Consider the following 271031-nt stretch of genomic DNA (forward strand, 5'->3'; position numbering starts at 1 on the left):
AGCCAATCATCAGTAAGGGTAAAGAGTAAAGAGTGCTCAATTTGAGTGCACAGAATGGATATTAACCCTTTCATGCATGAATTATGATAACCTCAGTCAGGATTTTTTTGCAAAGGCTTCATACAACTTCATACAAGTTGCACTTCGCATATCTTTAATATTAGAATATGAGGACATGATTCCATCAGAATTTTCTACAGCCTGCCAAGGTACAACTGTGGAAACCACTCAGCTGCTCCCTCCAGTGCACCAGAGTATGGATATTTACCCTTATTAGCTGATAATTCTGATTATGTTCAAGATGGACATGCACATTTCTATCATAGCCCTCCTCTGGGAAAACCTATCGATACGTTTTTTCAGTCTCATCTGAAATGATCAGTGTTGGGGGTAATGCATTACAAATAACATGCATAATGCATTCAGATTATTACTTTTAGTAAAGTAATGTGTTACAAGTATCATGCATTACCTAATCAGATTACTTTTTGATGTTATGAGTAAAGAAGCATTACAATAACGCACATTACATAATCAGATTACTTTTTGATGTTATCAGTGTTGGGGGTAATGCATTACAAATAACATGCATAATGCATTCAGATTATTACTTTTTGATGTTATGAGTAAAGAAACGCATTACAAGTAACATGCATTATGTAATCAGATTACTTTTTGATGTTATGAGTAAAGAAACGCATTACAAGTAACATGCATTATGTAATCAGATTACTTTTTGATGTTATGAGTAAAGAAACGCATTACAAGTAACATGCATTACGTAATTAGATTCCTTTTGATGTTATGAGTAAAAAAACGCATTACAATAACGTGCATTATGAAATCAGATTACTTTTTGATCTAACAAGTAAAGTAATGCATTACAAGACTTTTTCAATGTCAATGAAAATCACATTCTAATAAAACAAATACATTTATTTACAGTAAAAAAGTCACTGCAGATTAAGTTTTTAAGTGTAAGTTTCAAAAACAGTATTCACATTATAATTATGAATTGTAGCTAAAATATAGCAATTGATGCATGACGTCCACTACAGTGGACATGTGATTTATCAGAGTTTTCTCTCAATCTAAATTCAAAATTTGGAAACTTTTACTGTGATATGACTCATTAGATATTGCTTGATGCTGCAATATTTTTTTTACCTACAAGAGTCTCCTAGGATAGAAGGAATGGGTGGATATTCCGGAGCAACTTGGCATGTCTGACTGACCCTTGGCCATCTTTGTTTAGAGGGGGAAAAAATCGAAACACAACAGCTTGCCACTTGGTTGCAATTTATAGGATGATGCACCAGGGTCCAATAAAGAGGCTGATGTGCAACTTTGCCATAAAAAACCCGTGCAAATACAAGAAAATGCTTTTTCAATAGCTGTCCACTGTAGTGACCACTATAGATAAAGAGAAGGTTTACGATCAAGAGGTAGTTGTAAATATCAGTGGTTTTCCAGCTGTGGAGAGAAGTCAAGGAGTGGGAAGGCCTTGAACTGGACACCAAGGTTGCATTGTTTCTTCTTGACAGGTGAGTAACATTGATTTTGCTCAGATTCACACAACTTATCCATGTTGGGTTTTGTTTGAATATGCTTGTGTGTCATCTTCACTTTTTTCTGTGATCATCATTGCCATGATTGGGATGTACATGTGAGGGGAAGATTTCAAAATAAGGGTGAAGTTTTGTTGAGATTTGGGCATGTTTGTTTTGGTGCTTTCAAATATCAACATCGTTTGGCAAAAAATCGCTTAGTGCACCTTTAATGTATCAGAGTTTTAGTAATTCATATTACTTTTAAGAACTCAATCAAATCTATTCATAATCAGAATTTCCTAAACTCTATCCACCACCACCTTGTCAATGCTAATATATGCTAATAATACCATGGTAATGAAAGATGTTTATATTCATATATTTTATGATATTAAGACATTGTACTTGCATATGGAACCTCAATGAAACATGTCTAAAAACAAACATGGTCTAAATTCGAAGTAGCATGCTAATCTCAACTATTTCTGCTAACAGTTTTCTGTTGGTCATTGTGGCAAATTTGCACGACTAGCTTAACTCATTCACACTTTATTTTAAGGTCCAATTCTTACTATTAACAAACATTAATGATGACTTTTACCTCAATAAACTCCTAATTTGCTGCTTATTAATAGTAAGTAAGGTAGTGGTTAAGGTTAGGTATTGGCTATATAGGTATTACTCAAATATTCACCAAAGTGTGGTCTCTCAGAAGGTAGTATGTGTGTGTATGCAGCTCTTCTGTTGGGACCTGCAGGTGTGGTATAGAGTCTGTGCAGAATCAGCATTTCTAAACACAAACTCTTGACTCACAATAACACAATGTGTTTTGTAGCAGGAAGCAGTGATTGTGATAATGATCGTGTGACATGATAGGCTTATTAAAAGTGTCTGCACGATGTGAGATGCCAGGCAGCTGCTTGAGTGTTTAATCTCTCCATGCTTTATGTTTCAGCTGAGGAGTCACTCTACCCCGGGGATGGTTTATTTATGCACACAGATGCTCTTTTATCCTCTTTCAAGTTCTGCATCTCATAGGCATCTTCTGCTGTTCCAGCGACTGGATTCAGTGTGTGTGACTGATAGAGCGCAGGTGTGTTTTCTGTGTGTCCTTGTTGGCATCACACTTTGCCCACAATGGATTTAGCTGACCCAATGCTACCCCCAAAAAAGTCACTTCGGCCTTTTGTGAACTGAGGATTCCAGACAGACCTGTACTGATAAAGTCACAAAAGTTTCCTCATTAGGATGCCAACTTCTCTTAAAACAAGGTTTATCACTGTAGAAGGTTCTTTAACACTGAACTTGTCCTACAAGAACTCTCTTCCAAACTTTAAACGACCATTTTCCCTTTGCTAATGTTTATTTCCCAAAGCATTTATGGAGAGGAACATCTCTTGGTCTTCATTTTCCATCCAAGTTCCCATCTCAACAAAAGTGCAGGTATGCAGAGTAGAAAAAGAGGTTCTTTGGAGCTCAGATTTTACTTGTTGGGGTAACTTTTTTAGCTTGACCCCTTACCCAACAGCTCGACAAGAGAGCCCAGATACTACGTGCAGAGATTAACACTAGCATTAGCATTATTTGCTGAGGAAAAGACAAACAAGAGGATCTGCGAGATGAGGAGATTCATGCTGGCTGATTGGTCACTGAACCCATGAGAACTAGCCAACTGACTGCCAGAGAGAAGATAAAAACTCTCCTCAAAGCCAGTTGGGTGGTACTGTTTTAACGCCAATTCACACCGCACTGACAAACGCCAACAATCATGTTTGTTTGGTTTTGTTGGATTAGTGTGTTGCCCCTGTCGGCCTCTGTTACTGTAGTTGGCCAGAGTTTGTTTTCACCTGACTGAATATGGTCAACAGCATTTGTTGGTGTCAGTTGGTGCAGTGTGAGCATGAATTATTTTTTTTAAAATTCTAAATCCAGCGGCCAACTTGTATTATTTATATCATATTTATTTTTGGCCAAGATTTTCAGAGTATTTTAACTTTTTATTCAGTAAAACTAACTAAGAAAATCTGTTTGTAGGCCTTCAGCCTTATACCTTTAGTGTCCACACATGCCAAACATCTTTTCTGGTGGAGGTGTGTGTTGTATATCTGAAAGGAAAGGAGGTCAAACTGCGGTCCAGGTAATTTGCTGCCTGTGAAACTGAAGTCCAGCCCCCAGACCTGCATGAGGGGCTTTTGAAAGCTGTAGGACATCTATTAACACCTGTCTCCTGCTTTATTCTGCCGCTCCGCCTCTCCCTCAGTGCTCTCTCTTCCTTGCTAATAACTCCACTTAAGACACCACAGTCACTCAGAGTCCGGTCTTGAGCGGTCTCAGCAGGGTGTTGGGGTGGCCATGTGTCTGGAAGGGTAAAGCAATTTATTTGGGCTTGTTCCCTCACACGTGGAGCCACTTAGTAAGCAATGAGGTGCCAGACAACCTTACAGCTGCCCCAGCACCAGGGCTTCAGCTCTCCACCCTTTCCAGGCCAGGGTAGGGTCTTTTCTTTGGGCTCGATTTCAAAACTGTAAATCAGCAACTGGAAGACAACCAATAAGCAAAAGGGATTGAATCAGTCCACCCTATAGTGAGATTTTTCTGTTATTTGTTTTATGTGTAGTTTTAGAATTTAAAAGTAGTTTAATTTTGAATTTACAAACAGGTTTGTCGAATCAAATGTTTCCGAAACTGAGAACATACCTCCCCTAATATCACCTGCCTCCAACTAACAGTAAAGAACAAATCATAACAAATCAAGTGTGATGTAACTAAACTAGACTGGCTATTTGGAAAATAAATTCTAGCCTTCGGTATGTCCCACCCCAAGAGATATTAAGAGATATGATGTGATAATCATTCGAAAAGACTTGTTTTGATCCATTTGAGACCAGAAGACAGACTTATGTAAGAAGGAGAAGATGCCTCATAAGGGTATCCTGGAAATTCTTCATTGAGCCATGAAGACGAAACAAATTATCCTCTTAACATTGTTTAGTCCGTTGTTTAGTTTATTTTTGCTTCAGTGAAACTCGTTCATTTGTGTCCTCGCTGACGTCAAGCTACAAAAGTGCGGTCACTCCACTTTCATATGTTTTCATCCGTAACATTGTTATCTGGGGAAAGCGCGAGCCACACTGATGTGATCTGTGGCCGGTCGCACGCGCGCTAGGGTTAAGAAACCTGCTCGTTTGTAATTGGATTTATGTGCTGGAATGTTTTTCCAAGGCGCGACTTGTGAAATAACACGCCATCTGCTCCCTATTAGAGTGTGGGACCAATGATCGCTATACACAACAAGCAAGGAAAGCCCCAGACGTGTAGATTCATAGTGCTGGAGGGCCACTTTATTACCGCACAAGAGAGAACTGTGGTTCCAGCGCACGGATGCCATGACTCGCTGTTCAATCGCTGCGTTTTCTCTGCTAGGTCTGCATTCTCACAATGCATTTGTTCTTAAACTCTAAGTGAGAAACTCTTACCTTTATTATCAAATTCCTTCTAAAGGGGCAGTCATGGCCTAATTTAAATTCTGATTTTAACATGAGGAGTAATGAGAAACGAAAGAGCAAGAGAGAGTTGGGGCAAGGAGGCCATTACTTTGACAAGCTAAGGTCACAGGTCTCAGAAAGGAGATCATACATAGGCCTCTCAATAAGGGTTAAAACTTTAGTCTCACTAGGGAATGGTACTTGTGCATGTGTGAAAGTGCATAAGGCAGGATTACAGACCCCAGCCTTGGAGAATAATCGTTCTCCTCAAGCCGCTAGTGTGAGGACCCACCCTTTCTTCTTGCTAGTTTCAGAGCCCGTATTGCAAGACTTATGTCGTAATGGTGTGTGTTTATGCATATGTAAAATAAGAGGCTGTGAGAGACAAAGCCCACAACACCAAATATAAGTAAGCAAGTGTTTGACAATGAAACTTAATGCTTGAGGATATGTACACATAGGTTATCATTTACCATTTTTGAAAAACATGTTTTTCGTCATTTTGACACTGACAGAACTATATGCTAAAAATAATATAATAAAATGTCTATTAAATGCAAATAGTTAACCTTAAGCATGCTTTATTTATTTACTTAAGTATTAAGTCGAAGTGCCTAAGTGCATATTTATATGTAATTTCATAATTACTTCCACTGTCTTTAATGTAACAAATGTAAAAAATACTTGTTTCACTTAATCTTTTATGATTCTTCTACAATTCTGAGCTTATTATTATTGTGCTATTTATCTTCATGTAGCATCAAAATTTTGTTAAATATATGGGTCAGGTAAATTTGAGAACATCTATCATTATAAAACATTGTGTGATGTATAAGTTATTGTATGTTTATATATATATATATATATATATATATATATATATATATATATATATATATATATATATATATATATATATATATATATATGTATATATATATATATATGTATATGTATATATATGTATATGTATATGTATATATATATATATATATATAAACATACAATAACTTATACAACACACAATGTTTTATAATGATAGATGTTCTAAAATATATACATACATATATTGCTTTTGCAAAGATGGAAACATTTCTGTAATATTCTGTAATATCCAGAACATTATGGGACTAGTCAATAAAGATATTATGTGCACTTATGAAGTTTTGGATGACTCACTTTTGGTAACTGTTCATGTTGGGAAAATCTAATGGGAAAAATGGGTGAGAGATAAGCAAGTGAGTTATTTTTACAATTGTTTTACAAAAAATAAAAGACAGCCTAACAGTGTCGAATTAAAAACACCAACAAAACATACTATAGCACAATTAAATGCTTCAGATATTAGGATTGTAAAAAAATTATTTCATCAGAACACATGGCTACTTAATGGCTATTAACAGAAAAATATGCTTTATGCAGACTTCTACCAGTAGGGGCAAACTGGCCCATTCTAGCCAGAAAACCTTGACCCCTTGGTTATAATTCACTAGTACCAGACACAAAGCTCTAATCCATATTTTACCCCAGTCTTGTTCTAATCTGTCTCCAGTGTTTTAAGAGGCCTGTGTTGTCCTAATGTGACTCTGAGACCTCTGTGCTCATGGTTTGCTTTTCCTCCCTTGATATCTGAGCTTTTTCTTTGTCCAGCTGCAATATAACGCCTGAAGCCGAAGCACACGCTCTCCTCTGAGACGACCGCACTCACACTGATGAGGAGCGTTTGAGCAAAGGCAGTGATGCAGATAGAGACTGTTTGGGAGTGTGACAAACAGATACAATCAGAAAGAATAAGAATGGCAATTAATGAATGAGACAGCAAGAAACAGAGATTGGAGGAGTGGCTGAGGTTCTGATGGTACTTTAATGAAGTGTTCTCTAAGAGGAACAAGCATTTTTGGAACAAGATCACACACATAAACTCATCGACTCAGTGGCTGTGCTGGGACAGAGCCAGAAGGTTATAGCCACAGTCGGCAAGAAAAAGGTGCAGAAGAGAGAGCAGAAAACTAGAAGGGTAATTTTATGAGGAATATGCAAGTGGTGCCTGCCCAGGATATTGCTATGAGCTTGCTAGGTGGCAATCCCTACCCCTAAATAAGGATGCAGTCACATTTAAGGCACACTCATTTCAATAGGAATCTACAAGATTGGGAACTTCGTATAATGGCGAAAGATTTCCCTATGCAAATTTTTAATTGGGTTTAAGTTGTTGGTCATGCTAATTTGGTGCATTGACCAAGAGAAAACTTGGTGTTAAAGTGATCCCTGTGTGAACGATGCTTCATTACTGTGTGTTTGCTGTCTCATTCCTCTTTACAGTGGAAAAGGGCAAAATAAATTTCAATTGTGCAGCTTTGTAATGGGCTTCACCAGGCCAAGCCGCCCATGGGGATTGGGTGGTGGTCGAAGCCCAGCCTGATGTATTTAAGTCAAGGCATTTAATCTGGCCACATTCTCCCCAACAGCCCCGCAAGGCACAGCTCTCTCCTTCTGACTGACATGCCGACACCTGGCTCCACCACTGCTGGCTGGCTCGCATGCCGCTTGGGCCCACCTGCTCGCCACATATACCACAAAGCAAACATTTCAACAGTAATGCCGACTTTATAAGCTCCACGCGACTTAATGAGAAAGAATCTGAGGTCTGTGTTTCACCTCTTTCTATGTCTCTCTCTCGCTCTCTAGAGGGCATTTAGAACTGCCCATTAACGGCCAAAGTGTGGATTTCCTGTGAAATAACGACTGTGCCCTCCACATGGTTCGCGTCTAAATACTCAAGAACACTTAGTTAAACATGAAGCCCAGTGATCGGCAATCGGAATGGGATTGCTTCCAGCTGTGCCACTCCGACCAGCATCCAGTGAGGGAGATTCTTTCTTTATTGATGCTATAGCTTATATTGCATATGTTAGCTTAGCTGTGGAATAACAGGGTGGGTGTGAAGTGGTCAGCCGTTCGCTTACTCCAAATCCCCTCTCCATGATTTCACTTTCAGACTGCAATCAAACTACTCTGTGCCTGGAGGTGTCCTGACAGACGACTGCTTAAGTCTCTTGGATCACTTAGCTTCATGGAGAAGGACTGTGTAATAACACCCTTTAGAAGTCCACTTTGTTTCTGGAATTTTCTGGTTGATGAATAGTGAACAAGAACAGAAAGTAGTCATGTTAAAGCCAAAGGTATAGCTGTATCAGATGCACTTTTTAGGGACCGTTTCGTTTAACCACAGGGGCAAGCATTGAAAGTGGTGATGAATTACTTAACCCCCTTAAAAGTGTTGCAATATTAGCAGTTTCAAGTCTGCAATAATTACAAGTAAATATTCCTTGTAAAAAAAATCCTAGAAAAGTCAGTTGCTTATAAACGCCTTCACAGAAAACTAGAAGATTCAAATTTCAGTATGTTCATTTCAGAGTCTCCCCTTTTATGTACCATAAGTTTTGACTCAAAACGACCATAACCAAAACTTAAAGACACTGTACCTATAGTCTTGCTCATCAGGTACACGTTTTATTTACGTTGTAGCCTACATTGTAGTGTATTAATGTCCCCCCTCATAATTTATAGCCTAACTGTGTTCAGTATTAATTAAATATACCACATTTTTCCAATTGTTTCTATAATCTCAGACAAATGACGAACAAAGCAGATTTAACTTGAAAGAAGTTCCACAAAACCTTAACACCTTAAAGGATCATTCATTCATTATTATTATTATTCGTCATCATTCACTTAATACTCACAGTTCACGGCCAGCCTGCATGTCTCTAATGTGGTTATCAGTCAAAGCTCTAGGAAATGACTCGTTCATAAGTCTATGTTTTGTTAAATCCCACATCCACATCCAAATTTAGGATCAAACTCGCCAATAAATGCTAATGTTGCGCGTGCGTGCGTGCGTGCGTGTGACTGTAGAGAGAGCGCGCGAGAGCGTGAGTGAGAAAGCTACAGCGATCAGTTTCTGTTCATCACTCACACTAGCAGCAGCACCAGCTCGGACCTTATAAACTCTCCATCCCAAATCCTGGAATATCAAACCGAGAATCATGAAATCTTGCATAATGTGGATTTATCAAGCTCTTCTGTGCGTCTTGCTGTCTGTGGATGTGGGTGAGTGACCAGCGCGTAACGCACACGTGAACCCAAAGTGCCTAATTGATTAGTAACTGATCGTGTTTTAAATTGTGTTTTAAACACAATGCAAATGTCACTGTTAGATTGCTTTGAGAAATATTACATTGATTAAACAGAAGTTCATCAGGTTATGTATTCACAACTACTTGCTGTGTTTGAAAAATATGTCAAGTGCTTGTTTATAAATGCAATTTGAGGGTAACTGATTCTGGGGATATTGGATATTATTTTGTGTATGACTGGTTCTACTATCTTTCTTTCCCGTGCAAAAGCTTAACATGGTGAACTAATACCTTATTTAGTGCAGTTTTACTAATGTAACTGCAAGCCATCAGTGACCTCACAAGAAATGAAACAAAATGACAAAAATATTAGAGGATTCTTCCTCTGTCTGAAGGAGATCTCATATTAATGACAAAGTACACTGTGAACTCTGACTCCTAAAATCCTCTAAAATTGGGTTTAATTAAACTTTATTACTTTTGACTGAAGTTTAATTGTTGTAAAGTGGTTACGACCAGTAGGTTACAACCAGCTGTAAGTTCATTGCTCTTTCAGCCGCTTTGACTTTACTGATGAAGAAACTTAAGTTGAATCTGCAAACTCTTAGAAATGCAAGATATTATTATAAAGATGACATTTTAACAGTGAATAGTTGAAACTATGGCTATCATGGTAAATTGTTGGAAGGTTAAGGATTTTTAAAAAGGACTGAGGGGTTCTTTGAGTTTAAATCAATTTAATAAAAGAAAGTCCTCCCAACTTTTGGGTGGAAAAGTAAAAATACAAATAAACAATCCAAGGGGTTTTTAATATATGTTTTAATGGCCATAATTTTTAAACTGTCCCCATTCACACTAATGTATATTTGGTTTGGATTTTACACAAATCTACTGACCTTTACTCAGGTTTCAGTCTGATAAACTGAAGCCTGAAGATGTTATATGCATCACATAGTGCAGAGGGTATAGGCTGGTGTGGCCTAGTGGTCAAAGATCTGGGCTGGTAGGTTGTAGGTTCAAATCCCACAGGTGTTAATCTATTATGTCTTTTAGCAAGACACTTTTCTGCAGTATCATCTTGAAAGGGCCTGAAATTGTAAATGGTTTGTAAAAGCGCCAACATATACACTGCTTTCAGCCCTGTTCCACTGAAGAACTTGATGTTGAATAACAGTGACATGCATCGTTAGATGCGCTACAGCAATGCAACAGACCCTTCCCAGAGTGCACATTTCCCGCAATGGGCAAAAGCACATATGGGGTGAATGGACTCTCTAAAGCGGGTGTTATCGATGTGCTGTGCAACATCTGGACAGAGCCGTTTCTCCCATATTTCACCATTGCAAATATTCACCGGACCAGATGTGCAGCGTAAACACAGAAAGAGAAGTTCTTCAAAACTTTCACTGAAGCTTTAGGACAGGAAAGGACATTAGTGAGTCAGACTGAAGCCATTAATGCTGATGTTTCTCTGATGCCCGTCCTCATTGCTACCATAAACATCATCCCGTTGTTATTTAAGGAAGAGGTTTAGCCAAATCTAATAAGCAGGCTAGAAGATAAAGATGCCCCCGACAGGCCAGAAAGAGGAATTTAAAGGAGTCTAATTGGGGCGCTGAAGGAAAAGATCAGTGTTTGAGGAGCAGCTCGATGAAATCCAGATGTGTTCAGATGCGGTCCAAACATTAATAATGTGTTCTCATCAAAACCGCTTCAGCCACAGGAGTTCGGCAGCACTGCGCGTGTCTGAAGGAAAATGAGTGATACTTTACACCTCTGATTTTCAACAGTTTACCAAATCACTTGATAATCAGGGCACCAAGCCCAGGACTACTGCACAGAGCAGATCCAAGTTCATGCCCACGCTCAGTGAGATAACGGCATATGGGAAAGATATGAATATTTCTATTATCAGATTTTAAGAGGAATAGTTCACCCAAAATGAAGTGAGCTTTCCCAACTTAAAAGTCAATAGATTTGTGTGAGGAATAGACTTAAATTGAAGTTATTATTCATTGGCAACATTTGTGATTCAGTGGTTCCTGAACAGTGATTCCTACAACAAATAGTTTGAAATGTTTTGAACCCTAAATGTACAGTCACATTTACTGTTACTTAATTAGTGACATTCCAATAGGAACCCATGTGATATGGAGTTTCTTCTAAGGGCAAATAAGTTCCCCATACAGATTTCGATCAAGTTGGTCCCAAGCTGGTCACACGAATTTGAATGCTGACCAAAAGCAAAAGCAAAGACAATGAAAACATGACCTGTTTTTGTGTCAAGCCTGGAATTCGCTTAAATTTAGCTGATGTTACCTTAAAGGTCCTTTTTTGTTATTTGCTTATGGTTAAAAGAAGTTTGAAATACATTTGCAGCAATGTTCTGTAAGCAAACATGCCCATAGTGTTGAGAGAAGCATTTGGATGAATATGTAAATATGTGCTGTGTCCTTTCCTCACACTTTTCAGATTTTTGCTATAAAGCAGCACTTCAGTGTGTTCATGATTTTTACTTTCGGAAATCTGACCTTGTTGGACTGAAAAGAAGAAATTAACAAAAACGATTTTCACTTCAAAGTAGGCGGAGCCATGAACGAATCATAGTTTGAAAGTGTTTACCAGCGCATCTTATTTTTCCGGAAAGTTAGATTTGGAAAGCTGTTTCTTTTGCTTGAAGTATATAGAGTTTTAAAGGGGTAGTTCACCCAAAAATGAAAATTCTGTAATTTATTACTCACCCTCATATCGTTCCAAACCTGTAAAACCTTTGTACATCTTCGGAAGACAAATTAAGATATTTCTGATGAAATCTGAGAGCTTTCTGACCCAAGAATACTTTTTTGTGTGCAAAGAAAACAAAACAGTGACTATGTTCAATAATTCAGAAAGTATTCTCGATGTAACATGCACTATTTTAACAATGTTAAATGTAACTTTCTGGACCTTAAACGTGTCAGTTCCTCTGCTGTCTATGCAGGGTCAGAAAGCTCTAGGATTTCATCAAAAATATATTAATTTGTGAACTGAAGATGAATGAAGGACTTACTGGTTTGGATAGACATGAGGGTGAGCAATTATGCTGGGGAGTCCATATCACTACTAATGAAGCAGAAGTGTGCTTTGAAGGTTTGTAGATGGGTACTTGTGAGCAACCTTGTGAAACCTACAAATACAACATCCATGTAGACTTCAGACGGGCATCCGGAAGCCTTAAATACACATGAGGTGCACGAACTGTCATTCTCCAGTTAAAAGCTCACTGTTGGGAAGATTATCAGTGAATAATGTCTTACATTTCATTGTGTTCCTCACACAAAGGATTCAGAAGACTTGAAATGCTGTTCATGAGTTGTATAGACCACATTGACAAAACAATAGGAGATGATAATGACATAATTTTATGTTTTGGATGAACTGTATGGTCAACATTTGATAGTACAGATCAGAAAATAAAGAATAACAAAGAAGATATTTCAGTGTGGGAGTTACAATGTGAGCTTTGCACATGTATGTAAGCCGACTTTGGGAATGTCCTCGGACCACCAGAGTGCAGTGAATCATGAGTCTTGGCCCCACTCACTGGCCTCTCATTCATTTCTGCAGAAGAGACAGTCATAAAATAGAAACAGAAACCTGATTTTGCTAATGTGAAAGGATATAAAAGCTGATGAGTCTAGTTATTTTTACACCGCTTGCTTTTGTTTAAGAACCTTTGACATCTAATCCAGCAGCCACATGACGTCAATATAACGTAAGGTTGACATTAGACATGATGTCGAACAGACATTGCATTTTGCTTGACGCCAATTTAACGTTGACTTAACATTGGGTTTTGGTTACGTAACCTAAAAACAACAAATATCAATGTCAGCTCACATCGGTATTGGACATCAAATTAACATTAGATGTTGAATTGACTTAAAATTTTGGTCACTGGCTGTCGCAACAGAAATGTAACCAAATATTGACGTCTTATGACGTTATGTGCCGTTTTTTTAAGTGTTTTTTTTTTCTTTATATGTAGGCTATTAAAATGATGTAAAACAAAACAAGCATTTAAGAATAATACTATTTAAAAAAAAAGTGCTTTCATATCGAATGCTTAAGAGGGTAAAATCTGTCCAAATATATCAGTTTTGAGTCACAGAGACACAAATTGGGCACAAATGGCACCATTTCCTGAGAACAACCTTTCTGATAATGTGTGTGACAGCTCCCACATGTATGAGATTACGAGTGTACATGTACGTGTGTGTTTTAAGTATCTGCATATGTGTTTGTGTTTAATCTTCTTGTCTCTTTTGTTCAGAGTGCAGGAAACAGACATTGCAAAGGTATCAGAAAAGTGAAAACAGCCGGCTGCTTTGTACAGACTGTCCGGAATCACCTCGAATTAGAAATCTCCCGCTGGATGACTGCGCACGCAAATGCAGCAAGAGCAAGAAGTCCTGCAGGTGACACACGCACATGTAATCACACAAGGGATAGTTCACCTAAAACAACAATTTTGTTATCATTTACTCACCCTGATGTTGTTGTTTTTTCCTTTGGAAGAGAAATTTTTAGTATTTTTTTTCCCATACAGTTGAAGTTAATGATTAAGTCATCTAGGTTTTTGAACGACATGAAAGTCATTTACATTTTTGGGAGAAAAAATTGGTTCAACCCTCATCTGATCCATGTGGAACTCTGTCCCAACAGTTGTCTTTAGTTATCTTGATTTTCTGTATTTGCCTCCTTTCAGGGCATTTTACTTTGACCACATAAACAGGAAATGTCACTTGCTGCCCTTCGACCGTTTCTCTGAAGGTGCAAAAAGAGAGCGAAAACCCAATTATGACCTTTACGAGAAGAAAGGTAAATATTTGCAATACATTTTCGAAGAAGTTCATTCACACTTGACTTTTTACTTTTATTTCTTGTAACGTTTCCTGGAAAGGTTTTGTTGCAATACTGAGCAAATGCCAGTCATTTTTGTTTAGATCACTGGTTATAAAGTGTGAAATTGCTGCTTCTAATGTATAAAACCTCTGTTCTTGTAAACAACACAAGCTTGAGACATTTGGCAGCAAACAGCCAACGAAGTATAAGAAAGCATGACGATAAGTGTTGACGTTAACAAGATGCTGTATGTTTATGTTTCCAGCAAGAAATGTGGTTGAACAGTTAGATTTATGCTGTAATCGACAGTAAAACTCTTGTTTGGAGACTTAAATCATCTCAGAATGTCGACGAAATGCGTAATCTGTAAACAACATTCATAGTTTCACATTATATGAACATCTCTGTGGCGTATGTTTTCCACAGACTATGTGAAAGAGTGCATCATTGGGTCAGGTGTCAACTACAAGGGGAGAAGATCGTTCACAAAGACTGGAATTACGTGTCAAGCCTGGAATATGTCCATCCCACACGAACACAAGTAAAAATGTACTTTAATAATTGAAAATGCATAATTTAATTTAAAGACAAGCACTGAATAAAGTACCCTTAAAAACTTGTCTCGGCCAATAGAAATGCTTTTTTGGGGAGGTACAGGATATTGCAAGGCGCCGAAATGCTGCATTGTGATGCATCTTGATTCCTTTGTGAATTGGGTTCTATAACAATGCAGCCGGTGCACAAACAAATTAAGTCAATATAAATAGCATATCACTTCTATTTACACTTTGTGTGATTAGCATCTATCACTGTTTCCACTTGTAAACAAGATGCTAATTGTTGCCATTTACACTCTGTGCAAACATTATCTAACAATATTTATACTCAGAGTAAATAGCATTTAAGTTCTGTTAACACTTTGTGTAAATAGCATTAACCTCTTTTTACACTCTGTGTAAATATCTGCAGGTAGTAAACAACGCAATTCTTAGTGAATTCTCGCCTCTCTCTCTTAAACCTTTCGCTCCTCTATAGCTCATTCTCACAGTAAACTTCTTATTTGCAACTTTGATATGGTCTTTGACAGCTAGCAATTTTCGCAAATGTCTTCCGTTTTCCTAGTGCAGACTTAACCATTAGCTGTTAATCGCCGCCAGCATGCTATCTACCAAGAATCACTGATTAGCCTAGACTGCAGATGAGATTGCTTTCAGTCCTGGTAGTTTGAGAGTCATATTTCTGACAACAGAAGTTAAGTGGGACTGTAAGGAGTGATGCCTTGACTGCGTGAACTCGAGCCAATCTGGTTAATATAGTCAGTTGTTGCCAGGTCCTTCTAAGCCAAAATGTTATTAGCTCTATGAGTTACACCGCTTACAAGCTGTATAAAGATTTTAGAGGTGAGAGAATGAAAAGAAAGCTAGAGAAAGAACGAGAGGAGGAGGATTTATGGACTGAAGTCATGTTCTGTCTGCCCTCCAGCTGAGCTCACAAAGCCACAGACACAATAAAATATGAGCAGCATTCGAGACTAGTGCACAGATGCTAATCCAGACCTTCTCCTCCCTATGGATAACAGTGCTTTCCGACCTCGATTCCCTTCGAACCTTTTTCCATGTGATAAGATCTTTTTCCTCTCAGCTTCTCAATCTATCCACCAGCACAGTGTGTCCACCTGCCCTAGCCATTCGGTTAAGTCAAATGGGGGGATAGCAGAAAATTATCAGAGAGAAGTTGATGAGAACCAAGTAAATCTTCACTGAAAAGTGAAAAAGGTGTTGGTGCTGGTTCTAGAACCGGTGGCCAGCCAATAGCAACCTGCTTCCCAGAAATGCATACATGCATTGTCTCTTTTTGAGATGTAAAACACAAACGAAAGGTTTCCAATAAATGACCAGTTTCCCACCCATATGACCTCCTGGTGTTGCAAATGGGATTAAGGAAAGTTTACAATTTTCTGTTCAGATTGCATTCAGAGTGCGAGAGTGTCTGTTGGCAGCCAGAGAGAAATTGCTGGCTAACATCTGTTAGCACAACATCATTAGCTGTAGAGATCTCAGGCCTCATGTGGAACCAGCCACAAGATCCAGATGCAGGAACACAGTCCATTCCAGCACAGCACGCCTTTTGTATCCCAGTTGTTTAAGCCATTCATCTGCTCTGCATGGATTTTGTTTAGATCGTATCATGATGATTTGGTGTCATTCTAACTTATTTAGAGTTTTACATATCAATTCAAAGGTTTAGGTTGACTCAGATTTAGATCATCAGCAACTCTTGAGGCACAATGTGCTTGGTTACATGGATGTTAGCTGGTCCAGGCTGATTTAGATGATTGATTCAAGTCAACCAGGTAGAGCAGGGGTGTCCATACTCAGTTCTGGAACATCACTGTCCTGCAAAGTTAAGCTTCAATCCCAATTAAACACACCCGAATCAGCTATTAAAGGTCTTACTAGGCATACTTAAAACTTCCAGGCAGGTGTGTTGAGGCAAGCTGGAGCTGAACTCTACAGGAAAGTGGATCTTAAAGCCAAGAGTTGAGTACCCCTGAGCTAAGCTCTGCAGGGCTGATTTGAAGGTACCTCTGGATGATCATCCATACTGATTATTGTAAATATGACTGTAGGACCTGGTTGACCAGGAGTGTCATTCCTGCTCCTGGAGGGCCACTTTCCTGCAGAGTTTAGCGCCAACCTTCCCCAACATTTCTGAGCCAACCAGCTTCACAGGAATGACCATGCTGGTCAACCAGCTTCATCTGCATCAGTTTTTTGAACAGCATGGCTTGTCTAAGTTGGTCTTGTTAAGGCGGGCATACACTGTGCGATTTCTGTGCGATTTCGGCAAGGTACCAACTCACACTGTACTGGTAGATCGCATGCAATGTAAAGCCAAAGCTCACGATTTTTGTGCGCTCACTGTAGGTCCGATTGCCGAGTTGCGATTTGACTGCTCACTCTATACGTGAGGATAGTGCATTGCGCTTTGGTGATATGCGCAATTATGTGTGCTGAAACGTAAAAAAAAAAAGGCGTCTGCGTATCTAGACGCGCAGGTGGCTGTGAACTGGAGGTAAGCAGGCGTTTTATCACCTCTTTTATTTTTCTTTGCCATAACTCCAAGTTATCCCTCCATCACTTCAGTCCACACTACACGCTGTGTCAGGTGTCACCATGGTTTCGTTTATGGTTTCACGCATGCGCAGTGAGGGAAAGCTTAAAATCGGTTCGTAGCCCTGCTTCAATAGTGCGAACATGTGCATGTCAGAAATCTATCCGACCAACCGATTTCCGGTCGGGAGAGGCTTATCGGCCCTCGTTTTCCCTTGTACACTGCACGAACACTGCACGACAAACGATGCACGAAAATGCTGAAATTCGGCCCGACCCGAAAAAGAGTAGCATGAGTCAGAATTCGACTCAAAATCGGATGAAAATCGCACAGTGTATGCCCGGCCTTAGGCTAACTGAGATGATATTCAATCAGTGCTACAAAAGACCAGGTGTGTCCAATCCTGCTCCTGAAACTCTGCAATGTTCTTTTCCAACCTTTTCCAACACACCTGCCTGGAAGTTTCTAGTAATATTGAAGACCTTGATTAGCTAGTTCATGTGTTTTTAAATAGAGCTAAACTTTGCAGGACAGTAGCTTTGCAGGAAAAGGGCTGAAAAAAGAGCTAGTTGATCGCAATAACTTAATTTTTAGCTCTTTTTTCCCTCTCTTATTATCTCTATATATTGATGTTTCAGTTTCAAGCCTGCCAGACACAAAAAGTTTGACCTGCGTCAGAACTTTTGCCGAAACCCAGACAATGATCCAAGTGGACCCTGGTGCTTCACTGAACTCACTGAGACTCGGCACCAGGAATGTGGGCTGCCCCAGTGTTCAGAAGGTTAGAGATGACTTCATCAATACTGTATATAATATGTGTTTTTGTGTCTGTATTTGAGAATAGTGTATGTCAGTATTTTTGTGTTTGTTGTAGTGCCTGCATGACATTGTGTGCATTTGGTGTTTGTAATAACCTGTGTGCATGTATGTTTGTAGTGGAGTGTATTAAGTGTAATGGAGAAACATATAGAGGGCCCATGGATCAAACAGAGAGTGGGAAAGAGTGCCAGAGATGGGACTCACAGAAACCTCATAAACACACCTACCAGCCTCATAGGTACACATTCACATGCACACACACACACACACACACACACACACACACACACACCAATTGCCTGATTTTCAACATGCTCCTTTGTATCTGTATTTATAGGCATGTAGGCAAAGGCCTGGATGACAACTACTGCCGCAATCCCAATAATGACGTGCGTCCGTGGTGTTACACAGTGGACAAAAACACACCGTGGGAGTATTGTAACATAAGTGTGTGTGGTATGTTCACTTTTCCACCTTTCATTCTATGAAACATTTGCAGTTGGGTTTTAGCTGTATTTCTGGTTTTCATTTGTTGTGATATTGTGATGTTGTATAATGCTGTGATCCAAAAATCTCTCCATTTTATTTTATTTTATTTTATGTTTGTTTTGAGTTTAATTCAAGCTAAATGTTTCTAAACGCTTGTGGAGGAAACCCCTCTCCTATCACAGATACATGCATGTGTGTGATATTTAGTTTGGCCCAGAGATTGTGTACAGGTGCACTGACTCGTCATAAATCTTGTGGTTCAAGTGTTACTCCTGTATTTCATCCATGGCATGTTTCCAATGGAAACATTTTTCTAATGCTGATGCTTGGAATTCCTGACATTCTCTCTCCCTCGTTCAGACTCAGATCATTTTGTGGAGGTGGAGGTGACCACCTCTTGTTTTCGGGGTCAGGGAGAGGGTTACAGGGGTACGGTCAATGTGACCCCTGCAGGTGTGACCTGCCAACGCTGGGATGCCCTTTTCCCACACAACCATTCATACACACCTCACAACTATAAATGCAAGTGAGTCATGCTACACTTTAGTTCGGGGCTGATCCTAGGATTTGGGGTTTTTCACATCTTACTGATTCTAAATCAGTCCTAACATTCTAAAAAAGAATAAGCAAGAAAAATATACATGCACAAATAAACATGATTTTACTCAATTGTTTGTGTTTGTGTCCCACTTAGGGATCTCAAGGAGAACTTTTGCAGAAACCCAGATGGCTCCGAAATTCCCTGGTGTTTCACCACAGACCCAAAAGTACGCAAGGCTTTCTGTACCAACATCCCCAGATGTGATTCAGAGAGCTCTGACAGCACAGGTGAGCCCACACACACTTTTAACACACATACACACACCGCACGCCTAGGAATCACGAACCATATTTAACCACACAATTAATTATGTTGTACCAAAATGCTTAGCTCATCATAATTTACAAGAATTTTAATGATGAAAGACAAAGATGTTTTGCGCACAGGCGCCATCGTAGACCGCCTGTAAAGATCTGGCACCCTGCTCGAGTGTGGTTTTGTTCTGGGCACCCTCACATTCCCCTTCATCTGTGTCACACAAGCAGTCCTAAAAGAAAAAGGTTCTTCTTTACAAATCGTGTAAACTGTCTGGTTAGAATAATCTCTTTCATGAATGTTTCTAAAGACACATTTCTCACCAGAAGAGTCCCTTTGAGGTTTCAGGTCAGAGAGACAGGGCAGTGCCTCTCTGGATTAACTCAAACTACAGTCAGATGTTGGCACAGACAAAAGCTTTTTTCCCTTCCATGTTTGCCAACCACCAATTGTAAAGTGGCCCCTGACGTGAAAATGTACCTCCCCCACTAATAAAATGCTATTTCAAACATGCTTACTTCATGACAGCATGGATACAATCAGTAAATCCATAAATATTATAAACATGGAGCCTTGAATAAGCATGGATTTTACTGAAGGTTCATGCATGTGCATGCATACATGCATTGTTTACTGTATGTTATCTTTATGTCTATGTTTCTGTGTCCTAGAATGTTATGAAGACAACGGGGAGAGTTACCGTGGTAATTTGTCGAAAACAAGATCTGGTATTCCTTGTGGGCTGTGGTCCGCCCACACATTCAGGTACATGTTTCCATGAAATCACTGAAACCATTTAAAGCTGCTATGTGTCAATTTTTTCAAAGTCAAAATACTTACTATTCCAGTGTACTAAGAAAACCACTGTCTGCCATTGTCTGAAATCGTAAGGAGGGAACACATAATCAGTTGTGATTTGGACTAGTGTCTATTATAAATATTAAACTGCAAAAGACTTCTGTTTAATTATGAAGCCTGCGAGGTCTGTGTGTATCTTTGTGAATGAGCTGTGCAGGTTTTCAATACAAATTGACAAAATAAAAGAAATTATGACAGAGACATATATTACAGTTGTACAATAGAATGTACTCCTTGTAATAATAATAGTAATAATTTATCAAAACATTATTTTTATTTTCATTTTATATTTTTAATTTAAACTTCTGTTATGCAGCCCAGAAATAAAAGCAATTGTGAATTTTTAATTCTATTACATTAAAATAAAACATTTTCAGTTGTTTTTTCACATTTATTTGATTACCACCACTCCTTTTTGATTTTTTGATTATCAAATTTTTATTAAACCATTAAACTGAAAGGAAAAAAAATTAATTTGGGAAAACAAAAAACATTAGTTACCCTAATTGGAGACATAGTCACAGTCAATATTTTTTAATTCTATTTGATGACATTACAGAAACGACACACTGGAAATTCTGTGAAATATCTGCGAAATAAAAAACATCAAGTTAGCATGTGCCCTTCATTATTCTAAATACAGTGTCAATCAATGTTTGCTTCTTACTGACAGATTCCATAAATATAAAGAAGCTGTAAACCCTTTCAATGCTAATCTGTTCCAAAATGTAGTTAATTATGCAATGTGTTTAGTGAAAAGATCCGATATGGCTGGCAAATTAGTAAAATGTTGATATAATATACTACAAAAAATCAGTAATCCAATGCTCAATATTAAGTAATCAATTTAAAAAAGAATGTTTCACCTGAAATCTGTGTATTTTATCCACAATATTAACAGAGATTGTGTATTGAGTATTGTGTCTTTCATCGTGCATTGCCTGTACTGAAATCAGTTGTGAATATTTTGTGCTGTGCTACATATGGAACACTGTTTAATGGCAACTGACCATGTAGAGCACTTCAAATCAAGGCCCAGGTGTACTTCATTTTCTGCAGACTCCACAGACCCTGCCGGTAATGACAATAACGTCATGCGGACAGTGTTCGGACCATCACGACCACGGGTGCCCGGAGTATACTTTGGGCTTTGGTCACTCACGATATTCCATTCCGGTTAGGATACCGTCTTAGAAGGCAGCTGTCTATGTAGGCAGGGAGGCAGTTCACAGTTCACTATATTTTACTATATTTTAAATATAGATAAGAAGTCATTTATTAGTGATGTTGAGTTTGCTTTGAAAGGTAGTTATCAGGCAGTATTACAACATTGAAAGAGAACTGAGGCAGTGATAACAAACAGAGAAGGGAGAGCCGGGCCGCTCATATTCATCACTGATACACTGAGGACAGAAAATACCACACACTGTTCCACGGGAGACAAATGCCCCATAAAGCAGCTCACTCGGCATCCTGTAGTCCCAGCTGTTAACATCACTTAATTTACAGGAATTGTAAAAGCCAAAATGGCACAGACAAATGGACACGTTGCAGGAGTGACCTCTGACCCCAGGAAGTTCAGTCCCCCACTTTTAAAACATGGGCAGATCAAAGCCAATCAGCTTCTTCAAATGGCGTCCAGCCAGTGAGTCTGCCTCACATCGGGTCGAAAGGTTGTCTCTGAGAAAACTCAACGTTGGCTTGTTTCGGCAGTCACCGGGGATGAGAAAATGTCTCTTCACTCTATCACTCTTTGCTTCCTATACATTTATCACTCTGGGGTTTCAGCCCCTGCGATCCAAGGCCTGTCTGTCTCACTCTAGAATTTATTGTCTTTGTAAGTCAACTCTGTAGAAGTCGCTTGGTGTGCAGTCTCGGCCGGGCTTGTGTGGAGCCTTGAGGACAGGTGATGGAATTCGCAGAGCCGCAGCGACTATTCTGAGTTCATACTTTCAAACTTTTATTGGTGATGGAGGGATGATATTAATATGATTCCTTCTTTGAACATCTTGTCGCACAAAGACATATGAGTCAACATTTCCATTCCTCTTGTGCTGGCCTGTTTCTCTGAACTGAGTAGCTGATTTCCTGTTCTTTGTTTTTGTGTGTGTGTAGGAGAGACTTGCAGTCAGCGAAGGCCAGCGCGGGCTTAGAGTTGAACTTGTGCAGGAATCCAGACCGAGATAAGCATGGGCCATGGTGCTACACGTCCAACTCCTCCACTCCTTGGGACTACTGCGGACTAGAGCGATGTGAGTTTCTACTTCCTGTTTCTCTCCTCTTTTTCCTGGTCAAATATGAAGCTAATATGAAGCTTCTGGTTTGGTGTTTTCCAACATTTTACCTGGTGAAGCTGGTTGATCTATCTGTCTATCTATCTTTCTTAAAAACTACTTTACATTAATACAAATATTTAAGCATATAGTAATATTCTATTGAACTGTGTGCTTGGACAGGACTGTTTTCTATTCTAACATGACAATGCCTTTATGTATAAGATGAGGTTAAAAAAATAAAAAATTCAGTCAGTGTGGAAGAACTGGATTGGTTTGCAGAAAGCCAAGTCCTAATCCCAGTTGAAGACCTGTGACTTTAAATGCAGCCCTTGAGCCAAAAACTCATCACCAAACACCACTTGTGACTTGTACATATGGTTTTGAAAGTGCTTTTTTTCTGTTCTAAAGAAAGGTGGCTGGTGTATGGAGCCAGAAGAGTCTCAATAAAGATAAATGCACACACTACATTCACATATGCACACACAGGATTCATAGATGCACACACATGATTCATAAATACACACACAAGATGCACAAATGCGCACAAAATTCACAAATGCACACACAAAATTTAAAAAGCACAGAAGATTCACAAATGCATACAAAATTCAGAAATGCACACAAAAATCAGAAATACACACACAATTCAGAAATGCAAACAACATTTACAAATGCACTCAAGATTCACAAATGCACAGGACAAGATTCAGAAATGTATTTCTGATGCACACACACATATATCTTGATTCACAAACTGCTTGCGGTCTGTGAACTTCACTGCATTTGTGTGTGAATTTTGAGACTGCCCTGACTTGGCTCAACACACAAATGCTTTTTTTTTAAACAGGGAATGATCAGCAACCAATCAGATATCTCCCTTCTTTTAGCCAATCACAAGAATGCACCCCATGTGGGGGGATTGTTTACTTATAAGCCAATCACATGAACGTGTTCACACAGCAATTGTATTAAATTGTATGAAAATACAGATGTTTAGATTACAATTCAGGTTTATTTTTTATTATTTTTTACAAAATATAAATTTAAAAATGTCTCAATACAGAGTCAGTGGTCCGCTGCGAGAGGAAAGTGGCTCTCTGGCTGCGAAAAGTGGGTCTGCGGCTGTCGTTCGCTTAGGAAAGTGAGTTGATCGCTGCGTGAGGAAAGTGAATCGTTCGCTCAACTTCGCTGCTTGAGGAAAGTGAATCGTTCGCTGAGGAAAGTGAGTCGCTCGCTGGGTGAGGAAAGTGAGTCGTTCGCTGCGTGACTCCTGAGGAAAGTGAATCGTTCGCTGAGGAAAGTGAGTCGCTCGCTGGGTGAGGAAAGTGAGTCGTTCGCTGCGTGACTCGTGAGGAAAGTGAGTCGCTCGCTGGGTGAGGAAAGTGAGTCGTTCGCTGCGTGACTCGTGAGGAAAGTGAGTCATTCGCTGCGCAAAGTGGGTCGCTGGCTGTGTGAGGTAAGTGAGTCGTTCGCTGAGGAAAGTGAGTCGTTCGCTGCGTGAGGAAAGTGAGTCGTTCGCTGATTGGCTTATAAGTAAACAATCCCCCACGTGGGGTGCATTCTTGTGATTGGCTAAAACAAGGGAGATATCTGATTGGTTGCAGATCATTCCCTGTTTAAAAAAAGGCATTTGTGTGTCGAGCCAAGTCAAGGGAGTCTCAAAATTCACACACAAATGCAGTGAAGTTCACAGACCGCAAGCAGTTTGTAAATCAAGATATATGTGTGTGTGCATCAGAAATACATTTCTGAATCTTGTCCTTTGCATTTGTGAATCTTGAGTGCATTTGTAAATGTTGTTTGCATTTCTAAATTGTGTGTGTATTTCTGAATTTTGTGTGCATTTCTGAATTTTGTATGCATTTGTGAATCTTCTGTGCTTTTTAAATTTTGTGTGTGCATTTGTGAATTTTGTGTGCATTTGTGTATCCTGTGTGTGTATTTATGAATTATGTGTGTGCATGTATGAATCCTATGTGTGCATATGTGACTGTAGTGTGTGCATTTATCTTTATTGAGACTCTTCTGGCTCCATACTGGTGTCCCAATATTTTTGTCCGTATACTGAATGCACAAGTCATTGGTGTTTGGTGATGTGTGTTTTTGGCTCAAGGTCTGCAATTGAATCCACACCAGAGGTGTTCATCTGGACCAGTCAAGTTCTTTCACTGGCTGAATCAATCAATCGTTTATTTTTTAACTTTTCCTTATACAAGAGGCATTGTCATGTTAGAATAAAAAAGGGTCCTGTCCAAACTGTTGCTATAAAATTAGAACCAACAATTCCCTAGAATATTATTATATGCTTAAACATGGAAATTATTAAAGTAGTCTAACCTGTTCATTAGAAGGGGGTGTCCCAATACTTTTGGCTATGTAGTTTATAGCAATATATATATAGTTAGTTATATTAATTAATTCAATATGCAGTACATTTTCCACTTCCCTAAATAATTTTCCTTGAAATCCTGCATTCTACAACCTCATGTCAAATTCAGGAATCCAGTTGGGATGTAATAGACTTTCTCAGTTTAATTCTGGAATGGCACACAACTCGGGTTATGATGACAGACAGGGTCTTGACCTCCATGCCAGGGGTATTTTGTCATCATTTGTAGCTTTCAAAGCCTATTGGATGTTATGTATTGAGGTTGTGTCTGTGGATATTGTCTCCTCGAACGAGGTGTCAAACTACAATACCAGACAGATGCAGTCCGCTTCATCTTTGTGCACATGCAGCTGTGTCACTGCAGCTGGATTTGTATAATTGTGTTTCATTCATGCACGTTTGTGATGGTCTGCTATTGCATGTTGATGATGAATGAGTTGCTGTTTGTGCAGGCTTAGCATTCATCATCATAATAGGAAACATGTTCTGGGTATAGTTCCATGATTATATTTAAGTTTATCCAAATTATATTAGATTCTTTTTCAATTTCAACAATATCGCCATTTTAATTAATGAAAATTTGTCTGAAAGTTTTTTTTTTTTTTTTTTAACAATGGTTAATATGCATGTGAAATGTTTCATTATAATATTTCGTTGGTGGTTTTGAGTGCAAACTAACACTTAATGTCTTTATTTTTCAGGTAAATCAGTGTCATCGGATGACCATCAAAAGAGTAAGTCAAAAAAAAAAAGAAATATTGTTTTTTTAGCAGATAATAACCATACAGTGGTTCTCAGTTGATGGGTCGTTGGCCTCTTGTGGTCACAGGCACCAAAGAAAAATGTGCTAAATGCAAATAATAAAATAAAAATAAAAAATAGAATAAATAATAGAAAAAAAAATAAATGAACTAAAACATATATTATATGTAACTAATATAGTTATAACTATAGAACAAGTGTCTTATTGATTTGTAAAGATTGATTGATTCATGTGCTTCGCTTTCACAAAATGTACATAATTACATTAAGATTGAGATTTGTTCAGCCTCTTATTAATTTTTGCTTATTATTGGGCCTGTGCAGTTTTGTGTTTTTTATGTTCAGTGTTCTTTGTCATGAAACCACTTGACTATGTTATTGTATGCATATACAATATGTCTTCAAGATATGCATGTTTTTACTGTATTATCTTTTTCATGAAAAAATAATTCTCTTCTCAAGCCTTCTCTAACAGATGCTTATTTTGCTCTCGGCAGGCGGAGGACCAAAACCATCTTGTTTTATACACAAAACCACACGGATTGTCGGGGGGATGCAGGTGCAGCGGGCAGAGGATGGAAGCTGGGTGGTCAGCATTCAGAAAGGGTACACACTTCCTGTTTGACCAGTGTTAAGTATTGTGTATAATCTAAGTCGACCTAAATAATTTAAAGCAAATTTGAAGATAAAAAGAATTCAGTGTTTTAAACAAATATTACATATACACAAAAAACAGTAACGTAAATTAACCGGTTTTATTCATAATGTAAATAAATTATTTCATTCATGACAACTCTCTAAATAGTTTTAGCATGTTATTGGACATGAGAGTGTTAAATCATTTTTGTGGACTAGTTCTTCTATGCATGCTGCTGCAGTGCAAGTATGGATCTGATCTGGGCAGGTCTAGACAGGGGGAGCTAGGGGAGGTGGAGGGTTTCAGAGAAAATCTTAATAGCATGATGCAGGACCGGCTTAGAACTAACTGAACCACACTATTTCAATGTTGTGCAAGCAATAACACAGACTTCAAAATCAGCAGGGGCCATTTGACTTGAAGTGATTTGTTAGCATATTCCATGTAAACCATATGGAGTTTCAAGACTATACTAGATATTTATACCTGCAAAACTAAGTTCATAGGTTAAATGAGGTAAAAAGCTACAACTGCAGGTTACAACCTTCTACAATGTACAGTATAGTGGGAAAATAGTAAAAGTATAGTAAAAGCACATTCTCTATTGAAGTTTGAGAATGAGTATAACATGTAATTTACAAAATGTCTGGTTTTATGATTTTATGATTTAGGATATTTGGCTAAAATACGTTTTAGTATCTAGAAAATTCATACAAATATGTAATATTTATAGCATGGGGGACAGTAATGACACATTCTGATTGGTTCTCCTCCTGCAGGAACAAACATTGGTGCGGTGGCTCTCTCATCAGAGAAGAATGGGTTCTGACTGATCAACAGTGCTTTTCTACCTGGTAATCCATCCATCCAACCATTAACTAGTCACTCTCTCTTGTCAATACAACCATGTTTTATTTTACCTCATTCTTGGGTGTGCATGATTCTGGCCCGTCCTGGCCTTGTGTTCCCATCTGTCAGTTGATGTTTTCTATGAGACGTGAGGATCCAGAGTTTCCGGTTTAAGAGAGAGTAGTGACAGATCCGCTCGAGTTGTGACTGATGGCTCTCTGCTCTGTCAGTGGTGCATCTGTTTAGACTCTGTGTTCGGCTGCATGATATACGCCTGTGGATCTGCTTCAGTGGCACTTGAGTGAAAACCTGCTGGCTCTGTTTAGTTTGAGGGAGAAAAGGGGGACAGAAGGAGAACGAGAACGAGTGTGTCTGGCTTTTAGATCATCTCTACATTCCCCAGATCCGCTCCCTGGTGGGTTCAGCTATCTTATGCCTCGCATGAAGACACAGACCGGGATGGACGCTTGAACTGACCTCTGTGCCTTTATCAGAGCTGGAGATGACTTTACCAGGGATGCACGCCAACTTACATATCTCACGCTTGTAGAAAGTCTTCTCTGCTCTGTCTGCAATCCACATCAGATTATATATTTTCAGAAAGCTCTAATGACTTATCACAGTTCTACTGAGATACTTGAGTTGCATACTTTAGTTGTCATATAACTTCTGTATTTGACATATATGCTTATATATAGTGTTTCTTGCATGTTCCTCAGCGTTCCTGACCTCTCGGAGTACACCGTGCAGGTGGGGCTTCTTCATCTCAACGCGTCCACCGGCACACAGGGTCTCCGGATCGCACATGTGGTCTGCGGACCCGAGGGATCCAACTTGGCCCTGCTCAAACTCGCAACGTAAGTGCATTTATCCATCTGCCCATTCATCTTCTCATCCATCCGACCATCTTTATGGTAACTCATAGTCTTATGCCCAGGCCTGCCCCTCTCTCTGAGCATGTGCGAACTGTGCTGCTTCCTGTCGCAGGATGTGCTGTTGCAGAAGGCACCTACTGCCTCATGTACGGCTGGGGAGACACTAAAGGTATTATTGTTTTCTATTCTGTTCTATTCTGCAACATTGGCTCCATTTACATGTGCACCATTAATGTGAATATTTCCAATAATCAGAATAAAGACTTAATTGTAAAAAACAACAGCTCTAGAATGCATTCAGATGGTTTTGCTAATAATCCCAATAATTTATGCCATCTTTTGTTCATGTTTGTATGTTGAGGAACAAATAAACATTTAATCTGACTTTATTTTAATCGTCATTAAAATACACACTAGCACAAAGTAAACATTCTTAGCTCATATTTAAATCATTCTCCAAAACCCCTGTTGAGTGATTTAGATACAGGGCCAAATAAATAAAGATAATTGCTTTTGCATTCAAACCTTTCCAGATTTTACATTTCTATTAAAATTGACCCTTTGCCCTCTCTGTTAGGCACAGGTCATGATGGCAGTCTGAAGATGGTGGGACTTCCAATTGTCAGCAACAAGAGGTGTTCCCAAAGCCACAATGGTATTCTGCCCATCACAGAGACCAAAATCTGCGCTGGAGGCAAGAGAGACCAAGGTGTTTGTGAGGTACGAATCAGATCCTGGTTTTCAAGGAGTATCGTTTCAGACGATGGTGTTTGTTTCACGAGTGTAATTCACCTCTTACAGAAAGACTACGGTGGCCCATTGGTGTGCCAGGAAGGAGAGAGCAAGGTCATAGTGGGTGTGAGCATCAACGGCCGTGGATGTGCCGTCGCCAGGCGTCCTGCCGTCTTCGTCAATGTGGCTTTCTACTCTGAATGGATCCGCAAAGTCTTCAAATACTATTCAGACTTGGAAATAAGTTACTAGATTATTCTATTTTCCACAGATTTGGTGAATAGAACTAATGATGCATTGCCTCTTCTTTATCATCTACAACATGAAGACCATGGTTGCTGTTTGATTCGTATACAAAGAACTTGGAGCCCAGAGTTTAGCTTAAATTAAAACCACTGGAATGGAAAGGTTGCAAGACAAACAATCTGTGAAAATCAGACATCAGACATTAGTTTTAAACCAACAAATGGTGGAAATGACAACTTCTGAACTCACTAGGAGTTTGTTGTGGCTGGTGATTTAGCCGTTATAAATTAAGGACAGATGGATAAATGACGAAAGAAAAGCAATTAGAAGAAACTGTGGTGTCAATCCACATAAACATATTTGTCTCAGACTAGAGCAGATGTTCTGAATGTCATTCCCTGGAGATACTTGAAGATGGCAATAACCCAACGTTTTCAGACAGGATGGAGCTTTTGTTTTCACTGGGGTGCATTTTTCAGACATTATCACTTCTTCACAGATGGATTTTCTTCATTGTATGTCATTTCGAAGGCATTTTAGGTGCAACTTATAAGGACGATGTTCTAAACCAATGTTTGCAAAACACCATTTTCAACATCAACCACTTCACGAATCGGCCGGTGTTCATTCCTGAATGGGATGTTATTACACACTTCCAGAAGGGTTCAGTGACATTCTAATGTTTCGCACCTTGCCTGACTCCAGTTTGGAGCGTTCTGTGGCCCCTTTGGGGCTGTTTCATGTACTGCACTCCAAAGAGTGTGCTAATGTCACTCTGTACATTCGTAGGTCTTATAGATCTGAAATTACAAACATCTGAAGGTCTTTGCTTTCACATGGTGTAATATATCTGTCGAAATTTTATACGCAGTTTGTGAAGTATTTATTTATGTCTTTTATAGATCGACTGAAGTCATGGCATTTCATTCTCCAGAAGTGTTTATTGTGTTTAATCTGGCATGTAGATTTGAAACATAACATTTGTAAACAAAACAAAAGGACGATATGTCTTTAAAGGAAAATATTGGGTCGTAGAAGTGTGTTTCGACTGAAAGACAGTTCCCCGAAGGTTTATGTGTACGTCACCTATGTGGAGGGTCTTTTAAGCCCAAGTTTAGCCAAGAGATATTTAATCAAACTGCAGTACTAAGTAGAGTAATGCAGTTGACAGGCAGGGTAACTGGTTTAACAAAAATTTATTGCGTTTTTAATACAAAAATGTATTTTATTGTAAATATTATGTTCACTGTGTATATAAAGTGCCTGTTTATTGACATTTGATCAGTTTTTACACTTGTTTTGTATTGTTAACACCGGTTTTGTGATTTTGTGCGCTGCTGCCATCAATGGTCTTAATATTGAATATCAAGGCTGCTGTTATTTTTATAGTCTGTTTTGTACTTTCAACTTTTAAAATGTAAGTAAATGTACTTGTGGCATTTTATGTTTTATTTGTAAATAATTAAACCTTTTTTAAAAAGTTTTTTTTTTTCTGCAATTTGTAATTTTCTAATTCCTACTCACCAGTGCTGTCTAAAAATGAAACCGTTAAAATGTATAAAAGCTCATATAAATATTATATAAACTATTATATAAAATATATAAATATTAGATAGAAGAATAAAGCTAAATAGAAACAAAAAAAAAATTAAAGCACATAACAGAATGACTGAAATGTTTTTATTTTATTTTTTTATACAAATATTAAAAACAATTATTCAAAATATTAATACCTTTTATTTTATGCATTTAGCAGATGTTAATAAAGAATACATTTAATAATATTAATAAATAAGGAATAAGTCATATAAATAAATGTACATTTATGCATTTAGCAGATGCTTTTCTCCAAGGTGACTTACAAAAGATGAACAAAAGCAATACTATATAAATAATACTTAAATGACATTGCAATTAAATGAAAAAATTTAATATTCTAATGTTACTTTCCATGGCCTAATGGTTTCCATTTGCTCAGATCTGATGTTTCAACCCACCAAGTCTGTGTCGATTTGCTTTCAGCAGGTTCAGGCGAACCATAGATGAAGAATGTAACCTTCTCTATGGCCGATACAAAAGGACATGTGAGGAAAAAAGGTCACGCAGACCCAAACCAATAGTTTCCTGTTTCCTTCAGGGAGCTGAAATCAGCATGGGTCAAAGGTCAAAGTTTGAACTGCTGAAAAGCGAACTGAATTTATAAAGCGGTTATTTGAGTCAAACGGGAACAGACAGTATGTTGAAGCAATCATGGATGAAACTCAGGCGAGCTTTCATGAATAAGCTGTTTCAGCTCCAGCTCCATGATGGATTTTTGTCGCCATGCGAGGTTATACTAATACACCTGATTCAATTAATCTGTTGAATCAGATGTGTTAGTTTAAGGCTGGAACAAATTATGCTGTTGTGGAATCCCAGAGGACAAGAGTTGAAAACCATTGGAACAGACACAAGATGTCTGATCTTCTGTAGGATTCTGATGTACAGTAACACACAGAGGTTTTGAACCACTCCAAACTCTCTCTGAGAGTAATCATTTGAAATCATTTCTCTGCTTCAGTGGTTTGTTAACTGCCCGTATAATGACTCTCCTCAATCTTGTATTTATTTCTGAGCATCTTGTTCATGAGTGGTGCATATTTCCTTTATAGAGTTTTCTAGTGCATGTACATAGGGAATCTTATATTTTCCTAAGAGTTTATGTGTTTGATCTTTCTAATGTTGAAAATAAACACTACTATCTTTCGATTAATTGCATTTATATTAGAAATAAGCCCGTGAGTTTGACCTCGGCATGCTTGTCAGCGTTGTCCAGACTCCCAGCTTGTGCTTCTGGTTTATGTCCAAGTGTTGATCTTGTTCATTCGCTGTGTAGAAGTATGTGAGTTTAGGCCAATGCTCACAGGAGAGATTTCTTACCAGATGAACTGACAGAGGTGGTCTGAGACAGAGAGAGAGAAATAGTGTGCGCTAAAGTACTAAGTATTTCATATATAAGACATTATGTAAGTCAGTGTGGATACTAGTGCCAAATGCCGAGACTGCCAAAGAAATCTGAATAGCAGGGGTCTTGGCACAAGTACCGCAACAGTCCACTAGGATTTTTATTTTTGTTTTGTCCTTTTCTGTAAAACCCCTATTTCCTCACTTTGTAAGCTGAATTGATTTTGCTGCTAAATGTGGAATCAAGGGGCCCTATATTTCTACACTGAAAAAGTTTAATGAGCATTTTTCAGCTACACAAAAAAAGTACAAAAGCCGTCACTGGGGTGGTAGTGGTACCTTTGCCACTTTTTTACCTTTTAAGTATTAATATGTACACTTGTCATGGTGCCTGGTCTCTGTTTCCCTGGGTCTCCACTAGTGGTCTCACTTCCCCATAGGCACTTCACCGCAGGTACTACAATTCCCACAAAGCCTTGTCCCTTTATTGCAGTAAGAGTCTCTCCACGTCTCTGCGGAACTACCAGAGTCTCTCCACGTCTCTACCGAACTACCAGAGCCTCTCCTTGTCTAGACTGAACTACCAGAGCCTCTCCTCATCTCTGCGGAACTTCCAGAGCCTCATCACGTCTCTGCCAAACTCTCTGAGCGCTCAACTGATCCTCTCGTGGCCACGGAGGCCACCCTTAACCTGTTCATGTTCTCTGTTTCAGACTTGCCTAACCAGACTTGCTCTCCTGTATCATCAATCCCAATGAGGTGGTCTTCCGTGCCGCCCTGGTTGGCTTCTGTCCCGACCGCACGGTTGTGGTGGTTTTCTACGCCGCCCTGGTGGGCTTCTGTCTTGACCACATGGCTCCAATTCCACCTTGCTCCACCCTGGATTCCTGCCCTGTCGGTTCGGCCTTGGGCCACTGAACTTTCTGTTCTCTCCGGGACTTGTGCCTTGTTGTTGTTTTGTTTTAGTTTTTTTTTTGTTTTCTCTCTGTTTGACTCTATGGACCTGGCCCTCCGTCCCTCCCCCTGATCATCCGCTGGTCCACCTCCCTCCTGGTCTCCTTGTTGTTGTTTTGTTTTCGTTTTTTGGCACTTCCTGTCTCTGTTACCCCCTCTATTACCTGGCCCTCCGTCCCTCCCCCTTGTCATCCACCGGTCCACCTCCCTCCTGGTCTCCTTGTTTTTTTGGCACTTCCTGTCTCATTTACCCTCCATTACCTGGCGCTCTGTCCCTCCCCCTGGTCCTCCTCCCACCTGGTCTCCTTGTTTTTTTTTTGTTTTTTTTTGCACTCCTTGTCTCCGTTTCCCTATATTACCTGGCCCTCCGTCCCTCCCCCTGGTCCTCCGCCGATTCACCTCCCTCCTGTTCTCTGTGTTCCTTGGTCTGTTCGGGTGGAGCATCTGGTAGCTGCTCCATGGAGGAGGGGGTAATGTCACAGTCTCTGTGGGGTGGTAGTGGTACCTTTGCCAAAGGTACACTTTTGTACCTTTTAGGTACTAATATGAACACTTGTCCAGTGTCTGGTCTCTGCTTCCTTGGGTCTCCACTAGTGGTCTCACTTCCCCATAGGCACTTCACTGCAGGCACTACAATTCCCACAAAGCCTTGTCCCTTCATCACAGTAATTGCACTCCTGTTAATTGCACTCAGGTGTCTTCACTTGATAGTCATTACCCTGCCTTTATTAACCGGTCTGTTTCTGTTTGTTTTCATGGAGTCCTTACTTTCCGTCACCCAGTTTCCTCTCGTTCCTATTTTGAGTTCCTGTTCCATATTGGTACACTTAGATACTGTGTACCTTTAAGGTACCAATATAGATGCTTAAGCTACAGAGGTGTACTTTTTGAAAAGGTACAGCCGCAGTGACAGCTTTTGTACCTTTGTGTATGATATCTATAAAACATTGAAACAAGATAGATTCACTTTAGAAGCATAATAATATTAAAACTATATATATATATATAAGAGGTGGGCATAGATTAATTTTTTTAATCTAGATTAATCTCACTGTGATCTTGAAATTAATCTAATTTTGGTGTCAAGGTACAGAAACCAAATAATTAAATGTAAAATAGCCCTGGATAGTCTTCAATGTAAAAATGAAATATACAATCAAACCTACATTTATTCAGACACCATCAACATTTCTCACATTATTACAGTTTTGATATATATATATATATATATATATATATATATATATATATATATATATATATATATATATATATATATATATATATATATATATATATGGTGTATGAATAAGTTTTGGTTTTACTGTTAAAACTACAAAGTAGTCAAGAGCAGTGAGTGATTTTCATTTTATTGGATTAACATTACAGCAGCCAGTAGCTACATTAGGTGCGGTCCCTTTAAGAGACGATGAACGCATCCAATATAATACACATCCCATTTTTTTCCTCAACTCTGTTTACTTTCACTTAAGAAATAACTGACATTTTTTTCAAGCATAATTTCCAAGGTGGATATTTTGACATATTTTTATGTACAGTATTTGTCGGAAAAAGAGCAAAAACGAAGCAGATTCAATGTTCAAGTGTTTTGAGATGCCTTTCTCTGCGTGAGCCCTGAACACCAGAACACCGCAGTACTGACTTGGCTCTTTCACATCTTTTTGTTTGTTGAAAACTGCGATTTGTATTTGTTCGTTCAGGTGCAGGAGGGACTTCGAGGAGAACTTCGCCGAAGAGAGCTCAGTTCAGTGTCGCTGTCCGTGATACGCGGCTCTCTCTCGTGCGCACCCTGAGGCACGCGCTACTCTGTTCAGCTTTTCCGTGTCAGTCTTGAAAAAGATTAGCTTTCGTGACGATGTGTAGCAGTGGCCTCTCAACTGTCCTGAGCATCTTTTTAGGCTGGTCTCAGTCAGTCGGTTATATAAAATATCAAGGTGAAAGTCGTCATAGCTTGCTTAGTATAGAGGGTTTTCACGGCGGAAGTCGGCCATGTTGGAGGCACTCCGCATCACAACAAAGCACTGGCACTGAAGTATATCCCGAACGTCGTCAAGGAAAATGGTTAATTATTGCCGTGTTTCAGGTTGTACTAATAAGACAGCTCGAGAATAATAGTGTGTGGTTTTTTTGGGGTGTCAGATTGTACATATGCATTTATATGATAGAATAAAATACTATGAAACTAACTCAGTGTACAGTGTAGATAGCAAACTGGGAGTCTTTGGAAATGAAAAAAAAAACATGATTGAGAGTCACTTGGCTAAACCTTGAGTATTGCAATGATTTCATACAGTTAAGTATAGGTTGATTAAAGACGTTATTGCATTACTAACTTTGGCCTTTACAATACAACGGTCGTTAATAACTTGGTACTGCGTCTCCCTCACCCATCCACACACCATCTGGTAATAAGCCTCCAAACCCTTGTAGGATTTAAGGTCTTCCGCTCTGTATGTGCTCGGCAAGAAAACCAGGTAGTTGACTATATCGGGATATGCAAGGAAGAATATGAATATGAAGGAAGAATCACCGGGTCGTCACGGATCCAAGAAGAGGGAGCTAACTCGTAGGGATCTGCACCGCCAATAAATCGTAATTTCTCGAAATATCGCGCCTTTTCTTGTGGTCCAAGTCCTTCCCTACATGCCTTTGCATCTTGGGCACGTTTTGTTGAACTTTTTTCGGTTGTTTAGACATGGCTACATTCACTTAGAGTATCCAAAGCGCACTATACTCCATTGCACTCCGTTCAGTTTTTTACACCGAGTACCTCCACAATGGCCGCGCATCCGGGTTACCGCCCAGAACGTGACGTCGGTGAAAACCCTCTATAGACCCAGCTCCCAACCCAACTTTGAGAATAGATTAACGACGATACTTTTTTTATCGCCCGATGAGAGTCTCACGTTAATGCAGCACGTTAACGGCGATAACGGCCCACCACTAATATATATATATATATATATATATATATATATATATATATATTAAAACTTCAAATGATTTTTACCTGAATTTAAAAATTTGAGTTAAAGGAGCATAACATTTATGAAAAAAAAAAAAAAACAGTTATAAAAAAAGTTATTCTTATAAAAACAACATTATGCTACATACAGTAAATCATAAAAATGCAGGTCTTAAAAATGTTTAATCTAAAAATTCTTAAATCTGAGCCCAAATTCTTGAATTCATAAAGTCATCGCATTGCAAAAAAGAAATATCTTCCTCAAAATGTGTGTCTTTTCTAGTTCAAATATCTAAACATCCTTAAATATTTGGTTATAAAAATGGGTTAAAAAATTCAATTATTATTCAATATTATAAAATAAAAAAGAACATTAAGAATTAAGGTTATTAAATTGTTTTATCAGACACAAAGTGAAAAAAGTCTAATTAAAAATTAAGATGTTTATCAATGTAGGTTTATTTTTTTTCTTAGCTCTTTATTATCTGTATTCATTGATTTGAAAAAATCATCTTTTATTTGAATGTAGTTAGACAGTCTTTAAGCTTCAAGTCCATTTAATTTTTAAAACATTTCCTCATTTCTTTCACTTATGTCATACAGTCAAACTATTAAATACACAATTTGTTTTTAATAGGCTTAACAATTAACCCCCCCCCCCAAAAAAAAGAAAAAAAAAACATCATTCCACACGTGCCTATTTCAATCCTTTACTGCCCTCTACCGTCCACAACATCAATGCTTCCTTTCATCTGTGACAAAGGGAACCAGTGGGTGAGCTGATTCCTCATGATGGTATGGCAAACAACTCTCTGAGATCCAGTGGACATGTTGAAGCAGCATTTGAGTTCAAATGAGCCAATGCTAAAGTGTTTCTGTCTCTGTGATGATGGGCCAATGGAAAAGCAGATTTTGTGTGATGAGCCAAGTAACCGTCAAATGAACTGGCAGATGTTGCTGACAACTAAATCAAAGTACTCCTACTTCCCAGAAACCCTAGCCTAGTTACACCTGAGAAGGAGACACCGTTTATAATGCAGACTATGTAATTCTACAATGAAAATGAGATATCAACACTTACTCAGTGATACACACTCATTTGGTTCTTCATTTTGTTCCCTCCTCACCCTCTGTCTACGACTGGAGAACCAAACCTTCAGATGGAAGGGAACAAAAGCATTTGTTAGCTCATGTTTTAAATCTGAATTGCCTTTACAGTGTTTTGTGGAAGGTTTGTCTCCTCAGACAGCTTTTCTCTGGTCAGAAGCTCTGGATAAAGTCCATGGATGAACTCTAAATGTCCAGGAATCAGAATAGGAGATGTTATAATGTGTCTCACCGTAACAGCACACAGATTATTCTGAGCAGACAGTGAGAGATTGAAATGATCACCTTTCTCTAACCTCTCCCTCTGATATAAAGTGAAAGCTGTTCTGCTGCGATTAGAGATGCCTCTCCGGTTTGTTTTCATTTGTTGCTGATTTGTCTGAGCTGTTGTTAAACCCCTCTGCTCATACACTTGTTCCTCTAGGGTGACAGGAAGTCAAATTGGGAAGGTTAGTAGAAAAAATTTGTTTCAAGGCCTTCAAGTAGGATGAATAGGACATTTAACATTCAACCTGTATTCATTCTAGCATCAAAACAGATTACCTGTGCAACTGTGTTTTACATTTGGATATGCACTGCTCATCATGTCCACATCTAGATAAATCTTCTTAAGAATCTGGTTTATTGAAGACACCCGATGACATTGATTCAAGAGTCATACATTTTTCATGATCAATCATACTGGAAATGTTCAATACTTTTTTGTAGGCTGGACTAATTCGCAGAAAACGTACTCAACCCTCACCAACATGTAGATGAGTTTGTTTCTCGTTTTTTTTAGCATTACATCACTTACTCACTAGCAGATCTTCTGCAGTGAATGGGTGCTGTGAGAATGAGAGTCAAAACAGCTGATAAAATCCTCACAATAATCTTCATTCCATCAGTTAAAGTGAAAAGCTATGTGTTTGTAATAACCAAATTAATATATAAGAATTTTTTTGGACCCTAATTCTGATGCCAAGTATATTTCCCTTGGAACAGTTTGTTATGTTTACAAGGATTCCTTAAGTAAATATCAAAGTTATGATCCCATACACTGAAAATAAAAAGATTAATTGAATTTACTAAAATTGTTTTAGTTGCAATCAGTTTATTTTAGCTACATTTAAATAAACAAATTTTGCTGAAAGTTAATCAACTAAATTAGTTTATTTAAATATAGCTAAAATAAATCGATTACAACCACTTACCATAACAATCTTTAGTAAATTCAATGAATATTTTTTTTCAGTGTATTTCCCATCATGCACTGGGGCATGAATAATGAAAAATTTTACATTTTTCACTGTTTTCAAGTTGTATTTACACAGTTTTATGGTTGCTTTTGATGTGAGGTTTAGTAACATACTTTTTTGTGACACCTGGAGTTAATTTTCTACTCAAAATGACCCATTCATACTCAAACACTATTAACTGATTGTTACTGTTATTGTGTATGGTGTACCATGTATTGAGGTCTCTGAAATGGTGACTACTAAGTTACATTACTGGCACTCTTGTTTGGGAAAGCAAACATCTATCTCTTGGATCAGAAAAATAAAGTTAGAGTTGAAAATATTGGGTTTGCTTTATTTGTCTGAATATTAATGAAAGATACAATAAGAGATTAAAAAACTATTGGATTCAAATTGAAGTAAGTAGAAATTAAATGATTAAATTGATCTGGTTGCAAATAATTAATTTGAGTAAATTCTACTCAAAATAGTTTAGATAAAATTATGATTATAATTAATTTGAACACTTAACTCATAAAATATAAGTACACTCAACTTTAAAAATATATCTGGATTTAGATCAAATTATTTTGTGTAAACAAAATTAAGTAAAGTCAACATAAAACATTTTGTTAGTAAAGTTTGGTATGCAGCTTTTTTTGTTGCATAGTGGAGTTTCCTGCGTCAACTACTGACCTTTGTGGCCCGCAAAATTTCACTAAACTGACCACAGCATCAGAAATCGCGTTAAAATGAGGAATAACCATAACATCTAGTCCTATGAATTTCTTGCGCTCTCCATTTCATATTAAAGTCCGTTATTAGCTTGAAAAATGTTTTGGGCCTAACTGATATGTCCAATGACGCACAGGACGGAACTCAAAGTAGGCCTACCTTTGCACTTAATTTAATGCAGTATATATTTAGAATATCTCAAGAATTAAAACAGTCGCCCGCTATTGTCACTGAATAATTCACTCAGTTTGCATCAATATGAGAGATGGTTTCCTAGACTTACAGGTTCCATGCATGCGCATAAAGGCTATGCGGACAAACATTTAGTGTAGGTACAAAGTAGTAGACTTTTTGCCACTTGAGGACTTATGTTTAGTTAGCTAGACCGCCTTTGCATCATAAATGCTTGATGGGTTTCATCGCCTTTGCTGAACGAACAGAGCAGCAAGTGTGGAGTGTGTGATTTCAGCACCACCCAGCGCTGAACAGGTCCCATGATGTTCAGAATGAGCGAGTGAAACGAGGGGGCGCCCACATATGAATGTAATCAGCTCCCAAAGGATCATTCTGAAATGTTAAGCTCGTTTATGAGCCTACAAGTCCTATTTTACTTCTTTGATTCTCAAACTACTGGAGATTGAGGCTCTCCGGTGGTCACGTGACTGGCGCATCTTTCATCCTTCCGCGCGACGACTGTAGGCTAGACTATACATGTTAATCAAAGACGGATGCCATATGGTTAAGTGCTTTTGATAAATCATAAATCCATCATGGTGCCCCTTTTATTACAATTTCTTTCAAGCATGAGCAAACAGAGTCAAACGGGCAAATGTGAACCAATTGTGGTTATATTAATAAAAATAGTGAATTGAAAACGCTCCCAGATGCCCCTTGTCTGGCTAGGATATAAAATGTGTTGTAAACGTTTCAAAGGAAATATTTGGAGTGCAAATATTAGCGAGAGAGATTTCCACACAAGCCTCATCTTTAGTCCTGCCCAATGACTAATTGGGCATCATTAGGTGCATCTACATAAATCGAAGATTGTGGAAATAAGGTTGGATTTGAAAATGCCATATGGGGTCAATTACATATTAACCACCCCTTACAGCATAATAATAACTGCAGAACTGGACGGTCGGCATATAAACGCGACGACCGGTTTGAAAAACAACATCTCCTTGCCAACGAGATTAAAAGATAAATAACATAAATGTATTACTTCAAAATTCTTTAAGTTATTTTTGATCATTTTTAAACGAAATTAATTAGGACGAGTTAATGCTTCTAAATTTGATAACAAATGATGGAATCCTATCCAAATTTTTCTGGAACTTAGGGAATGTTTACAGCTTGAACCTTTAAATCAAAACGATCTTGATATATTCATGGATCTCAGAAATCAAGAAGGCAACCTAAATTATGAATCTTTCCATGTAGTGCTATGAATGATAGCACTTAAACTCTGATATTGGGCCTGCGTAAATGTGCACCTGGAGCTCTCCAAACGCGCACACGTGTTACGCACTATTCAAATAGCCATTCAAATACTGGTACTCAGCTTTGAATTAAGAGAACACGAAAAACGTTTTGTTGACTTTTTAGTTCTCACATGTTTGCAACAAAGTTCATGGGTCTCTTACAAGTGAGAAAGTGCACTTCTGTCCATTGTGTTTTATCAAGTCCAAAGTCAATGCAGCCATCTACCAGGATATTTTGGACTTTATGTTTCTATCTGCTGACAAGCTTTATGGAGATGCTGATTTCATTTTGCAGCAGGACTTTAGCACCAAAACCACTCCAAAGTGGTTTGCTGACCATGATATTACTGTGCTTGATTGGCCAGCCAACCCATCTGACCTGAACCTCACAGAGAATCTATGGGTTATTGTGAAGAGGAAGATAAGTAACATCCGACAAACAATACAGAGGAGCTGAAGGCCGCTATCAAGACTGATCACTTCCCACAGCGCACTGAAGCAGTAATTTGTGCAAAAGGAGCCCCAACCAATTATTGAGTGCATAATTAAACCTGCTTTGGAGATCTTGAACATTTCTGCTTTGTAGATCTTTTTTCTTTCAATCTTTTTTTTTTTTTTTGATTGATCTTTGAGAAAATATTCACATTTTTTGAGATACTGAATTTTAATTTTTCCTAAGTTGTAAGTCATAACCAACAGAATTAAAACAAAAAAACTATTATACAAATATTTCAGTTTGTGTGCATTGAATGTAGAATATAAATTTTAAATTAAATTACAAAAAATAAAGAACTTTTCCATGATATTCAAATTTTTGAAATACACCTATAAGCATAAAGATGCGGAATATTGAGTTAGACATCAATAAAAAGGTAATTTGTCAAATGGCGTCATCCAGTGGTCAGTGAGCACCTCAGCAACATCATTAAAAGTGTTCCATAGATAGATCGAACTCTTATTTCATTCATACTACAGCATGAGTCTTTTCATTAATGTCGAATCATGAATGTCAGTCATGAAGCATGCATAATGGTGAAACCCACCGAAGTATTAATTATGCGAGAGACCCGAATTAAATGAGCAAATCTTATATAAGGCCTATTGTTGTCTTTTGAAATGCCATACGGTTTGATAATAAAAAGTTTTCTTTTCAAGGCACTTAAATTGTTAATAGAGTCATGTGATTTTTAAAATGAATAACGAAATGAATTGTGAAAAATTACTTTCATACAGGCACAAAGGCCATACATTGGAGTTATGTCTGTCTCATTTTCATGTTGAATGCAGAATAGTATAGACAGATGGACAGAAAGATAGATAGATGATTCATATATATAAAAATAAATAAAACATATGTATATATGTATATATATATATATATATATATATATATATATATATATATATATATATATATATATATTTATATATATATATATACATACATATTTGTTTTTTTTTTCTTTTTAAATAATAAAGTTAAAAAGAAATATAGAAAATAATAAATGAAGGGAAAAATAATAAAATAAATTCAGGGATAAATTTAATTAAAATTAAAATTTCTTTTTTCTTTCTTTCTTTCTGCAGGTTTTGGGCCTCCATATTTACATGTCCAGTAATAAACCTATATCTGTAGGCTATATCTTCAGTGAACATATGCTCATTCAAAGTCATACGCGCCCAATTATAGCCTCTAAAGAATGTAAGCATGAATGAAACAGTGGCCCAGTTAGAAAAAGAACCCAGATGAATTAAAAACCTTAGACATTTAAGGGGGTGTGTTGTATACGTGCACAAACTTTTTTCAAATCTGTGCTGACGTGTCGCACCTCCCCTCTCACCGGATGTCATCACTCGCCTTCTAGCGTCACAAGCAGATCGCCCCATTCAGCGCACGAGTGTGACGCGGTGACCGAGGAAGTGCTACATTTCGACGTGTACATCCTCACGCTGTGCTTCCGGTTAAGCAAAAGCGTGATCAGTCGTGCTCGGTCTCTCTTCCCTTCCTCGGCTCGCAGTAGAGGCGTCTCGTAGGATTCTCCCGGTTCCTTTACCTCTTTCTCTTCCCTCCCTAACGGAGTACTCACTCAGTCCAGCGGACATGGCATCTGCAGCAGCGGCACAAGTTCAGTCCACCCCAGCTTCAGCTCCACAGCTGCAGAGGGGAATAGTGAAGACGGTAGGAGAGCACACGGGACACAAGTGTTGGTCTGGGGGTGCTCACGGGGGAAGAAGTGACGGCGAAGACTTCAAAAGTTCAGATGTTTTATGTCAGGCACGCATCATGCAGCTGATTGCTTCTGCTTCAGTTCTTTAGACTTTTTGACGAGTCTTTCAGTGGTTCCCAAGAGCAGCAGAGATTGAGAGAAGTTGAGCGCTCTTCAGCTGGGATCCAGATGGCCAGCTATGCAGCATTATATTCAAAGTTTCCTTCAACTTTTGACGTCTTTCTTTTGCTGTTGTAAAGGATGCCAAACATTGTTATATACCAGTCGCGGAGTCTAAATATTTTTAAAAATATTTGTAAAGAGGCTCATATTTCTAAACAAACTCTGATAGTTGGTTTAACACTGAGCTTCGTTAACAGTTCTAGAGTTTGTTCTACACTGATTTAATCTAAAAAGCTAGGGTAAACCGCAGATTTGTGGGCTGAATCCCGGTTTAATGGAGGGCTAACGCCAAGACATCAATTCAGTCTAGTAACTCGAATCTTTTGAGTCGGTTCACCAAAAGATTCATTCTCTGATAGTCCGGTTACAGTCTTCACGCCAGTAGGTGGCGGCTCGTGAATGTTTTGTGCGTTATTATGATAGCGCTTATTGAATCATTCACTTGCTTAATCGATTCGTTTAGAGCTTCGGGAAGTGTTTTTACAAATGAAAAAATAGGTCTTTTTTTAATTCTGCTAAGCTTGATTTCTCAATATGCAAGTATTTGTGAGAGACTTAATTTCTTGTGGTCAAAAGTAATTTTTACACATTCATGTTCTCGGTTCCTTTGTCAGGGTTTGAGTGCACTGAATAAAGTTGAAGAAAATATGGGTGCCTGCAGTGAATGAATAACTGTCTTTCATAAACACCTGCTCACTCACTCAAGCGCAGCCTGTCAAAGTCATAATCTGGAATGACCGACCCACATGAATGGTGTGCTACTACATTTTTTTTTTTTTTTTTACTGAAGTTCAAAGTTCAGGTTTGTTCTGCTAGTCTGACGTGTGAGGTCTCGTGTGTGCACTTGAGGAACCGCTCGAGCGCAGTTTTATGCAGGCGCTCGCGCTTTACAGTGTTTCTGTGTGTTACTGTAAGACTCAGTAATGAGTGGTCAGCTTCCTCAGGCCCCCTTACTAGCCAAGGCGTCGCAGTTTTGGACTGTTTACTTTGTCTGCTCTGGTGAGTGAAGGGGGAGCAGATATGACAAACTGACACGTAGGTCTTTAGTCAACTGTAAATGGAGAAACTCGGGACAGTAACGCGAGAGACTCTGGACGTAAACGCTAACTTACATGGAGAAAAAAAACACTCGGGGACAGGCGTTATTAAACTCATTTATGAGTAATATTAAGTTTTATAATTATTGTAACAATTTAATCGGTTATTGTTATACTACACCATAAATTGTCTCTGACGTCAATTACAGTGTCCGGGTAGCCATAGTTGACGCCAAAATGCAATCAGTGTTATTACATTAAAAACATGCTAGCTTATTTTTAGCCAAAACAATAAAAGAAACTAAACCTAATAGGAAAAACCTCTTTTCGCTAGTTTGTAGAAAATACTTTTTGTATTTGACGATTTTTATATTGATTTCATAGATCGAACCCATGATTAAGAATTCCAGATAATTGATTCATTCAGTATTATCAGTTACACGGGGCTGTACATCCCCCTAATTAAAATGAATATCTGACACTATAATATCTGGTTGAAATGGTTCCCATTGTAAGTTATTGTAAACGAAATGGCGTGGCCTCTCTCATAAAGCTTCGATTTTGCTTAAACGTGCCATTTCACTGTTTAAAATGAGCAGAGTACTTCCCAGTCTTGCTCAACTCCTTGTTGAATCAAAGCATGGTGGATTTGGGAAATTCATGGATATTTTCCGCCCCAGACTGTGGTGACGGAGGTCCGTATATTCTTCCATACAGTCAGTAATTAGGCAGGCCTTCTGCTTTCAAGCCCTTTCTAAAGGAAAGCATTAACTCTTCCCTGTTTGGCTTCCACTTTCTTGTTTTATTAGATATTTAATACGTTTAGGTGAAGTTTTAACATGATCATCATAACACTGACAGCAATTAATGTTTGTGACATGTGGCTTTGCGTTTGAATAAAAATATTTTCAAACAGGACTGAAGCAGAAATGTATTCTTAAATTAGGCTAAAATGGCCCCAGAATCAAAGTCATCATTCAGTCAGTTAATGTAATCATTTCGTAATGGTGCTGATGTGTCTCAGGAGTCTGATCTGACATTTTGATTGGATAAGCCACTCCTAGATATCTGTAAAAGCTGTTTCAGGCAAAAAACATGATGAGACCTGTAAACATTAGTTCTGTAAAACATCTCAGAGAGCAAGCACTGGTTCAAATGGTAATGTGAATACACACATTCATTGATCTCAGAGGGGCAAGGTCTCCCCTGAGTGTTTTAAGTTGCATTTGTTTAGGGCTGCTAAAGCTGAGGCCTCAAGCTGAGATTAACACAGTAGTGATTGTTTGACTGATGTTATCTTTGGTTAGTGGGTGTAATAGTTGTTTAACTATTGACCAAACACAAACAAGCAGGTCTTAAAGGAATTATGGCCTCGATCAGATCGCTCAGACATTCAGTGTTTGACTTGCAGATTGATTGTTTGCATCATGCATGCCTATGCCAGTACAATTACAACGCTCATCATCATTGACCTGACTGGAATAATAAACTATTTATGAAACATTAAGCACTCACATTGATTTGTTTTCCCTTGCAGGTCTTGTCTGGTTGTGCTGTCATCGTTAGGGGTCAGCCGCGAGGAGGGCCCCCTCCAGAACGACAGATCAACCTGAGTAACATCCGAGCCGGAGCTCTCGCCCGTCGCGCAATTCAGGGTCAACCAGACACCAAGGACACACCAGATGAGGTAAACCACAACCCTGCATGGAGCTGCTCTCTCTGGCCCTTAAATTACTTTCTTTTTTCTTTAAGACGTTCGTCATAATAAACATAATAATTATAATACTATTTTATTGCAAATAAAGCAGCAGTTCCATCCACCGAGTTAAAGAACACCAAAAACAAAACTAAATAAATAATAATGCAAATAAATTAAAATCACAGTTTCTTGGGAAATTGATATAAAATGGAAGTGGAGGCCACTGTTTCTCTTATAAAAATAAATATTTGCACAGTATATACATGGTGTGTTCACAATTTGTAAATTATGCTTTTAATGTGTTCAAACTTTAAAAGTGCATTAAAACAGAAATAATACAAAGTCCTTAAACATGGAAAGCAATAGAAATGTAGTTTCTAAGTCAAGTTTAATTGTTTTTCCAAAAAGATGAATGTTTCATCAGCTGTGAGAGGGCTGTGGGACACAAACAGGACACAGAGTATAGAAGTCAATTTTGCATAATCAGTTGCAAGTGCAATAATTTTAATGCTAGGTGACTAAATGTCTGTCGTTAGTTATTGCACAGCACACTGTTCTCCTTGATATCAATGAATGTGCAGTGTATTAGATGCACTCTAGTGTGTATCATCTGACTCACTGTGGCTGGGGTGGGAACACTCAGTTTCTCTCTCACACACACAAAGAGAGAGAGGGAGTCTTGCATGCCAGAATTTACATGCAACATGTAAATGGTGTTCTTTGTTGTATTTTCCTGTCAAATGAGAGTTTTTCAGTCTTTAAGCAGAAGCCACTGCCAGTTCCTTCAGTAATGGGTGAAACGAATATGCAAACGCCTATTGCCATCCACATTTGATTTTAGCAGATAAGTGAGAGAAGAAAGCGTTATTAATATTCATTCCCAGCAACTCATCAGACCTGATCTAGTCTGGTTAGTAAACAAAAAAATGAAACTAGCCATCTACTGCTGGCCGCCTTCTACCATTTTGTGCATGTAGGGTTGCAATATTACTTTTTACTGCGTTTTTCTTCAAATAAATGTTGCCTTTGTGAGCGTAAGAGACCTAAAATATTTTTTAAATGTCTTACCAAACCAAAAATTTGGAATAAGTATGTGCATGTCAAACTAAAAAAAAAAATCCATCTCAGGCCAGTGTGTGTGTTTTGTATTTCTGTCAAACATATTAATTACCTATTAACCTATAACCTAACGATAACCTATTTTTGGATCTAATAACTTTAGTCAAACAGTTAATATCAGTTTTGTGGTGCATATATGGTTTCTTTTGTTAACATGAATTAACTATATTCATTAACATGAACAATATTTATAAAGCATTTCATTATTCATAGTCAATATTGTTCAAAACTTACTGATACATTATTAAAATGTAAGGTTGTATCTGTTAACATTTAATATACTGTGAACTAACATGAACAAATATTAATAAAAGCTGTAAAAAAAATTTTGGTTCATGTTTTTTTTATGCATTAATTAATGTTAACAAATAAGATGCTATTATCCCAATAAATTTAACTCCTAATTCAGCATTACTTTTATCAGTATTGTTGAAATTTTGCTGTTTGATCTACATTGTGAATGATCAACGTGAATCTGATGTCTGCCAAATGCATGAAAAATAAGAATAAGATGTAAAAAGTTTTTAGACAATAAGCCATGTTTCTAAAATCACTATAAATTCATTGTTTCTAAACCTTTAATCTTTTGTGATTTATACACTTGTTACACACCTTTTCAATTTTTCTTGAGGGTATGGAGTTTTTTTTTAGTAGCTAATGAACATCCTCCAGTTCTGAATGGCTTTAAATAGCTGTGTGTGTGTGTGTGTGTTTGTGTGTTCTTTGCAGCCATGGGCTTTCCAGGCAAGAGAGTTTTTGCGCAAGAAGGTAATCGGCAAAGAGGTCTGCTTCACCGTGGAGAATAAAACCCCTCAAGGCAGGGAATACGGCATTGTCTTCCTGGGAAAAGGTGAGTGACGTTTATGTTCCCCAAAAATAATCTCACTCCGGCAGTTCTGATCTGAAATGTGTGTTAATTGTAAAGTTGTTCTAGTAACACACTTGATCTCTCCAAAGACACCACAGGAGAAAATATCGCAGAGTCCCTGGTGGCCGAAGGTCTTGCCGCAGTTCGCAGAGAAGGCATCAGAGGAAACAAGTAAGAACCCCGGGGGTTTTTTCTTTTGCTTTTTTTCCCCCAAGGGTCAAACCACCGGTGTCAGTACGGTTCTTGCACTTATTGTCAAAGCCTTCACAATGCCGGCTATGTTTTTCCCCTTGGCTGAGATCACTTGTGTTGTCACAGTGGTTTTATTGTAAAAACACATGATGTGTCCTGCAGAGGGCAGTGTTTGCCTTTACTGAAGTAACTTCTGGGTTAATTGCGTTTCATAATTCTTTGTTTGATCTGTCACTCCCTCTTCTGGCCACATCATCTCAGTACACGTCCTGTCTATCCGCCCTTCTCCCTCAGGCTATAAGCAATATGATGTTGTCCTAAGCTTTTGGGACTTAATGATGCGTATGCGGGTCACTCTGTGAAACGTCCCTGAACAATTGCCAGTGGAATTGGTTTGCTTTAGGCTCATTTTCCCCACAGGAGACGGTGGTGTTAGACCCACTGTTCTCTCCACAGCCCCTGAACAGCCTTCTCATTAGCCAGGGCCTGCTGCGGCCCATCACAGCCCACTGGATCGGCTATCATAATCTCCAAAGGAGTCACGTTTAAACCTGGGCCACGCTCTGCCCACCAGCTCTCAATTAGACACAGCCGAGCTGGGAAGGATGCCCACTCCTCTCCCTGACACTTTTTGAAAATATGAAGGAAAATAAAACTTTACTAGACAAAGACAGCTCAAGACGGCTGCTGAGATTTGGCAGCCTTTTATTTCCTGTAGTTAAAATTTATGAAGGCTTAGATAATTGGAGCTTTGGGCTTGTCATTTAATAGGCAGAAAGCGACTTTTCTTTGACATTTGCCTTACCATCCTTGCTGGTTACTACATGAGTGAGTTTTTAAGTAAGAGTCGGGTATTAACAGATGTCTTGTCTCGTCATCTTGCATATCGGAAGAAGAGGGCAGATGAACCCAGATGGCTGGTTTGAATATGTTGAGCTTTGTGTTTGTGTGCATTAGACGAGGCAGTGTCCTAGTCTCCCTTGAGCCGCCTGCAGTCTGTTTACTGACCATCTGATGAATATTGCAAGCAAAACTGGAAATTTTCACAATGGTCCGTGAAGTTGCCCGACTGCAATGCAACCTCTGAGAATTGATGTGTACAGCTTTTTTTAATCAGTCCACCTGGAAACAAAACCAGTTTGAAAGGAATTAAGTGGACTGTTAGAAATTAGATTAATAATGCATCCGTTATTTAAAAAATTGCTGGATTAGTGGCATTTAATTTTTTAAAATGCATTCAGAGTTTTGTTTTCAAGCACAAAGCAAGTAAACTAGATACATGTATTTTCCATTGACCACTAAGATTAATGTCCAAATTTTGTATAAAATCCAAGCAAACTGTCGCTAGCCACTCAGAAGGTCTATTCATTGTTACTACTGCTAAAACTGTTAAAAAATATTTTGCATTAATTGAAATAAAGCTTAAATATAAATATTAGATGGAAAAAATGTTAACTTAAAAAAGAAAAAAAAAGAAACCGTAAACGTTGCCTTGGCAAATAATTTAAAGAATATAAATTTAAAAACTAAAACTTAAATAAAAATAAACTATAGAGAAAAAAGTTCAAAATTAATGAAACTTAAATAGATTGAAACCTAAAAAAAATAAAATAAAAGCCAATTCAAAATATTAATACATGTATGCAAATATAACTAATTTTAGTTATCAGTTGTGTCTAAAATACACTTCTGACCAGACTTTAAGCAATGTCAAAACTCTTGATTTGTGAAAGGATTTTTGTTTTGTTTTTTTAATCTAAAGATCCAAATTTTTTCCCAAAAGTGTGCAGAGTGACAGCATTGGGTCTTCATGTCTTGGTTATTTGTTTTTTAGCAAAATTCATTAAATAAGTTAAGTTCAGATAACACCAATTAGAAATTCAGAATGTGTGCTTGTCCACGTCAAATCTGATTTATATCTAAAAGACACTTTTAATCTGGTCTTTTCATCTGGTTTCAGTGAGACAAGAATAAATTGAAAATGAAATGATCATTGTATGTTTTAATAATGAATCGCTGCCATCGCACCATCAAAACTCCCTTAGTTCATAATTTAATTCCAGAATTTTGTTTGTTGTCCGAGCCAAGACATTAAAGGAAGGCCTAATACATCATTGACAGAGTCACTGGTCAGACTGGGTCTTTAATTAATGGACTTTCACCACCCACAAAAAAAAAGTTTTCATAATAGAATCTGATTCATCTCTCTCATTCGTTCGTTCATTCTGTCTGTCTGTCTCGCCTCTTTAAGTCTGTTCATTATAAAGGCCAGCGCTACTTAAACTGATAGAGCCTTATTAAAAAATCTGACGAGTGTCTGCCGCGGTCAGACTGTTTAATTCCTCTTAAAGATAATGATGGCTTTTAGAACAACAGAGGAATTAATTGAAACATGTGTTGGCTTTTGATAATGAACCAATTCATTTAAAGAGCTTATCAAGGCCTCAGAAAGGGGCAGCTCTCCATGAGACACCTCTACATCTGTTGCTTGGTGTATTGAAGTCTGGAGAGTTAAGAAAGCAGGGCTAAAATGATCTTTAGTTGTTTTTAGTTCTCTGTGGTAAACTCTTTGGCCTGTAATTTGATATTTACTGGACTTTCTGTGTGTTTCAGTCCTGATCAGGTTAGACTGTGTGATTTGGAGGACCAAGCCAAGGCTGCTAAAAAGGGTCAGTGGTCTGAGGGTGGAGGTGCACACACTATTCGAGATCTGAAGTACACCATCGAGAACCCTCGCAATTTTGTGGACTCCCTCCATCAGAAACCAGTCAATGGTAAGATGTGATAAACTTTTCTAGATCACATATTGTACACACCAATGCTGGGAAAAACATCACAAGTATTCATGAATGCAAATTAAATAATAAAGAAACCCCAGCTTGAGTGAAAAAAGGCATCCATCTGTGGTTAAAATCTTATTCATATTTGTATAAAGTGCTTTATATAATGTTTTCTTATAAAGACTATTAAATATCAGTTAATAAATAAATATTAGTTAATATAATTTTTTAATTAACTAATATTGTGAATTTAATAATTGTTGATCATGTTAAACTTAATTGACCAACTTAATGTAATATTTTAAAATATCATAAAATATTTAATGTTAATTTTTAAAATAGTGATGTTTATTTTTTATAAAACAACAACAATAATAGTAATAATAATAGTAACAGTAATAATAATAACAACTAGTGGACTTTAAAATAGAATAATAATAAAAATAACAAAAAGAAACCACTGATGCGAGTCACAGTGGAGGTACTGGAGCCATATTTAGGGATCACAACATCATAAAGACTTAAGGGAATTTTGCAGGGTGTTTTGTTTTCACCCAGAACACCCTAGAATTATGCTGTGCATTTTCTTATGACAAAAGCAAAAAATGCATGTATTAAAGCACTCAATTATCTCTGGTGTTAGGTCTCACTCTTCTTCCAGAAGCCTTTTTTTTTGTCCGTTCACAGCTCTACACACAGCTCATTTCTCTTATTTAAATAGAATACCAACCTTGATGAGCGTTAACCTCCATCAGAGGGCTAGCCAGCTTACTGCAAATGAACAACTGAGTCATTAAATGCTATAGAAATGTGCCCCGTTTCCCCTCTTCACTAACAAGCTTATTAGATGCTAATCAGAAGTCAAAGTTGTGACATTGTTCGTAATATTGAATTTAAACACACTTGGCCACATGACCCTTACCAGCGAGAGCTGTGATTCACCTTTTTATCAAATTATTTCACAGCTCTTGCTGTGCAGTTAGGCCAAGTGATTTTTAAACATGCCAATTTGTTGTTGTCCTCAAAAGTGAGCACCATGTTGAACTGGAGAGGCCTGTTTACATACTGGCAGCTACCCACATGCTGTGACACCATGTGAACTTGCTGTGAAGTGGGCTGACAATTTGAATTGGAAAACAAAGTTATACTCAAATTAACATGCTGAATTGTCTTAGTTTGAACTATTACAGTGCTTGACGAGAGTTCCATCGTGCTGTAATTTATCATTCTATCATCAGTGTGGTGATTTTGTATGCTATCAATCAAAAGTTTGGGGTCAGTGAGACTTATGCATTAATCTGATCAATTTATAATGTTTTTTACATAAATGTAGTTCTTTTGAACTTCAAAGAATTCTGGAAAAAAAGATCAGTTTCCTCATAATTGTTCAGATATTTACAAAATAACAAAATGAGGGTACTTGATTTCTGGAAGCATAATGTGACACTGAAGACTGGAGTAATGGCTGCGGAAAATTCAGCTTTCCTATCACAGAAATAAATTGCATTTGAAAATGTATTAAAATAGAAGTGTTATTTTAAATGCAATTAATACAATTTTTTGTTGTATTTTTCATCAAATAAATGCAAAAAGAGCATTTCTTTTCCACCAAAGCGTTAAAGTGTTACGAAGTGTTGATTAGTACTGTTATTTTAAGTGTGTGAAACAGAAGCTGAAACCATTATTAACTTCATTAACTCTTTCTATCTTTGTCTTACACACTCACCAGCCATTATTGAACATGTGCGTGATGGCAGCATGTTACGGGCGCTGCTTCTGCCCGACTACTATCTGGTGACGGTCATGCTGTCTGGAATCAAGGTGAGTTTCAGGCCCTCTCTATGTAATGCTTTGAACAAAAGAAACCCAATTTCTTTCAGCAGAACCCTCGAGACCAATATTTCTCAGGATTCCGGAGTTTCTTATTAGTTCATCTCTTGATGGGTAGCCTTGAGAGATTCCCCATAGGTTTTCTTAGACTAGACATTTTCTGTGAATTCATTAGACCATCTTACTGCTTAATCTTGCTAATCATGAAAAAATGAACTCCATAACTGTGCTAAATTAAATCTGGTCGAACTAGAGTTTTGCTCAGTGGCTTTTCAGAAAAGGGTTTACATTCATAAAAGACTTTACATTTGTAAAGACTGACTGTGATTTGTTTTCTGGGGTTTGTTTCTTTGTTTTCCCTGTAGATTTCAGACGATGTTTATTGTCTGTAATGTTAATGTAAAATCTGTGTCTCCAGTGCCCTACGTTTAAACGGGAGGCAGATGGCAGCGAGACTCCTGAGCCCTTTGCAGCAGAAGCAAAGTTCTTCACAGAGTCTAGGCTTCTTCAGCGAGATGTACAGATCATTTTGGAGTCTTGTCCCAACCAGATCATTCTGGGGACCATCTTGCACCCGGTAAGAAGCCACATCAGATGCGTTTTCTGGTTGATTCCTCTTAATAACTTCAGTTGAACAGGGGTGTAAACCATTTGAGATTTTTGAGTGTTTCTCCCATTTCATATTTAGACTAGATCAATTCAGTCTTGATCCAAAATCTTAAAGTGTGTGAGGTGGATTTTCTTGGTCGAAAAACCTGGCAAGCGATACTGGGATAATTTATTTGTTTGATTGTTTTTTGTTTTGCTTTGGTTGCTTTGAGTAACTGATAGCCTATAGTTTGTTGCTTTTTGTTTTCAAAGTGAAAGACAATACGGGGATAATTTGTTTGATATTGTGTTTTTGTTTTTGTTTTTTTTCGTTTGGTTTTCGCTTTTTTTTTTTTTTTGGTTGCTTTGAGTACATGATAGCCTACAGTTTGTCTGTTTTTGTTTGTTTGTTACATGATATAAATAAATTGTTCCATACAATTAACGTTCCACACACACACTACAATGCCTTTGACTGTCAAAACTAAGTACTTAAGGGACAGGAAGCATACCTGTCCATTTGATACCACATCAGAAATAATACTATTTTCTTAAGTGAGCATTGTTCCCTCAAGCAATTATCCAAGATATGTAAACAGTCACTTAGAACATTTAAGAACAAAGAAAGACTACCAGCAGTAGAACAGAATAAAATAGGTTAAAGATCAATAGATAAAAGATGTAAATGAAGTAAACAGTGCTGAGATATTTAACAAAAAATATAAAGCATTCAAATAAACTTGACTGAAATACTGGTACTTTTGATATCCCTACTGTGTATAATGCAGTAAACACCAAGGCTGTAATCAGTAATGCATGCTGTGGAAATGTGGGAGGATCTACAGGTCCAGACTTTAATATATTATACACGTTTATTGTACAGGCCCTTCAGTATCATTGATCAGTTTAATTCATTTTGAAACCACAGATATAAAACCACATTTCATGTCATAGTTTTTGTTAATCAATGATATGTCAGACATAATGTCACACAATGTGTGAGGATGTTTTGCTCATGGATAATATTATACACTGTAACCTTAGAGGTCTCTTTCTGTTGATAATACCAGCAAAGCTTCTCACTGTCAGTCTGTACGTTTCCCCATCCCTAATTTTCTTTGCTAACATATTCTTATGTGTTTGTGTGTGTGGTCATAACAGAATGGGAACATCACAGAGTTGCTGTTGAAGGAAGGCTTTGCTCGTTGTGTGGACTGGTCCATGGCTGTGTACACCCAGGGTGCTGAGAAACTCCGAGCAGCAGAACGGTCAGTGCTTGTCACTAAGCCCTAGTTCACTATACATTTCAAATACACCTGACTTTTCGGCTGTTGGATCGGACTGAACAGCTTGTTGAATCCTTTAGACCATCTCGGGTTGCTCTTACTTCACGTTTCAGCAGAATAGTTTAGCAAATGGGGCAACTTATCACACAGCCGTTCAAGAACACCTGCCCTGATGCCCACCTGCTGGCTTACTGAAGCATACGGCACAATCACAGTGAAATATGATAGGAGCACACGAGGCTGTGTCTTTAATCCAATTAAGTGCAGATGAGGCTGTCCTTTAGAAAGTGCTTCATTTTGGTGAAATGCCTTTTATCTCTCTCTCTCTCTCTCTCCAAAACACTGCAGGTCGGCGAAAGAGCGTAAAGTGAGAATCTGGAAGGACTATGTTGCTCCCACAGCCAATCTGGACCAGAAGGACAGACAGTTTGTAGCAAAGGTGAGTTTTAGTACTTGCCTTTTCTGTTTCTGTTAGTGCTACAAGGGTCAGCAACATGATTCTGACTTATCCAGATTATTTGTCCAGATTTATTCAGTCATTTTAAAATAAATTAAATAAAAATAATGAGTGGTAAAGCGAATACAAAATGCCTCATAAATAAGCCGTTTTTATGATCTGTTACACTGGAATGTACGTCAGAATACAGAAGAAATGATCTGTTGCTACTTCTGTTTAATTACATGCATATATAAACACATCAAAGTGATGTGAAGCAAGCAGCAACAAAAATGTTCTTAAATGTATAAAAGCTTTCTTAATGGCTGCATAACATGACATTTTTGAGAATTAAAAGGATTTATGTGTTTCAAAACCAAATGAAAGCAATATGAATACAAGGAAGAATAATGTAAGATCTTGGTAGGTTTTAACCTACGTGTTATTTATTCTTTACGTGTTCTTGCTATTGACCCACACAACGAGCCGTCAGATCCGTTACACAACTAATTTCTTATATAGATGGTGTTGCAGTTTGTACTCTATATAAATAATAAAAAAAGTGTATCTGATGTTTCTCACTGAAGGTCACAGAAACCTGTTGATCTAAACTCAGCCCTCCAGCTAAACCCTTGATCTCTAGACATTACGTTTTTTTTTTCACTTAGAACATCTAAAAATAACATGGGGAGAAAACCAGCAAAGCATGACATTTCACCAGATGAGTCCCAACATGATAACAAATGACCGTTTCCACTTGGTCTTCTCTTCAAACTCCTTTATAACGGAGGCTTCTGAAGAATGTTTGAGCACCACAGTCTCTTAAAGTGCTGAATGTGGTTGACATACTTGTCTCCCAGCCGCCTTGTTCTCTATTGTGTCTGTCAGCGAGGCTGGTCTTTCAGGTCTCAGGTGTTTCATTTCATTTTGCATACTCTGTAAAGTCAGCCTTGGGCCGTCTCAGCGGTTCTGTTCAGCTGCAGCTTTCAGCCTTCAGCCTTCCCCCTGTTAAATCACAGCTGAATATCTGCTTCTGCATCCCTGGCCTAGAATTCACAAGGAAAAAAGATACCTTTAAGGGTTATTTACTTTCTTTGCATGTTAAAATACTGTAGAGTCTGAAAGAAATGAAAGATTGAACATGAAATCGAAATTGACCTGCTTTTTATACTTTTATCATTTTAAATTTGAGGACTTGAAAGAGATCTCATATGCTCACCAAGACTTTGATCAAAAATAAAGAAAAACAGTAGTATTGCAATTGCATAATATTATATAATATTTTAAATGGCTACTTTATATTGAATAAAATAAACGTATGATGACAGATTACATTTTATCAGCCTATTACTCTAGTCCTTCAGAAATCATCAAAATATACTGATTTAGAGGTCAAGATGTTTAATATTTGTGGAAATAGAAAGTTCAAAAGAATTTTCAGATTTCGATTTTTAAATTAATACCTTTAAACTGTTGCTTTTTGATCAATGTAAAAGTGTTAAAAAACTGAAAAGACTTGCTGATATCAAGCATTTGAATGGTAGTGTTTCTGATTAATGTGTGCACAAATATTTACATTAAAAAACAGCTTTTCCTCTGCAAAATTGAACCATTTACTTTGCTTCATTGGCAATTGGCATTTTGATAACAGAAAAATATTTTCTAAAATATAGATTTTTTTTTTAATGTGTTTCAGTTAGAAATAAATTATGGTTTATGAATGTTATTTGACATTGACTTGAAGATTTAAGAAGAATGTGCAGGGTTACTAGCAGTGGCTGTGCTGATATGACCACATCAGTGAGGTTTGTTAGATTTGTTTAAACCGCTGCCGTCTGCTCTTAATTGATATGTTGACACTGTGTGCTCTTTCCTAAGTCAGCAACTATGAAGTTTCCTCATTCTCCTTAAAGTAAGGTTGTTTCAAGACCTTTAAAATATTCATGCTTGGCCTTTGGTTATGTAAAGGTGTTGCACTGCAATCTGCTTACAGAATTAGTTTCAAATCCGCAGACACAAAAGTGTGTTTTTTGCCTGAGTCAGAAAATACCAGAAGTGAAGAATAAAACATTTATATGAGCTTTAGCTTGCCTCAGATCTCTCTGAGCCGGGAGAGAAAGAAGATATACTTTGAAATTTTGCGCGTGTATGTGAGAGAGAGAGAGAGACTCAACAGAAAAAGCTACTGACAAAGGCAGAATGGCAAGTATTTGTAAGCTGTTTCTGTGTCCTGGCATACATGACACATCTAGCTGTTTTAATTGGTTTGCATTTCCTGTCATTCAAATGCATCCAGAAAGAGTTTGCCATTAATAATTACAATAAAATAACATCTATTTAAACAAATCACTTAGATTTAGATTTCCGATGAAAATATTATGGTATATACACTACCATTAAAGTATTTTTTTCTTCAGGATGATTTTTTTTTATTTAGCAAGGATGCAATAAACTGATCTACAGTGCGAGTAAAGATATGTATAATATTGCAGAATATGTATAGTTCAAACAAATTCTGTTCTTTTGAACTTTCTGTACATCAAAGAATCCTGAATTACACTGAGCAGCAAAACTGTTTTTATAATAACATTAGAATATAAGAATGATTTCTAAAGAATCATGACACAAAGACGTGAAGAAATGTCTGCTGAAAATTCAGCTTTGCCATCAAAGGGAAAAAATTGCATGGAGAAAATTTTTATATATATATATATATATATATATATATAATTGTGATAACATTTCACAATATTACTTTTTCTTTCTGGCTTGATGAGCATGAGACCTTTCTTTCATAGACATAAAATCTTATTGATCCCAGATGTTTCAACTGTAGTATAAATATAAAAAGCATACCATGTATGAGAAATTTCATACTACTTATTACCATGGTCGGACCACATTTTTAATGTTTTAGGAAACGCCGCAGAACAGAAAGGCGCTGGAGATTTCAAGATGTACATTTTAAAAAATGGGATCAAATGTTTTAATGTTTTCTGACTACTCGAGTGTCTTTTTGATGTAGTTGTAGTCCTGGTCTGTAGGTGGCAGTGGCTCCCTGTCATGTTCAAGGGGCTGCAGTACCAGAGTGAGTCATGGATCTGGGCTGTAGATCCCTGTTGGCAGCTTGCGGTGAAGTGCCTTGCATGTGTGACTGCTAATGAAACAGCAAAATTTCTCCTTACTGTTCCCAGTTCTGCTCCACTTCTACCACACGGAAAAATAAAACCACTGAATTGCTCAGGTGACCTTGTTGATTTGGGACTGAGTGAATTGCGGAGCAATAGCGCACACACATCAACATAAACCATGACGCTCTCAGCTGTATCACTGCCGAACCTTCAGCCGAATCGGTTTAATTTCCACTCTGAAGATTTAGTTCAAAGCCAGACGATTTGTCAGTCTGTGATGTAATTCTACTCATATCATCATTCTCTCCTGCTCATGTCCCTCAGAAGACTGTAATTTTGTCTTCAATTGCTCAAATCTGATAATGCATGCATTTTTGATGCATTCCTCTGCGTGTTCAGGTCTGATTATATCTGATCCATTACCCAGACCCGCACAAACGCCACTCATCCTCCACATCACTGGCTCTTCTATTAAATAACTTGGGGTTGATGATCATATAAGATGACATGGATATGATATACTCAGACATGGTTCTAAACGTCAGAGCTTTTGTGACATTTGGCTTCTTGTGCGGATGGTCCCTGTATGCATCGGATGCGGCCCGCACATGTAACTCATGGCCTGGCGAGGCCTCTCAGATCTAATCTAACATGATTCTGTCACAAAACCTGCACGTCAAAGGTGGCACATGCCAGTTTTAACTTCAGGAGTCTCTTCACATTGCTTGTCTTGTTTCTGTACTTTTCTAAGTGATCAGTCGATGACAAATCCCATAGATGCAAGCTATCATATATATATTCTGATTCTATAATCCTGAAAACATTCTTTTAGTTAGTTGTGCATTTGGCCAAAACTGTGATTTATCAATATGACTAGTAACTAACTACATGGAGATGCTCAAGACTGAATTGCAGAGACTTTGTAATCACTCACAACACCCTAAAATCATTGAGGCAACCCCCATAAATGTAAAAAAAAAAAGTGGAATCTTGACTTTATTGAAGGGGCCATGTCCATGTAGGCTATTTATTTAATGTCTTGTTTTATTAGATCTCTTTCTAAACCCATGCTTTGGCACACTTCTAAGTGCTCAGTTTAATCCTCTTCCTGTTCGTCTAAACAAAATGATGGACCGTTCCCGCCCTCTCTTTCTCTCAGTTCCTTTGTGTTTCCTGTCAGCTCGCTTTCATTGTCTTCTGAGTGAAATGGTGAGGTAATGGTGGTAGCATGAGTGAATCAGAGTAGAGAGTTGTTCTTTTGAGAACAGCGTGTGGGAGAAGGGTTTTGTTTGTTTTTGTAACGCAGAAGGCTTGTGGCGGGGTACAGTAACGTTTCTCTGGCAACAAGTGAGTCTCTCTCTCATCCCCTCGGTGGAGCGGTGACTTGGTCGCCACATCTCGTCTCTTTCTAACACCTGCTCGCACATTCCCTCGACATCACTCCTGAATATTGGGATGTGAATATTAGTTCTCGCATGCTGTGTGACATCCATTCTGGCATTCAGTGAAGCACGCATTGTGCTTCGAATGTGTGCGCTCCGCAATCTATAGAAGAAGTTTATATAATAGGGTTTAAAACGCATGATTTTCGCACAATAGACATAATCAAAACCAAACAGATTGTTCTTAAGCAGAATATCTGAGGTGCAATGTGTAAAGGCACAGCCCTATTCTGGAAAATGGGGCGGGGAGCAGCAGCTCATTTGCATTTAAAGAGACATGCATGAAAACGGCGTGTTTCTGCTTCCACTCAAAATAGGCATTTTTTAAAAATGGTATAAAATTATTTGCCATAATGGGTATCCTTTAAAACAACAGTTAACCATGTATGTCATATTTGAACTAAAAGCGTTAGTTACGAATAAAGAATTCTTCAAACATGGGTTCATTTGTGGAGGGTGGACTTCAGTAGTATCAAATGTCATTGGTTCTTGATTGTCTAATGTCATACCTGCTGCAAGTGCGTAATGCCAGGGATCATTAACTAGTTGACCTTTCTGTCTTTCTCTTTTTCTGCATCACTGAATGTTCTTTTCGCCCTCTTCTGTACAGGTGATGCAAGTCATGAATGCAGATGCCATCGTGGTGAAGCTGAACTCTGGGGAGCATAAGACCATCCACCTGTCCAGCATCAGGCCCCCGAGGCTTGAAGGCGAGGTACGAGTTAATGCACGTCTGTCCTCGGATATCCCCGTCACTAAGGCCATTATGGAATCCACAGGGTGCCGGCTGTCTGTTACACTGTTTGCAAAGTGCTGATGTGAAGGTTTTCTCTCCCCTCCGTCTCTTAAAAGCGCTGATCTCCTCCCTTCATGCATCTTTCATGGTCAGATCTCAAAGCGGTGTGTTTAGTGGACACCAGGGGGAGCTAGAGACATAAGCCCACTGGTCCCCCTCCCCTTCACTTGCTCTGACACACCATTGCTGCACTGCAGCCAAAAGCCCTATAGATCTACTCCCGTAATGAGCACACGCTCTCGCCGAATCGCTCTTCCTCATCTATTAATGTCATACGCATCCACTCAATCCAGTGCAATACTCAAATGCTCACTTTTGATTTGCTAGATGTTAACAAATTAATATGGGAGCATCATTTTGCGGGGCTGCGTATGCACACACACATTTTTGCATTCTTCAAACGCTCCGAAATGTGCTTGTCCGTTCTTATTCACACCCATTAAGGCTGTTAATGAGAGATGATGTTTAATGGGTACTTTGTCTAGCTAAGTGTGTGTGTATCGGAAAACTGTGTTAAACTAAAAGCAGTTAAAATTGGAGTGTGAATATCTCGCTGCAATTAGCCACCCTCTTCCTGACCCCTGACCTCCTGTAATAAGACACAATGATTCAGCATGTTGATATAAAAAAAATTAGCTTCAGTGTTGATTTAGCAAATTAAACACGGAGGTTATTAAGGAGGGCTTTAAATAACCGAACACTGCAGTTTTGTGTTCTTGAACTTTTGATAGATACGGCAGTATGTTCCAAATCTTTAATGAAGTTTGTGATCATTTTTAAAGGAGGCTTTTCAGAGATTCGCAATTTGTCATGCACATGTAAATGGAGAGCTGTGGGTCTGTATCTATGGATACCGGGCTGCATTCGAATCCCAGCGTGTTTGTATCCTGGCAGCTTAAAGATGGCTTTAATCAGATCAGAGATGATTACAAAACAATAAAGATTACGGATGTATTTAGATCTCAGACGTGCTTCGGAGGCATGAGACGAACCGAAGAGCTTTAAAAAAAAAAAAAAAAGCTTGATTTTGATATAGACATCCAGGAAACTGATCTTTTGGATTCTTAGAATCTTTTTTTTTTGCAAGCATTTTAATGATATGATGTTGAGGCCATTTCAGACTGTTTCTATTGTTCAGTTTTCAGCATTTCAGGCAAGTTTTATTACTGTTTTACTTGGTTGTAGTTCACCCATAAATGAAAATGGCCACTTACTCACCTTCCTGTTGTTACAAACCTTTATGACTATAAATATATATTCTGAGAAATGTTTTGTGCCAATACAGCCCAAAACTGTTCAGTTTCCAACATTCTTCAAAATATATATATATTTTTTAATCAGAATTAACTTTTTGGGTTTGGAATGACATGAGGGTGATTAATCGACAGCATTTTCATATTGGATATTGGATCATTTAAGGCTACCTCTAACCAGCAACTTCATAACAATGACTTGGCAACTACCCACAACACTCTTGCATTGTGGTGAGTTTGGCATAGGCAAAGCATCTGTATATTCTACCTCAATATATTATATTTTCCTCAGGAAACTGTAAATCCCATTTTATTACAGCCTTTTCTTTCTGCAGAAGGTAGATCAGATGGCTGGGAGCTTGTGTATCAAGCAGTGTGATGTAATTATCATAATACCATGGTGACCATCCGGCAGTGTTTGGTTGCATGCATGTCTAACACCTATGGCAGCTTCCTCGCTCCAGAGTCAAACAGTGACTTAACTACAGATTCTTAATAAAACTAGTTTCAGAGCAGCTTTCACAATGCAATAACATCATATCTAAAGATCTAAATTTAATTAATGTGAGCTGTAGAGATAGTTAAGTACATGTTATTTTTTTCTGTATAAAATAGATATATATTTTTTTTAAATGGGCCTAAATTCACTCTTTTTCTTAAGTGCTGCCTCAGATGCAGTTTTACTATAGGCTGCCGAGGATACATTTATGCAGCCTTTAAAAAGCAAAGAGATAAAGGCATCTTAGTAGAAAGGGTTTGGATGTTGCCTTCTGCCTTTTATATGCTGCGACGGCAGTGTTTTTCCGGGCACAGCCATGTTGTAGAGGTATTGATGTGCTGGAGGTACTTCCTCTTTTGAAACCTGCACTCCTGTTCAGTTTACTGACTGTATCTTCTGTAGTGCATCTCTGCACCAGATGTTCTTGCAGTATGTTTTCCCTGCTCGGCTGTGCTCTTTGACGAGGGGTGAAAGAGAGAGAGAGGAGTGTGCACAGTTGTGCCTACATTAATGCATTACAGCCATTGAGGTCAGTCTGCCCTTTTGAATGTGAGGTTTCATCAATAATGATGCTGTCATGGCAAATCTGACCTCTGACTCTGTGCTGCTGTGGTCTGAATAAAAGTTAGCCGAGTACCAAACAATTAAACATTAATACTGTCTGTTCAATCTACTTGGTTCTAAGGGACCTGATGGAGATCAGGTTATGATTATTTTTTAAATTCTCTGAAAAATAATTTGAGGAATCATCCTAAGAGTTGAAATAAACACAATGACCCTTTACAAATGTGTCGGTAGTCATTCAAGAGCCGTTTCTTCGCAATCGAAAGGGGTGGCTACCTATATTTTTCTTCTTAATCTAATGCTACATTAACCTTGACACAATGCTACATTACTAACCAGATCTCTGTTAATCTTTTCATCAAGCTAATCAATTCTGGCTAGCATGTCTGCAGTAGTTCAGCACACAGCAAGTTTTAAATTAGTATCTTAATTAATTTAAACTGTGTATGTTCAACAACAGCTGTGCAATGGTTTTGGAACAGCTGCAAAAAAAAAAAAAAGAAATCCCAGTCACTCTTTTGATTGTGTTTTATCAAAACGGTTCTCTGTAATGGCTCTCTGTTTGTGCACATGCACATTTTGAGCACTCTGCCTGATTCATGCAAAATTTAGAGTTTAAAGGTTTAGTGGTGATGTTACATTAAATGCACCCTGGCCAGATTGAATTCACTTTAGCAAAATTGCATAGGCAATAAATGTTACCACACCTGTAGTATATACTCAGTGTTGTAGATTTTTTGCATTTAAAATGTTAGTTTTTTTTTGTATTTTTGTGTGGTGTTAAAATTGCCCCCACTCTTACTCATTTTCATCTGTCAAATGCTCCATCAGTGCCTCCTCTAGGGTGCAGGCACCTAACGGTCAATCAGAATATATTTGATGTGTAATATACAGTTTACTCGAGGCCACCCAGCCAGTGTGACATAAATAGAAATGAAATGGACAAAATGTCCTGTTGCTTGCCACTTGGTTAGGACAAAACAACTTGCATTAACATGAGAGAGCTGCTATTGCTTGTTGCTTTATCACATCATGTCTTCTCATGGTGTGAAAGTTCTACCTTCTTTTAAGCCATTGGTTTCTCAAACTCTTTCTCGTCCTGATTTTTAAACACACTCTCTTCAGTTCATAGCAGGGCGTGAAACTGTTGTCCCCGCGCCATGCTGTACAATCACTTCAACTCAAAGAGACAAACCTGACCTTAGGTCAGCCCGAGGATCTGTGTGTGTTTGTTTGTTTGTCTGTACTGTTCTCTCTCTCTCTCTCTCTGTCGCTCGCTCGCTGTGAGGACTTTGGGGGAATTTAGGGCCAGATGTGTTGACCAACACGAAGATGAACTCTGACAGCTGCTGTCCAGTGTTTCTCTCGCTCTTGTTGCTTAATGCTGGGACCCCCGTTTTTTTTTTTTCTGTGGCTACTTAATTGCTTGATTATTATTGACGACATGGCAGGGTCGTATAGTCTTGGCTTAAGGGACCTTTTTTTTGCTAAATAAAATGGGATAATTACTATGGTTAAAAACCGTGGGTGGCAGAGCACGATACAAGATATTAACCAATTGAAACAGTCAGTTGAGATTCAGCAACATCTCTGATTGGTTGATCTAGATTTTAACTTGTAAATAAACGATAAATGACAGATTTTCACTGATACTAGTTATCCAGAATGGTTAGAGTTGGGTTTTTGAAATCACTCAATAATTGCGAAAAATGCAACTATTGAAATGAGGAATGGGACTCACTGGTTTGGTTTTTAACATATTCCATGTGCTATTTTCCATGTAATTTGAAGTAATGCTATAGAACTATGGAAAGTAAAGGCACAATTTAAGTAATTTTTTGCCTTTGTTTGTATTGAACCAGTGGTGTTTTGACACACCCACCATTTTTGATTGGGTGAGCTATCCCTTTGAGAGAAACGTGACTTCACGTGCCATGCCTAGTTTCTTTTCCACATTTATTTCCCCCTCTCACTCCCTTAACCAGATGGAGGCTTATTTTTGCACCATTGCAAGCTATTTCCAGCTGCGTGGTGGTGTCAGCCGTTTTAGGAGCACTCACAAGGATGTGGAGGGGGAGGAGTTATGTCAGCAGCTCAATGAGTCATCCTCACTCCCACTGAATGTGTGTGTGTGTGTGTGTGAGGGGACTGCAGGGGAAATGTTGATGTCTGGGTTTAAAGCTGAAGATGCCATAACACCACCCCCCCCATCTTCCCTGCAGAAATAACAATGTATAATGTATCAGTCATTGAATGACTCTTCCGTGTCATTTGCTGTCACCTTGCTCAGTGTTTTTGTGCTGTGTGTATGTTCAGCATGTAATTCATCTGATGGCACATTGTGTCTTTTCGTAGTTTGTGTATCTGCTGTGCCTGTTTGCTGAAGGCATGTGTTTGTGGGAGTGTGTCCTGTGGCCTCTGTCTGGGGTTCACTGTATGGTTCCATGGCTCATCTCACACTTGGTTGGTCAGGCTTTTTCTTGCAGACGACTCTGTTTTGCCTCAGGTTCGCTTGACTCTTGGAATTCTAGTGAACTTCCTTCCAATGATTTGAGAGTAATGACCCATGGATGTTGTAAACCAGAATTTTATATCTTTTAATGGAATGTTCTGGGTTCAATACAAGTTAAGCGTGACTCACGTGAGTGCCCTAGGCAAGGTCAGACATGAGGTGCCACAAGCCTCAAAACCTTTAAAATAAAAATATTAAACCAAAATACTGTATAATCAGTAGCCTATTTTTTTTTTTTTTTTTTTTTTTTTTAAACTGAGCAGGAACTGGTGAGCCAAAGGAAATCATGTTGATTTACATAAACCTCTAATATTACAATGCAGTAGCAAGTGTGTTAAGTAAATTAGTGTAAATTTTATAAATGAAATAAGCGCAAATGAAATGGCAGTGTTGCACTTGCCTTTTTCTATGCATTTCCTGGAAATTACTTATATCGATTTTCATATTTCTTAACCGCGTATGAACCTTTACTATTTTAATTAGAAGATATTTACATATTTATGGATCACGAAAGGTCCCCAAAATCGGACTCGAAACTCGCGCTCGACTGCAGCTTCGACTGTTAGAAGATATGTACATTTTTATAATCATTAAATTTTTAGTTAAACACTGCATATTTGTTCAGTGATAACTATGAAAAAAAAAAGTCTCTAAAACCATAACGGTCTTATCAACTATAAGTGTACGAAGTTCTGGTTCAAGCTCCGCCTACTTCGGTTTTTATCCGAATAGAGATATGAATAGATTGTTACAGATACAAATACAGATACAAATAATGGCATCACTGCACACCCCTTATATGTATTATATTTGTAGTTATATTATAGTAAATTTTAAATGGTATAAAATGTTCAAATAGTATATATTGAAAATATTAACCATATTTAATTTGATGCCTCTGCTTCCAAAGATCATCCCAATGATTTGTTCCTCCCCTTCTTTGTGTCTCTTGCCCTCGCCCGGTGTCCTCCATTTCTTTTTTTTATCATTTCGTTTCTCCATGCGTCACTGTTGTTCGTCACTGCTGATTTATTTTAAGAGGGCATTGTAATTTCAGACTTAAATGGCGATTATTGTTCTAAGGCATCTGTGACGCAGCAGTATGAGTATAATTGCTCATTGCAACTTTCATGACTGATGCTGAGGGTCGTAATACTTTATTCCAGGCTGTTGTGCGAGACTTAATGTGATCTTTTGCGAGAGGCTGAAAGGTTTCCCATCAGTTATGCTCTTGACATGCACCAGTCATTAATCGTTACTTACCAATTGCTACTTTTTTTTTCTTTTTCTTTTTTGCATCATTAAATGTCCATAATCCTTGAGGACTAAGAGAGGTTTGAATCATGTTTAAATTTAGACCTCTGCTTTTCCTGCATCTACTATAGCTAAATAGAACAGCTTCATCTTTTCTAAGGTTTTACTTACAAGGTTTGGCAAGGTTGCTTACAAGAATGCATATGAGCTAAATACAAACTAAGCATCTGTAACATGATGTTAATTACCACTGAAAAACATCAGCTCGTCTGCACAAGATGAAAGTCGAAAATTGAATATTTGATGAATGCATTGTGATAAACATAAGATTTAGGCATAAAACCAGTTTTAGTTGTTTTTACATAAATCCAGAAAATGGCATTCAATATGTAGCACTAATGTTCTTCCTTAATAAGGTGTCACTCATTTAATTATTCAACTGCTCAATTGCTTGAAGTGCAAAAACATCTTTTACTTAAGTGATATTCTGTGAGTATTATCTGCCATTAAAGTCAGTCAAACGGAAGTCTAAAAGGGTACGCCTAATTAACAATTTGCATGTGAAAAATGACATCTAGAACATGAAGATAAACAAAATGCAGTTTTATTTCTGGTTATTTTTCCCCCAACGTTATTGTTAACTCTTTAAAAAAAAAAAAATAGTGAGGCTCTTGTTTGGTTGAAGGGTAAATTCCAAAAAAAAAAAGAAAAGAAAATGACATGCCCCAATGTCTTTATTCCATTTTCTTTATTCAAAGGACTTGTATTATATCAACAAAGTTGAAGAAAAAAGTTGTTCTTCAGAATAAGTTTTGTCTTCTGAAAGTCATACAGGTTTGAAAGACATGAGTAAATCATAAAATAACATAATATATATATATATATATATATATATTAGGTTAAATATCCCTTTAACAGGTTCATTTTGGACATCTGTGCCAAGCAGTGGCTGGTTTCCTGTTAAGCAGTCTTTGCTGAGGGTGTGATTGGTCGTTCTCTGATTGAGGAGCTCCTATGAGGTCTCAGGACCCTTAGGCCTGACGGTGGCGAGAACTCTTCACTCTCTCTCTGCTTCAGTCACATCCAATCCTTGGGCCATTTATCACCTGAAGATAATGAGATTGGCTAATGAGAAAAAGAGAGCGAGAGAGAATCAGGAATGAAAATGCGAGTGGTGCGTATAGGTATGAGACAAAGAAATGCATGCGAGAAAGGTGTGTGTGTGTAAGATTAAAGTTCAGGAGCTGAGGTGTGTTGAACGACAAGCCATTCTTAAATAATACATCATGCACACATGCGCTTTCATAAAAATGTAATTATCATTACTCACCCTCATTCTGTTCCAAACGTTTATGACTATCTTCAGTGGGACTCAGCAGAGGAAATATAGCAGAAATATCTTATTAGTATTTTTTTTTTAAAATGGGGACTGGAATTCCAAAAAGAACACACACACAAAAAAAGTATTTCATATGATATGCGATATATTCTATATCTTTGCTAGGGTCAATAAGTTGTGGAAAATAATGAAAAGGAAAAAATCTTTCCTTAAGTTCTGAAATAGTTTTATACTGTTTTAAACAAAAGTTTATTGCATTCCTGCAACATTTGAGTTATATTTAAAATGTTTTCCAATATTTATCAAGATGGTGTTTTTTTTTTTTTTTTTGTCATGAAATATTCATTCTTAAACTTTTAGTAACTTTAGTCACTATTTTAAGGTCCAATTCTTGCCATTAAAAAAAAAACATAAACTACAAATCTTGCCTCCGTATTAACTTGCTGCTTATTAATAATTAGTATGGTAGTTATGGTCATGCTGCATGTGTCTTAATAAACAGGCAATATGTTAATATGATCACTAATCAGCAACTAGTTAATAGTGAGAATTCATCCATCTACTAAGTGTTAACGTAACACTTTGGGTTGGATGTAAATGATATTTGAAAACTATGGTGGAGGTCAACAGCCGCAGTCTTCATTTTGAAAACAGACCTTCTGAAAGACAACCATTAGGTTTAGAATAATGACAGAATTTAAATTGAGAGAACTAAGTGTAATAATAGCTCAGTTTATCACTGTTCCTTCATGTATCAACACATGATTATTTTGCTTATAATACCTGACTGGGTCTTGTTCTGTCCTGTTAGATCATGGAGAATGAAACCATTCATTACATGCAGCCAAACTGTCATGTTTTTTTTTTAAGAGCCACTAACAGGCAAACATTGGCATATCAGCCAGGCGCAGAAATCCTCATTTCTCCTCACACGGTTCAGTAACCAGCCTGCCATGTCTTCACAGAACACACTTGATTTGCCCAATACAATGACAAAGACTTTTTATCTCGACAATCGACATTTCGCTGTTCAGCAGCATTATATCTGTCTAGTGGACATAATGAGATGAATTCCTTCCTTGATTCGGAGTGTTTTATCATTGATATATGGAGCTTTCATGCTACAGCTTCAATTAGTACCTTAATCCTATCACATGGGTTAAATATCATATGGTTTTAGTATGCTCGTATTAGAAACAAAAGCATAGATTACTGTATTTGTGTGTAACACGCTTGCTGACATGATCGACTAGCAAAACCTTAAATGCTTGCACTCTTACCTACACTTACACAAACAACAGACTCTAACGCAAGACTGCATGGCCTCCCTCTGCTTTTCTTGCTTAGGGGAAAGGAATTGCTGTGGATATTTATAGACTGAATGAAAATGGGTTGTCCCCTCATTCACCGTCAGGGGTTTCTGTCTGTATTATATTCCATCCGCACAGTTCTTTAGCTGTCCCGAAAGCTCCTCCATCAGAAGAGATGTCTTGGCACATTAAATGCAACGTCTCCCTCTTGAATGTGGGTGGTCGATACGGTTTTATTTCATACTTAATATCAGACCACGTGGGCGCTGATGAGGAGTTATTTGCAGTGCAGATAAACGTTTGCTGGAATCAGAGCGTGAGGATTTAAAAATGGTTGAGATTTAAGCTTTTTAAGTCAATATGCTTTTTATTCGCTGTAAGATTTGATCCTTAGGGTTAACGGTCCGATCTCTCCCAACTCTCCCACAAGCTATGCCTCATCCTTGCTGTGTTGTTAGTTGTCTATTTCTAGTTTATTTCTGCTCTTGCTTATGGTTTACCCTCAAGCATCAAAGCATTGTAGCTTGAATTGAGCCAAATCTAAAAAAAGTCAGTAGCCAAAGAGCAATATCTGCACCCAATTTTTAATGGGATGGTTAAACAAAAAATAAAATAATCACTTTTCGTGAAAATTAAAAAATGAATTGATTAATGGTAACTTTTTTTTTTTCCATGCAATTACAATGAATGTGAAACATTATAAAGCACCATAAAAACTTATTGTTTCAGGTCTTTTGATGCCATGCAATAGCTTTCTGAAATGTGACCCTGGTCTTAAAGGGGGGGTGAAATGCTCGTTTTCACTCAATATCCTGTTAATCTTGAGTACCTATGGAGTAGTACTGCATCCTTCATAAATCCAAAAAGTCTAGTTTTATTATATTCATAAAAGAAAGATAGTCTGTACCGATTTTTCCCGGAAAAACACGACCAGCTAGAGGCCTGACGTGTGGGCGGAGCTAAAGAATCACGAGCGCGAATAGGCTTTTGCATTGAGAGCATGTGGAAGCTGTGACATTACTGTGAGGGAAAACCCATCATCCAAAACAAACCATGGCTTACAGTCAGATTCAGCCGTTTATTTACGATCCAGAATCAGATCCAGAGGCTGAAACTGAATGAAAGCAGCAGCAACAACGACTCGCTCCGATCGGGGCTCGAACCTGGGTCTCGACATGGGAGGGGACGCGCTAACAAGGAGGCAGAGATATTTGAAGCAGTTTTACTCACCGCCTGCGGTTCCAACACACGATCGTGACCCTTTTTCCTTGGGATTGCATCATCCTTAAGAAATAAACGATACGCAAATCCGTCGTCAAACTGGGCCTTGTGAACAAGCATCTTCGAAATGCAGGGAACAAACAAAAACACTTGCACAACTCCGTTGATGCTCTGTAAAAATAAACTCCATCCACTGGTCCCTTAATGCTGTTTTTTTTTGGTAATCTGTGCAGGGTTGTCTTGCCCTGGCAACCAAAAACACACTTCTTTTGTGACTTTTCACGACGCTCTCGCTCTGATCAGTGAATCGCTCTGATCAGTGAAATGTCTGTGCTGCTCAGCCTCGCTATACGGGAGTGCGCGCTCTTCCGGCAGAAGTGCCTTAGGACTCATATAAGGAAATTCCGCTCCATCTAACGTCACACAGAGCCATACTCAAAAAAAACTTTCCGAAACTTGTGACAAACCGGAAGGAGTATTTTGGGAACAAAAATACTCGTTCAAACGTACAACTTAATTTTTGAAACTTTGTCCATGTTTAGCATGGGAATCCAACTCTTTAACAGTGTAAAAAACTCAGTATGCATGAAATAGCATTTCACCCCCCCCCTTTAAGTCGCTGGGATATATTTTTAGCAATAGCCCAAAAAATATTTTATGGGTCAAAATTACCAAAAATCATAAGGCTATTAAGTAAAGATCATGTTCCATGAAGATTTTTTGTAAATATTTCCACCATAAATATACCAAAACGTAAATTTTGATTTAGTAACATGCATTGCTAAGAAATTAATTTGGACAGCTTCAAAGGCGATTATCTCAATATTTAATTTTTTGTACCCTCAAATTCCAGATATTCAAATAGTTGTATCTCGGCCAAATATTGTTTTATCTTAACAAACCGTACATCAATTGAAAGCTCATTTATTCAGTTTTCAGATAAATCGTATAAATCATAATTTCAAGAAATTGACCCTTGTGACTGGTTTTGTGATCAAGGGTCCCAAATGAGTCTATATTCCCTAGTAATTGGTCTCTTGTCCAGGCTGTTAACTGCTGAGACATGATCATTGACTCTTTAGAACTGAATCAGTCTGAATCATGAGCGAATCAGACTGGGTTTGTTAACTGGATCTACTTATTCATTGAAAATATTAAGTGATTTGTTTAGTGATCTTTACCAAAACATAAGACATTTATTTTCCATTTCAGATAGAGTGGCTCCGACATGATCATTGACTCTTTAGAACTGAATCAGTCTGAATCATGAGCGAATCAGACTGAGTTTGGTAATTTAATCTACTGATTCACTGAAAAGACGGAGTGATTTTTTTCAGCGTTCCTCCCCGCAACACAAAATCAAATTTTACTTTCTATTTTAGGTAGAGTTTTTCTGAATTTACCATTGTGGGTTATTCATACTGTGGTGGCCTCAGCTGGGATATGGGAGTCTGGAATATTGAGCATACTCTGGGAAAATAAGAACCCTTTTTCCTTTCTTATGAAAAATGTAAATGAGGTTCTATTTCTAGTGTTTCAACGTATGACAGTGAGAGCATTTCGTATGTGGAGTCACATGCCTGGAACACCAATAGATCCGAGACAATGAGACGTGTCATCTCCCAATCCTGACACATTAGCATGGCTGTGTGGGAAAAGGAAGGATATTAGGTTTTAAGAGAATGGTAAAATTGAAAAGAGAGGTGAGGGGGTGGAAGACAGGAAGCTTCGAACCTCATTTTGGAAGGAAGTCATATTAGACTCTGAGGAAGTGATTAAATGTTGTGCCTGTTTGGGACAGAAGGCTATTTTTCATTTGTTATGTGATATTGACTTTTCTCTCTTTCTCTTTTCCCCTCTTCTGTCTGATTCTGTAGGAGAAGAACAAGGACAAAGACAAGCGTTTCCGTCCACTCTATGACATTCCATACATGTTTGAGGCACGGGAATTCTTGAGAAAGAAGCTCATTGGCAAGAAGGTGAGCGACTTCGTGACATTCTCACACAAACAGACTTTCTGTCATTAGTCTTTCTGTAAAAGTTTTCTTTTCATATGTTTTTCTGTCCATTTCATATGAATGCAGAGTTCTTTTCTTTCTCTGTGTTTCTGTATTCTGTTTGGAGTCATTGCATACATTGACCACACAGACCTTGAGCTGAGCGACTTTATTCACAGAGGAACAAATGCCTTTTTTCTTTATTTTTTTCTAAGGAAAACAAAAAAATTCACAGCACAAAGCTTATACATGAGAAATGTTCAGATGATTTTAACACAAATATGCGCATATTGTAGAAGGCATACAGTAGAATTTCTACACTTATTCCCAACAATATATTAGTTATTACATCTTTATAATGTCCCAAAATTAAAAAAGAAATTTCTTTTCATTGAGAATTACTTGGATAATAAAAAAAAATATCTCTTTTAAAATCAAAAAGGGCTTCTGCTGATGAAGTATTTTCCAGTTTACAATTTGATGAAAGATCACGGAGAAATATTTTATATTTTATCATTTGGATTTACATTAAATATTCGACTAGTTAATTTTATAATACAAAAATGCAAATATAATTTTCATGTACATTTTAAATGAATGTTAGGAATGAACATGAATAAACAAATGTTAGTATATATATGGTTTAACATTTAACCTTGAACAAAAGTTGTTCGTTCATGAAGTCACTGGATTCTGCACAGATGATTGAATGTGTATTTTGAAAATACTTTGGGTGATTTCAGGAGTAAATGTAAAATATGAAGTGCTTCCATCTGTGTCACTCATAACAAATATTGAAATACTTGGCATCAGAAGTTGTTTGCAGTTTTAATTGGGACAGCAGGGTATAAACTTGTGGGATGTTCTGAAAATTGTCATATTGGGAATTGTTAAAGCATAATGGGTGGATTGTATAGCTGCGCTTTATTGTCTGTTCAAGACTTTTCACACCCAAACAATTCACTGTTTATGTGCAGAATAATGAAAAGCCCATACTTCGAGGCCCATTTGATTTAACACCAAAGAAATATGATGGCACACTTCCTCACACACAGACGTTTTCTCATAAATGATCACCAGATGCATGGATTACTAATGCAGCTTTATCTCATCCTTGTATGAACGTGAGGCTGCTTTAGAAACCAATATTTTATTGCTGCTGCTTTTTTGTCTGGTTCACTGACCTGGAAGCATGCGAATATTTGACACTAGAGACGGGAAATGGAAAGCAACGAGTTTAATCTCAGATCAGAGTTTGCATTTCCCGTGTATGCACTCAGCGGTAGTCAACAGATAGCTGGATTTATACAACGCTCCGCGTGATAAGATGCCTGTTTGCATATTAATGCAAACAGTGTGGGAATGTTTGAATTCATTCGGAATTTATCCAGCGCAAGACTGCAGCAATCATCTTGAGGATCCAATTTTGGCTCATTAAGTGTCACAGAAGTGCTCTGACATAAATTAGTAGTGCATCGTATTAATCATCTTCAATCTTCAGAGTCAAAAGTAGCATCTAAATATTTCTGTGCAGGAAGTGTTCTTTTGTTTTTGTAGCCAGATATTCCATATTGATGTGGACCAAATGCAAAAGTTAAAGCAGTGGTCATTGAAACGCATTGCAGTTGTGAATGCTGGCTTGACACATTAGTTACATAAATTAATTTTGATTACATTTTTAAATGCAGCTAGCAGCCTGTCATCAGATTTCTTAAGTTGTTGCTAGGACACAATATGGTGTGAGTGTGAGGCCTTGTACTGAGGCACGGCATGTTTTAGCATCTCTCCTGCTGCCCTGGCAACTGCTGTGAAAAATCTTAAATGTTCCAACTGTTTAAAAGAGAAATAAAATCTGGGCAATTATAGAAGTTCATAACTATAAAATAGAGACATCATTAAAGACCGATTGTTTTGTTGCTGAAACCGTACAAATCTAATGACTAATTTCTGCCAGATCAGGGCAGAAGGGACTTTTTCATGCCCAGAACCTTTTGATTTTGCATTTAAGATGCCATTCGTTCTTTACAGGCTGCATCCCAGCTGGTCACAAAGGGTAAGTAGTACTTGACTTTTGTTTCCAGAGTATTAGTGGAAGAGCTTGAACTGATTCTGGTGGATTTGAGGTTGCATCCATCTTCTGTCGCTCTATCATGACGGTAGTCTTTAAAAAGAGGTCCCAGAAGAGGTTCAGGTCAACTCCCATTGTATCTCTGCGAGTATGTGATCAATATCAGAGTTCAGCGGCACAATCAGCAAGACAAGATCAAAGGAATGGAGGTAGAGAAGCTCCTCAAGCCCCGGTGAGCCGCAGCTCTGAAGCGTGGCGTCCATTTCAGATCGGGTTGCTTCTTTTGAAAGGATGGAGAGAATGAGTGGCATTCACTAGCAGTGGCTAATGGAGGAAAATCTGTGGAGAAGTGCATTTCCTCCTCCTCGGTATTGAAACAGAACTTCCCGGTGACATAATCCAAAGCTAGATTTGGCTAACTTTCTAAGTAGCGCCTCTGTAGAGGGTCTCTGCCTCAGCAAAAAAGTCAAATGAAAATGTTGCATTAATCCACTTATCAGGAAAGAGCACGTTTGGATAATCCTGCCCCGCTCAAAGTGCCTCCTGTTCTGTGGGTGTGAGCGTTCTTGTGTGTGTGTGTGTATGTGAGGTGTTAACAAGAGGCAGAGACTGAGTGGAATGTCAGTGTCAAGCGTTTGATGTCTGTATTTATGCAGGTATGTGCTGCTTTGTTTTAGTTTGTTAGTTTATATGGAAGATATGCTGAGTTTTCACATGTTACCCTTATGCACATTGAGGCTGCTGCGGTAGAGCTGTGCAGACTTCATTCATCTTTTCCCTCTACTTCTGCTTTAGAGGGAATTACAGTGTCGTGTGAGACTAGCAGCTCACTTTTAATCCATGAAATATGTATTACAGAGTTTCATGACTACACCTACCCTGACTGCATTAGACTCCTCTCACTGGGACTTAAGCTTGCAAAGAGCAGGTTTGGCTGTGCACAAATCAGAGATGCACATGTATGCTGAAGATGTTTGCACACTAGACCTTCAGTTTGTGATCCAAATTTGGAATTGTCCTCGCCCCTACATAATAATAGTAGTAATAATTATCATAATCATAATAATAAACATAACAATAATAATAACAATAATAATAATAATAATCATAATAATCATAATAATAAACATAATAATAATAATCATAATAAACAATTGTATTGTTAGTGGTAATTGCATTGTTTTGATAACAGTAACAAATCAATAATTATAATGTATAATAAAATGAAGTTTATTATTATTATTATTATTATTAACAAACAATTGTATTTTTAATGATAATTGTATTGTTAATTTAATAACTAGCTCACATAAAACAACAACAACAATAATAATAATAATAATAATAATAATAATAATAAACTAGTAGATCAAATTAATAAATGCATTGTATAATGATGCTATTACAACAAATATAACTGTAATAAAAGCAATAACAATAATCTGACAGTTTAAAAATAATTACCATATTTATCAAATTATTGCTATATCTTTTTTGTTATTATTAAGAATGGACTCATTTTATCCACAATTGGCATTGATGGCAGAGTATTTTTTATTTTTTTAAACGTCTTCTGAATATTCACGGTTGGTATGAATGGAAACTAGTGTATTTGTGCCTTTGTGTGCTCCCACTCATGCACACTGTTATACCTGCTTGTCTCCAGATCATTTGCGTTTGGAGTGCAGTTCACATTGCATTTCATGCAATACATCTGTGGCAGACAAACGCACATTATTTTGTGTAAATTTAGGTTATAAATACTGTTGAAAACATGAACAGGGAGTCTTCTCTTCCTGACTAATTATCTAATTACTCACAGTCGTTATCGCGTTGATGATTCACACATGCCACTGTTTGAACCCAGATGTACAATGTGAAAAAAGGCCAGTTGGGCGGGCAGTGAATTCCATCTCTGGTTTGGACAAAGCAGTCAAACCAAGTGTGAAAGCATCCTTGCTGTACATGCACCAGCTCAATCTTTCTACATTTCCCCGAGACATTTCAGTGGACCTGTCTATGTTTTGACGGATGCTTCACCATTAGCAGCATTTCTGTCTTTGGCATTCTCTTCTTACTGGTTCTGTCTGGGCTTTTCTAAAACCCTCCATTGCTGTTGTCCTTTCAGTCAGATCTTTCCATTCAGACATGACTCTAAAAGCCCATTTAATCTGTCATCTGCTTCCCAAATGGGCCTCTTCTTTCTCTCGCTCATTCATTTTCTTTTTCTTCATAAGCACATTTGCTCTTCTGAACAAGCGGGAATCGCTTGCGCTTTGTTTCTTAAGAAGGGCATGTTGTCATTCAAACAAGCTCATTACTCCTGCCCAATGGTGCGGAGCTGTCTGTGCCTTTCTAAGAGAGAACTGGAGAGTAGAAGTGGAGGGGATGAAAATGCAATCGTGTTTTATTTGTTGATGAAACGCTAAACTCCTGGGGTAAGAAAATGAGTGTCCACAGGATTCCCCCACCTAATGAACTTCCATTATGTCCATTAGACTGAGTTACATTTTCATTTTGATGAGAATGTATCGGAGGGACAAATGGAATTTACAACTTTACATACAACTTTAGGAATTAGTTCAAAGCATGGAACTTTATTTTGCCATGTAAATAGTCTTATTTCAAGATTTCATTTTGATAGGCAGTTGCATGCTCTTTGTCATGTTTTCATAAATCTACATTTCCATTATATCATAAGGATCAGTACTGCAAAACATGTCTAAATGGGAGTACCACCTTTAAACTGTTAAAGAAATAGTACACCCAAAAATGAAATATTTGTCAATTACTCACACTCATGTCATTCCAAACCTGCATACATTTCTTTCTTATGTTGAACGCAAGATATCTTGGTGCTGAAACCCTTGTGGGCACTGCGCTGTTGCGCTACGGGCGTCCCAAGTTCGAATCCTGGCTTGAGAACCATCCCGCCCCCTCTCTCACTCCCACTTTGCTTCCAGTTTCCTCTACACAATCCTATAACAATAAATGCAAAAAATTAGATAAAATGAAGATATTTTGAGGAATTTAGAATCACCAAACAGTTGTTGGTCCCCATTGCCCTCCAGAGTAGGGGACCATCAACTGTTTGATTACCAGCATTCTTTAGAATATCTTCTTTTGTGTTCAACATAAAGAAACTCTTACCAATTTGACCAGTTTGCTAAAGCATTGCAAGAGTAGTCTTGTGTCCATTTGGTGTGCTTGCCATCAACTCATTGCAGGACTAACTTGAATTTACATAAGTATTCTTCTCCAAGTTTACTAGGACACTGCTTTATTTTAGAGATACACACTGAAATTGATTGGTCCTGAGCATACGGTTCACTCTCATCAGTCTCTTGACAGGTGGTAAGTGCTTTGGCACATGCCTCATTTCTGTGAGAAACTTTACACACGTGCACTAATGCATTATGCTCATCCATTCTGTTACCGGATGTAATCAATCCTCCCGTTCCCAGAGGCCATGGGTGTGGCATTCGGTCAGGTGAAGTCTTCGTCCTTGGGCTGTTATTGGTGCCATCCCGATTAATGACTGATCTTCCCCCCTGCGTGTCAAGACAGATGGGAGATCCGGCTTACTATTTCAGATTAGCTTCCAACCCTCTGTTTGCTCTGAACTGATTGAACGAAATTGGCCAGCTCACAGTCTCCTATCTCTGAATATCTCAACGCGGCTTCTTATTTGCTCCGAGCTAACAAGAAGATCCTCATTGCGATGCCCCCTTCGGGGTGATCCGATGACCTCGGTGAGAGTTTGACACAAATGGAGTTGATTTCTTAACCTGGAGCAGTTTGGCGTGAAATAATCAGCTTTAGTTATCCTCTTCCCTTCTGCTTACCTCCGTCGCCATCAAGTGAAATGGTTACCGGTCCCCGCCTCTTTCTCGCTTCATGATAAACAGTTTCCATGTTTGGTTTGGCTTCCTCTGGGGAGATATATCGTCTAGCCTGACATGATTCACACTGACTCAGGGTGACCTTGGAAAGTAGCCCACAGTCATGCTTGTACACACACGCACACACCAAACCCCTTGCTAGATGCCCTAACACAATTTGTCCACCCTGAAAGGCCTGTAATCCATTTTTTTCCCCTTTACAGCCAGCTTTTCGCTTGATTTGCAATCCTGTACAAATATATTAAATTCAGAGTTTGATGTGTTGCTCTTTCTTGGCATAATTCTGTCATGTTTAATGTGACATCATAAAACAGGGTTACAGTGCAGTTCTCTGTGTCCTCACGTGTGGATTCAATGGTCAATTTATCTCCATAGCTGAGCCCCTGACAGGCTTATAGTGTGTCTGTGTACATAGGCCTTATTTCTTGGCCCTGCATCAACTCGTCTTGAGATTGAACCATTTTGTTTTGTGTCTTTGCAGGTTAATGTCACGGTCGATTACATCAGAGCTGCCACCAGTGCCATGGAAACGGGTGGCGTCCCAGCTTTCCCAGAGCGCACCTGTGCTACAGTGACCATTGGAGGAATGTAAGTAAACTAACCAGTTACCAAATCAGTTCTGCTTTTTGGCTCTTTCTAAACCTTCTCTGACTCTCTGATGAAAAGAAAAAACACTTAATGGTTTTATGCATACTATTTATTTAAAAGTTTTGAGTTCTATTATTATTATTATTATTATTATTTTCATATTCTCATGTGGACTTTATATAGACTTATTCTCACCAAGTCTAGATTTAATAAAAAATACAGTAAAACAATAAAATTGTGAGTTAACAATTTAAAATAACTATTTTATATACATCTTTATAATCTTGAATCTATAGATGTAATTTTATTTCTGTGATTGCAAAGATTAATTTTCCAGTCTGAATTTTCAAAGCAGAATCACTCCAGTCTTCAGTGTCACATTATCCTTCGGAAATCATTTTAAAATGGTGATAAAGTGCTCAAACATTTTGTTTCTGTCAATATATGCTAGTGCTATATTTTTGGAAACCATGATATGCTTTTTTTCAGGATTTTTTGATGAATAGAAAGTTCAAAAGACCAACATTTATTTGAAATAAAGAAATTTATAATGTTACAAACAATTTCTGTCCATTTTGATCAATTGAATGTGTCATTGCAAGTATTTTTTTTTTTCTGACCTTAGAAAAATAATTATATCGTAATCTAACTTGTGCAATATATTTCAAGTCATATGCTGATAATTGTGTGAGAACAGCATTTTTCCCCTCTATTGATCCTTGTACCATTGCTTCTGGATAGTCATTGAGTTTAAACATTAAATTGATCAAATCATTCCGATTTTGAATAATGATTTTAAATTTGGGTCTATTCTTTACACAGTAGTTGTTGCTCTTCAAATGTGTGTCGTCTCAATTGACAACCAACAGAAAAAGACACCTGTTACTAAGAAAGAAATGGAACCATAAATAAAATCTGAATGTTTCTAACAATCTTCTTACTCTAAGAATTGGGACTGCTGTATGCTTTATTACCCTTTATGACTCCTCTGTGAGTTCAAATGATTCTTGTTCACCCTTGTGATGTGGATGTGTGATCTAGCACACTGTCCCTTATTAGGGTAAGTGAGGCCAGGCACATGAGTCTGGGGTGGTATTGCGCCTCAGGCTGTGATTACCCAACCATACCCCAGTGCTTGGCGTTAGAGCATTGTGGGTAACAGGTGGTCACATCGCCTGAGGGCTCAGCTGCTTTGCTGCATCTTGACTCTTCGCTGATTCGGAATCAGTTCTTTCCAGGATTTCCCATAGTGCCATAAATGTTTTAAGAGCCTGAACTGATCGTAGATCTGTAAAAATTCATGACGGCACAGACAGTCTCTCAGGCTGATGCAATAGGTTACTTTTCAGTAAACATTAGATTTTTGGAAACATGGTGAAATAGGACTGACATGTGAAGTATGGTTATCAGTGCTTGCAATTTCTGTTTTGTTTTGTCAGTGTACATTTTTTTTTGGTTTGACTGCTTAACCTCATAAGTCCCCAGCTTTTCATATTGTATTTTGTGCCTCTGACTGTTTGTGTATTTTAAAGAGAGGCTCACTTTGAGTACTTGCAGAAACTGTTTACCACTCTTCCTATGATACCAGCAGTGCGCTTTGCTTTTATTCATGTTTTTGCCCTTTTGTTTTTATTAGGAAAACTTGACAGAATGCCTCTTGCTCTTGTTTGCTGTTCTCTGCAATAGGGGAATGCAAGCTGCTTGCTGAAGGCAATATCTGTGTTGAAAAATGGCAATGAGAAATGCATTTGCCACTTGGCTTGCAGGGCACCAGTCTTGCTTGTTGTGATCAATTGTTTCAGTTCGGCAAATTATGCCTTAATCAATCTCAATCAATGCTCTCCTTCAAACAATGTGCAAACTGAAGTCTATAGACTATCCTGAAATAGTTGCATAAATTAATTTTAAATCACAGATTTCTATAATCAATGATTATTTGTAAGCTTATTTTCACATGGAATCTCCAAATTTAATGTGGAAATAGCAAAGAGTATTTTAACCTTCACCATCCCGCCCCCTCTCTCACTTCCAGTTTTATGTCTAAAATGTGTTTGTGTGTAAAGTGTTGCAAGGCACCTCGGAACAAACATCTGATTCTGTTTTAATCTCTTTGTAGAAACATTGCTGAGGCTCTGGTCAGTAAAGGTCTCGCAACCGTGATCAGATACCGTCAGGACGACGATCAAAGATCTTCCCATTACGACGAGCTCTTGGCAGCAGAGGCAAGGTGAGTCAAAACACTAAAATAAAACCGCCGGCTAGCGAATGTGGGCCATATTCCCACACACGGAGTAGGAGAAGCCGTCTGTGAAATGGAGCCATTTTGTTCTGTGCAGTAAGTCATGGCTTGTCTGGTTAGCTCTCATTTCATGGGGGCAATATCAGTCCCGGAGCTTATACCTCAAGCACCAGCACTAAAGCATTGCTCTTTTATTCTTTGTCTAAGAATATAATTATATAGATTTGTGGTGCTGAGATTTCAAGGGTGGTTTATTGCACACAAAGTGATTCGAATCTCTTGGTCTGCGATAGATGGGACGACTCTAGAGAGAAAGAGACTTGCTGCTGCTTATCTGCTGCTCTTTCTTTTCCTTTTCTATTCTTCACTCTTGGTGTTGCTCTCGAAAGCGCACATGCATTCACACACATCTCCTATATTTTCTCGTCCTTCGCTCTCTGGGTAATGCTTCCCTGTGGAGCCGGCAGAGATGGGAGGTTTGCGGGCCTCAAATTTATTTTTAGCAGAGATTGCTGGTCGTTACCCTACATCCTCTGAGAAATCAACCTCAGGACGAGCTCTCTCTCCCTTCCTCTATTTTTCACCACGTTTGATTGGACACCAGGGAGGCTATAGCCACAGATACACCTGCCTTAAAGAGGCCAAAGACGCATTAGTCATTCCTCCTGTATCTACTGTAATGTACAGGCATCACCACTCAGCAACCACTATTACACTGATCGAGCAGTCGACACACACAAAAGACACGGTATACATTCCCATGTGAAAAGGATGAGAGCTGCTGGCCTATAAATGTGATTTGTTGGCTCTCTTGTGGCAGGGATGAATGAATGGGTGGGTTTGTTAAGGGGTTGGTTTCTCAGGCTGGGGGAGAAAAGGTTTTGTGTTCTGGGGGCCCGTTCTAAATATTTAAATTGTAACACAGTGCTTGAATCATTGCAGGGCGATCAAGAACGGTAAAGGACTTCACAGCAAGAAAGAAGTGCCCATTCACAGGGTGGCAGACATTTCAGGGGTAAGCTTTCGCTTTTATTTGCTTCAGTTGCTATTTGAGTCTGATTCGTAGAGATTTATTTCAGTCATTACGGCTATTTTGTTTACTTAGGAAAGATATTCTCTGCTAAAGCTGTAAATTATACAATGTTTGGCTGCTTTTGTTTTCAGTTGCGAATAAGAGTACATTTAATCAATCTTGACTTCAAAATCACGAATCGAACTCCAATATCAGTGTGAAAGTGCCAAATAGAATTTGTCTGGGACTTCGCATGACCTCTGACAGTATGTTCTCAATGTTTAATGTCTTTTGTATCCCAGAATCCTCTCTCAAATTCGTTGATGTTAAATCTTCGTCCTCCGACAACTGATTTATTGCTGCATTACGGCCCTGACCATTAAATTAATGAACGCCTCTCTAAATATAGTCTTTCTGCCCATAAAGTCATCATGCTCGTAGCTCTAAATTTGTTTTTAGATGAATCTGTTTGGGTGCCTTACCAAATGACGATTAAATTTTACTTGGCTTGTAAATGTCATTTGCTGGGTGACAGGCTTGTTACTTGGTGTGTGAAGCAACTGACGTTTAATAGCCGCTGACTTCCTGTTCCCCTCTCCTCAACTCTCTCCTTCCTCTCGGTCTCATCTCTGCGTTTATGAATGAGCTCCTTAGGTTTAATGAAGTATATGGCAGCTGTCTGCGAACTTTTTCAGGATGTTATTTATTCCCAAGTTTGTGTGGGAGGCATTTAGAGAGAAAGAAAAGAGTGTGTCACTCTCCAACACTAACATTCTCATTTCTCATCCAGAAACAAGATTCCCTCGTTATATGACTGACAGTCAGAGTAATGTCATTTGGACTGGGACTATGTCGTTGGTTTGAAAGGACCATTTATCTTTGGATGTGTTTGTTTTCTTTTCTCTCTTACTTTTTCTTTTGCGGTCTTTTTTCTTTGTGTGGGTCGTGGCTGTAGTTCCTGCTGTGATGGGTTGCCCAGGTGTGCTGGGTCACAGGAAGCAGTTATATTTAAAGTGAAATCTGAAGTGTCTCTGTTACACACCTGTCAATCAGAAATATGGCCAGTCTCACTTCTAAAACTACACCCTTGGTCAGGACACTCTTGAAATAGAGCTGCCCTACTCCCATAATATCTCATAGTAGCTGCTTTACCACCGTCGGCAAGAAGCTCCGCTGCGCTTCACTAAAACCTGCCCTTTACATGCCTCTCTGGAACAACGTCATGCAACCTCTATCATTTCACCAACAAAGAGAAATTATCAGAAAACTAATAAATAAGAAATAAGTTACTGGAACTAGCATGATCACAAAACGATCATGATACAAAGCAACCGTTTGTTTGCATGCTTTAAAGATTTAAATCCAAAAGCATCAATGTTTTACAATAATAAGTGATGCATTGATCATAATTTATCAGGATTGAAAATTAGTCACACAGAAATAAAGCGGTATGAACATGGCCTACCTACTTCGACTACTAGTCGTGTCTGTTTGTGTTTATTTTTAGTCACAGTATATGCATCACATTTTGAAAATAATTTCTATATTTTTATAAAAGCTCCTAAACAAAAACAATTAATATATATATTTTTTAAAATGCACGGAGCTAAACTCTCGAGACAAGACTTATGATAGATAACACGTTACTAAATACACTATTTTTAATGGCGAAAAAGACGCCGACATCTGATTTCTTCAAGCGGTCGTATTGACCATGTTTACTATGGTAACGTTAATGGCTAGCGTTCATAGTCTTTTGCATCACTTATAAATATTTCTGCCTTGTATTGGTGATCATTATCCATATCGGATCAAGCCATTTCAAAAACACTTGCTGTCTGAAAGTTAGTTTTGAACTAAAAATATTTAATTCTGGTGTTGTAGCTGTTAACTTTCTGAAATGAGCAGTGACGCTGATGCTCTCCAGACGTTGAGAAATTCCGCCTTAATTCATAACCACTTCTCTAGCCCCAGCGGTCCTGCTTTGGCCCAAGGTTTTCGTTTGGCCAAAAAACCCAGGCCATTGGCCCTGAGGAAGCACCAAAGAGGCACGATCAAGCCCCGAAAGTGACCGTGGAAACAGACTGCCCCTTGCACGCACTAGCATGCCTGCTTTTGGCCTGACAGTGGAAATGTGGCTAGTGTAACAAACTGTTATCTTCTACTTAGCCTGTAAACCAGCCAAGGTAACCACTGAAGGCACGGGTGCAAAAAAAAAAAATGCAATAAATAAAATAAATATACTGTTTTAGTGCAATTATATTAATAGAGCCTATGTTGCATTAATTAATTTTTATTGCATAACTATTTTTGTATCGCAAAAAATCAATACATTTAAATTTTGTAAACAAAATATCTTTAAAATTTCCCATACTACATGGGACAAGCTTGACCGCTTTACATACAAATGGCTGGTTAGCATTCACTAGAGCATTTTGCAGTGCGCTTTTAGATTTCCTCTGAAATCCTTCCCCAGGTCCACCTGTATAAATCTGCTACGGATTTTTAGATGTGCAATTTTTTTTTTTACAGCGGCAGTATGTCTTAAAAGAACTCACAGCACCGTATCGGTGTATCTGTTGGCAGTAGCAAGTTCTTGTACTTATTCTTTGCTTAGCAGTAGCGTAACAGATCTAGTATTCCCCCAAGAATAAATACATTAACATTGTCATATCCATTATTGTGTTCGACCGATATTGGTTTTGTGACAGCCAATGCAAATATCTTGGAGCAGTGTTAATTTTGACACGAAATTTTAATTTAGTTTTAGTCTTAGTCTTTTGACTATAATTCTTTTTAGTTTTAGTCAAGTTTTAGTCATCTGATTTGTTTTAATTTTAGTCTTATTTTAGTCGACTAAAATTGCTTGGTATTTTAGTCGACTAAAATTGCTTGGTATTTTAGTCGACTAAAATAAGACTAAAATCAATAACAGATTTACTAGACAAATTTTTACAGCTGGTATAGGAAACAAACTTAACCAAAATATATAAAACACAAATTCAACTTTATTTCAACACAACTGTGTCTTTATTTCGATTCAAAAGCTTTTATGCAGCAACAAACACTGTCGTGATAATGTAAACAATAACTAGCTGCCAATTGACCATCAATAAAAGAAAAATAACGTTAGGTCCAGGACCTTAAAGCTTACAGCTGAGCTGAACAATAAGTGCATACATTTAAAGTAAATATTTAATAAGTTGGCAGCTAGGTGGATAAAAAAAAGTAACAAGATTATATAAGGTATTCATTTGTCTAGCAATATTGTATGTTTTAAATACTACAATATTGCTAGATTTGTATGTATAATGATAGGATGTGAACATTCATGTTTCACATGACTAATATAGAAATATTTGTGATATTGTCAACAAGTAGAACATTATAAAATATACTAAACATTAGTATTAATCAAATGTATTTATCATGATATTACGTATTAGTATTGTGCTCTCATCTAACTTGAAGAAGGGGCTATTTTACAGTACTTTTCAGTTCGTAATATTTAATGCTACAACATCTACGCACTGCAGTCTTCCAATTTTGCTTAGCTCAATAAACAAAAGAACATCGTTGTGAAATTACATTTGAGAAAATGTCCGGGTGGCTCGTTTGTAAATGTCTTTTCAAATTGGTTGTGTTCTTGCCACGAATGAGCGCTCCGCGTGCTTTACGCTTTTTGTTTTGTTCGTTGTCAAACGTGAAGTGAGCTGTGGACATTTTGTCGCTTTTTTAGACATCACCTCTTCGAATGCCGTCTTCCCGGGAGCTCATTTAAAAACTGAAAACCTTCGCTTCACGTCTCAATAAGTCAGGCTCTGATTGGTTCTCTTCTCTCATGCAGTCTCGCCTGTTCCGTTTTGCCGGTTCTTTTGTTCATTCCTCGCATCTCTCCCGTCTGCTGATTTGATTTTCGTCACAGTCTATTTACGTCTCGTCCTTTATTCGTTGACGATAATGTCAATCAATTTAGTCATAGTTTTAGTCTCCATCAGTGCCTTCTATTTTAGTTTTCGTTTCGTTTTCGTTCGCAAAAATATATTCGTGACGAGAATAATGACGAAAATATTTAGTCAACGAAATTAACACTGTCTTGGAGTGAATGGTGGCCAATATAAAGCTAATATAATTGTATTTATTTTAATTAGTATTTAAGAAATTTGAAATCATTTAAAAATAAACACTTTAGATGACAAAGTATTTTTACAAGTATTTAAAACAAATATAATTATAAAGGAAGTAAACAGTCCATATTCTGGGAAGTGTGTGGGCATTGGGAATCATATTTTTTTTAAATAAAGCCGAGGTAACACTCATTTTACATACAGCACACTGTGTAAATTACATGAATATGACAGTGGGCAAATGCATCAAGCACAGCATAATTTGAAATCATGAATTTCATGTTTATATCATTCAATTTGCAAAGAAAATCATGCAGGATACACATGCACAGATCTCACAACTGGATTCAACTAAGTTTGCTAGGATTGTGAATTAAATATTGATTAGCCATTCAATGATTTGTCTAAATAATATAAATTATTGTTTGCTGAATGCTGACGGCAAATGAGAGTATTATAATGTTTGCCTTTCTATTACTAATATAAAAGCAATCATACTGTTTTTGTGTACATTTTAATCCCCTTGTTTAACAGTTCTGTGGGATTATTAGACCGACTTCTATCCATATTTGACAGAACTGTTAACGTGGAAAGTTTTGTTCTGATGTTTTGTTCTGACTTGTTTCTTCCTTCCTCTCTATTCTTGCACAGGAGACACAGAAGGCGAAACAGTTCTTGCCATTCCTGCAGAGAGCGGGCCGCTCGGAGGCTGTGGTGGAGTACGTGTTCAGTGGCTCCAGACTCAAGCTCTACATGCCCAAAGAAACATGTCTCATCACCTTCCTGCTCGCTGGTAAGTGTCAGTCGGCCTCGGCCTGTCAACTATGCCACCATCTGTGACCACATAACGACCACAATGTGGCAGCTGACCGCGGTTGCACCACCAGTCTAACACACTATTTTGTTCAATGCTCTAATATTTCAAGGAGCAGTTCACCTAAAACAAAAATTCACAGTCTGTTAGGTGTTTTTCCCCCCCTCTGTTATACAACAAAGGCAAAGATTAGCTGAATGTTCAAGCTGCTTTCATGCATACAATGGAAGTGGTTGGTGACCAGGGGCTGTGAAGCTCCAAAAAGCATCATAAAAGTGCTTCGTATGACTCACTTTATTACTTCAAAAGCAGTTGAAAGACTGAAAAGCTATTCACTAAAAATCTTGCCTTGAAATCTCACCTAACGACCATAATCATCAAAAAAATAATTAAAACTTCTAGAATTTTAAACTCACTTTGTGTTCCACTGATGAAAAAACCCATAGAGGTATTGAAAGACAAGGCTTAAAGTTCTCCAGCACCATGCTGGACTTCTGGCGTGCAGCGTTTGGCTGCAGAAAAAAAAAGAAAATCCTACATTTAAAATAAAATCTATCACTTTGGAGTCCAAGAGTTTGCCTAAAAGTGGTACAGTATTGTTCAAAATAATAGCAGTACAATGTGACTAACCAGAATAATCAAGGTTTTTAGTATATTTTTTTATTGCTACGTGGCAAACAAGTTACCAGTAGGTTCAGTAGATTCTCAGAAAACAAATGAGACCCAGCATTCATGATATGCACGCTCTTAAGGCTGTGCAATTGGGCAATTAGTTGAATTAGTTGAAAGGGGTGTGTTCAAAAAAATAGCAGTGTGGCATTCAATCACTGAGGTCATCAATTTTGTGAAGAAACAGGTGTGAATCAGGTGGCCCCTATTTAAGGATGAAGCCAACACTTGTTGAACATGCATTTGAAAGCTGAGGAAAATGGGTCGTTCAAGACATTGTTCAGAAGAACAGCGTACTTTGATTAAAAAGTTGATTAGAGAGGGGAAAACCTATAAAGAGGTGCAAAAAATGATAGGCTGTTCAGCTAAAATGATCTCCAATGCCTTAAAATGGAGAGCAAAACCAGAGAGACGTGGAAGAAAACGGAAGACAACCATCAAAATGGATAGAAGAATAACCAGAATGGCAAAGGCTCAGCCAATGATCACCTCCAGGATGATCAAAGACAGTCTGGAGTTACCTGTAAGTACTGTGACAGTTAGAAGACGTCTGTGTGAAGCTAATCTATTTTCAAGAATCCCCCGCAAAGTCCCTCTGTTAAAAAAAAGGCATGTGCAGAAGAGGTTACAGTTTGCCAAAGAACACATCAACTGGCCTAAAGAGAAATGGAGGAACATTTTGTGGACTGATGAGAGTAAAATTGTTCTTTTTGGGTCCAAGGGCCACAGGCAGTTTGTGAGACGACCCCCAAACTCTGAATTCAAGCCACAGTACACAGTGAAGACAGTGAAGCATGGAGGTGCAAGCATCATGATATGGGCATGTTTCTCCTACTATGGTGTTGGGCCTATTTATCGCATACCAGGGATCATGGATCAGTTTGCATATGTTAAAATACTTGAAGAGGTCATGTTGCCCTATGCTGAAGAGGACATGCCCTTGAAATGGTTGTTTCAACAAGACAATGACCCAAAACACACTAGTAAACGGGCAAAGTCTTGGTTCCAAACCAACAAAATTAATGTTATGGAGTGGCCAGCCCAATCTCCAGACCTTAATCCAATTGAGAACTTGTGGGGTGATATCAAAAATGTTGTTCTGAAGCAAAACCAAGAAATGTGAATGAATTGTGGAATGTTGTTAAAGAATCATGGAGTGGAATAACAGCTGAGAGGTGCCACAAGTTGGTTGACTCCATGCCACACAGATGTCAAGCAGTTTTAAAAAACTGTGGTCATACAACTAAATATTAGTTTAGTGATTCACAGGATTGCTAAATCCCAGAAAAAAAAAATGTTTGTACAAAATAGTTTTGAGTTTGTACAGTCAAAGGTAGACACTGCTATTTTTTTGAACACACCCCTTTCAACTAATTGCCCAATTGCACAGCCTTAAGAGCATTCTTATCATGAATGCTGGGTCTTGTTTGTTTTCTGACAATCTACTGAACCTACTGGTAACTTGTTTGCCACGTAGCAATAAAAAATATACTAAAAACCTTGATTATTCTGGTTAGTCACATTGTACTGCTATTATTTTGAACAATACTGTATGAGAGGAGCAGCTTTCACTCTTAACCAAACTAACACTACTAGCCAATCAGAATGTTTTGCTCTTATAAAAACGAGAATTTACATAGCATATTTACATAGAAAAGCAAATTATAAAGCAGTGGAGCTTTGTAAACAGCTAGTCATGCCATCTCCATAAGAACCATATTATGCCAGAACATATTTACCAGGATTTTTGAAAAGGTCCTGTTCACACATGATCTATTAATGGTAACTTGCCAGTAATTTACCAGTGAAGACTGTATGTGTGGAAGGGGCTAAACTCTTATATGCTGTGAATGTGAATTAACGTTCATCTGGAAAAACACTGCATTATCTCATTGGATTTATAGCATAAATCATTCATAGACAATTGTCAACACAGGAGAATAAATCAACCTATGTCTAAGGATGCCATGTATTGTATATTGCGATTTCAATATAAACGTTTTTGACTGTGGCCAAATATTAAAATTGAATGGATTTAAACATCGTTTTATCAATATGTAAAGTTAAACATCACCAGGCCGTTCACTTAGTGTCTGATGTAGACCCCAAGCGCAGAATTTAAGATCGTACTTTAGGTTAGGGAAATCGAAAAAGACAACTGATATGGAGACATGGGATGCTATTCACTCTATTGTGGAGAATATTCCCGGCATTTGCTAACTATAGCCTGAACAAGGAGTGTTTGTTTCACATTTTGAATGGAGGTGAAGTTGTGGCCCTACTAACGAGTCCTGAGAGGTTTTAGGAAAAGTCATATTTATCAACCGTAACTGATCGTTAGCGAGAAGCTAGGATGGCCAAAGTCCATCAAGGCGATATTTTGATTGTGAACTGCCATGTTCATGCCGATATTTCGTTTGGTTTTGTGTTCGCACCATACTTGTGTTAACAGTGGAAGTGTGAGCCGGCAAATAACGCGTCATAACTAAACGTTATGTGATTGGCTTACGGATAACCAATTATTTTAAACTTCAGACAAAACGCTTGTCAATTATGCCCTTCAAGACTCTGTCTACGAAGCAAAGCGAAGTAGCAGAGTTTGGTATTACCAGGCTAGTGGTGAGTAAGTGATGACAGAATTTTCATTTTTGTAAGAACTATTCATTTAATAATTCATAGATGTTTATCTGTGAGATACTTTTTGTGGAAGGGTTTTCTTCTCCTCAAAGATGCTCTGCTAGTGGAGATTTGAGACCGAATAGCTTCTGTCCTTCCACTCTGACCTACGGAGGCTGGTGTTTTCTGGGAGGTCTGGAAAGCTGATCTTTGTGCAGGCGTTTTGTCTATGCTTCTGACCTCTCGAAGGCAAGATAGGGATCTGAAGGGCTCAATATGATGGAAGGTGAAGCGTCACATTTGCTGGCTGTGAGGTCCTGCTACTCGGCATCTGTTCTTCTCCTTGAGTTTCCTCATCCTCTCTGTGTGGAACATATATGTGGACGTGCTTGTGTGAAAGAATCTGAGCAGGTACAGATATCACTGCTGCACATCAGGGAAGTTGGTGGAGCATCTGTAACCGTTGACCTTTAATCATTGATCTGCATGTAGCCAATTGCCATTCTCGCTAGCTCATTTGTGGGTTTTTAAACTTTGTGTTGCCAAATGCTTCTCTCTTTGACATTTTTATATACAGTGTTTCCCACAGCCTTACTCTCTATTTGTAGCGCACTCCCCCGCCCCCATTTATACATGTATGCAAATTTATTTTCTGCCAGCAGGAGGCGCTTTAATAGCGGGAGAGATAGAGGTTTCTCCGGTAAGGGCTGCAAAGCAGCGCTGACTGAGCTCACAAACGATGCCTTATCAAGCATTACATGCAAGATTAAATGAAAGTGAAATCGAAAATTTCCTTCTGAAATACAATGATAAAAAAAAACACCCGCAACTGTTTTTGATTTTGAAATTTGCCGTTTAAGTGCAAGTCAAAGCCATTTGGAAAATCTATTTGTGGCAGTCAGTTTTGATATTGTGGCGGCCCATCACAAATAAATCAATGTGTGGGAAACCCTGATATATATTTTTATTTTAGTTACCAGTTACGGTTTAAAAAAATGTTAATGTTCATTTTAGCATTCACACTACCACACAAAAAAAAATTATTATTTTCAAATTCATTTTCAAATTAAAATGTAAAGCTTTTTTTATGTGATAGGAAATTTTTCCTTTTAGAAATCATTCTAATTAGAGGTCGTCTGATATTTGGCATTTTTCAAATACCTGTGTTTGGGATGCTGAGAAAGGCAGCGCCTGAGCGTACAGCTCATACTCTTGTTCGCTGTCGTCATTCTTGTTCGCTGTCGTCAAGTCTGTCGAATAATCAGAATGGTTAAAGGAATTAATGTATACAAAAAATATTATAACAATTGCTTTTATATTATTAGTAATAGAAAGGCAAACATTATAATACTTTTTGCTGTCAGCGTTTAGCAAATCCGCATTTATATAATTTAAACTTTGAATGGCTAATGAACATTTAATTTCACCAACCTTGCAAACTTAATCGAATCCAGCTGTGAGTTGTGGAGCGTCTATTTTTATCCAACATGATCTCGTGTTCTCTGTGTGACGGTCGATCCGTGTTAGTTGAATGCTTCAAAGGGTTAGTTCACCCAAAAATTAAAATTAGCCCATAAATTACTCATCCTTATTAGTCATCCTAGGTCTATATGACTTTCTTCTTTCATACGAATCCAGTCAGGAGTTATTTAAAAAAATTAATTTGTTCTTTCAAGCTGTTTGATGCCACTCAGCGGGGGTTACACTGCATTGGTTCATGAGAAGTTTAATAAAAAGCGCATCCATAAGAAAAAAGTCTCACATTGCTCCGGGGGTGAACAAAGGCGTTCTGTTGCGAATCCATGCGTTTTTGTAAGAAAAAAATCCATGTTCAAAATGTAATAATGACTTTAATCTAGCTTGTGTGTACTGATATATAACGGAAGCAGTTCCGGGAAATTACTTGTGGTAAGCGTTGCGCATGTGCCGATGAGTCTCGTGAAAACCAATGTTTGTTAACAGGACCAAAGGAAGCAAAGTATTTATGTAAAATTTCACATTTCTTAAATATTTATTAAAATTTAATTTTTATTAAATTTAATATCGGTCTATCACTAATTCTAATATACTTGTTTAGTAACATTTATTATCACTGTTGATACTTTTTTTTTTTTTTTTGTAGGATGATTTAACTAGAATATTCCAAAAATATAATTAATTTGAATTATAAATTTGTGTAAAAAAAACAAAAAAACATCTTTATTGCCACTTTTGATCAGTTTAATTTGTCTTTGCTGAATAAAAGTTTATCAATTTTATCTTAAAAGATTAAAAAATATGTAAAGTGGACAATTTATTTTAAGGTCCAATTCTTGCCATTTTCTTGCATTTTGCCCATTTTCTTGAGTTTTGTACAACATGGGAACTGTATATGGCGTGCACAAGCATTCAAGCTTCATTAGGCTACATAAAGAGACTGTCACTTTCTTATGGTTGCTCAATTTCGTCCTGACCGACATCAGTGACCTTCCAATCCCGACCTCCGTATCACTCAGAACAAGCCACTGACTGATTTGTGTTATTTCTGAGGAGTTTATTTCTGTCCTCTCACCATCCGGTCTAATTATTCACCCTGAAAACCGAGAAGAGGGACGCCCATCTATTTCAGCATTCCTCCATCCTTCCATTTATTTGTCTCTCCTTTCCCCAACTGAGAACAAACACCCTCCACCCCCCACCGTGCTTAATTGTGCATATCGTCATTGGAGATATTTCAATTAATTTGGTCATTTGTTCCTGAGTGTGTCTTTTGTGTTTTCCTTCCTCCATTTGTTCCTTTTGTAATTATTTTTTCCCCCTTCGGTTTCTTTATATGAGATATTTCCAACAGGAAGCCTTGCCTTATCACTCCACTTTTTCTTATTTTCTGAAATGGTTCATTTTTCAGATGCCTTTTCTCCTGTTTGCCTCATCTCTCTTTCTTGATTATGTGCGATTTGATCATGTAGGCTGGGATGTTTCGTGCAGCTGTTTGTTTGAGGGTTTGAGTCAGATTCAGCTGATAGTTTTTGGTTTGTGTTGAAAATGAGCCCCATTTTTCACCGTCGTAGGTACTTTGGGATCTGGTCTCCTGACACAGCTCTTTCTGATGTTTCTAGTCTTGTTTAAGTATTTGTGGAAGCCATTTTTCTGTCAGAAAAAGGAAAGGACTGACAGCACCAGGGGCTGTGAAATGTGCTACAGCACATATGAAAGAGCTTTAGCAGTTCAAGAGGTTATTGACTTTATGACATACAGGGCAGTGCACCATAAACTCACCAGTGTAGACTGTGTTTGATTACCTGCAGGCCTTTCTCTGCACTCTATTTTTATGATTTTATGGTTGCCTGTTGAAGTCTTATATCTGTATGTATCCAATGGGTCCAGGTTTGGCTAGTCAACTGCTAGTAGATGCCATAAGTTCACCTTGTAGGGATAGTTCACCTGCATAAAGTCACCTACATCTTGGATGCAGGGGGGAAGAGCAGATAAAAATCAAATTTTCATATTTGATTGAACTATCCCTTAAACTTTTTGCAATTTTGACTATGTGAACCTTTTAGAAATTAAAATCTCATAAAGCTCTTTTTCACTTTTTTTTTTTTTTTTGTCTGCTCACTATATTCAACATTAAAATTATTTACAATCGAAGTATGTAATCTTAAATCTATTCCAATGACAGTCTCATTTCCGCAACTTCTCAAAACTCAAATAATGCAGTGTTCAATGGCATTCCTTTGGCATAAATTGCATTTTATATGGAATATCCAAGTGCTAGTCAAGTTTACAAATCCATTTTTGGGCATAAGTTGGTGTGTGTATATATACATATAAATATACACAGACTTTTACACGGTAAAAAATTATATTGGGTTATGCCTTTCTCACAATTTGTCAAGTTTAGATTATCATAGTTATATTATCCATGACCCAAAACATGAATTAAGGAAAAATAAACTACGTCTCATTTAATAAATACCAAATTTCAATATTTTAGTTTAAAAATGATCCCCGGGATGTGAGATTTCCCAACTTTGAGGAATTTTTGTCAATTACATGGGAGCTGGGGTTTGTGTCTGTGTGTTCATACAGACAGACAGTTTTTCCACATGATTGTTGCATGAATGAGCTCAGTACTAAATTAGACCACAGAATGTAGTAGTCCAATCAACAGGACCCTCTGCCTTCAATGGTTGAAAGGTCAGACAATGCCAAAGATGAAATGGAAGGAGAGAGAGACCGGCGTGCTTCCTGTCACTCAACCCTCCATTACAGCACACAGTTCCCTGTTAGTGTTGCTATGGTAAAAGCCTCTCCACCCACAGGTGCGCCAGCAAAGGTTACCACATTAAAAGGGCACAAATGCTTCATTGCTTGCTTTTTCTTCCGCTTTCTTTCCTGTTTAAATGCATCTTTTCCTACAGGATGAGCGATATCATCGCTGCTCGCAGTGTCGATTCACTTCAACATATGTTGAAGAAGCCCCAACATGTTGCTAAAGTATCATGTGCAAAACGATCAACTCTCTTCGCTTTTCTTAACTGAAAATGGCCTACAAAAATGTTTAGAAATTTAAACACATTTTATAAAACTAAATAATGACTGGTTTGGTCCAATTAACCAATAAACTTAAGTAGACTTCTGGGGAGAAATAAAATCTGTGATAGTGTAATATGCCCCTATTAACAAGTGTAAATAATTAGAATTAGTTTTCAAAGGTCTCCTCTTAAAAATAAATGTTTAGTTCCATCATCTCTTGAAATTGAGTGGCGTTAAATCCATCTCTGTCTAGAATAAAGAGGCCCTCCTCTTCAGTCTAGGGTCATTAACCTTCTCTAAAGGAAGGCATATTAAAACACTTCACATTTTAAAACTCTTACTGGGTGTGCTTTCCTCTTCTCCTTGCCCTCCTGAGCACCGATCAGAAGGAAAGTTCACTTTTTTGATTTATAGAACATAGTGCCCCCCCCCCCCCCAACGGTGTCCTTCCTTCCTGCCTCAATATAAAGAGCAAAAGAAAGCATGAAAGAGGGAAAGACGATCATCTTCACTTGGAAAAAAAGAGGGAGGAGTGGTTTGAAGCAGACATCAAAGTGCTGTTTCAACAGAGGTGTATGTGAGACGGGGCATCGGCAGGGGGTGATCTTCAGGGCGTCTCTGGTCCTGATGTAACTTTGATGAGCTGCTCATGTGCTCCGGAGAAGGCCAGCTCGCGGTCGTGTTTGTGTACTTGTAAGTTGGATACATGGTGGCGTTTTGTGCTTTGAATGTTTTGAGAAATTGGTCTCGTGTCAAGCCTTGTATGTGCTTAGACTCACCGAGCTATGGTGCTCTGTCAGGGTATTCCAGTTCTAGTCCAGCACACAACTCTTTTCAGTTCTTCAGTTCACTTATTGTCCTCAAATGCATCAGCACTACATTGTGGGTGTCCTCTGTCTTCTGTGCCCAAGCTCCTACTTTTAAGATCTGGCCTCGGATGGCCTCAGTCCTGCATCTTTTCATAGATGGAGAGTGTTCGGTGCTCTACTAACTCCTCAAGCAGATGTGGAACGTGTGGAGAAGAAAGGTGCTCTTTGTCAAGGAGTTTTAGAGAAGAGAGAGGATGCCCCTTTATGTGCTTTGATGAATTCAGGTTATTTTTTGTGTGTGTGTATTGACACATTTCCTGTTAAGGCATTTGGAGTGTGACGCATCGAAGGGCTTTTTCCTTTTTAAATGACCTTTAGTTCAGCTTATTTTGAGACTTTTCTCATTCCAAAGCCAAGGCCTAGTGGTCAGTATGTGTGCATTAAAAAAAAATGAAAATTCAGCTTGGCCATAATTGGAATAGACTACAGATATAGTGTATCAAAGAAAGCAGTTATTTTAAATGGTAATATTTCACATTATTTGTGTTGTACTGTATTTTGATCAAATAAATGCAACCTTAGACAGCATAAGACATCTTTCCTAAAATAAAAATTCAAAAACACAATGCCTCCCCTCTCTCCCTCTCATGTGGGTGAGCATAGTGATGAATTGGTTTCCGAACTCTAAACTGTGCTTGGTTATATAAGTCCAGAGACATTTCCATTTGAAGAGACAGGTTCTCTCTCTCTCTCTCTCTCTCTCTCGCTCTCCCTCTCATCTGTCTCACACACAATTCTCAGATGCAAACAATTTATTATTAATTATTTAAAGCTCTAGTACTGTCACATTGTTTTGGCAGCGATGATGGCGACTACATTAATTTTAATGTCATGATGAAGAGTGACCCTGTCGGAAAGGAGCCGCAGTGATCCAGGACATCACTCTGTACATCACGTTACAGAGCATATAGCTTACTCTGATAGCGTGTCATCTGTTTTCAGGCGAGAGAGTGTCTTGTCTGAGTGCTGCACTTTGTTGGTGATTCTCTTGAGGAAAAGTGGTACGATATTTTTTGTATTACTAACATGAGCTGTTCTGACTCCGCTAGGGAAGTTGAAGGCCTCGGAGTGCTTTTATACGGAGCGACGCATTTTTATTTTCTGGGTTTCTTTTGTCTTTAGTGCCAAAGCTTCTGCGTTTACGGTCCGGCCTTGGCTGGCTTCAGTCATGCATCTATATTTTCATAGATGGATAGAGATAACAGCTCCGCCATTTCTTCATGTATGAAGTCATGAGTGTTTGGAGTGGTTGCATGTAGACTGCAGTTAAAGATGCTCTCAGCAAATTTTAGTTTTGCTGTTACTTTTGATTGGTTTTCTCCACTTTATAGTTGACTCATCTGTAAATAAAAAAGAAAAAAAATTGACATTTGTAAGATTCGTGCTGGTTCTTGGCTGCTGCTCCTGCTGCTGCATGGCACCAGTCTGAGCTTTTTCGAAGAACCTTTTGCCTGAAGGTGTTTACTTCTTAAGGAATTCATAGTTTGAAAGCATTCCAGGGATTTAAAAAAAAAAAAAAAAAAAACGAAATGCTATAAAATAAAAAAAATAAATTAAATGGTAAAATAAAAAAGATAAAAATAAAAAAATACATTTACTGGGGTATTGATTAATTACTGGCCAAAGATCATCGCCCCTCCCCCTTCAAGTATGTTCAAAACCAATCAACCAATAGCACTACGTTTATGATCCTGGCTTCAAAAATGTGCATTTCAAATATACAAAAGCTACATAAGCCATAGCAGCAGGGAATGAAGATTTGAGCCATTCTCAGTGTGAATTCTTTCGGTGCAAAAAATCCCTGCAGTCAAAAGCCCCTCTGCAGACGCTCACAGACAGCTGCCTACTACTGTCAGACCTTTATTACGACTTCACTTGAAGTTATTAGACAGTGTTCCTGTCTTCAGCTGTCCTCTTTTAAATCTCTTCTTGTCTTCTCTTCATTTTCCTTCTCTCCCTCCACGGGAGCAGCCAGCAGCGTCTTCTGTAACAGAATGTTCCGGATGTTCCCCTCGCTGTGCATGTGTGATGGATACAGGGAACAAGTTATGATGTAATTTGATGTTTTACTGTATATTAGATCAGGAGAGATTGTCAGAAAATATCACACTGACAAAACACTCATAACCTAGGTGTGAATATTTGAAAGGTAGCCTGAAAAGAAAAGGTTTCATCTCAAAAAATCATTGTCTCTTCCTGCGTAAAAGATGGACCTGTCAGAATTGGGTTTCGGATACTGAAACGCTGCAGCCATGTGTCATTTACAGCAGTTATTTTAGGAATATACTGGAGAGATTCTGTATGTTATTGGAGATAGGCTGGTTTTAACCATGTGCCCTTCAGACATTATTATTATACCTCTCCATCTTTTGGCACATGGGGGAGATTTGACACGATTTGTGCTCAAATGGATGGTTAGGATTTGGGTGCATGTGTATATCTTGGGTTTTCTCAAGATGTTCTGTTTATGAATTCATTCAATAAGTTACCACCAGATAGTTGACTTCCTAGCCTATCTGTGACCAAATGTGGGCACAATGTAGAACATAATTACCATTCACTTCATACTTTCAAAGAAATAGCCTGCTGTTTTGAGTGCACAAATACATGCTAAGAATTATAATGATAATTGTTAAAAATGTTTTTGCTTTGACACCTAGTCTAGGATCAGATTTCTCACTGCCGGAAATGATCACAGTCAGCTTAATTGGTACAGACTGATCCTGAAACAGGTTCTCACACAGCCACAAATTGCACTATATCCTCCCGCCCCCATCTTGTCAATGTAGTTCTTTGGTCTGAGTAAATATTTTCATCATGTAACGCATGCCAAACAAGAATCCTAACAAAAATGTCCTTGAAATGGTCGTCTGTGCTCGCCATGTGACATCTCTGAATCAGCAAGGCTAACAATTGTTTGATAGTTCCGTTCTAATTGAGGAAGTCGGGGTTCAACGGGTTGAACTGCTGTGTTTTGTTCAGTGTGCGTATTGAAGCCCTGTGCCCTGCGGTGAAACGCCATCTTTCAGGGGCACGGAAGGAGGCGCTGACTGTTAGAAGTCATTACGTCTGTTCAAGAGAAAATCACTTACACGCGCAGCTCCTTTCATTGAAAGCTCGGCGGAAACAGAAGAAAAAATTTGAGACATCTGTATCATAACCTTGGATCTTTTTTACAAATAAGCTTTCAAATATTTCTCCTAAGGCTGCAATTTCATCAGCTGCTCTCATTTTCTGAATGCTGTTTTGATGAGTGGCTATAGCAGCCGCTCAGTAGATAATGTTTATGCGCAGATCTCTGTATAAACTGATTTCTTTAACAAATAGCTCAAGGCTTGATAAGCCGGTATTATTGAAAGCAGATAAAGTTGTTATTTGACGAAGACCCTGTCAAGGTGGAATTTTTAAGACAGGTCTTTGCTTTTAAGACCAGCATTCTGATCCGCTCACTTGAGACCAAGAGACAGATTTGTTTCTCAAGCGGTGTCGCTCTTCTCTGCTCCTCAACCAGTTTACAAATGTCCGTCTCCCGAAAAAACACTCCTGTTACTGTCAGAAATCGTGTTCTGCCTTTGAGTGGATCGGATGCCCGGAGCAATATAAATGCTAATTTTGGAACTATTTACTGACAAATGCCAGATAATTGAGTTGTTTCTTTCTTTTTTTTTTTTTTTTTCAGAGCTGGATAATGCAGACTGGCTACTAATGTTTATTTATTTTTTTGTGAGGTGGGGAGAAATTCTAATATGATAACGAGCGATGACCTTTTGTACCAAATCTTAATATGCACATTTGTGAGTGCATTTTTGCCATACAGTTCATTCAGTGTAGAATTACATGATCAATTATATTGATGTGTAAGGCTAATAAGCAAAGCCACGGTCTGTTCTTCTGTGCTTGGTTCAGATTTGTTTGCGTGTTAATAATAGAACATTGTGTCAATCATTTTCAATGAGCGTTGTGAGAGAAAGGTCTGCAGAAGCAATTTTACAGATTTAGCATCACATTTATTCACTCTCCAGTCAATGGAGCTATACATTTTATTTTCTAAAATAAAAAGTGTAATATTTAGACATTTTTTTATTCATATGTTTGATTAACTGTAGTCGGTCATGAACAAAAGCATACTTTTTTTTACATTTGCTGTTAGTATATTGAATATAATTGGAACAATGTAATGTTTTAATGTTCCACAATTAATTTGTTTAATAATTAAACCAAAGAAAACCGTGAGGATTTAAAGAGCTCATTAATATAGATGTGACAGACGTCTACTATGTTTGTGTGTGCAGGCATCGAGTGTCCCCGAGGGTCTCGAAACATGCCAGGTGGGATGCAGGTGGCAGAGCCGTACAGTGAGGAAGCCACAATCTTCACCAAAGAGCTGGTTCTTCAGAGAGAGGTAAGGCCCCTTCATATCTGTTCCTGTCATTTAGAGTCTGTTTCTGTCATTTCAGTCTTCACAAGCCGTTTCTAGACTTTCCATTTCTGTAGTTGACATGACAGTGCCTGTGATGTTTGGTCTCGCCGGTCATTTTGTGACAACTATCTGCCCGTTTTCTTTTTGGTCCATCTCTTTACTGCTGTCTTGCTTCAGTTGAGATACTCAAGCACACTTGCCTTTTTTCTGTCTTCTATTCAGAGAATGGCTGTCTGGATGTTTCAGTTACTCTATGAATAATGGTCACAGAAATTACATGTCCAAATTGAGAAACCGCAGATGTGATGGATCAGACATTTTATGAGGAAATCACAAGATTGCACACTATTCTTACCTTTTCCTCAGGGTGTTTGACGCGGTACCGGTGCGGTTTCCATTAATGTTGTGTGAAAGAGGTTGGCGGTGCAGTCGGGCTTAATGAGAGGAGCTTTTTTTAAGAGCCTAACTTTAACCTGCACTTTACAGAGAGACTGGACACAGGAACCTACTGCTGAGAATTACAAAAGCGACATGAAGCAGGGGAAATAAAAAAGTCCTAATGACCTCCATCGCCTACAGTGAAACAAAGTCTTGCCAGTTATGGGAAACAGATATTCTTGAAGAAAAGAGTAGGCTGTGATCCACTCAAAAAGTGTGAAGTCTCATTTGTTTGTCAGAGTGCCAGTCCCTCTTCATGGATGGTAGATGATAGGGTTGTGCGGATAGACGATAGTATCGTGTATCGATGATAGTCAGATATATCAACGATAACCGATGTCGATGTTGACAGTCAAGATGATATTAGGCTCATTCTCCTATTAATGTATTAAATTATAATACTATTTTTATTAGGCATCCTATTATAATTATCAGTATGTTTGGAAGTATATTTTTTTGATTGGTGATTCCATAGGCTCTCTCTCGCGCACCTGCGTGGTTTAAAACACCAAATAATTCTGCTATGACAAGAACAAAGAGTCCCTCTCTTGCTCCACCCATGCATGATAATATCGTGTATCGTCGCTCTCACGTGCTGACGATATGACGATCTGAAAAATGACCATATCGCCCAACACTAGTAGATGATGCACCTGCAAACATTTGTGTGCTTATAATATACTCAAGGCTAATTTAAGCATTGACATTATTATAATTTATTTTAACAATGTAATGAATATAAGCATATCTAGTAGTTCTTAAATTATGATTACCATATATTTTTCAGATTTTCGTAAGGCAAACGTTTATATTCAAAGTTATATTAAGGTATTTTTTATTAGGGTGTCATCACAAAGAACATTCTGCAGTGAATCCTAATAGTTTAGAATGTGATATATTTAAAATATGTACAGAAAAATGTATTCTATATTCAAAAATTTTTTTTTTTTTAATTTAGAGAAAGATGAAAAGAGAAAGATAAGTAAAACAAACAAAAAAAACAAAATTATCTGCTAAAGTGAAATATTTAAATTTATTGGACAAATGGTGCAGGAAACATCAAGTGTGATGCATTCAATAAAATGATCAAACAGATGTTCTCATCAAAATGTGTGCCAAATTTCATCATTCTATGAAAAAAATAAATAAATTGGACACTGCGGTGATATATCTGGATGCCAAATGATTAAAAATCAAACTTGCATCCAAATAACAAAACAGATTAGTCTGCACAATATTTCAGGCTTTGTGTGAAGCAGTGTGTAGAACATCAGCGCTTTTGTTTGTCCTTCACTTTATTTATTTTTTGTCCCGCTCTCCATACATGCATCTGTCTGCGCAGTGGAAGGACGGTGTGTTTGTATTGCCCACTTTAAGCTGCATCCTAAAAGTTGTTCCTCTCTCAATCTGGCTCTAATCCCTCATGATCTGAAGCACATAATTAAACTGGAATGAGAGTCTGCATGTTTCCTCCACACACATCTCCTGCTTTGGAGGTTTCCACCGAGTGGAATTAAGACTGTAGGCTTTGGATTTCCTAAAGCACACATAGCAAGCTGCTACAGAAAGAGTGAAAGCATCTGTGAGTGTTTGTGCTTTGATCTAGTTGAATTAATATAGAAATGAATCAAATTCAGCCAGTTTCAAGCTCTTAAAGTTGGAAAATAAAGACAAGAGGAGTATCCAGCTACCCAACCTAAGATCCCAACATGACAGCATGAGACTGATAATGTTGTGACAGTGTGTACTGTATATATCCAACAGTTTCAGCATTGCTGTACTTTTCATGCCTCAGAATATATATGTGGGTATTATATCATATTAATTGTAGTGTTTTAATTTTGTTTGGAATGTAATGTGAAGCTGTTATAAAAACGAATGTCAGACTTATTGGATTTTAATGAATAATCTTGCCCTTTGCTTTGCATCCATCCAGTTCCTCTATAAAAAAAAAAGAGGAATTAAATTATATTAAATTAACTGAATTAATAAGGAATAGGCATTACCACATGGTTATTCACATAAAAATTCCAGCAGAACTCTTACCATAATATATAACTGTTAATACTGTGGCATTAGAATGGTCCTACCGCCCATGTGATTTGTGAAGACTATTTCAGGTTTGGGTCTTAAATGTTTACAGTGCTGGTCAGGTTGGGTCATGCGGTCGCATTTGGATGCCAGGTTCAGAGTTAGTCTGTTAGTCGAAGTGTCCTCTTCACAATTGAATGCATTTTATTGTAAAAGTAACTTTTTTGGTTTTACCACAAATGGGAAGATTGGATGATGTGAAAACTTCTTGGCCAATTAAGAGTTTTAGGACAGCGCCACATATGCAGAGTGTGTGAGTGTACTGCAGAACACACACTCATATACTGTGTATGTGTAGAGATACATTTTCTTTTTTGTTGAACTTGATAGGAGATAATCTATTTAGTTTTTCCTTTCTCTTCCTGTCCATCTCTTGCTTTAATGGAGTAGGGCAGAGGTGGTGTGTGTGTGTGTGTGTTCATTCATGCAGTAAAGTGATGGGAAAGAGGACTGTTGATGGCAGCACATGCATAAACTCAAGCGTGGCAGCTTGGAGAGAGAGAGAGAGAGCTGCTCGGACACCGTCATGACTCATCCTCATGCATGCCACCCCAGCTGCCTCTCACAGATCGTCCAAACTCAACAAATGACCTTTTTGTTCAAAACTGCTACGTCTTACACACATACACCCCCGTAGTGTCTCAGTCTGAGTGTGTCTCCGTGTATTTAGTCTCGCTTATACACTGGGTCTGTGAGATGGCTTACTATCTTTACCACTTGAGTGATTTAAGTCTCTGTGTGATTCACTTTCTATGTTCAAACATTTCGTTTTCCCATGCTCATAAGTCCAAGTCATATATATTACCTGACTGGACTAGCTGTAGACGGGTTAAAACTTCATAGTTCTGAAGTAAATGAATCTTAAGTCAACATTGTTGTTGTTTTATTATTATAATATTTTCGGTACGAATACATGTACCATTAGAACCCTAATATCTACACATTTCAGAGAGCTTACGACCTTCTAGCCAAGTCTTGCTTTGCACCATTTATTCAGAATGTGGGAAATAAAACTTGGCACTTAGTGTAAACTTCTACATTCTAATTTAATTAAGGTTAGCAAATGGCTGGTGCAACTCTAAAGAGGCTTTGTTGTGGACCTTTTTGACATATGCCTGTAAGCAATCGCATAGCAACACTCTGGCAACCACCCATGCAACCCACATGGTGTTGGCGAGTTTTGCATGGGCGAGCAGCACCATGGAGTTCTGCTATTACATAAGCAGCACATCCCAACATCATTACTTAAGATTATCTTTATTTCCATCTCTACATCTCTCTCGCTATCTCTAATTGGTTCTGTGTTGCTGATCAGTGTAGCCCACAATCTCTCCCTCTCTCTCGCTGAATAATTAATGGTGTGTTTGACAGGCAGGACACACTCTGGGCGGCTGAGTTCCTCTGGGAGAGCTGCTGTGGAAGAGTCACATTAGAGATTTCTCCTCACCACACACATGCTCAAACTGTAGCACATGTCATAAACTCTGCCAGTGGCGTCTAATTTCAACCCAATGTTGCCGTTCATGCATATTTGAAGCATGGCAAATATTTCCGATTTTTGTTCTGCTTGTCCTGCGGACATGATTTTTGAAGTATTAATGTGCTGGAACTGAGTTCATAAGCATGAGATTTGTCTCCGTACTTATCAATTTGGTTCTACTGTATGATTCTCATTTCTTCTTGAGCTGCTTTTCCAGCCAAGGTTTGACAAAGACTCGTCTTTTGTAAAGGCACTTTATTTTTAGATTAATACATGCAGCTTTTGAAAGTGATTTCAGCCCTGTCCAAGCTTTTAGGCTTGAGCCGGATTTTAAATGAGGTAAAAATTGAATCTGAAAGCAAATATTATAAGGTCTCTGAACTCACTGATCTGATATCACAGAATCATATGTATTAGTAATAGTGAAGAGCTGCAGTTACTGTTGTTCAGCTATCACGCGAGCAGAGTAATGATCTAGTTTTCTTGAGCATTTCTCACTCTCTCGATCTGCATTTTATTTTATATGTCAAGATCATTGATCCTGTTTCCTTGCAGCCTAGCTATATGAGAAACCAATTTGACAACAAACATGACCATAGTCATTTCCATCTTAGCTCTTTCTGCACAAAAAAATTTTTGTTGCTACTTGCTCTGTTTAAAGTATTAAGCTATATATATATATATATAAATAAAATATTGTAGTCCTGGAATTATGAGATGGCATTTTGGTGCCTGTATATTTTGACTTTACTGAATAATGTTAACAACAATCTGTATGTGCAGCAGAGTTTGTGTAAACCCTTAAAAAGGGTATGGATATAAAATCTAAAGCCTTAAATGGCCTTAAAATAACCTTGACACTTAAAAAAATAAAATAATAATGCAGGTGGTTTACTGAAATAACACAAATGTAGCACGGAACACTAATGTACATTTATTGATAACAAAAAAGAGAATTATAGACTTAAAACAAACAAAAATGTATGTGGTATCATTTTAATTATGATGGTTATTGATGGGTTTTTTTTTTTTTGCCAGAAACACATTTGACTTTTACAGAAAAATAAAATGTATAATTTTCACTGCATATGTGAAGGTAATTTATTAGCAGGTTTTTATTTTACCTTTTCTGTTAAACTTGATAAAATAGATTTCTGCTGTCAAGCTCCAGTTGGACAAAAATGCAGAATGAAAATACCACACTCTAAAAAAAAAAAAAAATGCTGGGTTAAATACAACCCAGTTGGGTTGTTTTGACCCAGCTGTTGGGTTACTACCCAGAAGATTGGGTTAATTTTTTTTTTTAACAAAACCTTTTGGTAATCCAGTTGCTGGGTTTGTCCAGATTTAACCCAGCATTTTTAGTGCACATAAATGTATTTCATATGACTACCATTTTTTTTAGATAAAAGGTTTTCTATAGTGCACCTGAATATTTATTTTCTTTGAAACTTATATCAAGGATCTTTGAAGCTGAATCAAGGGGATGGTGCCAGAATAGAGGGGAGTTTATTGATGGTTTGTAAGAGTGAATATGTTGATCCCAGGGTGTTCTCTGCACTTCAGGCTAATATCTTCAATCTGTAGTTGTTTCTTCTGCTCTTTGCCAATTATGCTGTTAAACTTTTCTTGTCTTGTCTTTTCTTTTTCTTATTTGAGAGAAAGCTTTTATGAGCTTTTCTTTGAATCTTTTTGTTTCTCTCCCTCATATCTTTCTGTAAATCTGTCTCCGTGGCAGGGTTTCCATCTAAACATGCAAATTTAACTTGTGCACAAAACTGGAATACCGCATAAAACATTTGCGAATAAAGCAGTCGAAGAGAACAATCATCACTTCCTGATAAACTGTCACTAAATATCACTAAGTAGAAGCCACTGAATATAATAATTTTCATATGTAATAAATTACTTGCGCCTCAGTGAGAGCAGACATAACACAAACAATGTGGTCATTGAGGTGGATGCCTGCTGTTTGGAAACGCAGTTGTGCGAAGACCGTACTTATACTGAAATACTTTGACAGACTTTGCTCAGGCATTTCAGAACGACCAAAACAACATATAGGTACTGGAACAAGATCACTCTGCTGGTTAGTCAGGTTATCTCGTCTCATAGCGCAAAGTCACATGACTTTCAATGCTCATAGTGGAATTTATTCTGTAAATGTGTTTCCATCGTAGTTTTAGTAGTTTCCATTAGTCATTTTTCCTTATCAGATTAAAAAGTTTATTCTGCTCATTTGTGGGTATAGGTTTTTCTTTTCTTTTTTTTATGCACATTTGTAGAATTTGTGCATCGTGGCATTTCCATCCAGGGTTTTTTTATTTATTTTTTTATGCGATCAAAAATGCGCATCAAAATAGGTGGATGGAAACATAGCCAGTGCTATGTAAGAAGATCTCTTCCCCGGTGTGCCATTTTTAAGTACCCATTTTGTTCATTTGTCCTTTGCCCCCCTTTTCCCCCTCCCTCTCTCACTTATTCCTTATTCTTGCTTTTGTTTGTCTGTTCGTGCATGGCTCAGTGTTCACTGTACAAGGAGCTTGCAGGGTTTTTCATGTTGCTAGTTTGTTGCTAAGTGACTGGATGGAGAGAAAGAGAGACTGAAAGGAAAAGATGTTCACTCTTGGCTCTCTGCTGTGTGAAATCCCTTCTCTCTCGCTCTGTCTCTCTCTTTCACTCTGACCCCCTTGTGAGGGTGACATTTTGTCGTCTTTCGATTTGAGGACCGTAATGATAAAGCTTAGAGTCTTGCTTACCAGTTCTCACTTTTTTTTTCCTTTGCGCTTTGCTAATCATTTTTTATGTTTTTTATTTTATTTTTCTCATGTTCTCTGAATAGCATGTTTTTTGCTGTAATTTGTGACACTGTCATTTTAGTATTTTTCTACGGTCATAAAACTAATATTGAATTAGCTTATTTTCAGTTTAGGTTAACCTTTAGTAATTTGTGCTTTTGTCGTTATTATTATTCAAATATATTTCCATTTTAGAATTTGTTTAAAATTTATTATTTTCATTTATTTGTAAGATTTGTTTTCTGTAAGTTGCTTTTTTACTGAAAAAGAAAATTTTTTGTAATTTTAGCTCTTTTAATTAATACGTTTTTTTTTCTTTTACGTAAAAAAAATAACACTGTTTTGCAGTAATCAGATCAAGATTTTGTACTGTATATCCATTTATTTATATTACAGAGGACCATAAATTTACTAAAATATGATGTTAATCTCTATGCAGTCTGTGTGAGAAAATGCAGATTCATCTTTTGAATACTTGCTTGTATGATTGTGTTGAATAACATCTCTTTCCATGTACCTGCATTTCTGAGCCCCCTGATCTGGAAATGTAGCTTCATAGCAGTGCTCACGTGAGTGTGAGATGAGGTGAATGTTTCCTGCAGAGGGCACACAGACCTCCACTGAGCCTAAACTCAATGCATTGTGCACACAATTAGCCTCCCAGCTATTTTTTTTTTCCTGCTAAAATAGAAGCAAATTAAAATGCTGTCATTACCCTTTCCATGGAGGGAGCGGTGTCCTAAGGCTGCTGGCCATGCAAATGAGACACTGGTGGCTTTCTCAGAGGCCCCTGTTGCAAAAGAAGCACTCACCGTTGTCTGTGTGTGTGCTGGATGAAGAGGCTGAATGGAATAAAGCTCCACGTAGCATGGTCCTCCGTCACAAGAACTCTAACAAGAAGTTTTCCCACCTTTTGATGGAAGTGGTTGTTCCTTTTCAGTGTATATTTGCTGTACGATTTTAGAATTTGAGCTGTTGTGAAGTTTTTAACGTATAATTACTTGCTTTTTCTTTGTAAGCTATACTGAAATTTACTAGCCATTTCTGAGTGAAAATTGTTTTGTACATCATTTTTTTCCAATGTAGAATATTTTTCTTTTTCAAATGAAGATCACTCTATTTGGTCAATAAAATGAGAGATTTTTTTTAAAATATCAAATCTAGCTAGTTTCTGTTTGCCTTTTTTTTTTTTTTTTTTTTTTTTTTTTTTTTTTTTTTTGTTTAATGGTTTAAAAAATAAGTAATGGTATATGGCATTAGAACACCATAATATTTTAATTTCTGGATGAATTATCCCTTCATCTGGCATTAAATTGCCTCATTCGTTATTGGCACGATTTTAGAGAAGACATATTGCCAAAAACATTACCCAAATCATTGGCTTATAAGCTATTTGGTTATTGGTTTCCCATTTTTCATTAACCAGTATTCATATATGCCATTTAAATAGGGTTCATTCTGATTTCATATTGACTCTAAAGCTTACTATTAGTATATTTCATTCATCATTCAGTAAAACTCCAGTGACTGTGTAGAGCTGTCCTCTTTTCTCCTTTAGCGTTTCCAGGTGCCAGCAGTCAAATCCCTCTGTGTCCTTCCAAACAGAGGAAATGCCCTTCCAAGAGAACCCCTCTCCACATACTCATACTCAAACACACACACCCTTTGTCTTTTTTTATTAAAGAGGCCATGGCTACACCGTTCATTGTGATTCGTTTTTCATAGCCTGTCTTTCTTTACCCCAGTAATGTCACCATGACCTAAAAACCATTTCCCCTTAAACTTCCTGTCTCAGGGCTCATTTCATCCAATACAGGCTTTTTATTTTGTTTATATGGCAATCCATTCGTTTCATACAAGGTTCCCTGGCTCAGTGGTTAGCACTGGTGTGTATGGTTTCTATTTTATTTTAAGGTCCAGTTTTTGCTATTTACAAATCATTAACTGACTTTGTCTCAATAAACTCCCAATTTGCTGCTAAGTAAAGGAGTTGTTAACTTTAGGTATTGGGTAGGATTAGCTATGTAGAATGTTTTTTCCAAGGAAGAAAAAAAAGTAAAGGCCCAAACTTTTGAACATTAGTGTATGTTCTACTCTAAAATAGTTTTTCATTTCATACTTGGATTTGGATCTCAAAACATGTTTTAAAAACATTCAGACGTGACGACGAATCTCAGAAATGCTGATCTTGGTGTGCAGCTCACTAGATTTTGTAAGAGAGCCATTTCCGCCGTGACCCCTTTCAGAGCTCCAGCTTTGAGCAGCTTCCTGAGGTGAAGTGGCCTTGAGATGGAAAGCGATTAAGTTAGTCTTCATTCACACTCCTGCCCTCGACCCGTGGACCTGTAGCTGGTCATACGTGTTAGTGCGCTTGTGTTTTATAAGGCTGCTAAACTGATTCAATGCTGTAATCCAGACGGCACACCGTTCTCAGCTGCTTTATGACATGACTTTACTGTCTCGTGTCACACACACTCATAGCAGCTTTATTGTTCTCTGTTCCTCACTCCTCAAGTTTTTTCAAGACGGTCTTTAGCTCGAGCCTCAGATGGAGTGACAGAACAGAGTGATAATTGTTGTAATTGCTGAGGGAATCAAACAGCACAGCGGCGTTGATGTAACGCCCTTCACCATTTCCGTCCTCTCATCTCACTGCCTTTCTCTTTTCCAGTGGCTCATGCTCATGCAGTGCAAGCGTAATCTTTTAATCAGTGATATCGAACTGTGTTATTGTGGTCTATCTAGAGTTTTATTTACCTCCTTCAGTGGTTGAGTGTGAAAACCTGTGGCGATTCCTCCTCATTTTGAGAAGAATTGAGATATTATGCCTTTCTGAAAGGTGCCGTTGTGTGTGAAGGGGCCATTATCTACTAAAGAGCTGTTGGGCTAATGCTTGTTTATACATGTGTAAATGTGTTTATGTGATGAGCAGCCAAAGGTGGAAGATTTATAGGAGCTTCTAGCGCCGAATTGAATGGCTCCCATGACAATCAGGTTGTTGGTTGCCATGGGAGCCTCATCCTGGTCTCTCCTTTGGCCCATTCACACTTGACAGCTGTCATCTCTCTCACACAGACACACACGCGCATGCACAGATTTCCACAAGCCAACCTTCCTCTTCCCCTCCCGTGTTTGATCAACACCATTGCATTCTCTCCTCGTTTCACTCTGCATCTCCTCCTCCTCTCCTTTGATCACGTTTCCCATCCCTTTTCGTCTCCTTCATTCCGGCAGTCTCTTAACTCCCCGTGTGTGCTTGCTCATGGGTATTCCAACTTTTCTAGCTAATTAAAGTGTGTACAGAATGAAGCAAGTGTGTTTCACATTTCAGGTGTGTGAGTGAAGTTCTAGTCCCTGCTGTGGGCCCTGGGGCCGTTCTATCCTCAGGAATCAGCTCTGGGAGTGTAATCCTGCAGTAGCTTACTCCAGCACAATGCCTGACCTCTTCTGGCAGACAGGACACCCTGTCAGCCCAGAGGAGAGGGCCTAATATTCCACGCAACGTCAGCATTCCCCCACCCCACACGGCTCGAGAAGAAGGGCAGGCAGGACAAAATCCTTCTGTAGAGCTTCAAATCGGCTTGATTTTTCTTCTAATAGTGTGTAAAGAAAAGATTACTTGATCACTTTAATTCAGGGTCATAGCAGCAAGAATACTACACAAACTGTTAATGCCCTAGAAATTCAATTAAATGTGCAGGGACTTTTTATTTTATTTATTTTTTAACATTGAACAAATTATTTCGATTTCAGATTTGTTTCAGATGTACATATTACAGTTGGTGATGAAGATTATTTTTGATTTTTAATATATATATATATATATATATTTTTTTTTTTTTTTTTACACAATGCGATATCCACCATGTTACTCTGTCCAAAGTGTATGAGCAGAGTGGGAGCAGGGAGCGGTGTGATTTTGTGGATTTCATTTGCTCCAAGAGTGCTCCATCACAAGTGCAGTTCATGCCAACAACCCGTAACTTAACTGCATATTTAGCAAGAATTCACGTTAAACATATTTAGCTAGTTTGATGAAGTATCAGTCGAATGAGAAAGAATGTGATGGCTATGATGACGACAATGGACATGAGCGGGAAGTTCTAGTACTTAAGGAATTTGTTTCTTCTAGATATAGATATTTTCAGCTGAAAGCATGTTTTAATCAAGTTACTACAACACCTATTCACATGCACTCACTCTCTCAATAATGCATTCAAACAAATTTAGCCTAATACAGTGCTAATTCATCTATCTGATTTCAAATGAGCAGAAATCCTTACGAAAAGTATCGAATGTAGCCTACTGTTATTTTCATCTCAAGCAAAATTTGCATTGCAAAAAGCAGCAATAATACCCTTTTAATGCTGACAACCATGTCATGAGGTAGGAAAAAAGTTTGCACACTACTGTTCCAATAAGTTTCAGTTTCAGTATGAAAAATAACTTTTATATCGATTATATTAACGTCTGATATTTCTGTTCTAGGTATGCACATGTTGCATAAAATTATTTGATGCTAAATATTGTGTTAGTTTACTTTGGAATTTGTTACATTATAGTAGAATATAATCAATAATAGAGAAATTCATAATGCAAATATGATATTAATGTTAATACTGAATAGTGGCACATATCTGAAAGTATTTAGTGATATAGTAGAGAATAGAGTTCATTGGGGTGTGTTTGTAGTAAAGTGTCTGGGTCAATGTGGTTTTGTTATTGTAATGCCTAGAAGTTTGTCACGGATGATTGTTCAATTACTGTTGTCCTGCATAAGTGTATATCTAAGCCTGTAATGGTCTCATAGCTCTCCCTTTAGGCAGAACAAGAGCTGTGTGAAGTCACATTAACAAGATGGCTGACCCAACATTACACATTACTTTCTGATACTTGAAGGCATAAACTTCCAGCAGCACTATTGACTGCAAAAGGCAAAGCTATCAAGGGTAATTGCCAAAAAAGAGAGATCATATGGTCTAAATCATAGCGGTTGTTAATCCAATCCAAATAGTTCTCTGTTCTGAGTCTGTTAGCGATGCAGCGTGCACGATAATAATACAAGTATTAATGGCAAACGCATCGGTCTCTTAAAGTGCTAAACAAAAGAACACCGGTTTCACACAAATGGGTTCGCAAAAAACATGCTCGCGCTTCTGAAAGTCTTCTCATCATCTGTGTTCCAGTCCGCGCCTATAAATGAGTTCTGCACAACTTAAAAAAGAAAATGGAAATAGCTGCAGCTATGCTGACATTTTTGCTCAATTACACTAATGAGAGCATTAGGAGCGTGTGCATTTGTGGCTCCGCCAGCCAGAACTCTGAAATGGAGCTTTTTCACGCCTGAGCAGGGAGCTTCAGAGAAAGCCGTCTTAACTGCAGAGTGCACACTGACAGCAAGATGCTCACTAGGTATGGCCAGAAGAACGACATTGCCCTTTTTTTCTCTCTTTATTGCTTTTCTCCAACGCATTCCTGTGCCAGGATATGGCTGGAATTTGGCCGTCCTGTTCTTTTTCACCTCTTTAAAGTGATTTAGTTAGCTTTGTGTTCATCCCCACAGGTACATTTGCCTCTGAGGCTTTGTCTTTTCTGCACTTCTAACAGGCTGCTAATGGCTGTGTTTGTCATGATCTAGATGCGTTTGCGTGCATCGTGCCAGCAGAATTGGGAGGTGAGCCATGTGCCAGGGCTGCTCGATTCACCCCTGCCGCATGCCAGCGAGATGCCCAACGTTATCCGAGCGTCTTGCGCACACAACTTGCGCCGTCTGCCAGCGTGGCACGCGAAACCTGGCACTGGACGCATCTTGCGCCACGGGCCTGGGGGCTAAGCTCTTGATGTTTATGTTCTGCAGGAGAAGCGTGGAATTTGAGCTAGCACAGGTGTACGGCAAGCCAAGTCTGTGTTCTTACAGAGTTTTGCTGGCCATCTTAAAATGGAAAATGGTGTAAGCATGACCCCTTTCTGGCATAGTCTATGCATCAAGTGCATCTTTTCCATTTCCCAGAAGCCTCTAGGATTGCTGGCTCAGATTTATGCCTGTATTAATCTACTCTATGTATCTGGCACTCCTGGCATCAGCGCTCCCATCTAGAAACGAAGCCGCTGCCGCTCGCCGTGCTGTCACCTGAGCTGATTTAGCAGGTGCTAACCTCCATCAGCCAGGAAATGTCAGGCTGCCCTGGGCTGCATTTGTGCGCCGCTTCCTTCAGGGCAATGCCTGCTGATTAGTGCATGTGCCTTTCAGCGTATTCTGAAATATGACCCACTTCGGAGACGTGGCTCGTGTCAAGCGTATCTACTAGTTTGCCGCACTTTAATTTAATTAGTATGTCACAGGTGAATGTAAACAAGTTAGTACTGATGTTCATCTTAAGTGGCGCCCCCTGTTGGTAACATTTTTCTTTCCTGATAGACATTGGGTTTTAAATGCTTTTCACTCTTTTCATTGACAGGTGCGGTGAGATTTCTCTCTGAACTTTTAAAGTCTGGTAATGCTGATGCAAGGACGCATCGGATGTGTCTTTTTTTCCCTGCAGGATTGCCAAAGGAAGCCTATTTTGAGAGCTGTGGGCAAAGAGACGAACATAAACGTCTTGAGCAGACATTATAGTGTCTGTCGATCACCGGAAGCAAAGTTAGATCACTCGACGGCCATATTGGCAACACCCCAGGGAGCTTTTTTCTCTCTAGCTAATGGGTATAAAGCACAGCTGCTATCCACTTAAGAGAGGAAAGCCCAAAATCTCAAACTTTTAAAGCTGTTTGAATAACATCAAACCAACATAATACGAATTTTCTCTCCTATGTAAAAAACAAAAAACAAAAAAACAACGCAGCTAATCTGTGTTTTGTCAAACGCTACTTTGTTGTTTTTATAGCTGTATTTCTAGAGAAATTGTACTTTAAGGTGGTACACCAGCTTGACACTGTGGCATCTTGTAACTTAATTACCTCTAAAAGGTTAATAGTAATACAGTAATGGTTATATTACTACTCTAAGGTATTGTATTGCATCTTTTGGGGAGTAGATGCAGTGTGATAAAAAAAAAAAAAAAAAAAATCACCATTGGTTGTAGGTAACTTGATGTTTCCAGTATGGCAAATATAGTACATCCATATTGAATTCATACAGACTTAACAGTACATAATTAATTAAGAGTCGAGAGTCGATACTATGCATACTTTTTACGAAACATTAGATTTTTTTTTAATGACAGTAGCAAAAAATGAGTTTTGCTGCTCTCAGCATGTTGACCTGATAAACACTTTCTCTGTTGTTCACATTCTCCATCTTGCATTGTTCTGTGTGTGAGAAACGTTTTTGCGTAGCCTTGCTGTTAAGACTTTATAAAGGATTTGAATACTCATTTGTGACCAATCACGGAAAGTAGGGACACAAGTCGGTTCTGGGGCATTTTGAGTGATTCTAAAAGTGTGGTCTCCAAGCTTTCCAACAATGTGTAACAAATGGAAATCGGATAATATTTGGAGAAGTTGTGGCCATTTGAATGTAGGCACTCAAAAAACCACAAAAAGCAGAAAATAGCCTTTAAAGATCGTGCAGTTCTCACTGCTGCTAGTGACAATGGGGCTCATTTACATCCCATTTAGATAAGCCATACCCCCTGCAGAGCAACGACAGACACAACGGGAAAAATCGGGCGGCATACTATTAATAATAAAGGAGAATGTGCATTGTAAATGTCAGTAATTTTTCTTTTTTGACTTTTATAAAAATGATTTAGAGGCTGAAATATGTGAGTTTTATCTTTTTATAAAAAATCTTTAATCTTTAAAATGTGGGCATCATTTTTAATGTTATTATTTAAATGTTTATGTTAACAAAAAGTACATATCCTAATTCTATTTGTTATTTGCTGGTTTTCTACATAAAACTTGGTGAATTGATTTCATTGTGTAGCATTAGGACTTTTTTAACAGGATTCTGTGATAACCGATGAGCTAACTAATAACAATAGGTAGATATGGGAAGGTCTAAACATGGACTAAACATGAGATAACGTGTATGTGTTCTTAGAATGAACACAAAACGACAAACTTTGATGTTTATGAAAACTCACCCCATAAGAAACAGAAAAGTATTCTTTTAGATCCGAAGTTTGCACTGTGCGTCTGTTTGCCTCTAAATGTTACAGATTTTCCCCATTTCTCTGTCTTTATCCCCATCAAATGTTACTATCGATATAGCCTCTGATATCTTACGGTCCAACTCGTCTGACGCCAGTCCAATACATTCTTCCTCGTCATCTTCGCTCAGTTGTAGATTAGGGATATTATACAGTCTTATTATGCCGCTTTCATCGTCACTCAGATCGTCTTCAGAATCAGTGAGCGCTTGTTTATAAGCATCCGGCTTGTCGAAGAAGTACTTCAAAGCATTTTCGGTGTAACGGCCACGGTTCAGCTCGTCTGCGTTCATCTTTGCGGCGTACATCTTCAACTGAATTTTGATATCAGCTACAGCCGGCCAGAGCGCTGCATACTAAGTAGCCATGTGTCCCTCGGAGGGCGGGGGCAATAACAAAAGAAACAAAAGCCGGCTTATCCAGTATGGAAATACAGACAGACAATGAAACGCCCTACTGCTAGAATCTCCGACAAACTAGCTGATTTCAACCTCAAAATGTACGCTTTTAAATATACCAATACTGCTATCTTAAACACGGAGAGGCTTCTTTGTGATCTCAACTAACAGATTCTGCAAAAAAACGAAAATCAGCAATTTCGAAAAAAAAACGCTGCTTTCTCATTTAGCTCGAAAGTTGTGCTGCCGACTTGTGTCATTGGTTTCCGTGACGGGTCACATTTGTGTTTCTCAAACAATTTCATTTAGACTTTTTTTTTTTTTTTTTTAAAAGCATTTATGCGGGTCCTTTAAAAACTAGAGACTGCCTGTGTGCTCATAAAACCATCTGAGAATTGTATAAATGCTCTCACTGTATCCAGATATATTGGATTTGAATCAATCACCTTGAATACAGCATTTACACTTAAGCAATTATACACAGCATCCTAAATGGTAACAATAAATAAGATAAAATGATCATTAAAGCTTTTATAGAACTACAAATCCCATAATGCACCAGCCTGGTTAATATTCCCCCATCCATTGCATTCTCAATCATTGATATGTAAAAAAATGTGGCAATTAATTTGGCACGCATAGCCTGTTGGTAAAAATATTCAGAGGAATGGTAGTTTTGTTTTTAAAGACCCAGATTTCATAGATTTGTTCATAGCAACAAATAAACGTAAAATCTAAGACCGCATTCCAAACGGCCAGTATTTTTACATGCTCCTTTTTTCACCTTCTACCCCCTTCTTTTCTTATCCTTCTTTTTTTGCCTGTAACCATGAGCTTATGCCACTTTTACATTCTGAATCAGGAGGAGTTTGATAACTACTGTCTTGGGCATCCACATTGTTTAATTTCACCTTTTTTAAAGTCGCTGGAGCAATGTCAGTCATCGGGAAAAAAAATTCAAAGTGCACCAAATGGAGTCATTTTGCTGCAGTACTTGTGTTCAACCCAGCATCCTGCATCTGAAGCACATGCCCTCTGGGTCACGTTTTAAACATGTTGAGGACGGAGGGGGCACAATTCTTCCTCAAGCTACTGCCATTTGCATGAAGTTAAAATGGAACAGGCTGGCACAAAAAAACCCATACGACACCAGAGGAATGTGAAATGGCACCAAAGAGATATGCAAATGTGCCATGGAGAGCGGCCTATAAACCTCAGATAGATTTCTACTTTAAACACTCACCAAGGGCTGTGCTGGTGTGTGCGTGCTGACAGTTTTACTACCTGCGTTGTCTACCGAGAACCCTTGTTCTGTGTTTTTGGTCTTCAAGCACACATAATGATTTTTATGGTGGTCTTTATGCGAAGTGAGTATTATTTGTCCGAGGAGTCACTTGATTTGCGACTGTGTGAAGATATAGAGCGTCTATGCCTTTGTGTTTGCTTCTTTTAAGTGCTAGTGTGCTTTAGTATGCCAGCTTGGAGTTTAACAAACGGTGAGACAGAATCTGTGAACACCGGCCATTTACCGTAGTCGGTGGCATCTGAATTAATGATGGGTGACTTGGTACCCCAGCACTGCTTTCCCGGTGTTTACTTCATGGTTAATTGGACCCTCTTCTCCCCCTTTATGGGCGAGGGTACAAACAGAACAAAACCTAACAACACGGTGAATAACTGTGCTGTCATTCATTTAGTGGCCTTCAGTTGCCTTCATAAAGCCACTTCTTTTATTTTCGGCCAAAACTGAGGCCCAGACAGAAGTGCAGCCAGTTAACATCTGTTCAGGAACTCTCTTTGGACCGCCAACGAGAAGGTCAGACAATGACAAATGCTCTATTAGCTTTTGCAAAAGGTCTGTTTTGGCAAATAATGTAAGAATGTGCAAATATTTCCTTACAAACCAAAGCAAACTAAGCAGTATTCATGTACAAGGCAGATTATAAATATACATGGATTGTTAGAAGTGACAACTTGTGTTCCTGTAGCTCAACTAGGATGACGTTAGCAATGCCAAGGTCATGAGTTGCATGGGCTGAAAAAACTATCTTAAAGTAGAGCTGATGTTTTGTTTTTTTTATATTATTATTATTATTCAAAATCAAAAAGAAATGAATATATAATATACTTTTGTTGATGATGCTGTTTATAGATTTTGGAGCTGATACTATCACTACAGTTCACTTTCAAAACTTTTGGCACAAGATGTAAGAACTTATTTTATAAACAACATTTTAACCGAATCTATGATTCTCAAATTAATGATTCTTTTAAAACAAGTATTATTATTTTTACTTAAGCATGATCAGAGTAGTCAAGATTAACTCAATGGCTATTATGAGTTGGTTCTTATAGTTTAAAGCATACATTTTGCGGTTATGTCATGCCTAAGATTTGCAGCATTTATACAAACTAACAAAATAAAAAAATGGTGCCACTTTTTTTTTTTTTTTGTATTCGAACTATAGTAATACAGAGTGTAGTTAAATAATAGTTATTGGATCAAATTGCAGTCTCTTAGACTTTATAATAATTTAAACATTCTTGCCAAAATACTTTTTAAAGTGTATCATAGAATTTCTTTTTTCTCAATATGTCTTTAAAATCACTTAAGATTAATGAAACTGGAATTAAGTTATTTACAGTTCCTGTCTTTAGCCAAGTAGAGATTAGGCCTGATATTAGCCATTTGATCGGCCTTGGCTTTCACTTTTAATTACCCTAATAAATAGAACACATCTCTTATGTATGGGGGACAGAAATAAACTGTTAATGACCCTTTTAAGCACCAGAAATGAGCCCAAACAGTAGATGATCTTGGATTCATACCCTCTCTGTGAGGTATAACCAGGTTTCTGACTCCATCTGATCCCTCATTTTGGGTTGATCCATCACTGGCCTAACTACCTACATTCTTTCTGTACCTTCCCTCAAATTTTACCCCTACACTGTTATAGTCCTGTCATCATAGCCGTAACCTTCCTCTCTTCTGCTCTAGTTGGTACTCTTGCCACATGCTTTCACTCTAAGATCCCTCTCCTCTCTTTCGTACTGCTGCATCTTTGCACTTTCTAGTCCTTTGCTTTCTAAATGTCATTCTCATTTGATTCACACGTTTGCTTGTTTACGTATATGCAATATATGCTCGTGATTGTTGAAACGTTTTCACCGACCTAACCCCCCACTTCTCTTCCATGTCATTTCTTATCAGCAACCTCTCTATTATTCCCACTTGTGTTTGAGCAGATATGTTATTGTAAATGTCCGCCTCATGAGCCACACTGCAGTCTGGTTTGGTGAATGCGGATCGCTTTTTCTCATCAGTGGGCTGAAGAGCATGAAGGGTCCTCAAACCCCTTCGGCAGAATGTGGCCTCTTCCTTTATTCTCTTTCTCTGCTCTTATATCCTGCTCGCTCAAGAATATACAATGCTCCATTAAAACCAGACTGGCAATTATAGCTCTGACGTTCAGCTGCATAAACAGCGCTCACTGACTGTAATTGCAGTTTTTAAAGTTATTGCGGCAACAAAGGCTTTGTTTGTGAAGACACCAGAACAAAGGTTATAAGCTGTAAAATATGTTGTGATTAAAATGGTACTCTACCTGAATATATTTGTGTAAAAAAAAAAACACCACACACTTTAAGGGCAGCAGTTACTAATGTGTTATGTTTTAATACTTTTTCATACCCATAGTAACTGTGCAGAAACAAATTCAAATGTACTCCTCAACCTACAGTGTTTGGCCAAACAGTGAGAGATTGAAATCAGGATTATTTGAGGGGAAAATCATTAATACTTGATTTCATTTGGTGCCCCTAGTGGTGCTGAAATTTCTCACTTCCCCATTAAGATCTGCTCAAGTGACCATCTGTAGCTCATAATTTTGCTTTTAATGTTTGACATCAGTTGTTTGAATTAAAATGGTTATATAGTTATATCTTACAGCTCTGTAATTAACCACAATTCCCCAAACTACCACTGAATCGAGGTCTGTGCTGCAAACATACCCTACACTTTGACAGACAGCCTAAATTAATGACAAAAACATTGTATACAGAAATACTTCTCCTGTTGACTTTTTTTTTTTTTTAAAAGCGCAGATACAAAGAGCGTGAGACTGGTCTTAACTGGGGCGCTGCACAGCCTAAAGCCAGATTCATTTTTGTTTTGTGTGTGTGCGTGCTTGCATTTTTGTCTAGGCGTACAGTGGGTACTGGGTCTCACTGTGGCCAGATGTCCCAACTTTATGTGAGGGATGTGTCTGTGTGAGCTGGATCAATTATCATGTAATCAGCTTAAATCTCCTAGACAGCCTGTATGCACTCAGCCAATATGCCCTGCAATGCAAACATGTTATTTTATTACCCTCTAATATACCATCAATTTATGACCTCATTTTTTTCTACTGTTCCTTATTTCTTATTATTGCATTTCAATTAGCCATGGTAAAAAGCACTTGCTGACACTTAAACAAGCCTTTCTGAACAAGTGAGAGGAACACAATAATGTACACGTCGCAGTCAAACCTTAAAAGCCTGTGCGATATGTCATGACGCACCTCTTACGACCATACAGAATCTGCTTGATTTATGAAAACTTCCCGTCCATGTGGTGTCAAAGTCTAATGCATTGGATTGCAACGTGCAGAGGAAATTGCTGGTAAAAAAAAAAAAAAAAAATCCTGAATTTATCAAGACAATTTTTGTGCGTCATGTTTTATGTACACGCATCGCTCAGTTCTAGTAAAAACATTGTTAGAAATGGATGCTTCAATCCGAATGTTTTTCAGATTGCTTAACCACTTATTTTTAACCAGACTGTTCTTAAGTGCTAAAGGGGAAGGCAGGCCAGCTTTTTTTGTGCAGACCTCACCATTTTAATATATTTTGAAGCCTTCCGCAGGCATTAATTGTCCAGACGACAACAACGTGCAACAACCTCATTATCATGTTTACCTGACGCTAATAGCAGAACTTTGGAAATAATGCAGTGAAATATGTAAGTTTTTAAACAAGCCATCTCTTGTGATGTAAAATAGCATATCACCAATAAATTATATGTAAGCTCAGTTAAGCCAATGCAGCACTGAAAAGCATACAAAGTAAAAAGAAAAAGGGAGAAAAGCAGCCTCTGCCCAGCCTTTAGACTTAAGCGGCAACCAGCACTCCGAGGGTTAAAGCAGAACTGCAGTGAGCTCTACTGCAGTGTCTAAAGCATTTGGCTGATTGCAACAGTACATCAAGAGAGAGAAAAAAAATTAATGGTTCTTCTTTTTTCTTTTCTTCCAAAAATCCTTTTATTGCATTTGTAACATTTGGCACAGTACAAATTTATGGTGCTTTTACAAGATAAACCTGCAAAGATCAACACTGACCTTTTACTGTTCTGTTTTTTAAAAGAAAGACTTCTCAGTATAAATGTTTTTTTTTCTTTTTTGTATTTTTCCACTGCATTCTCTGTAGCGTTGTTTAGAAATCACACAGAATGCCCTTTTAAACAAGACTACCCTCATATCTTAAATTCTGTAAAGCGTCTTAAAACAACTCATCTTTTAAATAGGAGTTATAAGTTAAAAAATAATTTCAATTTTTTTTTTATATAATCTGCTTTTCTATTACCAGCCCATGGTAGTTTCAGTTTTTCCATATATATTTATTTATAAGCATGTACAACAACAATCAGTCTTTAAGAATTGCACTCTGTACAAAAAAAAGTGGTTCCTGTCTTTTTTTTTTCTCATCTTTTGTGCATTATATTGCATGTTTTAATGCTCATGTGAGGGTGGGCCTATAGGGAGAGAGAGAGTCATTTTGACTGAGGTTCGGATTTGTTGTGGGCCAGACTATATCTGAGTCTCTTGTACTTTCTCCTTGGTGTGAGTTTTTTTAACACGGTCCTCAGGAGAATCTGTGATAGCACTGGGCAAGGTTCGAGGCAAAGAATTTCCAATGCTGTTGCTTTCTGTCCATTTGGCACCATGGCCCGGTGGCTTGTAAGTGTTGTATTTGGGTTTCAAGGTGCTGTAGTCGATCTTATGTGGGCTGTTGTCCACGTTTTGAGGACTGTAATCCATTTTGTATTTGTGAGGGCTGAAGTCACAACTGACGTATTCTTTTTTGAGGGAGCTGAACTCTGACTTGAAAGCATTGAAGTCAGGTTTAAAAAAGCTGCTGTCTGTCTTGAAGGGGTTGCAATCAGATTTGAGCTTGGGCATATTGTAGTTCGTTTTGGATTTTGGAACACCGTAGTCTGGTTTGAATGGACTGAAGTCTGGTTTAGGAGTATGAGATTTGTATTCAGGTTTTTGAGAACTATATCCATGTTTGTAGGGGCTCTGCTCATCTTTTTTGTGTACGTAATAATCTGGCAATGACTTGTGTGTACAGTCCGTCATTTTGTAAGAGATGTGTTCCAAAGTAGGTTGGTGCATATAGTTTGTTTTAGGTTTGTAGGTGTTGTAGTCTGATTTATGTATGTGGATGCCGAAATCATCCTTTGCTTTATGGGTACTGCATTCTAGTTTTGGTTTGTAGCCATAATCAGATTTGTGGGTGTTGTAGTCCAGTTTGTAAATAATGTTATGATCCCTTATCTCTGGTAGAGTCCGTCCCCCCTCCTCTGCCATATTGGCAGCAGATGCCGGTGCTTCCTCTACCTGAATAATCTCCACACTTCTGTCTGCATCCACTGTGCTCCTCTGCTGATGCCGCTTTCGTAGTTTATAAAATACAATTAACATGATTGCTGCTAGCAAGGTTACTGCCACAAAACAACCGATAATGATCTTTGTTGTCTTCATCACCTCATCCAGACTGGTACTGGCTGGGTTGGGCGGTTTTCCTGTCGTCGATTTTGAGCCAGGTACAACAGATGGGCGATTTCGTGGAGTGTCGGTACTCTGGAGCAGTACTGTCGGTGTAGAGATGAAAACTGGCTGAAAGACGGATGGTGAGGCCGTCGTAGTGGTGCTATCACCTGCTGTAGTCGTGGTGGATTTAGGCTTGGGCATTTCATTTCCGGGGCTCAGCACCTCCACTGTGACTGTGGTTAAGTAGCTGAGGTTGGACGTGTTGAGCTCAGCAGCACTTACGTTTAGATAGGCCGAAGCATTGGAATTTCCAGCCGCGTTGGACACCATGCAGGTATACATGCCCGTGTCACCTGCTAGCACGTTTGAAAAGTTCAGAGTCCCGTCATTCAGCACGGTTATCCGTGGGTGGCTTGATGCGTGAGTTAGAACTGTCCCGTTCGGTAGGAGCCATCGCACAGCAGACATTGCTGCTGTTCGACATCGCAGTTCTGCCACACGTTCCCCAGAAATATTCAGGTCTCTTGGAGCATCTGAGATAAAAGGAGCGGAGCACTGCATTGCCCCTGTATCACCTCGGTCCAGCTCAACCAACTGGCGGCCTCTCATGTGTGCAGGAGAGTGACAACGCCCACAGCATGTAGAGTTCGTCGGTATGTACTCGCGTAGCCAGCGTGCTAGCCAGAGTGAGTCGCAGCCACAGTTCCAGGGATTGTGGTGGAGGTGAATTTCCACCAGGAATTTCAGTGGTGTAAAGAGGTCATGGGGCAGTGAGCTTAGATTGTTATGGGCCAAATTCAGCTCCACCAAAGAGGCCAGGTCATCAAATGCATTTCGCTCAATTAGCCCTATTTGAGAGTTCATGATCCATAATTTTTTGAGTGAAGATAGTCCTCTGAATGAACCTGGTTTAATCTCAGGAAAGAGGTTCTCAGAGATTTCTAGATCCTCGAGCCCAACCAGAGGCGTCAGGTTGGGCATCTCCCCTCTAATATTGCACATCCCCAGATTGAGGTACTTGAGGTTGACTAGACCTTCAAAGGCCCCATCTGAGATGTACTCCAGTTTCTTCAGTTCACCCAGGTCCAATCTCATTAGGGATGGCACTCGGTTAAATGCATATGATGGGATGCTTTCAATGGGGTTATTTCTCAGCCACAGCTCCCGCAGCTTGGACAGATACTCAAATGCCCCACTTGGCACCACTGTCAACCGGTTATCAAATAGTTCCAGTGTATTGAGATTAGTCAGTCCACTGAAGGCACCCACTTCAATCTGTCTAATTGCATTGCGGCCCAGCTGCAGTATCTCCAGGTGATGGAGATTGCGGAAAGAGTCGGCCTGCACAGCCTCGATGGCATTTTCCATCAGGTTTAGGTGTCGGGTGTTGCTGGGTATACCTGGTGGTACACGAGTGAGCCCACGCCTAGTGCACACCACCTTGCTGAGCTGGTTGTTGCAGGAGCAATCAGTCGGGCAGCCCTGGGGCCCTGCCGCGGCCGCCACCTCCATGCACGGTTGAACCATGAGGAACAGGACACAGAGCAGGGCGGCTTTCCTGGCTCGACGCACAGCTACCCGCCCCAGGAGACTCATGATGTGGCACATTCATAATTCAGCATCGTCTGGGGGGTGGGGTTGTGGGGTGATGATGGTGGTTGGGGAGAGGGGGGTAGTAAGTGGGGGGAAGGGGTGGGGTTCACCTCTGACTAATGAAGCCCTACCCTGGGTTAAACAACACTCTAGATTGTTTTTCCATTTACTGAACTGGAGGCTAAACGTTCAGTGACAAGTACTTGAGTAAAAATGGAGAACTGAAAAGCCAAGGAGTAATGAATCAAATAAAATGAGGGGATATATTTTATGTATAAAAAAGGGTTGGAAAGGCTCAACACCTACCTCAAAGGTTTTACACGTCCAATTTTTGCAATCACAAAATAGATTTTTTTCCCCTCAAATTCCTATATTCCCACGACAAGCAACATCTTCTCTTTTTTTCATTTGTCAGAAAACAAGAGATGAATGCCAAAATGGCCCCTAATAAATCCACAGAGGAGCATCCGAGGAGACGTTTAGCAGCTCTGCAGGGCTTCAGAGCTTCAGGCAAAAGTACCACTCCAGTTTGGCTCCTATAGGAGCGCTCGCTCTCAAACTATCCACAGATGCTTGTCCTTGGATACCTCCACTTGATGCTGCTACCAAATGCCTGTGTCTTCATAGAGGACTGCTCACACATGCTAAACCAGAGTAGGGGGAGGAAAAAAAGGGAGGGGTAGTTAGAGTGGGGAAAGAGAAAGGAATAAGAATGACAAATCCAGTCTATTCAAATGTTCTCCTATTCTTTTGTTTAAAGAGTAATAAAAGTGCCCCTCCAATGTTTCCACTCACTTTACTTTGTCCGTCTCCTCTCTCAGTATGTTTTGTCTGCTCGATTTGTCAGCTCCTTGTCCACCTGAAAAGACGGTGACACTGCGGTCATTAGCGCATTTCTTTTAAGTGGCTCCGTGTTCTTTCCCCGTGCACTCACGCTTGCACGCTGCGAAGGCTGCAGGGTTCTTTCTACATGCTTCCTGATAATCCTTAAATTTTTCTGTAAGAAGTTGATGACAAGAGTCCAGGGAAGGTATAAAGGGGGGTACCAGTGCAGAGGCAGCTCCGTAAGAAGGCTCGTTCACTGTAGAGCGATCGCTCTCTCTCTGCCTCGTTCTCCTTCGCTCTCTCCCGCTTTCGAGCGTGCGCTCTCTCTCTCCCTGGAATGAGAGAAAAAAGAGAGAGCGTTTCTCCCCCCTGTCTGTGACGTTGTGTTGATCAGAGAAGTAACCGTATAGCGCTGCAGTGCCCTGAGCTCAGTGCAGAGTTGGAGCTCTCACTATTGTCAGCTGCACAGCTGTCCTGCTCGAGCTGGTGGATGAGCGCTAAGGCTTGGGAATAGGGGCTCCCCATGCCAACATCTTCGCTTGCTCCCTCCTTTCTGTCCTTTTTATTTTGAACCTCACTAGCCCTGGGTTAGTCCACCTTCCTCCCTCTGTGCTCCGATGTTTTTTTGCTATGTTCCGTGGTGCAGTAACAGGCACCCGGGATGCAGGCTTACATGCCTGCTCTTCTTTTTGTCCTTCAGTGGAAACGTGAATGTACTGCTGACGCATCACACTCCAAGCAGTGCATTGGTTTGATGCATTGGTTTTAGTACGTCTGTGTCCGCCCCCTCCCCTCTCTCTCTCTCTCTCTCTCTCTCTCTCCTTCCCGCTCATGTGTGCTCTTTCCCTCTCCCCTCTCCCGCTCATGTGCTCTCTCTTTCTTGCTTTCCTCTCCCCTCTCTCGCTCATGTGCTCTCTTTCTCCTCTCCCGCTCATGTGCTCTCTCTCTCTCTCTCTCTCTCTCTCTCGCTCTCTCTCACCTCTGTTTTTTCCCTCTCTCTTCAAGGTTTGGGTATTTTGTAGATCTGTTTAGTGTTCTGCAAGTGAACCGCTGCGATTTGCACCCGTTTGCTTCTTTCTCTCAGATAAACACCATCCGATTGATGAATGATTTTTCTTTGTCCTCCACATTCCCAGCTGGGACCCCCCTACCCTCAAGTTGATGTGATGAGGTGGAGTGATTTGTGTGGTCTAACCCAACACTTAGTCAGTGAGACTTCTGTTGACTGAACCTCGTGTGAGCGCATGCCAATGCTGTTTGACCGGTGTGCTTAGTCCTCAGGGAGTCATGGGAGGAGTACTGGACAGCTCAGCGTGTGTGCTGCCAAAGGCTGTTGCTCTCTTTAGATGGATTAAGCCGCCTCTGGATGCGGTAGAGGGAGTCTCTGGACTGTGGAAAGCTGGGCCTGTGGTGTTGGGACACTTTCTTTCTCTCTCTCTCTCTCTCTCTCTCTCTCTCTCTCTCTCTCTCTCTCTCTCTCTCTCTCTCTCTCCCCGTCATGCAGTGGGAGCTAAGATGGTCCCTGTTTGAAGAGAATAGGGCTCACCATTTTAAACCATTTCCTATACAAACAGAGCTGCTAAGCAGTGCTCTTTTTAAAGCATGCAGCTGTAATCACTCTCTCAAACCTTGGGCATGTTGGCTTTCGACCAGTGTTAGCCAGCAGGTGAAAGGTACTTTTAAAGAGGTGCTTGCATCTCACACTTGTAACAGCAGATGTCTTCGAATTGAACAGCAGTGCTAAACAACACAGTACCCTGGGCAACTGATGGCTGGCATTTTGACACGCCACTGTGTATGTGTGACAGTGAGAGTGTGATTGTGAATGTCTTTGTGAATGACACTCATAGCTTGTGGTAGCGAAATAGGACACATTGAGGGATTTGTGACCCAGTTGCAGAAAACGTCCACACGTTTCTGTAGACATTATTTAAATGCATATATACATGTGACCCTCGGGCTAATCCTCTAGTGAATTATGACCTATGTGTGCTTGAGTGTGTAATGTATATTTATTTTGTGTCCATGGACTACAAACTTCTGAGTGTGTCACTGCGGGTGGCCATTGGCAGGCCTCCACCATCATTTGGGCCATTCCACTCTCTCGCTGTGACGCTGACCCAGAACACCACGCGTGTAGTGGGGACACCCAACCCCCACCCCTTCAAACCCCAGGCTTTCTGGAATGATCTTATGCTGGCAGAGAGGGCCCAGCTTGTCAGCTCAACCCGCCTTAGGCTGAAGGACACAGGGAGAGGTCTGCTCTGTATCGGCACCAGCGACCCAGTTTGGCGGGTTGGGTCTTGTCAGTAAGTGGGCAAGCAAGGGCAGGATGGCTGCCTCAGGGCTTGCCATTCTATCTGGGATATAGGGCCTGCTGCATGTAGGTCAGCCTGCTTCCCTAGTCCAATTCACTGGAGACGACCAATACCATCCCAGAGATATAAGCACTTACTGTACAGTATTCTTTCAGAGCATATGTACAGAAATTGGGAAAATGTGGCAAAATTTTAGTTAATTTATTTGTGGCATTCCGCTACATTTAACCCACGATTTAAAAATAAAGCTGTGCAAAAAAATATGACCTGATTTCATTGGTTGATTTCCATAAATCAGGCAGCGCCCTAGAGACACACTTGAATGTTACACATATGTGCAGTTTAAGCAACCAGTAATATTGCACCTGATTTGTTTGTAGATAGATAGATAGATATAGATATCCATAGTAAGTGGACACACTGTCTGAAACGCATGCTCTATCCACCTTTGTTGACCAAACCTTTAGATTTTTTTTCATTATTTCTCTCATGCTCTGAATCAATCAGCCTAAGGCAGGTGGAAATGCTGTCATTTCAGCTAACACTTGTGACCTTGAGTGAGGAGGGGTGACCAGACACTTACTTTCAATTCCATTTCAATTTCCAGGAATTAATTCTAAAAGAGATTACAGCCACCACAGTAACCTGAGCTCTCTGTCCCATATCGTTCACATATTTTCCAACCGTGAACCGCTGCTAGAAAACACATGCAGCAAGATTTAGAGGTTTATCATTTAACCGTTATCTTGTCTTCCGTTTCATCTGCTCTCATCATTTCATATGTTCTTGTTTTCTGCTCTCTGCTCCATGCCTCTATTTCCTTTCCACAATACCCCCATTCTATTTTAACCGTCTGTAATATAATATTTAAGGGACATTGGATGGTTAATGATATTTGTCTTGGTTGTTCTTCCTGTGATGGATTGGCTGAGCTCAAGAGAGCGTGTCTTCCCTTCTGCCTTTTGCTCCAGGACTCTTGTAATGGTTATTGTTTGGAAACTGATGACCTTGATTAGACCTCTGTCTATTAGAATGTTCCAACCCAGATTAAGAGTATGCCATTATTTTAAAGGTGTAGTTCACACAAAAAGCAAGTCTAGTCATGTACTCACTTTATTGTTGTTCCAAACCTACATGACTTTATTCCGAAGAGTACAAAATGATCAATTTGAAGACTGTGGTGATCATGAAATCACAAGGTTGACTGAAGTATTCAAACTTTGCTCCACATAGCTCCACAAAGAAAATGGTCCCTATGACTTTTTTTGGTCCAATGGTCCATATGACAGCTACTGATCTTCTGGAAAACATGCAACAACGTTGTGTAAGAAACACAGCTCTCCTTTTTGCACGTATATTTGAAAATAGTATAATAGCCCATAAATTACTCATAATGAGCCTTTCAGTCAGGTTTGTGGGAAGAGTTACAAGAGAGAATGTGAGGACAAAATAAATGTATATAATTTTATGTTTGTAGTTTATTTAGAATATATTTAATTATCCCACAACATAATATTCACTTTTTTGCATCATTACTCCAGTCACACAATCCTTCAGAAATCCTTTTAACAATCTGATTTTCCCAAAAAAAAAAAAAAAATCCATTATTATTATTATTATTATTATTATTATTATTATTAATGTTGAAAAGAGCTGGGAATATTTTTTCAGGTTTTTGGGGGGATAAATTGAAAGAACAGCATTGTTACATTTGTTACATTTATATTATTTACATCAAGCTTTTGAATGTTTCACTTGATTATACATTTAGTCAGGAATTATAGTTTGGAAAAAGTTTAACTGGTAAAAAGTTTACACATTATGTGAAAACTAGTACAAGTATATAAATAGAGACTTGTTTAAAGCGCTTTATTCTGTTGCTCCGAGGAAATCTCAAATCCTGAGTTAAAACGCATTACATATTTTTGGGGTGAATTATGTCTTATTCCTCATCGCGAAGCAAATAGTAAAATAAAAAAACTTGAACAGTCTCGCTGCTTTGTTTTCTGTTGTATGGGTGTGTTCAAGCCTTGGTTACAGTAAAACATTATAATCTGAATAGGGTGTTCAGCGCGGGGTTGTGGTTGCATTAGAGATAATGAAGGGAGATGTGAAAAATCATCGCATTGTTTTCATATGGATTACTCGATCACAGAATATTTGTTTTCGGCAGCACTCATTTAGTTTAAAAGTAGATATGTCAAGCTTTCTATAGATATCTCTCTCATGTCTCTTTGAGTATTCACTGAGTTACAGTTCATTTTAATGACACGTATCTAAATGAAGATCACCGCAGACAAAGGCTGCAGACAGCACACCTTGTTTATCTTTATTTGATTAATGCACAAAGATTTATGTCTGTATACAAAAAAAGTAGACCCTTTACAGATTCAATTGATTTATTGCTGTTATCTGTACGATCAAAACTGAAAGTGTAATTTAAGTTCTTTTCGGGGTTATCAGGAGAAAATGCCTCATAACACGTATACGCGTTAATCGACTCCAAAGGGTTAATGGCACTCAGCCGGTGTTCCAGTGCATCAGTCCAAAAGAAGTGAAATAAGGTCCCACCCATAATAAAAATTCTCACACAGCTCTGGGGGGTGAAAAAAGTCCTCTTGTAGCTAATCGTTGCATTTTTGTAAGAAAAATAGGCATATTTAAAACACAATCAATTTAATCCAGCTTTCGCTCACTGTTGTATAAGGAAGCCGATCCAGTCAGATAACGCATGAGGTCGGCGCTTTTTATTTAATTTCTTTTGGACTGATGCACTGCAACACCCGCTGAGTGCCATTAAACAGCTTGAAAGATCAAAGACAATGTTTTATTTAACGTCCGGATATGTCTGAAAGAATAAAGGCATATACACCTAGGATGACTTGAGAGTGAGTAATTTATGGGCCAATTTTTTATTTTTGGGTGAACTAACCCTTTAATGAGATCTACAGAGTGGAGTTAAAATTTTTTGTTCTCTGGTGGTTTTGAAGCCTGATATAGAGTATTCATTAGCAGAGGAGGATGAGAAACCAGAGTCCTTATTTAACTGCATATTAAATGGCTTTTTTTATCGTAACGTACACACTGAAATGGAGCATTCACTCAAGGGTAAAACGATGTCATTATTGAGTGCCAAACTGTTTTTTCCTCAAACAATATACAGCGTAGATAAAGAACATTTAAGGGCACTTGCATACTACACTGAATGACTGATTGATGGGCAAAATGCGGTTTGAAGAATGGACAGGAAATTAAGCAGGAATACAGCAAATTGAATTTCGGAGTCCAATTGCAACAAATTTTCACTGAATAACATATTAGCTACGACTAACAAAAAAATATTTTAACTTTTTTCACATACTTTTATGTACCCTTCCATCCTCAATTCTGTGGGTTTGTAGTGGGCACCCGTAGGTGGCTGTGCTTTTCATTTTTAAAGTCGTAACTTAGAGTTAGAGTACAGAACCATAACAACCTTTCAATTGTGTGATTAAAGGACTTGTTGATTTGCACCATACTTTGGTTGTACAAACGGTATGACAATGTTCAGAGCTGAGCCTTTTCAGGAATATGTTAAAATATCATTATAAGTAATTCTCAAATAGGGCAGGACTTAGTAGCAATATGATTGACCTGGCTTGCTTAGCATTCTAGAACACTCAGTGTTAATTTCCATTTGAACAGTCATGCCACCCAGCATCTGTAAAAGCCTCTTCTGAGTCTGTGTGGGACTATGTGAATAAATGGCTGTGTTTTACTGAAGGACTTGGAATCTCTGTCTAAACAGCTAGAGGACGGAGCAAGGGCTTCTTTCTGCCCCTGCAATCTCACAATCAGGCAATCCCATCCATCCATCTCACAGTTTGAATACCATTGTGCAAATAAATCCCATCCAGTCAGACTTCCAGTGGGTCTCTAGAAAACCCAACGAGACTGGTGTTCTTGCTGCAAAATTACTTTGAGATTTTGTTTATAATATAAATACATATTTTTTATTTTTTATAAATATTATTGTATTTCATGATGTTATTTTATATTGCATATTTGGACAGCTTACGATGAATGTTTGCATATGTTTATTTTTTAATTTTTGTATGTTAAGTTATGGTTACTTTTGTTAAACAATATTTAATTACAGTAAATATTCACTTACATTGTGCATTTTAATCACATCAGCTGAGAAAAAAAACAGTGGTAAGCAGTGCAAAACCTTTTCTGGTAATACATGCGGTTTCATAATTTTTAACCCCATTCTAACAACCTCATCTATGGTATCCAGCTAGATAGCGTTACCTTGGTGACTAGTTTAAACGAGCAGAATTCACAACAGTGTTCAACACAGAAAACATTCAGCCAAATGTTTGCAAGGAAAAACAGAATTGAGTCGCAATACATTCCTGACTTGATTGGGCGCAAGATAAATTTGCAGATTTATTGGTTACAGAAGTTTATTTATTTTGCATTTAATTGCCTTTAAATCACTGGCATCTGATCATTTTTATCAAATCAGTCATGTGTGCTTAAGTCCAAATCTCACCTTTTATGCCAAATGTCCAGTATTATCCTCACATTATCATGCACAATATATACAGATTGCATTTATTTTTCACCCTCGTTCCTCAATATTCCAAAAAATAATCATATGAGGTCACTAAAAGGCCATCTATGGTGGCATCAGATTTCAACCATGACTACTGCTAGAAGCTCAGACTCTTAGGAACGAGATTTTGGTGCAATATTTCACAGGGGCTTTATATTGGGGTACATAATGGAGCCTAATATATTCCAATGGCACCATTAAGCTGTAGAGTTACAGGAAGATTGAGGTCTGTTAGATTTAAACGAACAATATGCCCACAGCCTTTTCTACACTTGAAGGGGAGAGAGAAAGGTGCACAGGCCTACAGGAAGAGGTAATAAGAGTCTGGTAATCTAATGCATAGAAAATCATATCCACTCAAAAAAGGCAAATCAAGGTGAGTTTTTACAGTGTTGGGAAATATGGATACTCTATAGAAGGACTCACTCTGTCATGCTAGCTTTGAGCTTATATCCCGCAGTCAACATTTCCTTCACACTTAGTGGCGCCCCTCATATTAGCATTTGAATTTCTGATGTATATAGACGGCTGTCTGCTTAGAATGTGAAGTGTAAATTAAATTTTTACCTTGAGTGTCCATTTTTGTGTCACTCAAGTTAAGTGTCCTAATCTTGTGTGCAACGATACAGAAATATGTTAATGTTCGTTTTAGCTGATGTCTTTCCAGTGCAGTTTCGAGCACACCGCTGCACCATCGCTAAAGTGGGGGGCCAGTGGGTTGTGGAGAAAGCTAAAGGGGTCCTGGGGAATATGATGGAAAGCTCCAGAATAAATCCCCTTAAACTGTGGGTTGTGACCTTTCTTAAATGTGTTTTGTGTTGCCGTGCAGTATGGGATTTCCCTGAGGTGACTGCCTGCTGTATGCAGGGAACACATTCAGAGCCCAGCTCAATAAAACAGCAGCCACTCCTCGCTCTTGCTGTAGTTGAGCCGTGTTCTCAAAACCTTCCAACAATGAGGACGCAGAGAGTGAGCGATTGATGACATGGTGTGAAGGGAAAAAAATAGTGGGGGGGTTAAATACGACTGACGCCCCCTTTGTTTTTCATTTTCAAGCAGATTTGTTCAGAAAAATTATTCTCAGAATCTTTTCACATGCCTGTGTACTTGTTTTAATTTTGTAATTTTTTGATAACCAGGCATACAGATTTAAAATCCATGCATGGGCTGATCTTTGTTAACCAGTGAGAAAGAAATGAATTATTTGTAAAAAAAAAAATTAATAACAGAGAAAAATATCTTATCAGAGTTGCCTGTGACTACAGATGGAGTTCTAATTTTAAAAAATATGTCAGGGGAAAGGCCAAACATGCTCAGAAATTTGTTTTCCCAAATTATTCCTTTGTGTGTCTGTGTATATATAATATTTTGTTGTTCTGTTACAGTTAAGGCCTGTTAAAAATGATTGCAAAAATGATTGAATTATTTAATATTTATCCCCAGAAATTGATTTTAAAAATAGATTTAATAGAAGCATCACAATACTATCGGTAATACTTGCCTTTATTTTTAATATTAAGAGGATAGAAATATGCCATTTGTTGTTTCTCTTAATATTTCTGATTACGTGAATTTTATGTTGGGTGTGATTGGTCCCAGTGAATTATAGAAAAATGTGTGAAATTAGTTTTTTTAAATAATTTACTGGGTGTTGTTGGAATGCGGTAATGTCACTCATAACGTTGAACAGTAATTCTACACTACTCTTGTGGTTTCCACATAATATAGTGCCTTAAGAGGAGCTTGTTTTAAAATTGAGATGCTCTCGCTGAGGGCCAGATCAGTGTCCTTCATGCACCACCCCTGAGTGGCATGCTGTTTTTATTTTATTTTATTTATTTATTTATTTTGCCCATATAGGGATGTAGGCTTCACTCATATAGACCGTTACAGAGTAACATGGTTTTAAATATTATATGATTAAGCATATGAGCCCCTGGCCACCACACACTCAAAACATGTGTGCTGTCATACAACATCATGTTTGTCCAAAGGAAATTCCTGCACAGTTTAATGTCATGTAATGCAAGATAAAGTGAGTAAAGATATATTTAAACTAGGAACAGTTTTGCCATATATTTAGAAAGTCCCCATAATGATACAGCCACCTGTCATAGAGTAGTATTTTTTTAATATAGGAAAAGCACCTGGGTAAAAAGTAATCATTTTTATTGCTACTATTATTAATACATTTTATTTTGCTTTAGCACACCCTTTTGCTGCTTGTCTTGCATTTTCTCCATCTCCATTTTTCCTAGATGAGTTTCGCCGTGCCGTATGCAGGTCATCCCAACTTGGATCTTTCTCTCTGGTAAAGCCTTGTCTTCAGGCAGTGTGTGTTCACTCTCTTCTTTAACCTTCCACTAAAAACAGACAGAACATCAGACAGGAAAAGAGAACACTAAAATGAGGGAAGCAAAGGAGGTGTGGGGGGGGGGGTGTAAGTGAGGGAGTAATAGAGTAAACTCCACACATCCCCAGAGCTGCTGACGACATGGCCTACGTCACTTTGTATCTTTCTCACTTGCACACACACTTATTCTCTCTCACACATCACACAAGCGTAGCTCCGTGCCCCCAGCTGAAAGGTTTATATAAGACCCTTTTTGGATCTGAGAGAGAATAGCATGAAAGTAGAGCGTATTTCCTCACTATCTTACCAGCGGCAGGTATAAAGACGCAGATAATTCAACAGTGAGCAATTATGAGGTATCGATGTAACACATTTTCAGTCTGTTGTAAATACATGTTTGCAACTTTTTTTTGTGAAAAAATGTACTACTATGCAAGCCGTAATATGAGCTATAAGTAAGCCATTTGTAAGTTAGCCACATCCTCTCACATTTTAGATTTTAAAAATAGCTATAGACAAACTGGAAAAAAAGAAGAGAGAACACCCACGTTTTACCTGTCAAGCCTGTCTGAGAGCTGAATGTTTATGATAGTCATCAGGCCGCTGCCTTTTATTGTAAGTTTTGAATAATATGTCTTTATGTAGTTGTCAGAAACCAGGGAGACATGTAATTACCAGCTTCTTACATGTCTAAAAGCATCTTCAGATGCCATCTTGTAGTTTGAGATCATGAAGACTCGTCTTTGTTAATTGAACAGAGTTTTGAATTTTATATTTAGGCTAGAAAGTTGCAAGGACCACAAACCCAGAGGTAAATGCTGCATCAATTCAAATTCATTCTTTAAAAGGAATTCAAGGATATCTTGCTGACGTTAGATGTCTTTTTAAAAATATGCATTGAAAAATACTTTAATCATTAAAAAAATTTATAAACACTCTAAACAGACTAAAATATGAATTTGCTTTTTGAAAAAAGATGCAAACACTTTAGTCAAACTGAAATCATCCCAGTCCTGTTTTCGCTAATTTGTACTTAAACCCAAGATAATGTGGTTAAATCTTTGCTTTGTCCAGCTTAATAATACTACAAAATTTCTTTGCATTGTATACATGATGCTTTACATGTTCCTCCAAATATTCAGATACACCTTATGTTAAGTTGCAGTCACATTAGCAAAGTTTTGGTGAAATGGTGCAAACCAAAAAAGTTAGTTGTTTATTGTCAGTTCCATAATGATGTATGAAGCACTGCTCACAAAGTAACTTTCTGTCCAAGCAGCTGTCCATTGGTCAATGTGGCAAATTCCCAGTAACTAATGAACAGTTTAATCAACCACTGAACTATTGTGAAATCTACATTCAACGGTCACCATCTAGTGAAATTCCCATTTGTGTGCGTTTCTATTCAAATAATGCCTATGAAAATGATTTTAAAAATGTTAATATAAGAGTTAACTAAAGTCGTAACAGATCAAAGATGACCGTAGCCCGACTAAGCCAAAACCCGCTATAGTCCAATTATTCTCCTCTATCTATAGGCTGTACATTTTGATTTCAATCCCCTAGGTTATTGTGCTTTGTGATTGGTCAGGAAAGCAGCTGTGAAAATAGCATGTGGTGCATGAAGTGAGCAACAAAAGGTTGCTTGCGTTTCACATCAGTGACCCTCGATTGCATAAACCTTAATAACGTTGTCGCAATGTTACATAACAGCAACCACTCAGCGCTGCTTCTGCTTACCAATAAGCACACAACTCTCAAGCTGCTGGCATAAATGCTGACGGGGCCTTCACTTCACAGCTGATTTTTCACCAGCACATCTTTTGCTTCAGATGTCTGCTCAGACCCAAGTTTGCAGCAGACTCCTCACTCGACCCATTCTCAGTCGTTTCCTCTCTCATTCTCCATCTGATTCGCACTTTTCATTCCTGTGCGGCCCTTGCATGTTTCTTAGAAGTGTAATTCTAGTTCAATCTTGGTTAAGCCCTGTTTTCTACTGGATAAGGGAATGTATGGCTGTGTAACTTACTCTCCCGTTCCTTCAGCTTCTTTAGGCACTTCATCGTATCTCTGTATTGGATCTTTGTCTCTCTCCTCTCTCCTGCCCCTCTTTGACTATCTGCTCCTCTTTCCCTGATTTGAGAGTCAGAATGCGTCTATGTTCAGGCAGACTGCCTCTTTCTGGCTGATTAGCGGCATCTGTGCATCCCGCAGCCTTAAGGAGGGGCAAAAAGAGAGGGGATTTAAGGGGAAGAAAAGTCAACCGTTTCCCCTTCATCGCTCTTTCTGCTACCTCTTTCTCATTATGAAGCTGTTTGGGTGCACAGCCTTGGGTTTGACAAGAAGTCAGTCATTTAGACCGTATCAAGGAGAGTTTCAGAAATGTGATATATTTTTCTTCATGTTGCCGTAACTTGTAATTTACTGACAGGTTGTCATTGGGACTTTGTGGCAATTGTCAGTGTAATTTGTTATTTTCCATTTTCGACTTCATTCTAATGCACCTCAGCACTTTCTGGTTTCTGGTGTACAAAGGTTTCTGGTGTACAATTGCCATGTTTAGTGTTTTAAACCTAAAGTAGATGATGTAGCATTTCCATATTTCTGATACAAGCAAAGACCTCAGGTGAATTTGGGTCAAGTGTACATAAAGATCACCCAGGCTAAGAGACAGTCACACTGTAATTGCATTTGTACACTGGATTCTAGGGATATTTGTGTAGAGTGTAAAGATGAAACTGTCTGTTGTCTTTCATTGTCTCTCACTCCAGACACCATTCCCAGCTTTGCAATACCAATGGATCGAATAGACTGACATTTGAAATGCTACACAGCATGATCTCAAGAGCTTTTTGTCCTTTAGGAATCGATACCTATTGAATGGTAATGACGAGACTGTCCTGGCTAATTTAGATTGTGACTTTGGATGTAAAACTCATTTATGATGATTTTCTTCTCTCAGTTGCTGTGGTTCTACACCATCTCCTCTTTTTGAAACTATACTTGCTCTTAGAAATGCAAAAGATGAGATGTTGTAAAAATGGGAAGAAAATTCCCTGAATATATCACAGGGCCAAAGGCCATTCCGAGACAAATGGAAATTCGCTGGCATATTCCAGCTCATTAATTTGGTCAATTGCTTTGTACAAGATATATGTGCTTCAGTGTCTGGTTTTGATTCAGACCCTTTACTCTTGGGAAGATGGTTTCATGCAGCCTCATTTTTTCCTTAATATTTTATTTGTGTCCTCAGTGCGAACAGAAGTAACATCACCAGGAAATAACATTAACTTAAACGTCCGTCATTCATATTTAATGTTTGATCGTGTGCAAACCTTCTGACTCTTTAGATTTATATTATTTTAAATCTAGTGAACTCATTGCAGTTTATGCATTATTCTGTGTCGTGTTTGTCACTGTGGCAGGTCTTTTTGGCATATCACGCCATGCCTCTGGGGTTCGACTCCAACTTAACGAAAGACACTGAAAAATGACATGCAATTCTCAACCCCCAGCCCTCCTCCTCCTATTTCTTGTTTTCTGTTGTTCTGTCCCATTCTCTTTCGGCTGTCAGAGCGGGATGGGCAAAAATGGCCTTTTGAGTGACACTGGTTGGCACATCATTGAGTGTTGGTGGGAAAGGGGCTCTAGATAAATGGTGATGCGCTTCCCATGATTGCCTGCCGCTTCCCGTCAACCCTCCCTCTGACACACGGGAAAAGCCAAATACCAGCTGTGCTCAGTGAGAAATGTCAGCCTAATGTTAAGGATACATTCCTTTTGTTTTTACACTTCACTCCTTTTTATGTGTTTGTTTTGCTGATTTTCTACTCTACATTATCACAGCCAATAGGCAAGCTTGCAAACAATCCACCGCATAGAACTTCATGACTTTCTAATGCACAGCTCTATGGGAAATGAAGTGTAAAGCTATGTGGTCTGAATGTCTTCTGACTTTTACAACATGGCACTCATCGCTCTTTTTGAGAACCTGAAGGCCATGAGAGCTGCCACTGTCTGTCTTTTTACGTAACTGCACTACATTGACCCAGGAATTGGCTTTAAATGACTTTCATCATGATCTATGCATGCGTGTGTCTCTGAAGGCGGTTTGGTTGACGTGATGTGAATGCGGTACTTTTAGGAATATTGTGTCTTAATGCAGTTTCAAATCATTTTCCTCCCTAAATGTGTTCAGTGTAGCCTGACAGATTTTGGATGACTCCCTAAAACTGTTATTCTGCTATCCTGCCTCATAAATGCTCATATATAGACACAACGCAATAGCAGAGTCTCATTTTTAGCACCTACTCTTAACATTCAACAGTTTAAGGGTTTGTAAGATTTTCTAGCTTTTCGAAATTAGCATCTTATGATCACTGAAGCTGCATTTGTTAGGTCAAAAATGAAGTAAAAACAAGAATATTAAATTAGTATTCTGTTAAAAATAAGTTTTCTATTTTAATATTTTAATGTGTGATTTATTCTGCAAAGATGATTTTTAGCCTTCAGTGTAATATTATTCTAATATGCTGATTTGCTGCTCAGGAAAAAAATAAAAATAAACAAACTTTATCACTTTTAATCTTTTTATTTAGTCCTTGCTAAAAGTATAAAAAAAAAAAAGTAATAAAAAATAATATAAATCTCTCTCTCTCTCTCTCTCTCTCTCTCTCTCTCTCTCTATCTATCTCTCTATCAGTTTAAGATTTTATATATATATATATATATATATATATATATATATATATATATATATATATATATATATATATATATATATATATATATATATATATATATATATATATATAATCTTAAACTGAACAAAAACATTGCATTACACCATATACACAAAATAATGTTCTTTGTAGCAACGTCATGACCACTTTAAGAGTGTGGTATACAAATATACGTGTCTACATATTCCTGATCCGTCATCTTTGGAAAGGAAATAATGTTTGATATGAGCAATATTACAGATGCAGCTCAATACACATTGACCAGGGCGCAAGGGCAGCCATGAAATAGATGGATTGCAGCTATTGCCCACATTGATTTTAACAACCAGGCTGTTAGGGTCCATTCAAAAGCTCATTCAATCGTTCCGGCTTCCGTTGGCATCCCTTCATCCAATCAGATGTCTCCATTCACTCTCTGTTACTTCCCATGTTCTCATTCATTATCCTGAAGTGCTCCAATGAAAAATCATTTAAATATTTACCCCCTGCCCTTGTTAATGTTTTCTCACACACACCAGGTTGTTGTTTCTCTTTGATCACCTCAAATTGAGCCGTAACCATAGATACGAATGTCATTCACACAAGTCACGTGACTTCTCGCCAGCCAATGTCATTTGTTACCGAGCTCCTGATGTGAAGAGAGCAGTGCACGTACCCCTGTGGAGAGAGATCAGGGGTATTGATTTCTCCACCCTCCCCTGCTGGTCTTTGTTATGTGCTGTGTGGAGACTGGCCAGCTTAAGAGAAGATTTGAAGGAAACACTATGATGTGTGACCTCATGCGTCTCTCGCCTGGACGTTAGTGATTTCAGGCTCATCTTGAGGGCTCTTCTGAATTTCTTAAAGAGAACTTGATGAGACGCTGTAGTCTAAAGATCATTTGTTCCCCAGAGGAACCGCACCAGGTTGTGAAGGCGCTTCAGATGTTCCAGCTGTTGTCTTTGTGATGAGACCAAATAGAAAAGCTTGTGTCATAGGGAACTTTTCAAGATTGATTTCTCCATAAAGCCATGTAGGTCATTTAGAGGGGACCACCGCAGCTTCACGAGTCCCATCGACTAAATATTGACCTGTTCCCACAGAGGCCATGGGAGGCATTAGAATAAAGGCTTCATATGCCTTTAAATGTCTAAGCAAATGCACACGTGCAATGTGTACTGGTGGGATTTGTGTGCACATGCAGGCATATAAATGCTCTTATGAGAACAAGTACCGCCACTCACACAATTCCAAACTTGCATCATTCGCTAAGTGTTTGCATGAGTGTGTCTCAAAGGATTTGTGTCTAGTATTAAAGCTGCTTAATGCAAACTGTTCAAAATGCTGCCGCACTGACAGACTTTTAAATGGACACCATTTGGGAGATACTTTAACACTGCCGCCAACATCTGCACTCAAAACCGGTGTGATTTCCATATCTTTCGTTAGCGTTGCCAGTGATTTGCTACTTGTTTTCACCCCTCAGGAGGATGTTTTGTTAAAAAGCATCAAGTAATACAGATAATGAAGCTTTTTGTTTCATTCTTCCTTTTTCCCTGCAGTAAATCAGCCCACCATGCCTCATTTCTTACTTTCATCTGGTTTTCCAGGTCATTTAGTGGCATGACTTAGCGATGCATAATCTTTGAGTTACTTTTATTGGCTCCCTCATCTTCGCTTGCTTAAGTAGACATGGTCTGCCTCTCATGTGTTTTTTTATTTATTTATTTGTATTATATATATATATATATATATATATATATATATATATATATATATATATATATATATATATATATATATATATATATATAATATTTTAACAAATTTGTTCATATGTTAAGTTAATTCCACTGTTATTGATCATTGAGCACTTCAATTGTAAAAAAAAAAAAAAAAAAAAAACTGAGAGAATTAGTTCTTTTTAGAAAATGCCCAGTGCAGTATATTTTATTATTAGTTTTATAATTTACCGTTTACACTTTCAATCACTCAAGTTAAACTTCCTTGATTTTTTCCTTTTGCACGTAAGTTTAATTCTTGCAGCTATCCCACTTCATTGACTGTCCTGCTAAAACACTCAGTCAAGTGCAGTGCTGGACCTTTTGGGTTTGCATCGAATTCGAAAATGGTAATGCTCGCACATCCATTCACTCTTTTTCTCTCTCACACACACACACACACACAATGATTACAACACTACTCTCTCTTGAACTTCAGCCCTCTTACAGTTACGTGACAGAGTTTGAACCTATAGCAATAATCAAATGTTTTCTGCCAGCTCTCTGCCAGTCTGATGGGCGGAAGTGCCTATAGGGCGCTCTTACTGATGTATTAATTCTGCTTTGCTTTTCAGAGAGGTTTAACACCGCTCTCTCTTGCTTTCAATCAATGGACTCTCACACACTGGCATAGATTGAGCCATTGATTTAAGCCATGTTTAAAGAAGAATGTTCTTCTTGTTTAATCTTTGCTGCTGTAGTATTACTCTGTTTGACCACTGTTTTATGAGAATGCTTTCTTTCTTTTTATTAAAAGGCCCATTAAGTGCGTTTTGAATCCAGAATAGATCCTCTGCCATTAGTGTTTCGATCCGTCATTTATTTGGTAGGTGCTGATCCATTTTATGGATTTAGTCTTAGCTAACCAATGTCTGAGTGTATGGCCTTTTTTGTACAGTATGTTTCAGTTAACATTATAGAAATAAAGCATATGGAGCAATGTGATTAAGGCTTATTTCAGTGGTAGGCCTAGGGATTGTTTGATTTGAGTTGATTGATTTTTAATTAATGTAATATTTTAACATTTTAGCTTTTTTATTTAAAAACAATTTTACCAAAGTAATTGATTTGCATTTAGTTATTTTGGAGCATCTCAAACATTTTATATTACAAACTGTACTGTGGGGACCATCTGTTGTATCTGCTTCCTGTTCTGGCTGACTGTCCTTCCTGTTATGCATTTACCTCACAGATGGCACCACATGGTGCCACAATTTGACATGGTTGCTATGGTTACACAAGGTTAAATGCCACCCCTGAACTCTGTGCAGTGCACCTAACGTGTATTTCACATGTACTTTAATTGTCTCTCATGTGCATGTTTGTCTCGTGGCAGTGGCTGGTAACATGCATTTCCTCAGAGCCTCACGCCTGAGATTAAGGTGCATTGCACATAGTGGACCCTCAGAGCAGAGCCGTAAACAAACATAATAACAGCATTAACATAACACACAGCTGGAGCTTCAGACGATCCCGCCACCGATGAGGCAATTCCCCCTCCGAACAGGAAAGCACACACCAAATACACTGGTCACTAGTTGTGCTCTGCATTTGGCTGTTTCTGCAACTACAGGCACTTTTATGCCCTAGATTTTGAGTTTTTTTTTCTCCGTAATATAAAGGTCAAAGATGAACTGTTTTGAAACTTTTTTTTTAATGCTTGTATAATATCATTGAGCTTTTAAAATCAATTTTAGTGTCCCATGAACAGACTTAATAGCATATAAAAACAAATTTACTATTTTATTTGAAAATATTTTTCAGGTTGTGTAGAGGATGCATAAAATTGTAGCTATGGAATTTGCCAAAGCAAAGAAATAACAAAAAATGCCTACACTGACGTTTCTAACACAGAGTTTGTTCATGATGTTGTAATGAAATAAACACATAAATAACCAACTAGATTAAAGTTGTGATTTTCAGAAAGAAAAAACTAAAGGAGTTCTGTAAAAGTCTGCTCAGCCAAATTGCCTAAGAAACAGCCATTAGTGTTCAGATCTGTTAATATATTTTACTCACGTTTGTCTCTCTCTGGACTAAATCTTATTGATTCTCAGCTCGACTGTCGAAAATGTCTGTTCTGATTGCAGCTGCTTTCATGGGGTGTAAGATATCTACTTTGACCCTTTTAAATGATCCATAATTTAGACAATTTTGATGAAAGGAGAGCAAGAGTGATCATGAATTTAAATTTAGCTTTTTGAGTTGAAATAGATTGTCGAAATGAATGGAAGTTTTAATGGTGTTGGAGAGTTTCTTGTGTATGTTTCAAGCTGTAATGGGGAAAAGGTTTGAATGAGCTGACTCTATATGTGTGCTTGTGATGCAACTTGCATTTTTTTCCCCCCAGCTCATAATGGGTCCCATCTTTGAGAGATTGTGTTAAGGCAGCATGACTGTGACACTGATGCATGTGCTCTGAAGCTTAATCGATACAGATACACACATTCGCACCCTACGAGTTTGTGGTGTGTGTGATCCAAGCAACTGCACACCTGGGAAAGTTCACCTTGATTGACCATCACACACACTCACATAAATAAAACTGTTCTCTCACCCACAAAACACAAGATTGTGCACAAGCCAAGCCAGTAAATGAAGTGTTTATGAAATATTTAGTTGAGTGTGAGGAGCTTGTTTGATATACATATGCCCTGTATGGAAGGCACAAAACTTCTTAATATTTTACAGTTTGTTTTCATGTTTGACATTGTCTTTTTTTGTTTAGTTTTTTGGATATCGACATTGGATTTATTTTTCTCCTGATTTCAGCTACATCAGTTAAAATTGCAAAAAAAGAAAAAAAATAATTATGCAAAAATAATATATTATTATTATATAATTAATTATAAAAATAGCAAATCAATCCAACATGACAAACAGCGAATATATCTGTGCTGTTTAATGCATTTGGACATTTAAATGTGTTTTGTTGAATTTTAAACCTACAAATAAGTTAAGGGACTATTGTAATGGGTAAATCAAATGTAAGCTAGTAGGCTAAACTACTAATTAAGCTCAAATAAATTAATGTGTGTTTCTTATAGCAGATGAAATAGAAGTTTCTTTTCATTTTTAATTCAGTGATTTTAACTATTAATTTAGTTCTTTTAATGCTTTAAAGAGCAATTTAAGATTGTAATGTTCAAATGTTCAAAAGTAAAATAATAGTATGTGAGAGTAGTAATATCATTGTGTTTCTATTGGTCAGTGGAGGAGCTTAGCTTAGTCTGACAGTTAACCTGCTTTAGACCAGGTTAGTTTCCCAGCTTAAGTTGCCACAGTGACTAAGCTTTGTTGTTCTGTTTAATTTTCTTTATGGAACCAAATAATTTAACAAGGAGTCGGACTAACTGAAATAAACCTTATGAAACAGGCCTTGATTTCTTGAATTCAGTATTTAAAATTTTGTTAAATTAAAAAGTCTTACAAAATTACTTTGTAATAAACATTACAACTATATATTTTTTTGCTGTTTTGTTTTTGAATTGCGTTTTTGGCCAGTGCATCCAAAATATTCGGTTTTGGCATCAGAATCTTCATTTCAATGCATCCCTACTTCAAATTAAAATAACAAATAATAGTAAGTCAATCAATATATTATAATGAATGTATAGTTTACATGTGAAAATTAATGCCACAAATTAGTGGCAAATCCTGTATGTCATCAGTTTGCAAAAGGACTTCAACTACAGTAGCCCGGTCATGAAAGGATATTTCTGTACTGTACTGTACTTCCTGGATATCAAACATGTTGGGCTCTGAGAGAGAGACGCGCTCAGTAATTGGTCTATGCCATAAAATAAGATTTAAAGTCTGTGAAGGGCTTTCTGGGGATTAAAAGCAAGAGAAGGGAATGTGAAGGGTCCTGAGTGCGTGTATATTATTCTGGGAGTGTTTACTGTTTGGGGAATCTATATATAATTTGTTAGGGATCCTTTCAGGCAAGGTTAAACAGGTTGAAGCTTAAAATGATGTAAATTTATCTGTCTTTTGTAGTTGTCATCCTTTCATGTGACCATCAGCTCTTAAAGATAATATCATCCCTCACCGTGACCCATTTGAAGTGGAAAGGGCCCATTTTTTCCTCTAAAAGCGAGCCACACTGGAAATCAATCTCTCCGTTTTAATGTTTCTCCTCTGTGCAGCATTTTTCACACCAGCCATTTGTGATCCAGCGGGAGCCATGTTGGCTCAAATGATCCATCCACGGGGAGCCATAGTGGCTCTGGAAACCTCCGCTGGGAACCATCTGGGCCTGGCTGTTCGAGGCTTCGCCTGCCCTTTCTGTGCTAGTGTGTTTTCCTGTTTCTGTGTGGTTGAGCGTCTATGTGGTGGTGAGATGTTCAGTGTGGGCACCCAGAAAAACACATGGCCCTGACTTGCCCAGACATCCACCTACAGTCTGTCACACACCCAGTTTCACTCCAGGGTCCATTATAGAGTTTGTGTGAGGGGATGAAATAAGTGTTTTTCACATGTTCACACATAGTACATATTTTTAGCAAATAGCTGCTTGAATGTCCATCTCGACTGTTGTATAATACACCAAAATTACTGCTCGTCACATCTATCTCCTATGTGGGGCAGCAGGACTCTTTTAGCTCATGTTTGGAGGTGTGATTTTTTTTTTTTTTTTTTTTTTTTGTCATATGTAACAAATAGTTGTTTTTTTATTAGTTAATAGCCATATTCCTCGTAACCAACTGCACATGGTTGCGCTTGCTAAGAGTACATAAGTGGGGTTTAGTATCCCTTGCTAAATATGACAAACCTCACACTAACCATCCAATCTTTCGCCATGGATGACTCCAGCATTACTTTACGAGGATAAATTAGTAGTGCAAACATGGTAATATACTGCAATAGATCAGCGAAGGCTTGAGCCATCAGTAGAAGAATTTGGGTATTGTCTGTGATATATTTGACATGTGTGTGGAAAGCTTTTCTGCTGCTTCCTAATCACACTGATGCATTTTTATTTATTTATCCATGTTGTCTTTGTGTGTATGAGTCATGGTGCTGTGCCAGGAAAGGATACCGCAAAGAAATTAATCTTTGAGTTTTGGGGTCATTGAGATTAAACTCATGTAATTGTATATTGCTTTATTAAGGCTTACATGAAACGTTTGGCGTTTTCTCTGAAATGCAGGCGAGTGCATTGAGTTTGACCTTGTATTTGGATAAGCAGGAGATTTTAAATCTATTTGCCAAGATAAAGTCCATATGCTTTTCTCTCTAACTCAATCTCTCTCCCTCACAAACCTTAAGCCTCAGAGCAGAATTGCAACATTTGTATTCAGTAAATGCTATTAAATATTGCCTAATTTTAATTAAAATGAGTTGTAAAACTTGTAAAGGTAAAAAAAAAAAAGGAACCAGCTAAGTGACACAATGTAATACTTCTGGAAAAAATGTATTTATTGTAATTAGGGTTGGGCGATTCACTGGTAGACACAATTAACTGGTAGAAAGTTGTCAACCAGTAAAGATTTTGGACTATTGTCTCTGACACTGTTTTCTTGCTCACATGACATTTCTTCACTACGTGGTCATGAAAACTTCATTGGTCGTGAATCGTTTGCATATGTTTTTAAGCATTACGGTTTAAAAGGCAATTTTTAAGTTGTTGAAGCACAATTAGCAACGAAAGAGAACTCATTTCGCTATATGCACTATATGTCTGAGAGATATTTCTGAGCACTGTCAAAGAGATGTCAAAAGTGCACATGTGAAGACTGTGCTTATAGAACGTGGGGGTATTGAGTTATTTTTGACTTTATGGGCCTTGAACAATTAAATGCACACACTTGTATGTCAAAATACCTGTCTTTTTCAAGAATCCTCCTAAACAGTAATATATAAAGTATATATATAAAAGCTATTTTATTTAACAGTGAAGAATATGCTGTGTTTTTATACATATAAAAAAAAGCAAATTACATTATAAATTAATCATATGTATATAACCATAGTCATATTACTGTGAAATAAAATTACTTGTATCGTGGTATATGATTTTGGTCACATTGCCTACCCTTAATTGTTATATTGTATTATAGCAAGTGTTTGACAAGTTTAGTTGTTGTAAAATGCTTACATTCCCTGAAGTTATCAAAAATACACCATGAGTATCAATGCTTGCGTATCTAAGCATTGTCAGGTGGAAAGTCTTATAGTGCTTTGTGTGGCGTGTTGAGTGGCAAGAGATGAATTAGATGCTGGTGGACAGGTGAACAGATGCAGTAAAGACAGTTGTGGATTATCCTGCAGCGTCTGCTGCCAAATCATGTCTAAAACCCCCTTGTCTGACATTGAGGAAGACACCGCTCCCATCTAAAGGCTTGATTATATAACGCCAGGAGGCTAACAGAGTGCCATTCAGTATCCGAGACACAAACCATATATAAAATTTAGTGTCTGAAATGGGAGGGAAAGCATCTATAGTACAGATATGTGGTCAAAACCACCCACTGTTAAAAACCACTTAGCATGTTAGCAAAGTTAAAACCATCTTGAGCAATACCCTGGCAGCCACCCACGACAAAATAGTGGCATTTAATTAAACTAAATTTTGGTTTTACATCAGATCATTTCTAATAAAAACCTGTTTAGTAGACTGGTTTACTTTAACTCTGCTCTGTGTTCCAACAGCAAAGTATCTGGGGAACATATAGCTAGTTGTGCGAGACTTAATACATTTAGCCCTATGGCTAAGGCCAACCCAGATTACCAGAACATTCTGAGCATGAACCCGGCCTGAGCCATTACCTTTTGCATGTAGAGCATTAGTTTGCCGCCAAGCAGGGCCAGAGTGGGAGGGTAGTTGTTTGTCCCCATAATGTGAGGTTGGTTGTCATTCTTGTGTTTAATCAAAGTGCCGATTATGCCCTCATTAAAAAGCTTTTACTCTCCCTGCGTATGCAGCCTCTGCCTCCAAAGTAATTCCCAGCAGATTTCCCAAGGGGCTTCCTGGCTGAACAACCGCACTCTTAATCGTTTGACTCTTGGAGTGTCTTTTCACGACACCTGCCTGTTTTTTCTCACCAACCAATTTCACTTGCACATTGTGGAGGTTGCTTTGCCGATGGATCGTAATAGTTGAGAGAGATGATTTGATGGAGCAAGTTCTAAGTGGTGCTTGCTAAGGCAGTCTGTAACTTTTAGTATTCAAATTTGGTGCATCATGTCGCCCTAACAGTTTGTGCTACAGTCATGAAGGATACTTCAATTTGTGATGCTTGATGAGATTTATGGTACTGGATCGAATGATAAAATGGTGAAAAAATCCCATAGGCTTACACTGAAGAATCTGAGCCATATCTAGGGATCAGGATATCAAAGAGACATAGTCACTTACTCCTAGCAATGCTTGGAAACCACTCAAAATACAATAGCAATGGCATTTTAAATATCTTATGAATATCTTGAATATCTGAATATCTTAGCAGCTGCATTGCAACTCCTCGGCAACCCCTTACAAGACCCTAGCATAATTCCTTTAGAAAATGTAAAAATCTAGTTTCTTAAACATTTTAGTTCCCTATAATCATCATAATAAGACATTGTCATTAGGTTGCTTTGATTAGAGCTTTTAGATTTTCTGTTGTGCAAAGACTTCTCTAAAACCTTGATGCGTCATACAGTTTGTAATTTTCCTTCTCTGTTTTGGGTGTTAAGAAGCAGTTAGAGAATTCATCCTTGCATATTTTCCTTTAGTAATTGGTTAATGTGTAAAGTGACTCACTGTTTTCCCCCCTTCTTTTCTTTCTCTGTCATCCTGTCTTTCTTTGAAATGCACTCTTTTTGTCCTTGCCTGCCATCTTTGATCACTGGCCAATAAACAGCCTCAGAGCTTGGAGACAAATGTAATATATTAGTGCGTGTTCCCTGGTGTCACCACTTTAATTGAGAATGTCAGGCTAAAGTTAGCGCCAGGGTGAATCTTGACCTCACGTTTAATTGTGCGAGAAAGACGTGCCTAGCAGTGATTTCAGTGACAGGAAGTGTGTGTGTGCTTGAGTGTATGAGATGAGTGGGGGTATGCTGAAGGCCCCCTAAGTTGCTTTAAGATCGAGCCGTCTGGACGATCAATAGATAGCTCTGTCTCCTCCAGTGATCTGTCTATTTAAGACAAAGTCTCTTTCTTTGCAGCAATAGTAATGGAATCTCAGCTAATCCTAAATACAGTACATTAACTCACACTTTTGCCTCGTCTCTCTCTTTTCCTCCTAGGTGGAAGTGGAGGTGGAGAGCATGGATAAAGCAGGAAACTTTATTGGCTGGCTTCACATTGAGGGTGTGAATTTGTCCGTCGCTCTGGTGGAGAACGCCCTGTCCAAGGTCCACTTTACTGCAGAGAGAAGCTCCTACTACAAGTCTCTCTTGTCTGTGGAGGAAACCGCCAGACAGAGAAAAGAGAAGGTGAGTTTTGTTGGAATCCAGCATGCCTCATACAGACTCAGGCTCTGTTCCAAAACCACCTAGGCAGCATTTTAAAGCATCATTGGCACTCTGCTAGCACAAATCCTGGGCTAACACAGTATACAGCAGTTATCTTTTAAGATACCTCCCTTTGTCAGAAATCTAAGGCAGCAACAAAACACTTTTATGCTAAGCCAGTTCACACAGCGGTCATTTTGGCAACACTCCAGTCAGATATTTTTATTCATAAGATACTGAAAAATGTTGATAATGTTCAGTCTAATTAAAAATGCACTAATTTACACAATATTTGTTGCCCTGGGGTGGTTTTTATACACACTTTAAACATCAGATCCCATTGGAATTAATTGTATAATCTATTTATGTCACACACTGGGTTCCTGCCCTTGTGGAATGTTTCAAATCAGTCCCTTGCAAGTTTACAGTTAATTTAGGATGATGCCTTTTAAGGGTATCATCTTGTATAAACACTAGAAAGCTTGGCCGCCCACTAGGTTTTGGAACAGAGCTTCAGTCTTCTCTGTCACGATCAGAAATTCATATGTATCTGACAAGCAAAGAGATTCATTACTCATTATTCCAGATATCTTCCATCCCCACTCTGGTAATAAATATTATCTCTTTTCTGCCCAGCATGCTTTGAACTTATAGTATTGAGGCCAGAGCCTGTCATCCAGTGTATATGTGGACAAAGAGAATACACATCTGTTGTCATGTTGCATTAGTTCAGGCAGAACAAATGGACACCGGACCTCCAAAAACAGTAGGAGCTGGACAAACAGCACAGGAATGAGTGTGTAGCTCAGGGGGTGCCACAGGGCTATGTCTTTGGCACTATCAGTTTGTTCTCTTCTCCCCACTAAGCTGTGATTGATGAAACCCTTTTTGTCCCTGATCTCAATCGCTCTCTTCATTTTCATTATGGCCGAAACAGCCCACGGAAGGCAACAGCCCTGGTGGACAAACAACACTCCTGCCAGCTGTTTCTTCTGTCCTCTATCCCTCATTTGGCGAGAGAGAGAACGGCCCCATGCTGATAGCAATATGATCTACTGCCCAAGCCGGCTAAGAGCGTGTTTCTGTCTTCCTTGTCAAATCCATCATTTTTTTCATCTCTCTCTCGCTCTCATCTGAATCTCTCGCCTCTACAAAATATCGCACAAAGTTCCAAAACATATAGCCACATCTTTCTTTCAAAGGCAGTGCTATCAGATTCCAGCTCCTGTGAAAATAGCAACCAATCTGAAATGTGCATCCATAGATCTTCCCTTCTGATTGAACTTATACCTGGCTTAAGTCAATCTTGCTTGTATACACTCCTTTAGATATGCGCACAGACACTCGTATATGCACACTCACTTGCACACCCCTCTGCCTCAGTGTCACCTCGCTGTAAACAAAACATGGCATGTTTTGCACTGACACCTTGAGGAAAGCACAGTTTGACCCTTATTTCCTGTGCTGTCACTTTCCCAGTGGGTTGGATTGACTCACTGATTCACCGGCAGTAAATCAAAGACGACAAGTTTGGTTTGTCCACCAGTCTCCTGCTCTCTGGCCCCTTGGCTGTCTGGGGGGTGCCACCAGCACATGGCCACCCTGATGTGAATGTGTTAGAGGAGAGAAAACAGTCAACCCCCATGAATTGGACAGCTGCATTGTTCTTAAAGATTGTAGATACTTGTTGTCAGGTTTGTCCCAATCCATGCTTGAATTTCCCAGGCCACCCTGGATAATGGAAATAATTAGAAATAAAGTAGAAGATGGAAAGAGAGTGCTGAGATCAACGTTTCTTTTCTCTTGATGGCCTCTGTTTTTGCCACTGCCAGGTGTTTTTTTTTTTTTTTTTTTTTTTTTTTTTTTTTTTTTTTGCATTGAGAAGTTTTTATTTTACTCTGTGTTTGTTCTCTTGTTGGTGGATGGGTAAGTGCTTGATGTTTGCTGACCATAATTAAATGCACTAGGTCAAGTTTACATTAACATTTTCATTCAAGTATTTTTTTTTCAGTGTTCTTTTATAATCAAAGAAATAAAAAAGATCCATTAGTTTATAATAGTGGTCCAGTAGCTATAAAACGGAGTTAGAGAACCAAAGGTCACCGTGCATGACTAGCTCTTGATCTCTTCCCACTACTAATTCATTGTTGATAAGCATAGACATCTTGGTAAATCTTCAGACAAAACAAAGTCTTGCATTGTATTTGTGTTAAACCATGTACATAAACTATTCCTTGAATCCCTGCACACTATTTTTGCACACTTTCTATTTAATGCTGTTTGCCTATAGATTGAGGGAATCCCTTTAGAAGTTCCTCTCAATATCATGTGCCGTCAGCACCAACACTGCTCTGAAATATAAACAGTTTGCTGCATGGAGATGTTAGAACACTTCTGGTTGCTGGGAAACAGTAATGGTTGCTGATTAGTGAGCAGTTTATGACCCAGTGTGCACCGAGCCAACCCACATTCTCGCATCTCGCAACACACGCTATTAAAAGAGCCTTCTTTTAATTGCAACACTAATTATGAGGCGGCAAATCTGAAGAGAAGTCCTCTTTCTGTTGAGAAACAAGGCCTTCTATCATTTCTTATCTAAGTTTGGTCTACTTCACCAAGGCTCTGGTGGATCCACCCCATGATTCTGGAAAACTGGGACAAACCCACCACTGATTACTATCCTCCCTTAGATCATAATCCTCATCATTGTTCAGAACATCACTGAGCTTGTCCGCCTTTCCCCCTCGCTGCTCCCACGGTCACTCGTTTGTCATCTTGTTCCTGCCTTTTCTGGTGTTATTGGGGCATAATTCTGTCACCAGGGGGTTGATTTCGGCTCTAATAGCCTCCCCAGGCTCTTGTGTGCTTTACAACACTCGTGACAGGGTTCCGCAGGGGTTGAGAAGGGCAGCCGTCTGCTTGTGACATTTAAGCTCAATGATTTTATATGGTGGGTGAATGCAGCCCAAGCCACGTGTCATCCACATCTGTCTGACAGAGGAGGTCGAGTAAACCTGGGGAAAGGATGAGAATGTGTAAATCCTTTTTATACTATTAAAGGGTTAGTTCACCAAAAAATTTTATTGTCATTAATGACTCACCTTCATGTCGTTCCAAACTTGTAAGACCTTTGGCAGAAACCTCTCAAATGTAATTTACATTTTTTTATTTTATTTAAGATTTAAGATGAACGGAGGTCTTGCGGGTTTGGAACAACATGAGGTTGAGTAAATGACTATGACTAATAATTTTCATTTTTGGTTGAGCTAACCATTTAAGAGACCTCCAAAACAATCAGGCTCTGGTAGAACGTAAATGTGTCTCGCACAAATTGATTTAGGCGGAATGCAACGACTTTAAAAAGAGCATCACAGAAGAGAAATGCTAACCTGACAAATTGAAGCCCACTCAATGTCTGCAACGGTTTCTAAAGAATATTTCTATTACTTTTGATTTCATTTAGCTGAATCCCTCCTGTTGTGAAGGAATATTGTTCAAGGACTTCATCAGTGGACAGCTATGTCCAATTTCAGAGGAACGTCTAAGTGCTAGTTTGCTAGCGAGAAGCGGAACCACGGTGTAATTTTCTTTTGAGACACTTGAGTGCCACAGACAATCAAAATATACAAATGAAACCCAAAGGTGCCTAGAAATATTTAACAAGTTGCAGTTGTTTTTTTTTTTTTTTTTTTTTTTGCTGTTGTATTTCTCAGAGTTAGCGAGAAATCCATTGTGCTTCAGTGCAAGCTTCTGTGAGTTGGCACTTTTTACCTCTGGCTAATCTGGAGCGAACAGAGCTGGAGGCTCAGGTCAGTCTAATGGAACCCGAGTTTTCAGACTTGCGTTACTCCATTAATATTTAACATGGAGATGAAAGCACAGTGCTCGCTATCATTCTTTAAGAGTTATATTTTGTTCATGTTGAACAATGCATTTTAATTAAAGGCCCTCTTTTAATTTCCTCTGATGGAAGTGATTTCGTCCTGAAAACTGACTTTCCTGAACACACGAATATATCATTTTTTTTTCTTCTGTTATTAACAACAAAGTGGCCTAAATGAAGTTTTAACGCTTTTTATATCATGCTCTCTTTTTTCAGCTACAGAAACAGTGAACCAGTGGCTGTTTCCATGGCAATATTATAAAACGTGACAAGATAATTACATACATGCCACGGATGAGGTTATCTAAATGCTTGAGAAAGCAAATGCTATTCTAGAGTTTTCAGGTGTTGGGTTCGCAGTTTTAAATATACTTTATCAGAGGTGATTTCCTTTGCATACATTTAAAAGTTTTATGTTGTTGTTTTTTTTCTTTAATTAATAACATGCACTGATCAATCATTCACAATAAGACTAGGACAGATGTATTTATCAAGTAAATGGGGTCTTGACTTAAGCCAGGTTATATAGAGTGGCATCTCTCCTTCTCTTTCCCTCTCTTTTGACATGCCTGTGCCTTCAGCTGCTGTAAATGGCATTGTGTAGAAAGAGCTGTGTAGAAGTGGCACTAAAAGGGAAGTGTGTGATTATTTATGCATTTCCATTCTGTTCCACACTCCTCTCACCACTGTCATCGTTGCCTTCTAATTTAACAAATGGAGGGCAGGCTGTGTCAGACAGGAACAACCAGAGCACTGTGGTGAATCACAGTAAGAGTTATCCAATTAGACACAGCAACTCTCCCCGGAGGCTTGCGCTAAGGCCTGCTCAGCCACAACAGGGACTTGGCCGGCTAAAGAGAGACAACAAACATGGCAGGACTGATGTCTCTGATGTAAAACATTGGCTGAAAGCACATCAGCATGCGTGCGCAGACTCCTGAACCAATCAAATTTGAGAGGGATTGTCTGAAATATTCATGTGAGTTTCAAGCTGCACATTAATTATGGAGTTATTTAACAGTGCCTGTTTTTTTTTTAATTATCATTTTGTATTTTTATTTTTCTATTAAATTGTTTGTTTTAGTGGCAGTTGTCCTAATTAGGGATAAATATAAACTTTGCATATACACACATTCACATATTTTATATTATTTATATATATATATATATATATATATATATATATATATATATATATATATATATATATATATATATATATATATATATATATATAATATAAAATGTGAATGTGTATATGCAAAGCTTATATTCATGTACAGTTTATTTTCTTTGTTTCTGCTTTAACAATAACAATTAGAATACAGTGAAAACACAAAAATTGATGTTAATATATATTTTTTTCTTTTTTTAATTACATTTATATGTGTATTAAGACCAAATATTAATATTTCGTTACTGTTGTAAAGGGTTCATCAGATTTTTTTGGCTTTTTTTTTTTCTTTTGGTCACTTTTGGTCACTATTAAACTAAAGCACAATTTTAGATGTATTTATTTATTTATTTTTATTAAGTGTTTTTTAGCAGTATAGTTACTGCAGTCAGTTATCATTTATCAATCCCACAGTTGATTCCCTGGCGTGAGTGTTATTGTATCATAATTTAATGTACATTTTAAGAATTCATTGCATTAAGTCTTGCTACTCTTTCAATTGAGGTTTCCTCCGTGGCAAAGTTTACTCAAATGCTCTCCATGCCAAATCAGAACAAAAAGCCTTGCAGCATGAATCTTGAACAAACAAGAAAAAGCTCTTTGCACTCTCATGGCATCTGTGTGGTTCCTTTTCCTCATCTTCAATTCATGAGCGATTGCGGTCTTCCTTGCTGCATAGGAATGAGAGAGCCTCCCCTGGCATAAGCAGCGATAGCGCCAAGAGTTCGTTCAGGTCACCTCTGTGTTACAGATGAGCGTAATCCATCTACAAGCCTCTATCTGTATTCGCTCTCTTTCTGAACCTCCCCCATGCTTAACATGGATGTTTTAGCATGGAGTATTTTCTGTTTTTTTTTTTTAAACCCACGCACACAAGAAGTTTTGTTGTGCTAAAAAGTTTGGCAGAACTGTTTGGACTGTGTTCCTGCAAATGTGATAAAAAAAGATCTCTCCAACGGTTTCCATCGCAAAACAAAAGTTTAATTGAGTATTTACGCACCCAAGTGTTCTTGGCTGGCAGGAAAGCAAATTGGGTTTTTCTGTGTCAACAGATCCTACAAAAAAAAGTAATTAATTCTCCTCACACTTTTAGTAAGGAAGCTAATTAACGTTGTGGTGACACTTAGCTATGGCTTCATATATATTACCAATAACACTATCCTTGCCAGCCCGTATGTCTTAGTTTTTGCTCAAATATTTGTTCCAGACTGACTGTGATATAGTTGAGTGCTTTTATTCTGTCAATACTCTCCTTGTCTGACCCATGCATGTACAAGAATAATGACACACAAGTCCCAACCAGCCCCTGCGCTAACATTGCCAGTGTTTAGCCTGGATAGTAGTCATAAAAAAAGTTTGTCGTGGCTTGGCAAAGTAAATTATGTATTTCACACAAGGTACTTTTGATCATGCAATCATCTTGTTAAAATATTATTATGACACTTATACAGACAAGCTACAATTTGGTTAGAATATGGACTACATGTACTTCTACAGCATTTGTTAATCTAGATTGGTTACTAAACCATTTTTGACATTTCCGGTTTTATAAATTAACATTGAATGTTATGAATTAACAGATGGACAATCAACAATAGTGTATTTGTCAGTTAATTACTAAATGCTGTAATAAAAAAAACGAGTCGTAACACTTTAGTTTAGGAATCAGTTCTTGCTATTAACTAGCTGCTTATTAGCATGCATATTACTAGCATACTGGATGTTTATTAGTACTTACAGTATAAAGCACATATACTTTATTCTGCTTGACCATATTTTAGATCTTTTAATGTGAATACATAAACTTAATAACTACCTTACTATTAATAAGCAGCAAATTAGGAGTTTGAGGCAACAGTCATAGTTAATAGTTAGCGAGAATTGGTCCCTAAAATAAAGTGCGGCCAAGAGAGTTTACTGTTCGTCCATGATAACTAATGAATTAAAATAAAGTTAGTTAGTAATACATTAATGTCAGAGCTTTGTCAGAGGCTGATTTTAATTGGTTGTAGAGATTTTTTTTACTGCATTAAAATCTGCAGTTTCCAAAATGTGTTTTATATGTTGTTCCTTTGCACCCACTAGAAAAAAGTGCTAAATTCTATGGAGAAATGTGTCCTAAAGAAAAGCTGTGCCTCCTGGAAAATTCATCGGTATGTTTTGATGAATGTTCACCAGTACTGGTTTTGCTTTGGGTTGGAATATGTAGTGTGTGTGTGTGTGTTGACATTAGGTGCTCTGCTCTTGCTTACCTCAGTAGAGGGCAAGAAAAAGATCATCTCTCTTGTCACACAAGGGGGAAAAGCTGAGAAGGGCTATTCCATACATCTCATGGATTATGCAAGATGCACATTTCTGCATAGAAAACGAGCTTGGGTCATCTACTCCTAACAACACACTTCACGTACACACTACAACATAAGCAATATTTAACATCCCTGAAGGCAAGCCAGGGCTCTCTCTAACCCCACACACACGTTTTCCACAAATCTTCAGGTGCAGTTTCAGCAGTCTGTCACATTTATTCACAACTCGTCTCAGCAGACCCTTATTTTTCTATCAAGATGCTAATTTATGATGTTTTAATAATGAGCTAATGATATTTTCTCTCTTGTTACCATAAATTTAAGGCATTTTTATTATTCCGATTTTAGTTTTCCTTACTTGGTCCCCATTTTGTAAGTACAACTTGACCCACAAAGACATTTACTCACACATTTCCCCTTGTACTCACTCATACTCAGGCATGCAAGCGTGAGGAACTTTGAACATTAACGTCAATGCCAGCTTGAAGGAGAGCCAGAGAATGCATACATGGGCAGACAGGATGTAGTGACAGACAGGCCGTGTAAATACTCAGTCTGCACAGAAACAAAAGTCCATCCACTTCCAGACAGGATTGTCAGGCATCTGCATACATACAAGAAGACATCTAGCTCACGCTGCACTTCTCATGCACACATACAGATGTGTGCAAACACGAGATGTCACCCTGACTGTGTGTCCTTGGCCGCCCTTCCACTCGTTTACGGGATATCCCTCTAGGCTCTTGACGGACACTCTTTTAGGCAGGTTTGTGGTTCACCCGTGCAGAAAGAAAGCCATAACACTTCCACTAGTTCCATTCTCATGGGGGAAGCACTGTGTATGCGTGTTTGTCTGCTCAGACTGTAATTAGATATGACATTGTGAATTGCATTACTGCAGATGAACACATGCTTGGATACGCAGTAGAGAACACAAATGATTGTGTTTGCAGTTGTTGCAGATACGGTTTGTGCGCTTGAGGATTTTTTTTTAGGATTGCCTATGCATTTGAGGTTGAAGGACAGTTGCCCTGCAGTTGCACAGAGACATCTGCCCCCCGAGGGAGACTGCAGACCAAGAACGGACATTTTTCTGCTTGAGTTGATGGCAGTAGTGTTTTCTGTTCTTGGTTGTGCAATGTCAGAAGCCTTTGAAGTGAAGAGATCTGCTTGCAGTTTGGCAAATCGGTGTCCAAAACACTGGAAGTCCAAGGATATGGGCCAGATGGTTTTAAGCTGATATTAAATCATAATAGGCCATATTTTGCTAATAAGCATTCCTGGCCTTACTGTGCACGAATCATTAATTTACACTTTTGGTTATACATGTGTGTGTATATACACATATTAAAAAATTACTACAAATAATTGACAATGCTCTATATATTTTACAATATTCAAAGTATGGCACAAAATGTGTTTAAAGTACAAATATGCCGTCTTATACACTCAATCATTCAATTCAGTGGATGGACAGATGGGCAGATAGATGCCAGGGTGGATGGGATGTGTTGATGATTGGCTAAATAAGATACATTGATGGATGGACGAGTTGATGTATGTAGGTGGATTTATAGAGAGAAAAATAGGTCGGGTCAGATTCCTGATTTCTTCCTGTGATTTTTGTTTTGAGTTATTCTTCCAGAAGTTTCTAAATATATTATAAACATAAAGGGCTTCTTTTTATTTGCACTCCTAGTGACAGTATATTCTAATATTGTAGTGAATCGAGTCCCTCTGTCTCTGCAGCCTGGGGATATGACAGTAAAGGAACACATAAACTGTCTACTTGTCCTTTAAATTCAGCAGTGTTTAGATCTAAAAGTCACTTGCTTGGAGATCCACACACTTTGTGTGTGTGTGTGCATCTGTGTGTTGAATATTGCATTTCTGCTCCTTGCAAGTGGAGTTATACATACACACACAAGCATGGCATTTCCCTCTAGACTGCTGACATTCACTCCTTTTTGGGAGTACAAACCCTCCACCGCCAAAACGTTTAGTAGCCTCAACTCGGCTGTCGCTTCAGGTGTCCGCTCTAATCGCCTGACAGTAATTAAAAAGTGTGGACCTTCTCTTGTGCGCGCCCACTAACATTTGCGGAGAGCAGACGTTCATGACTGTGTCTTTAATGCATTTTTGGCAGTGGGCGGTCCCTTCATTCCTGACCAATAAATGCAGAATATTTGTATCTTGCTGGCGGAGTTTGCTGCCATCCTTTTTGTTTAAGAATCATCGTGTCATTCCAACCCTTCTCACAGCCAGTCCATAACCAGACTCCAGCAGCATTACAGCTGCTTTTTACGGAGGAGTATTTTATGTGATAACTTCCCTGAATCCGTTTAAGCTCGTTGACAGCTTTCTTCTAAACCGAGACACATTTTCAGAGGCTTTTTGTCTTATTTGGTTCAAGTGTATTGAGTTTCTCACAACGACGTCGTCCAGAAATGCGTCTGGAGCCTCCTGGGCCTAAAACCCATCATTATGCAGCATGATAAGACCACCTCAGAGAACCCAGGCTTACAGCAAATGATGTTCTCTCACTCTTTCCACCTGCGTTTCTTTCTTTCTCAGGTCATTGTGGCTCTTTCTCTGTCATGCACACACATACTCCTGAGAGAGCACAGTAGACAGGTTTAAGCCAGCGGTTCTAGGCTTGGGGATTCAGCTAACGGCTCATCAATTTTCTTTATTACCTGCTCTGGAAAAAAAAAAATGAAACGTCCTCAGTGCAGGGAGAGGCTATTCTTAGATCTGGTGCCAATTCCCCTCCTAAATGCATCCACTCACTCTTCCTCCTGTTTTTACGCTCTCGTTCCCCACTTTTTCTCCTTGCAAAGCTGCTCTTCTGTTCATTCAGATTGCTGATTTATTTTCCTTTGCGACCTTGGGGGCATCAATTGCCATCACAGTCTGCATGTGGTAATGGGTTTGTAATGGGTGAATTTTTACAGAAATGTTCTGGGTTCAATACAAGTTAAGTGCTGTCAACAGCATCTTTGACATGCTGTCAATTTACCATGGAAAATAATTTCACATTGTCCAGAACAGTGAAAGTTAGACGGAAGAATATACAGTATGTAGATTTTTGTTAGATTTTACAAACTGAGGGGCAAGTCATTATTAATTAACAGTATGCTGTCCGTAGAGCCTAGCTTGAATCTAAAAGATTCTTTTAATACAATTTTCTTGCTTTTTCTCCCCATTTTGTTGTCATTTCATATGTATTTGACATGATTCCCTCAAGGCTTCAGTGTAATCTGTCATTGAATGCGGGCAAGTGTAGCAGTTGTATTTGTGTGTGTTCGCACACTTGTTCGCCCAGGTGCTTTCATGCGTGTGAGTTTCTGTTCGTTCTTTGACATCCCATCGCCTGAAGAGTTGTAGCGGGCCGTTACGTTAAGACCCCTCAGCATCAATCACACACAGCTCCCCTCCATTGTCCCAGACCATCAGTCTCTCATGACGACCCCTCCTGACCCCCGTGGACCCATGGGTTTAACATCCAGACATAAATCTGACTGTGCTGGACTGTGCACAGAGCCATTTTGGGTTGCGGTTACAGAACGCCACAGGCTCGTTGACAGAAAGATCCATTTCTTCAACAGGGAAGCAAGTGGGCTCTTTTTCATGTGCTGTCAGTGTTTGTTGGGCCAGAGAGTGAAAGGAAGTGGCTCAGAGCCTGTCGGCTTCTGCGATTCTATTAAACATGGCAGCACATGGCCAGGACTACAGTGCACGCTCGCACAGGAAACTCAATCAGGAATCAATCAAATTGAATCTGACTCCAATTGCAGTGTCAGTGTGTTTGTTGATTCAGGGTCAGCATCATCTGAGGTCCTCTGAGGGTCAGCATCATCTCTTCTCAGGTGTTCTGGATCCAGACTGGAGCTTGTGTAAATCCTAGTTACATCCCGTGGCAAAACATAGAAACAAAATAGAGACATCATTAGCATAGCTACTGATCCAACAAAGTAAAATTAGTTTTGTTGTGTGAGTTTAAGTTTTGATATCCTCCTTGGTATGTTCATGCAGTGTCCGATTCTGATAAGTAAGGTGTTCCAAGTAGAGCCCTGTACGGGCCTCAAATTTAGGCCTTAGCCCTGCCTATGTCCGACATCATATCAGAATTACTGGTCAGAGTCCATCTTTTTTCCCCCTTCCCCTTCTTTTGTGATTCACACAATAAAGAAACTCACAGCTTTGGAACAACATGCGGGTAAATAAATGATGTCGATTTTTCATTTTGGGTGGAACGATTTCTTTAAACTGCACTTTTCTATTTGAATGCAGAGTTCTAGAGTGATTTATTTTGCTCTACTCAAACAGACAGGCATTTTGTCTACCCTGAAGGAGTCGCACTGTTATGTAAACACATACTCAGGCTTCACTTCTTCTTTTCATCTTTCTCGCATGCGCTTCTTTCTCTCTCCCAGCATGCAACTCCCTTTTTTCAGTATGTCCCCTCTCTCTCTCTGTCTCTCATCAGTGCCGTGGGCTTGCAGCCAGCCATGTTGTTTGAGTTTGTGTGTGTGTGTGGGGGGGGGTGTGTGTGGCTGGTTTTAGTGGGCTACCAGGCCTCTTTCAGGACGTAAGCGTCCCCCCGAAGAGTGGCTGTCGATGTCAGTCCAGTTTTTTTTTTCCTCTGTCATCTTTCCTCCTTTTTACTGTCCAGCTCCTCAGCATCTCCATGTGTAAAGACAGCTAAACGCCCATGTTTGTCAGATGCAAGTGAGTCAATGAGCAAAGCTGCGAGAGGTGGAATATTCGATCCGAGAAAATGAAGAGGCTGCTTTTCAAGAGATAAACCGTAGCCATGACAACCGGCATCAAGACATGCTGGGTTAAATAAACTTGATTTATTTTGCTTTTAATTTGCACACGTTTTTGTGTTAATTCCTTTGCAGAAGGAAACAAAGATATAAATATTAAACCTCTTTAGGTCAGGGTTGCGTAAACGCAATTATCGGTTTATTTGATAAATGGCTTTGTGTGAAGTAGACTTCACTTGAATTTCATGTCCTTCCCGGAAGCCCTCTGTCATGACTGAGTCTGATTAAAACATATGTCGCATGTGGTTATTTCATGCGGTGAAGTGTGGGCAGACGGCAGGTAGGCAGGCTAGCTGGAAATAAGCCGCTTTAAATAGCTCCGCTTCTAGTCTTTACGGCAAATGAATACTGATTTAGAAGGCTTTTATTTTTATTTTTTTCTCAGCTTTGTACAAACATCAGGAGGTTTGTTCAGAACGAAATATTAGAACTCCTCCAGTGCATTTGATTATGCAAAAAAAAAATGTTGTGTCTAGATATGTGCAGACTAGTTAAGCAGTTCTTCAAGAGCTGATTTGACTTTAGTACACTTGCTGGTGAAATGGCAATTCACCTTTTCTCTTTTCTAATGAATGTTTTAGATTACATGGTGAACAATTCACCTATGCAAGTTTATTTTGACCTCCTAAACTCAGTCTTCTGGTGAAATTATAACTTTTCTTGTTCCCCATACCAGACTTCTCTAAACATTAGGTCGTCTTAAATCCGCCCCTTTCTTACGATCGACTGCAAACTTGCATTCAGGTCTGCTGCCTTCAATCTAAACATCTTATGAATAGGACCAAGTCACATTAATTATTTTGTCTTACTCCAAAGTGCATCACAATATGAACAAAAGGATTTGTTGCTACTACAGTTAACATCCAAACTTTGAAGGAAGAAGAATTTACAGATTGTTCAGTTTGCTGACACCCATTTAACTAAGTCAGCTTTTTGGTGTTTAATGTACCAGATAATTCTGGTGACTGTTTTTTGCACAAATCTTTTTTTTTTTTTTTTTTGCATTGTCATCTTTTTGCAGTCTTTTTCTAATAGCTGTGTGAAGTCAGCATTAGAGTAGAAAGTCTGAGTGTTGTGTAAGGCCCCATATGCTGCCGTGTTTCCCCCAGGGGCATCATCTGTGCGGGTGGGGAGCCGCGACATGCATGCCAGACCCCTCAGAACCAGGCTGTTTTGTTTGCGCAAACAGGCTTTATTTTCATTGTTACTTCCCACAGAAATGGCGCTAAACCGCTTAGTGCATGTTTAAGAGTTCTGACAACACCACTGCGACGAGCCTGGTGATTTCCTACCTTTACCGTGCAGGAATTTTAGGCTATTGGGAGTTTGTAACGGCTGACAGGAGGGTGGTGACATTAGCGGTGTAAGCCGCGGTATAAGCTACACAACCGCCACTGCATCCCAACAGCTGCTGTTGGTGATATGAGGCTGAAGAGAAGCTCCCCACATGCTGACATCTCGCAGCTGTTGATCCCCAAAGTGCCATGCCACCTGGGCACTTTTAATGCATAAATTTATCCGCTAAGTAACCACATCCAAGACTCCATGTCCACCTCTGCTCCACACACCCCTCCCCTCTGCGTTTCACCCCAAGTCACCCCATCCTAAGTTGAGTAGATCAGAAAATGCTGGATTTATCCAGCTTATTGTGTGTTTTTACAGATGACTAGTATGATTATGCAAAGTGAGTTCATAGCTCTAGCTCAGTGTTTGCAGGTTAAGTGGATGCTGACAGTGTAGGTCACTTAGTTGATGTGTTTGTCAGCATCTGTGAGTAGATTGATGTGGTGGATGGATGGTCAGTCTGCCCTTTGTCACCCGATGGACCCATGTGTTTGAGTACATTTTAGCCAGAAAAACTGTGACAGTGTTGTTTTTAAAAAGTATGCTTTACAGTCAAATTAGCGTGAAATGTGTTTCTCTCTCTCTCTCTCGCTCTCTCATGGCACAGACGTGCTTTTACCTGGAAAATGTGTCAGCGTTCGCTGGTAGTTCTGGTTTTAATGCCTTGAGATTGATATGTGCTCAGACACTTGGAAGCATTCATGTGAACACATTTGCAGGTGTAAATGTGTGTTTAATACCTCCCATCCTACAGCACATTGGTGCAACACCCCATTAGTACCTCACCCTTATAAGTCTTGATAGTATACACAGTATCAAAAGATTGGATCATTGGACATCTGGATCCCATGTCCTGCTTAGATGTGTGCATGTGCAGGGGTCATAGGTTGTTGCTATCAGATGTCAATCAGGAGGAGTTCAAAAGAGTAAGACTTAGTGCTGTTGTCATTCATGGATCTTTCCACGTTGATTTTCTCTCCTCTTCCCCCAGTCCTCTAAGGGTGCACGTGGGCATGCATTCCTAAGCTGCTTCACGTTTTAGTTGCGAACAGAATATGATCGCATTCTGTCATGCTCTTGCTGCTTTTATTTAAATATTTAAGGAGGGACACTGGAAGTAGACACGTATTGATCCAGTGCAGATATTTTAATCAATATGATTTTTTTCTTATATCATCTTAATATAAATAGCCACTTCAAGACAACTTACTGTCACTATGACATTTACATATTGTATTTACTATATTTATAAGTTATTTACTTTATCTATATTTTCTCAAAAGATAAAAAATAAATTCATAGTCAAACAAATCAGAAAATCATTTGTGATGTCATCCTGGAGAGTGCAAAACAACTGACAAAACCTTTTCTGCTTAGATCATTCTCTTGCGATCGCATACTTTTTATCTATATCAGGGTTGTTGCTTTTGGATTGTATTTCTGCAGTGACTGAATCATTATATCATTGATATAGACAGCATATCCATCTGCATATGGTGGTTCTTCATAAATTGTACGTGAAGGCATGTCTGCCTTGTTAGTCATTCCATACTGCGAACAGCATCATCAATATGCGCAGACAAATCGAGCGGATGGGCATCATGGGTCGTAGACCTTAATTGAGTCAGATTAAACACCCTGATGATGTATCCCACCTCTCAGATTACCATTCAGTTTTTCAGACTGTATAGCACTGCAGAACCCACACATTCAGTTGTATTTGGGCCCAATCAAAATGGTGGTGTCTCCTGTGCTTACAACCAGTAGAGACTCTAGAATACAGTTTTTACTCATAATAGGTGAAAGATACTGTATGTTGACTTCAGTCAAGTTATTTTAAGTGTTTTTATCCTAGTATTGCAGTGGAATACAGAGTCTCCCAGACTGCTTGACAGATTTACTGAAGCATGTCCCTCTTTACAAATGTGGATCATTTCACTGAAGAACTGAAGCAGTGCAAGGAAAAATTGCATTCAGATTTTCCCAGAGTATAATAAACCATCTGCTTATTCCTGTGGAGTATTTGTCCTGTAATGGAGAGAAATATAAGTTTTGGCTTTAACTATGCTTTTTAATGGCCAGTGAATCTCTTAAATGAGATATTTCCAGTCACATACTGCTGACAAAAGATTTGTTTTCTCCCCGTCATCGGACTCGCATCTTAGTATTCCAAGTATCCAATTTATGCAGCAGCTTCTAACTTTAAATGAACTTTGCCAAAGACGTTTGTGTGTGTTGTGTGTGAGTGTCGTATCATTATGCCTAATGCAGAAGTGTAAGAAAGAGGCTTCTCTTGAATTAATGAGCTTTTATTTCCTAAGGTAACTTCATTATGAATATAATGGACGCTAAATTGATTTACCAAGTATAATTTGATTAATAATAAACATGGCTTTATTTTTATTTTTTTAAGCTTTATTAGATGGCTATGTGACAATGAATGGCTTTATTTAAAAGCTGAATTAGTCCAAGTTTTACTTTATTTGTTTTGCTGAAAAACATACGGCCTGCAGTGACTTATGGGTATTGTAGTTCTTCTCCCTGGCTCACTGTTGTGTTTGATGCATAGAACTCTCTTGGATGTAGATTAATTTGGCAGGTAAAGTTCAGTGTGTTCCGGTAAAAACTGGGACTATACGTTTGCTTCTTTCCCTTGGGCCCTGTGTGTTTGTGTGTATGCGCACTGGGTGTTGATGGGGATTCGCTCTCGCTGGGTGGAACACACTCTATTGGAATTGACACACTGTCACCTTTCATCAGCGTTTGGAACGGCCCCCTCCCCTGAACTCGGTGTGTGAGAGAGGCAGTTTTTATGAATGTAACTCTGCTGAATCTTTAGTCCCTGAAGGAAGTCTGACCTCTCCTTGAGTGCTCAACACAACAGGCATGGACACACTAACATACTATTGACAAAAACTGCTGCTTCCAATAACAGATCCTACTAAGAAATCACACACACTATATTTTAAGGTCCAATTCTTGCTATTAACAAACCATTAGCTATGAATTTGCCTTAATAAACTCATAATTTCCTGCTTATTATTAGTTAGTGAGATAGTTAAGTTAAAGAATTGAGTAAGATTAGGTATGTAGAATATGCTCATGCAGAATGTGCTTTATATATGTACTAATAAACATACAATGTTATTAATAAGCATGCTAATAAGCAACTACTAAATAGTGAGAATTGGCCCATACGTGTTACCATAATAAAGCAAAAAGCCACTTGATAGCATGCATTACACTGATTTCAGCTAAGGTCATGGCCTAAACCATTCAATGTGGCAATATGAATATCACGTAACCTCAGTCAAGTGGTCTATTTTATTAATACAAATACACCAATGTTCAATAAACAATTTTTTGTATCACATTTTTATTAAAAAAAAATTCAATTACAGTTAACTTTGCTAAGCTTTCCTTTGCCCTTTTTATCTGCAAAAATGTCCTCATAAAGTGGGCAAATTTGATATTTTTATGTGGGCTGGGATGAATTCACTTTTCTTTTATGAAGTGAAAGTGCTCCGCAGTGTCAGCCAGTGGAAAAGAGAGCCTAATTTGAATTTATATGAATTGATTTGAATTTTACAATTTATAACATTAGTGCAACACTTGTACAATGGTCACTGTTGACCTGAATCAGTATAAATGTATCATCTGTATCCTATCTGGATACCATGACACTATAAGTGTCCAATCCACAACATTTTATCATATGTTTTTATAATTTCCAATGTAATTGTTTCAACACTAAAACTAGTCAAATTCTACCTAATAAAATTGTGAATGGCAACTGTAGTTAAGGATTGGTTTATAACGGTTTTAAGGCGAGATGAACAGTGTTTCATCTGCATAAATATACAGTAGGGTCTTTGTAGTTGCAATTTAAATAGCTGTATTCATTTTGAATGTGATCACAGGTGTTTATCATAATTTTACCATAGTTTCAAACTGGATTAATCCGATCAGTGTTTAGAGTTTCTCATTAGCCCATGTTAGAGGCTCGTATTTCTGCTTCTGTAGATCTGCTAATGTGTTTTTGTCCTTTGAGGATTGCAGTTAGCATGCAACAAAGCTGTCGTCCCGTCTCTCACTCTGTCACACTTGTTTTTTTTTTTTTTTTGTGGCTTATTGCTATGGATTTAGGCCACAGGCAGCTCAATGACAGAATACATCACAAATCCTTTCTCTTCATGACCCCGCCCAGCAGCGGTCATATACCTGCAATCATGTGGAACAAAACAAGAATGGTTGGTTGCTCACAGAAGGTCATTTGCCCAGGGTGCAGTGTGTCTCTTTGAGTCATTGTGTGTGTTTGTGGCATCTTTTGTGCTTTTGCAGCGGAGGATACGTGAGAGTGGGTTTTTGCATATGTCTGCCTGTTCACGCGTGTCTCAAGTGCCCTTGCCTCAACGCTGCGTGTCAGAGGTCCCGTGGCCGCAGGAAGCATGTGGTTTGCGCTGACCATCGGTGCCAGAAATGACATTGTGACAGTCGGCACTGTAACAAGTGTTGACACTCAAATCTGGGTGACTGCGATTGGTCCTCCAGGTTTGATTATGACTTCGTATCACTGTGCAAGGGCATTGTGGGTAGTGGGGTCAGAGTAGCGCCCTTGCTGTGGAGTGGTTTGCTGTGTTTAAATCTTCATTAACCCTGGCGTTTTCCCCAAGGAATCATTTTCCTCCATGTTCTCTTGTTTTTGTCACGCCTCGGGGGAAATAATCAGATGTAATTGGGGAGTTTGACCCTGTAGTTTATCATTTGGTGGCTGGGTTTGCAAGGCTTACTGCATGTCACCAGCTGGATTTTTACATACATCTATGTTAATTCTCAGTCTGGTTGTAAAATTGGCCTGTAAATGTCGGCCTTGCAGTCCTGGTGGACATAATTAGCTAAAACCAGCACTGTGAGGAAGCGCATATAAAAGCCTGGTTTGTAATTAGTTGCCTCCTGCTCTCTGGGAGAGAAAAAAATTAATGGAATAACGGGGAAAACTTCAATAGCTGATGAGCATCATTTGCTAATAAAGCCTCTGAACTGAAGTAAGGGGCGGTTGCGTAAGAGACTGTTAATTTGTCGTGTTTGTATTTCATAATAGACTCAACCTTCAGTGCTTAGTAAGCAAAACAAACTGCTTTGACTTGCACGAAGGGGCTCTTTTCTTGACATTTCGTAAAGCATTGATGAATTAGAACTTCTCATCCTTAGTTTTGGCACGTTGCTGAAATCCGCACTCAAATTTGTGATTTGCAGCCGCAAGTCTTAATGAGCTCGCTCTTGCTTCATGATTCTCTGCCCTCTGTCTGGCGGCGTTGCTCCAATCTAGCCAATACCGCCTGTCATCCGTGAAGAGCAGAGGTCATTGTGACCTTCTCACGGATGGGTAAATAGGTTACCGACCCATCATGTGAATGTGAAGGGATTATCAACAAATGCAATGTTCACACTGATGCTAGCAGATTAAACCATCTTGTTCGGTCTGAAGTTTTAATAGGTTTAACCGAACATGTAATCAAAATAAACGCCACTTAATAAACAAAATGCTATGTAGCTGTGATGTATTGGTAATTTTTAGGTCCTGGTTTAAATTATAATTGTTTTCTTTGTCAACAGCTCTGGGCCAATTATGAAGAGAAACCAAAAGAAGAGGTGGCTCAGCTCACAGAGCAGAAGGAACGTGTGGCGAAATACAAAGCTGTCTATGTCACCGAGATCACAGATGGACTGCACTTCTACGCGCAGGATGTGGAAACCGGTGAGTGCTGCCCTCATTTCAAAAACCAATGGAGAAACCGTGGCATCCATTCAAACGTGGTCCAGTTAGTCCCTGCTGGTACATGCTGTAACTACAGGCAAAAAGCATCTTGCTCCATTGACCGACATTATAAAAAAAACTTTAAACTCATTTGGGAGATGGATGGATGGTTTTTTTTTTTTATTTTTTTTTTTTTACGTATTTGATTTCAAATTAGTTGTTAGTGAAGGATTTGTGTGTTTATGGACATCAGTCTGAGTTAGGGTTAGGTTAGGGTTAGGGTTTTCATGTCTTTGTGTTTCGTCCTGTGACATTTATGGCTTAGGTGATTGGTTTAAAATTATGAAAGATATCACAAAGACACAATGATATCAGAATGCAAGTCACATTCTGCAATTGAAAATGGGAATGCTAACAGTAAAACGGTTAAACGGTCTGCAGCAAAAAGCCTTCTGAATCACATAATTTAAATTGGCTTCGTTCTTTGTTTAGATGACGAGCTCTCGGGGTTTTACACTAATGGGCATCTAATCCAACTCCACATTCAACCAGGCATGGTTATGACATCATACCTGAAGGGCTTTCTTCAGACTCCAGATAGGATGATTATTAAATGTCGCCGCTCCAGCAAATTCCAGTTAGGAAACATTGCAGGTTGTGTGTGTTGCCCTCTAAATGCCCTGAATGATCTCTGTGCTCAGTATGATAGCACCTAGTCATTAAACATGACATTTAAATCACCCTTGGTAGTGACCTAGTCCATGATAGGGCAACTGTCCTGAGATTCAAATAGCGGTTTTAGTGAACAAACACACTTTTTCTCTCTTCCATTCATATTTTCATATAATCTTATATACATGTGCAGATACACACACCAGAAGAAAGATCCTAATTATGCACACACACTTTTGTTTGTTGCATAATTGGGGTCTCCCTACATGTTCCAGTGGCAGACTTCATTGGCAGGACCATAAAATTGACTTCCGTTGTCTCTTAATGCGTCCTAATTCGCAAATTAATTAATTTGCATGAATTTAAAATAAATCTGACGCTTGCGTTGCCAGGAGCGTGACAATCCTATCGCTTTTAGTGTGCCGTTTAGCTTCAAATAACTCCATCTCAGAAACCCACAGGTGTCAAAACACGCTTAAAAACAACTAAGAGAAAATGTTAGAGAAAAGGCTGAGATTTTGGCCAACCTCAATTTATGACTTTTGTCCCTCAGATGACCTTTAACCCCTGCAGGTTGCCCTTAAAGGAAGTGAAGATGGCTGTGCCACGTCTAGAAACCATCACACCAATGAATACCAGCAGTCACACACACCAGTCACACACACATACACTCGGTTCTTTGTGAGGTAATTATTCAGGTGATCTGGTTAGCTGCAGGAGAAAAGCAGGTCACTGCAAATATAGTGCAAAAACGGAGGGAGACGAGATGGAAAACAGGAAGTAGTGAGAGAAGATAAGACAGAAAAACGCTGAGCTGAATATGCAGTATGTTTGCAGCTTTGCACTGTTTTAGCTTTTTTTGTTGTGTTGCTTTTTTTAAGAGCTTTTTTTTGTCAGATGAACCAGAGAGTGCGCATCTTTTTCCTTGTTTAATTGGCCAATGTTTTCCACTGAGAGGATTGGAAATGGAGATGGAGGGAGAGAGATGTGCTCGTTAGAGAAACAGGATTGTTATTTTCAGCTGAAAGTCATTCCTCTGTCTCTCTCTCACACTCTCTCCAAACTGTGTTAAGGAGGTCTCATTCCTTGTAGAGCACATCAAAGCAGAGCCCTATAAAAACCTACAAGCCAGTCGCTTTGCAATTTCATTACCGGTTTCTCACAGTAACTTCAGAAAGACAGGAAAATCCGAACAGGGCGGGCACGATTTTCATAAACACTTTGAAGACGAGCCTTTTGATTATGACATAAATTTTTGTGTCTACAAATTTCACATCTAATCTAATCACTTTCTTCCCTTATGGTGGTATTGCAGAATAGAATGTTGGAGTTTCGTATCATTTGAATTTCAAAAATTCAAATCAGAAAGATGGGAATTACACGCTTCATCTTTATAGAGGACACCCACATTAATGTTCTTAAGTTTAGACAAGAACAGAATGACCATAATGGATCATAATTTGACCGTCTGATGGCCAGATAGTAGCCCATGACCAAAGTGGTTGCAGAGTGCACTGACTTGCTTTAAAAAGAATTCTGATTCTCTGCTTTTATCATCATGAAACTGGTAGCGCATGCATTAATCAGTACATGAGCTACAGAGCCACGCAGCTCTTCATTCATGTTTTTGACAACTTCAAACCAGATCTGAAGAGACAAATGGAATATTACTGCTTGTGTCACACTGTAATTCAATCCAGTCACATGTCTGTAATGTGTGTTTAGCCACTGTCTTTGTCAGTGTAAATAACAGATCCAATCAAGGTTTGATCAAAATTCTGAACACGTCTGTAACCTCTGCATAGTTCTGTTTCCCTTTGCCTCAAACCCGGATGGTTACAGAGTCGTGTCGAGTGAAAATAAACCGCTCGGATTGATTTTGTGGTATCACAGGGCTGAAGCTGCCAACTCTTATGAGCATTGCGCAGTCTGCGGTTAATGCACAGCCCGATGCTGTGATGATCCCAGCTCACGACTTCATTTAAAAGACTCTAAACACCCACAAATCGCCCTGATAACATCTCCGGTTTCCAGCACCCCATGCGGAGCAGGGAAAAGCTGCCGCACTTTCTCTCTCACTCTCTCTCTCCGTCTTTATCAAATTTTTTTCCCTTTTCTCTGTGTTTTTTAATTAGTTGGATTTAATTACTCAAAGTGTGAGATCAGTAGTGAAATGGAATTCCTTGGGCAAAGGAACGTCTGTGTGTATCTCCAGAGGCCGTGTGTAATTTCTCTCTGGGGTGGGGGTGCTGCGTAGTTGTGTAACTGAAACCTCAGTAAAGTAATGAACTCTTTCGGTTACCCGCACTGACAGATTAGTTTGGGCATTAGCGTCAGCAAACTCGTCTGCAACAGGCACATTAGCTGCCGTTTGTCTTCCGCTGTTGGGAACTAATTCAGAACAGAGATGGGTTTGTCACCTTGTGTAGATATTTGGGAGTATAATTACGTGTCAATTTGCAGTGAGTATAATTATGTATGGCAGGTTTGTCTCCTGCATGTCTTTATTTTTATGGGATTTCTAGCACTTGATCAAGTGCTAGAAATCCTGAAAAATACTTTATTTATGCTTGAAAAACCTGGAAAATACTTTATTTATGCTTTACATTTTTGTATTTGTATATCATGTTTTAATGTCTTTATGTGAATCATTTTGATCTCTTAGTGTCGCTATGTTGAAATTTGATTTATTTACTTTATCATACATGGCAAACTTAAAAATAGTCAAACTTCAATATAAATAACTGGAAATAATTATTGCACGTCCTCCTAAAAGTTATGTTTGAAGTGTTTTGCTTGGTTTTGTTTTCCTTGAATTACCATTGGTCCTTCAGTCAATTATTTTCCCCTAACCAGCAGAGACTAAGAGACACTGTACATCTGTCTGATGATTCTGGTTCATGAGTGTCTTGGGTAGTTTGTGGTATTAGTTTGGCTGGTGGGGGTAGAGGGGCCGTCTCTGGCACACAGCTTAATGACTCAAGTGGTTCCCTTACCAGGTGCCAGTTTTTATTACACATCACCCACCGCTCACCCCTACAGGCAACAGCTGTTTTACACCTTATGAAGGCCAGCCCACTCGCCTAGCAGGGGGAAATGTATTTTTCCAGTTTTGCCTTAATTTGTACTCACTGTTCCCATAGACATTCACCGCTGGACAACATTCTGTATTTAATTCACAGCTTGCTATTGGTCTTCTGCAAAGCCATCCTCATTTTCCATTGGTTGCGCTTCACCAGTGGAGTCACTGGAAACGATGCTTTGATATTGATTTAATTAAAGGTGGGGTGAACGCTGGTACTTTGTATTGGTTTCAGCAGTGGAGGGGAATCTGTAGGCATTGAGGTGCAAGCCAAGTGTGAAGCACTCTTGATTAGCACTCGAGTGTAGTCTGAACATCTCCTGAAACTCTTCTGTAGGTTTATAGAAGTTTTAGGTAATTGTCTAATATTCATGACTTTGATTCAGGATATATACTTACAGTGCCAATTAAAAGTTGGGGATCAGTAAGATTGTTTTATTATTATTTAAGGAGTTTCTTATGCTCATTATTGGATCAAAAATACAGAAAATAATGTCATTTTGTAAAATAGTATTGCAATTTAAAAAGTGTTATGTTTTAATATACTTTCAAATATAATTTATTCCTGTGAAGCAAATCATTACTACTGCAGTGCATCATTGATTCTTCAGAATAAGCTGATTTATAATCAGTGTTGGAAACAGATCTGCTGCTTAATATTTTTGGGACCTGTAATACCTTTTTTCAGGATTCTTTGATAAATAAAAAATAAAAATGTCAGCATTTCATCAAAATATAAATTGTTGCAATATACACTACTATAAAAAAATTGGGGGTCAGTAAATGTTTTTTTTTTTTTTTTTTTTTTTTTTTTTTTTTTTTAATACCGTATTTTTCAGACTATAAGTCGCACTGGACTATAAGTCGCATTTTTTTTAGAACCAAGGGAAGACATTACCGTCTACAGCCGCGAGAGGACGCTCTATGCCTCTTAGTGTAGGCTACAGGAGCACTGAGCAACATAGAGCGCCCTCTCGCAGCTGTAGACGGTAATGTTTTCTCTTAGTTAATTTCTCTCAGTTCATTTCTCTCAGTTCATGTCAAATTAATTTTGATAAATAAGTCGCACCTGACTATAAGTCACAGGACCAGCCAAACTATGAAAAAGTGTGACTTATAGTCCGGAAAATACGGTATATACTTTTCAGCTAGGATGTGCTAAATGGATAAAAAGTTATATTAAAGACGGTGTTGGAAAATATATGTATTTTAATGGAAAGCTGTTCTTTTTAACTGAATTATTAATAAATCAGCACATTAGAATGATCTATGATCTTGTGAAGACTGGAGTAATGGCTGATAAATTCAGTGTTGTCTATTAAAATAGGAAAACAATATTAGAAATTGCAATAACATTTCACAATATTAGATTTTTTCTTTATTTTTGATCAAATAAATACAGCTTTGATGAGCATAAGAGACTCCATTAAAGCAATTTAAAATCATACTGATCCCAAACTTTTGAACGGCAGTGTATACTATATATATTTTATAACAGCCTAAAGATTTGTTGCGGAGTTGAAGAGATGTGATTATAGAGCATTTTGAGCTGGAGGGAGAATTTCTACTCCTGTACTTTCAGCATAACAAATGATGTAATTGCAATAAATGCAGCTTTCACAGCCCGGATCTCTCAAAGTCTTTAGGCTTTTATGAAGCATTGCTGAAGATCTGCAATTGAGGAAAAGGTAACCAAACTGCCTCTTTACCATGACCGCTTTTAACGAAGCAGAAACCAAAAAGGTGCTTTGCACGCCTCCAAGCCGGGAGAACAGCAGGGCATTATGGGTATATTTGGAAACTTGCAATCAAAACCCAGAGTCAGGGTCTCACCCACAGCCTGTGCGATTGGAGGAAAAAGATGCAGATGCTGCCCCTGCCCTCCCTTCACAATGGCTTTGAAATCACAGAGCTGTAATTTAGCACCGGGCAATGATTGCTGTGACACCGCTGTGCCGTCTGTACACCAAAACGCTGTACTGTATCCCAGTTTATGTGTGTCCATGTTCATGTTTGTTATATTTCTCTCTACTTGTTTTCCCTAATGTAACGGAATAAGCAGCTGTAGGAGCCTGTAGATTTATTTTTTGCTCATCGAGGTCGTTCTCCACATTCCCACCCCCTCTGGGCCTCGTCTGCCCAAGTCTCCCGCTCCGAGTCAATCACGAGCGCCGGGAGGAGAGGTGAAACTCTTTAATACTACCTTTATCCTTGCAGAACGGACCCCGTCCACCCGCCAATGAATGTTTAATGAGACGAGCGGGCAGGTGGGCCAGCCCACGTCACCACGTGCCGCCCCGCTGTCAGTGTAAAATGTGGCTTTGTCCTTTAGCTCGGCGTGGGCTGTCGCTTTTACCTGGAGAGGAAGGAAAAGAGGGAATGAACATCACTGTTTGACGTTACTGCAAATGGCTTTGAGCGAAGGTGTGATCATTAGCGACTCTAGTGTGTGGCTTTTTTTTTATATATCTGTTCATGGGTGGCGTTCCTTTTACTTGTGGTCAAATTGTAAAAATGAAGGTGATTATAACTGCTATTTTTGATTGGTTTTATTGTCTCACACCCCGTTCAATGTCATGTTTGCTTAATACATAACTTAAAAGTGCTGAACGTGTTTCTTCGGGTTTATTTTTGTTGTATTTTAGGATATAACTTTTTTTTGTTTTTGTTATTTTTGCATAATTGACTCGATTGTTGACGTGTCATGGCATGTACAGGTTGTTATTCACCTGAAAAGAAAAAAAACAAGAAAATGTATCCATTTTAGGATCATTAAGATTTTTTGCATGAACACTTTCATAAGTACAGTTTTTCACAAGGTTTTTATTTTATTTTATTTTTTTAATTCTAATTATTCTCAAGTAGTTTTTTGTAAAATGGTATTTTTATCAGAATACATTAAATAAATTTTTCTCAGTGCAGTAATGAGTTTTTTTTTTTTTTTTGCTGTGCAGTACTGAGAATTGATGAGAAGTAATGAGAAAATTCTCAATGCAAGAAGTCTTAATTGTCTTATTAATAGGCTTAATTTTATTTATGCAAAATAGTTGGGCTTGAATTATGGCTTATTGTTTGCTGATTTTGTGAGATTCACCCACATGCAGTATTTATGCTTGAGAATGGTAGCTAAATATCTGTTTAATATGGTGATTTGAAGACATCAGTATTAGTATTGTCTCATTTCTTTAGTCTTGTTCCCTCTGGGAATCGTTTCATGGAATAATATCGCAGTAACATTGATATTAGGTCTAATCACTCTTCCTTGTGCATTTGCATATTTGCTCTCAGCTGCAGCCATAGCAGCACATTTAAATATATTTAAGAAGGGCATTTCTGTGGAGTTGCTGAGGTGTTCATTAGTACTTTGTGTTGTTGCTAGGGTGGTTGCTAGTTATTAAGTCAAGAGACCCTGTCTCTGATATTTCAGACTGTATATGTAAAGGTGCCACCTTTTTCAGTGTTAGCCAATGGGATTTTTGGCCCATTTCATCTGCCAGGCAAAAATCAAATAAAGAAACAGAACACCTCTCATCAACAAGCCATGAGGATGTGGGATGAGTTACTTATTTCAAATTCCTAACCCTTAGTATGAGCCATATTAATAGCAAGTAAATAAGTTTGCCTTCATAAACACAATTAATTATGGTCTATAGAGAAGGAGTGAAAATGGGATTTTTTGAAATGCTCTCCTATCTCTGTGGGATCGACCTTTTTTTCTCTGTGGGTTTCTCGCTCTTCTCCAGCTGTTGTTTTCAAATGGTGTAAAACGCTCCGAGTGAGAGGTTGATCCCACTTGGTTGCATTGTGGTAAACGTGAGGTAGGAGTGGAAGTGTTTTACCCATCGGATGCGATTTACGGTATATTCATCTTTCCAATGCAAATAAATGCAGGTGTGGGATATTTATATGCTTTTTGCAGCTATGCCGTGCGTGTACAGGCAGCACTCATCCCTCATAGTCTGTAGTGTCAAGACGGTGTGTCATATGTGAGGAGTGAATCATCCATATAGAGGAACTCCGATGGAGACCATTAAAATAAACATGTTTCCTGCAGTGCAGGATTCTCACTATAAATATTCACAGCTCAACCCGTGAGTCTTTTGTCCACCAAACAAGTGAAAATAACAGTGGTTCAAATGAAATGGTTGAAAATGGAAATGTTACGGTTCCAGCAGAGAATCGGTGGTTCAGTCATCCAAGATGGCCATAGTTTATAGTGACAGGTAGAAATGGGCATTACAAGTGAATAAGATGTGCTGCTATATAAAGACTCAAATTCAGAGCAGTATGTCTGTAAAGCAAGACTCCAGGACATGCATTTTGTATCTGTATACAGTATGTATGTGTCTTGATTATTATTATTATTATTATTATTATTATAAACTAAAAATAATTGATTTTAAAACACTGAATTTGAATAGCATCCAGAAATGTAAACAAATAAAGGTTGATAAAGGCAGAAAATCCTATTTTTATCATTTTTGTAGTAATAATTTATTAGTAAGTAAACACTTATTTATATATAGCACCTTTCAAAACAAAGTTACAAAGTGTTTTTCAATAAAAAGATCAGGACAGTCACAAAATACCAAAAAACATCAACATGAAAAGGCTTTAAATTATTAAACTATTCAATTGCTAAAATAACAGCAATTATATTAGTATAATTATTAAAATTATATGAAGTAATAAAATGATATAATTTCAATAACAAGGTCAAGGCTGGAAAAACGAACTGAAATACTTAAAGTACTTAAAGTATTTTAAAGTACAAAAAGATAAACCTTGGTGTGTGTGAGAGAGGGAGGCTTTCTCATGCAGAGAACCTTTGACTTGGGAGATTAAAGATTTACATTAGCTAAGAGTCATTGACGTCCTGCTCACTGTTTTTCTGAATAGGGAACTTCTCATCTCATAGTGGACTCTCTCTCAGGCTCATCTGTGAGCTTTCACCTCATGTCCTCTATAACTCTCACTCGTCCCTCATCAGAGCAGGAGGTGAAACTAAATCTGTAGACATGTTCTGCTCATGCTAATTAACGTTACACACTGACCGGGAGCTAGCTGTGTGCAAAACACGTTGCACTGAAAACACACATCTCTCTCTCTCTCTCTCTCTCTCTCTCTCCCCCTTCTCTCTCTCTCTCTCTCGCGCAGATTTACAGTAGGCGCTAGAGAACCTGACCCCACCATAATTAAAGCTGAATCCTTCATTATATCCTCCAGTATATCAGCCAAGGAGAATGTAATGAAGCATACAGGGAATGTAAGCAGGACCTATATTCCTGAACACTTGAACCCAGACCATATGGACCACTGCAGGTCTTGTTAGCATACTTTTAGATCAAAACACGTTAACAGTAATTAATTTTTAAGTTGACGATCTCCTCAAAAGTTTTATTAAGTTTCCAATTAACATAGAAGTACTACAATATTAGTTATTTCCCAGCAGAGGGTAGTGTCATGTTCTTTTGAAGTGCATATCAAATGTAAATTATCATATTAATTTTCTTAAGTATATATCTAAATACTATGGTACAGTCAAGTTGGCACAAAACAGAATTTGCGATGATTTTTCCTTCGCTATTGTGACCTGAAACAAATGTAGATCGGGACTTGATTGGATCATTAGATGTTATTTTCACATATCATATCATGAAAGGTAGACAGGAATTTAATGTTTTTAAGGTTGGCACATGAATAAAAATAAATAGTTATGTGCATGATTTAAGTAAATCCAAAAATTAATTATACAGTTTATTTTGATTTCATTGTGGCTTTTTTTAGAAATGTTTGAAACAATCGTTCAGATCTGCTTTAAAGAGTGTCTGTTTAACTCTTTCTCATGTGAATTAAAGGGGCGGTTCACCCAGAATTAAAAACAAAAACTCCTTATCTATACTCCCTCATTCAATTCCATTGCACTCCAAAGGAGAATTTGATTCTTGTGCTTTACAATATTTTGAAATCAAATGATGGTTTTGTGTGGCAACTAGATCAAAGGTTAACTAGTTAATACGCTAAAAACGGTCTCCTTCGGTAGTCTTCCTGTCACCTTCCTGCCACCTTACATTAGTGCCTTCATTAGTTGTCATGTTTTGTCACTTGATGAAGCGTGAAACCTGATGTCTGACGCCGTTTTTGATTTGAGAGCTAGAGAGGAGGGGTTTTCAGTGCTACTCCTTCAGTGTTTCTCACAGCTTTGTGGTTTGAAAATAACACGAGGTGATTCAATAATGGTTGGATGTTCATTTTGAGTGACAATCCCTTCAGCAGACTTTGGATTGAGGTTAGTATTCTTTCACATGAATTATAAGCCAGTGCATTTGTTTTAATTAGCATCCATTGTCTATAATAGAGACTTTTCTCTGCCCAGTCTATGCGTTCTAATTGAGTGCTTCTTGGATTAATTGGGTTTAATGCATTGCCTCCATTAAACCTTTATAACGTGTACAGAGGACACCCCCTTCCTTATTTATTATTTAGCAAGCTCTTGCAGGGCAGAAAGGGAGGCATGGAGGAACAAAACCAGGGAAACACATTCTCACTGCCCTGCTGCCTAGGAAGAAAATGCTAAACTTTTTTAATGAGTTTATTAAATCAAGGCTGCATGTTCCGCTGGCACCTGACATGCTACTCTACCTACAATCACGCATCCACGTTCTCTCCCCTTCTCAAAAACTGCTGCCTCCTCGAAACGCTGCTAATATCTCTACTGTGCGAGAATCAGCTGAGAGGTGTGTGTGTGTGTGTGTGTGTGTGTGTGTGTGCGCGCACGTGTTTTCCCATATGTGCTAATCAACCGTTTAGCAGACTGGATGCTGGTGGGTTAGCCAATTAAATAGAGCATATAAACCACACCCCTTCTGGAAATCTGCCATTAAATACCCCCTGCACCACTCACACGTACACAAACATACGTTCACACACTAAACGCTGCTCTGTTTGAGTTGGCATCATGCTAATTAGCCGCATGCAGGCTTAAGACGTTTTAAACGCTCTCTCTTCTCTTCATCCTCGTCTTTTCATTTAATGCATGCAAATATTCTGATGCTAGCAAACAATTATCATAAAAACCCCAATGACGTCAGTGGAGGGGGCGAAAATGAGCAGCTTAAGACAGGCACATTAGTTGGCTTATTTTAACCGCTTTCCTGGAGGGATGTTTGGTGTTTGTCTTACATTACTGCTTTGCGCTCCTACAACATTATTCATGCCTGACCGTGGGGCCATTTTGTCACATTTCCATGCCCCAGCAAACCCACACCTCAGTGATTACGCTGATTACTCTTGTTAGAGGAAAAGAATGAACAGTGCAAGAGTACCGCAGAAAAAAGTAAATATCTGTAGTGAACGTTCTCATTAGAAAGGCATTTCAAGCCATTTTGATGTATTAAAACCTTATTGGCCTTTGGTTGATTTGAGAGCTTGCTTGGGTCACGTGTTCCCCGGTGAGGGTTTGTTGGTCTTAATCTAATTTTATTTCCATATTTTGCAACAGACCCCAGGCTCAGTGGATGTTGGTTGTCAATGAATGAATGTAATTTAGTGTTTGCTGTTTGGCTGAACGAGGAAAATATTATGCTTTCCTCTCCAAAGCCATCAGGGCTTCATTGTTAGAGAAACGATGTTGGCAGAGGCCAGTCACTCGCAAGTTAATGCATCTCTTCCTTCTCAAATCATCCCGTTATGGTATGAATCATTAAATCATGCCAGCAGGATGGTGCTCTCCAACATGGAGACAAATCTAAGAATGCAAGCTTGAAGTTTTCTGACTTTTCCAAGAAGTATGATAGATTGCATGGAGATGTTCACCTTTTTGCCTTTTTTTTTTAAATCTGTGCAGGTACTAAGCTGGAGAGCCTGATGGAGAGCATGCGAGGAGAGATTGCCGCCCAACCTCCGGTGGAAGGATCCTATGCCCCGCGCAGAGGGGATTTCTGCATCGCAAAGTTTGCTGATGGAGAATGGTAAGAGCCAAAAAAAAATCACCTAATGGCATCTGCTATAAAAGCTGAGTTTCCTGGTTTCAGCAAAAGATCTTTTAATTTATTCATTTCTTTTTTAATAAATAAATGTAATAAAAGATTTGTCAGAGCTGCTGGGTAGGATGTTCTTGTCTAGTTTTGAGAGGTAATGATGAGTCATATTGCTGATGGGGCAAGTGTGTGCAGGTGATTGGTGTTTCAAGTAATAATGCACCGGCATTCAAATCATGGCACATGCTGATAATTATATTTTTATATTGCTTGTAACCAATAAATGGCTATCATTAAACAATGTCTAAAATATTTAGTCATTTAAATAGATGTTTTTAATGCTACAAATACATTTAGGTATCATTGCATCAATGTAAAAGTATGAAAGATGGCATAAGAGATGTTTGAGATTTTATGGTAGCACTTTAGTATAGGGACCAATTCTCACTTTTACATAGTTGCTTATTAGCATGCCTATTATGATCATATTAGTTGTTTATTAGTACTTATAAAGCACATATTCTGAATGGCCATATTCTGCATTCCTAATCCTACCCAACACCTTAATTTAACAACTACCTTACTGTTAATAAGCAGCAAATTAGGAGTTTGAGGCAAAAGTCGTAGTTAATGGTGAGAATTGGACATTGAAGTAAAGTGTGATTTATTTATTTTCTCTTTAAGTGGGCATTAAATGGCAGCCATTATTGTATAATGCCAAATTGCATTGAACAATAATTAAAAATGAAAGGAATTATATTTATCTAATATTGGAATATTATTGTATGTTGATAACTGATAAGCAGAAAGGCAGCGTTTCTCAGCAGGCTATCTTCACAGGGATTGCTTTAACATCATATTCATTTTTTTGAAATAGTTTCATAGTGAGCCATCTGTTGGTTATGGGTATTTTTTGGTTTACTTAAATTTTATATTGGGGTAATCTGCCCTAGATTGCAGAACATTGGACTGCTCTAATGAGTCCTTTGTCCTTTAGGGAGTCTGGAAGCTTCTATTGTCCTCATAGACTCTGAACAGGCTGCATCCTCAGTGGGGCGACTCATTACTCAAGCATCTGCTAGTGTTTTTGTTCATATCATCTTGCTCTTTTAAAAACTCGTTTGAGCTCCACCCAGCAACATCCCCTGAATTTCTCCTTCAGGTGCTTACAAGGTTTTTTTTTTTTGCACGTTGTCATGTTTATCTTTCTCTATATCCCAGCTGGCTCATGTTTTCCCACGATGCACCAGGACTATGTCATTCAGTGGCATAAGAGCTCATTAAGTCTGTGATACCAGCAGAAAGACGTTTTTCAGAGCGGGCATCCCTGGATCAGGCGGGGGGTTTGGATGATTGAAGTGTTTTAGCATAAGTGGATGGTCTGGAGTGGGCAGGGGGTCTGGAGTGGGTTGCAATATCGAAGTTTGATTATATGAAAACGAAAACTCTTCTTAGACTTTTTCCCTCTTGTTTGAGGTGTCATGCAGAGCTTTGAACTGCTCTTTATGAATATGAGAGGCTTCTTACACTTTCAGAGCGTAAGGTTATGAATACAAGATAAACTCTCTCCCTAGACCCCGATAGAAGATCTGTCTGTACTCTACAGTTAGGAGCAGTAAACTAGTATTTTGCTCTTTACAAGAGTGAATGTTTTCAGTTAGGTGAAATTGGAGGTCACTTATAATCCACTATTGGTGCACAGTGTGACCTCTTTCAGTCATTTCCATATAGAAAAGGCAGTTCGGAGCCAAAAAGTCAGTGAAAACCAGAGTACCAAAGTGCCATTTAGTCACTGATCACTGAGTGGAACTGACACTTTCTTCTCTGTCTCTCCATAGGTACAGAGCTCGCGTCGAGAAAGTTGAATCTCCAGCAAAGGTTCACGTGTTCTACATCGACTATGGAAACGTGAGTATGTGCTTGCAGGGAGATTGATGCGTAATCTGGATGTAGCACAGCGTCTCCTGAGTGGAGTGTCTCTTTAGAAAGGCGCTGACTGATGAATGTTCTGAATTGTGTTTAAAATACTGCATGTGCTTTCAAAAGCCAGCACTGAATCCGTCAGTCAAAATACCACACATGTGGAAAACAATTCCTCTCCATAAATCCAGAATAAATGCATTTTTTTTGCAAGGGAAATAATGTTAGTATGCTTGAAAGCAGCTTGAAGGCTGCAGTACCCAGCATGCTTTGCTGTTTTTATGCCCGGGGCGGAAGGCCCCAGGCCAGCACAAGAGAAAAGATGCTGGTGGTCATGTGATTGAACATTGCTCACACAACAGGCCTTTTCTCTCATCTTTGTATTCCCTGTGCCTTCCTCTTTCTTCTCTTCACAGACTCTCCACCTCATTCTTTTATTCTCTTTGCCCGTATATCTTAACCCTCGGTGTAAAAGCATTGTGCTGAATCTGATATCACTGTGCATGCTTTCTATCTCTGCTCAATCACTCTGATTCGCTGAGCAGAGTGTTTTGAGGGACTTATTTTTATTTTAATGCCCCAGCAAAAGTTTATGGCCTTAAATGCCTCTTTTGGCGGGGTCTTTGGTCTCAGTGTTGCAATTTAGATTTCATACAACAATCTAACAATTTAGACAAAGTAGCAAATAACTTAAATGTAACAAAATCTGCTTTAATATGCATATAATTTGACATTTTAAACATTCTCTTTAATATTCTAAAATGTGTGTAACTTATTTTGGAGATGTTAACCTTTTAGAGATTTATTTTATTCATTATCACTTGTGAGTCAGTTTCTGCTTTACTTTTAATCAACTGATTACATGAATATATTAAATCAGAGTTCATCACATTATGATCCACTCAAGTTTGACAGCCAGAAATTGTCATTGTATTTATTCTAAGAAAAATATTATTATTATTTTAAACATATTGCTTTAAATTTGCCTTGATATAGTTAATTTAGTGTTCCTGTAGCTCAATTGGTAGAGCACTGCATTATCAAGCACAAGGTTGGGGGTTTGATTCCCCGGGAACACATGGTATGTAAAAATTGATAGCCTGAATGCACTGTAAGTCGCTTTGGATAAAAGTGTCTGCTAAATGCATACATTTTTTAATTTAAATGTAATTTTAATTTACTAATCCCATTTCTATGAAACACAGAGAAATTGCACTGACATTCAAACAGTGTCCAAGTATTTCTCGGCCCACCGTGTGCTTGATGTGTGTTCCCACCTCTCTTTCTCTGAAGAATTGCTGTGTAACCCCCCACAAAGAACAAGCCTGTCTTTTTGCTTTGTACTTTCATCTGTCCTCCGTCTGATTTTCCATTTTCTAGTCTCTGTCTGCCTGTATTTCTCATTCTCAAAGCTGAACCCATCCTATGCGGCATCTCCGTGCTAACCAGCCTCTTTAGCCTGCTGCGTTCACATGTTCTGCACTAAAGACACATGACCACAGCGCTCAGCTGCGACCCAGTAGAGAGAGAGAGTGTGTCTCTCATATTGTGTTGCTGGCTTCGAGTGTGGCATGTGGAGGAGTTAAGCGTTATCCTTGACTGTACTCACACCTCCTCCGTTTAATGAGGACCTTATACAGGCAGCGAGTGTATGAAAGAGGTATGAAGGCTGTTTTATAACAACAATGTGACGATCTCTCTCTCTTGTCCTTCCAGAGAGAGATACTATCCTCCACGCGTCTTGCAGCCCTTCCTCCAGCCTTCAGCACGCGTACGCTTCCTCCACAGGCTACAGAATACACATTTGCCTTCATTCAGGTCCCACAGGATGTAAGTTCTTGCACAAACACATTCATACGCACTGCCATGTGATTCATCACACACCGTGGCCTTCAAACGGGTCCTGTAGGACACATAGAGCATGCACGCACAACATAGTCACATCCAGGTTATAAAAGACAGGAATTACAGTATGAGTCACATCATGCTAGTTGAGCTGTTGGCATGGTATACTATAGTATTTCTGCAAATTATGCAAATGTTCTGCATAGAATAGCCTTGCATTACAAGTGTGAAGTATACAACAAGAGCACACTTCATTGCATTAATTGTTTTTGTACATAATGAGCTCATGTGATGTAACTATGTACTATACTTAGGGCCCTATGAGTTCCGTGATGTGGAAAACGCAGATAGAATCTTGGAATCCAGCCATAAAAGTGGAATTTACTGTATACATATTAAGCTGCTAAATAATTTAAAAATTTGGAATCTTGCATGTTCTGCGTGTCTCTGTTGGAATAAATGGTGCAGATGTGCGGTTTCTTTTACTGCACATGAAGTGCGTGTGACGCTTATGGTGATTTTAGACTCTGCCGCCTCAATATATGTATGAGTACATGAACACATAAACATAATCTCTAGAACTGCTCTGAGAGTCACTTCATTAGCATTTTACACTTTCCTTTGAGAAAAACCATCGTCGTATAATATAAACAGACAAACTTTTTAAAGGTCTTCACAACAACCCGTCAAAATGTTTGCTTTAACTTGAAGTAACTTGAATTTGTAATGATAGTTACAATAAAACAATTATTAAAACATTATTTTTCAAGGAATATTATATTTACCAGAAAAAATATGTACCGGAATTTATTTACAAGAAAAAATAAATAAATGCACAACACGGTATTTCTTAGGGCCTTAAAAATGTAATATTTGATAAACTGTTAACAAATTGCCATTAAATTGTGTACGTTTGATGATTTCAACTAAGACATGCTTTTTGATTAACAAAATTTAATTTTAGCATTAAAACAAATTGGTTTATTCATATTTAATAAATACATTTTACATTTTAAGAAAATAAGAATAAAAATAGGGAAAAAAACTGCATTTGGGATCAAATTAAACAGGACTCTGTATACTCTGCATCAACAGTAAGCCTTATGCTAGAATGCTGATATTCCAGTACAAGCATTTTAGTTAGTGGAATCGTGTGAGGAAATGCATATGAAAGTATGTGTTCCACCTGGTCTGTGTGCGGAGCTTTTGTGTGTGTGTGTGTGTGTGTGTGTGTGTAGGTGTGGCATCATGCCACCTGCCCTGTTAATACTGCTGTAGTTTTGTGATCTTGTCCATCTTTTGAGGTAGGTGCATTGTTCTCTCAATCTCTGTCTCTTTCTCTTGTTTTTGGATGGCCTCTGTATCTCGTACCCCCACCATAACTCCCCCCAAGGGGAACATGCTCTGAGGTTGCCATGGAGACTGGGTTTGCTCACAAGAGCATAGTGTGTGTGTGTGTGTGTGTGTGTGTGTGTGTGTGTGTGTATGAGAGCGAGAAAGATCAGATCTGTATCTCTCACCTCGTGCGTTGAACATTTGTGAAACATTGTGTTAGTGTAAAGGTATTTTCATCAGGTTTTTTTTTTTTTTTTTACCTACATTTTTTCATTATTGTAGTGCTTGTGTGTGTGTAAGTGTGATGAATGAGCAACTCTGCAGCTGGAGTGTTTGAACGATGGAGTCTGATTGGCTTAGAGCACAAACTGAGCAAGTGTCTGTCAATAGTGTGTGGAAGTGGAAGTGTTGTGTTGTGGGCAGTTTGTAGAAATCAAACCTGGTTTAGGATGAACGTATGTGTGACATGTTCCTATGATGACCTCACCCACAGGAAGACGCACGAGCTGACGCCGTGGACAGTGTGGTCAGGGACATTCAAAACAAACAGTGTCTGCTGAACGTGGAATACAGTGGAGCTGTCTGCCCGCACGTCACGCTGCAGTTTGCTGACTCGAAAGATGATGTGGGTCTGGGTCTGGTGAAAGAAGGCCTTGTCATGGTGGACGTACGGAAAGAGAAGCACCTGCAGAAAATGGTACGTGACAAACACACACGCATCTAAATACAAGAACCCAAATAATGAGAGTGGAGCCACTGGTCAACTTGTTTGAGCCAGAGACAGCATTAGCTTTAACTGGGATCTGTTGTAATCTATGTGCCCTGAAATACACCTCGCTGTTTCACAGCAGGGCCTCTGACGGCAGCCATTTTATATTATTATGAAGCACTGACCATTCGTTCTCCCCTTGTTATCCTCTCTCTATCCATCTCGCTCTCACTTCCTCTCTTTCTCCTTTCCTGTTATGTAATGCTTGTACCATTTCTTGAGCATTTTGAAAACTTGCTGCATTAATTCGTGACATTGTGTCAGGCACACACAAACACACTGCCGCTCACACAGGACCTTAGAGGACTTGATTCAATAGTTTGAGCAATAGTTTAGATCTCTTTATTTAAAAGCTGTTTTTACAATCATTAGTTTACAATCATTAGTTTATTCTAGGGCTGCACAATTCAGAGGAAAGCTATTTTTTATTTGTTATTTTAAAAGCTCAAAATTTGCTATACTTGTTTCTATGGATGCACAATGTGCCCCAAAATGTTGATGGTTTTTATTTTTAAAACCATAAAATAAAAATACTTTTGTAATATTTCTCTGTAAAAAATAAATAATTGTATTCATTCAGTGCTACTGTAAAATTACAACATTGATACTATAATTATAAATTAATCACAGGGATAGTAATTAATGAAAAGTATGATGATAAAAAGTTTGCTGACAAGCCCATGACTAAAACAAGGTGATGACGAGATGACAATAAGGTCAATAAATAACTCTTTCAACTTGCAATAACGTTGCGATAAAAAAGATAAGACTAAAAGTAAAAAATATATAAAATAATAATAATTGTTTTACTGTCTTTTAAAAAAATGAGACCATATATTATTGCAAGCCTTTGTTGTGGTTGCCAGTCCCTGTTAAAAGGATACATTCTCTGCAGTGTTTTGCTTAATATTTGCAATCTGCCAACCATGTGTACGTATTCACTCTTCATTACAGAAGTGCTAATGATGAACTGAAAACACCAACAAACAAGCTAAAGTTTTGCAAGATGTTCGGTTTAAATTAAAATGTCATTCAGACAGTCTGTGTTCTTTCATGAGAGCTCCACTTTTTTTACAGACAAAGTGCGTATCTAAGTCTTTGATATTAATTTTTATATTAAATTACCTACAATAAATCAGTGCTCTAGATGAGGTGAAATAAACCATGTGTATGAGTTCACATTCAGGTGGTTTGTGCTATATATAAGTGCAATACTTGAAATTGTAAAATACATTTCTCAAATGACAATAATCATGGCGATTATAATTTTGAGCTATAGAGAGAGACATTTAGTCGATTAAAACTTGACTACACAAAAACAGGACAAGGTTGACAATAATAACTAAAAAGTACATTTGACACAGGACTGAGACTAAATCACTCAGCCCTAGTTTCCACATTTAAACAAGCTCTAGAAACTTTCATTTAATAGCTGTTTATCTGATATCGCTTGGAGGTGAGACTCAATGGCTTACAAACTCTTTTCCCTCAGTTTGATTTGAGACACTTGAGCCCATTCTTTCATCAGATATTTATCCTATGACCTGCTGCCGCCCTGAAGGATTTTTTTTTTTTTTACTCCTGAATCAAACCACACATGTTTGTTCTAGGCAGTCTGCTTGTGATGAACTTGAAGCGGTTTGTAGACTCTTGAGCATATGGAGGGTGTTTGTGACAGCCACGTCAGGTCCACCGTTTCCCTGTTCCCATAGGAACACTGCTGTTCTGGTTTATCTTCCCCGCCTCTCACTTCCTCGCGCTCTCTTTCTTCATTTTCTATTGCGCTAACAGGTTGTTTGAGGTGCATGTATAGCTGAGCTGTCTGACTTCGGTGGCGCTCACTTCTGCTCCGGTTTCACACTCGCATAGATATATGAATCACTTGTACTCAGGCATACTGTACTTCAAATACTGTACACATGCTTTAGGCATGTAAACATGGCTATAAATGATCGTCAACGGATCAGCCCAACACCACAACATTGGCTCAACCAATGGCATGAGTTTATGGGCGGGACTGTGTTTGATCGACCAATGGCAGTGTGTGTTCAGGAAACTGATCATTGTATGATGCTAGAAGCACAGAAATTAGTGAACTGACCGTGGAAAATTCCATCATCTGAACAATATAATACATTTTCCAAAAACAGTCGATGTCACTTTTCCTCCTATTAATGCAGACTGGTACATTAATGAATGTGTACTAACTCTCTTATTACACTATTTCATTCCATCATCAGTAAATGCACATGAAGGGCACTTCCTGTAAGCCAGATTGAGTCCACAGTCTGCCTAGCATTGGCACTTTAGTATAGTGTGGTGGCGCCATGCCACTTGTCTCTGCTTTCACCCTTGGATTTTTCATAAAGATTCTCTCATCTCACTCTCTCCTTCATTCATTTTCTCATTCATTATCTCTCCCACTCACGCTCTCTTTCTCTGTCCTCTCGCTCTCCTTCCCCATCTTCTCTTGCTGCTGGTTTGGCCTCCAGTGCAGTACACCGTGTGCAGGAGGATGTAGTTTGGAAATTTGCATGTATTTGCATGTCGCTGAAAGCGGTGTGATAAATCATAATCTGCAGAATTAAAGACAAAGCAGTGGCCCAAACCTTTCATTCCTTAGTAAATTAGCTGTGATTTAAAACACTGTTAATGCGCAGTGATTTATTTACTCTGCCTTCATAATACACGCTGCCATCCCACCCGTGACCCCACACCCCTTTGTCTGTCTTGTGATATTTTATTCCTTTTAAACACACCGTGCTCTGTGATTTTTTTTTTTTCCCAACGTCCTCTCGGCTGCTGAAGGGTATCTGCCATGCTTGACACCTGACTTCCTGCTATCAGCAGATCTTTACTCTGCTGAAGTCTCCAGACCAGAGTCCATCAACAGCCAGTCCATCACATTCACTGTGGTCTAGTGAGAAATGAGTCCTTGAATATCAGTCTAAGGAGAACGAAAAAGAGAAAGGAAATCTTTAGAGTGAAAGTAGGAGTCTGATATGGGAACGTCAGTCTGACAGGAAGAGAGTGACAGATAAGGCCCACCGGTTCTCTTTCTCTTCACCTGTGTGCGGATAACGCAGGTCTTTCGATAAGCGTGCATGAGCTTCATCAGTTCTCGGGATCGATAGTTGAAATCGATGTGTCATTTCCCTCCCTGTGTTTGTCAAGCACTGCTCTTTCTCATTTCTGTGTCAGTCTGTCTCTCTTTCTCTGATTTTCTTCCTCATCGGGGCGTTCTGGATGAGATGTTGTGTGTTATCGGAGGGGATGCGATTGAAAGGGGTGAAGTCAAGCTGTTCTGAGGTCAGTTTAGTAGTGCTGCTTCTGCATGTAAAGCTTGGTGGGCTTCTCATGCAAAGGCTGTTCCAACAAGGTCTGCAACAATGCACTGCAAAAAGATCATTGAAATTAACCCAATCCAAGATGGCAGAAGAGTCAAGAGAAGTAATTATACATAATTTGTGTTGAATGCAAAAAAGGGTATCTATATAGCTGTCTGTTTAGGCAGTAGGCAACAAGCCAGCTCGCAGGGTTTGGTACAGAGGTTCCTTGTATTTATGCTACATCAGCGCTAAGCTTATGCTTACTGTAGCGTACCATCAGTGACACTGGTGCCTTTTCACGTTCATTAGTTTTACAAGCTAATTACAAGCTCACATACCAATTAGCGTTAAAGTCATAGAATGCAGTCAGTCTTATTGGAGATTTATTTAGGGAGATTCTCCCTCCAACATCCAGTATTGACTTAGATTGTTGATTTAAAAGGGCTAAACTCTGGGTTTATCATTTCAGGAGGAGTTTATAACTCAGTCTTGTTGCTGTATAATGACCTTCCCTTGGAGACATTAATTAAGGCTAAACTTGGTCTGATCCCAGCCAGAGATGTACTACAAACCTGTGCTGCTATTGGTGTCTTGATGAAACCATAGCACTGTTATTAGCTCTCTTTCTCACTGTCATATTCTAGCCATTTTGTGTTGTACAATCCAGATGATAAAGCCCAAGGGAGGTGTAGTATTTTTATTAGGATTGTTATGTGATAAAATGGTCCTATGAGAATTGTAGCTTTTTACCATTTAATGGAAAGTCGTCTAGGGTTTAATATAGTGGTTTTATATTTCTGTTACTCTCCTGTTTCATTCCTTAAACATGTCTTTAATTTGCTAAATTAATTGCTATAAAGGAACCCATATATAATTAGTTTTCCTCAGTCCAGTTGGAATTATTTCTTAGGGGGCTTTTTAGTAAGATGTTTTTCTAGTTATTTTTAACTTGACATCATAAAAAAAAATTAAACAGCCAAAGTCTCAGATTTTTATTTCATCTCAGCAAAAGTACAATCAGGCATTTACAGGGCACCACATGTCCAGTCATATCCCATCATGCCTCACTCCTGACAGCTCCATTACCCATTAACCAGTAGAAGTTAGCTAAGCTTAGAATGGGGAATTTTCTGCTCATCTAGTATCAAACCCACACTCATCCACACAAACGGGCTGGGACACATGCTGAATGACACGCATCGCTGCCTAAAAACCCCATTTCAGTCCTGTGCCCTGTGGATTGAACACAGGCTTGATCTGGGACAGAGAAGCTGTTTCAGCTCCAGCGTCTTTCTGTTGTTTAATCTCTCTTCTGAGAAGATCAAAGCCCAAACTGTTCTCTCCGAATGCTGTGCGGCTGTGTCTATGATCGCTTTGATTTTCAGGCTGCCTGCATTACTGGGTATTATAGTGTTTTTAAGAACACCACAAATCTGATCACTGTCCCATCATTTCATGCCGAGAGACGGTAAAAGACTCGGTTGCAGTCTGCAGATTGGTAAAACACAGCCACCTGAATCCACAAGAGTTAAGGCTCTGAATAGAAGACACAGAAATGCCACTTGGAAAGGAGAAGTGTGTGTGTGTGTGTTTAGACTCCATTGTAATGGTGATACTCTCAGTTGACAACACATTGTCATTGAGTGTTAAAGAAACAGTCATGAATGAGATAATTAAGCACCGATGTGCTTCATGTTAAAGAGTTCATTTAACGTAGTACTTGCACACACCGAAAGCTGCCTCTCAGATAGCATGCAGTTTTGAATTCAGTTATTTATTTTATTTGGCAGATTATTGCACTTCAGTGGACTATTGGGTAAATATTATAATATTATTGTTTATACTGTACATTTTAATGCCGGGATGCCTAAATTCACTTGAGGCATTTATTTTATTTTTTATTATTTGCTTATGCTTTTATCCAAGGCGACTTAACACTTCCTTCAAGGTATAATACATGCTGGAATGGAAAGTGTAAATTGAAATCTAAATGTAAATTTTTCATATCAGCCATTTATCAGTAATAATTATCAGCTTAGCAGTATTATTAATATCTGTGCATCCCTTATCTTGAGATGTCGGTGAACTGTCATACATGATGCTGTCAGCAGAGTTTGAGAAACTGCTGATGGTGTGTGTGTGAGTGTGAGGTGCTGTGTTGCATGTTGTGGTGCGTCAGACGCTTGATGGATGGAGACTGCATTAGCTGCACTTTTCTCTGCCGTCTGCAGCTGCGGAGTCCAGATGTACCGCGGCGTCTTTTCATGCGTGTCCTAAAGCTCTGAAGAACCACCTGATCTTCAGCCAGCCAATTAACCCCCACATGCAAACACGCTGCTAAAAGAGCACACCCTACGCTTTATAACATCTGCCATCTCTGTGCATTAAATCCTCGGCTGTGATCTCATCCGTACCTGGTACTTCAAAAAACACGGACCTTTCCAGCTTTCTAACGATATTGCCGATACTGCTCTGAACCGGAAATGAAGACCGACCGTCTCGCTCTCTGACTCATCTATGCCTCAGTCAGTGACTCTCAATGCTTGCTGTGGCAGAAGCGGTCAATATGTTCAGTGTTATTCAGGCCTGTGTCTGTGGTGCAGGAAAAGAAAGAGCGAGAGACACACAAGCCGTCAAGTGGCTGTAACCACCCACACTTTCACTTTTTGTTATTGAATGCATGCTCTGCAAGCACATGGCTCCAGACACCACCCTGATGATCAGGGAGCGACACAACAAGATGAAAGTCTGTTAAGACATCATCTAAACAAGGTGCACTTACTGTGATTGACTTGTGGATTCTGCAAAGCATCAATCTGGGAAAATGCTGTCAATTTTAAAGCATTCTCTGTCCTCCATAAAGTTCTATGTGTGTCATTTATTCTGTCGAGAATGCTGAAGGATGTTGTTTGGATATGTTAAAGTTAAACACAACACTAGGCCTTTCTCTGTCTAAATGCTCTTTTTTCTTGTCATAGGTGACTGAATATCTGAATGGCCAGGAATCTGCCAAGAGTGCCAGGGTAAGATCTGCAAACTCTCATGCTCTTTAAATCTTTCTGCTTTATCACACAGCTGTAAATTCTGACCGTCAACCACAGTATTGTGCTGCTATTCATTTATTTATATTTATGTAGGTAACACTTTATAATATGGTTCCAACCATATTAACCATGGTATAACGCTGCTCCCAAAGCAGCACTGTTCACAGATGTTGAAAGGTGTTCCATGTCACTCTTTATTTTTTAACTCACCACAGCAACCAACCAACCCATTAGTTAACATTAGTAAATGCAATAGCATTAGCTAACAATGAGGAATACATTTGTTACTGAATTATTAATGTTCATTAAATACAAAGTGTTAGTTTGTTAACAAACTGAACCTTGTGTAACCAAGTGTTACCTATTATTATACACATAGGTGAATACAATTGCATTTGTCATTTTAGCACTACACTGTATATTTGAGCCATTCTCAGTTTATGTTAGTATCTTTATTATTATTCTTGCATTTCCCCTTCCCTGCTGCTTGTCTGTATTGCTTAATGTCCTTGTTGGCACCGAAAACAGGAGTTTTGTTTTGAGAACTGGCTTTGGCTTTGTTACCTGTAACATTGACTTTTATGCAGCGCAGTCTTTTGGCTAAAACATTGCTCCATATGACAAGCCAATGACTGTTTAACAAGACTCAAGCAGAAGAGAGAACCATGCCAACCCAAGAGCTTGATGATGATGTCCCAGCTAACGATGGCGCTAATTATCTTAGACATTAATTAGCTGTGATTCTCTCCGAGTTAACGGCCACATGCACACCGATGACAAATGGAGGGAAAACATAAAAGACTCTGTATGACATACACAATGATTTTCCGCTTTCCCTAAGAATCTCTGAAGCCCAAACGATTCACTTTTGCACAAATGAAAAGGTTCGCTGCTTTATGTGGCAAAACCGATGTAAAATAGAAGGTCTGCTATGGAATTTGTTAGAAGTAAAGTCTTCACGCGTGACTGGATGTGAAAGGACTAGAGTTAAAGAGCACGGTAAACGGCCGTTCACCTTGTTATTACTGAGGTGTGATGATGTTAGAGACCAGCTCGTGTCTACACGCTGGCCATCTGCGCCTCGGTCTCACAGATACATGGGTAAAAACGCTTAGCACAATTTAATGATGGTGAATCAGTGATGTCGGTTGACTTAAAGCCTCATTTTGACTTAAAGCCTCATTAATGTTTCGTTGAGGTTATTTAGAATTTGGGGGGTTCAAATGTTTGTGTTCCCTTTCAACATATTTGGCAATGATGTTCTTTTACCCCACGTGTCAATATAATGAAGCAGCCCATTTAAACCATCAGAGATCTGCTGATTTGAGGATTCTTTATATATAAAGGGTTTTTCTTTACTTTTTTTTTTTTCTTTTTTTTTTTGTGACATTCTCACCAGTTGCATGGCTGACATTCCCGTAATGTTCGGTTAAAGCTTTTTTTTAACTGTCTTTAATTGATTATTTTCCTTTTCATTTGCAGCTTAACATTTGGCGTTATGGAGATTTCCGTGATGATGATGCAGTTGAGTTCGGGTATCGCCGCTAAGTCATTGTTCCAAAGACCTTGAGGAAGACCAGATTCGCAGAGAACACAAAAAAAGAATAAAAATCATGACAACAAAACTAAACATCAGTATGCTCTTATTTTTTTCTAACATTGAACATTTGCCTCTTTTATTTTCTGTGATTTTTTTTTTTTTTAATACTCTGTGCATATCCTCTCTTCTGTCCAAGGACTTTGTTTCTTGTCATTTTCTTTTCTTTTTTTTTATGCGTAAAGGCTACAGATAATTCTACCTGTAGCTGCTTCAAATAGGACCAACGTACTTACCTTAATCTTAGATTTTGACATTAGCCAAACATTTTTTTGCCAATCACCAGCTGTAAAACCCCAATCAGATTCTGGGTGTATTTTGGGGCAAGACTTTTAAAGAAATGAGGGGGATGCACAGAGAAACCATGAACTCAACAGCTTGCTGAGAAAACACCTCCTTAATCATGAGATTCTATATTTCAGTATATATATGGATATGGATATTTTGAAGTTGGATCAGAACTAACCAAGCGAACTTACTGAGCATATTTTTCTCTCTCTCTCTCTGATGTGATCTGAGTGTTCAGTGACATTTCTGGGGATTTATGTGTAGGAAGTGTGTTCTCTTTTTCTGCCAGCACCTTTACAAGCGTCTCTCAGCCTCCTCTGTGAGTTTTACTCAACGGTCATCCTTTCGTCTTTTCCTGCTCTTGCCCAGCATACAGAAACAGTGTTTGAATTTCTTTCCTTCTGAGGTAGACCCTGCCATTGTATTTAAATCTGACAAATAAAAATGAGCAAAGTGTCATGTTGTCTGACTGGTTTTGAGGGTTGGGGTGGTGCGGAGTTCCTTTTTTTGAACAATTAAAACAGTTTGTGTCACATGAAGAACATTATATAAAACACTGTAGTTACTACACAACACTACAAAGGCAAAACACAGTAACTACACCAGTGCTGCTGTGGAGATTTCTGGTGTTTTCATTGATATATTATCGGTCATGGTTTATACTGACAAAATACAATTGTAAGTTAAAGGGAGAGTTCATTCCAAAATGAAAATTGTCATGATTTACTCGCCCTCAAATTGTTTCCAAACATGTATAAATGTATGGTTACACTTCCAGAGGATCAGTGAGGACCAAAAATACATTGACATCACATTTCTGAAATACTGGAATTTAAAAAACATTTTCTACTTGTATACAGTATTGTTCAAAATAATAGCAGTACAATGTGACTAACCAGAATAATCAAGGTTTTTCGTATATTTTTTTATTGCTACGTGGCAAACAAGTTACCAGTAGGTTCAGTAGATTCTCAGAAAACAAATGAGACCCAGCATTCATGATATGCACGCTCTTAAGGCTGTGCAATTGGGCAATTAGTTGAATTAGTTGAAAGGGGTGTGTTCAAAAAAATAGCAGTGTGGCATTCAATCACTGAGGTCATCAATTTTGTGAAGAAACAGGTGTGAATCAGGTGGCCCCTATTTAAGGATGAAGCCAACACTTGTTGAACATGCATTTGAAAGCTGAGGAAAATGGGTCGTTCAAGACATTGTTCAGAAGAACAGCGTACTTTGATTATAAAGTTGATTAGAGAGGGGAAAACCTATAAAGAGGTGCAAAAAATGATAGGCTGTTCAGCTAAAATGATCTCCAATGCCTTAAAATGGAGAGCAAAACCAGAGAGACGTGGAAGAAAACGGAAGACAACCATCAAAATGGATAGAAGAATAACCAGAATGGCAAAGGCTCAGCCAATGATCACCTCCAGGATGATCAAAGACAGTCTGGAGTTACCTGTAAGTACTGTGACAGTTAGAAGACGTCTGTGTGAAGCTAATCTATTTTCAAGAATCCCCCGCAAAGTCCCTCTGTTAAAAAAAAGGCATGTGCAGAAGAGGTTACAATTTGCCAAAGAACACATCAACTGGCCTAAAGAGAAATGGAGGAACATTTTGTGGACTGATGAGAGTAAAATTGTTCTTTTTGGGTCCAAGGGCCACAGGCAGTTTGTGAGACGACCCCCAAACTCTGAATTCAAGCCACAGTACACAGTGAAGACAGTGAAGCATGGAGGTGCAAGCATCATGATATGGGCATGTTTCTCCTACTATGGTGTTGGGCCTATTTATCGCATACCAGGGATCATGGATCAGTTTGCATATGTTAAAATACTTGAAGAGGTCATGTTGCCCTATGCTGAAGAGGACATGCCCTTGAAATGGTTGTTTCAACAAGACAATGACCCAAAACACACTAGTAAACGGGCAAAGTCTTGGTTCCAAACCAACAAAATTAATGTTATGGAGTGGCCAGCCCAATCTCCAGACCTTAATCCAATTGAGAACTTGTGGGGTGATATCAAAAATGCTGTTTCTGAAGCAAAACAAAGAAATGTGAATGAATTGTGGAATGTTGTTAAAGAATCATGGAGTGGAATAACAGCTGAGAGGTGCCACAAGTTGGTTGACTCCATGCCACACAGATGTCAAGCAGTTTTAAAAAACTGTGGTCATACAACTAAATATTAGTTTAGTGATTCACAGGATTGCTAAATCCCAGAAAAAAAAAAAAATGTTTGTACAAAATAGTTTTGAGTTTGTACAGTCAAAGGTAGACACTGCTATTTTTTTGAACACACCCCTTTCAACTAATTGCCCAATTGCACAGCCTTAAGAGCGTGCATATCATGAATGCTGGGTCTTGTTTGTTTTCTGACAATCTACTGAACCTACTGGTAACTTGTTTGCCACGTAGCAATAAAAAATATACTAAAAACCTTGATTATTCTGGTTAGTCACATTGTACTGCTATTATTTTGAACAATACTGTATATTTTAAAATATAATTCCTGCAGTGATAAAATGGAGTTCTCAGTGTCACATGGAAATACAGTAACCCCACGATTCATTTGAGGATTTACAAAATCTGAAGGCTAAGAAGACCCATGAATGTATTTTTAATGAGTCCCGAGCATGTTTCTCCCTCAGTGGGTTTTTGAAAGACAAAATGATCCTCTAAATGCATTCCTTATGTTTTAACCACATTTGGTTTTCAGAGTAGTGGCGTGTTGGAGGTGAGCACTGGGGCTCTTCCTAAAACTGCACTTGAGGAATCGCCTGCGTTTGGGGCTTTAGCTGAATGGCCATCATCTCTACTAAAAACATCAGCGCGTCTGTTCTCCACTGCCCTAATGAACCATAAACCCCTCTCCCCGGTTTTGCCCAGTGCAACTCAGGGTATTTATTAGCTCTGTGAGAAAGGGCTTTTTGATGAGATTATGGTCTAATGTAGTTCTCTAATGTTAGTTTAGGACTTTTAGAACAGAGTTCTGCCCAAATTTCTGCCTCATTGCTGCGCCAATGTGCTGTTTCAGCTTTATTACAGTCCTTTATTAAGTCAAAACACTGGAAATAACTCATTTTCAGGTTAATGAGATCTAACTTCACATTCATGTAATATGTTTTGGCATTTAACAGAAGGACATCATGTCCTTTTCTTGTCAAATGAAGACTGCTCATCTCCGTTTCATGTCTTTTTTTTTTTCTCAAGTGAATCTAGCTGTGTTCAGTTTGATTGGCCCAATTCTTTGACCTTCCTAAACCTTTTATGTTAAATAATTTAAGTACTCAAACCCATATATACTCACTCAAATTGAGAAATCTGAAAATTGAGATGAACGTTATGTAGGTCAGAGCCATGTTGCAGCAGAAAGTCATGTGAACACACAGATGATTCAGATTCACATTTAAATCCACCTTATGTCTCATTTTTCTTGCCCCCTCTTCATTGTGTGATATTAATCCTGAATTTAATTTAAAAAGAATAATTTTTAGAACTTTTGCCACCATGATTTGTGGGTTTATATTGAAAAATAAAGTGTAATTTAGGATGATTTAGAAGAGCTGTGAAAGATATTAATGTTTGTCGCCTCGTTGTACCAATTAATTTTATTTCTACTTTCATAATGTTTTTCTCTCTCTCTCTCTCTCTCTCTCTCTCTCTCTCGTCTTCTCTCTTCTCCTTCTGGTTCATGTGTTCTCTATGGTGTGGACACTGGGTATGAGAGGAAACGGAAGACTTGAACACTTGTGTCAATGTAGCCAACATTAAACAACATCTTTATGGCAAATGTATAGCTGTTTATTCACAAGTTAGCATTTAAAGGGAAAATTCGCAAAAAAAAAAAAAAAAATGATTTAATGACTTGGATGTCAGTCTGTGTTTCACAGGAAGACATTGTGGAGTTGGGATGAAGCACACGTATCCTATTGTCTACTTTATAATGCTTTTTCTTTAAACTTCCAATCTTCATTTGTCATTGAAAAGAGACCAGCACTGTATTACAGTGTCCTGCTTTTGTACTCTACAGAAAATAAATGAAATTTATACAGCCTTGGAACAACAAGAGTGTGAGGGAAAGATGACAATTTGCATTTGAGTTAACTATCCCCTGAAGCGAACCTTGGATCAATTTCTAGACTTTCAACAAAGCTTGTCTTTCAAACTGTGCACTTATACACTACGATAAACACACTTCTGCTGACAATAGAGACAATCAACAGAATCATTTTGCATTTCTGTGCAGACTGCATTGAAATAGTCGCTGTGTTTGTTCAGTGCTCTTAAACTGAGCTCAGTTTCAAGGGCGAAAAGGAATGAAATGCAATGGATATGTGCTTTTCACACTTACGCTTGAATATCAGAGGTCAGAATTTGTTTTTGTCCAGCAAATGTTATTCTGGCAGATCAGTTCAGTTGCTCAGCTGCATTTCTTGCTTGACATCAGTCGAAAGAGCAGAAAAACAGCAGAAATTCAAGATACGGATGTGCAACCATGAACATGAGATGCAGTGAGATCTTTAATATACCTTTTCCCACATAGGAAGATCTGAGAAGTGTTACAGATGAGTTTTTTCTTGGTTTCAGTTAGAAACGAGCGCTGAAAATATTCAGGGTTTCTGCATGTCTTGGGTCTTAATTTGCATTTTTCAAAAATTAAGGCCTTAAAATTAATGCACAAAGTAAATGTTGCATGCCGCCTCTGTATAAATATAGAACATCCTTACATTTACTTGAGATGCAAATTGAAGATATGAACTTTTGTCTTCTGGAAAAATGACACAAAATCGGTTTATGCAAGAACAAATATTTAAACTAGAACAAATATGTCAATCAAATATTAAAACTTGAAATCCATTAGATTTTTTTAAACCCTCAAAGTGATCTTTGAAGCATTTACATTTAGAGATTAGTATTGTTCTTCTTCTGACTTAATCCTTAAGTTTTCTTTATTTGGTCTTAAGGTCTTTAAATGTTTTTTTATGTATTATTTTTATTTACCATCATGAAACAAGCGGAAACCTGGTATATTATACAACCGTTCCGATGAACCAGTATTGAGAAACCAGAATGTAACAATAATATAACATTTACTAAACATTTAAAATTCTTTAATTCTATTTCAAATGTAATTATTTCAATATATTTGATAACTAGGTAAAGTTTCAACTGTGATAATGAAAGGGTTAAATAAAAGGGTTTTTCTTAACCCTTTAATGTTTCATTAGTATCAGCAGCTACACTATATTTTCTTGGATTTGCCTCTCATTAACCCTTAACACAGTTGCTTCCTCCTGCCCCTGCTGAGACTCAATAGCTGTGACCTCTGATCCCAGACTCGATCTCTCGGGGCAGTGCAGTGGGGCAGATCTCTGTGAGAGCCAAGAGCGAGAGGGGGTAATGGTGTGGTCTTGTTGGGAAGTGGGCATGCACCTTTAATGGAGGCAGTATAAGAGGATTTCTGCCGCCGACAGCCATATGCCACACACTGCGAGGCAGATTGAACAGCGAGAGGAGTCCAGAATAACTTTCTCCTCGCTCATCATTCTGTTAGATCACCATAGCAGCCAGAGGATGAAAAAAAAAGATCTTGGGTAAACTTTGGCAATGATCAAGGACATATATTCACATCATATGTGAATATAATTACTGTGGTCTACTTGTGATCATTAATGTCGGCTGAATCATGCAGGATTCTCATTAGCAGAGCTCTACAGAGATAAATGACAAAGAGTGTAATTATCTATAGAGTGTCTGTGAGAGTCACTCTCGTTCTCCTCTTGATGAAAGCTTTATGCCTGCGAAGCTGACAACACAGGATATGGTTAAATCTAGAGTGATCTACCAAGATAACCGTTTTAGTTGAATATATATATTCTGTTTATATATATATCCTTTGAATTGTAGCGTAGCTTCACTATGTTGACAGCAAGACGGCTCACTCGGATTTTAAGCAGAGCCCTGATGTCTGAAGTCGGCCATTTTTCCCATCCCCATGTTTTCTGTTTACTAAGGCTGTGAGCCCCCGTATCTCAGAGGACTTGTTAGATAGAACTCTAATCTCTCCCTGTCATGAGAGGAAGGAAACTAAGTTATCTGGCCTGGTATAATAGTCTTGTCTCATTTCTTTAAGCGTTAGCTGGTGTCATGAATAGCAAGGGGGAAAAAGTGCTTGAGGAGACATGGCACCTCTCTAAAATGATCAGATTAAGTGTTCACAGTTGTGCTAACAGGAGAGGAGGGTGTTTCTGTAGCAACGCAGCGCAGCACAGTGGGATGAACATGTGAACCGCTGGTTTCTGTTGCTACGGTAACATCAGGTGATTCTATAATTATCCTCCTTGTACTGAAGGTCTCAGATGCCACGCCCCTCAAACACACCTGACATTCTCCTGTGCCTCTCTAGACCACTGATTCTGAATCAGGGGAATACATACCTCAGAAAGCACTTCAGCAGATTCTATGACGACTTAAAAACCTTTAAAAAAAAAAAGAAGAAATATTTCTTTGACAGTGAATGATGATGATATTAATTACAATGCTGACTAATATTCATATAAACTTGAATCAAAAGCATTTCTGGTTTGATGCTGATGAAAGTGTATTTGAGCCTACTAATGGAACTGTGGAGTTACATAAGATGAAAAAACAGAAAATGTTGCCATTGCAAGTTTCGCGTTTAAATGACAATGTTCTAAAAAAAAATGAATCCAGTTCAGACAGATCTGTGAAATGACCAAAAATGCGGTATTAGGCCAGTAGTTGGTGATATCTACAGACCACGTGCCTGCAAATATATGCATATAGACCAGTTAGGAAGAGACGTCACCGTTACGTCACTTGCAGCTGCGTGTGCATTGTGTTGGCAGAAAAACACTGGTAACAAGTGGAGGGAAGTGGGTAAGATCCATGGAATGAATGAACTTTATTTTAAAGTCCTGTTCCCCATGTACATACTATGTACTTATTAAAATAATTACAATAACTATGTAATAACTAGGTACTAACCCTGAACCTACCCCTAAACCTAACCCTAACCCATTGTAGTTACCTCGTATTACCAGAACTTTCTTAGATAAATACACTGTAAATAGACTATAAGTACATGGAAGTACACGTACTGTAAAATAAAGTGCAACCGAAAAATCTATTGTGCCTTTGGATGTCAGAATCGGAATGCAAATCATTTTAATAGAATAATTGATTTTATAACTCAACTTTATAACTTCTTTAACTCAACAATTGAGAGCATGGCAATTCTGAAGAAAACAATGTGTAGGATATAAACTCATGATTCTGAGCCGAGGGGAAAAGAGACGATGCGTTGATTTTTCTTGTCAAAATTGTGTTGCAAACTTTGAAAGAAAAAAAAAATCTGAATTTTGAAATCTAGAATCAAAATTACCTTTATTTTTTAAATCCCATGGCTTCTTAAAACTGTAATTTTCTGTTCACAAACTCAACATAATGATGATGAAATCTGCATCACACACACTGTATGTGAACCTTCACGTATGCAGAAATCCTTTTTCTGTATTTATCCGAGTGATGGAGGTTTCTAGTTTAATATCTGCCGCTGCTCACTGATAATGCATCAGAGCATCAAATTAAACTGATCCACTCCTGTGTTTATCCACACATCTTCTGTGACTGCCGGCCTTGATTAATAACTTGAGAGATGGAGGGAGGAAACAATCAATGGAGCCTAGGTTGATTCTTTTCAACATGCACCCTACAACAAAAAAGCAACACTGTGGAAAGATATGCACTTTCATCTTTGCCCACTTACCATCCAATCATCCAAAAAAATGGACATAAATAAAGATCACCTCTGTCCATCTTCCTCCTCTCATTCTAACCTCAATCCATGTAGGGGAGCGCGAAGATGTTTGTAATTCTGAATAACTGAAATTTTATCACTGCACTTTGCTTCTACACTGACCACGCTGAGTATGTGAATGCATTTAAATATACGTATGGGGATACAGTTTATGTTAAAAGGGGATTTCGGTGTGTATGTTATGGTATCAGGGTCATAATTAAATGTATTTTTCATTTTTTCGGTCCATCGTTATTGCACTCTTGTAATCAGGAAGTTGGTAATCTCCTAAAGGAGAAAACGACTGTTGTTGACCAGGTTTATTTCTGCTGTTTGTGACATTAAATCTGTCGCTCGGGCTGCCCCTTGCCATTTGTTGCGCATATATTAGCCTTTATGTGATTGATTGAATCATTTCATTATTTGTGATAATCTCCTAAAACTGCCTGTAGGTTGGCTGAATAGAAATGACTCTGTGGAGCATATCTAATTGCCCTAATTAGCATATGCAGATGAGCCTGTTATCTTGTGTACAGAGTGTTGCTTATGGTAAACACAGGACTAATCACTTTAACGAATTTAGCTGTTTAAATGCTGGTAATTGTGCATTGTTTAAACAGATGGGTTCCGTTTTCGCAAGCGTTCAGACAGGAAGTGTTGAGATGAGTGTTCTCCAATCAGCTCCTCTTTCTTCTCGTCCTCACCATTGACACACAGGGTAGCCCTCTAATTACCCTGCTTTAAACGAGCCGTATCCCCTTTCGAAAGAATACACGCAAATGAACTCTCCATGTCTTCCTCAGATGTGTTAAAAGACTAAGCGTACACTACATGACTGATGCTCACCACCCTGTGCACTTTTTCTAATTTTGTAGCATGTTGGTGCTAAGTGAAAGTAATGTGGAAAAAAATACACCATGACCTTTAAAATATGCAATTATAAGAGTTTTTGCCTTGTATTGTGTGCTTAATGGTTTTGTTCTTGTATTATCTTCACAAGGTCATCATGAGTTTTTTTTTTTTTATGTTTGGAGCTATTATTTATCTCATTTCATTCATCCACATGCCTGCCTTCATGTCGCATATCAGCAGATTCCATTATAAAACTAGACTTTCAAAAGAAGCAATGGACCTTGACGGATCCAGTCCTCTATTGAGAGTCAAAGACACACATGCACGTGTGGTTATCATGTGACGGGTTGCTCAGAGGTGTACTATCCTGCACTAAGTGATGTAGCCCTAGGCATACTGTTCATGATTCTGACACAAGAACAACAATAAAAAAAAGGTTACTGACTTGTATGTTTGTAAGTACGTGCCAGTTGTTACACCAAAGGTTCCATGATTTCGTCATGTCTCTGGAGAACCCTCGGGTCATGTGTACACCTACACCATGAGCTGCCTCTGTGGGGGGAAAGTTTATGTAACAAGAAGGAAATTCAGGTAATCTCAACTGTAAGATGCAATCAGTGCAGGCTACTGTGGATGTGAAACCTGAAATGGGCAACCCCAAATATATATAGAAGGCACCACTGCTGTGCTATTTGTTGAACATAAAGTGGAGCTGACAAAATTCCCATCATGCTCTCTTTCCCTTGAATAAATGTGTTGAAAAGTATGAAGGTTTTTTTTTATTATTATTCTGTGAGAACTTAAGTGGTTCCTGCTACATCAATATTTAATATGAAGATTCCTTCTGTACTCCTGTTTCTTCATCTCTTGAGAGCTCAAATTGCACTACCAAAAACACTGTTCTTTAACAGAACTGAAGTTTAACCAGCAAATGTCTACAACAGTACTTCCAAATCTGTTCTGTTGGCTTCAGCACTGCAGGTTTTGAATGTTTCCCTCTTTGGATCCCCAATTTTAGGTCTTGTAGTCTTTATTAATAAGTCAATGATTTATGAGGTTTGGGATGTATAGGTCTAGAATTCTGTACTAATTACACCTCCATTAGCCTACATACAAGAATCATTTAGGTCTTTTCAAAAGGTCTTGAAATTAGGGCTGCAAGATTAAAAAGAAATAAAGTTCAAACTATGATATGTATTAGTGATTATTAAATCACAAAACCTAGAGGACTGTTAATTTCGTTAATGAAAGCTATGATGAAAAATATCCATTGACCTTTTTTCCCCAGACTAAAACAAGATGAAAATAAGGTTAATAAACTCCGGCTATAACATGCAATAGCCTATCGTTAACGATAGAAGACTAAAATGTATTTTTAAAATAAAAACTATGCAAAAACAAGAAAAGAGAGAGACAAAATATGATTGCGGACTGCTGTACTTGCCTCTGCTACACAAGCTTTCATGTTTGTGGTTGCCAGATTAAAGCTAAAGTCCCCAAATTTTCCCTGTGTTTTGCTTAATATTTGAAATCTGGCAACCATGCGCTTGCTCCATGTTACTAAAGTGCCGACAAAAAATGCTCAGACATTTAGTCGACTAAAACTATAAAACTAATACTTATTTTAATATTTGTATTACATTTTAAATCTCAATCATTTTAAATCCCAAAAAATCACATTTACATCTTCCCCTCAAATTGTGTAGCCCTACTTGCCATGAATTTCAAATGATTAAGCTTCTTTTTCTCAGAGTATAAATCTACATGTCTCTTCCAGGAAACATTCCACAGAGGCTTCAAGACGTGCTGTGTTGCTTTGGAGCATTTAGTGATCCAGAATCAAGACCAGTGATGTGTGAATGATATACAGCGCTCCCAGTATTTTAAATATGCATTAAACTCATCCATGATGAACATGCTGTGTGTTTATTCCATAAGTCTGTCTGTCTTTTTTCCGTGTAGTTTTTCTATACATATTCATACCCAGAATGGCTGCAGGGCTGTCTAACAAGATAATCAATTTGACTTCATTGCAGATGGTGACGGTTCCCATGTGTGTTCAGGGTGGGTGCTTCACAGTAGTCTCTCACTTCCCCCAGGATATCCTGTTAATGTGTGAATGGGGTTCCCTGTAGACTTGCATACCTGAAACCTATCCTCCGCTTTTATCCTCCTATCCATCTCTTCCTGTGGTGCATTTGTAGGTAGAGAGAGATTCATTTGTCAAAGAATGGTGTTCTTTACCACACTCTAGCAGTGTGTTGTTTGGTTGTATTCTGACAACAAAATATTCCCACCCATATCTGACCTGCCAAATATTAGAAACATCTGCCTCACACATGGGTTAGAGACAAATCTTGTCAAGGATGTCAGGGTAAGTCAATGTTTTTCATTGCGTCCCCCGCTTCACTAAGGGTAAAGGGCATTGCTTGAGTTTATTTATTTGTTTTATAGAAAATGTCATCTAGAAGAAGCTGCTGTCTCAGTTTGGAGCTAAAAGATTCCCTTTCATCACCATGGCTACACCAGGACAACTGCAACGAATGGTTTTTCTGTCCAACCCTCAGTTCTTATTTTTTTTCCCCTCTTGGGTATAAAGCATTTTTCGGTTAAAATGAAAAAAAGAAGGGAAAAAAGGAGGATCTGATTATGGCACAGATTAATTGAGCTCATTCCACAGGATTCAAAAGAAGCTACAACTGTAAACAATAATAATATAATATATAATAATATAATTTTAAGGCCCTAGAGTCTAAAGCATTTAACCTGAGGTTGATTTAATCCAAAATCAATAGTCAGAGAATTTGAGGGACATAGTATTGGTGTGATTTCCTGAACATATGGTAGTGGCCTTCTCCAAAAGTCCTTCACATCCATTGGGCCTCAAGTACCTTAGAGATATACACTCTTAGATTTACAAGGAGTCTGTACAGTTTTAAGAAGCTCTCTGTAATACATAAGTATTGGCTTAAGAGCCCTAAGTCAGGAAAGAGCATTCAGATTCAGCCTTCCCAGGACTGCTGGGTTTATGATGAAAGCGGAAGCTCATAGGGAATGAATATTGAAATAAAACACAGGTTACAAATCATGGGTTCAAATCTCAGATTTTCCAAATAATGTTTCATATTACTATAAAGAGATATTACCTATTAACATATGTTAAAAAACAACCTTGAACAGAATTAATAGCTCAGAGAGATTGAAGTTTGGTACTTTTGAAATCACTGGTTCAAATCTTGTCTGGTGTTGTTCATATTGCAGGTTTAGGAATAATTATAATTGTGGTAAGTTATTGGGAGTAACCTGACTGATAGCTCAAAGCACTAAAATATGGTTTGATACTATTGAAATCACAGGTTCAATTATCACATCTTCTGATATTCACATTGCATGTTTAAAAGCAATTATAATTTGGTTGTGGTCATTTCTTAACCTTGCACTAAAGTTTCCCTAATAGCTTAAGATGCTAGAATGCAACTTCATTGAAATTCTGAAATTGAAGGTTGGAATCCTTTCTTTTCCAAGTTCAGAAATGTGTGCATTGGGACGCAGACAGTTAAAAACACAGAGTGCACGTGAAAGGTCCTTTGGCTGAGTGGTATAAGCCAGTGTCTTGAAGGCAAGGATCATGTGTTCAAATCCCACCTGCCCTGAAAATGTGATTAGGCATAATGTAGGAGTGAAAGATTGGTGATTGCCTTGAAATAACAAAGGAGGAATTACAAACAAAGATCTCTTCTGTCTTTTGTAATGAACAAGTGTTAAGCTCTACTCCTCAATGGTCACCATCCTAAGGTTCCAACACACCTGCCTGTAATTGTAGAGTACTCCTGATTAATTGGTTCAGGTGTTTAGAGCTCCTCTTGCATGAAGATGGCATTCCAGGAAAAGAGTTTGAAATCACTGCTCCAACTGAAAGACAGTACTCTCTTTGGAGAGAAAGAGAAAAAAGCAAACTGGTCTCTTCATTCTTCTGATGGCAGCGACAGAAGATAAGCGAGGTTATTTGGAGGAGGCTGATACAGCGTGTTGGGTCATGCATAGCAGCTTTTGACATCCACACTGTCGCTTGGTGACTGCTCTTATCTCCCTAGACCTGTCAACTTGGGGTTTTTTCACCAGCACTCCGCCACATCCAAAAAGACCCTCATCATACTGAACGCAACCTTCCTTCACGACTGAGAGTGATATGTGAGTCAGATCTCTCCCTTTGCTAAACTGCTTTCTGGCCCTGACTGTGCATTGAAATTGAATTCTGTCCTGCTGGATCATGAGCGCATTATGAACAATCGTCCATTTGTATGATAATCACATCTGGGAGCACAGGCTAGTAATGTAGTGTAATTTGATGTAATGTTTAAAGCTGATAGGACACCAATCTATACAAACCCCATCTGTTCACAAGATGCCCCCCTTCTTTCATTCTCTGGGGTCGGCGGTCAATTGCAGGTGTCGTTTAACTTGATCGCTGGACAGGATGTAGCAGAAGGAATATGAGACAGATAAAAAATGATTTACTGAGGATCGACAGCTGGGTTACAGGTCACCCAATGATGGCATGGGCAGCATGCTAACATGTAAAGCAGGAGAACCACATTGACCTACTCTTTAGTTCTTTAGTTTATTTAGATAGGGACAGATACAAATAACATAGATAAACTTTGACAGTCATCTGATGCATGTATCATGATGTTTTTAGCTGAAGCTAATTTACAACACTTGTCCCTAGTAGGGCTCACAGCCTTTCAGCCTAATGGATAACACTTTTGATATTCTATGAACAAGTCCCAGATGTTGTAATTTAGAGGTTTTCAAGCAGCCCTGAAGAAAAGAATACCATAAGCACCTAGAAATACACAAAAGGTCTACACAAAAATGTATTCCTTTAATCGACCAGCAGTGTCTGCATTTGCCAGTTGCTGTTTAAAAGTATCTTGTGTTTGAGCCATGAATGGTTTATTGTTAGGGGCTTGGGGCAAGTGTGTGAGATTTGGGCCAGTTTGGGCAAGTGTAAAAGTCTTGGGCCATTTGACAATTACTTTTTTTGTTCCAGTGCTGCATTGTCACTGAAAACAGTGAATTCATTGATCCAGCTTTATGTCTTGCAAATGTAAGCATTTGGTTTTCTGTGATTATTTTCTTCATTTGTTGCTGCATTTCAAGCATGTGATATTGAATTACAAAAAACATGACTAGTCTTGAACACTTCTGCATGAATGTGTTGAAACTTCTGAACAATCAATGTTTTTCATCATATGCCATTGATTCCAGCTCAAGTGTGTTTGTAGAGTTGCATTATAGCTGTATAATTTCCCGCTTGTTTCAGATATTCAGTCTACTACTGGCCTGACTGAATGATGATATGTTTTGTTTTCTTTGCTCATATGATAATATTCCTGTCTGCCAGATGCTTCTGCCCATTTTGAAATGGCTGCTCATCTTTAACATCTCGAAAGTTTATAAATTTGCAGAAAGTGAGAACAACAGCTCTATAGGGTTACTAAATTACATTTACCTCTAATCCAAAATACAACCAATCCTGTTCCACAGATTAAGACTATTCCAATTGAATAATATGGAGAAATTATGTAATCATAGAAAAAAATGACATCAATGGCCATGAATTTCCTTTTTCACTGCATCTGTGATGAAAACGCTAAAGTGCCTTTTCTCTGCATCATCTCTCTTTCTTTTACTCTGAAGGTCATTAGAACGAGCAGTTTATTTATATACTGCATAGCAGGTAAACATTCCTTAATCCTACTGGAGGATACTGGCAGCCATCAAAGCTGTCCTCCTCCTATTAGTTAATGACTGACGCTGGTTGTCATTTCCTTTTGAACTCTTGGCAAATGAGAGTAAATGGGGGGGCTTTGGGAGGGATTTGTTTTTTGATGCTTTTTTTCTTTATTGCATTTCAGCATGGGCATCTTTTAGTTGATTTTCTATAATCAACGGCTAGTAGAGTAAAGGTAATGACAATGGCCCTAGACCATGGAGACTTTAATCAGTGGTCATCAAAGGGCCTGGAGCATTGCTCTGTGAGTGATTTCTAATCATCTCTCTGAAAGGCGGACACACATAAGAGGATATAATGCAGTGGATGGTTCCGTTACTGTGGGCATTAGCAGCCTAAATGCACTCAACTTTAACTTTGACCTTAACCTCTCTTCCATTAGGACTTTTAAAAACATGTTGTTATTTTTTTGTATTCCTGATACACACACACACACACACATTCTTGTCTTGATTAATTGACAAATAAAGAAGCTGAGAAGGAACTTCATTCTCTTTTGTAAAATCACACACACTCCCCATTTTACCTCAGATCTGATAGATGGTCATCCCCAAACACACCCACAAACATCACTTGGAAAATAATCAGCAGCATTTAAAACAAACAGTTGACGCATGTTTTCTGTTGGGCAACATACTTGTGACCACCGTGTGTGTGTGTGTGTGTGTGTTGGTGGCATGTAACGGGTGGAAATGTCCTATGTGACAGCTGTAGTGTCATTCATTGCCTGCGGAAATTGAGCTCAAGCTTCTGAAAGAGAGCGATCTAGAGAGTGAGAAAGAAAGCGAGAATGCAGGAGAATCCCTCTGATACTGTACTCATCAGTGATTGGATATAGGTTGACCAGATGTCCTGATAAAAATCAGTCTGCTTTGAGCATGTCTAGTTGATAATTAAGCTTAACTTCTGTGAGAAATGTACCACTTTGAAATGTGTGACTTTCTGTGACAGTGTAATTAACAACAGCTTATAAAATGTATACATTTGTTCCCTGAAATTGCATAAACCTCAACTGGTAAAATTATAACTAAATTAAGCATTAAGTTTATTTTAGTTTTACAGTCTAAAAAACAAAGCCTGTCTGATGTAAGTGAAACTGACCAATCTAGTTGGTCTTTTGTAGCATACTGTTTAAGAGAGTGGTAGCTTGAGATAGATCCAAAGTTAGTAAAATGTCATCAGATATATTTCCGAGGCCTTTTTGATAAATTGTATGTACTGAAATAGTATTGGAAAAAAGGCACTGTAAACAGAATTTCTGTCCAAATGTATTATGATTCTGTCACGGACATAAATAAAGAAGAATGTACCTGGAGAATCTTTCAACAATTTGATGGCACTGCCATACTGTAAATATGACTGTATCCAGGCACACAAAGTGTGGGTGTATTGTCTGAGGCTGAGACTAAGTTAAGGTTAGTGAGCTGTTATAATTAGCTGTATCTAAAAACAATAGAATTAAATGGGAATGTCCTCATTTTGATAAGTGTTTGTCTATGTTGAGAAGTTGCTTCTCTCCCTGCCTGATGGCTGTGTGTTACACAGAGACCGCACTAATGACGGCTTACCAATCTAATTACTCAAACAGCGAAGAGAAAACACATTACCTTTTCACTAAATTAAATCTTTTACGCTGTTTAGTGTAAAATGGCAATATAATGAAAAATTAAACATGAGGGAGCAATTCATTTCCATCTCTGGGAACTACAGCAGAAGGAAGTTCAGTGTGCTGTCCCTAAGCGCATGTACTGAGCCCAAAGCAGTTGAGAGTGGTTTTATGTATTATACGGTCGTTCGCTTGAGGAATGGACACTAAGTGGCTTTGACTTCATTTGTCAAAGGGCCTCTGTGTCTCTGCTCTAATGACCTTTCCATTTAAATAAGTAAACGTTTCCTTGCCCCTGCCTCTTGTCTCTTTGCAAAATGACCCTGCCATTGTGCACGCTTAGCATCAGAACTCATTAGCCTGGTTAGGGAGGAGGGTTTGGTGTGTGGTGCCACTTGAGTGGTCTACCCAGGCTTCTCATTCTCCCAAGCTGCTACACTACAAGATGCAACTGACACAGTCGGACACAATCAACACCACTCAGTACTGTATATATAAGCAGACGTTTCATCATTTGAGAAGAAAGTGTAGAAACTGTGATGGGGAACACATGAATTGGAGTGAAGAAAATACTTTATTCTTACCTCCACTGAAAAGTCCATTCAGGAAAAACCTGATGGTGCATACTGCAGTATATACTGTAATATTAGGATGTGCAATGCTAGAGCCTATATATATATATATATATATATATATATATATATATATATATATATATATATATATATATATATATATATATATATATATATATATGGCGTCTGTGGCTTCAAAAAAGTACTTCAGGATATTTGTAACTTAAAGAGCCACACAGATGGGAAATCTAAAATTACCTGTATTACAGTGTATGATGTAGCTGTCCATCAGTGTAAACAATGTGCAAATAATTAAACCAAAAAGTATACGATTTATAAAGTTATTGGCTTCTAAAGTAAGGAGTCGACTCTGAATTGCTGAAACGAGTCGTTATAGATTTCAAATCTTTTGCCCATCTCTATGTACGTTACTAGGATCACTTTGCATAATAATCTTCACTGATGACTGCTTTTCTAATCTCGGTGAGTACACGGCGGGATTTTCAAAGCTTTTGGCCATGAAAGAGGGTTCATTACCAACTTTATTTAGACCAACGATCATCTCCGAATCACAACGCGAAGTATGATTATGAAGTTATGTGTTTGTTTTCTCCCGAGTGTCTTATCAGTATGTGTGCTGTCTGCAGCCTTTGTCTGCACTGATCTTCATTTACAAACCGTCATTAAAATGAAGTGTAACTCTGTGAATACTCAACGAAGAGACATGAGAGAGAGATCTATAGAAAGCTTGACATGTCAACTTTAAAACTAAACAAGTGCTGGCGAAAAAAGATATTCTGTGGTAAAGTAATCCATATGATAACAACGCGATGTCTATTTTTCATGTCTCCCTTCGTTATATCGAATGTGACCACGCCCCCGCGCCGAACGCGTTATTCAGATTCAAACTGAAGCGTGCGGCTTGAATACACCCACACAGAAGAAAAAGCAGCGAGACTGTTCAAGTTTATTTTACTGTTTGCTTCGCGGTGAGAGGAATAAGACCTAATTCATCCCAAACAGATGCTAACACATTGTTTACCGTGAAGGTGTGTGCGGAACAACCAATCAAACCTGACTATGTTAGTTGACCAATCAGAACACAGTATACTACCGAAAGGTGGGGTTTAAGGAAACTGAATCTTTTGAACAGCTTTGCGTGAACCGTTTGGGGATCTCTGAGAATTGAGGTAATTTTAAAATGATATTTTGACAAAATTACAATGTTTTTTAACCTTGGATGGATTTAAACCTAATGTACAGGACTTATAAACAGTGATAGGAAGCTTAGAATTTTCATCTTACTGGCTCTTTAAGTTACAATTAAAAATGAATTAAATTCCTTGTGTTCAATTTAAGCAATATCGCACGAGCAGGAGTGCCAGAGTGCCGCAGGTAATCACAGGCATGCTGACAGTCAGAGGAACAGCACAAACGGAGTGTGCTTATACAGCAGTTCATATTAAATAAGTTGCATTTTGGGCACTATGTTGGCAGTTGTTTTAATATATTGTTGGGATTGCTTCGCCAACAAAAATAATTCCAAGACACCGCAGAAATACTGCACATCTCCAAGCAACTCAAAGTAGTGTTATTTCATTCCTGAATGAATCCGTAAAATGAATGATTCAATGATTAACTAAGCCACTTGTCACCACCTACTGATGTAATGATGACCTGCATAATAGATTTATTAAGGCCATTCAGCACAAACACAATTTCAAGCAAAACTTTTCAACAGTTACACTTTTTAAACACTATAATCTTTAAAATGTTTCTCTAAAAATTGCATAATTCACTGTTACATAATTAGATAACTTTATATATATATATATATATATATATATATATATATATATATATATATATATATATATATATACCCTGTACTAAATGTAAGCTAGTGTTCATTGTTGAACATGGCCATCTCTATTTAACAGGTGGTCCTCCAAACAGAACCAGAATGTTTGTAATGCAAGAGAGAGAAAAAAAATCCCACATAAACGCAATATGGTTTCAGGCCTCAGCTGAAATCCAGGAAAGAGGAGAGAGCTGCTGTTAATTAAGATGTACAGAGAGAGGGAGACGATTAAACCACATCTTCTCTTGGGTCATTTACCAGATGGATGAGGAACATGTCTGAAGACTCTGGGACAAGAATTAACAAGCTCAAATCTGTCTAATTAACTAATCTGATCTATTCCCCTACCCAATCCTGAGGCTGAGAATCTGGGGCAGGAAAGGCACTCCAGGCTTTTGGCTAACTTGACGCCAATTGTGTTTCCAGTGTGGCTGTTGAACGATGGTGACTTTTTGTGTACAAGACACCACAATGCCAATGGTGTAACAGATGCTCGTTTGGGAGGATGGGAGAAAAAGTAACATTCAATATGGCTGCTATAGGAATAGAAGCCTTGGCTTTTTGTTGAAAACGGCTAATTGCCTTTTTGAATTTGCTTGCATTATAATAAGCAGTCGTCACACTCACAGCTTCGTTTATTATAATGGGAGAAATCTAGTTGTGCCGTGTCATTGTGCCACTAGTGGGAGGTGTCACTTGCTTGATGGGAAAACTTCAATGTCCGAATGAGAGAACGACACACAGATTTTCTCTCTCTCTCTTTCTATTTTCTTTATCACTTTGCGAACATGAACATTGCCTTTCCAAGGCATTATTTGCTAGTTCATACTAAATGTCACAGATATCACCTATTCAACATTTGTATTTTAATATTGTTAATGAATATTTAAACATTAAAATAATAATAATTACAATTCTCTAAAATAATACAGTTTATAGAATGCCAATGAAGTTGTCATAACTTTAAAATGATTAAACTGACATCAAATAAAAATATTTGATAGCTGTTATTTAAATGTCCTTGTCCATTAAGTGTAATTTCATGTACAGTAGGTGTTAAGTCCATTCCAATTAACTCTTACTCTTTAAAGTCCCAATTTACAGATTTGTCTGAAAGAAAAATGAAAATAATAACCTTTTTATGAGGTAAAATTAAGCCAGCATTGTAGCCAATATGAGATAGCAGCTGGGTTAATTGAGTAACCCAGCCTGCTTGGTTAGATTATCTCAGCATATTTTCTCAGCTATACTTATCCAGCAGCGTAATAAAAAAAAAAAAAAAAAACGCATGCTCAAATTAGATTTTTTTTCTGACTTTTAGAAATATACTTTTCTTGTTGGTTTCATCTGAAATATATATATATATATAAATATCTCTGGTTATAGAATAGCAAAAAATGTCCTTTACTGCAATTCAAACAGAAGCCAATCTGACTTTCCTTATGCATGGCCCTCGTGTTCTATTAGTCAAAGAAATATCCTAATTTATAATATGCTACCAAAGCGACCATGTAAGACATATTTACAGCATTCCCGATTTTACAGACCTGTATGTTTCTCTCTGATCTTAACTGGGTGACTTTAAGCCATCCACCTACCCGGGTCATCTTTCATTCAGACTCCAGTCCTCTAGGGCTTATTTAGGGATGAGTAACTGCACAAACGTCTGTCACCTTTCCTTCCCAGAGACATCTGGAGAAAGACATGTGTTGGCGGTAAGAATAATGTCTGCATATGAAATGGAGCACGAGTCCTCTGAGGAACGTCTCATTTACAACAGGATGAAGCAACAAGGCGGAAAAAACACTGATTTGTGAGGTTTTCTCAAGACCCTGCCCTGCGGATTGCTTTTAAAGTATAAAGGCAAATTTACTTCCTCTGGCTTCCCTTAACAAGAGGTCAGGTGGGCTCATAGCCAGCAATAAAGAATAGCTGCCCTTAATATACACTTGTTTTTATTTATTTAGTTTTTTTACTCTACAAAGCTCTGCACGCAGCTGTGTACAACAAATGCTCCTTTGCCTTTTCACTTAGATGAAGCCAGTGCTGTTCTTCACCGTGTTCCAGTCACCGTATACATCACTGAAGGTCCCATGATAATGCCAACCATCAATGAGACTTAACAAACTTGATGCCCACACTTAATAGGCAGAGTGGACTCAAAGTACAAGCTAATGAGCAGTCCTGAGGACTAAAGTACATACTCAAAAAAGCTTGCTTCCTTGCCAAATCTCGTTCTGCATTTCTATCAGCCTCCTAAATACCTAAATGCTTATTATTTTATGTAAATAAAGATAAAAACATCAATGTTGGCCTTTATATAGCGCCGTCTTGGTGAAGTCACACAAGTTTACTCGAAGTTTATCAGCTGTTTTTAACATTGAATATCAAATGTGTATTTTTAGATGCCGAAGCTGTATAGTGTGCTCCACAGCTTCAGGCAACTTTCAAATGAAACCATCAATCAGCCACACTTAGACGTGTAGGAGACGGAGATCCCTTTATTGATCGGATTTGCTAACGCACATGGTACATGCAGAAGTGTTTAGCAGGAGCTGAAAACATTCACATGTGATTGATTGAGGTTCCTGCGAGGATCTAGTTATTCATCATGCCACTGATATTGGATGTGCTAAGAACGTTTCCCAAGTGTCTGCTGTGAATCGGAGGAAATTCAAAGATATCATCTAAACACTGTGTGCTTTGAGTTCGTTTCCAGCTTGTTGACTTCCTGGACACACATTAAGCCTATAGTGCTGTCAGTGAAAAACCACAGCTATAGAGCTCATGAAACCAGCCTGTGGCCTTTGGCTTTGAGCGTACAGATGTGATTTATGATTGGAGAAATCTCACTAGCATTTCATTAAGTCCTTGCCTTCGTTTAAGATGATCTTACTATGAGCTATCCTGGACAAACGCGGTGTAAACAGGATTGATACCAACTGAATTAAAACGGCCTCAACTAAGTTCCCCTATCAAGATCTCTGAATCTCTCCAGCTCCAGGCTATTGATCAATCCATTCTATTATCTTTCTGTAGGGACTTATTAGAGAAACTCATCTGAAGACCTCTAGTTCTTATTGATGTTTGTACACAATGACACTTTGATGGGCCCAGTCTAATATTGACTAACAGATGCTTGTTGACAACTTGAGCTCAAATTGGACTTATATTGCATCCATTGTTTTTTTTATTTTTTTTGGAAAATACCTTTTGGATCAATGAAATGGGACATTTTACTTATTAAATGTATTCGTTTATTAAAAGTAAAATATAAAGTAAAAAAAAAAAAAATCAAGTCAATAAATTGAGTCAATAATCAACAAGATCAGGGTGATAAAACTGTCCTGATATGAAGCAGTAAAGAAAAACATTCATTAGCCTCATTAAAAAAATAATTGAAAAGAAAACCATAATTTTAAAAATAATTTTAAACAAAAAAGGTTTCTAAGAACTAATTTTGGTCTTAAGTAGCATTACCTATGCACTTACGTACATAATAAGTACATTGTACTTATTGTGTTCATATTGTATTGCTGCTTTTGAGGTGGGATACGGGTAAGGATAGGGACAGGTTTAGTGGTATGGTTAGGTTTAAGGATGAGTTCAGGTGTAATGCATGGGTCAACAGTGTAATTATGAATGTAAATACAGAAATTAAAGCTGTATTTACATGCAGTTAAGTACAATGTACAAATATGAATGCACACAATAAGTGCATGTACCAAATTATTAATTTAGATGTAAGTAGAAGTTAAGGCCACTTAATATCAAGCTGGACCGCTAATTCATCAACTACAGCATGGGTAAACTTCAGCGCATCTGCTTATGGCATAACAGAGCACACAGCATTTCAGAGACTCAGGATTAATCCGGAACGCAAACTCCTGTCAGCAGCAGCACTATAGATAGAAACCGGGTGGGAGGACTATTAGGACTGTTCAATAAGGGTTGAGCTGCACTATTTGTGGGTAATGAAGGAAAGCTGAGGGGGTTCTGCTGAAAGGGAAATGACGAACCCATTCGACTGGGCAACTCGGGGGAATTTGATGAGGTTTGGCTCGATAAAGCATATGCGCGTTGTTTCAGCCTCCCTGCTCCAGTTCGACCGAAGCCTTATAAATGTTATCTGATTGCTGAAAGCTTTTCCAACACGTAAATTCTACAGTGAAATTAATCTCTGACTAAATTATTGATGGTACACAAACCCCATCAATTGCAGTGTGAAAACAAAAAAAGGACATTAGATAAGCAGAATCAATAGCCCGGCTTCACCCCTGGGTCAAAAGTGTGGTTCGACGGAGTCTATAGTGCTAGACCAATGATAACGGCAATAATAGGTGCCCAAGTCCAGAACTCTTTCACAGAACACTTCTTTGTAAACAACTGTGAACCCTTGTCTTTGACCTTCACATCTATGATCTTTCCTCAACAGCTGCACTAGAAATAAGACTTTGCTAACATTGAAGTACATACACCGTTGGATATTAATGTTGTAAGCCTTGGTATTTGAAATTTTCATCTTTAATTCAGTCGTATTTATTTAATTGTCATAAATTAAAATTAACTAGCAGTTTCTGAATGAAAATAGTTTAAAAGTGAATTGTACTTCAGTTGTGAATTATTTTTTTTTTCTCTCTCCTGTATAGGTGGTTTTTGTGTTGCTTTCGAAGTTTGAAGCTCCAGTCCCTCAAGGGGTTAATACAATTTGAGTTGATTTATAGATTTTACTTTTTTTTTTTTTTATTGATATTTTGTTTTTATTTTTCATTTTAATTTCAAAGTTTTTATTTTGTTGTGATTTTGTATAGATAGTTTTCATTTAAATTTAATTCAGTTTTAGTTATTTATAATTTTTCCATTTATGCGAATGAAAATTAATTCATTAATTTTAATTTCAAGTAGCAATTTTTGATCTTGAATAATTTTATTCAAGTAGCATTTTTTTTCATGGTTTTTGTTTTCACTTTAGTTTTAGTTAACAGCTATTTATTTTATCAGAACTGAGAAAAGCAAACAGAACGTTCTTCAAAGTTTCTACTCTTGCATTCCATTTAAAGAAGAAAAATGGAATTTGGAATGACATGACAGTATTTTGATGTTTGGACAAACTATTCCTTTTAAACTCAGTTGGGAATAATTCTGTCTTTCAAAAGTGTTGACAGCTGCCCTGATTTCAATGTGACTGTCTTAATGTTTTTTACATGTTTGATTTTAGTTTGCACACTATTGATGAATGTAAGGCAAACCTTTCTGCCTATAAATCGCCACAGAGCTTTTATTTTATAAAGCTAAAGGAAGGGAACTGGAATGGGCTCTCCCTGACCCAAATACAACATCAGCAGAAATATTTGATCTGCAGATATCTGGAGGGGCCACAGGGAAATACTACATAAATCACGATTGGTTGAGGGTTTGCGGCTTTCCTCTCAAAATGTTGCCAAGAAATGAAATCGAACAAACACATCAGAATGAATATTTCATAGCGCAAGCCAGAGAATCATGTGTAGAAAAGCAAGAACTCTTATGTAAAACGTGCCACATAAATTGTCTTCCTGCAAAAAAAAAAAAAAAAAAAAAAAAAAGTCAGACAAATAGAAAATCAGAACTGAGATGTATACATGCACACACAAACGTGTTAGAATTGATGTAGTGTAACTTCTTTCTTTTTGTCCTCTGCCACCTTTACCTACAGGAGTGCATTATCAGCTCATTATGGGAAATGTCTATGTGGCAAAACACACAAATAAACTGCCACGGTTTGGTCGACACATTTTTAGAACTTGCTTTGGTTGATAACTCTTTCAGCTTTCCGGTTTGATGATGATTCTTTTGAGGATATAGCTTGCTCCTAATGGCTGGGTCTAGGTTGTTTTTACCTGCCCCTGGATGTCTGGAGGTCAGTGGTTATGAGACCTGCATAGACTGAGCTTTCCACTGGGGTTAACAGTCACAGGCTGACTCAGGATCTGTGGAGCTCAGGGCACTGCTCACCTCCTTTACTATACAGGGGCTAATGACTATTATGAGAAGCCAGAAGTTGCATTACTTAAGTATGCCAGTTGCAGAAATTAATAATAATAATAATAATCTCTAAATATAAAAGGCACACAGATTCATAAAAAAAAAAAATCAAATAAAATTATAGATGCTAAACTTTTGACCAGAATTGTATGTTTCAAATAAATAAGAAGAAAACTAGGGCCAGATTTACTATAACAGCGTTTGCTGTTAAAATAGTACTGTCAGCATTTGCTAAAGACATGCAGTGAAGAATTAGTGCTGAAAAAAGAACATTCATTTGTAGGAGTCGATTCATGATTAGTGCTGTCACTAATCGTGATTAATTGCATCCAAAATAAGTTTTTGTTTACATAATACATTATATGTGTGTATACTATGTATATTTATTATGTTTATATAAATACACAAATATACAATATATTTTGGAAATATTCGCATGTATACAGTACATTTATATTCATATAATTGATTTTAAATATATATTTTAAATGTATAAACAACATTTTCTTAAACGTATACTTGCATATGTGTGTATTTATATATACATTGCACACACACACATATATTATGAATACAAAAACTTTTCTTTTGGATGCGAATAATGGCAATTAATGGTTTGACAGCACTAATATTGATATTCATTGTCAAATTACTGGTATATGCAGCATTATTTAATGCAAGGTAATGTGTGCTGTGCTTGATATAGCCCATTGCATTGATCGATATGTAAGTGAGATGTTGTGTCTGTGTTCTTTAATGTGTGCATTGTCAGTAAATCACCTGCAGAAATTTCCATGCCGATCATCACTGTTTTGGAATTGAGCTTTCACACAAATTTGCAGTTTACTAAATCTTGCCCATAGACTAATATTATCCTATAGTCTTCTAAACCTTTTGCAGCATAGTTAGCTTGGCAACACGCTAATTTAAAACTCCATTGCAATTAATTGTCAGATGTTGCCTGTGTGGTTCATATGCCTGTGTAGATCTTTCCAAATCAGTCAGATATGAGGTTTCACTTCAGTTCGAATGCCTACATTTCAGTTTGGTGCCTACAATCACATTAGACAGCAAGGGTCTCGCTAGGATTTAGAACAGAGCTATTGTGAACCATTCAGCTATGTTGACATTTCAGGAGCTTTCATACAAGCCATTCATAAATGACATGTCATATTCAATCACGTTTAAAATCCATTGCATTCATTCTCAAACTTTAATTTTGGGCGAAGCGTATTTCGAGTCCCCTCACGAGAGCAGACTGAGGCGCACAGTAATGAGATTCAACATTTCTGCCCGTGGCCTGGTCAGAGTGGATGTAAGAGTAATTTGTGCTCATGGCTGTCAGCGCTTTCCAGGTCCTCCCCAGAATCCATAAACACAACCGCAAATCAAATTCCACATTTTTTACTTGATATGCTGGACGTGAAGGGAAAACTAGGTGACAGTAAAATAGGACCCAGGAGATGGAGGTATAGGAACAGATAGAAGAATGGAAGATGAGAGAAATACAGAGAGTAAAGTTATTTTCTAAAATGACTATAGCATTAAGAGCTTAATGGAGCTTGCACATCTCAAACACTCAAGGGTCAGTTTTAGTTTTAACATGTCTATGGCCCTAACAACACAGTATTCCCTCCTCAAACGCATTAGTGGTGTGTCCTCAATCCACTATCAGCTCTAACCCCCTTTAAACCGGAACAACAGACAAGCTGCCCAGAGATAAATGTGAGAATTTTAAGCCATTATGTTAGCTCCATTGGTTCAACGAGACCTGGGGAACCAGCAGAGCTGCTAAGCAACACAATGATATTTCTGGGAGTCTAGTGGGTGGTTCACATCTTTACAGGAGAAAGAAATGGGTCTGGCTTTCCCAGAGTTTAAGCCTATTTATATTTATTTTTTAAGGAAGGTTTTTGTGGTTACTTTGTGCAACATTAAAGGCACATTTTTACACCCTTGCATCAAGTTTTTCTTTGCAGTATTTTATTTTTTTCTGTCTCTTCTTTTTTAAGTCTGAAGATCTTGGCAGGGTGATGACATGTATCTGCTGCTGGACATACATCAACATGCAAATTAGAGCACCATTTACAGCCCCTGTCATGTAAATCTGAGGCTGCGTCTCCTGAACTCTTTCCAAAAGACCTTCGTCAACATGGCCATCACACTTCCTGCTGCTGCTGCTGCTTTATAGTTAGTGTTCGTAACTTATTGTAATATATTTTAAAATGTAATTTATTCCTGTGATGGCAGCACTGACTTTTCAGCAGCCATTACTCCAGTCTTCACTGTCACATGATCCTTCAGAAATCATTTTAATATGCAGATTTGCTGCTTAAGATTTTTTTTTATTATTATTATCAGTGTTGAAAACAGTGCTGCTCTATATATTTGTGGAATTTTGTGGTGCAGAAAGTACATTTGCAAAATTTTGTGGTACAGAAATATAAAAAATGTCTAATATTTGTGTATTATATTACACTGTGATATGCATGTAACTCAACAACTGAAACAAAGCCCTGTGATTTTGACAAAGAAAAAAAATCTGCTTGTGCTAAACGGTTAATTATCATAGATTTTTTTTTTTTTTTTTTTTTTTCAGATAGGCCTTCACCTACATATTTTTCCCATGTTCTGTGTCATTGAATGAACTATAAATACAGAAACCGATCCGTGTTCGTCAATCCCGGGTGGTACTTTCCCATAAGAGCAGCGCTATAAAATACAAACATCAGCCAGACTGAAATCAATACAAAAGCAGCCATTGACCGACCCACAAGGGGATGCTACAAAATATCAGTAACTGAACGATTATACTCCTGTATTTACTTGATTTTTTTTTTTCCATGTTTGCTCTCTCCTGAGGTTTAGGCAGTGGAGGTATTGAGATTACAAAGTTCTGAAATCGATAAGATGGTCTAAAAGTAGATTCACATCTGCGCCTGCCTTTTAAATCTGACAAGCTTCACTTGTATGTGAAATAAATACACAGCTGCTGCAGCATTATGAGCATTTGAGAAAGAACCAGAACCCAGCTCGACTCTAAAATCTGAATGACGCACTAAAAACAAAAGAGCTGAGAACATCAAGTCTTTTCTCTATGCAGGTACATCGCTTTCATTCTCTCGCTTAAAGTTTACACTGCTTATGAAGTTTGCGTGGGCTACTATACCAGGGATTATGGGTAAAGAACAAAGTAGCAAAGGTTCACTTCCTTTAGCACGGCGTTGCTGTGGTGATGGATCTGACTGCCCTTTGGAGAGAATCAAAAGTATAAACGCAGTGATATTGTGAAATGTCACAATGACAGTTATGTAATAAATCAATGCTACCCTTGTCTATGTGCTCACAATCTTGCTTGGCCCTGCTTCATACCTATAATGCTCAGCAATGGCTTAAGTTATAATCGATCATTGATAAAGAATCCGTAAAAGAGGGAGAGAATGAATGGTGAAAAATTAGTTAATGCAATTCTCTTTAGGCAAAGCTGTAAGATTTAAGGGATAGAACTAGAGATGAGAGCATATAAACAAATAACAATATTATTTATTTATATATGTGCTATGAGGAAGATATAAGGAATTACAGAAATGATTCAGAGTTATTCTTGTGAAAAATCCCTACTATTGCAAGCCTAATTTTACCATCTACCAATTTTTTTCTACATTAATCAATTGTTTAGCCATGCTAAATGAATGCCTGTATGGATAAATCAAATTTAAACCCATAAAATAAACAGCTGTTACTTTATATAGGCAACAAATATGCAATGGTCATTTATTTTATATTATATGTTTAATTGGTTGGTCTCCATACGTCTTGATATTTCTCATAAGTCTGAATTTCAGTGATTCATCTATTTTAAGCCCTTTCCTCCATATAAAACGTCAGGAAATAACTTTGATGTATTCACTCTACCCACTTTTTTCATAGTGCTTGCTTGGTGAAAAGTCAACATGAAACTGCATCTGCAATCCATTTCATTTTATCGTTCAGGAATTGACTGGATTGTGAGATCTAGTAGAATGGAGCCAAAACGTAATATCTGTTTGCATTGGATTGTGAAAAGCCACTTTGCTTTTAATTCAAATCTGTCTTTATTTGCTATCATTGCTGTAACCTTTATTTAAATACACCAGGGCATGACACTGATGCTAAATCCATTTTTATATTTCAATTGCAGTAAAAAAAAAAAAAAAACCTTTGAATGGATAACCTTGCAAAATTATTGCGTAATACGGTTAAACTCAACATAATCCCTATAATATTTAATAATACTATTGAACATAACTGGGTGGGTTATAGTAAGCGAATGTGAATTTCAGGCTCTTTTAACCTTAAATTACTGCATACTGCACTAAATGTTGTTACTATCTGTCAGCTGAAAATAAATTTCAAAGGCGGAGCTTATCACATTTTGTTTAAAGACCACCAAGATTTTTCTTTGTTGTAATAATGTGCACTGATTAATTGTGCATAAAGACTAGCGATGTGTAAGGAAATAAGGTCAATTTTGATTTCACATTGACTAATTGATTTGATAAATTAGGTGACACAAAAATATGTCAGAGAAATGTGTGTCCTTGTGTATGTGCATGAGAGTTTTAGCCTCATGGGCACATGAACTCACACATGAGGGCTCTAAATTTGAGTGGTGAGATCAAAAAGCTCATTGTAGTGAGTCCTGAAGGCTTTGATGTGCAGCGCGAGCCTCAGATGAGAAAACCAATCGCTGCATGTTGATTACTTTGGTCGAGTCACCCATGTATGCATATGATTTAATGGGAATATATTTGAAGATGAAAGGGATTTGGAGAAGTCTAATGTAGAACGCTCTACCTTAATACACACCCACAGGGGGCTTTCAGCTCAAATGTGACTCACGCAAACGCCCATCGCCGTGATTGACCTGGATCAATCTTGCTCCTGAAAAGTCCAGTCAGTCGATGCAACAATTAATTACAACTAGATGTGTTTGAAATCAAAGTGCCCAAATGCCAACCATGTGTTCACATTAGTTTTTTTAAGTAAAAGCAAGGAAAACAAAGGCTTAAGCAGATGTCACACAGGGTCATTTAAGTGAACAAAAACAACATCCATTAATCAGACTGACACCTCTCAGGTGACCGAGTCAAAAGCAATGGACGGCGATAATGTATGGCCACTGTTGCTGAAGGTCACAAAAAGGAGTACTGGTTTGGCACTATTACAAAGCTACTTAATAATTCCTCCAGAGCAAACTTGCTATATAGGGAGCAAAAACTTGCATGTTAGTGCAGATCTACAACTTATGAAAAGATCAACTAGATTAGTCATTAAGATATATGTATTACTTTGAATGCTGGCATCCGCATCAATTCTCTTTAAAATGTAAAGCGCTAATTTACCCCAAAATGTTAAACAAGACATAAATGTCATAAGTGCTCCTGAGCTTAAAGGTCACCTATTATGCCCCCTTTTTACATGATATAAATCTCAGGTGTCCCCAGAATGTTTCTGAGAAGTTTAAGCTTAAAACACCCCACATATCATTTATTATATCATTTTAAAAATGCCTATTTTGAGTGGAAGCAGAAACGCGCTGTTTTCGTGCATGTCTCTTTAAATGCAAATTACCTCCTGCTCCCCACCCTCTTTTCCAGAATGTGTTTGTCTTCACAGCTGGTGCCTCAGATAGTCTGCTAAAAAAAAAAAAAAAATGTCTGTTTGGTTTCGATTATCATGTCTATAATGCTGAAATCATGCATTTTAAAGTATATTATTTTAAACTTCTGATATGTGGTTTTCTGAGCGGACTCATCCGAAGCACGAGCACATACAGTGACTGCCAAACGGCACGAGTACTAAACTAAGTTCCCTTTCCTGTCTTATTGTGCTTGAATTGTCAAATACACACAAGTTTGTTAAAAACAAACACGTTACAAAAACTGTCAGTTATGTCTGTGAAGGTAAACAGCTGGGAAATAAATCAATTTATATTAGATCTGTGTGGCAGCAGAATAATATACAGTAAATAAATCAATAAATCCACTGCTCTCATGTCTACCCTGAGGCTGGGACTCTAAATAGTGTTCTGTGCTTAGTTATCATGCTTTGCTTAAACTTTCGCTATGGCGCAAGAACTGGTACACCATTGTCACTTAATCTGAGAAATCAGAGCAGCACGTTTTTTTCACAAGCTTGCAGGAAAAGGCTTACAATAAAACGTTTTGTAGCTAAACAACATGCTCCAAAAGCAACAAACCAGCTTTAACTAGCATTCTAGGCACCACTAGGCCACATCACCTCCAAATAAAACAGAGAAGAGAGACCATAAAATGCAAAAAGATCCCAGATAGCATTTCTAAACAAACCAGAACTCGGCAGATGATATTTGCCACAGCGTAAAAGCAAACTTGAAGAAAGATGCTAATTGAGATGGGGGTTTGACTAGGGATTGGAGCTGCTGGAGAGGAATACATCCTGAGATATGCATACAAATAAACTACACGTACAAATATAACAAAATATTCATTATTCAGCACCAGAGATGTCTGGGTACTCTCCCCGCTGGCAGCTCTGCAGTTAGTATGCTAATACCTTGTGAAATACCAAACAAACACATTTTCTCTTCATTCAGTCACCTGACGCTCTGTTTGTGAAATAAGTCAGTCGCCCTCGTAGTGAACAGTGCTGCCTCACCATTTTCTGACCCTGATCACAATCACATTTTTGTCTTGTGACTGGAATGCATGTGTGTGTGTGTGTGTGTGTGTGTGTGTGTGTGTGTGTATATATATATATATATATATATATATATATATATATATATATATATATATATATATATATATAATATAATATTTCTTCTATGGAAAGCACTAAAGATTTGGCAGCATTTCTATCCCAAGGCATAATTTCTAGGCGGGCATCAAACGAGGCAATATTCAGTTGAAATGCCAAACACATTCCCAAAGAACGTAATTGTTTTTTTGTTTTTTTCTTTCTTTCTGTCTCTTTCATGATGTTCCAAAAGCTCCTGTCTTTCTTTTTTTCATTACAGGCCTTGAGGGTTTACACAGCTCAGAGGCATTAAAACGTTTCCTGAATATTCACTGATGTATGTGCAACTACGGCTTTGAAAGTAAGAAACAAGTACAAAAGCAATCAGGAGCCAAATGGTTTAAAGCGTGACGGCAGACATGCCGCTGCTCATATGCCGTTTACAATGATTTACTACAGCTCAGCTGATTTGCTGCTGTTGGTTTTTTTGTTTTTTTTAGAAAACATGTTGCTTGCTGTTTATTTAGCGGTACAGCTGAGTTGTACCAGGTAAAGTGTCAAGCCTAGTAGTGAGGAAAAGTGTTGAAACCTTTGAACATACAGTTAGTCCTAAAAGACTGAGAATTAAAAAAAAAAAAAGTACATTCATTTTTATGAGATGAACATGCTTTTTTGTTTTTTTGTGTGCCGTTCATAAGTACTTATGTCGTTAGCTACTTTTTCTTGAATTGCAGTGAGGGTAAGTAGTTTATAGTACTTTAACCACTTTAAATTGAGTAGTTTGTGGCTCGGAAAGCTACAGTTTCAAAGTAGCTTTCTAAACACCACACTAGAACAATCAAACAGAATTTTTCCACACACACACACACCAATTGACATTTTTTCTATCTGCTGCAAGTGCACAGGCAGACAAAAGAATCTAATCATTTTGCAGGGAAACAATAATTGAATCCTGTTAGCAGGAGAGGCTGGCAAATGACTGCTCTTAGCAGTGATTTGATTCATTTATTCAGAGCCTAGCATGCTAAACCACAACCGCAGGAAAACAACATAGGTAAACAATATTAAAACCAAGAGGGGCTGATATCGTCAAACCTGAAAATTGAATAAGACAAACGATTTCACATTTACATGCACACCAACACGCTGATAACTAGATTTAAAAAAAAATTAACTAACCCTCTTTGTTTTACACGCAAACAAATAACCCGATAGCACAAAAAAAAACATGTTTACAATACAGAAAAACAGGTTATTTCCAGGATAAGGAAGTCAAAGCATAATCATTTGTGTATCTGACCCAAATGATTCCATTTGTTCATTTATGGTGTTAAATAAAGCATAAAAAAACTATTGTAAAACGTAAGAAAATTGTACAGACTCAAATACTCCTTTCATATTTCTACGAATGCAGCATTATAACTGTACCACTTCTACTTTATCTGCACAACATAGGGCAAGAACAAGTCCTGTCCAATTAATCTGAAATGGTTATGATTTTGATTTTGGCCTCAAACGATTATGAAAATACAATAATTTTGATAAAACGATTATTGTGCCACATTCAGTCCTCTTTCCAGCAGTGTTTTCACTCCTCCATAAAATTTGCCATAATCAAGTAGCCCTATATCCAACCTTGCTAGATGCATTTACATCTGCAGTAATTATGCTTTTCTGTCGCGTAGTCAGACATTTATAGTTAAAGAAGTTAACAGAATGCAGGGTACGGTGTTTATATGCCAGGCAAAAACATCTTGTTTCAATCAGGTGATTATTAAGCTGTTTATGATCTTACACCGATAAGTAAAAACTAGTTAACTCTTTTTAACTCGCCTGGGTTAACCAGGTTAAGAATGTCCATTTAAACATGCTTGGATGCAAGTGACATGCAAAAAGACAATGTTTGGGATATGTTTGTTGTTTAATGCTGTTCAGTGTTCACTCAAGATCTTTTTCTGTAATCCAGCTTGATCAGGAGTTTCAAATGAGCAGAAATGAATGCGAAGTCCAGCCTGAATTTCCATGCTGGTCCAGGTTGGTGGACCAGCATGCCAGTTCTGTTCATTTAGTCCATGGACACGATCTCATCAGCATCTCATGCTGGGAAGCATCATCCAGAACAGAACTACTGCTGGCGATTCAGCAGGAGATTTTATCAATGAGGCATCTTCAATTACGAATGATTCCTCGATTCACAACAATTATTCGAGACTGAACGAAATTTGCACAACAAACATGTTTTCGAGCTTCCATGCAGCACAGGAAAGTCTCTCTGCAGTCAAGTAGCCCTCCTACAGAATAATTAAAACAGTGGGATGCAGGTGAGGACAAGCCATGAGAGTGAGAGAGCGAAGGAGTGATCAAGGGAGAATTAAACTGAGAGACAGAGTTACATAATCTCTGTATATGTCACCATACTCATGTTTTATTCTTTGAGAGAGAGGGAGTTCCCCCACTCACCACAGCCTTCATCCTCTTTATCGCCATTAGAACAGGAGCATCATGGGAAAAATAATGGCCTTTTTTTTGTGTGTGATGTAATGTGATTCAGATCTCTGTTTTCAGTTCCAGCTTTTCTAAAGGTCATGAGTATCACTCCACCATAAGCAAAGGACTTACATTTACAATCAACATAAAATGCCATTTGCAACACATTTTACCTCTAGTATACCAGTGAAGGGGAAACAAAATAGGCAATGACTTGATTTATTCACTGGGAACTTGCTGGATCTTGAAAATGTGGCCTGTTTTGATTTATTATTGCAAGTAATCATTTTTTTTTCTTTTGTATCATGAACAAGTCCAGAAATGTGTATTAAGAAAGTCAATAGGGTCAATTTTGATGTCATGTTGACTTCAAAGGTGAAAACATGATCAATAGCCTGAGATCTTGTATCATCATTACACCCGTGAGCAGGGCACTTAACCTCAGGTGTAACTCCAGGGAGACTGTCCCGTGGAAAGTGTACTGTAAGCTGCTTTGGATGAGAAAACATCTGCTAAACGACCAATAACCGATAGCTGCGGTCACTGGGGCTAAACCAAAATGAATGAGTACAACGAATCCAATAACAAACACTTAGCTTTGACCTTTTCACCCTATTCATCAAAACCATTGTGCAGTTTTCGATCAAACAAGCAGACCTGAAAAAGCTGCCTTAGTGCTGTGCATTGAAATTCATTCAAAGTCAGAAACTCGCAGCGACTTAACAACAGCTTTTAAGAAGACAATTCTGCCGTGATGGAATTAATCTGCATGGCAAGAGGCTCTTGTCTTAATTAAATGCACTAGCGTGCTTCAACACGACTCTGTTCTTCAGGTGTTTGTGGGTGAGAGGAACGCTAAGGCATTATTAATATGTGCATTTATGTGAGTGTGTGACATTTTCTGTGGGAATGATGGGTTGGCAGTGAGGCATGCAGAAGTTACTGCTTTATTCACACCTGCATATGGTGACTACTTGAAGGACTGTAAAATTAATTGTCAAAAAATGTGATACAACTGTCATGATTTCATAATAAACGGTGTACATTCACATGTATTCAGGTTTTCAAAGAAAATAAATATTAGATGTCTAATTTTACCTTTTCATGACAGTGCAAAATTAGTTCAGGTTGAATAAACACCCCAAAAACATGTAATTATGTATAAAATACATAATTCATGTTTTTTTTTTTTAAATTAAAAAGTCAAAAGTGTTTAACTGTAAGATTTTTTTTATATGCTCACTAGTGTTGTCACGGTAACAAAATTTCAGTATTCAGTACCGATACCAGTGAAAATCCACGGTTCTCTGTACCAATTTCGGTACAAAACACAAAAAAAACTTTATCACTAAAAATAAAACCAATGCCATTCTTTATACTTATTTACAATTGTGTTTAAAGTTTTGTCAATGCCTTTATATAAAAAATTTACTTATTTTGATGGGTTGGCATGAATACCTTTAAATTGACACTGGTTTTACTCAAATGAAATGGTAAAATGCTTGTGAAGTGACTCAGAACAGTTCTGGTGATGTTTATGTACGACAGATGCTGAAATTACTGCAAGCGTCACATGCTTCAGTCTATGTAGTAAATAAACCCACACGTCTCTGCCATTCATTCATTCATTCATTCACTCATTCACACAGAGGCACACAGAACATGCAGGATTCATATTTCAACCAACTTTTGCGGCTTAGCATTTACAGATACTGGTCCACATGAAGATTTGATTAATTTATGCTATCTTGACAAATTCTGGATTTTGAGATTTTATATATATATATATATATATATATATATATATATATATATATATATATATATATATATAATATAATATATATATTAATATAATATAATATAATATATATATATATATATATATATATATATATATATATATATATATATATATATATATATATGATGAACCGCACAAAAAAATTCAACATTTAGACTATTCAAATGCTTGGAACCAGTATACTTTTTTTTTTTTTTTTTTTTTTTGGTGAAGAATTTATAGAAATGAATCCTTTTAATTTAGCAAGGATGGTTTAAATTGATCAGAAATGCTGATAAAGACATTTATAATGTTACAAAAGATTTTTATTTCAGATAAATGCTGTTCTTTCGAACTTTCTATTCACCAAAGAATGTTTTTTTTTTTTGAGCAGCAAATCAGAATATTAGAATGATGTCTGAAGGATCATGTGACTGGAGTAATGATGATAAAATTTCAGCTTTGAGGTCACCGGTAAAAGACATGCAAGTAAATCAAAATATAAACAGACTTAAATAGAATTTGCTTCTTTTCTTGAGTTTTTCAAAACCATATGAAACAAAATGAATCAAGATTGTAGATTTGTAAAGATTGTGTTTCAAAGGACTTGGCACAAGATGGTAATCACTTTCCAATAACTTTCAAACAACTCATAGTGTGCATCATCAATAAACCACAAGACACACACATACCATGCCATACTGGTTTATCTACCATGTGGGAGTGTTTCTTGAGGATTCTCTGAAAATAGCGAATGCATCACTTCCTCAGTGTGTGTGTGTGTGTGTGTGTGTGTGTGTGTGCAGTTTCAGCTCATTGTTGTTCACAACAGTGCTCCCATCTCATTAAAACAGCTGGGATCAGCACGTCCTCCTTGCTCTACTAAACAAAATATTCATAAGGAAAATGAAGGGAGGAATGACAGGCAAGGCCAAGCAGCAGCGATCACTTCCTGAGCCTGGCATAATGATTGAGGGGCAGAGGGTTGCGTCAGTACCCCGAGCCCTCAGGTTCAGATGCTCTGCCACTCTCATCTGTAGAACAGGACGCTGGGAGCTGACGGGAGCTAATCGCCAGTGCATTAGCATATACTAATTACACTGCTTCTGTAATGGCTGCAGAGATGGGCTGAACCACTGGAGCAAGCCGTGCTGAAGCTAATTTGAGCGTTCCGTGTCCTGTGAGGCTCGTCCGAAAACAGCCTTTTCCCAGAAAGGCAAAATGTTCTTTATAAATACACGCACTGAAACCGAAACTGGAGGATTTTATTTTATTTGCTTTTGTATTTTTAGGATCCGCACTAATGCGTTTTGTGTGTGATTTTAAAACCTGTGAAATATTAAAATGCAATCATATTATAGTATTGAAAAGATAAGGATTATTGGGTCATCCAAATCATTGTTATCTTATAAGTGGGTGCAGCCATTTTGAATATATTCCGGTTTGGCTATGTTTAGCTGTACGAAACCGCTTATTATGCAGCTTGATATTGCAAACTGGTATTTCCTATTATATTGTGTTAATGCACTTTGATAATTAAAATTAGAATTTCAGGCACTCCATTTTTAGGGGCTTTTTACCTGCTTAATTTTGTCTTGAAGTAACAGGGGAATGGACAGCACCTGGTAAATTAACCTTTTTTTTTTTTTTTGTCAACGGTCCAAATACTATTGGGTCCCTGAAAATGGAGGTACTTTGTTTGAAATGGCTGTAACTCTTAAATTGTAAATGTCATATTTTTGTGGAACCACTTAAAATAATACTAAAAGTCTGCACTTCAGTCGCATCCTGATTGTTTTACTTCAAATCCATTATAGTGGTGTATAAACGAAAAAGAAATAAAAACTGTGTCAGTGTCTGAATGCTTCCGGACCTGACTGTATACAAGGGTCAGAATATCAAAGACTTGTGGGTAAACTCTTTTTAACCTGGGCCAATAAGCAACCACCACCCAGAATACACTATATTGAACCGCAGTGTATTAAACTCACTAAAAACACCTTAGCAATCACCTGATCAAGAAGCAGAACCCCTTAAAAACTGAATAGCAGATCCTAGCAAACATGAAGCAATAACCAACATCATGACAGCAATTTTTTTTTTTTTTTTTCTCTTTAGGAAATATTGATGGTTTTGTTGGTCTGTGTAAAAACGATAAGCTTTCCCGAAAATCCTTGGATAAGCACACACATCTGTGATTCTCTGAAAGCATTCATGTTTTTCCAGTTGTTGTTTTTCTTGAGAGAACTGCACACAAATGTCTGAAGGATTAGAAGCGTATTGGGCGATGATGAAGATAATTCAGCCTTCATATCTGTCTCCGCTCTTACAGACCGACACGAAAACACATTCTACATAGCTTTCAAATTACCCAAGATGAAAGACTTGCTTTGGTGATGTGGGAAAACAACTTTTAGTGAGGACGAGAAAATATGTTTTGAGCTTTTCTGCCCCGGTTGTAGCCTGTGTTTGTGTGATGGGTAGCTTTGCGTGGGAGGAAGTTCACAGCCAGGTCTGTCACGATCACCGAATACAACTGCTGCACATGGACTCGTACTGCAACACACACACACACAGACCTTCTTGAGCCAGGGAAACGATGTATCACCCCAAGGGTATAAGAAGCAATTGAGAAAATCTCAAATCCAAATCATTTTCCTCTTCTCCAGTCTCTCACGGTAGCCAGAGGCCAGTCCCTGGTGTCTGATTGGCTGACAGGTTTTAAAGGATGGAGTTGAGGTCAGACAGGAGACACAATTACTCAGTACATCTGACCTACTGTGTTTCTGCTCTTTATTACCTTTTCATTCACATCCCTCATCCCCCTTTCGTCCCTCTCCGTCTCTCTATCATAGGTTTAGTGGACCACAGAGAGCAGCAACATCACAAATCTCAGGCTGTTTACTCTGTTGCTATGGAGACGGTTCTCTTGGTACGTCCCTTTGCTCCATCTGAGGGAGAGCATGCAGATGACAAAATCTTTCTCATCTCTCTCCATTTCTTTCTCTTCTTTATACTCCGATCATTCCCCAAGGTCTGTGCTGATGGAAACATCTCTACAGGAAGATGATGATTAAGGTGAAGGTGAGAAGGATGAATGGATAAACACGGTGTGGAGTGGAAAATCTCGCAGCAGATTTCAGAAATGCAAAGCTGAATATAAAACCGTGGATCCATCAGTGTTCATAATGCCTCCTGGGACTCTTAAAGAACGTAACACTCTGACAAGCTCTGATGTGTTTATTTATAAGAAACAATTTGAAAATCAAACTAATAAAGCTGATAATTAAGAAAGCCTACTGTCATGTATTAGTTTTTGTTTTTCCGTTGTTTTATTGTGGACATGATTTATGATTTTTCAATTACAATTCCATTTGCTCACCACTTTACCATATTCCTCTCAAGATTTTGACATACAAGTTGTTCAAGGTCTTGATTTCTTGTCTTGACAAGCTTTTGTTCTTATGACCCAATTATATATATATATGTATGTGTGTGTATATGTTTGTGTGTGTGTATATATATATATATATATGTGTGTGTATATATATATATGTATGTGTGTATGTGTATATATATATATATATATATATATATATATATATATATATATATATATATATATATATATATATATATTGTGTGTGTGAGATATCAGCTGATATCAATCAAGCTGATATCAATTTCCTATTTGTCTACTTAATTTTCTTAGTTTTGTTGGCATAGGTTTCAGTCTCAACTTAATTTTGTTGATCTCAACGTTTTATCTTCTGATGCTTAACACTTTTTTCCTAGATTTTTACTTTCTTTTTCTTTTTTCGTGATGTCAATATAAGATGTTCTCTTGAGACACAACTTAGTTTTCTTATGTTTCCATTTTTTTTTCTTGATCTCTACAAATGGAAATTTGTTTTCTTGAGGGATATCAACTTTTTCTTGTGATATCTTGACAGACTTCTCTTGTGTCGGATTCTCGACACAAGAAGTCATCGGCATAACTCTCAAAAAATGAATTGCTGGGTCCCAGGAGGACACACAGAATTGATTTCTGATCCAGAAAGAAGTATTTATTCTCTCTTACTCACAGGTCTTGATGGGAAATGTAAGCTGAGAAACAGAGAGAGATGGGAGAGGGTGTCTGCTCTGCAGAGGTGGAAAGAGTGCAAAAATATTCTAAAAGTACCATTACATTAATGAAATTTTACAAGTAAAAGTACCAGTCTAAAAATCTACTCAAGTAAAAGTAAAAAGTAGCTCATTTAAAACATACTCGGAGTAAAAAAAAGTTACCATTATGTTGCTCAGAGATGCAAAACTGTGCTTTGGTGGCTGTTTTGGAATTAATTTATGTTGTAGAAATGGAGCAAAAACAGGCAAAATGGTGTATAAAATGCAAGTCTTTTAATAAACTTGTTTACTGAACTGTTGTAAAAAAAAATGTAATCATGTGGATTTTTGCAGGAAAGAAATGCATTCTTCGTGTGATGTTGATTTACTACAGTATATGAAATTATATAAATACCTACTTTTTTTTTTCTGCCCGATATCTTCCATTTTGTGATACTTCTGAATGCATTTTAGCAGACTGAATCACACCGTGAAAGAATGCACTCTAAATGCTCATGCAGCACTGTCTTTTTGGCTAATTTGTGCAAAACATCTTGCTAAAATGTAAAAGCTTCATTTTAATCAACAATGCAACTTAAAAGGAAAATGACACATTTTACAGTAACGTGAGTAAATGTAATTCGTTACTATCCACCTCGGCTTCTCTGTGTATTCCTGTCGAGTGTTAATCTCTTAAAATACTTTTAATATAGATTAAATGTGTCTGCTCCCTGCGAGCTGACAGCCCTCTGATACCTGCAAGCAAACCTCGATTTTGTGAGCCTCATTATTTAAATTGTGCATGTAATTATTCATAGTTAACGTGTCAAAGTGCTGTCACATGGAGCAGACCTTCCCTTTAACGCTATCTCTTTCTTTACTGTTTCGAAGAGGAGAGTTAGAATAAAGCATCCCTGTGTGAATAAACCTATGAGAATACCCGCACCAAGAGACCTCAAAATCTAATCTCATCTTGCACACACAACACATTATTAAGGATAAGACAAGGTCAACTTGCCATCTTAAAAGATCCCAACAATAGCAATTACGTGGGTTACAGAGCAGTCAATGGTGTGTCTGAGTGGACCTGGCCAGGTCCCAAGTGTGTGTGTGTGTGTCTGTGTGTGAATTGCCGTGCAGTCTTTTTTTCTTGGATATACTGGATTTACAGTCAATAATCCACATTAATCTGTATTCTGAAGGTATGTGGTTGGTGGTCTTAGTGAATTATTCGAAAACTGAATCAACCATGGGAGGTGTACCTTTTAAGTATTTATTCATGCATAAAAACAAAAGCATCGTACATCCTAAATTCTCAGATGTTGATTTCCTCACTTCATGAGCACATTATTTAGACTTAAATGATGTATTTAGGTATAAAAAGCACAAAGCCCACCAGTTTTTACATACTTAAATCTATAATCTAAGTATATGTGTGTATGTATATATGTGTATGTGTATATATGTGTGTGTATATATATGTATATATATGTATATATATGTGCAATTTATTTTCATAAATGTAAATGCTTCACATCAAATGAGCAGTTCAAAGTCGTTTTAATTTGCATAACTAATTAAAAAACTTCTGTTTAAATGGAACTAATTATACAATTTAAAATTTTGACATTCCTATTGTAAATTAAATAATAAATGCATGAAAAACTGTATTTCCTCCAGCTAGTTCTCAAAAAGTTGATTTCCCTTATGTAAAACTGCTAAAACTACATTGCTGCAACTATAGCCACTAACTACTGACATTATTCTCACATAACACTGTTACATCAGATGTTACTGTAATCTCATCTGTTATAATAGCCATAATGTAACATTATTGATCTGATATCATCTCAAATTGACATATCTCCATCATGTCCTGCGATTTAAGCTTTGCAATATCCACAATATAATTTCATCAGAACCATGAAGTGCTATAAAAGCATATGAATCTGCTGATAAGCTTTTCAATAGTAATGTCACAAATATTATGTGTTTTAAAGAAGTTAGTGAGGACTACCCCCCAGCTTGCCACATTTATGGTTATCCAGACACCGTTATGATTTTATGATTTTTAGATAATTTCATGATGATATCTACTGATAGGTCAAACCCTTTCCTTTCTCTCTTTTCCAGTCTCTCTCACACACTCAGACTTCAATAAAATGTCTAACTGCATGAGCTCCACTCTTGCCTGTGTAATTGGAATCAATAATTCATTTTCCTTCTCTGTTAGCCTCTCATTCAAATGTTCTTCATGCGTTTTAGTGAATGTAGAATCTGTTCAGGAGCAGCGTAATTGAAGAGTTTTTTTATTTTTTTCTTTCCCATCTCATCTTCACCTGTGGTAAGAATGTGGCAGCTCTACTCCTGTTATTATAGCAGAGTTTAGACAGAAGCTGTTCCATGGGTCTCCTTCAATTCCAGCGTTTTGTTAATCCCTATTTGACACATAACACTGAGGGATGAAAGATGGGCTGAGCCCTAATCTTATTCATGGTGCATTAACGAAAACGCCCTGAAATGACCCGTTCTGGCGGTGTGCAAATAAAACAATATTTAAAGGATTACAGATGTGTTAAATGACACCTTGAAAAGGATTTAGGTGTCATTTCATTATTATTGTGATAGAAAAGAGCATTTAATCTATATAGATCACCATAACCTCTTTTTATGAGTAAAAGTCTTTTTGTTCCATTTTATCAAGCCTGTGAAATACAGAAGGCTGTTTCTGCCACAGAATTAAATAAGTACATTTCATCTTGCATAGTAAACATATCTGGAATATAATAGGGACATATGAATATTCTTTTAAAAGTAATGTTAATTTTTTTTTTAGTAGTAATAGTAGTACTATAGTATCATTAAATTATTAAGTAATATATTTCTGTCACTGTTTCTTCAAGTTAAACCAAACTTTTATTTTGACGGGTTGCTGCGAAGAATTTCAAGTTTCTTTATAATATATAATATGATGATTTTTCTCAAAAAAAACCGTAAAATGCTTATAAAGTGACTCTCAGAATGTTCATGAAACCACTTTGAGAGTAACGCATGCTTCAGTTTGTGTGTAGTAAACAATACTGTACATCTGTGCCGTTCATTCTCCGAGAGAACATGCAGGATTTATATATAAACAGTATTCTTGTGGCCTAATATTCACAGACACTAGTCCATAATCTTTTGATTTAAGCGTACTAAACTGCTTTTGGCAAGTTCCATGAAATTCTGTGTTATACAATACATTTTTATGACTGGATTCTGCAGTTCCATCTATGTTTTCTGCATCTCATAAATCATAGGGCCCTAATATAATTTTAAAAGGCTGTACATGGATCTCAACAACTAATACACAAAGCTCAAGAATGGAGGCAATCAACAAATGTACAAACAAAGATCTTAACATCACAACACAACAAGAACCTAACATCAATGACAAAACAGAATGTCAGCAAAAAAAAATCATATAACAGTAAATTCATAATTTATTCATAATGCAGTGCCTGCGGGGAACTCACAAACCATTAACATTTCTGCAGTATCATTCGGTTTTACTATACATGAATGTTATGAGGTCTCCTAAAATATTGCTGTAAAGCTGCTATCCTGTTTCATCTGTGTCTGGGTTCATCTGGCATCGCGTCTGAGTGGAGTCTCAATCCACACACCTCCAATGGCTCATAACTTTACACAGATGCCAGATAAGAATGCAGAGTGGCAAAGCACATTCATGCTAATTAATCAGGGCAGGCATTTCGCACATCTGTCTACCAAGAATATTTTTCATACGAGGCTTGAAACGGTTCGATAAGTGTCTGTGGAAGTAGCAATATGTATTTAGACTAGACCCGGAGGACAAATAAATCAATGAAGCCTGATAGCACTGACAGGAGAGACAGAAATATAGAGTAAAAATAAAATAAAATAAAAGATTGAGAGAAGACAATGGTTTGAAGTATAATCACCTACTGGCTTATTAGTTAAACATTTATATATACATACTTTTTTTTTATCTTGAAAAGTGAAGTGTATAAATCATTCAGTCTACTTGGCATCTGTTTGAGTTAGTTTGCAGACTCATGATATTGTTTTAAGAAAATATGATTTATTTGTTAAAATCATAAAATAATTCACAGAACAAATATTTATTCCCCTACATGTCATCTAATTAAGATATACACAAAACATTAAAATAAAAGCTAATTTAGAATATTAATGATATGTAAATGATGCCATGATATCACAGGTGATTGTTTGCTTTATATTTTAGTTACACTTTTAAATTCAAAATGGTACAAAAGCTGTCACTAGGGTGGCACTCTTTTAAAAGATTCTAAATTGCACCATTTAGGCACTAATTTGCACTTTTTACTTACATGGAGCCTTTAGAGATATATAGTAGGTACAATGGTGTTCATTTCGACAGTGCACGCTCTTAAAAAGGTACAAGAACTGTTTCTTTCTGTCTAGCCAAATAAATCACACTTTTTAATATATCATTGACATCATTCACCTTTTAAATATAAAGATGTGATATAAAGTCCATCAAAGATGATTCTGTGCCCGTCTCTCCCGAGAGAGGTGAAGGATATTGCTTCTGAAGAGGAAGGCAAAATTAAAGCCACATTAAGATGACAATAAATCTGCTGGTTAAAAACAGAGCTGGAGTCAGACACAGTGGGCGGAATAGATTTTCAGGCATGACGACAGTCGCTGCCAATCGCAGCGCAGAGATGTGACAAAGCAAATCGGGCAGCAGAGTGGCTCTCCCACACTTCACCTGTACAATCTCCCCGCGAACAAAGTTTAAGCCATTGATCGTTCATAAACCCAGCAGCTGACAAGCAGATGGAGACCATGATACTGAAGGGGAGGCGGTCCTCCGAGTACAACAACAACAACAACTATGTGAGAATGAAAAGGACACACATGGACACGTGTACGAACGCCTGACCTTAAACACGTTCTGTTGCTCTTTATCTCCGAACCAAACACAGGCCTTGCGTATGCGGAGGCGTGTGTGCGTGTGCATAATTAGAGGCTCTGTGCTGTCAGAGCGTCCTGTGGCAAAACAGACAGCTGCATTAGATGGGCTATGAGCCTCTACTCCACACTCCTTCACACGATACACTAATTAAGAACCGCGTATAATAGGCAGAGAGAGGGAGGCACCAGGATAGAGAACAGTCGGAAGATGCAAGGACAGATTTGTTCAAGAGGATGCACAATTACACAAGCCCAGCATCAACTGCAAGCCCTCTCGCCCGGAGAAGAGAGACAGAAAGACGGTTGTGTCCAATATCATTCCCTGTTCCCAATATAGCGCACTCTATCAAGTGTTGGCCATTTTATAACGCTGTCTGAATTCAGAAGAGTTTTTTACCTGCATTGTTCTGGATAATTTTATACCCATAATACACTCCAAATTATAGTCTACAACCAATGCATCCTTAATAAAAATGTACTTTAAAATAGCAAGCCAAATTCTATGAAAAAAAAATTCATAGAAGAATTCATCTTCAGTGTTTTACTTTGCCACCCTGGATGACACGTTTGTACGTAGACAACCTTGGAATTCTGGGTAACTTGCCTGCTCTTATTGGATGATCGTAATGATAATTGCACTTTTTCCAGCTTTTAAGGTCAAAGTGAACAAAGTGCATGGCATAAAACCTTTATTTTGTGTTAATAAGTGAGCATTTCCTCCTCCGTTAGAGCTGTATGGTCTACACTAACCCCACATCTGACCCTAAGGGGTAAAAATCTTGCCCGATTCACTCGACTTGATCTCAACAGATTACATTATCCGAGCCTATGAGGCCACACAGTGAGTTCAGAAAATCTACAATGAGTCACAGATTGTCTGAGTGTGTACGTGCGTGACGCCCCAAGGGTTTAAAGCAAAAGTCACCTTTTTTGTCTCACATGGTTTAACGGGGCTGGCGAGGACGTGCTTTGCTACTTTAACAGGAATCACAAGCACTCCAGCGACAAAACGTATTATTTTCAAAGTCTGCATGGTGCTGAGCAAGCTACATTTGCCCTATATTTCATCAGAACACACATACACGCAATGTAAGACCAGGCCAAATTGTGCACACTGCTGTTTAATAAGTTGGTTAACCCTGAATGCACCCGAGAGGCAGGACGGAGGATGCACATTAAAAACTGCAGATTGACAGCAGCTGAGAATTACCTCATTGTGAGGCAAAGTCTCTCTCGCTCTCTTCTACTCACACACAAACGCCATAGGCCTTCCATTTGGAGTCCAGAAGACTGTGGGTAGTTCATTAGTAGAGTTATCACAATGATGAGAGAGATTTTACTGCCAAGCTTTGATATTGGCATCCAGTGGTGATCCATATTGATGGCTTCATCCGTGCAATACTTGAGACATGATGGAGCATGCCGAACTTGCAATTATACTCCTATTTACCCTTCGTTCTTTGGCAACAAAGAGGTTAAATGCCTTCTGTTGCACAATGTGCACAATTTCTGTTCCTGTGGATTTATGTGAATCACGTCATCTGGGCAAATTAATTGACTAAATGTAACTGTGGCTCTTCAAGGCCAAGATGAGAAATGAAATATTAAACGAGAGAATCGTTTTTGCTTTGTTTTCTTGTTCCTCTGTGATGCAATAAAGACCAACATGTTTCAACGGTGATTAAACACAGCAGGGATTTTAGTGGTTTTCACAGCATCTAAGCATAATTAGTTTTGCACACACACCTATGTAGCACCAGTGGCAGTCCTGGCTCATTGGGGCCCTTGGTGGAATAGTACATGACCAAAAAAAATAAGCACTCAAACTGTTTCATAGTCTAAGTCTTAAGTTGAGAGTCAATGTTTGTTTAATGTAAAATAGAACCTTAATTCAAATCTGATTCAAATTGACCTAAAATTGATTCACCTAACAAATAAAATATAGAAACGGAAAAAAGAAAAAAGTTGCTATTATGAGAAAAAGAAAGTTGCATTTGTGACAGTTAAAATATATGAGATATGAGAAAGGGTACATGTTCAAGTATGCATCTCAGCCTGCAGATTTCATGCCCCTGTTTATTAATAATTATTAATTAATCACACAGGGTGTAAGATGAGGACTCTCAAAGGGAATCTCTCTGACTTTTAATCTTGCATCGAGCACACCTTTTGTTCCCTTTATGCACCCATTAAGAGCCAGTTTAGAACTTAACACAGAGCATTAGACCACATCAATTATTCAGCACCTGCAATTACATATTTATGAATTCAGATAATTGCATTTTTAATGTAGCAGATGTCAGGCTCATCTAATGCACTTAATGAATTTGAATGACAGGCCCTATATGCGCCACAAGTGAGAAGAAATATATATATAAAATGGTGTTTTTTCAGTGAAGCACTTCTGGAGTTCTAATTGTCTCAGAATAGCTTGTTAGCATTCACCGCTCTATGCCAGCATGACTTTGAATTGCGCTGTCATGCGACACACCACCAGCTCCCTAACTGCTGCTTTCAACTCCATAAATTGCCTAGAGACTATTTTGTCAAATGCCTCCCTGTATCAAATTCATGTTCCAAAGGATTTGCTGGCTGTGTCACCCGAGTTTCAATGAGCTTCCTTATTTTTACGGGAAGACAGTGTCTTGGGTAATAACGACACAAGTACAGCTGCACCTACTGCTGTTTTCCACTTAAGCAGAAAGCTGACATTTAGAATAACATGACTTAAGGCGATACAGAACAGGTCTCGCTCCATTACTTCTATCTAAGTGTCCGTGCTATAGGCCAGAGCTGTGCCATTTCCTTGGCTTCACTTCTGTGCTCACAGTTGGCACGGGTTTGACAGTTTGGGCACCAAAGCCTTCACATTCAAGTATTATCCTGGAACTGGCAGAACAACAACAAAAAATTAGAATAACTATGACAGATGTCACAGTTCCAATAGAGCTGGCACTAGAATTGCCTGGGCAAAGTACAGCCATTGCACAAAGACAAAAAGACAGAGTTAAGCTCAGGAAAATATGAGTGGTTCGGTGCAGTACTTGCACTGATGAGACTGTGGTTCCTAAGGTGTTTTGAATGGTTCTTGGCATGGATAATGTGTTCTGGATGGTTACTTACTGGTTCAAGTAAAGTCTCATATTCTGATCTCCTGATATGGCTTTTAGTCTTTCAGTAAATGTCTATGGAAAGTGTTTTGCTTGTTTTAAAAAAGTCTGATCACTTAGAAAAGACATAGCAAGTTGCATTATATCCAGCACAAAAGGTCTGAGATGAATTACACACCAAATTTAAACTCAAGCAATTGTTATAATAACGATAAGATAAAAAGTTATCCTGATCATTGCCTTCCCGTTGTTATACCCGTGTCTGAGCACAATTTAATAGGATATACTTAATTATATTGCACTTCTTTTAGAGGTTTAAATTAGGGTTGTCAGTACTTTAAACATTTTAATCAAGGTAATTATATGGCAAGCAGACTCATTAATATGCATATAGTAATGTTTGCAGAAAAAGCACCCAAATTAATGATTATTACTGATGAAAGTACTAAATCTATGAAAAGTTGGGTAACACTTTCTATGAAGTCCGTATTTATAATACATCATAAGGGTATTCTTAAGGTATTATAATGAATACATAAAGCATTATAAAAAAAAAAACTTATATCAAATCATTAATAATCATAACAACAATTATAATACTTCATAATACTTACGTATTTGCAGTTATAAGTTTAAGAATATGATTATTTACAACACACAATGAACACCATATTAAATCTACTTCATTTATGGTATAATGGACTGTATCATATCTTGGAATTGTTTAAGATCTGCACAGTATCTTACAGCTTGTGAGTGGATAGATGTTGAGTGTTATTTGAGTGTTTCTGTGGTTAACTAAATGATGTGAGCTTAATACTCCAACTGAAAAAAAAATGCAATGTTTTATATGATTACATTTATTTTCATGGTCCCCTTAATCAATCGACTATTAGAAGCTTTGCAACTACATGCCAACTAACTCTCATTAGAGTATTAGTATGCTAAGAGTTAGCAGATTTACAGTAGCAGACACACTAATACTCCAATAACCGCTAGTTGATGTGTAGTTGCAGAGTTACTTATCAACAGCTGTCTAAAGGGTACCATCGAATAAGTAAATATTATAATATATTAAAACTGTTCTCATGAATATTCATGATATGACACAACATTAGGTTTTTTATAATGCATTATTCATTCATTATAATGATTTAAAGAATACCCTCATAATGTATTATAAATACGGGCTTCATAGAAAGTGTTACCAAAAGTTGTAGATGCCAATATATTGTTTATTTTATTTTGTGTATATATATTATTGTGTATATATAATATATACACACACACACACATACAAGGTATGTATTGTTAGTCAATGAACAATTTGTAATTGTTCAATCAGTGGTCATGATTGCTTTAATGTTTAAATGACAGTCCCATTTTAATTATCAATTTATAAAACCAGCCGAATAATGAGACTGTTTTTTTTAATCTATGTAATTGTATACAGTACAGTATATGACTGTAAAGAATATGACCATTTTTCTGGCCACCATTAAAATAAAGAACCTATTGCAGCTAGCTGCCAAGTTGAAGAGAGTGTATCATCAATCAGCACACACACACTCAGATAGAATCTAATCATGGTCGTAATTCATCTGCATTTTAGCTGATTTAGAGGGACTGGCTGTTAGGAGCTTGCTGGTTTGGTTATTACTGCTAACGTCTCCATGCCCTCAGGACTGGTGAGTATCCTAATGCGCTAATGCCACAGAGAAACACTGTTCCCTCCCTGTCCTATTAAAGACAGAAAATCCATCTGACAACCTAACATGTGCCGTATCCTCCACTGAACTCGCCGCTACAGGCTTGATGTCATTGGCTAACACCCGCCCCCTATGTGAACTATTCTGTAGACATTTTCTAGCTGTTAGCTGCACTGGCAATACCGTGATTACGGAGTTGTCTTCGGATGACTCTGGTCCCTTCAAAATGCAGATTTTTATGAGCGCTGGATGTCAGGCGTACGTTGGAGAGCCTCCAGTAGGAAATGCGCTAGTGGTTGCCAAATTAAAATAAAGAAATAAACCTGTGGGTTTGGTACTAGCACGTTCTGCAAAGTTCGCACTATCAAAGACGACCTTGTAAATGCCCAGGCAGTTATTCACCGGATGCATTATTAATCTTCACATGTCACGGGTAACGGCAAAACAGTGTTAAAATATCTCTCTGACAATCCTTTTCATCTGAGGGTACTTGCATACTTCAGCAGATCTGCGGATCGTATAAAGGAGCGGCATGGGTTGAATAAGAATGGGTGCAGATTTGTGTGTGTGTGGAAAAGAGGTTGTGTGTACATTAATGTGTGTGTGGCCCTTGATGCAATCATAAATTATCAAGTGGAGGCATGATGTCAGTGTCTCTTTATTTGTGGAAATGTGCTGGAGAAGATGTACACTGGGTGCCTGCCAGACTCACTGAGTAAAACTTTAAAACTCACTCACCCTCCCTCTTCTCATACCTTAATAGTGCTGAAGTGGGCAGAGAGAGAGAGAGAGAGAGCAGCCTAAATTCCAGGATGATTGTAATTTGTTTTAGAACTTGTGGAACTCAACATCTTTAGGTCTGTTACTGGCACACGTTGTTTTGTGGCTTTTGGTCCATGTTTGGTAGCTTTGAGGTTAGCATTTATATGCCAGTCTGCTCCTATAACTTAATCGGTTAGATTGGCAGCATTTCAATTTTACAGACTTCATCTTTGGGGAAAATGGTTTAAATATACTGATGACTCCTTTGGCACTACACAATTTTTTATTCAGTGTGTATATGTACACACTAGATTGTATATGTAAAACCTGATAGAAAGCCAGAAGAGAATTGCTGAGAGATAATGAGCAGGAATATGCTGCCCCAGACTGTCTGTCTTAGGTTCTCATTAGCCATTCACAATACATACAAACACAGTAATTCATCCGTTCCAGATCCTGGGCCTTCCTCACGTCCATCCTGTTAAACAAAACAGCAATGTAACATCCTTTTAGAAATGATGAGAAGCCCTTGTAGAAATACTGCAAGGTTTTAATTACAAATCTCTTTTTTATTTTCTTTTTTCATCAGACTACAAAACCATCGATTGAGTAATAATGGTAGCACTTTTTTACATTCCTGTTCCCCATGTACATACTATGTACTTATTATAGTAATTACAATAACTATGTAATAACTAAGTACTAACCCTGAACTAGAGGGCTGCATTGGGATTGAGTCCCGCCGGGTCCCACGGGACCCAACGCAAATCTCGCAGGAGCGGGCGGTTTGAATTTTGCTGCGGGCGGGAATGGGCGGCTAAAAAAAACACTGCGGGATAGGGAGGTTGCCTAGCGACATGATGGAGAAGATGTTAATAGATGATGTAGAAAAGAACCTAATGTTATTTATTAGTGTTGTTTTTTGAGCACAGCCCCTCGTTGCCATTTGTTAATTAGGTCAAGAGGCGTGATGATGCCAGTGTTATTGAGCACTGCCTAAGTTTGAATGTTTTTATTCTTATTTGTATTTTTCAAACAGAATACCTGCGACATTTGGCTAATAATTGTAAAACTGTTTTTCATGTAGTCTAGTTTATCATATGTATATTTTTTTGCAAAGCAGTCTATTTTTAAGTGCAAAGTTTAAAAAAATTATATTTGAATGTATTGTGTTTTGTCTTTGTTTTTTGTTTTTTTTTACATTCAGGCCAGGGAAACGAAACAACCCCATGAATCTCTTTAATAATATCATTACAAATACGTGTTTTTTTTTTTGTTTTTTTTTCTGCGGGACGGGAGAAGACACAAAATCAATGCATCTCTATTATTGTGCGGGAATAAATTGTCAGAGTTTTGCGGGTGCGGGCGGGAGTGTAACACATACGTTGCGGGAGCGGGCGGTATTGGTCAGAAATTCGGCGGGAGCGGTCGGGAACGGGATGAAGAAAACCCTGAACCTATCCCTAAACCTAACCCTACCCCATTTAGTTACCTTGTATTACCAGAATTTTCTTAGATAAATACACTGTAAGTACACGTACTGTAAAATAAAGTGCAACCATAATTATATATTCTTTATGTGCTATATACTTCATTCAGAGTAGGATAAGAAAAGAAAAAAAACATTGACAAAATGAAATTCAGTTTGGGCCAAATGACAGGCCAGTTTTATCACAGATCAGTTACACACAGATAAATGTTTATTCATTCAGATCAGTTACGGACACCTTTTAATATTGTGTGGGGGTTTAATCTTATTTTGAATGACATAGCTATAATGAAATCTGAAATAATGAAATGAATTCTGCTGAGGAAAAGAAAAACATTATGCTCTCTGCCTTTAGTGATTGAAAGGCTAATGTCGGGTTATGTCAACATGTGACTATAATCTGAAGAGAAAGCGGGGATAAAATGACTCCAATAACAGAAGCCTGATTAATATTAGTCAAATTTGATCCAGTCAGGTAAGAATTATAATTATGTGGGTGCTAATATGGCTAATAAGTGTCTGAACACACAAAGATAGCAGTAAGATGCTGTATGAGTATGTTCTTGTAATTTCTATAAAGGACTTTTTAAATCATATCAAGTAATAAAAGGGAAACACAAAATTGCCTGTGTTCAATGACCAAACAGACTACTACCCTCTCAAGGCTTTAGGGGGTAATTAGAATTAAAAACCCAATCAATGTCTGCTTTTAATTAACAAACACTGTCTTATTGGCCAGTTCAACAAAAGCTGATTTACTCTAAACGACTCCCAAGTTATGTCACCATGCACATGACTGTATACTTTACCCAAATCTTGTTTGTAGTCATTACAGAGTGATTAGAGTCGATCAGTGGGCTGAGACATTGCAGACCCTCAACAAAATCAGCATAAAGTAAATTGGACTTCAATATCAGGAAACTCCCAAAGTGCACTGAAATTTGACCAAAGCCTTAAAACTTAAAACTGTAAAAATGTATTGTGAACTATAAGTGTAAATTTAAAGTAAAAAATATTTACTCTTCTAGATGCAATGAGAATATGTGCTTAATTGCAATGGAAAATAATGTCAAAATCCAACAGTCGTATATCCTAATGTCTGTCGTCTTGGTAGAGCGAGAGAGAGAGAGAGAGAGAGAGATTTGATAATTGTTCGTTCCTTTCATTTTGTGTTGGAATGTTTTTATGAGATTCACTTGCTCTACATAAAAAGTCTAAACTAGGACAACATCTTAAGAAACCGATAGAAGGAAGAACAAATTGGTTGTGTGTTGGTATTTTGGTTGGTATTTACCCCGATCCAATCATGTTCACTCTGAACTCCTGTTTTTAGTAAACACTGAGCTGCCTTGGGAGAGAAGCAGAAAAAGTTACAGGTGGGAGGTGTCTTTTTCCAAATAATGCCGTAAGGATTTAAAAAGCGAGGAATAAACACAGCTTGAGTGCCGTATCAATCCACTGGTCTTCCAGTCATTACTTCAGCAATAACAACAGCAAAGAAGATGAATTAACAGAGTGTTGATCCACACACCTATGCACAGATCACACATACATCACGGCTGATTACGATTACGGCACAGTACGGGCAGACGTATGCATAGGCCCCCAGCACTAAGGTAAGCCATCATAGGGTGGAAAAAAGTAGTAGTTTGGTGGCAGCATCGGTGGCAGGTCAGTGTAATGGACTGCCAAGCAGCTGCTCAGAGGTTGGTGATTGATGCCTTGGTGTTGATGAATGCTAACGCACACCCGCCCAAGTTAGTGGTGAGGTGACAGCTTTATTGATAAATGAACAGTGGGACATGTGGATCTCATCAATCTCAGCCTTTTTAGCCACATAATAAAGTCCCCCACTGCCATCGGCATCCCCTTCTGCTCCCGACAAGCTAAAACCGAACTTTCCTCATGGACTGTTTGCGAAATTAAATCTCACTAGGGACCAATCGAGATCAAAGATTATATTGCAGTATGGACAAAGGAAAACAGGAAGTGTCAAATTAATTAAAACTGTGTTGTCCAATGCATTCCGGTGATTAAAGGCATCAATTGGACTCCAGCACAAACTTAATTACTTCATTAGCGAGATAGTCAACAACCTTTATTTCAGCCCACAATATTAATAAATAAGTATCATCATTAAAAGCATGGTGACATTCAGCTCGAAAACAAAGATTGAATGCTTTCCTTTATTTATCTCAATCTGCAATCAAGTTTCCCTTGATCTTTACTCAGAAATCCCTGCAACAACTTCTAATGAACAGCCCAGAGAAAGGGGGAAGAGACTCTAAATCATTTTAGACAGAGTGAGCGAGAGAACAACAGATTAAAATGGGGCAGAGAGCGAGAGAGCGGTTGAGCAAGAACGATAAAAAGGATTGTTGAGGAGAACAGAAAGGTGACACCCTGGCAAAGATAGGCTGTGTTTCTGCCCTGAGAATGTCAACGCTGTCAGGAAGCCAGAAGGAGCGAGAGAACGGAGAGATTTAGTGATTAAGGACAGCGTTGGCCTCCAGTCTGACCAAAGCGAGGGATGATCACACACATACACAGACATTTCAACAAATATATCAGCCACACCACATTGCCACAGTCCAGGACCACAGGGAGACCAGAAACACTACAGACTGCAATAACGGCAAGCATTTAGGCACACGTGCATCCTGAATCGCACACATGCGTGCACAAAAACACTCATTTCTGCTAAAATTACATTAGCTCACAATAAAAGTGTACAAACATAAAAACTCATCTAAAATAATGCACTGTAATCTCAAATGGCATGACGCCTCATGGGCCTGGCGAGTAACTGTGAGAACGGATGACTTCATTGAGACAATTACCCCAATTAAACACAAATGTCATAATTATCATACACAAGCAGAGCTGTTAGAGAGACCAAGCGGCTTCTCTCTTGAAGCTGGCACATCTGTCGAACACCCGCTTTCTTCTCCTGACTGAACTTTAATAATGACGGCTCTGAGCGTTTTATTTGCCGCACCGCCTTTGTTTCGATGCTGTCACCAACTGTCAGAGGCAGGAGGGCTTTGATCACAGACCTCGGTGGATTCGGCAGCCATTGAATGGTTGAATAGCTTCTGCCGGGACGAAGCAAAGAGAGTCTGGAGCTTTCAGACAGGAAGGGCGAAGTGGAGGAGAGCGGAACTCATTCGGCGGGAGGCGTTCTTGCGGCGTAACACTCATTCAGATCCATTCAGAAAAGCACAAAGGGACAGGAAAGGCAAATAGGGAGAGAGTGAGTCGGTATTCATTGGAAGAGAGATTAGATCAAGATTGCAACACAAAGTGACAGGGGCTTACTCTTTGACAGCGTTGTTCGCACAAAGAAACGTTTTATTTTTTCAATTTGCTGATGAACAAAGGAGACGGGCAGCAAAATGTAAAGAAAATGGCCTCGGTGTGTTAAAGCAAGCAACTCACTCACCATTGCAGGTATGAAGATTGCTTCTGCACTGAAACCAGACACTACTCCAAAGGCGAACTCAGAGATATTTCATGCGTCTGCCTACATGACTCTGATTTGGATTTGGACACCGAATGTAGCATCATCCAAATGCAAAAATGTTTTGGTTATTAATGAGCCAGATCAGTTTTATATTTAGAAATATCAGTTTCAAAATTGATAAGATAAATGGGTTTCTTTGTACTAGAAGTATGTACAATACAGAATTCTGCAAAAAGGAGCTTTAACAGTAGCTTCCATCCACCTATTTTTATACACATTTTTGTTCACATTATTTTGTTCTCTTTGACTTATTGGATGGAAATCATGCTTCATTCGCAAATGTTTTATGTGATATTCCAGTTTTGCACATTAGTTAAATTTTCATCTTTGGACAGAAGCATAGCTAGTTATGGCAAAATTTAACTGCAAAACTACATAAACTACATTTAGCAAAAAATAATTTAACTACAAAACTACAGTTTTTAATCATGGAAGTATGCACTAATATTTCCATGTCCACGTTTTTGAGCACTACTCATTTATAACACATTTTAAAAACTTAGTGTACTACAGTCTCTGGGCTAATTGTGTCTCAGACACATTTTAACTATTAAGAAAAGATTAATTACTGTCTTACTAAATTTATATAGAGGTTAGGATTGTACATTTTTAATTTGTTGTTGTTGTTGTTGTTATAGCATGCCACAAGTTATTAGTATTGCTTGATGTTGGCTTTTGTGAACCAAATAAGCGTTAGGACTAGAAATGGTGACACATCAACAGGCTCAACCACATTACGGGGGGCGGGGGTTAAAAGGTAAAGTGTGACAGTTTGTGTCAAATTGTTGCACCCTATGAGATACACATTCATAAATAAAAAAAAATGATCCAATTACACAGTTTACATAACACAAATGTTTTTGGTGACCATAGGCTGTTGTCAAAATGGGCATCATAAAATTGTCTGTACAACTTACATTGTATTCAAAGTCATATGAAGCCATGTAGTCATAATTCAGTAAAAAATTAGCTTTGAAAATCTTTCTTGACGTGGTCACCATTCACATGTATTTCATAGTAACAACGAACTCAAATTCAGTTGTCATATAAGAGTGAGTACACCGCGTCAATTTCCTTTAACACATATATTAGCACTGAGAATTACTAGAATCTCAGTCGACTGCAATTCCATGAAAATGGCAAACAGTTGCACAAGGGTAGAGGTGAGGGTCACAGTAGTGTTATAGAGCTGACACAACCCTGCCAATCGGAGTCAACACAGTGTTTTCTCTCTGTGTGTTTAATGTTTACCTTTGGGAGATGAGGCCCATTGGTCCAGTACGAAAGGACAGTGTTTCTGTGACAGGTCAGCCAACTGTCAGGGCGATGGACTTTCCATATAGCCCTCATTTCTCATGACTTGAGTGAAAGACACGAACACTGGCAGCAGGCAGGCCGTCATTCCCGCAATCCGTCAGCACACTCGTAAAGCGAACCATGGTGCCGACTCTGATGCATGTTATTCTCCATTCTGATACAAAATGAAAAATGAATGAAGACATAACTGTCAGAGAGATAACGGCAAATTACAAGGAACGGCATAGAGAACGTAATAGCCTACACTGTGCGCTTTTTCTCATAATCCAAAATATGTTTATGGGCTGTCATTTTTCAGTGTTAGTGAATATTAAAACCTGCAGCAAATGTATAAAGAATGTTTCCTGACAGTGCGCCGAGATGGGTGAGTTATGAGTTATGGTGATGTCTGATCAGCACTGGCTGTTTGTTTTCCTTTAGATGGCATGAACAGCATGAGTTCGTGTTTACCCTAAGTTCTATGCTTCTCTTCTTCAGCAGATAGCTGTAAACGATTGGCGCTAACTGGCTTACGCTCATTTCAGCAGATTTGATGCTGCACTTAATTGACCTTCACAGCCGTTAATGAGAAAACATACACATTGCCTCTGATTGGCTCTCTGGTACAAAGAGGAAAGGCACATGAGATGCTGACACGAAGAAAAGGGGCATGTGCGGTGGCTCTGGTGACCCATGAGGGTGAAATGTGTTAAAAGGGCTTTGCTGGTGTTATGTGAAGGTAGAGCTAATGTGAAACGAATCTACAGACATCCAACTGTCCGTCAGTGCTTGTGTCCACGCAGGTCAGTTCTCTGAAAGGTCAGGATTATACTAAAGGCAGAACGCTGTTTAACGTTCTCTATGGATCACAGACATCAGCCTGGAGAAATCTGAGAGAGAGTACAAAAATTTACATAATTGATTAGGAACAGATGAATACACAAACACCTTCTTGAAAAGCACACGTGTCCATGTACACAGTACAGTATTTAAAAGCTTGGGGTCAGTAAATTTGTTTTAATTTGAAGTAACTAATACCTTTATGCAACAAGGATGCGATAAGTTGACAGTAAATTAATTTAAGTTTATTTTTATGAAAACAAAAGCTGTTCTTTTGAACTTTTATTTAAGATTTTTCAGGATTTAGAATCCTAAAAAAAAAAAAAACAATATCACGGTTTCCACAAAAATATTAGGCAGCTGTTTTTAAAATCGATTAATAAAAATGTTTCGGTTTTAAATAATTTTGATTCAAATGGTTAATCACATTAACTGTATGGTTTTATAGGATTTTGATGAAAAATAAAACCAATATACTTTTTTAGAAAGTTTCAACTGAATTAAAGTACAAAAAAATAATAATAATTGTCACACTTCTTAAATGTGTTGTGTGTACAATCATTATTTTTATTATTAAAGTTATTTTTCAAGGTAAAAACGTTTTTACAAAACATGAATTATTTAAAGATATGAATAAATATATTTATTCATACAAAATAATTCATAAATATTGCATGAATCAGTTTTGTTAAAATATATTTTCTAAAGAATGATTTATCATCAGATGATAACAGGGACCGTTTGCTCCCCTAAAAAAAATATCAAAAGCAATTTTAATACAAACTAAAAGCATGTTTATCACGAAATAGGTGTTTTCAAGTCATTGCATGTGTGAATTGCTTTTTAATTTATTCCAGAATTTAAAAATAAAACTAGCATCACATGATTGACCCAGCTCGTTGGCTGGTCTCTATCCCAAGCTGGTTTGATTTTGGCTGAACTAATTGTTGGTTTTAAACATGTTTTGGTTTACAAGTTGGTGAGATAAGCATGGGTAACCACCTAAGACCAGCAAATATTAGCTCAGGCTGGGTTAAGGTCTTTTGTTTGTTTTTTTTTCTCCAGCAGGGCAGGCCAACATTTTCAACCTATATGGAAAAAGTTATTTATTATTGCTTGCAGACATGAAAAGCTGTCGCATTATCTCTGCCTTTTCAAATGGTAATAAACTGCCTGGGTTGCTTTTCACTATGATATGTAAATACTCCCTCCTGAAATGGCATTCACATGGAACAGTAACATCATCGGTTTAGATAAGAGCCACCTCCTGATGAATATCAAAGGTTTCTATCTTTGTTCATCAGCTGAGGTGACGGCGGTGGCAGCGGCTTCCGTTAATGCCTGGATTGTGACAGAACTACAGTAGATCATTACAAATGGTGAATTCCCCATGACCAGGTACAGAAACACACAGACAGACAGTGAGTACGATTCATCAAAAGGAGGGATTTAAGGAAGTGTCATCCACAGACATCAAGAAAACAAAGAAACGCAGACCTGGTATTTGTTCACGAGTCTTCTCAAAACTTTCCGTGTGTGTGATGCAATTCTTACACTTTGTGATGATGTAACAATCGTATTTAGCCAAATTAGCAGAAAGAAGGATGAGTCAGAGACTCAGAAGCAGGCTTTTATGCCTGCTGTTATTGGATGCTGTTTGAAAATAAATCAACAGACATTTCAGTAGTCAATTCATCATGAGGTTTAAATTTCTCTCCACCAAGAGCAAACTGAGTTTCAGCAGGCTTTTTGGCAGAACTGCAGTCTTTTGAATATGTGGCTCAGAAGACTAATATTCTGAGCTCAAGGATACAGCCTTTTGAATTTTTTTTTGACCTGGACAGTTTTTTGCAAGGAGGAGGGGGAGGGAGCCTGCTGACAGCAAAGAGATACTGAGTAAGGGCGACTTTAGAGCGAGACCTCTCCGGAAACACCAGTTATCGCAACTGACACTTTACTAGAAGAAGCTTGAACTCTGCCAGTCATCTCACCTGCCATGAAACAAGTCTGACACCATCCTCAATGCCACTGATTAATAGCACATACAAAGGACAAATACATTGCGTAGTTAATGAAGCTGCAGCCAGCCTCCTTATCTGGGACCTGAGATTTTGCCAAGTAGTTTGTTTGCCTGGATGAACATATTTGTTGTTAAGCTCAGGGCTCTGAACCAGTTCAAGGAACGAAAACCATGAACGAACGAAATTTTGACAGGAACAGAACCAGAACCATTGGCTAGCGGACCCCCACCTGCTGTTAGCATTCCATTGACTCCCATTCATTTTGGGGTCACTTTGAAAGCGAATAACTTTACATCTGAGGTGTTTAAAGACTCCATTTGTCCTTTCATTATTTCTAAAGCAACACACAAATGTATAAAAGGCCCCATTACCTTGTATCTTACGTTGTGGCCCCGTAGAAGCAGTTTTTGTAAAAATAGGCTAAAGATTGCGTCATAACTTGCGTCTCTCTGGCACACAGTAGAGAAATTACCGTATGGACAGGAGGAGAAGCTCGCAGGCAATCTTTTACTGTCTATGAGGCTATCGGGGGGACGTGGAATCATGAAGTCAAGGGAGAAGCCCATAGAGAGTCCATAAAAGCAACATCTGCAAGATTCGTTGGGTGATTCAGATTTCTCTTGGCACAGCTATTAGAAAACGTACAATTGTCAGACAGGTTGCTCACGTGACCTCCAAGTCATCAAGCTCAGTTTGAGTCTGTGCAGTTCACTCGACCCCCAGGAAGTGCGTGCTTCTTATTGACTTCACTTGTCTCTGTTGAATCCAATGGGGTCGCTGTGTACATTTCTTTTACGGTCTATGAATAAATCGAGTGTTATGATCTGCCGAGATCCTTCTCGGTGTCCTCCTTCCAACAAAGCCAAGACCCCATGAGTTAGCGTGCGGTAAGAACTGTAAAGCCTGCATATAGAAACAACGTGCGTTACATTATTATTAGGCAAATTATAGGCAAAGAATATTGTTTTAAAAAAAATAACATTATTAACCGGTATTTCTTCCACCCAAACCAGTTTCGGAACGATAATAATATCAGAGGAACGCAGGAACAGAAACGTTAAAATATAGATTCTGAGTGAATCAATTGGATTTTTTTTTTTTTTTTTTTCGTTTTCAAACCCTGGTTGAGCTTATCAAAAAAAAATTAAAAAGTAAAAGTTTATTATAATAATTTCTATTATTGTCAATGGTTACAAAGAAAATTTGTATCATGATGGTAGTTTAACTATTTTAGTCTATTAATGAATTTGATAAAAATTGCAATGCATGTGTAATAACGGATTTTATGGATGTAAAATAGCCATTGGCTAATTCTGGTACATTTACAGGAATGTTTTATTAAAGTGCAATGTCCCTGTAAAATAAATAAAGTAAAAAAAAAATAATAAAAGTAGGATATTCTTTGATATTCTTATATGATTATGAGTGGATTATTTCAAACAATCAAGTTCTTCATAGATTAAAGTCGAGAATAAATGGAAGAAGCAAAATCTTTTCAGCTAAGCGAATTATCAAAAAGCAAAAGAGTAGGTTGGAGACTTGCAAGCTTGCAGTCAATTGTAAGAAAGAAGCAGACATTTTACCAGGACATTGAGTTCAAAATTAAAATTAGAAAGACAGACAGAACTGTTCACAATAAGATCAATAGCATGCCTTTAGAAAATAAGATTAATGTACAAAGTTGAACTTGAATTAATTTGTGTGTGTATGTGTGTGTATATATATATTTATTTATATATATATATATATATATATATATATATATAATAAATATATATATATATATATATATATATATATATATATATATATATATATATATATATATATATATATATATATATATATTGGAGTGGCATTTAATAGACAAATGCCACTCCAATTATAAGCAGGTGATTTTAGCAGTGATCAAGGAAGCAGCTTTACTGATTAGATGCGCATGATCATATCGTTAGATATATCGCCCAGCCCTAATATATATATATATATATATATATATATATATATATATATATATATATATATATATATATATATATATATATATATTGTAAAATACAATGTCAGATTTTTTTTTACATAATATAGCAGTTAATCTTATCTTTCCTCAATGAAAATGATTTAACTATGAGTAAAAATTAACAACAAATATAAATGAGCAATTTGAGTGGGATTGAGAAGATCCCAGAGCAACAACCACATTAATCCAGGACCTGTTTGACTAAAGCACCTTTCAGCAAATGGAAGTGATGGAACGAGAGAAAGAAGAATGACGTAAGGAAACAAAAATCGGTGCAGAGGACAGTAAGCTCCCTAGAGCGATGAGAGAAGATTGCAGGAGGAGATACAGCAGTACCTTTGAACTGTGTACTTAGCATGCAAGGCCCACCTGCCTGGCCCTGGTGGGCAAGCGATCATGTTCTCACATTCTCTGCTGGTTTGCTCCTCTGATCTACAAACCATACCTGAGGCACTGGAATCAGTCCTGCCAGGAATCCACACAGGCCTCCACCAACTGAAAGGCCCTAAGAGACACAGTTAAGCCAAGCGTAAAGAAGAGCCCTACAGGGGTTGGAGGAGGAGGAGAAGAGAGGAAAAGAGGAAGAGGCCTCTATGGAGAGAAAGAGACATTGACTATCAGACAGGACAAGCATGGTTAGGCACATCCTGCTTACCGTGGAAGAGCGAGACATTCTTGGGCCCGGCAAGCTGGTGGAGCGGAAAGAGCCTGTCAGGGAGGCCTACGGAAAAACCTGATAGCAAGATAAAGTGTACAAAGAGTTTGGCTAGTGAAGAAGAGATGTGAAAACAGACCAGTATAGATGAGTGACTTCTGATTCTAGCAGGCTCTTGATCCACAGGCCACTTTCCTTTAAGAGTGTTTTGAAGACTCAAATATATGGCCACATTACTAGATAATTCTGAGAAACAAACTACAAGTTCAAGTAAGTGACTACAGCAAATAATAAAACAGACAAACAAAAAAACAGAGCAGCAACCTTCTCAGAGGCTTTGTGGAGATCGCCGCAGGTAGATGATGATGCATTTGCAGTCCTCTTGAGGGGAAGGACAATTTCAATAAAATGACATGGCCTGCAAGCCATAGAGAGCGGCCCTTGTCCCTGCAGGCCATTGATTTAGGTCCAGACCGCAGCTGGGCCAGTAAGTGCCTCATTTAGGGAGACTGAGTCGGTGGAGATGGGCTTGACTGAGCCAGGAAAAGATTACTAGCTCTTGCCCCCAGATAAGTACCCGCTGCTGCCCAATTTTGCTCCAAACACAGAGAAAATGGCAGCTGGGTCTGTTACATTTTACATTACTAGCTCAACTTACTGCTGGCCAGAAAACACGGTCGATTTATAGAATGGAGTGCTATTCTGCGCTATAAAATTCGCAGTGGTGGCCGTGGTTATAAACCGTGGTTATATTTGTGATTTTTCGTGTACGTGCGGTTTCTTGTCTTTTTTTTTTTTTTAACCTCTTCAGCATCAGCAGGTGTTTATCTTTGTTGTGTCCTTGAGAAGCACAATGAAAACACCTTTAGGAAAACGCACCCATCTGCTTTGCGGCTGGATCCTCTGGGAAACTAGGGACTGGGCTTTGGCATTTCACATGTCTGAAAACAATCACTAGCACATTTTATCATATCAATACCTCTGCCACTCAACCAAGCTATGGGGGTCACAGCCTCTAGGGCATCTTCCGGTCACCTCATTTCCAGGCAGAAACCCCATTCTTTCGATTGCCAAATGTTAACGGTAGCTGACAGGTGCAGACGGTGACACACAACTGGTGTGCACAATGCTTATGGTCTTTAATCAAAACCAAAAAGACCATATGGGCAGTTATTATCAAGGGAAGGCAATGAACAGCCACAAATATCCTGCTCTAATCATGCTGTGAGATGTAAGTGTGTTTTGACATTCCCACCTGAGGCTGTGCTCATTTATTGCTTTATTTATTAAGAGAGAAAGAAACCATTTACCTTTTGAATTAAACACACTTACCACAGTTTTCAGACTCCGTCCATCCTTGTTATTAACTCTGAGACCAGGGACCCATGAACAATGTGTTCTCTGAATGCTATGACCACCATATTACAGTTTGACCTTTAAATGTAAAATATAATCCCTAAAGGTGAGATAACTTAACAAACTACCTTAAGCTCCTATACAATCCAGTGGAGGAAAAGTCACTGTGTACCCCTCAAAGGTGACTAACTTGGAGTAAAGCTCAGTACGACTTTTTCCCATCAAACTATTAACCTCATACCTCAACATTCCTGCTCGACTGTAGGTCAGGCTGACATTTTGATTAACACAAGTACAATTTTTAAAATGTCTGCGCAATATTTCCCACAAGACGGTTGAGGTTGCAAGGGATGAGTTATTTTTTGATATTAAAATTGATCTTTTCAAGATTGTGGACGCAGATTGCAGAGAGTTACACAGCAGCAACAGTCAGACAGGCATAAATCACAAGGGGGATTTAATGTGGGGAGAAGTCTGTAAATGAAGAGCAGAGGATTTGACAGATGTTGTGACTTAAATGTTAAATGATGGAAAGGAAACTGAAGCGGAGACAAAAGTTTGATTGCAAATTTGAGCATTCAAATATCATCATACAACTTCTGACTGAACAAACAATGCTCCAAGAACTATTACAATAGAATAGAATAGAGTAGAATAGAATAGAATAGAATAGATGCCTGTGTTTGTGTGTTTCAGACAGACTTTCAAACATTAGTCATGGGCATTTTTAGTGACTCTTTAAGTTGTTATCTTTATGAGTGAGTCATTTAATTTATTCAACGGAGTTGAATGAATGAATGAATGAATGAATGATGCATTTATATAGCACTTTGTTGTTTATTGTTGTACACTCAAAGTGCTTTACAATTATGTGCAGGGTCTCTTCTCGATCACCACCAGTGGTTGGTCCAAAACACTGTTTCAAGAAAAAGAACCAACAAATTCTTACTGTTTCTAATTGCTTATTTTTAATGCTTAAATAGTAAAAGGAGTATAATAGCTTGCTGTTAGTCTCTTTGAATGAGTCATTAAATCATTCATTCAACCTATTTATACAAAACCGCTAATTCATTCAATGGTCATTATGGTTCTGCTGTGGCTTTGTTTGAAACAATTTTTGGTTTTATTGGCAAAACAGAGTAACTGGAAATATAGTGCATGTAAAATATAAGTTACTCAATATCAACTTCATGTTTATTAAAACATTTTATATATTTGTATCAAATTAAATGAAATTACTTTTATACAATCATTCCAACACCAACGTTAATCTGTTACAATTTAGAATTTATTATTATAGTTGCATATTTACAATAACAATTTATCCTTCCTCTCTCTCTCTCTCTCTCTCTCTCTCTCTCTCTCTCTTTCCCATCCACTCTTCTGACCCACAGTGGCTCTAATAAATGCAAATAGGATTCCTGTATGATGTGATCTGAATGACAATGTTGTTTGAGGTCTAATTTGGTCACTTATTTGTTTGCAAACACAGAGCAGCCTCTTCAGGAAAGAAAATTAATAAAATACGGCTACGCCACGTACAGCCACAGATGGAAGGAGTCTCAAAATGTACACCAGCTAACCCAGGACATGACACCCAGGTGCATGCTAAATGAAGTGCATTAAATTAGTGCCCAAACACAAGGGCATTAACACCAGGAAAGGACATCGTTTTCCCACTATGAGTCTTTAAAAATGGACTAATTCTTATTATTGTGTGATTTGCTGCTGAAGGTATTCAAGAAGCGCTAGGGCCAGGGTTTGTGTCCTCTGTGGATCAAAAGCTTATGGAATAGCTGTGGCTATCCAAACATAGTTTATTTATGTTTCGGTTTTTGTAGCAGCCAGATTTTTTCCCAATCCCCCTCAAATGCCATCACATATTGGCACCTGTGTCAAATGCGGAAAGAACAATTCAAACTGTGTGTTTATTCCCTGCACCTGTGCTATGTGTACTCTACCTTGTGTGAGGCACGCGGCCACCTGGCTCTGGGTCAACAGCCAGAAGATATTCATCTGTAAACAGGATTGGGAGAGAATCTAATTTCAGGCCAATAATGCTTCCATATGCTCCCCTGTGAATGCTTTCTCTAGTTTTATTAAATTTCAATGAAGTATCATTTCTCAGAAAATAAATTCACCCCCTGTCCTTCTGTAAGTGCAAGGCTATAAGCATGATTGCGCTTTTCCCTGAGAGAAAGTAAGTCTGGGAATTCTTGATGCTGTTCGCATTAGACATCATTGTCTCTGCATACTTCCCTATGGGAAGGGTTTAATTAAAATCTCTCTCTCGCTCGCTCGCTTATTCCTTTCTATGGCTAGCAGAATGGGCACTGTAGTCTTGGAGTCTGATAATGGTTTTTTCTGATAGAGCGGTCTTGGTTTGCTGTGCATGTCTTCAGTGAGCGCTTATGATTAAATGTCTGACATGCAGAACAAGGAGAAAAGTGAATAAATAAATAATCGGATGATTCTGAGATGTGCTGACACAAGCCCGCTCCGTGTCTTGTCCTGCCGTTCAAACAGAGGGCCTAAATTAAGATTTATTAAAGTGCCAAAGCATAGCACAATGCAGCCGAACAGCTAGTTTGAAGACACAGATCAGAATATGAGAGTTGTGCGAACGTCGAGTTACCGTATTTGTCTTTTTAGGAATTTATATTTTTGTTACTAATTAATACTATTATTTCACCTGCCTGAAACACAACATTAGAATTCCTATTACAGAGTTTTTGATGATGTAATAAAAAAGTTATATATATATATATATTTTTTTTTAAAGTTCAAAGCATAAACATTCCATTATAAATTATTCTAAATATATTTTAAGTGGGAATTTTAAAGAAAGAAGGAAAGAGAGAGAAAGAAAGAGATCAATTGATCTAATGAGAATCATCTTTGGGAATTATTAAAAACCTTACAAATAAAAGTTCCATACAGATTAGTATTGTCTTAAGTTCTTGTGAAAAATACAGATGCATTTCAATAAATTAGAATGTCGTGGAAAAGTTCATTAATTCAACTAAAATTGTGAAACTCGTCTATTAAATAAATTCAATGCACACAGACTGAAGTAGTTTAAGTCTTTGGTTCTTTTAATTGTGATGATTTTGGCTCACATTTAACAAAAGTCCACATAAAATGTGTCAAATGTTGTGGTCTTAAACTAGGCATGATTTTCCCCCATATCTATAATAAATAAGTTGCCTGGACAAACCTTTGATTTACCATTGAAAATTTGCAAAACAAAACAGTGAAATCAGTAAAATTTCAATAAGAATGTATTATTATATTTATAAATAACAGAATGCACCGATAATGTATGAAAACACTGACTAACTTTACATCCACAATATGGGGCCAGGTTAAAACCCTCTCAAGGCAGGCGTTGCAGATTTGCAACAGTAAAGTAACTGAACACCTTATTACTCCAGATACATATTTTATGTATCTGGAGTACTAAAAACTTTACTAAAGGTTACTAAAGTTACTAAGTTACTAAAACTTAATTTGAGCCTGAGAGGGTTGAGACTATGTCTTAAGAACTAGTTTGACCAACTAGCAGTTACCAAGGGGAAATCAGTCCTACTTTTCCAATTCAAATAAGACAATCTCCCTTTTCATAACTGGATTAAAAAGTTATGACCAGTCTTGAAGAAGAAGAAATAGATGACTAACTTTTTAAGTCTAGTCTAAAAAGTTCATGCAACTGGCCCCATTATCTTGGGTCAGCTTTCTTTACCACAAAATAGAGGCCTGATCCACGCACCAAACCACCAAACTGATTTAAAATCAGCCTGAATGTAAATTCTTACTAAAATGTGGCATCTCAGAGCATCTTTCTCTGAAATACTGAAAATAACCACTATTAAGTGGTGAAGATGGTGGACCAGAGACAAAATCAATAACATCTGAAATAGAAATCAGTCTCAGAAAAGTGTGTCAGTGATATAGTGCTTCCACACAGCCCAGCCTCTGACAGCTCACCCATTCTCCCATTCCTAAGACCTCACTGTACTTCCCCACTAAAGTTCAAGATTCCACTGACTTCGGTTCATACAGCTGCACTTCTGCAAACAGATGGCGAGGTCTACATGGTCCTCATAAATAGATGGATGCTTTCCAAACGGTAGATACTGATATTTTACACACAGCTTTGAATAAACGCATCTTCTGCCTCAAATGAATGTCACAACTTTAAAAAATGACAGTCTGACGATGGCGGTAATTACACGATCTCTCACTGCGCACTAGATTTCCATCTTCCTCCTATACACATAAATTCATGTTAATGATATTCACCTATAATCTCTTATGTAAATCGAGAAAACTAAATCGCTAAATATTATGCATGTTCCTCAAAATCAAAGCATCTGTCAGGCCATTATCATTATACATATTCATACATTTTAAACTAAGAAAAATAAAGAAATAAACTCCAACCATTAGGATATAACAGAAAAAATAACAATGACCCTTTCTTCAGAGCATAATTTTCTCATAATTGTTCTTTTTTTTTATTATTGAATTGGGTCTTCAAGAGGCAATAATTTTTGTTTTTCACATGCTGATCTGCCAATCATTTTGTGCAACTGCAAGAACATCAGGGCAATAACTACTGTATTGAGATTTTTCAGAAAATATGTCTCCCCAGGGTTTTTTTCCCAGTTTTGTGGGATGATGAATGTTTGATATGAATATCTTATCTTTTTATATGAGTATGTGCGATCACATTAGAGGCGAACAGCTGGTGTGTTGAGGGAGGCAGTAGGGCTCTTCGGTAATGAGTCTACTCAGGTGGCAAGACAACATTTCAACCTGTAATGTTTCTCAGTATGCTGCTCCTTTAAGACACCATTAAATTATCCTGCTTCAAAAATAGGCCAGGAAGAGTGAATAGATTGCAGACTGATTTTTTGGCTTGTTCAACACCATGTGTTTAAAAAGCAACTACTGTAGTACTTACTGAGTCTCCTGAAGATGATTAACAAAAGACCTTGATGCACAGTTAATAAAAAAAATCCATGTTTACCTTATAAACAGTAGAAAAACGAAACAAAATATGTATTTTTATGTAACCATAACAGCATCTTTTTAGTACTTAAGTTTATTATTTTATTAATGTAAAAGCGTGACATCTTATGGAGTCTTTATAAACAATTAAATGGCACGCATGGAAAAATTATTTTTAAAAAGGTCGGTTTTGGTATGAACTAACAGCATAAGGTCTGGGAAATCCTGAGGGTGAGTAAATAACAACCCAATTTAAATTTTTTGGTGAAATAATCCTTTAAATGCCATTTCTTACAGTGCGCTACATACTTAATGACTACATGGTCTCCAAAGCAACCGTAATAAACTCTAATCTTTTGCCAATTAAATAAACTTTACTCTCATCATTTCTGCCATCCCACTTCACTGAAGATTTGATTTCACATTTCACACTCATGGGGGGATAATCTTATCAAGGATTGGGGCATAACGTGTTTAAAAATACTTTGGCGATGGCAAATCCTTAGCTTTGATTCTTTGGTTTTCTTTGGCTCTAAAACTCTTTGGAAACTTAAATGCATATTCACATTTAGAAATGTCCCCAAATTAATATTAATACAAATGTTCCACTAAAATCATACATCTATAAAGATAAGGGGATAGAAATAGATATCAGCAACCACACACACATATTCTCTTTCACTGAACTCTCTGAGGGTTCATGGTGACTCACCTAATTAAAAGCTACAGTATCTAAATTAGAGTGTGCCACTGGAGAAAAAGAATCAAATTTCTTTCTTTTTGTGGACTGCACACTTGCACAATTATCCCTTGCTTCTACTGTACACATAACTAAGAGCATCTGGCTCTATAAGCCCTGAAAAAAGAAACCGAGAAAACATTGCAGAGGTGAGAACAGGTACGCTCATAATGAGGTGGCTTCAATCAATGCTACATAAAGTGAAGGCTTTTGATTTATTTGGATTGCAAGAAAGGGGCCAGTGTTTTCTCACTTGGATGACATTACAGTGATGGGAAAGAGAAGAGGACCTTCTTCCAGCCTCATTTTATTTTCTAGACTGTGTTTCCCAAAAGCATCGTAAGCCAAAGCATATCGTAGAGACCGTAGGTGCCAATAGTTTCAACACTCTACTTAGTCTTATGATGCTACTGGGAGAACCAAAAATTGAATTCTGAGAAAAAAAAAAAAAAAAAATGGAAAAAGCTGGTTGTAAAAACTAGATTTGACCCAAGGCTTTTAGATGTCACCCGTGGGACAGGCTATACATCCATCACATCCTTGTTTTATTAGAATTAACTTTTTACTGATTTTAGTAACATTTAAATATATACTAGGAGCAAAGGAGACTTCTATCAAAAATACTTTTTAAGGTATTAACACCAAACTTTTGGCCTCTATACATGTTCAACATAGCTTAAATATTTTGCTTGGAATATTCTTGTTATATGATTTAAATGGAATATATTTACGGTTAATTTTGAGTTTGGTAATTGGTCCCCATCTTCTTTGATTTTACAGAAAAGAGAAACATGGTTATTCTGCTAAATCAGTACTTTTTTCAATCTACAGAATAAGAAAAAAATCACGAAGGTGAGATGATGACAGGTGAACTAAAGCTATAGGGGATAAGAAAATCCCTTCAGGACTGCTGAGATCCAAAGAAAGAGCAAAATCTATGAATATCCTCAATCATTGCAGAGGTTCCATAATGTTGCATCTAAACTGACTTGGTGTCATGACATTAAAGAGAGGAACAGAAAAATACACCCCCCTGTGGCTGCTACAGTTAATTTAGTCACCACATTCTAGACTTAAAGCTACAGAACCTAAATAGACCATCTAAATGTACTTTCTTTGGATTATTCAAATTATTTTAATACTGAGGATTCTGTGCAATCTTTCTCCCTGGTGCTTTTTTTTTTTTATCATACTATCACAAAACTAACATTGTGCACAGAAACTGTACGGCACATAACAGTAGCAGTCTTGTTTCACTGAATTCCACAGCCATTGCAGAACATTTTTAAAATAGACATGGTTTTCTTAATGCATTTCTGTGCTGTCCATTTCTCTCTCTATGTGCGGTGCTAGGTGTGAAATCATAGTGTTTTTACTAAGTGTTGTGTGTGTGTGTGTGTGTGTGGGTGGATGGCTACAGTGGGGCTTCAATGGGTGCCGTGGGTGTCATACACCATAGCCAACTAAAGAGCCAAGGCATTGGAATATATTATGGTATTATTTTGTGATATTATTGGGCTAAAGGGCTTTAGCTAAACAAATAAACATGTCACGAACAAATCCAGGCCATTTTCCATTGGTTTCCTCTTTGCTGCTATTTTAAACAGGCTTTAGGCACCCACATGCTAAAAAGGCAAGCTCTGCCCACTTTACTTGGCCATATTTAAGGACAAATTTGGCAGCAGAGGTGAGATAAATCTGACAAAAGCTCCCTTTAAATTTTTCACAAAATGGTAATGCTTTTTTAAATGCAAAAAATGCACACACAAACACAAACTCACACACACACACTAAAAAAAAAATGCAAATACATAATTTGTTGCCAGATTTGACTAAAACATTGCTTTAAATATTGAATGAAATAGCAAAAAATAATAGCAATCATAACACGACTTTATCTTTAGTCAGTAAGTCACTGGAAACTTCCTGTCTCACAAAACCTTTCTTTAGAAATGTGCAGTACAAGGATGTTGTCAAAGGACAAATTTAATGCTTTTATTATCCTAAAATACAAAATGTTTTCTTTTAGAACTGAGATTAATCAGTAGTAATTATAATTTCTTGTATATAAAAGTCTGTGGTACAGCATGTCCTCATTTCTATGGCAATGTAGACGTGTGTGTGCTTTGCCATTCGTTAAGTCTGTGCCTTTCTAACTCTCTCAGTTGCCCAGTAACCGATTAAAGTCTCTTTCTCTTATAAGGTGTCTCACTGCATCTGTGTTGAGTCTCTATGTTGTCTTTCTGTACCTCAGTGTTTCTCTTTCTCCTCCTTTCCCTGGCCCTCGTTTTAAAGCATAGATTGGATTTTTATTTGGAGTGGTTAGGCCTCCCTCAATCCCTTTAATATGGACAAATGGGTCTCATTATCCTCTCTCTGGCCAATCCTGCAGACGTATAACCTAAAGAAAAAAGAATCAAGACTCTCTGCCTTCTTTCTGCCTTCTCTCTCCTTCCCTCTTGTCTCTTCCTCCCCCCTTTTCATTCTCTCTTTTCGTTTTTTTAACACTCTTCCACTGTATTCACTCGGGAACAGAGCGGAGAGAATACGGAGATGCACACTTCAATTTAGTTGGCATGAATAAACAATGGGGTTTCCATGTGCAGGATAAATTTCCCCTGGCGACACTCTCACACACACACACGCACTCACACACACCTGCAAAGAAATACACGTTCACAGATCAGGTTATAAACACACGGGTGCACACGCTGGGTAATATATTGAGTCTCAAACGTATGAGAGGATAGTCCTACGCACGCTCACCCGCGTAATTCACTTTAGTGCTTACCGCCGCTAGCTCAAACGTACTCGAGTTTAAAGAAATTGCACGCTCAGATGTGTTTAAAATGGCCATTATAGTTGGTTGCCGTCACGAGAAAGGAAGTAAGGTGTGTTTGTGATTGCGACAAATGTAAAAAAGAAGGTCAAACGAGCCTCTGAGAGCCGTGAGGAAACGAACAGGCTCTATGTGTTTACGTCAGTCATTTCAATTTAGTCGCTTGCATAACGAGAATTTTATCTCGGCAAAAGCTCAGGGACTTGACTGAATGAGAGCAGAGTGTAATTAATGAGAGCACAGATACCCATGTGTGCATCACACACATATTTCATGAGGTCTTGAGGGACCGTGGCTACACGTATCATGCGGCTGCATGAACATGTGGCTATCAGTCAGATTACTGTAAAAATGAGTATGATAAGGCGTATTCTTAAAAGTCTGACATGCGCAAATGCAAGCGAGAACTTCAGAAGGAAATGACTCTTTGAAGCCATAACAAAGGCGCGATTCCAGACTAGTGATACTGTATATCTTCACTTAAATAGGTCTCTCCGAGGCATAAGAGGGGAAATCGTTGTAAATTGAAGTCTCAGACGCTGTGAGAGTCTTAATGGAACTTCATAATGGTGGCATTGTGAAGTGGCTTCTCTAGAAACAATATTAATAATGTCGTTTAGTGTAATACGTGAGCGTGTGTTTACTCGTGTTTGTGTTTATCCAGTGCTTTGAAGTCCCAATGGTAACCCCTTCTGCTGCGAGGTCTGACTTTTCACACATATTTGCGAGTATTTTTCATAGCGAATTGAAACATGCATACCTCGACCAAAGCGACTGGTGTATAGCATCTCTTCTGCTTTTGTTTGGGGTCTTTAATGGCATGGTGGGCCTGCAGGGACTCTCCTAATCAGCAGCACAGCTGCAATTTATGATTAATGAAGCAGTGCACATCGCAAATAAGTCTGTCTATTATAGGCAGCATCAAAGCCACAAAATAGATGTTATGGGTGGCTGGTGAACATTTTTCCCTTTTATGTTCTTGTAAAGAAATTGTTGTGTGTGTTGTGTCTAGATGTGTCCAAAAGTTTATAACCAGCTGCTTAAGAGCAAAACAGGAGAATCAAAAAATAGATCAAGATGTAATCACGATTTAAAGGGTTAGTTCACCCAAAAACGAAGATTTTGTCATTAATTACTCTCCCTATACCTATATCGTATCGTTCTAAACTCGGAAGACCTTTATTCATCTTCAGAACACAGATCTAAGAGCTTTCTGACCCTCCATAGACGGCAACAAAACTACCATGTTCAAGGCCCAGTAAGTTAGTGAGGACATAAAATAGTTAATGTAACATCAGTGGTTCAACCCTAATTTGATAAAGCTACAAGAATACAAAAATAATCACTTTATTCAACCATTTCTTCTCTTCTGTGTCAGTCGATGTGCATTTACCAGAGCACATATATGGAAACATGAGTGCTTGAACTTGCTTGTTTGTTTCTGCAAAACTAATAGCAATGTCTTTCGTATATTCTGTCATAAACAAATATGGCTTCAAATAGTAATTTTCCCCTATTAAAGAGCAAAAATTTACACTTTTATTAAGTTAGTGCGAATGGAATCAGTTCCCATTCCAGAGAATATATCTTCAACTGAGAACAGAAGCAGGGCCCACTGTGCACCAGCAGCCAATCAAAGCCCCAGGAAACCATACCAGCAGCCAATCAGAGCCCTGGCACAGCACGTATCCTGAAAGAGCACTGCCAGTGGGATATCACACTGCAACAATAGCTAAGCCATATCTCTCTGCTCTGTACAAAGACCAAGCCATGGAAACACCGCAAACACATTGTTTAAGGCTCACTGGGGAGTGATGGGCTTTTTCCTGCATGAGCTGTCCATCTTTTTTCACATCCTCTGTCTCAGTACTGTGAGTGGATCAATTGCCAGGTAAATGTTGGTTTTCAGCACACCAATATGGGACCGCTCTAGTTCTTTGCTTTGTGCTAATTAGATCCATTTAGAGAGGAGTGGAAGATGAAAAAGACAAGTGTTTATTGTTTTCTGCCTCTCTTGCGGGCTTCTTCCGCTAATACAAAAGTTTACTGCTCAATAAAGAACACAACCCCAGAGAAACAGGGCCTTAAACCTGCTCTGAGGAAAGAAATGTGTTTTACTGCATCAAAGGTCACAAAGTCAGCCTCCAGGAGCTAGCTTATGCTTCGCAGGAACTTTAAGAACTTTTTCTTCCCACTTAGGCTGAATTACTACCTGTCGAATTTCACTTAGACCTTCAAATCATTAATTCATATCAGAAAGCTGGTAATGCAGTTTCAAATACATGCATATTTATAAGATGAGCTCCTCACATATAAAAAACAAAAAGTTGAAACTTTGAAATTTAATCAAAATCAAACCATAGAAGTGTCTTTATATATTTAAATGAATCATGCACTTCAGGGGTCTCGAACTACCAGCCACTATTATGCTCAATAAGGCTGAATTTATTTTATTGAAAAATACAGTAAAACATTAATATTGTTAAACATCATTACAATTTTTAAATAACTATTTTTTTATTTTAATATATTTTGATTTTTAATTTATCATGGAAAAGCTCAATCATCCTACAAATGTCTTTTATATAGTTATGTTTGCATATTTTAATAATATTTTAATATACCTTTAAAATATGTAGAAATCCTATCATGAGGACTAATTAAATAAATACAAAACGAAGTCCTAAGCTGGCAGAATGTGTCATACAATGTTTGTCTGCTGAAATCTCTAAGAGCGCACATATATTTTGCACACATGCCAGTGTGTGACTGAATCAAACTGAGTGAGTTTACACGTGTGGAAATGAGAACAAGGGTGTTTGGCTTGCAAAGTACAAGGTAACCGACAGAACGTCTCCTCTAGAGGTAATCACTTCATCTTTTACATTTTAGTCAGCCTCATAAATTAAATGTCTGCGTTTACAGCAATAGATCATCCAAAAATTAAAATTTTGTCATTATGTACTCACCCAGTTCAATCTATTTTGTTCCAAACTAATGTGTTTCTATTTTTGTTTGCTGAATGCAAAAGGAGACATTATGATTTCAGGAAGACTTCTTTTTTCACATACTACTACAAACTAATGTATTAAATAAATTCCGTGTACACAGACTGAAGCAGTCTAAGTCTTTTGTTCTTTTAATTGTGATGATTTTGGCTCACATTTAGAGTCTAGAGGAAGGGTGAAGAAGCTCATAGTCCAAGTTTCTTGAGGTCCAGTGTTAAGTTTCCACAGTCTGTGATGATTGGGGAGCAATGTCATCTGCTGATGTTGGTCCATTGTGTTTTCACAATGTCACTGCACCCATTTAACAAGAAATCTTGGAGCACTTCATGTTTCCTTGTGCTGACCTGCTTTTTGAAGATGCTGATTTCATTTTCCAGCAGGATTTGGCACCTGCCCACACTGCCAAAAGTTGGTTAAATGACCATGGTGTTGGTGTGCTTGACTGGCCAGCAAACTCACCAGACCTGAACCCCATAGAGAATCTAAGGGGTATTGTCAAGAGGAAAATGAGAAACAAGAGACCAAAAATTGCAGATGAGCTGAAGCCCACTGTCAAAGAAACCTGGGCTTCCATACCACCTCAGCAGTACCACAAAATGACCACCTCCATGACACGCCGAATTGAGGCAGTAATAAAAGCAAAAGGAGCCCCAACCAAGTATTGAGTACATGTACGGTAAATCAACATACTTTCCAGAAGGCCAACAATTCACTAAAAATGTTTTTTTATTGGTCTTATAAACTATTCTAATTTTTTGCGATGGTGAATTGGTGGGTTTTTGTTAAATCATCAGAATTAAAATAACCAAAGACTTCTACTACTTCAACTACTTCAGTATGTGTGCATTGAATTTATTTAATACACTAGTTTCACAATTTGATTTGAAATACTGAAATACATTCTAATTTATTGAGAAGCACCTGTGTGTGTGTGTGTGTGTGTGTATATGTATATATGTATGTATATTAGGGGTGACACCGAATAGTGGACGCTTCGATTCAAGGAGCCTGATTCCACTACCAATCGCGCAGTTGAATAATTGCAGGGTGTTATGAATATGCCATTTTGACTATATGGGGGAGCTCAAATGTTTGATTTCACACAGAACTACCGTTTTTCTCCCAGTAAGTTAATATAGGCTACAGCCTATTATGATAAAGCTAAATAAGAATCTGAAAAGAGAGAAGCTTCAAATCAATATTTTAAATTGTGTGAATTAATCCAACCACCCTTATAGATTTATGTTTCACTTTCCATAATCCGTGAGCGACAGAGGAGCATCTTGGCGGCAGGGATTTAAAACTTTAATAAGACTCAAACTGGCACAGACAGAGACTGGATTTTTTCGGTCAGGTAGGGTACAAGTGATTTCAAAACATTTCAGCCAGTTTATATATCGTGGATATATTATTTACCTGATATAAGATGTATTTGGTTGAGTCAAGCGCTTCATTGTAGTACATTATCTCTTCAGTGCGCAGCGCGAGCAGGACAAACAACAAAGCAGAATATTAATAACGATGACTGGGACTGTCATACAAATACCCTTATAATGAGAACACCATTATAATAAAACGCTGTGAATTTTTAGAGTTAGGCCTTGTTTCTGCGCGTTGTTGCGTGAAGAACATATCCACAAAATGAGTTCATTCAGAGCCGCGCAGACATGTTTGTGCATTCGGTCCCTTTTTCCAGAATGCCTATAAGTCCTTATATTAACGTTATGTTGTATAAATAATGAAGCACATTCTATATGAAATGAGTTTAATCCCACTGATTAAAAGCTTTCTATGAAATGTGTCACTCTACTGGTCATCTTCAGCACGCGCAGCTCAAAACAGATATGCAGAACATTAATAACTGTTGGCATGTGAAAGTGTCTTCATGAATAAAATGTAACAAATTTAACTGCAGAAAACAGTGTTTGTAGTTTTCTCTCTTTTTTCCGCCTTTTGTTCAGGCACATGTGAAAGTGAGTACAAAGGTAGCCATTTGGAGCTTAGAAATCAATGGCGTTTCGTGCGAGTGATGGTGGGGTTTTGCCGCAGGGTTAAATACCGCAGGCTAATGCTCACATCCTCCAGCCTCAAGTTGAGAGATGGTAGGGAGGGGAGCGCCAGAGGAAGCCCGGCTCTACGAGAGATATGTGGCGTCAGGAGCTGAATAATTACAGGGCACAGGATCAGGGGCTGAGCTGCTGTTCTGTATGGTCAGCACTAGCACTCATTTACATCCAAAGCGTTTCTTCACCTATCAACATGGAGCACT

The 271031-nt window shown here is 38.1% G+C and overlaps 3 protein-coding genes and 2 long non-coding RNA genes across 5 annotated transcripts; 3 read left to right on the forward strand and 2 right to left on the reverse strand.

Moving 5' to 3' along the window:
- The first annotated feature begins 8999 nt into the window (after positions 1-8999).
- Positions 9000-30434, forward strand: LOC127956216 (hepatocyte growth factor-like). Its single transcript, XM_052554007.1, has 18 exons — positions 9000-9148; positions 13487-13631; positions 13922-14034; positions 14485-14599; positions 17811-17953; positions 18109-18229; positions 18329-18447; positions 18841-19006; positions 19175-19308; positions 20008-20101; positions 22310-22446; positions 25561-25593; positions 26119-26227; positions 27038-27112; positions 27827-27964; positions 28045-28151; positions 28560-28702; positions 28784-30434. Exons 1-18 carry the CDS (start codon positions 9085-9087, stop codon positions 28964-28966), a joined length of 2139 nt encoding a protein of 712 aa, XP_052409967.1. The 5' UTR covers positions 9000-9084; the 3' UTR covers positions 28967-30434.
- A 6223-nt stretch (positions 30435-36657) lies between these two features.
- LOC127956298 (uncharacterized) lies at positions 36658-37505 on the reverse strand. The gene is made up of 3 exons (XR_008153526.1): positions 37236-37505; positions 36925-37136; positions 36658-36854 (listed from the first exon to the last, which is right to left on the reverse strand). It is a non-coding gene; the product is annotated as an uncharacterized LOC127956298 (long non-coding RNA).
- A 4662-nt stretch (positions 37506-42167) lies between these two features.
- On the forward strand, positions 42168-194185 carry LOC127956930 (staphylococcal nuclease domain-containing protein 1). Its single transcript, XM_052555244.1, has 24 exons — positions 42168-42562; positions 45348-45497; positions 47358-47478; positions 47586-47667; positions 50302-50462; positions 52198-52289; positions 52717-52875; positions 54048-54154; positions 54521-54611; positions 59792-59896; positions 71807-71908; positions 78378-78484; positions 80601-80711; positions 81666-81738; positions 86514-86655; positions 99641-99750; positions 148365-148553; positions 167727-167868; positions 179469-179592; positions 181440-181509; positions 183238-183351; positions 185195-185398; positions 191778-191822; positions 193326-194185. The coding sequence occupies exons 1-24, from the start codon at positions 42485-42487 to the stop codon at positions 193389-193391; spliced, it is 2745 nt and encodes a 914-aa protein (XP_052411204.1). The 5' UTR covers positions 42168-42484; the 3' UTR covers positions 193392-194185.
- LOC127956931 (leucine-rich repeat-containing protein 4) lies at positions 108341-128251 on the reverse strand. The gene is made up of 2 exons (XM_052555245.1): positions 124327-128251; positions 108341-124175 (listed from the first exon to the last, which is right to left on the reverse strand). The coding sequence occupies exon 2, from the start codon at positions 123544-123546 to the stop codon at positions 120973-120975; it is 2574 nt and encodes an 857-aa protein (XP_052411205.1). The 5' UTR covers positions 123547-124175; positions 124327-128251; the 3' UTR covers positions 108341-120972.
- A 12050-nt stretch (positions 194186-206235) lies between the features above and the next one.
- On the forward strand, positions 206236-232586 carry LOC127956912 (uncharacterized). The gene is made up of 3 exons (XR_008153668.1): positions 206236-206591; positions 232148-232224; positions 232327-232586. It is a non-coding gene; the product is annotated as an uncharacterized LOC127956912 (long non-coding RNA).
- The last annotated feature ends 38445 nt before the right edge of the window (positions 232587-271031 follow it).

The sequence above is a fragment of the Carassius gibelio genome, chromosome B4 (assembly GCF_023724105.1).
Source record: "Carassius gibelio isolate Cgi1373 ecotype wild population from Czech Republic chromosome B4, carGib1.2-hapl.c, whole genome shotgun sequence".
NCBI lineage: Eukaryota > Metazoa > Chordata > Actinopteri > Cypriniformes > Cyprinidae > Carassius > Carassius gibelio.

Coding starts and splice junctions, on each gene's coding strand:
- LOC127956216 (XM_052554007.1), top strand. CDS start 9,085: ATGAAATCTTGCATAATGTGGATTTATCAAGCTCTTCTGTGCGTCTTG. Junction 20,102..22,309: donor TGGTCCGCCCACACATTCAG/GTACATGTTTCC, acceptor GTGTGTGTGTAG/GAGAGACTTGCAGTCAGCGA. Junction 27,113..27,826: donor CAACAGTGCTTTTCTACCTG/GTAATCCATCCA, acceptor CATGTTCCTCAG/CGTTCCTGACCTCTCGGAGT.
- LOC127956930 (XM_052555244.1), top strand. CDS start 42,485: ATGGCATCTGCAGCAGCGGCACAAGTTCAGTCCACCCCAGCTTCAGCT. Junction 54,155..54,520: donor AAACTCCGAGCAGCAGAACG/GTCAGTGCTTGT, acceptor AAAACACTGCAG/GTCGGCGAAAGAGCGTAAAG. Junction 181,510..183,237: donor TCTACATCGACTATGGAAAC/GTGAGTATGTGC, acceptor TTGTCCTTCCAG/AGAGAGATACTATCCTCCAC.
- LOC127956931 (XM_052555245.1), bottom strand. CDS start 123,546: ATGTGCCACATCATGAGTCTCCTGGGGCGGGTAGCTGTGCGTCGAGCC.